The sequence below is a fragment of the Xenopus laevis genome, chromosome 7L (genome assembly GCF_017654675.1).
Source record: "Xenopus laevis strain J_2021 chromosome 7L, Xenopus_laevis_v10.1, whole genome shotgun sequence".
NCBI lineage: Eukaryota > Metazoa > Chordata > Amphibia > Anura > Pipidae > Xenopus > Xenopus laevis.
In genome coordinates, this window is record NC_054383.1 from 2208257 (window position 1) to 2484908 (window position 276652).

The 276652-nt window shown below is 42.3% G+C and overlaps 3 protein-coding genes across 14 annotated transcripts; 1 reads left to right on the plus strand and 2 right to left on the minus strand.

Moving 5' to 3' along the window:
* Positions 1–47168: 47168 nt before the first annotated feature.
* vti1a.L (vesicle transport through interaction with t-SNAREs 1A L homeolog) lies at positions 47169–225434 on the minus strand. Of its 6 annotated transcripts, none has more exons than XM_018224422.2 (9): positions 225239–225430; positions 222810–222868; positions 216185–216295; positions 196038–196115; positions 184721–184741; positions 175475–175559; positions 112933–113003; positions 111334–111395; positions 47169–47918 (listed from the first exon to the last, which is right to left on the minus strand). In XM_018224422.2, exons 1-9 carry the CDS (start codon positions 225330–225332, stop codon positions 47825–47827), a joined length of 675 nt encoding a protein of 224 aa, XP_018079911.1. In that variant the 5' UTR covers positions 225333–225430; the 3' UTR covers positions 47169–47824. The 6 variants fall into 6 exon arrangements, with proteins under 6 accessions (XP_018079911.1, NP_001084318.1, XP_018079913.1 ...); NM_001090849.1 differs by having other exon boundaries at positions 111323–111395; positions 225239–225345; XM_018224423.2 differs by lacking the exon at positions 184721–184741 and having other exon boundaries at positions 47688–47918; positions 225239–225428.
* Positions 225435–233836: 8402 nt separating this feature from the next.
* zdhhc6.L (zinc finger DHHC-type containing 6 L homeolog) lies at positions 233837–248335 on the plus strand. 5 transcript variants are annotated; one of them, XM_018224261.2, is made up of 11 exons: positions 233837–234058; positions 235673–236081; positions 236166–236257; positions 236903–237062; positions 238759–238920; positions 240290–240343; positions 242452–242619; positions 243096–243137; positions 244658–244803; positions 246098–246144; positions 246822–248335. In XM_018224261.2, the coding sequence occupies exons 2-11, from the start codon at positions 235821–235823 to the stop codon at positions 246920–246922; spliced, it is 1233 nt and encodes a 410-aa protein (XP_018079750.1). In that variant the 5' UTR covers positions 233837–234058; positions 235673–235820; the 3' UTR covers positions 246923–248335.
* An 803-nt stretch (positions 248336–249138) lies between these two features.
* acsl5.L (acyl-CoA synthetase long chain family member 5 L homeolog) lies at positions 249139–275177 on the minus strand. 3 transcript variants are annotated; one of them, XM_018224968.2, is made up of 21 exons: positions 274877–275174; positions 267548–267722; positions 266309–266417; positions 264560–264624; positions 263659–263760; positions 262813–262912; positions 262350–262528; positions 261628–261660; positions 260530–260581; positions 260261–260334; positions 259788–259865; positions 259491–259625; positions 258411–258545; positions 257735–257830; positions 257027–257099; positions 256638–256726; positions 256252–256368; positions 252074–252217; positions 250638–250739; positions 249822–249893; positions 249139–249577 (listed from the first exon to the last, which is right to left on the minus strand). In XM_018224968.2, the coding sequence occupies exons 2-21, from the start codon at positions 267701–267703 to the stop codon at positions 249437–249439; spliced, it is 2052 nt and encodes a 683-aa protein (XP_018080457.1). In that variant the 5' UTR covers positions 267704–267722; positions 274877–275174; the 3' UTR covers positions 249139–249436. The 3 variants fall into 3 exon arrangements, with proteins under 3 accessions (XP_018080457.1, XP_041426042.1, XP_041426043.1); XM_041570108.1 differs by having other exon boundaries at positions 267548–267727; positions 274877–275173; XM_041570109.1 differs by lacking the exons at positions 249139–249577; positions 249822–249893 and adding an exon at positions 251399–251555 and having other exon boundaries at positions 250652–250739; positions 267548–267727; positions 274877–275177.
* Positions 275178–276652: the final 1475 nt, after the last annotated feature.

The following is a 276652-nucleotide window of genomic DNA, read 5'->3' on the forward strand; positions in this document are numbered from 1 at the left end:
AAATGCAAACAATGGCAGGGTGTATGGGAGTTGTCAGTGTGAAATACGTCTAATTATATAGGGGTGTAACTGATAAACAGAGTCCCCGCCTGGCACTTATAGGCTTTCATATAGGTCTGACAAAAATTAAACACCATTCCCATCAGTCCCTGCCTCAGTGAGCTTACAATCTAAGGTCCCTATCACATTCCCATCAGTCCCTGTCCCAGTGAGCTTACAATTTAAAGTCCCTATCACATTCCCATCAGTCCCTGCCCCAGTGAGCTTACAATCTAAGGCCCCTATAACATTCCCATCAGTCCCTCTCCCAGTGAGCTTACAATCTAAGGCCCCTATAACATTCCCATCAGTCCCTGTCCCAGTGAGCTTACCATCTAAGTTCCCTGTCTAATTCCCATCAGTCCCTGCCTCAGTGAGTTTACAATCTAAGGTCCCTATCAATTTTCCCATCAGTCCCTGCCCCAGTGAGCTTACAATCTAAGATCCCTATCACATTCCCATCAGTCCCTGCCCCAGTGAGCTTACAATTTAAGGCCCCTATAACATTCCCATCAGTCCCTATCCCAGTGATCTTACAATCTAAGGTCCCTATCACATTCCCATCAGTCCCTATCCCAGTGAGTTTACAATCTAAGGTCCCTATCAATTTTCCCATCAGTCCCTGCCCCAGTGAGCTTACAATCTAAGATCCCTATAACATTCCCATCAGTCCCTGTCCCAGTGAGCTTACAATTTAAGGCCCCTATAACATTCCCATCAGTCCCTATCCCAGTGATCTTACAATCTAAGGTCCCTATCACATTCCCATCAGTCCCTATCCCAGTGATCTTACAATCTAAGGTCCCTATCAAATTCCAATCAGTCCCTGCACCAGTGAGCTTACAATCTAAGGTCCCTATCACTTTTCCTTCAGTCTCTGCCCCAGTGAGCTTACAATCTAAGGTCCCTATCACATTCCCATCAGTCCCTGTCCCAGTGAGCTTACAATCTAAGTTTCATTTCACATTCCCATCAGTTTCTGCCCCAGTGAGCTTACAATCTAAGGTCCCTGTCACATTCCCACCAGTCCCTGCCCCAGCGAGCTTACAATTTAAGAGTTAGTCTTACTAATTGATCTGCCTGTTTATTTTTGGGCTGTAGGAGAAAACAAGAGCACCCTAAAGAAAGTCACACAAACGCCATACAGAGTTCCCCCATCTCTAACATTGTCATTTTGCTTGTAATGTAAAGCAGCTTGGCCAATATCTGGCCCAAAATCATCAGCCATGTAGTCATTGGGCAGGTTTTATATTGCCGGCAGATGATTGGTCCCTGTGACGGGTGCCCATAGGCTGTTATTATGATCAGGTGAAGATCAGTTGCACATGGATCTGCTGGTGTATGGCTTGATTGGATAGGCACAGACTGACCACAGATTTTCAGCAACGGCCAAACTACAAACCTGAACCCCTTAACTAATAAGAGCCGTTTAGTAATTTGTCATCTATGAAATGAGCAGAAGACCAAAATAAAGACATTTATGGGCATCATATATAGTAACATATGGGTATAGTAACCCACGGCAACGGAACAGCCATTATCATTTACTAAAACAGACTCATTATATTTCTGTTAAACAGCTTTCCCTTGACATTATAACGGTTTTTTATATTGTTCTTTAAATTTAAGCTTGTCCTAGAAAAAACATTTCTTTTTACCCCAGTCGTCCATATTCCCAGGCAGTTAGTTTCATTCACTCCCGTAGCAACTGCCCCTTTATGTGCCTCTTGTTTTACCTTTAGCATCTTGTGAGTAAATGTTACTGTTCCTTTAACAAATAGGTGTTTCTTTATTCTCTGCTGTATTTCCACTATACACTGTATATATATATATATATGTGATTATTTCTTAGCAGCATTTAAGGATACATTTAGGGGTGTCATGGGCCCCCATACAGGATCCGATTTCTTCACATTTAGCTTTTGTGTCGGAATCGTATCTTTCTATCGACAATTGCTGAGGTTTTGCGCTTGTTATAACCACTCGTTCCTTAAGGTTGGAATTCCTTTAACAAATCAGTCGTTTCTACATCTTCAGAATTTCATAACAATTCTCTTTACTTGTCTACATCTCATTTAACTCTTTGTCTGCCCTTTTTCTTAATTCAATCAACTGAAACCCCTACTGTGCCGATTCAAAGAGTTTGCCCCAAACATAACACCATTTCCGGATACATTTGGGGGTATAATGGGTCCCCCCTAAAGTTCCTTAAAATTGTATTCAAATATTCATTTAAGATACAGATAAAGAACCAATTCTTTCTGATTCTTATCTTTATAAATCTGTACAGGTATGGGATCCGGTATCCAGAAAGCCATAATCCAGAAAGCTACAAATTACAGAAAGGCCGTCTCCCATAGACTCCATTTTAATCAAATAATCCAAATTTTTAAAAAATAATTTCCTTTTTCTGTGTAATAATAAAACAGTAGTTTGTACTTGATCCCAACTAAGATATAATTAATCCTTATTGGAGGCAAAACCAGCCTATTGGGTTTATTTCATGTTTATATGATTTTCTAGTAGACTTAAGGTATGAAGATCCAAATTAAGGAAAGATCTGTTATCTGGAAAAGGTTCCAAGCATTCTATATGTGTATATATATATATATATATTTTATATATAAAGGTATTAATTAGGGATGCACCCAATCCACTATTTTGGAATCGGCCGAGCCCCCTAATCATTTGTGAAAGATTCGGCCACATACCGAATCTGAATCCTAATTTGCATATGCAAATTAGGGGTGGGAAGGTGAAAATATTTTTTCTTCCTTATTTTGTGACAAAAAGTCACGCAATTTCCCTCCCCGACCCTAATTTGCATATGCAAGAATTTGGTTCAGCCGGGCAGAAGGATTCGGCCGAATCTGAATCCTGCTTAAAAAGGCCGAATCTTGAACTGAATCCTGGATTCGGTTTATCCCTATAATTAATCCTTATTGGAGGCAAAATAATCCTATTGGGTTTTACTATTGCTTAAAAGATTTTTTTTGTAAACTTTAAGTATGGAGATCCAAATTAAGGAAAGATCTCTTATCCGGAAAACTCCAGCTCTTGAGAATTCTGCACAACGGGTCCCCTACCTGTACTTATATATATATATATATACCGATGACTGTATAAGTCAGCTGTCCATGGTGCTGGTATTAAGTAAATATAAACCAAAAACAGTATAATACTCATTTGGGAATTAGTGCAAATAAATGATTTATTGCTCGAAATGTTGGATTTTTTTCAATAAATGACTTATTTGCACTAGTTCCCAAATGAGTATTGTACCTTTTTTGGTCTCTCTATATATATTTTTTCTATATACACCCACAGAATTGGAGCAATAAATGTCATTTTCTGTACATTATTTTTTGCAAAATGCCCTTTTTAGCCAATACAATCAAGTAGAAATGTACCTGATGTTTTACGCTCAGTTCTTTATGTAAATGCTGATAAAGAGGTAAGTGGGGGATTCATTTCCAGCTAAATGTCTTTGTGCAGTGTTGGGGCAGGTGCTTATTAGAAATAAATAAATTGCTAAAAATCAACTTTTTTCCCCAGCAAAAGCCGCCGGTGCTGCTGTCAGTGACTCGTGTCGGGGAGATGTCTCTTTAGGAAGAGGGAGGCCAAGTAAATGAAACATTTATTGCAAAGCCTTCCTCTAACGGGGGCCTTCATTCCTGGCTGTCTGTCTCTCCACAAGATGATTTTAGTCTAATTTGCTCCCAAGAAAGTTCCCTGGCTGGGCCTGTACATGTGTGACGTTTCTTTGCCTCAAGCCAAGTCTACAGAAAGCGTCTCTTTAGCTGCGATGCACCGAGAGCTCGGCAACAGGAGAAGATCTGTGAGAGAGAGAAAGAAAAGAGAAGGGTTTTCAGGAGAAACGGGCTGCTGAGTGACATTGGGGTTGGCCAACAATTCCGCACAATAGGAACCATTGATATGAGATGTATATTAAATGTGTGGGGGGGGATAGAAGCTTCGACAATGGAAGGCGACTTAAATAAAACGTGACCTTCCGAGATGATTTGTGTATCAATGTTGCAATATACTGAGAAGACTCTAACAATGGCAATGCTGTAAAGCCGGAGTGATACAAAGGGAACAGTGGCTACACGTACAGTTAGACTTTCATAGCGTCTTTAACCCTTTGCAATGTAGGGAAAATGATAAACAGGCTCCTGAGATACCCAATGTCGGACTGGGGAGGTTGGAGCCCTCCAGGATACAATCTATGGGGTCCCCATCCCAGTCGTGTCCAGGCACATTACCCAAAACCTCACTTCCCCTTTGTTGCCACAATCCGATGGGTTTGGAAGGAGCAGCAGTTATTGGCAGGGAGCAGGTCTGGGTTGACAGAGCCCACCGGGTTTTTTCCTGGTGTCCGGCTGTTCCAGACACTGCAAGTACCACTGACATGGGTTCAAGGGGGAAAAGGATTAAAAGGACTCACAGGGTTTGAAGGAGTTTCAGGGTGTCCTTGGTGGAACTGGTGGCATCTGTTATCTAGAAGGAGGCTTTTATAACCCATGAGCAACATTCAATTGTCAAAAGAGTTGAGGAGCAACATAAGCATGAAAATTGTTTCTGGGTCTGTGATTGGTTATTTGGAAGCCCTTATATGGGCTGGTAGCCTATAGGAGACTCTGTTTGGCAGTTCAACTGGTTCTTATGCACCAAAACTTGCGTCCAAGCCTGGAATTCAAAAATAAGCTCCTGCTTTGAGGCCACTGGGAGCAACATCCAAGGGGTTGGGGAGCAACATGTTACTCACGAGCTACTGGTTGGGGATCACTGATATAGAGCCAGTAACTGCCTAGAGCTCAAGCATTTCAACTTTCAAGTTTGAAGGAAATTACTTTCTTCTCCCAATAGTGGGAAATCTTCTCAGAATGTTCTGGAGCACGAGGAGGTATTGGGCACAGATGCCGTGCCGAGTCTTCAGATGCTCCTGTCATTTAATAAGCAACCGGGCCCCAAGAAGAAACATCAGTCTGTCTGATACAATAGAATCTGTCGTGCCGACGGGCAAGTGCTTAATACAGAAACTGCAAACTCTGCAAGATTTTCCAGTTATTTTCACTTAAACAAATCAATTATGTAAGGCAAAAGCAGCCGGAGAATGCTGGGCGTTGGGTGGCATCTTGTAGCATAGATAACTTTCGTTTTAGATTGTGAGGACCACAAACAAGTAAAGGGCCCTATTTATGAACATTCAAAGTAAAATTTAATTTTGTTAAAATTATATTTATATATATATATATATATTCAAAATGGCCAAGCACTCCAATGCTGTATTAGACAATTGGCCCAGGTGCTATCTGTTTGCCTTTGTTCCATAAAAAAATCATATATAACATAGATGCACACTGGGACTTTAAAAAATATTACTTTTATTAATTATAAAGTAAAAAACAGTTCGACGTTTCGGTTCCCTTCTAGAACCTTTATCAAGACATATATTTTTTTTTTATACATATATTTCTAAACCATCAAGCAATAGGATATTCATAGGCTGGACCAACCTGTAACCAATAAGAGCGATATAATGTTTATAGGTTGGATTAACCTGTAACCAATCAGAGAGAAAGAATGTTCATACAGTAGCTGACCCTGCAACCAATCAGAGTGATAGAATGCTCATAGGCCGGTCAACCTGTAACCAATCAAAGTTATAGAATGTTTATATAGTAGATCAGGGCTCCCCAACCTTTTTTACCTGGGAACAACATTCAGATGTAAAAGGAGTTGGGGAGCATCACAAGCATGAAAAAGTCCCTTGGGGTGCCAAATAAGGACTGTGATTGGCTATTTGGTAGCCCCTATGGACTGGCAGCCTACAGGAGGCTCTGCTTGGCACCACATTTAGTTTTTATACAATTAAAACTTGCCTCCAAGCCTGGAATTCAAAAATAAGCAACATCCAAGGGATTGGGGAGCAACGTGTTACTCAAAAGCTACTGGTTGGGGATCACTGCAGTAGATCATCCTGTAACCAATCAGAAGAATACAATATGTCTATGGTGGACCAGCCAGTAACCAATCAGAGTTTTACAAAGTTCCCAGGACTAGGCCCATCTGTAGCCAATCAGAAGAGGAGAATGTTTTGCTGTTGAAAAGAAGCCGCAGCCAATAGCAAGAGATCTGGCATGAAAAGGAATATCCCAATACAAATCTGGTTCCTAATCCCAATCTGTTTTACACTGAGCAAGTTTGGGCCATTTGAGGAGTTAAAGGGAGTGAGAATGAGCAGAGAGAGACCTGATGGCAGTCAGACAGCCCTAACCTACAATTCAATGGTCTATAAATACTGCCAGTTGGAGAAATGACACTTTCTTCTCATGGCCTGAGGGAAGAGAGAAAGTTGCAGAGTTGTTGGCAGCAGCACCTCATTGTGTCTTGGCTGCGGATCAAGGCAAAGTTTTCCTCTGCTTTCCCATTGCCGAAGTGACACGGAGCTCAGTCAGGGCAAGTTTATGAGACGTGCACAGAACCCAAGTTTTCATCCTAATTTCCCCTCCGAGCTGATTTCACACACGGGGAGCCCAAAGTGGTATGTCCCATGGCAGACATTGTGTTTTACATGCAAAACAAACCTATCCGAAATTATCCTCTTCAAGGAGATCCGCCCCGGATTGTTCTGCCGTTATGGAAAAATAAGACTTCAGAGCATCGTTTTGTCTTCAACTGGGTCAGGCGAATCCATTTGGAGCAGCAGAAAATAAGCACCAGAGTGTGTGTCTGTTGTCTCTACAGATCTCTTCCTACACTGACTCTGCTCATTCCAGTAGGTGGCTGATGCTTATTATATACAGTTTAGTATCTTTCTTTACAGTGGCTCATTACAGGGAGAGAAGGAGCTTATTATACAGGACCGAATATCTCTTCCTACACTGACTCTGCTCATTACAGGGAGAGAAGGAGCTTATTATACACAACCTAGTATCTCTTCCTACACTGACTCTACTCATTATAGGGAGAGAAGGAGCTTATTATACAAAACCTAGTATCTCTTCCTACACTGACTCTACTCATTACAGGGAGAGAAGGAGCTTATTATACAAAACCTAGTATCTCTTCCTACATTGACTCTACTCATTACAGGGAGAGAAGGAGCTTATTATACAGAACCGAATATCTCTTCCTACACTGACTCTGCTCATTACAGGGGAAGGAGGTGCATATTATACAGAACCAAGTATTTCTTCCTACACTGACTCTACTCATTATAGGGAGAGAAGGAGCTTATTATACAGAACATCAGTATCCAGGCCCAGATTTGTGGAAAGGCTACTAAGGCCGGGCCTAGGGCGGCAGGATTTTAGCTGCCCAACCACACCCATATTGGTTCAGAAACACTGGGGATGCGCAGGAGATACAATAGTTTTTTAAAGTTCCCATGCGCCAAGCCTCATTTCTCCGAAAATTTGCGCGAATAAAGGGGAGGGTACGGGGGCAACAAATGACAGAAGGCCTAGGGGCACCCACTAAATAAATCCGCCCCTGCTAGTATCTCTTCCTACACTGACTCTGCTCATTACAGGGGGAGGAGGAGCTTATTATACAAAACCTAGTATCTCTTCCTACACTGACTCTACTCATTATAGGGAGAGAAGGAGCTTATTATACAGAACCTAGTATCTCTTCCTACACTGACTCTACTCATTACAGGGGGAGGAGGAGCTTATTATACAAAACCTAGTATCTCTTCCTACACTGACTCTGCTCATTACAGGGGTAAAGGGAGCATATTATACAAAACCGAATATCTCTTCTTACACTGACTCTGCTCATTACAGGAGGAGTAGAAGCATATTTTACAAAACCTAGTATCTCTTCCTACACTGACCTTACATGATTTTTTCATTCATCCCAACAAATATCAATGAGGGAGGCTGTTACTTTGGCTCATATGGAGGCCGGCGGCCGATGCTGATTTGGGGATGAGTGGCCTTGTTGGCAGCCAGTGGCACAATCCTTTTATATTTTGCATTTATGTGTTGGTCCCGTTGAGTGATACTGCGTCGCGCGTGTAGAATCATGGGTCATGGGCGCACAAGTAATTTCTATCGTAAAATCCATTTTTATCCCATAAAGGCAAAGCATTGTTTATTGGGCGCAGGGCAGGGAAATTTAGAGGAGGTGGATGGGAGTGGGGGTTGCGGGCGACGTGTAATTGAAACCAGGTGCTAAAAATCAAGCCACTTTATTACTGTCACTTAAATATTTACACTGAGAAAATGTGCACAGAAAATATGCCAGAGACAGAGAGGGAGCTCGGCTTTTGTTTGCCTTTAACCCTCATTCATCATCATCATCATCATCAGCGGACAGATCTTTATTTGCAACTCCCTGCTCCCCCAGTCATTCCATACTCACCATGAGAGGGTCCCGGGAGTCCCAAGTCTTTGTCCCCAAATACACTGAATTGATTTTAAAGTGATCCCCCTGTGATTAGTAGCGATTTTATTCACGGTGCAAATCTACAAACATGGGGGGGTCAGTAACTTACAAACATGGAAGTGAAATAGGAAATTCTAACAGTAAAATGAGAGCGATGGAAACAGTAAGCGATACTTTTAGTGATACATTTCTGTTGGAAGGTTTCCTCACCTTTTATAAATGTTTTATAAATGTCTTTTCTCATTCTCTGTCCTCTTTCTGGTTCCTATAATCCCCCTTATCTCCCTGATACATAATAATACATGAAACCAACAGGGCAGGGACTAGTGAAGAGAGGGGCCTACCCGAAACTAACAAAGAACATCAGATTTAACCACTGGCTCATAGTCTGTACAGAGAGATCCCATAAAACTATGGCAGCATAGGTATTCCCTGTACTAAGCACAATTCAGCAGGAACAGTCCCCTAAGTTTACTCATAGTCTGTACAGAGAGATCCCATAAAACTATGGCAGCATAGGTATTCCCTGTACTAAGCACAATTCAGCAGGAACAGTCCCTAAGTTTGCTCATAGTCTGTACAGAGAGATCCCATACAACTATGGTACATAGGTATTCCCTGTACTAAGCACAATTCAGCAGGAACAGTCCCTAAGTTTGCTCATAGTCTGTACAGAGAGATCCCATAAAACTATCGCAGCATCAATATTCCCAGTACTAAGCACAATTTAGCAGGAACAGTCCCCAACGTTTGCTCATAGTCTGTACAGAGAGATCCCATAAAACTATGGCAGCATAGGTATTCCCTGTACTAAGCACAATTCAGCAGGAACAGTCCCTAAGTTTGCTCATAGTCTGTACAAGAATGAGAAAGGGACAGGTAGATAGTGACAGACAGACACAATAACAGTTACAACTTGTTAAATATAACTTTAAATCCAGTGTGAGAATGAGGAATGAATGGATATTGGGGGTTGGAAGGGGTGGCCTATTTATTAAGCCAGAATGTCAGAGGATGCTGGAATGTGTAGTTGCACAAGATCACTAGTTTAACCCCTTGGATGATCCTCCCCAGCAGAAGTTTATGTCAGTGAAGCTCACAAAGTGCCTAGAGTGGGAGACATGGGCATTGAGTCTAATCACCGGCACAGGCCCCTCATCCTCACAGGCATTTGATAGAAATTATGCTGAATATCCTTTTCCTTTATCCACAGCCACTTGGGCAATTCTTGTTCCAGACTGTTTGGGATGACATTTGATGATGGGGAAGATTCAGACAGGGTGACAGTTAGCAGATCGCTGGGCTGACAAGGCCTGGGGGGTAATGCATAAGCAATAGCGAGACAACGGCAAAAGAAAAGAAACCAGAGGAATTTTTATTTTTTCTAAAGAGCAGCTCATAGCGCTGAATGTGATGACTCTATAAGTTATGGGACTCCGCTGTTTATCATTTGCAAATTAGATGGAAAGCCTCATAGAACACTGGCCATGTAAATAAAGCTCTGGGTATAAAGTGCGGGGGTCCATTACTGATGTCTGACACCCCTCCAGCCTATAGATCTCACACTCCCAGATATAGAAAAGCATCTCTCCACTATATGCTACACTCTATAGACCACTACTTTATCCACTGCTCCAAGTAACAATATTACATATAGAAATATCAGAAATATTCAATACACAGACCCCCAGCTAATAATTGAATATAAATCTCAACTATACTTGTATATTGTACTGTCTGTGTGTATATGATATGGGGGTGTCTATATATTATACAGTTACTGTCTGTGTGTATATGATATGGGGGTGTCTATATATTATACACTTACTGTCTGTGTGTATATGATATGGGGGTGTCTATATATTATACAGTTACTGTCTGTGTGTATATGATATGGGGGTGTCTATATATTATACACTTACTGTCTGTGTGTATATAATATGGGGTGTCTATATATTATACAGTTACTGTCTGTGTGTATATGATATGGGGGTGTCTATATATTATACAGTTACTGTCTGTGTGTATATGATATGGGGGTGTCTATATATTATACAGTTACTGTCTGTATGTATATGATATGGGGGTGTCTATATATTATACAGTTACTGTCTGTGTGTATATGATATGGGGGTGTCTATATATTATACACTTACTGTCTGTGTGTATATGATATGGGGGTGTCTATATATTATACAGTTAGTCTATAGGTATCTTGTAGGAGGAGGAGTCAAGTATAGGATTATTATATATATATATATATATATATATATATATATATATATATATATATATATATATATATATATATTTATTTGAGCCTGGGAATGAGTTAAACACAAGCAGTTGAATGAAATACAGGGGGTTCAGGTGTCTCCCCTGAATTTACAGATGAAATTAACCCTTTGAGCTGTGGATGCCGGTGGGTATTTACATTTAGCATCTTTGCAAAACATGTGGATCAGGGCACCTCGTGGCATCACCGGTGGGAGAGATTTCTGAAACACGGCTCTGGATCAGCTCTGGGTGCAGGAAAACGAGGGCACAGGGAGTTGTATCTAAATGTCAAACATGTCAGGGAAACCAGAGAGGGGACTTCAAAGCGGCTTTGATGCCGGGATAAATCCTGGAAAGGCCAAGGAAGTTATAGGGGTGAGACCTGCTCACACAGAAGGAAGAAATTGTTCAAATGATAGAGGGTCCTCATAGAATATATTCTACTCTAGTGAAAGGGCGAGCTCCAGAACCGGGGCCCATGGGGTCTGGGCTGTAATATTAACCAATGGCTGCCAGCACAACTCACAATTCTGCGTCACTAGCAATATAAAGACATAGCGATAATTAGATCTCAAAGGGCAAATCAGAAGGTACAAAAATAATAATATTTTATTTAGTTGCCCTTTAATGTTTATCATGTGGATTTTAAAGTGGAAGTTCCCCTTAATAAAGGCAATGGCACCTGTTATTAAATCTTCATTCTGAGAAGAAGTTGGCGCTGGGCCCCCACATCATGGAAGCTGCTGGGGTGAAGAACTGGTGAAAGGATGCTGGGAGTTGTAACTTAAATAGGCTGTTCGCCTTTAAATTAACTGTCAGTATGATGTAGAGAGGGATATACTGAGACAATTTGCAATTGGTTTTCATTTTTTATTATTTGTGGTTTTTGAGTTATTAAGCTTTTTATTCAGCAGCTATCCAGTTTGCAGTTTCAGCAATCTGGTTGCTAGGCTCCAAATTCCCCTAGCAACCATGCACTGATTTGAATAAGAGACTGGAATATGAATAGGAGAGGCCTGAATAAAAAGTAGCAATAACAATACATTTGTAGCCTTAAAGAGAATTTGTTTTTTAGATGGGGTCAGTGACCCCCATTTGAGAGCTGGAAAGCGTCAGAAGAAGAAGTCAAACAATTCAAAGAATGAAATAATGAAGACTAATTGAGAAGTTGCTTAGAATTAGCCATTTAACTTAAAGATGAATCACCAGCTGAAGTTGGTCGTTTCTCCTTCATTAGGGTCCCCGGCACCCCCAATAAAGCGATTGCACCTCCGTTGCACCTAACGACTACTTTATGTTCATCCCAACGACCCGTCTCCATTACCATTCACTGCACTCGCCCGGCAGCTGAGATTTCCAGGCCTGCGAGGAATCTGTGATCTTGACCCGGCTTTTCATTATTTGCTCTGTTTTTGCTGTATGTGTGTAATGGTTTATGCTCGACCTTAATAAAGAGGTAAAAAATGCGATTATTCTCGGCCAGACGCAGTTTAGAAGTTCAGCCACGCAGCCTCCAACCTCGGTGCAAATTCACACTAATACCTGATCTGCTCCGGCGGAGACAAAGGTCACATATCAGTATTTTACAGGTTAAACGGCCTCATTTTATGCTTAATGTAGTGTCTCGGAGAGAAAGTAATGAGCTCCAGCATTGTGTGTACTGGAAAGGTCCAGCCTGATGCTGCAGAACTACAGCTCCCATCCTACTCACACACACACAATGCCTATAGGTGTATCTCCTGGGAAATGTATTGTCTATGGGGCTCTGCAATGAGATTGGATAGATTAGGAGAGGGGTCTTCTCAGTGTCGGACTGGCCCACCGGGACACCGGGAAAACTCCCGGTGGGCCCAGGTGTCAGTGGGCCCTTTTGCTTCTAAACATTTGGCCTATTTCATGGTCATTCCCTATTTCTTTATAGGGACAAATGTGTAATAATAAAAGAATATAATATAGTGAATAAAGTACCCCCTCTTGTAAACTATAAGGATATTATAAGTTACCGAGGAGTTTCATGACCATATAAAAGTACGAGGCCGAAGGCGGAGTGTTTTTATACAGGTCATGGAACTCCGAGGTAACTTCTAATATCCTCATATTTTACAACTGGGGGAACTTTATTTATTATAATACACAAGTTTCAGTGAGTCATGTGACAGAAATGACATCACTACTCTCCGTTTATAACTGATGACATCAGAACTCACAGTTTATAAGGATATCATTTACAGGATATTCATGGCTTTTGTGTATTATAAGTAGATATAAAAGAGGTTGAGTGAGGATAGGAGGAACAATAGCTTGGAAAGTGGGCCCACAGTATAAGGTTTTCTGGTGGGACACTGGGTTTTCTTATCATTATGGTCCTTGTGTACTTTTGGCCTTGTTCTTGTACCAACTTTCTAATAGAACTGGCAGCCTAATGAAAACATTATAAGTCATCTAGAATTGGCAGTTTGATCACTGAAAGTCTTCCTGAGTGGATAGTGGAAATGCACTGAACTGCCATAAACCCAAGCAACCGTAGCATCCATAGCTCTTTGACTCCAAGAAGAGGATTATGTTGGAAGCTTATTAATAAACATATTTGATGGGGTGCTCTGTCTGGACCCACACAATTGTAGGAAATATTATATAGTGTGTATAGGAATTACTGTACCAGCCCAGTTGCATTGCAGTTTTAGCTTCTAAAGGGAGTGAACTGCAGGAAGAGGTTTCTCCTGTTTGATCAAACCAGCAATTCTTATGGGGTCTTGCTGATCCTTTAAGGCAGAAGGCGAATGCATGACAAAGCAATAGACAAGAAATTGAAGTCAAGAACATGCAGAAGTCCAAATGCGAGTGTCACAACGCTCAAAATGAATGTGAATGAACCGACGCCAGCATCGATTGCGCACGGGCAGAACGCGTGACGTTGCCAGGAAACACGCGTCTGTCCCCAGAAGCCGGGGAGAGACGCGCCCGAGAGGTAAGAGAACGGAGAAATCTCCCGGCTCGTCTTACAAAACCTTTATGTCTGTCAATTAATCTGCCACCTTCAGCTCACTCTCTAAGGTTTTGCAGGATTCACCATATAATGCACAGAAAAGGCTGAGTGGCGTTCCAACCTGTAGTGAGGGGTCGCTGACCCCAGCAGTCAAAAAATTGTTGCTCAGTGAGGCTACAGTTTTACTGCTATTGTCCTTGTTATTTATTACGTTGCTATTCAGGCTCTCCTATCCATCTCCCAGTCTCTTAGTCACACCACTGGCTGGTTGCTAGGGTAAAGGAGAGGTAGTTGCTGAGCAAAAAGCGAAATAATATAAAGCAGATTTTTACTCAGCGGTGAGATCAGTCAATTCAAACAAAAACAAAATGATAGAAATGAGCCAGGTCCATACGAGTAGCAGATAAATGTACAAATTGTCAGTATTATCATCAGGTTGGTGGGACACGGCAGCTTGTTATGGAACGGGGGCTTGTGCAGGTCAAAGGGGCAGCGGCGAATGTGACCCCAATTACAAGCAAGTAAATGTTCTTTTTTTGGTAATGAAGTTATTTGTGCCCCAGTCCTGCCCCCGATATCTATAGATAAGGATCAGAACAGGAACAGAGGGGGCCACGTGTGGAACAGGAAAATTTAGGAGTAATTGTGTTTTATACCAGCGGCCCAACAGCTCAGGTCATGGGGAATATGTGGCCCCTTTCTAGTGCCCCCCTGTGTTCTCTGTATATAAACAGCGCAGGGTCTCCCAGCGAGACAAATAAATGAGTAATTAGTGCAGATTCCTTCAGCCACGGGCTAATTACTGACCATCATTTGCAGATCTCAGTGGGAAGAACGAGGAAACAATATGGGAACAAGGCTCCATTCTTCAGCTTTATTGTATCTCCCTCAATGTTACAGGCGATACCCTGGAATCAATCAAATAATCCTGTCTGGCCCCAAACACCAGGGCCTTGGCTTTTTCAGCAGTGGGAGACTATAGGGCACCGGACATACAGTTACCACTGGAACTGAGCCCCAAAAGCTCTTCTTCTTTTATGCTACTAATACCTCTTGCCCAAAACTAGCCAAGAGGCACTTCAAAAGTATCCCAAAAACAGCACAATATGGGCAAGGAAAAAAAAGTCTAAAAAATAAATGAATAGATGTGAAAATACACCTTTTTTAAAGTTTTACAGTTTTACACATTTTTCCATGAAGCCAAATGGAAGTATAAGGGTCCCATAAGGCCTAATTCATATACAATTTCAATAAATATTGGTAAAACAACTCAACCTCTAGACATTTTGGTGGCCAGTAGATTTTTGCCCCGAAATTGTTTGAAATTCAGGAAAATGCGAGAATGAGACTGGGGTACAGAGCCCAAAATCTGGTAACTCCCGACTTCTACACAAGTCAGTCCCACTGCATGCTGGGTATTGTAGTCTTACATTCAACTTGGCCGTTGGCAAACTTTTAAACAAAAAACTACATTACCCAACATGCATTGGGAGGCGCAGGCTTGGCACATACTACCTGTAGTAAATACAGAGTAATGAGACCACTGAGATATCTGCCCTACGGTCTGTTGAGGGGGAACATTTTTTGGGCACATTTGAGGCCCTAAATTGTATTTCTGGGGCAGATTGAATAATATAATGCTCCACAGCGCCCCCTATGGCCCTAGCGTTTGCCACCTATTGGCCGTGTAAAATAAAAAAAATGTGGGTACCTCTCTGGTCCACCCAGTTGTGCCACCCATCTAACCCAACCCTCCCCTGTCCACCTGATCTGCCTCTAACTCCACCCCCAATGTGCCATTGCCCCGCCCCTTAGTGACGCTGCATTGAAATTGTCTTTTTTTTTTATACAAAGTGCAGCTTTCATCTTCCTGTGTCTTTTAGTTTCACTTCAGTTTCCCTTTAATAATTCATTATTATTTGACTTAGGAGAGAATATTATTAGGTAAGGAATTGACACTGGGCTTGTGCTTATTGGCCCAGGGTATCAGCAGTCGCTCCAGCAACATTCTGTCCTCTCTGTCGCCCAAAGGGTTAATGTGAGCTAAACTTTCACCCCTGCCCGAGTAAGGGGGTCCGTTGGCATTTAGGGAAAGGTTTTGCCCCCAGTGCAAGTGAAAGCGACAGAAACCCTGACAGTTGTACCTGCCCCATGTATAATTCATGCGCCACACCGTTGGCTGTCAAATAGGCGATTGATCTGCCTTGGATCTCGTTAATTATCCTCCACATACATTACTCGTTAACAGATCTTCCCTATGCTGTAATGTATCAATATTAATAAGATTATAAAACACTATTGATAATTAAGAGGAGGCAGAGCCTTTGATTCCGCCTGTAACGAACGCCCCGGCATCTCCGCATTCAAAGGGAACATTTTCCATCTGATAATTACAGATCAGAACATCCGTCACCTCAACAGCTTCATAAAGGCAAAGCAAAGGCTTTTTTTATCCTCACCTGCGCCAAACTCGCCCCTCCCACATGCTGCAGGAGCCACGCCCTCTCTGTGTTCTACAAAAGGAGAGATGTTGGGGAAATTCACACAAAAATTAAGAAAGAAAGCTGAAAATTCAGCAGGAACAGTCCCTAAGTTTGCTCATAGTCTGTACAGAGAGATCCCATAAAACTATGGCAGCATAGGTATTCCCTGTACTAAGCACAATTCAGCAGGAACAGCCCCCTAAGTTTGCTCATAGTCTGTACAGAGAGATCCCATAAAACTATGGCAGCATAGGTATTCCCTGTACTAAGCACAATTCAGCAGGAACAGTCCCTAAGTTTGCTCATAGTCTGTACAGAGAGATCCCATAAAACTATGGCAGCATAGGTATTCCCTGTACTAAGCACAATTCAGCAGGAACAGTCCCTAAGTTTGCTCATAGTCTGTACAGAGAGATCCCATAAAACTATGTCACATAGGTATTCCCTGTACTAAGCACAATTCAGCAGGAACAGCCCCTAAGTTTGCTCATAGTCTGTACAGAGAGATCCCATAAAACTATGGCAGTATAGATATTCCCTGTACTAAGCACAATTCAGCAGGAACAGCCCCTAAGTTTGCTCATAGTCTGTACAGAGAGATCCCATAAAACTATGGCAGCATAGGTATTCCCTGTACTAAGCACAATTCAGCAGGAACAGTCCCCTAAGTTTGCTCATAGTCTGTACAGAGAGATCCCATAAAACTATGGCACATAGGTATTCCCTGTACTAAGCACAATTCAGCAGGAACAGCCCCTAAGTTTGCTCATAGTCTGTACAGAGAGATCCCATAAAACTATGGCAGCATAGGTATTCCCTGTACTAAGCACAATTCAGCAGGAACAGCCCCTAAGTTTGTTCATAGTCTGTACAGAGAGATCCCATAAAACTATGGCACATAGGTATTCCCTGTACTAAGCACAATTCAGCAGGAACAGCCCCTAAGTTTGCTCATAGTCTGTACAGAGAGATCCCATAAAACTATGGCAGCATAGGTATTCCCTGTACTAAGCACAATTCAGCAGGAACAGTCCCTAAGTTTGCTCATAGTCTGTACAGAGAGATCCCATAAAACTATGGCACATAGGTATCCCCTGTACTAAGCACAATTCAGCAGGAACAGCCCCTAAGTTTGTTCATAGTCTGTACAGAGAGATCCCATAAAACTATGGCACATAGGTATTCCCTGTACTAAGCACAATTCAGCAGGAACAGCCCCTAAGTTTGCTCATAGTCTGTACAGAGAGATCCCATAAAACTATGGCAGCATAGGTATTCCCTGTACTAAGCACAATTCAGCAGGAACAGTCCCTAAGTTTGCTCATAGTCTGTACAGAGAGATCCCATAAAACTATGGCACATAGGTATTCCCTGTACTAAGCACAATTCAGCAGGAACAGCCCCCTAAGTTTGCTCATAGTCTGTACAGAGAGATCCCATAAAACTATGGCAGCATTGGTATTCCCTGTACTAAGCACAATTCAGCAGGAACAGTCCCTAAGTTTGCTCTTAGTCTGTACAGAGAGATCCCATAAAACTATGGCACATAGGTATTCCCTGTACTAAGCACAATTCAGCAGTTACCTGTTTGCTCGTGTGTAATTAGGGGGTCAGAGGGACTTTACCCGGATTCCCTGCACCTTTCATTCATCCTCCCAGACACCCGACTCCCTTGCTTTACCCCACTTAGCAGTGATATTATGTGGGAGGGATGGGCTGCCATAGACAATAGATTCCTTAGAGCTGTTGGAGCAGGTAAAGTGCTGCCCCAGTGGAGTAGAATCCAAGTCTCAAACAGACGAACACTTTACCTGTTGGGTTCCACTGGGAGACGCCTGGGACTCAGGCCACACAATGTGCAGGTTCCAGCAGGATCAGCCCTTCTCTTCATGTACATTGATACATCCCCAGGTTTCAACCCTCTCGGGCCCCTTGTCCCTGATGGGCCGTTTGATCGTCTCACTATTAGAATAAAATATAATTTCCTCTTGAGCAAATAATAAAAAAAATTGCCCATTTTAACCCAATATTATGGCTGAATTTCCCCATTACCCAAATCAAAAACATCAATCTAACCCGGGGGTGTTTTGAATGGAAATAAAACCTCGGCTAATAAATATTCTGCGCCTAAACCCTCGCTGTGTTTATTAAACCGCCGCGCTTTTAATTCCACTTATTCATTTTAATAGGTCAGGACTTGGCTGTGATTTAAATGGAGCAGAGAGGGAAGCGCCGGTGTAACATTGTAACAATAGGAATTCTTACATTTAATTGGCCGGCTATGACTTGTTTGGACGGAGTCTCTGCGGACCCCCATACCACAAAGGTTGTGACCCCGCCAGTGAGAGGAATAGGAAGGAGGAAATGAGTGAGGAGATTAGGAGCAAATAGACGGGGCTGGAAAGGGAAGAGGAAGAGGAGAGAAGATGCTGGGGGGCTGCTACAGGCGCTGCAGGGACAGAGGGGATTTAAATAGAAAAATGTGCAGCACAACAGGCTCGATACACCAGCCCCGACCCCTCAGTTCCTTCCCCAACATGAGGCAGGAGAATGGCAAAGCCTCGCAGATAATGATGTTCACAACAGTGTTAATAATGCAGTTATTTCTCTCACAACCGACACCTTCTCCTTCCAATGCAGAGACATCAAGGACTATAATGCGGCTGCTGTTTCATGTCTTCTGGGGGGGCTGCAGCGAGCGTTGTTACCGTAATGAGGTTAACCTGGAAAATCTGCCGGGAAAAGTAATCAGGAAGGTGAAAAAAAAATAATAAATAAACAGACCTGGAAAATTCTGGAAAATAAAAGTTTGTTGGCAAAACTATTTCATTACCTCCTGTAGCTGCTGATCTGCTGTGTGTTCTAGTATATTATACATGGAATTGGCCCTGTATTTATCTGCTGTGTGTTCTGGGGTATTATACATGGAATTGGCACTGTATTTATCTGCTGTGTGTTCTGGGGTATTATACATGGAATTGGCCCTGTATTTATCTGCTGTGTGTTCTGGGGTATTATACATGGAATTGGCCTGTATTTATCTGCTGTGTGTTCTGGGTATTATACATGGAATTGGCCCTGTATTTATCTGCTGTGTGTTCTGGGTATTATACATGGAATTGGCCTGTATTTATCTGCTGTGTGTTCTGGGGTATTATACATGGAATTGCCTGTATTTATCTGCTGTGTGTTCTGGGGTATTATACATGGAATTGGCCCTGTATTTATCTGCTGTGTGTTCTGGGGTATTATACATGGAATTGGCCTGTATTTATCCTGCTGTGTGTTCTGGGGTATTATACATGGAATTGGCCTGTATTTATCTGCTGTGTGTTCTGGGTATTATACATGGAATTGGCCTGTATTTATCTGCTGTGTGTTCTGGGAATTATAATGGAATTGGCACTGTATTTATCTGCTGGTATGTTCTGGTTATTATACATGGAATTGGTCCTGTATTTATCTGCTGTGTGTTCTGGGGTATTATACATGGAATTGGCACTGTATTTATCTGCTGTGGTTCTGGGTATTATACATGGAATTGCCTGTATTTATCTGCTGTGTGTTCTGGGGTATTATACATGGAATTGGCCCTGTATTTATCCTGCTGTGTGTCTGGGGTATTATACATGGAATTGGTCCTGTATTTATCTGCTGTGTGTTCTGGGTATTATACATGGAATTGGTCCTGTATTTATCTGCTGTGTGTTCTGGGGTATTATACATGAATTGCCTGTATTTATCTGCTGTGTGTTCTGGGTATTATACATGAATTGCACTGTATTTATCTGCTTGGTTGTTCTGGGGTATTATACATAGAATTGGTCCTGTATTTATCTGCTGTGTGTTCTGGGGTATTATACATGGAATTGGCCTGTATTTATCTGCTGTGTTTCTGGGGTATTATACATGGAATTGATGTCCTGTATTTATCTGCTGTGTGTTCTGGGGTATTATACATGAATTGGTCCTGTATTTATCTGCTGTGTGTTCTGGGTATTATACATAGAATTGGCCTGTATTTATCTGCTGTGTGTTCTGGGGTATTATACATGGAATTGGCCTGTATTTATCTGCTGTGGTTCTGGGGAATTATACATGGAATTGGCCTGTATTTATCTGCTGTGTGTTCTGGGGTATTATACATGGAATTGGCCTTATTTATCTGCTGTGTGTTCTGGGGTATTATACATGGAATTGGCCTGTATTTATCTGCTGTGTGTTCTGGGTATTATACATGAATTGGCCTGTATTTATCTGCTGTGGGTTCTGGGGTATTATACATGGAATTGGCCTGTATTTATCTGCTGTGGTTCTGGGGATTATACATGGAATTGGTCCTGTATTTATCTGCTGTGTGTTCTGGGGTATTATACATGAATTGGTCCTGTATTTATCTGCTGTGGGTTCTGGGGTATTATACATGGAATTGGCCCTGTATTTATCTGCTGTGTGTTCTGGGGTATTATACATGGAATTGGTCCTGTATTTATCTGCTGTGTGTTCTGGGGTATTATACTAGAATTGGTCCTGTATTTATCTGCTGTGGTTCTGGGTAATTATACATGGAATTGGTCCTGTATTTATCTGCTGTGTGTTCTGGGGTATTATACATGGAATTGGCCTGTATTTATCTGCTGTGTGTTCTGGGTATTATACATGGAATTGCACTGTATTTATCTGCTGTGTGTTCTGGGTATTATACATGGAATTGGCACTGTATTTATCCTGCTGTGTGTTCTGGGGTTTTATTATACATGGAATTGGCCTGTATTTATCTGCTGTGTGTTCTGGGGTATTATACATGGAATTGGCACTGTATTTATCTGCTGTGTGTTCTGGGTATTATACATGGAATTGCACTGTATTTATCTGCTGTGTGTTCTGGGGTATTATACATGGAATTGGTCCTGTATTTATCTGCTGTGTGTTCTGGGGTATTATACATGGAATTGGCCTGTATTTATCTGCTGTGTGTTCTGGGGTATTATACATAGAATTGGTCCTGTATTTATCTGCTGTGTGTTCTGGGGTATTATACATAGAATTGGTCCTGTATTTATCTGCTGTGTGTTCTGGGTATTATACATAGAATTGGTCCTGTATTTATCTGCTGTGTGTTCTGGGGTATTATACATGGAATTGGCCTGTATTTATCTGCTGTGGTTCTGGGATTATACATGGAATGGCCTGTATTTATCTGCTGTGTTTCTGGGTATTATACATGGAATTGGCCCTGTATTATCTGCGTGTGTTCTGGGTATTATACATGGAATTGGCCTGTATTTATCTGCTGTGTGTTCTGGGGTATATACATAGAATTGGTCCTGTATTTATCTGCTGTGTGTTCTGGGTATTATACATGGAATTGGCCTGTATTATCTGCTGTGGGTTCTGGGGATTATACATGGAATTGGTCCTGTATTTATCTGCTGTGTGTTCTGGGTATTATACATAGAATTGGTCCTGTATTTATCTGCTGTGGTTCTGGGGTATTATACATGGAATTGGCCCTGTATTTATCTGCTGTGGTTCTGGGGTATTATACATGAATTGGTCCTGTATTATCTGCTGTGTGTTCTGGGTATTATACATAGAATTGGTCCTGTATTTACTGCTGTGGTTCTGGGAATTATACATGGAATTGGCCTGTATTTATCTGCTGTGTGTTCTGGGTATTATACATGGAATTGGCCCTGTATTTATCTGCTGTGTGTTCTGGGGATTATAATGGAATTGGCCTGTATTTATCTGCTGTGTGTTCTGGGTTATTATACATGGAATTGTCACTGTATTTATCTGCTGTGTGTTCTGGGGTATTATACATGGAATTGGTCCTGTATTTATCTGCTGTGTGTTCTGGGGTATTATACATGGAATTGGTCCTGTATTTATCTGCTGTGTGTTCTGGGGTATTATACATAGAATTGGTCCTGTATTTATCTGCTGTGTGTTCTGGGGTATTATACATAGAATTGGTCCTGTATTTATCTGCTGTGTGTTCTGGGGTATTATACATAGAATTGGTCCTGTATTTATCTGCTGTGTGTTCTGGGGTATTATACATAGAATTGGTCCTGTATTTATCTGCTGTGGGTTCTGGGGTATTATACATGGAATTGGCCCTGTATTTATCTGCTGTGGGTTCTGGGGAATTATACATGGAATTGGGCCTGTATTTATCTGCTGTGTGTTCTGGGGTATTATACATGGAATTGGCACTGTATTTATCTGCTGTGTGTTCTGGGGTATTATACATGGAATTGGCACTGTATTTATCTGCTGTGTGTTCTGGGATATTATACATGGAATTGGCACTGTATTTATCCTGCTGTGGGTTCTGGGGTATTATACATGGAATTGGCCCTGTATTTATCTGCTGTGGGTTCTGGGGAATTATACATGGAATTGGTCCTGTATTTATCTGCTGTGTGTTCTGGGGTATTATACATAGAATTGGTCCTGTATTTATCTGCTGTGGGTTCTGGGGTATTATACATGGAATTGGCCCTGTATTTATCTGCTGTGTGTTCTGGGGTATTATACATAGAATTGGTCCTGTATTTATCTGCTGTGTGTTCTGGGGTATTATACATAGAATTGGTCCTGTATTTATCTGCTGTGGGTTCTGGGGAATTATACATGGAATTGGTCCTGTATTTATCTGCTGTGGGTTCTGGGGAATTATACATGGAATTGGTCCTGTATTTATCTGCTGTGTGTTCTGGGGTATTATACATAGAATTGGTCCTGTATTTATCTGCTGTGGGTTCTGGGGAATTATACATGGAATTGGTCCTGTATTTATCTGCTGTGTGTTCTGGGGTATTATACATGGAATTGGCCCTGTATTTATCTGCTGTGTGTTCTGGGGAATTATATATGGAATTGGCACTGTATTTATCTGCTATATGTTCTGGGTTATTATACATGGAATTGTCCCTGTATTTATCTGCTGTGTGTTCTGGGTTATTATACATGGAATTGACACTGTATTTATCTGCTGTGTGTTCTGGGGTATTATACATGGAATTGACACTGTATTTATCTGCTGTGTGTTCTGGGGTATTATACATAGAATTGGCCCTGTATTTATCTGCTGTGTGTTCTGGGTTATTATACATGGAATTGTCACTGTATTTATCTGCTGTGTGTTCTGGGGTATTATACATGGAATTGGTCCTGTATTTATCTGCTGTGTGTTCTGGGGTATTATACATGGAATTGGTCCTGTATTTATCTGCTGTGTGTTCTGGGGTATTATACATAGAATTGGTCCTGTATTTATCTGCTGTGTGTTCTGGGGTATTATACATAGAATTGGTCCTGTATCTATCTGCTGTGTGTTCTGGGGTATTATACATAGAATTGGTCCTGTATTTATCTGCTGTGTGTTCTGGGGTATTATACATAGAATTGGTCCTGTATTTATCTGCTGTGGGTTCTGGGGTATTATACATGGAATTGGCCCTGTATTTATCTGCTGTGGGTTCTGGGGAATTATACATGGAATTGGTCCTGTATTTATCTGCTGTGTGTTCTGGGGTATTATACATGGAATTGGCACTGTATTTATCTGCTGTGTGTTCTGGGGTATTATACATGGAATTGGCACTGTATTTATCTGCTGTGTGTTCTGGGATATTATACATGGAATTGGCACTGTATTTATCCTGCTGTGTGTTCTGGGGTATTATACATAGAATTGGTCCTGTATTTATCTGCTGTGGGTTCTGGGGTATTATACATGGAATTGGCCCTGTATTTATCTGCTGTGGGTTCTGGGGAATTATACATGGAATTGGTCCTGTATTTATCTGCTGTGTGTTCTGGGGTATTATACATAGAATTGGTCCTGTATTTATCTGCTGTGGGTTCTGGGGTATTATACATGGAATTGGCCCTGTATTTATCTGCTGTGTGTTCTGGGGTATTATACATAGAATTGGTCCTGTATTTATCTGCTGTGTGTTCTGGGGTATTATACATAGAATTGGTCCTGTATTTATCTGCTGTGGGTTCTGGGGAATTATACATGGAATTGGTCCTGTATTTATCTGCTGTGGGTTCTGGGGAATTATACATGGAATTGGTCCTGTATTTATCTGCTGTGTGTTCTGGGGTATTATACATGGAATTGGCCTGTATTTATCCTGCTGTGTGTTCTGGGGTATTATACATAGAATTGGTCCTGTATTTATCTGCTGTGGGTTCTGGGGTATTATACATGGAATTGGCCCTGTATTTATCTGCTGTGGGTTCTGGGGTATTATACATGGAATTGGTCCTGTATATATCTGCTGTGTGTTCTGGGGTATTATACATAGAATTGGTCCTGTATTTATCTGCTGTGGGTTCTGGGGAATTATACATGGAATTGGTCCTGTATTTATCTGCTGTGGGTTCTGGGGTATTATACATGGAATTGGCCCTGTATTTATCTGCTGTGTGTTCTGGGGTATTATACATGGAATGTATATATCCCACTTGTGCAGCAGCGTTCCTAGAGGGGGACGGACCCTGGTGCGTGACGCGCAGCCGGGCCCCACCCCCCTCCGTACAGCGCGCTGCAGGGGTGATTTCAGTGGCGTGTGGCGCTGCCAGGGGGCCCTGAGGGGGTGCTCCCCCGGTAGTTCCGCCACTGCACTTGTGTATGGCCACCTTAAGGCAGTGGTTTTTAACTTTTTGACCCATTCTCCCTCACTTATTATTGCATATTTGGCCAGGTTTCCTCTTATGCCATAAAAAGACAATAGATATATAAGTGACATCCATCTATCTATCTATCTGACTATCTATCTGTCTGTCTGTCTGTCTGTCTGTCTGTCTGTCTGTCCATTATATCTGATTATTGATTCATTATATCAGTTATCTATTGCAGGTGGCCAGAAGGTTGTGTTGAGGAGAGGTATAGAGAGTGGATACGATGTTACAGGTCAGTGATGATGTAGAAGCTGTTTAGGCCGGTGAGTTTGGGGTCGGGGAAGCGCAGGTAAATGCAGTGAATGAGGGAGACGGGGGCACAACTTGCCCCTCATTATAGAGATTTGTGCCTATAAAGGTGCAGGAACATTCACAGACAGTCATTGCAGTGAGTGAGATCAGGAGGAAGATGGAAATGATTCCATTGTAGAGATTGGGGGCCCCGCGAGCGCCGGAGACATTGGGAATGAGAGAGCCGCCCGGCACTTGACAGAATATCTGCAAAATAAACCCCCCCCCCCACACCTGTCAGACCTCGTACTCCGAGTTTATTTAAAGTGACAGGAACGAGCTTTCCAGTTTGCGAGAGGGCGAAGGAAAACTTTGTAAAATCAATAGTCAGACGCTGTGCAGCAGAGCCGGAACTGGACGAATCGAAATGATGTTTCATTGCCTGCGGTGCTTACACTCCGACCAGTTATCTCTCCAGCGCGGGGATAAAACTCGGATTCATTTCTTTCCCTTTGTTTCTAGTTCTTTTCTGCTCCAAAGAATATCTGCAATTTTACTCTTAAAAGCCCCTCAGCACCTTGTGTGCTGCTTGTTCGACTCATAAAACAAATAAATCCTAAAATGTTTTCCTACGGTGGTCTTATTATTTGTAAATTTCAGCATAAAATATGTCAACTTGTCCTGTTCCTGCTTTACTTACAGATTTCCATAAGCTTCCATTAGTGTTCTAGTCCCACCCAATCCTTGAGTCACAGACTCCCTGCCCCTCCCCATGTCCATCAGAGTATCCTAGTCCCACCCACTGTTTGATTCACAGACTCCCTGCCCCTCCCCATGTCCATCAGAGTATCCTAGTCCCACCCACTGTTTGAGTCACAGACTCCCTGCCCCTCCCCATGTCCATCAGAGTCTCCTAATCCCACCCACTGTTTGAGTCACAGACTCCATGCCCCTCCCCATGTCCATCAGAGTATCCTAGTCCCACCCACTGTTTGAGTCACAGACTCCCTGCCCCTCCCCATATCCATCAGAGTATCCTAGTCCCACCCACTGTTTGAGTCACAGACTCCATGCCCCTCCCCATGTCCATCAGAGTATCCTAATCCCACCCACTGTTTGAGTCACAGACTCCCTGTCCCTCCCCATGTCCATCAGAGTATCCTAGTCCCACCCACTGTTTGAGTCACAGACTTCCTGCTGTTACTCAGTACTTCCAGGGTTTAGTCAATGCCTATACTGAAGGCAGGTTACTATCAGAAGACTAATTCACCCTGTTTGGCTTTCTTTTTCTTTTTTTTAAAGTTTTTATGTAAAACTTTTGTTGTTAAATTTTAAACAGTTGTTGTGAGTAAAGAAGAGAAGTGATAAAAGAGAGGTTTAGAGCGGAGAGAGGAGGAGAAAGGAATGAACAGTAAATATGTCAATTTATCGTTACACATCCCATGGAGTTTGTTTTATTGTCGTGGAAAGACACCCAAGTACCCCAGACTGCATTACATTTCTGTGGGCAACTCTTAGCATAGTAAATAGCATATTATGTCAGCTTCTGTTGGGCTGAGAGTTGTTAACCAGGTTGCGCCAGGTTGGTATCGTTGGGGGGGACTGTTGCTTTCGAATTTACAATTATTACCTTTTTTGCATAAAAAAGAAGTTGAAGCACAGTCTGGTGCGGTTATAGAAGATCATATCTTCCTCTACTCCAAGCAGACAAATCAGAGGGAACATTATTCTTGGTAATTCTAGAACATCAGAGATATAAATCAGAGGGAACATTATTAAGGGTCGAATTTCGAAGTGAAAAAAACTTCGGAATTCGGCCATTGAATAGGGTAGTCCGAAGTCTAAGGATTTTTAAGATTGTAGGATCGTACTTCAAATCGTACGATTTTACAAAAAAATTCTTCAACTTCTCAAAACTTAGCCAAATACTGGCTATTGGTTCTAGGAGGTCCCATTGTCTAACATAGCAATTCGGCAGGTTTAAGGAGGCAAAGTGTCAAAGTTTTTATAAGAGACAGTACTTCGATTTTCGAATGGTTGAATTTGTGAAGTATTTTCAATTCTAAACGAAGTCGAATTTGGCCTATTCGACGGTCGAAGTACCCAAAAATTACTTCAAAATTCAACGTTTTTTAATTTGAAAATTCACATAGACCATTAGTAAATGGGCCCCACAATGTCTCTGCAAAAGCCCCGTATTAGTACAAGTAAGAACCAATGTCCCCTTCACATTTTACACAAGTATCAGATGCCTGGGGGAATATTTTTGAAATCTTGTATGGGGTGAGATATACTCGGTTTGGGAATTTTATTTGAATGTATCTGTCTCTGATAAATATAGTTAAGTCTGGTATCTGTTTTAGGGATTCCTCCCACAACTCCTCTGTTAAGTTTGGATGTGCCTTTTCCATTTCCCTAGGGCTTTAACAAGTGGCTCTTGGGTGGTTTGCCCCAAAATAGTATAAGAGTGAGATAGGGGCTCAGCTAGGCCTTCCCTTCGCAAGTATTTCTCCAAGGCGGTATCCACTACCTCTTTTGGTCTGATAGGGAATTGTGCACGGAAAGTATGTGAGAGCTGAAGATACCTAAAGAACATGAGAACTTGAGGTAATTGGTGGCTCTCTTTGAGGGCTTGAAACTGCCATGTTTGGCTTTCTAACTGTTGCACCCGGGCAGTTGTACCTAATATCCCAGCTCATACAATAAATTATTTGTAAGGATGTACCATTCAATATCCCAACTGCTCAGGGGGGGCAGAAGGTGTCTGTAACAGTCACCCTGCTATAGTTCCAGGGGTACCCAGGACACAAATAATCACTCACCCCAAATCTCCCCCTAACTGACCTTCAGACTGGGCCCCCTTAGCTCATAACAAGGTTACAGATATATAGAAACATTGGGGTGTCACCCTGCTATAGTTCCAGGGGTACCCAGGGTACAAATAAACACTCACCCCAAATCTCCCCCTAACTGACCTTCAGACTGGGCCCCCTTAGCTCATAACAAGGTTACAGATATATAGAAACATTGGGGTGTCACCCTGCTATAGTTCCAGGGGTACCCAGGGTACAAATAAACACTCACCCCAAATCTCCCCCTAACTGGCCTTCAGACTGGGCCCCCTTAGCTCATAACAAGGTTACAGATATATAGAAACATTGGGGTGTCACCCTTCTATAGTTCCAGGGGTACCCAGGGTACAAATAAGCACTCACCCCAAATCTCCGCCTAACTGACTTTCAGACTGGGCCCCCTTAGCTCATAACAAGGTTACAGATATATAGAAACATTGGGGTGTCACCCTGCTATAGTTCCAGGGGTACCCAGGGTACAAATAAGCACTCACCCCAAATCTCCCCATAACTGACCTTCAGACTGGGCCCCCTTAGCTCATAACAAGGTTACAGATATATAGAAACATTGGGGTGTCACCCTGCTATAGTTCCAGGGGTACCCAGGGTACAAATAAGCACTCACCCCAAATCTCCCCCTAACTGGCCTTCAGACTGGGCCCCCTTAGCTCATAACAAGGTTACAGATATATAGAAACATTGGGGTGTCACCCTGCTATAGTTCCAGGGGTACCCAGGGTACAAATAAGCTCTCACCCCAAATCTCCCCCTAACTGACCTTCAGACTGGGCCCCCTTAGCTCATAACAAGGTTACAGATATATAGAAACATTGGGGTGTCACCCTGCTATAGTTCCAGGGGTACCCAGGGTACAAATAAACACTCACCCCAAATCTCCCCCTAACTGGCCTTCAGACTGGGCCCCCTTAGCTCATAACAAGGTTACAGATATATAGAAACATTGGGGTGTCACCCTTCTATAGTTCCAGGGGTACCCAGGGCACAAATAAACACTCACCCCAAATCTCCCCCTAACTGACCTTCAGACTGGGCCCCCTTAGCTCATAACAAGGTTACAGATATATAGAAACATTGGGGTGTCACCCTGCTATAGTACCCAGGGTACAAATAAGCACTCACCCCAAATCTCCCCATAACTGACCTTCAGACTGGGCCCCCTTAGCTCATAACAAGGTTACAGATATATAGAAACATTGGGGTGTCACCCTGCTATAGTTCCAGGGGTACCCAGGGTACAAATAAGCACTCACCCCAAATCTCCCCATAACTGACCTTCAGACTGGGCCCCCTTAGCTCATAACAAGGTTACAGATATATAGAAACATTGGGGTGTCACCCTGCTATAGTTCCAGGGGTACCCAGGGTACAAATAAGCACTCACCCCAAATCTCCCCCTAACTGGCCTTCAGACTGGGCCCCCTTAGCTCATAACAAGGTTACAGATATATAGAAACATTGGGGTGTCACCCTGCTATAGTTCCAGGGGTACCCAGGGTACAAATAATCACTCACCCCAAATCTCCCCCTAACTGGCCTTCAGGCTGGGCCCCCTGGGCCAGACTGGGCTTAGACATAAAACATGGCTGGAAGCTATGGAATAGGTTCTGCCATTTCCCTAAAAATGTGATCTTTTAGCTCCTATGAGAGACGGTTCTTCAAGGCAGCACTATCACAGGGAGGGACCACATTCAATTGACTGAAAAACTCTTCATTACCTAATAATACTATAGCAGCTTGGGTTTTGTCATGTACTAAGCACTGCTGAGCAGGAGCAGCCCACTAGGCTGAGTATGTACTCATGGTCCATATCAACATTCTATAACTAATTGTGCTGACCGTGTTCCAGAATATATGGAGGCCCCATGGAGCCAAGTTGTACTTACATGGAAACGGCTCCTTCTGTAGATGTCCAAAGAGTTTGGACATAGTGAAGAAGACCTCTTTTTAGGGAAAGGGACAACCTTTCAGTTAATGTGGTAGGGACGATCAAAGAAGAAAAGGAATTCCTGATTGTCAGAGAACAATGGAGGACAGACGTGGTTTGGCAATGATTGGCGGCACAAGGGCAAAATAGTTGCTTGTCCATAAAACGGTTTTGGTGATGGGATTTGATGTTGGACAAGAAGCTCTGAGGGAAGATTAAACCTATTACTGGGGAGATAAACCAAATGGTGCATCAGGGTTTGGGAGTCAGACATGACTTAAGGACATTCAACTGGAAGTTCTTGATTGACATCTCTAGAACATCTCCTCTTGCTTCCAGCTCCTCTCTCGCATATTCTCCTGTTTGCTCCAACTTTGCACTTTGCTGCATAATAATATCTTCTCTCTTGTTGTCTTCCCACTGGCTCCTCACCCCTCTTTCACTGCCGCTCCTCTCTCACATCAATCCTTATTATCGCTCCTCTTCTCCAGAACCTTGGAAGCTTCTCTCGCTCAATATTCATCAAACACTTTCTCTTACCTGTGCTAAAGCCCAAATGAAAATTCATCTCAAACAAATATTTTGTAACATGTAAATAATATATTTGTACACAGCTTAGCCGAACATGCGCTCACCAACCTTGTATCCAACCTCATCTCAGATACCTACCTACTCAACCCACTGATCTTGGAATATGTAAGGAGAAGCCATCACAGTGTGGCCCAACTCTAGTTTCATTTTCTGCCTTACTCATAATATATTGCAAGTTCCTCAGCCACTTCTTCCCTAATACTCAGTTTAATTTATTTTTATCTCATCTACAAACCTTCTGTAAAACCTGCCCACGTGACCTGTGTTGTATCTAAATTCATTCTAGTGCTGTAACCAGGGCCCAAATGGGTATAGTAGGAATATTAGCTGACTGTTACTATAGGCACCATCTCTCCCTACTATACCTGCTATCCCACAGTCACACTCCCTTCCCAGAGACTATTATCCACTGTTACTATAGGCACCATCTCTCCCTACTATACCTGCTATCCCACAGTCACACTCCCTTCCCAGAGACTATTATCCACTGTTACTATAGACACCATCTCTCCCTACTATACCTGCTATCCCACAGTCACACTCCCTTCCCAGAGACTATTATCCCACTGTTACTATAGGCACCATCTCTCCCTACTATACCTGCTATCCCATAGTCACACTCCCTTCCCAGAGACTATTATCCCACTGTTACTATAGACACATCTCTCCCTACTATACCTGCTATGCCACACTCATACTCCCTTCCCAGAGACTATTATCCACTGTTACTATAGACACCATCTCTCCCTACTATACCTGCTATCCCACAGTCACACTCCCTTCTCAGAGACTATTATCCCACTGTTACTATAGACACATCTCTCCCTACTATACCTGCTATCCCATAGTCACACTCCCTTCCCAGAGACTATTATCCCACTGTTACTATAGACACATCTCTCCCTACTATACCTGCTATGCCACACTCATACTCCCTTCCCAGAGACTATTATCCACTGTTACTATAGACACCATCTCTCCCTACTATACCTGCTATCCCACAGTCACACTCCCTTCCCAGAGACTATTATCCCACTGTTACTATAGGCACCATCTCTCCCTACTATACCTGCTATCCCATAGTCACACTCCCTTCCCAGAGACTATTATCCCACTGTTACTATAGACACATCTCTCCCTACTATACCTGCTATGCCACACTCATACTCCCTTCCCAGAGACTATTATCCACTGTTACTATAGACACCATCTCTCCCTACTATACCTGCTATCCCACAGTCACACTCCCTTCCCAGAGACTATTATCCCACTGTTACTATAGGCACCATCTCTCCCTACTATACCTGCTATCCCATAGTCACACTCCCTTCCCAGAGACTATTATCCCACTGTTACTATAGACACATCTCTCCCTACTATACCTGCTATGCCACACTCATACTCCCTTCCCAGAGACTATTATCCACTGTTACTATAGACACCATCTCTCCCTACTATACCTGCTATCCCACAGTCACACTCCCTTCCCAGAGACTATTATCCACTGTTACTATAGACACCATCTCTCCCTACTATACCTGCTATCCCACAGTCACACTCCCTTCTCAGAGACTATTATCCCACTGTTACTATAGACACATCTCTCCCTACTATACCTGCTATCCCATAGTCACACTCCCTTCCCAGAGACTATTATCCCACTGTTACTATAGACACATCTCTCCCTACTATACCTGCTATGCCACACTCATACTCCCTTCCCAGAGACTATTATCCACTGTTACTATAGACCAGGGATCCCCAACCTTTACAACCTGTGAGCAACATTCAGAAGTAAAAAGAGTTGGGGAGCAACACTAGCATGAAAAATGTTCCTGGAGTACCAAATAAGGGCTGTGATTGGCCATTTAGTAGCCCCTATGAGGATTGTCAACCTACATTGAGGCTCTGTTTGGCAGTGCACCTGGTTTTAATGCAATAAAACTCACCTCCAAGCCTGAAATTCAAAAATAAGCACCTGCTTTGAGGCCCCTGGGAGCAACATCCAAGGGGTTGGAGAGCAACATGTTGCTCGCGAGCTACTGGTTGGGGATCACTGCTATAGACACCATCTCTCCCTACTATACCTGCTATCCCACAGTCACACTCCCTTCCCAGAGACTATTATCCCACTGTTACTATAGGCACCATCTCTCCCTACTATACCTGCTATCCCATAGTCACACTCCCTTCCCAGAGACTATTATCCCACTGTTACTATAGACACATCTCTCCCTACTATACCTGCTATGCCACACTCATACTCCCTTCCCAGAGACTATTATCCACTGTTACTATAGACACCATCTCTCCCTACTATACCTGCTATCCCACAGTCACACTCCCTTCCCAGAGACTATTATCCACTGTTACTATAGACACCATCTCTCCCTACTATACCTGCTATCCCACAGTCACACACCCTTCCCAGAGACTATTATCCACTGTTACTATAGACACCATCTCTCCCTACTATACCTGCTATCCCACAGTCACACTCCCTTCCCAGAGACTATTATCCACTGTTACTATAGGCACCATCTCTCCCTACTATACCTTGTATCCCACAGACACAGGCCCAGCTTAGTTAATACTGTTGAACCCCACATGTCTGTGGGTTTATTGTCACTACTAGGGATGGGTGAATTTTTGAAATTCGAATTGAAATGAGTCAAATTCTGCCCATTCCTAATTGTCACCCCTTGACTTTCAGCCACATTGGGATTGTACTCCATCCGGTTACAGGACACCCCTATTTATTTAGCACCCCCTTTTCTTGCCACACTTACATTCCTATAGGAACCTGCCAATGATGAAGATGATGTATTCAAGGAAGGCTCCTGTTGTTTCTGGTTTCTCGTTGTGATTTCTCGGGTTGAAACCCCGGCATTTTACCCCATTTTCCAAGAAAAATACAATTTTGTGTTGTGTGTATTGTCTCTTGCCCTGAAATTGCTGAGCAGGGAACGACTTGTGCTGAGCACTTTGCTGAGAGCGCTGGTCCCCCAGCCGGGGGGGTGCCGGGGGGGGCGCAGGAGCAGAAGCGCAGCAGGATCAATTTATTCTGCTTATTCTGACAATGCTTTTACATTCTGAGGAAGCTCCAATTTTGTCCTGAGATCAAAGCTCCCCGCGAGCATCTCCGCAATCATCTGCAATTTGAGAATTATTGAAACCTTTTAGAAAGTTGTATGCGGATTTGATGGGTGTTTTTTTATTTGATGTGCCTTCCCCTGATTTGCGTTTGCAGCGCCTGATCCGTTGCCTAAGCCCCCGCGGCTGAGTCTCTGAATGGAACGACAAGTCTTTTGTCTCCCCAACAAGTGCTCCCCCTCTTCTTGCACTCGCCCACTTCTCTGGCAGCTGAAGGGTTAAGGCACTGAAGGCTGCGAACAAATTATTATATTGTGAGATAAATGAGAGAAACCTCTGAACTGATTGTATAAAATAAATTTAGGGCCCCAGGTTTGGACATTGCCTGGGGCCCCCCTATAGTTACTGGGTGCCTTGAAGGGATCCTGTCATCGGAAAACATGTTTTTTTCAAAACACATCAGTGAATAGAATTCACTGCCAGAATTCTGCACTGAAATCCATTTCTCAAAAGAGCAAACAGATTTTTTTATATTCAATTTTGAAATCTGACATGGGGCTAGACATTTTGTCAATTTCCCAGCTGCCCCCAGTCATGTGACTTGTGCCTGTACTTTAGGATGGAACTGCTTTCTGGCAGGCTGTTGTTTCTCCTACTCAATGTAACTGAATGTGTCTCAGTGGGACCTGGATTTTACTATTGAGTGCTGTTCTTAGATCTACCAGGCAGCTGTTATCTTGTGTTAGGGAGCTGCTATCTGTTTACCTTCCCATTGTTCTTTTGTTTGGCTGCTGGGGGGGAAGGGAGGGGGGTGATATCACTCCAACTTGCAGTACAGCAGTAAAGAGTGACTGAAGTTTATCAGAGTCATATGACTTGAGGCAGCTGGGAAATTGACAATATGTCTAGCCCCATGTCAGATTTCAAAACTAAATATAAAAAAATCAGTTTGCTCTTTTGAGAAATGGATTTCAGTGCAGAATTCTGCTTGAGCAGCACTATTAACTGATTCATTTTGAAAAAATGTTTTTTCCCCATAACAGTATCCCTTTAAAGAGTTGAGCTAAACTGGCTCATGACAATTCATTACAAGTCAATAAAATATCTCAAAGCGAATAACAAAAAAAACCACAATCACAAATAAAAACGAGAAAACTGAGATTTCCAAGAAATTTGCGCTCATTTCTGCAAAATCCCAACATCGAAAATATGTCGGCGGAAAGGTTGCCACCTGGCCGGTAAAAATTATGGTTCATCCCAATGTTATTAATAGGGAAAAATATAAATATAAAGGAAGGCCGTTATTTTTTTCCATAAAAGGTGGCAACCCAAGTCGGCAAGTGGTTAATTAAACTTTTTAAACATTTTAGCAAATACTGTAATAGAAAATGTCAGCGTTACACGTCAAGATTGTTATTGTTTGTAGAACATAACGATTTAACACCCAAAAGCTTTACAAAAACTCAATAGGATTTAAAAAAAAAAAAAAAGGCCTATACTGAGATTTTACAATAATTTGTGGCAAAATGATACCGATACATTTATACATTTGCCCCAGGAGGCTCATTTATCAATTTTTGAATTTAATTTTTTTCCCCAATTCTTATTTAAAAATTTTTAAAAAAATCTTGCTATGTTTTAAGTTTTTAGTAGGTGGATTGAGGAATTGATTTTCCTTTCAAAATTTGATTTAGAAAATTGCAATTAATTGTTTTTTGATCAATTTTTGGAACAGTCATTTTTTTTCCCCTCTATCGCTGGTCGAAAAACAAATCAGAAAAACAGTGTTAGTGTGAAATAAAGAACTTGAACGCAATAGAAATCACATTTCCAGTTTTAATAGAACTGTTTAATTCTAAAAACATAAAATTGGTTGAATATTGAAAGCTTCCTTTTACCCATTTTACCCATAGCTCCAGTTTTTCAGAGATTAAAAATCTTCCTAAGTAAAACTTTATAAAAAATTAAAGTTCAAAACTGATTTGTTTTTTTCAAACTTGATCACAAAAACCTTCTGTTTTTAGATTTGTTTTGTCTTGATTTCTAGCATATTTACAAAAAAAACCTTGATTGTACTCCTTCACAGGATAAACTTGATTGCAACGCATTTTAACTTTAAAAAAATCTTTTAAAACATAAAAAATGTTGAATGTTGAAAATACACGTATAATTGACATTTACACAAGCTTAAGATGTTGGATTTTTTTTTTATTCGAATTTCCAAAAATGTAATAAATTTTGAAAATTTGAGTATTTACCCTACAGGTTTATATTTTAACCCTTAACCTACCCAAAATAATAATTAAAAATTTTTAATAATTTTTACCGAAGCAAATCCTAATTTGCATATGCAAATTTGGGGTGGGAAGGGGAAACATTTTTTACTTCCTTCCTTTGTGACAAAAAGTCATGTGATTTCCCTCCCGTTCCTAATTTGCATATGCAAATTAGGATTCGGATTTGGTTTGGCCGGGCAGAAGGATTCGGCCTAATCCGAATCCTGCTTTAATAGGCCGAATCCTGGATTCTGTACATCCCTATTTTTTTATTCTGCAGCTGCCCCGTTTTCTTGTGTTTGGTGGTTGCTAGGGTCAGTGGCTATTGCAACCAGACAGGGCCTGAAATTCAGCAATATTAATAAAAATGTAGATCAGGATTCATCTGCTTTGTGGTTGTTTAGGTTACTGATTCCAATTAGCATCTCCTGTTCCTGTTAGACGATTGGCAGAATAATAAATAAGTAAATAAAAAATGCTTGTAATGGGGCAACTTGGGATGCGCTCTAGATTCTATTTAGATGTTATTGTCCTATTGAAACTGACTTTGTATCAAACAGAGAGTATTGTAGCATTGTGTCATTGAATTGTTCTGTGGGGGAGGGATCCACTTCCTCCAGGGAGGGACATTTATATAACAGGAAGAGGAAGGGGTGGAGCCATTGCTATAAAGATGTGTCTTAGTGAGGGAAATAAGGGAAGACCAGGAGTTGGTGGCACCAGTTGAAAAAATGTCTGGAGTCTGACTGAGCAACTGATTGTGAGCTTCTCCTGCTCTATATTGGGCCACAGGCCCTTTGGTTTCAGCCTCGTGTCCCCCTTTAAATGACAGAGAAACCCCAATCTCTAAGTCTATGAATATGAGATTCTACTTTATGTCTCATTGATTCCTGGGCCTTTCAGGTGGGTGTTGTCACCCCTTCACCGACCTATAATGCCCCAAGAATTTCAGCTCTTTACTCTTTAGGGGTGTTTTGGCCCATTGCACCCCGTCTTTGCTTGGGGATGTATTTAATGTTTTTACGGGTTACAATATGGAAGTAGGACATATTATAGTATTAGATCATTACTAATATACTCTCAGTACGTAAGTGATGTGTAAACTCCAACCCCTAAACGAATACTGGGCAGCAGTGTGGCCCCTGACTCACACACATTGTCTTAGACTGTGGCCCCTGTAAATCTTTATTAAATTGGGGGTCCTAGAAATGAAAACGGAATGTCCTGTTTCTCTTAAAGGAACATCACGTGGCTGAGTAATAAAAGTTGGTAACGCAGTTGCTGAGGTTGAAAAAAGACTCTCAGTATTTCTCTCCCGTTATTATTTGTGTTTCGGGAAGCTCTGCCTGTGACTCTCATAGGACTGACGATGATGTGAAGCCTCCGCCCCCTTCTCTATATTCCCAATACACAGAGAAAAGGTTTATTATTATTGGCAGTGACGCAGCCTCTCGGGTCTATTTCATTCAGTATAAGGTGAAACCTCTCGTTTATGGCACAATTACAATTTTCCGGGTGAAGGAAGATTCTTGATTTTGGGCAGAATGGCTGTTAAATCTCCTATATAAATAAATAAACGAGCAAACGGTTTATTCCGGAGTCATTGTGATGGGAAATCAATAGACGTCGCTCTTTGCCTGGGCCTTGAAATGTGAAATGTGTTTAGTTTTGTGATCGGTGGAAATGTAAGAGTCGGCGACCCTTTGTTCTACGACACCAGCTACAGCCTGGCTTTTATATTAAACATTACGAGACCCCCATGTGATCTTTACAACAGACCCAGGGCCAATAAAAACGCTCCGTTGTGCAATGAGCTGATTGGTCTCCTTGTCCGGCGGTCGGCGAGAAAATCATTCGTTTTTAATAGAACTTCACTCCCTACAGAACCGGGAGATTGAGGGGCTTATTCAGCTGTTAAATTCCTGTTTCCTCCTTTCTAAACTTGATGGGGATCTGGGGGTGAATAACAAATATTCGAGGTTACACACATCCCCCTTATAAAGGTTCCTCTTACACCGGGTCTATGGTATTTGTCACCGACACTGATACACTGTGCCCCCTGGATGAGATCAGCACCCCAATATTTTATGGATCATCGACGCTTCTACCCCTGCCTTCCTCTAACAGATCAACTCATGTACATTGGGTTTGGATCAGCAGAACTTTCTTACCAGCACCTTTTTAACGGATTAGTAAAACTTTCACCAGGTAATGGATCAGTACAAATTCTCTGAGAATCTTCTGAAATAGATCAACATAATGTGACCCAAGAACCCTCACTATGAATTAGGCATGCGCCGAATCCACTGTTTTGGATTCAGCCGAAACCCGGAATCCTTTGCGAAAGATTTGGCCGAATACCGAACCGAAATTAGGGGTGGGAAGGGGAAAACGTTTTTTTATTTCCTTGTTTTTGTCACATAATTTCTCTCCCCGCCCCTAATTTGCATATGCAAATTAGGATTTGGATTTGGTTTGGTTGGGCAGAAGGATTCCACCGAATCTGAATCCTGCTGAAAAAGGCAGAATCTTGGCTGAATCCCAAATCGAGTCCTGGATACGGTGCATCCCTACTATGGATCAGCTAAGCTTCTACCCTTGCCCCCCTATAAAAGATCAGCACCCCTTCTCCCCTAGAACCTCTGTTTTGGATCAACACAACTACCAGTGCCTTTGTAATGAAATAGCAAAGCTTCTCTCCCACCAGTCCCAGTAATGGATCAGAACAGCTTCCCTCCTAGGACTCCTAGGAGATTCTTCTCTAGCACCTTCCTACCAGCACCTTTGTTATGGATCCTCTCTGCTTCTCTCCCAACATTCATTGCCCAGTTCATCCCAAGAACTCCAGCTACGGCTGGTTTGGCAAAGATTCTTAACTTGCATTTCTGTAAAAGATCGGCACTGCTGCTTGTCCTGTTTTGGATCAGCACAGAGTTCCTACCAGCACGTTGGCTATGGATCAGCAAAGCTTCTCTCCCACCAGCCCCAACTATGGATCATCACAGCTTCTCTCCCAACACTCTCTGTTATAGATCAGAAGAGATCACCCCAAGAACCCATTCTATGGATCAGCACCGTTTCTAGCCCTGATCTCCAGTAAAAGATCTGCTCCAGATGTTTTGGTTCAGCACAGCTTTTCTACCAGCTCATTTGTTATGGATTAGCAGAACTTCTGTCCCACCAGCCCAAGTAATAGATCTTGGCTGGTTCATCCCCCAGAACATTTGCTATTGATTGTTTCTATCCCTGTAATACATCAGCACTTACATCCCTCCAACACCTTCACATTGGATCAGAACCTTCTGTCCTCTCAGCAACTTTGTAATGGATCAGAAACTGCTCTGCATCTTCTCCTTCAATGGATCCATTACAGGATTTCCACGAGGAGATCATTGGATCAGCACCTTGGCTTCTCTTCTTCTGCACCTCAATAATGGATCAGAACCACCTCCTCCCACATCAGGAAACACTAGAAGTGATAATTGTGATGCCGCAGATCAGATATCCTTGATGAATATTTCCAATGCTTTTCACTCCTGCCCGTCCCTAATACAGACCCTGGAGCTCTTCAGGCTGCAACGAGTTAAAGAGAAGAATTATACAGAAGAAACTCTGTGTATATAAATATATTCATATTCAGGCACTTCCCATCAGTCTAAATGTGACACAGATATTATCGCCATTAAATCCTGACATTATGATGTAGTCGGGTGGGGGGGGGGGGGTTTATCGAATGTTCTGCGCAGGAAGCAGATTAATTAAGATTTGGTCCTTTTGTTTAACGTAAATGTTCTCATCGCTGATTCATATCTGCCCACAAGTGTCGCTCCTCGGCTCAAAGGTTCCAGCGCCACAAAAAATCGGAGCCGGGAATGGAAATGTTTCCTCCTGTGATTGTGCCGATATCGCCCGGAGCTCCGGGAGCTGAAACTGCGACTCGGTGGAGGAATATGCGACATGAAATAACTGGCGCCGCATGGGGGTCCAGCAAATGCCAAACAGCCTCATCTTTGGGTTTTTTGTCATTGAACTTTGCAATTTGCCCAAGTTTAGGCAGCGGAACTCACTTTATGTGCGTCTAATACACAAGAGCCATGAATATCTTTATAAACAGTGCTTAGTGATGTCATCAGTTATAATCGATGTTCAGTGATGTCATTTTTGTCACGTGACTCACTGAGACATAATAAATAATGAACCCCCTGTCAGGTTCAGACTGGGCTGGAGGGGTCCAAGACAGGCTCCCCAATGAAACTGTGGGCACTTGCGGGGTCTCCTCTGACCTCCCTCCTTCCAATCACAGCAGCAAAGGACAGAAGTGAAAAAGTCTACATAGCTGGAGATTGGGGCCTCTGAACCAACCCAAAGCTGGAGCCCCTCCAGACCCCAAGTCTGCCCCTCTTGGATATTAAAAGTCACCTTGAAGTTCCATGAAATGTAAAAGGTCATGGACTGTCTCAGTCATTTATAATATCCTTATATTTTACATTAGGGGCCACATTATTTACTGTATAGTCATCTTTAAAGTTTTGAGGGTTAGACTTGTAGAATTATTAGAACATTCACAAGGCTAGACCAGCTACAGCCAATCAGAGCAGGAGAATGTTTGCAAGACCAACCTGTAGCCAATCAGAGAACTAGAATGGCCATTATTCAAACATCAATACAACCGACTAGCTCACCCCTGTGATGAACACTTCTTGACAGCTAATTCCACTAATTAACTTAATCCCCCCAATATGATGTCCCAGTAGAGTTCATGAGTCGGACACAAGAGGATCATTGGACTGGGCCTGGTCTTCAAGCCTTGACTATGTTGGAAGGTTGGACATGGCTGCTTGTTCTCTTGAGTCAATACCACCAGGCTTTGCTCTGTATTCCCCAGTTACCCCAGGAGTGTCCGAGTAGCCCAGCAGGGTACCAGGAATACCCCCAGTGCACCCACCTCCCCACAGAGAGAAGATAAAGGATAGATGGGGGTATTTCAAGTGAATAGAGAAGTTGAGTGGCTGAAAATGGGCAGTGGACCTTGTGGTCTAAGGATGTTCAGGTGACCCAGTCCAGCAGTGGTAATTGGACAACACAGAAGCAAAGCTGCCCATAGGTCACATTTACATGTCCACACCATACATTGAATTTAATTGGCAATAAAATATTCTCCATAAACAGGGAGTCATGTGATTAACAGTGCAGGGAGTCCTCTGAGTCTTCTCTCAGTACAAACGGTGGTGGTTTTCTGGTCATGGGGTAGGATCTCTCCAATATGCGTAGATATAAGTTCTTTAGGGCTGTTCCTGCTGAACTGGATTATTTGGGCAATGGTTGTGTTCAGCTGTCTATATGTTTGATGACAAGAGAGCAGAGCATGCTGGGAGTACAGTAAGGGAGGCTCCTTATTTTGAAGAGAGATTATAACAGGACAGACTATGGCAATGGGGAGGTTGTGGACAGACAGACTGAGAATAATGGTGGAAGATGCATTTGTAGCACCTTCATGTGATGTGAGAGGTTCAGTTCTACAGAAGAGTCACATGGGGTTGTTTATCTTACACCTACGTGTGTGTCCGTCTGTCACCAACACTGACAAAATACCCCAAGGTTGGAATTAGGAGCTGCCAGACCGGTGCTCATTTCACTGATACGTGTTAATAAACTGCCAATTACCTGACCCACGAGACAGATCACTGCAGAACCAGAATGTCCAGGTATGAAGTTTCAGGAAGAGAATCTCAAGGAAAAATATTCTCTTCTCTAAAGAAACAAAAAAGTGATTGTTCCGGGATTCTCTCTACCTGATCTTCCCCCTTTGCTTTTACTCCCTCCTTCTCGAGGGGGCACAGATACTGGATGATTTACATAGGACTCTTACACCCCTAACCCTTCAACTCTTGTTGAAGGGCAACTCCCAACACCCTGACAACTCTCAGTCATATTTCCATATCAAATGAAAGACTTCAAGTCAAGTTGACTCACTCTTGCCCTACTGTCTCCATCTTGTCCTACTGTCTCACTCTTGTCCTATTGACTCCATCCTGCCCTCTTGACTCCATATTGCCCTATTGTCTCCATCTTGCCCTACTGTCTACATCTTGTTCTTCTGTCTCACTCATGTCCAGCTGTCTCCATCTTGCCCTACTGTCTCACTCTTGCCCTACTGTCTCACTCTTGTCCTACTGTCTCCATCTTGCCCTCATGACTCCATCTTGCCCTACTGTCTCACTCTTGTCTTACTCTCTCACTCTTGCCCTACTGTCTCCATCTTGCCCTACCGTCTCCATCTTGCCCTACTCTCTCACTCTTGTCCTACTGTCTCCATCTTTCCCTACTGTCTCCATCTTGCCCTACTGTCTCACTCTTGTCCTACTGTCTCCATCTTGTCCTACTGTCTCACTCTTGTCCTACTGTCTCACTCTTGCCCTACTGTCTCCATCTTTTCCTACTGTCTCACTCTTGTCCTACTGTCTCCATCTTGTCCTAAGAAGAATATTTGTTATGGGAGATACCCCCCAATAATTGTTCCAATGGGTCCAAGCTCAACTTCTTATTCAGCCCTTATTCTGGACCCTGCCTTATGAGCTAAGGGGGCCCAGTAAGGGGGAGATTTGGGGTGGGTGCTGTGCCCTGGGTAGCCCTGGAACTATAGCAGGGTGACTGTTACCCCAATGTTTCTATATATCTGTAACCTTGTTATGAGCTAAGGGGACCCAGTCTAAAGGCCAGTTAGGGGGAGATTTGGGGTGAGCGTTTATTTGTACCCTGGGTACCCCTGGAACTATAGCAGGGTGACACCCCAATGTTTCTATATATCTGTAACCTTGTTATGAGCTAAGGGGGCCCAGTCTGAAGGTCAGTTAGGGGGAGATTTGGGGTGAGTGCTTATTTGTACCCTGGTTACCCCTGGAACTATAGCAGGGTGACTGTTACCCCAATGTTTCTATATATCTGTAACCTTGTTATGAGCTAAGGGGGCCATTTTATCCCCCCAGCCCAATTTCCAAATCCATTAATATTTTCCCAAATACACCTCCCTGACTCATTACACTTGTCTTTACATTTACTTACAGACTATAGGATATATATCTATAATAACTGATCCAATCTCCAGTTTTACCAATTCCCTGGAATGTTGCGTTGGATTCCCGGCTGGTTCCATTGTATCTTATCCGGTGGCTTTTTATTGATTATTTTTGGTGCCAAACATTTATTCTCCCACTGCCCCCCAAGAAAACAAACGGGGTGAATGATGCTGCGGGTTCTCCATCCAGACACATTTTGTATCATTAAAGTGAAGCCAATTAAGGCAAATGATTTCCTCGAATCTCCTATTCAGCCGGAGTCGTTTATACGGGTTAACACCATCCTCAATGAAATATTAAAGTGCCTCTGTACCTCCTGCTATTGTTGCCCCTTAGAATAAGATATAACCTATTTTTTGACAAGTTTTCATCTTTCTCTGCGGAACTCGCTACATGAAACCAAATCAGTAGCACAGAGCCGGGTAATGAATAATCTATTTCATATTCCATCGCTACTCGCAGCTACTCGGAGACAGAGAGAAAGGGGGGGCGCTGGATACCGAGGTACCGCATGACGCAGCTAATGTTTAAATAATAGTCAAATGGGGAGGAAAAAAAGGGGGTGGGGGGGCCGCAATAAACAAATCATTAGTCCTTAAAGGTTGCTTAATGCAATTTGTTAATGAATGTAACGGCCGCGGCGAATAATGAAAGAAAATAAAAACGTCTAAACATTTGCCAAGTTGCAAGTGAAGCTCAATTATTTCCTTGTCAAGTTTTTATCATTTAATGAGCCCCTCTGGGAATGACGCCTGTCAGTCAGTCCTGACTTCTTGACACCATTACAACTTCAAATGCAGCAGCAGGCGGATGTTTTCCTCGCATTGGAAAGACTGAAATGATCTGACAGTTGGAAAGAAAAGAACCGGGAGAGAGAGAGGTGGAAAAAAAGGCAAAAAAGAGACAGACGTACGGCACAGATGCACCCCCCCGACTCCCCCTTTATTTTATAAACCTGCCATTGCATTGCCTCATGCACTTTAGTAATGATGAGATTCCTAATCACGCGTCACCCTTTACTCTTATGACTAAACCCCCCCCTCGTGCCTCTATAATGATAACGACCCCCACGTGGGACACTCAGAGCCGCACTATTTTGTTCACTATTAATTTCAGCCTTTGATGTCCCCCCCACACTTGCACTCGGAAGCAAGTAAATAAAGGAACCCCCCTCCCGCAGCAGAATAAGACAATCCGAGTCTCCTGAAAGAGAATAAGTAATGGGATCCATCCTGGAGATGGGGGGCGCCAGTCCTGCTTTTTGCCTCGATCAATGAGACCTGTTTGAGAAGCCTTTACAATTGAATCAGCACAATTATGGGCCCTTTGATTCCAGATTAGGAAGAAGGTTGGAGATGATCATCTCAAGGAGGCCAAAGACAAACCCAACGTGGACTCCCAAGAGGTCTCAGTTCTTCTGGATGAGCATTTGTTCTACCAACTGAAACACTAATGTCTTTGGATGATTGTTGGGGGAGGCTGACTGGTTCTGAACCCAACCACCTGATTTGATGAAGTTTTACAAGGTCTTCTTCATCCATCAATGTGTGTAGGTTTGGTCAATGCCTTTCCCTGGTCTAAGATTCCTTAATCTTATAGAGACCAGTCAGCATTCCCATCAGCCCTGGCACCAGAGGAGCTTCCCAGGTCTTCTCACTACCGCAGGAACACCACGCCACGCCTGAAGGTTTGCCCACCTATGTTTCTTCTTATCGGGCAGTTGGCCTGAAGCCTCATTGCGCCACAGAAAGACTCAAGCTAAAGAAATATGACAAAAGGACTGACAAGTGCATCTGAAATAACCCCTCCTGTCTGCCAAACAAAGCCTGGACTTATCTCTCTATGAGGTTCTAGTTGTACTTCCCATTGGAGATTTAATATCACATGATGGGCCTGTTTCATGAAGAAATGTTACATTGTGGTTTTATCATTAAACTTCACTGATGTCTAAGTGGAATATGGAATCATATTTGGCTAATTTTCCCTTGAAAAGATCACCCAACCTTGTGGTTATAATGTTAAACTCTCTTTTGCTGGACAGACCTCAAGGTGTTCTGATGCCTTCACTAACTTTTTGGAGGTTGGGGTGCTCCAGATGGAGGATTTGGAAACATGTAGGTTTTTATTTACCATGTGCAACATTGAAAAATTTGGCACAACCATAAAAACGTGATTCTTGTAATTTCTAGGGTGACCAACTACCACCTCCTATGTGTACTGTGGACCTCACCACTGCCAGGGGTACAAAATTAGGTGGCATTCCAGGGGACACACACCTATCCCCAATTAATGTCCAATAATAAAAGCAAGTTCCATTTGATTGATCATTGTAACGTCTCCAAACAACTCATATTAAATAACTATTTCCCTGTTGTACAAATGGGTCTGTATTTTGGGCCAAGGTCAAATTCTGCGCTGGGAACCAAAAGCCCTTCGTTAGTGTATTTTCCCATTAGTTACAGAGAGGAATTCACCACAAAATGTTGAGGCCAGTGGTTTTTGTGACATAAGAAGTTACCCAACTCCATGGTCAGGGTTTCCTTGCTCCAAAAATAGAGGAAGGAATTACTAAAAAAGTTTCAACCTCCAAATACAAAAGAATATCAGTTTTATATAAAGTCCTTTCATTTCAGATACAATCTCACTCTAAATTGCCCCTCCTTTTGCTGCTATAACTGCCCCGGTGCTTCTGGGAAGGTTCCACTAGATGTTGGGACATTGTTGCTGGGAGTTGTTACTGGGAGTTGCTTCCTTTTGGCCACAAACGTTGGTCATTGATGTTGGAGATCAGGCTCATGGTTGGGGTTCCTATTCATCCCACAGGGGTTCCGTTGGGTTTCCTCTCCTTTTGCTGCTATAACTGCCCCGGTGCTTCTGGGAAGGTTCCACTAGATGTTGGGACATTGTTGCTGGGAGTTGTTAGTGGGAGTTGCTTCCTTTTGGCCACAAACGTTGGGCATTGATGTTGGGGATCAGGCTCATGGTTGGGGTTCCTATTCATCCCAAAGGGGTTCCGTTGGGTTTCCTCTCCTTTTGCTGCTATAACTGCCCCGGTGCTTCTGGGAAGGTTCCCACTAGATGTTGGGACATTGTTTCTGGGAGTTGTTGCTGGGAGTTGTTTCCATTCAGACACAAGAGCATTAGTGAGGTTGGGCAGTGATGTTGGGGATCAGACTCACAGTTGGGGTTCCAAGTCATCCCACAGGGGTTCAGTTGGGTTGAAGTCAGGTTCTTCCCATCTCAGTAAAGCCATTCTGTATAGACCTGGCTCTGTGCATGGGGGGGGGGAGGGTTATTGTGCTGAAACAGGAAGGGACCCCCCAAACTGTTCCACAATGGAATTGTCAGGAATATCATTGTACCCTGTAGCATTAAGGTTTTACTGGAACCAGGGGCCCAAACAATAGAAACAGCCCGGCCCATTATTCCTCCTCCATTGACATTATAGAGTCTGACAGTTAGTGTTCCCCTGGCATCTGCCCAACCCAGACTTGTCCATCAAACTGACAGATAGTGAGATGCCATTTATCCCTCCTGAGTAGCCAGTTCCACCTCTCCAGAGAGTCCAGAGTTTGGGACTCATCACACCAGCAGCCGTCACAACTTCTCACCCCACCGAATTGTTGTTTTCCAATGAAATGATAACTGTAAAGTGCCGTTATTTCCTTTAGTTTCACATATTGTTGATCCTTTGCCCATAAACAGTGCGACTCATGAATCTTGATAGAAATCTATTGACCACGGCAGATCAATTCATTTGCAATTCAAAGCAGCAAACGTGGAAGTGAATTTCAGGGAGATAAACGATCAATATGGCGGCTTTTCAGATCTTCCCGCCGACCACGACAAACAATATAACGTCACTTTTATTGAAACCCATTGACTGGGTATTACAATATTATCCTTATGCCCCTCCCATAAAAGTTTCGTGAAAAAACTTCTACAAAAAGAAAATCAATAATGAGCTTTTGTAAGGAATTCAGCCAATGAATGAAGTCTAAAACTGTGATGTCATGGGATGATGCAACCTTAGATTGTATCTCCATCAGGCTCCATATATTATATCGAATCATTGAATAAAAGCTCTTCCCTCAACTGCCAACTCCCTCCATGGACCGCAGCAAGGAATCGGCCAATGAATGTAGCCCGAAACTGTGATGTCATAAGATGACATAAGAAGCTGTTAAATTAAGTATTAAGAAAAACTCTTTACGACTGATTTCAGGCAGAACAAATGTTTTTATTCAAATAACATCAATATCGAGCGCATAACCCAGTGTTTTATCCCTAAACACAACGACGAATCAGAAACCTGTTGCCATGGAAGTGACAGCTGTCAATCAGAAGAAGCACTGGAGTATTGGGCCATTCCAAAGACACATTTCATATGGGGGGAAACACATAAATTAGGTTGTAAAGCAAAGGAGTGTCAGACGCGGGGGATAATGAGGCAGCCCAGAACCACTTCACACAGGGCAGGACCCGGGTCAGAGCGACAGCCAATAGTTCTGCAGAATCTCCAACCCACGCAGCCTCATTGGTCCATTTATTATGTGACATTAATCATGTGACGCCTCAGAGACGGGTCACAAGGGTCCAGCTCCTGGGCAGCCATATTGGTTTCCATTGAAAGGCATTGTGGGTACAGGGGGGGCATTACCTTATAAAAGGGGCAGTGAGACCCCCAGCTAAAAACACTGAGTTTAATTAGAAGAACGAGACAAACGATAATTACAATCAAGTCCTAAAATAACACAGGAGAGGATTTTGGGAAAAGTACGTGGGGGGGTTCAGTCCGTGAGATCAGATGATTCATTTCAACAATTCCTCTTCATTCCCAGAAGTCTCACTGAGGGGCCCGGGGGGGGGGTCACATCAGTGTCTCCGAAAGGAGAAATAAATTGCCATAATAATAGTGACGACAATGAAGATTCCCAGGACCACCAACAAGACCCGATTCTGAATGATCCTGAGGGAAGAGAAGAAATTGCGTCAGACTGAGACCCAAAAACTCACATTTAGCCCCACCCCCAGGCACGGAGAATATTAATAGGGGGGGGGACAGATAATAAATACAGAAATATATAAATATACAAACTGTGTTTAATCAAAGTCTGCCCACTGGGGGCCATGTTTCACTGCACTTATGACATTCCACTACAACTACAGCAACACTATGGCAGCTCCCAGAAATGTTCAGTAGTGACCCATTCATTTCAATATACTGTATGTTTAAAGCACATGTAACATAGGGAGAGTAGGAGAACATAGAGAGAGTAGAGGAACATAAGGGAAGTAGAGGAACATAAGGGAAGTAGAGGAACATAAGGGAAGTAGAGGAACATAAGGGAAGTAGAGGAACATAGGGAGAGTAGAGGAACATAAGGGAAGTAGAGGAACATAGGGAGAGTAGGGGACATAGGGAGAGTAGAGGAACATAAGGGAAGTAGAGGAACATAAGGGAAGTAGAGGAACATAGGGAGAGTAGAGGAACATAAGGGAAGTAGAGGAACATAGGGAGAGTAGGGGGACATAGGGAGAGTAGAGGAACATAAGGGAAGTAGAGGAACATAGGGAGAGTAGAGGAACATAAGGGAAGTAGAGGAACATAGGGAGAGTAGGGGGACATAGGGAGAGTAGAGGAACATAAGGGAAGTAGAGGAACATAAGGGAAGTAGAGGAACATAAGGGAAGTAGAGGAACATAGGGAGAGTAGGGGGATATAGGGAGAGTAGAGGAACATAAGGGAAGTAGAGGAACATAAGGGAAGTAGAGGAACATAGGGAGAGTAGGGGACATAGGGAGAGTAGAGGAACATAAGGGAAGTAGAGGAACATAGGGAGAGTAGGGGGACATAGGGAGAGTAGAGGAACATAAGGGAAGTAGAGGAACATAGGGAGAGTAGGGGGATATAGGGAGAGTAGAGGAACATAAGGGAAGTAGAGGAACATAAGGGAAGTAGAGGCACATAGGGAGAGTAGAGGAACATAAGGGAAGTAGAGGAACATAGGGAGAGTAGGGGGATATAGGGAGAGTAGAGGAACATAAGGGAAGTAGAGGAACATAGGGAGAGTAGGGGGATATAGGGAGAGTAGAGGAACATAAGGGAAGTAGAGGAACATAAGGGAAGTAGAGGCACATAGGGAGAGTAGGGGGATATAGGGAGAGTAGAGGAACATAAGGGAAGTAGAGGAACATAGGGAGAGTAGGGGGATATAGGGAGAGTAGAGGAACATAAGGGAAGTAGAGGAACATAAGGGAAGTAGAGGAACATAGGGAGAGTAGGGGAACATAGGGAGAGTTCTGTAAGATAATGAAAGGTAAATACAGTAAAACTCCACGGCTGTGCGGCAAGTGCACTAAACATTGTGCCACTGGGCTGCCCAAATAAGCAATGGGAGGGGCAAATATACCAGGAGACCAGGATAATCCAGCAGGTCTCTAGGTTGAGATAACGTAACCTCTAGGTCCTGTACAGTGAGTAGTGCTGTAATATAACAGATTCTCTATTTGTTTTACAGAAACTTTGTTATTTCCTCTGTTCCCCCCAAAAGTCCTGACCCCGAGGGGAATGGGCAGAAAATGCTGCATGGGAGGCAGTTAAAGGGCCGGCTCTGGATTCTGCCTGACAGTTTACAAAGTGATCACATTTGCCAACACGTCTTCCGCAAAAACTGCTTCAGTGGAACTGTCCCTTCTCCCGGCAGGAGATGAATGGGGGCGTCTCGTCCTCATCTATCAACCAACACCCAACTGTGATCCCTCTCCCCTCCCCGGACAAACACAAGTCGCCAGCAAAGGGCTCGCTGGGCCGCGCTGACAGCTGACAGATGGGCCGGGAAAGTGCCTGTCCTGCTAATTAACATATATTGGAGCCTCAGCACTGGCAGTTCTCACTAAAACCACTCACCCCTTTCTTTAGGCTCATTTACCAACCAGAGAATCGAAGTTAAAAAGAAAAAGAAATATTTAACCGAGAATCCGTGTGATACAAAGAAGAAGCTTCTAGAAGTTTGGTGCCCAACTGGCAGTCGCTGTACAACAAAGACTTATTTAAAGATCAAATCCCCTTATAAATAGATTTGGTTATTTTTGGGGGGTCGGAGAAACAGGAAGTAGGGTGATAACTTGGGCCTTGGGTAAATAAGTGACCCAATCACCGGCAGGGGAGGCACTTTGGCCCCTTCCAAACTGGGCTGGTCCCGGGGTAACTCCTGCCTGGGTGCAAGTGATTATTGGGGAGCAATTTTGCATCAAATGATCTCTCAGGATTTCCAATGGCTGCAGAGTATGAGCAGCAGATCCAGCGTGAGTGTGAGTGAGGCTCTAATACTCAGTGAGTGCAGCTTTATACACATGATAGTTCCCCTTGCAGAGGATTCTGGGACTTGTAGTCCAGTCCCAGTTGGGGCGCTGGAGATGTGTGTCTGTATTATTACAGCAGTACTAGGGGCCCCAGTATTTGTCACAGGGACGAGGGTCAGAAGGTGGGACGTACAGTTCAGCTGGAGACGATTCCGGAGCAGAAGGAATGAAGCAAATTGAATCCCAGCAGGAAAATGAGAGAAAATCCCAATCTGTGCCGTGAGTAATAGACGGGAATAGGGAGGAGTGTGGCTGACGCACAGCGGGAACGACAAACATTTGGCTGTAGGACGAGGGCCCGAGGCAACTGTAACGTTCGTTTATACGAGAGAGAATGCGATGGAAGTGGCGCAGATTCCGGGGGAAAATAAAGCTTATTTAGCAAAATTTCCCAACTGTGCACAAATAACAACTGAGGGATGAACCAGTCGCCGGCGAAATGTGGCAGACACCCATTAAAGTCTATTTTGTCACGCGGCGAAATTTTTTTGACGCGCGTCTTTTTTTATTTTTGACGCACGCAGCCATACAAGTCTATGGGCGTCATTTTTTCGGCAAAACACGCCGAAAAAATTCGCCCATCCCTAATTGCTGCCCAAAATCCTCCCTGTGCCACCGGCACTAGCACAATTCAGCAGGAACAGTCCCTAAGTTTGCTCATAGTCTGTACAGAGAGATCCCATAAAACTATGGCACATAGGTATTCCCTGTACTAAGCACAATTCAGCAGGAACAGTCCCTAAGTTTGCTCATAGTCTGTACAGAGAGATCCCATAAAACTATGGTACATAGGTATTCCCTGTACTAAGCACAATTCAGCAGGAACAGTCCCTTATATTTGAGGATGGCCTTTCCTAACAACTATGATATCGGGGAGCTTTCTTGCCAGACCCACAATCTCAATAAATAATAAATAATTAGTGTTAAGTAAGTAGAGGAAAAGAACAAGTTTTTCCCATTGATGACTTTACACAGCAAGTGAGTTGGGGAGAGTGCAAGCTTCCTGGGTCAGTAGCAGATGTGATGGGAGGAGGCCGGGACATATCTGTGTAAATGAACCTGGAGTGAGACCCCCTGTGATGTTCAGACTGAGAGAAAGTTTCGGGCAGTGACTGATCCTATTTGTACTGATGCCAACGGCTCCATCACCAGCACACGCTGCCCGGGGGCACTGGAGTAGGAAACATGGGAAAAGACTGGGGGTCGGCCTTGCAGACCCCAAAACATGGCAGTGACTTGTGGGCTCAGAATATGGGGGGGGGGGGGAGTGTGTCGGGCCCAAGAGACTGAGCAAGTTACAGGGTAAATAATTGAAGAGGGAATATATTATATTATTACATGTGAAAGAAGCACCAGGAGGAGCCTGAGGGCAAATACTTGTTCATTTACATGCGGAATCTGAATAACGGCGAATTTGGGGAAAGAGGCGGCAGCAAATACCCCCGGTTCCTAATGTACAGCAGGTTAACCCTTTGTATCTTCTGCGCAGATATTATGTGCCTCATTGTCTCACAATCATTTCATAGAATTCTGAACCCCCTTTTCTTAGTGTTGCAATGGGGGGTCCTCCCTGCACAAAGGCTAAAGAGCGTGTGTAGGTCTCATTATAATCCCACTTGGGCTCCTACTCATTTACTACTTACATCACTATACTGGTTAATCCCCGAGTAGGACAGAGTTTAGGCCTCCAGCAGGATCTCTAGATATTTAGTCCAAAACTTGCAGGTAACTCTCTAGTAAAACTCTCTAGTCATCTGCTCACACTCACTTGGTCTGATCATTAGACTGCGCTGTGACTGCTGGTGGGGGAGTTTATATTGGGGGTCACTGCATTTTAATTATTTCTTGCTAAATCCTGAGACTCCAGCGAGGAGAGATAATAAGTGACTGTAGCCTGACACAAAGGGAGTCTGATCTGCTTCATACAGTGATGAGATACAGTGATGAGATACAGTGAGACGATACAGTGAGACGATACAGTGAGACGATACAGTGAGACGATACAGTGAGACGATACAGTGAGACGATACAATGAGACGATACAGTGAAACGATACAGCGAGACGATGCAGCGAGACGATGCAGCGAGACGATACAGCGAGACGATACAATGAGACGATACAGTGAAACGATACAGCGAGACGATGCAGCGAGACGATGCAGCGAGACGATACAGCGAGACGATACAGCGAGACGATACAGTGAGACGATACAGTGAGACGATACAGTGAGACGATACAGTGAGACGATACAATGAGACGATACAGTGAAACGATACAGCGAGACGATGCAGCGAGACGATGCAGCGAGACGATACAGCGAGACGATACAGTGAGATACAGTAAAATGATACAGTGAGATACAGTGAGACGATACAGTGAAACGATACAGTGAGACGATACAGTGAGACGATACAGTGAGACGTTACAGTGGGACGATACAGTGAGACGATACAGTAAAATGATACAGTGAGATACAGTGAGACGATACAGTGAAACGATACAGTGAGACGTTACAGTGGGACGATACAGTGGGACGATACAGCGGGACGATACAGCGGGACGATACAGCGAGACGATACAGCGGGACGATACAGCGAGACGATACAGCGAGACGATACAGCGAGACGTTACAGTGGGACGATACAGCGGGACGATACAGCGGGACGATACAGCGGGACGATACAGCGGGACGATACAGCGAGACGATACAGCGGGACGATACAGCGGGACGATACAGCGAGACGATACAGCGAGACGATACAGCGAGACGATACAGCGAGACGATACAGCGAGACGATACAGCGAGACGATACAGCGAGACGATACAGCGAGACGATACAGCGAGACGATACAGTGAGACGATACAGTGAGACGATACAGTGGGACGATACAGTGAGACGATACAGTGAGACGATACAGTGAGACGATACAGTGAGACGATACAGTGAGACGATACAGTGAGATACAGTGAGACGATACAGGTGAGACGATACAGTGAGACGATACAGTGAGATGATACAGCGAGACGATACAGTGAGACGATACAGTGAGACGATACAGTGAGATACAGTGAGACGATACAGTGAGATACAGTGAGACGATACAGTGAGACGATACAGTGAGACGATACAGTGAGACGATACAGTGGGACGATACAGTGAGACGATACAGTGAGATACAGTGAGACGATACAGCGAGACGATGCAGCGAGACGATACAGTGAGTTGATACAATGAGATGCCCGAGGGCACAAGTAGATGGTTCCATCATTTATTATTACATGTGGAGTCATTATTGATAGTACACGGGCAAAGTGAGTCTAATGCCCCGGCCCGGCTGATGTTGGTGAAACATGCGCTGCTGCTGCTTTTGGTGCCCAATCTCTGCCTTGGCTCAGGCCATGCCCCCTCTCCGTTCGCCTGTCCTAGAGGTCAGCAGCATCAGCACCAGGGAAGCTTGCAATCTATCACTTGTCTGTGCCAGGAGCCACATGGAGAGACACACATGGTAAGTCCAAGGGGCAAGAGCAGATCCCCACAGCTCCCCTGAATTCACACCTAGGACAGCAATGCAGGAAAGTGCAGAAGAGATATAAGGGCAGATAGTGATTCTTCAGGTATTTGCACCTGAGGGGGCGGAGCCTATAATAACCTTATAGACGGGGCTATTGTTGGGGATATTTTCATTTCTTCCCCCACTTCTTCCTCATAACCGGAATATTATAATGAGAAAACCCTGTAGAACAGAAGCAATTGGCATGTAATGCCCCTTTGTACAAAACAAGGCTCATGGGGGGGGCAGTGATACGGAGCCGACTTTAGGGAAGAGACAGAAAGAGACGACGTTGCCGTGACTCCGGTTCCTACAAATAAGGAAGATCCCATTACAGGTGACAGTTGCGTTTCACTCATTAGAGCCCCAGAGCTTGACATCGACGCGGGATCAGTCTCACATCTGGTCCTGGTGCCCAGCGCAGAATAATGATCTTGTCTCTGTGATGCCAACTGTCTCCTGAATGAGCCCCGGGCACATTAACTCTAACGGGCGTCACTATAACCCCCCCACCCCCGTCTGGAAAATTTGGGTTCTGTCCATGAAACTGCTCTAAGGGGGAACAATCAACACTGAGTTTTGGGGAGATTTTAGCCAGTGGCATCAGTCCATGTCCTCTGGTACCCGCCATGCTCCTTACTATAGATAAAGGGGATGTACCCGCCATAGGGGTGTGAGCTCGGGTTCAGTTATGACCCATTAAAGCGTAAGGTGCAAAATCCGGGTGCAAATTTCCATGTATTTTGCCGCCAGAATTAGCAGGTGCCCCTTATTCCTGTAGCGCCACTTCCACTGCCCAACATTGGCACCAGATTCTAGCGATGCACCAAATCCAGGATTCATCCAGGTTTCAGCAGGATTCGGATTCAGCCGAACCGAATCAGAATTGGTATATGCAAATTAGGGACGGAGGGAAACCGTGTGACTTTTTGTCACAAAACAAGGAAGTAAAAAATGGTTTCCTCGTCCCACCCCTAATTTGCATATGCGGATTCAGTTCGGTATTCAGACAAATCTTTCGCACAGGATTCGGTAGAATCCAAAAAGAGTGATTACGGTGCATCCCTACCAGATTCACTTGGCACCAGTCAGTTGGGACTTAAGTCGCTCTGGAAACCCTGGCACAAGGTGCTGGTAACCCCAGAAGTTACTAAGGAGGGTGCAGTTTCGGTGCATGAGCTGGTGAATAGCGTCACTGACCGTTGGGCATTATCGTTGGCGCAGGACTGAGCTCAGAGTCTTTGCTACAAAGTCGCAGTTTGATGCAGTAACGTTGGGTTTGCCCATTTGCGACATCTGCTCATAAAACTCGCCCGAAATTGGTTCTATTTGACTAAAAATCCACAGCATGGGACGATTAAACCTGGAAATGGTGAAAGAAACTGCCCCCTCCCGGTGCATCTGCTGATGGAAACGACCGTTTTTTTTGCGGGAATAAAGGAAACAATGGTGGCGGCGGCGGTGGTGAAGGCGATTTGTGACCTGCCACTAACACAGAAATAATGAGGCTTTTCTGTCAGGAAGGATTTAGGAAATATCAGCGGCGATATTAAAATTTAATTTTTTCACAGTGTTTTTTCCCCGGGATAATGAGGAGCCAGCGCACCCCCACATCACTCCTTGTTTCATGCAATAAATTCAGCTTTTCCAGTCTGGAGACATTTCAGCAGAGACTTGTGAGTGCTGGGGGCTAATTCTGCCGACTTTCTCTATAGAAGGAAAGAGAGAAGATTGTGGGCATGGGGGGGGGGCTCATACAAATAAAATCAATTGTAGCCCAAACGGGTCGGGAACAGGCCGAGAGGTGAAACAGAAGCTTCACATAATGTTTGTGGGGAAGAGAAGCAGCAAATGAGCTGACAGGTCTCACTGAGCGAGTCTATTGGGGGGCTTCTCATCAGACGCCCCATTATTTGCCGCAGAGAATGAAACAGATCGGGCTCCATCACTGATAAATGAGACGCAGTTTGGCCCAAGGCTCCGGGTCTCTCACTCCTCATTCCCCAGTCTAATCACCGGCTACTTCCACTCAGCAGTCGCAAGCAGCAGTGCCCTGGGTCGTGAGATAACAAAGCAAAAAGGCACCAGACCCCGTCCTCTTCTTCCTTAAAATGACCCTCAGGTGAGACCCCTCCCGCCTGATCTGCAAGTTAACCCTTTACACACGGGTCAGACTGTCACAGATTGTACAACTACAACATTCACCTGAAATGAAACAATAATAGAGAATAAAAGCTGTGACTGTGTATACTGGGCAGGGCAGGGGGTAATTATATAGGGACTAATTAGTGAATTTTTGTCATGATGTCGTTTTTATTTCTAAATGACACTGTTTACACTGCAAATAATTCACTCTACAATATAAAATGTCATTCCTGAAGCAGCAAGTGTATTTAGTTGTAATATTGGTGTGTAGGTGCATCTCAGGTCATTTTGCCTGGTCATGTGATTTCAGAAAGAGCCAGCACTTTAGGATGGAACTGCTTTCTGGCAGCCTGTTGTTTCTCCTACTCAATGGAACTGAATGTGTCTCAGTGGGACCTGGATTTTACTGTTGAGTGTTGTTCTCAGATCTACCAGGCAGCTGTTATCTTGTGTTAGGGAGCTGTTATCTGGTTACCTTCCCATTGTTCTCTTGTTAGGCTGCTGGGGAGGGGTGATATCACTCCAACTTGCAGTACAGCAGTAAAGAGAGACTGAAGTTTATCAGAGCACAAGTCACATGACTGGGGGCAGCTGGGAAACTGACAATATGTCTAGCCCCATGTCAGATTTCAAAATGAAATATAAAAAAATCTGTTTGCTCTTTTGAGAATTGGATTTCAGTGCAGAATTCTGCTGGAGCAGCTCTATTAACTGATGTGTTTTGAAATTTTTTTTTTTTCTCATGACAGTATCCCTTTAATGAGGGGGGGGGATGCAGTTCAACTGCTTCAAGTACAATAGGGGGGGGGGCTACTAGCACAATAAAAGATCTCTGGCACTGCAGGAGTGAAGCAGATTCCAGGGCAATGTATGGCATAATATCTATAAACATAGAGGGCTGTTCCTGCTGAATTGTGCTTAGTACAGAAAGTTAAGGGAAGGTTGTGACCAGCCAGACTGAGAACAATGAAAAGTTATCAGCAAATCAGAGCCAATCACAAATAATTTGGTTATTTTTAGGGATATTTTGTTTCTCATTACAGTTGGGGGTGGAGCTGCTGGTTGATAAATGACAGGATCATTAATGTCAGGGGAAGTGGAGCTCATATCAGTTTTGGGGTATCAAATTAAGGCAGAAAAGGGGCCAAAATGTACGAGTGCCACAAGGGGTTAATGTGTCAGTGGAAGTAAATAACCCTCGCACTGCCAGATCCCAGCACTTGTAATTCCATTCCCTATGTTCTTGGCTGCGAATAGCAAGGAACAAAAACACCTTCTATAGAGATGAGCTGGAACCAGCCGAGGTCTCACGTTCTGGTTCCTGGGCCCCCGGGGCAAATTCCTGCACTTCTGCCTCCTGTTACCTCCCGAGTGGGGCTTTTTTATCAACTTTTATTTCTTTTCTCAACCCCCGGCCCTGGGCCAGTGATGGATTTTGAATCTGAGTAAGAGACACAGGGCCTGACAATTTGTCCTTTTATCATTGAGACGAATTGGGGAAGAATTAACTGTAACTACATAGGCCCATATCCATTCCTTCTCTGTATATTTGTATTTATACATATGGGAGGAGGAGGTGCCATATTGATTCCCTTAGACAGTACAGTATGAGGGTATAGCTTATTGTGTGCCCAGAACATTCCTTCTCTGTATATTTGTATTTATACATATGGGAGGAGGAGGTGCCATATTGATTCCCTTAGACAGTACAGTATGAGGGTATAGCTTATTGTGTGCCCAGAACATTCCTTCTCTGTATATTTGTATTTATACATATGGGAGGAGGAGGTGCCATATTGATTCCCTTAGACAGTACAGTATGAGGGTATAGCTTATTGTGTGCCCAGAACATTCCTTCTCTGTATATTTGTATTTATACATATGGGAGGAGGAGGTGCCATATTGATTCCCTTAGACAGTACAGTATGAGGGTATAGCTTATTGTGTGCCCAGAACATTCCTTCTCTGTATATTTGTATTTATACATATGGGAGGAGGAGGTGCCATATTGATTCCCTTAGACAGTACAGTATGAGGGTATAGCTTATTGTGTGCCCAGAACATTCCTTCTCTGTATATTTGTATTTATACATATGGGAGGAGGAGGTGCCATATTGATTCCCTTAGACAGTACAGTATGAGGGTATAGCTTATTGTGTGCCCAGAACATTCCTTCTCTGTATATTTGTATTTATACATATGGGAGGAGGAGGTGCCATATTGATTCCCTTAGACAGTACAGTATGAGGGTATAGCTTATTGTGTACCCAGAACATTCCTTCTCTGTATATTTGTATTTATACATATGGGAGGAGGAGGTGCCATATTGATTCCCTTAGACAGTACAGTATGAGGGTATAGCTTATTGTGTACCCAGAACATTCCTTCTCTGTATATTTGTATTTATACATATGGGAGGAGGAGGTGCCATATTGATTCCCTTAGACAGTACAGTATGAGGGTATAGCTTATTGTGTGCCCAGAACATTCCTTCTCTGTATATTTGTATTTATACATATGGGAGGAGGAGGTGCCATATTGATTCCCTTAGACAGTACAGTATGAGGGTATAGCTTATTGTGTGCCCAGAACATTCCTTCTCTGTATATTTGTATTTATACATATGGGAGGAGGAGGTGCCATATTGATTCCCTTAGACAGTACAGTATGAGGGTATAGCTTATTGTGTGCCCAGAACATTCCTCCTCTATATATTTGTATTTATACATATGGGAGGAGGAGGTGCCATATTGATTCCCTTAGACAGTACAGTATGAGGGTATAGCTTATTGTGTGCCCAGAACATTCCTTCTCTGTATATTTGTATTTATACATATGGGAGGAGGGAGGTGCCATATTGATTCCCTTAGACAGTACAGTATGAGGGTATAGCTTATTGTGTGCCCAGAACATTCCTTCTCTGTATATTTGTATTTATACATATGGGAGGAGGGAGGTGCCATATTGATTCCCCAGTCAGTATAATATGTAAATATCACCATGTAAAAAGCTGAACAGAATTGGTTCTGGTGACAAGTCCAAATCTCAGACAGGGTTAATGGATTAATTTCATTGGTCGTTAGTGTGTGTTGGGGGGGTTCATGCCTGAGGTGCTTCTGGGGTTAATAAGGAGACAGAGGACATTTCTACTTCAAGGTTAAGTTCCAGAGTTGCGCTTGGTCCCCCCGGTGCCAGAGAGTCACTTTCCCGCATACAAATGTTATTTCCTTTCAAAGCAGAACCCTGGGATTCCGGATTCAAAACGGTTTTGCCCGGTGGCAGTGGCTGTTTGATACGCGACTCTGCCCCCCTCCCCCGGTTCCTCGTTACACTTTAATTAGATACAAAGGTGCCTCTGTGCAAGTGCTGCCCCTGCCGCTGAGGTCGGAAGCATCTCCTCTCCAGTCAGTGTGAGGGGGTAACGTTCCAGATTGGGGAGATCCAATTGGAGTTCAGGTAAATCCGTGGCGATTACTACGTGGTGCCCCGTTACCTGCCTGACAGGGACTTATAGGCAAATAGTATCAGGGTGGGGGACCCCTTTGACCCCCAGTGTCTGTGCCGCCAGACTCACGTGATTTAACTGAGGGAACCCAGTCCCTGTCTGACCAGCACAACCAGACACAGACAATCTCTGCCCCACAGAGCTTACAATCTATGACTTAAACACAGGACGATCTATTTAGCTTCTGGCACAGACAGAACATTCCCAAATAAACCACCTAACTAACATCCCATAATAGTCGCCCAGTGGAGGCTGAGAACATTATCAGAATGATGTGCTGACGGGAAGCAATGCTGCTCCTGGGGCCCCAGCGTTAGGCTTCTATTACTCAGACTGAGTATAATTTGTGCCAGTCCATAAACACAATGCCAGGGATTCCAGTAACAGCCCAGTTCACTATAATTGGCATCCGTTTGTTTTTAAGAGGCTCGAGCAAAAAGTCGCCCAGTTATTGTCACTATGTCAGGCCTGGGGGGCTGGAATGAAAAGATTGGGGGATCAGAGAGGTCATTTAACTGCAGGGGGAGCAATGAAAGTAAATATCAAATTGGTCGCTATGTGTTGATGCAATAGGGCAACAGTCTCACAAAATTTAACTTTTAACTGGACATAAAGAGGGAGAGCCAATCACTTGGCCAGGCTGCCAGCAGATGACATGGGGGACTCCCTGCACCCCCCAATCAGGAGAGAATCAGTGGCTCAAGCTTGTTCTTGTCTGTAGGGATTATTTAGCCCAACTGCCAACTGTCATCTCATCTACCCAACTGCCCACTGTCATCTCATCTACCCAACTGCCCACTGTCATCTCATCTACCCAACTGCCCACTGTCATCTCATCTACCCAACTGCCCACTGTCATCTCATCTACCCAACTGCCCACTGTCATCTCATCTACCCAACTGCCCACTGTCATCTCATCTACCCAACTGCCCACTGTCATCTCATCTACCCAACTGCCCACTGTCAGCTGAACTGCCCACCAATACCAGATCCTACAACACATCACATGATACCAACACCTAAACAAATGCAAGAATAGACATTTCTGGAGCCAGAGAAAGTCATGAAGGTGATTGCCACTCATGGCTACAAGGTCACCTCCTAAACTGATCATCTGAACAGCCACAATGGCCACAACTGAACCGATTGTTATACATGAGCCGACTGCCCCCAAACTGGCCCCATGTCTCCACTTCTGGTTCCATTAAGTCCAAATCACAAGACTAAAGCTGCGGACACTGAATGTGATAAACCAGGAGGCACAGGCCCAATAATTCTGTCTGACTGTGACTCAGTAAAGTCATCCCTGATGTATGAGCTCTTGGGCCGAGCAAACAATAGTGCTACAGTGCCTTATGGGCCTCGGAAGAGTCATGTGATATGATGGACAGCGCAAAAGAATTATTTATAGACTCACATTTGGGTCAAAATCAGAGCGAGTTCCATTATCGACAATACTGGGAAATTGAGTCCAAAACACAGAAACGTTCCTTCTCTTCCAAAACCTGCGGAACCTCATGTCTGAGCCCCAGTGTACCCCGACTTTTATTCATGATGATGATGAGGAGGCGGTTCCTATATATTGGTATTTTAATGCACTTTCCAAAACACTGAATAATATAGTTACCCCAATGTTTCTATATATCTGTAACCTTGTTATGAGCTAAGGGGGCCCAGTCTGAAGGTCAGTTAGGGGGAGATTTGGGGTGAGTGTTTATTTGTACCCTGGGTACCCCTGGAACTATAGCAGGGTGACACCCCAATGTTTCTATATATCTGTAACCTTGTTATGAGCTAAGGGGGCCCAGTCTGAAGGTCAGTTAGGGAGAGATTTGGGGTGAGTGCTTATTTGTACCCTGGGTACCCCTGGAACTATAGCAGGGTGACACCCCAATGTTTCTATATATCTGTAACCTTGTTATGAGCTAAGGGGCCCAGTCTGAAGGTCAGTTAGGGGGAGATTTGGGGTGAGTGTTTATTTGTACCCTGGGTACCCCTGGAACTATAGCAGGGTGACACCCCAATGTTTCTATATATCTGTAACCTTGTTATGAGCTAAGGGGACCCAGTCTGAAGGTCGGTGCTGAAATACTCACAGTCCCACTCAGTGAGATCAGAAAGGTCACACAAACATAATAGGAAGAGTCTCTCACTATGGGAGGGGAAGTCAGATTCGACATGAGCTGGGGGGGGGGTTGTCTCACAAAAGCCTCTCGAGCTGAACAATAATGTGGAAGGATTGCGACTCATGAGTATCCAGTCATTGTTACAGTGGGAGATAAGTATTCACACATAGAAATCCCACGTGCTGCAGGGCACATTAGTACTGAGTAGCAATTAGAGAGAAGATGGTGCCCCCATATGGTGGGGGTGGAATGTTTCAGGCAGGCCTTGCAAGATTAAAGGGCAAATATTATTCTTATTACTCTTATTTCTGATCACTACAGGGCTCGCTCATTGTGTAAGTGCCAATAAAGCAGTCGGCTAAAATTCTTTGAAATTCCACTTTATCCGGCGCCGAGTGAAGTTGAGAAGCAGCAGAAAGTCTCTTGGATAAATAAGCACCGGGCTCAGTCTCTCTCTCATCTGTCAGTTCTCTCCAGCAATGTGTTTGCTCAGTGTCAGATATAACTATGGGCTCGGAGCACTTAATGAGGTTCTAATTTGCTCTAAAACAGCAGAACCTGATGCCACATCCAAAGCTGCACCAACATTTATGGACTGTATGAGGCTCGTGGCACCAATCGTCCTCCAGGTACTGCTTGAGAACATTCACCTACATATCCATTAACTAATAGCTCAATTCCTCCTACTGTCCCACAAGCCAGGCTCTGGGTCCTCTATATAAAACCAGGCTCTGGGTCCTCTATATAAAACCAGGCTCTGGGTCCTCTATATACAACCAGGCTCTGGGTCCTCTATATACAACCAGGCTCTGGGTCCTCTAGCTCTGGGTCCTCTATACAAAACCAGGCTCTGGGTCCTCTATACAAAACCAGGCTCTGGGTCCTCTATACAAAACCAGGCTCTGGGTCCTCTATATAAAACCAGGCTCTGGGTCCTCTATATAAAACCAGGCTCTGGGTCCTCTATATAAAACCAGGCTCTGGGTCCTCTATACAAAACCAGGCTCTGGGTCCTCTATACAAAACCAGGCTCTGGGTCCTCTATATAAAACCAGGCTCTGGGTCCTCTATATAAAACCAGGCTCTGGGTCCTCTATATACAACCAGGCTCTGGGTCCTCTATATACAACCAGGCTCTGGGTCCTCTATACAAAACCAGGCTCTGGGTCCTCTATACAAAACCAGGCTCTGGGTCCTCTATACAAAACCAGGCTCTGGGACCTCTATATAAAACCAGGCTCTGGGTCCTCTATATAAAACCAGGCTCTGTGTCCTCTATACAAAACCAGGCTCTGGGTCCTCTATACAAAACCAGGCTCTGGGTCCTCTATACAAAACCAGGCTCTGGGTCCTCTATATAAAACCAGGCTCTGGGTCCTCTATATAAAACCAGGCTCTGGGTCCTCTATATAAAACCAGGCTCTGGGTCCTCTATACAAAACCAGGCTCTGGGTCCTCTATATAAAACCAGGCTCTGGGTCCTCTATATAAAACCAGGCTCTGGGTCCTCTATATACAACCAGGCTCTGGGTCCTCTATATACAACCAGGCTCTGGGTCCTCTATACAAAACCAGGCTCTGGGTCCTCTATACAAAACCAGGCTCTGGGTCCTCTATACAAAACCAGGCTCTGGGACCTCTATATAAAACCAGGCTCTGGGTCCTCTATATAAAACCAGGCTCTGTGTCCTCTATACAAAACCAGGCTCTGGGTCCTCTATACAAAACCAGGCTCTGGGTCCTCTATACAAAACCAGGCTCTGGGTCCTCTATATAAAACCAGGCTCTGGGTCCTCTATATAAAACCAGGCTCTGGGTCCTCTATATAAAACCAGGCTCTGGGTCCTCTATATACAACCAGGTTCTGGGTCCTCTATACAAAACCAGGTTCTGGGTCCTCTATATAAAACCAGGCTCTGGGTCCTCTATATAAAACCAGGCTCTGGGTCCTCTATATAAAACCAGGCTCTGGGTCCTCTATATAAAACCAGGCTCTGGGTCCTCTATATAAAACCAGGCTCTGGGTCCTCTATATAAAACCAGGCTCTGGGTCCTCTATATAAAACCAGGCTCTGGGTCCTCTATATAAAACCAGGCTCTGGGTCCTCTATACAAAACCCCTGTCTGCAGTACCCCTGTACCCCATTTCCCATGCAGCTCTGCCTCCTTGCCTTACTCTACTCACTGTTACCATCCTTTTCAGTTTAGGAGTGGGGTCCCCTAAAGACAATTTAGCTCAGAATATTCCTCAGTGGGGCCCCAACATGCATTGCACTACATCAGCCTCTAATAAATGCCAGTCTTGCACCAGAGAGGTGCCACGCGGGCATGAGAAAATCTGCGGGTGCCATTCCTGTTGGCAGTGAGGCGACTGACTGGCGGGTAATTAATGCGCTGCCTAAATAAGGGGTCACTGAGCTCAAGAACCCCCAAGCCGTGCACTTTCACTTCCCAAAAAGAGGGAAAAAGAAACGACGAGGGCAGAAAATCTCAGGAAAATCAGAAATCAGAGGTTTTAATGAAAGTTCCCAGCACAGAACTATCAGTTTCCACAACAGAACTTCTGCTTTAACCCAAATGCCTCCAGAATTCACTCTTTAAAGGGGAAGCAAAACAGAGTGGGATATCTAAGTAAAATTGGTATTGGACACAGTAAATCTGTCTGCTCTTAGCTTTTCTCTACACTGCTGGCCAGACCACAGAAACAATGTAGCAGCAGTCAGAACTATAGTTCCAATCAAGCAGACCCGGACTGGCAATCTGTGGGTTCTGGCAAATGCCAGAGGGGCTGCTATAAGGTGCCATAGAAAGTCACTATTTAGTGGGCTGGTGGGGGCTCTTTGGGCCTCTGTGTACCTGTTTTAATTCTCAGTCCGGACCTGCTATCAAGTGTTGTGTTAATTACAGAACATGCAAGGCATTGTGGGACTTGTAGTCCAGGCTGGAGGAGAGCTGACTGCCACTACATTGTGTCCATGGTGCAAACACTGCTTTCAGTAACAATTAGATTTAGAATCAGGAATATTTCTACTAAATGTGTAATGGCCCCCCTATAAATGGGAAGTTGTCTATAATGCCCCCCTATAATTCTGTGTTCCCCAAATCATTTATTTTGCAGATCTATTTCCATTTTCGTGACCTACAACAAAGCACTGCCTGAAATCCATCACTTGGGCCAACAAACTGCACCTGTCCGATGTTTATTGGGGTGCAATGAACTGCCGTCAACCTAACCCTCTGTTTAAATAGGCAACATAACTGCACGGACGCAGGGCAAACGGCTTCCGAAAACAGAACAGGATCCTTCAAGCATCACTTGTCTCTGTCCCAATAAATCACGAAATTTTGGTTACAGAAGCAGCTGCCCGACCTCTTGGGAAACTGAACCATCAATCACTGCTGCATCATGAAGGTGACTTCTTATAGATACATTCTGATTCCTAACCTGTCTGCATCCCGAGCAGCACAAACTGAACTCAGGTGTATTGTTTTATTCCCTGTATAATTCCTTATATAACTCAGCCTGCAGCCTTGTGCCTTCATATGGTCACAGAACAACCCCTCAGTGACTTCTAATATCCTTATCATTTACAGTAGGGGGTACATTATCCCTTATAATACATGAGTGATACTCAGAGTTCCCTGTATAACTCAGCCTGCAGCCTTGTGCCTTTATATGGTCACAGAACAACCCCTCAGTGACTTCTAATATCCTTATCATTTACAGTAGGGGGTACATTATCCCATGATAATACATGAGTGATACTCAGAGTTCCCTGTATAACTCAGCCTGCAGCCTTGTGCCTTTATATGGTCACAGAACAACCCCTCAGTGACTTCTAATATCCTTATCATTTACAGTAGGGGGTACATTATCCCTTATAATACATGAGTGATACTCAGAGTTCCCTGTATAACTCAGCCTGCAGCCTTGTGCCTTTATATGGTCACAGAACAACCCCTCAGTGACTTCTAATATCCTTATCATTTACAGTAGGGGGTACATTATCCCATGATAATACATGAGTGATACTCAGAGTTCCCTGTATAACTCAGCCTGCAGCCTTGTGTCTTTATATGGTCACAGAACAACCACTCAGTGACTTCTAATATCCTTATCATTTACAGTAGGGGGTACATTATCCCTTATAATACATGAGTGATACTCAGAGTTCCCTGTATAACTCAGCCTGCAGCCTTGTGCCTTTATATGGTCACAGAACAACCCCTCAGTGACTTCTAATATCCTTATCATTTACAGTAGGGGGTACATTATCCCTTATAATACATGAGTGATACTCAGAGTTCCCTGTATAACTCAGCCTGCAGCCTTGTGCCTTTATATGGTCACAGAACAACCCCTCAGTGACTTCTAATATCCTTATCATTTACAGTAGGGGGTACATTACCTCTTATAATACATGAGTGATACTCGGTATATGTTGGCACATAACATAATAATAATAATAATAGTATGTATATAGACACAGGCACTGCTGAGTCACGTGTGTGAGTTCTGTGAGTTACTACAGAGTCACTCTGTGAATGAATGAGAAAAGGGAAGGAACGACATTCGTTAGTTAATTATCACATGAGCAGTACAAGGAGAGCAGAGTTGAGACAGAGAGTTGCAGTCACAGTGGCGCTAGTGTCTGTAGGTTCTCACCAACCACATTCAGTTGCTAAAGTGCAGAGCATAACTCACAGCCCCAGACAGCAGCAGCCTCGACCCCAATATGAGAAATGTTCACACCCCACCAAAATCTTCATCCTGTAGAGATGAAATTGCAAGCAAGAGCAGCTGACTATAAAGGGGTTGTATCCCACTAAAATGAGAAAGTAAAGGCACAAGATTGTTTAGGGGTCTACATTAAGTCCTCGTGTAGCATCTGCAATTACTAACAGGTGAAGTTGACATTGATAATGGTGTTTATGTAGAGCAGATCTTGGCTTTTGGTTATGGTGTTAATGTGGAGTGAATCTGAGCCTCGGGTTCAGTGGAGAACATATATATCTTGAGTTTATCTTACAGTTCATAGGTGGAACACCTTGTGGTTTCAGGTTTATCTTATGGTGTTTAGGCGAAGAACATCTTTGTTTTAGGTTTATCCTGTGGAATTCAGGAGAAAAACATCTGTGTCTGAGGTTTATCTTACAGTGTTTGGTGAAGAACATCTAGATCTTGGGTTAATCTTACTGTTTTTAGGTGGGAAGCACAGTGGTTTCAAGTTTATGGTGTTTGGTTGAACATCTTTGCCTTAGGTTTATCCTGTGGAATTCAGGTGAAAACCTCAGGTGTATGTTACAGATTTTGGGTTAATTTTACAGTGTTTAGGTGGGACCATCATCGTCGCATGGTTATCTTGTTGCATTTAGGTAGAACACATCCAGGCATAAATTACCATAACCTTAAGGTCTTTTGATGGCGAACACCTTGGCCTTGGGTTTATCTTATGGCCTTTAGAATGGATCACATCATGGCCTCAGGTTTGTTGTGTTTCTCTAAAGCAAACATATGTCTCAGGTCTATCTTACAGTTTTTAGGTAGAGAAAATGTATGGGTTTAGGTTGATCTTATGGCATTTGGGTGAAGAACATTAGGTTTATTCTGTGGAATTAAGATGAAAAACATCTGGGTCTCAACTGTATCTTATAGTGTTTGGTGAAGAACATCTAGATCTTGGGTTAATCTTACAGTGTTAGATGGGACACATCTTTGTCTCAGGTTTATCTCATGGTGTTTAGGTGGAACACATCTGAGATATAACATAATCGGCCATAACCTTTAGATGGTGCACACCTTGGCCTGGTGTTTATCTCATGGCCTTTAGAATGAATCACATCATGGCCTCAGGTTTGTCATGTTTCTGTAAAGCACACATATTTCTCAGGTCTGTCTTACAGTTTTTAGGTAAAGAAAATTTATGGGCTCGGGTTTATCTTATTGTGTTTATGTATAGAGGAACTCCCTTCAGGCGTCTAGGCTGAGAATATATGGACTTCAGACATGGTGCTGATCTCATGGTATGTAAAGCCCATATAGACTTCAGGTTGACCTTTGTTTAGCCTAACAAGATATGTATTTGGTAAGCAGCATGGTTGGCCCTGAGTAGACATTACAGTGTATAGGTGAAGCACAGCTGGTGTTTAGTTGGCCACTGGGTTGACCTTATGAAGTGAATTGATATTGGGGGATCCGGTTTCTCCCGTGGTTCTCTAGAGGAGCACATCTGGTTCTCAGCTTGGTCTCATTACGGTCAAGTGTTGCTCGTGATCTAATTAATATATAAACGATCAGATTCCAGGCCGGATGTCTTTCACCATCATGACCTGTCACTGGCCCCTTTACCTTTAACTAAACCTGCATGAATTTGTGAATTTTTGGAAGCAGTTTTCACCCCCCCGGTGTCTGTGTTTTGTCCACTGCTGAATTTCATTATCATTTCTCGCTAACAGCGGCCAAACAGCTTTGCAGAAAGGGATTTGAGTGCTACCCAGGGGCCACACGATGCTGCAGGAATCCTTCCAGTCGTTCCAGGCTCAATCCATAGGAATGGGATCATGCTCACAGAGGGGAACATCTGCTCCAATCCAGAGGCTTTCCCACCCAGCGCTCACTTTCCTGCATTCCTCAGCCCAGACAGATGGACAAGAGCGTGCGTCTCACGGGGACGAGCAAAACGATCTCTCAGCACCTGCCGGTGATACTGAAGATTTGTCTGAGCACCAAGGACTTTCCCTGCTCTCTATGGAGCTCGCGGCAGCGCTCACTTCATCTGTTTTTATTAACCATGTGAGAAAGTGCCCGGCGCTGCACCGGAGGGGGGGGGGGTTCTGTTTCACTCCATCCATCAAACATATCCAATTAGTAGTCTGTTTCCCAGTCATTAAAGCCCCCTCATAGGCCTTTGTTTCAATTAGACATGGCCCTGGAAGTAATTGCTCACACCCATCCCACCCTGAATGGATTCTCTAGTTCTGCATTTGTCTGCACGCTCAGTAGCACCCAGGAGAGACAGCTCACTGGCCAAATACATGCAGATTGTTTTCTTATTATTTATACTCCTATCTGCTGTCTAGTACTGTCTCTAGGTAAACAGAGAAGGAATGTTCTGGGCACACAATAAGCTATACCCTCATACTGTACTGTCTAAGGGAATCAATATGGCACCTCCTCCTCCCATATGTATAAATACAAATATACAGAGAAGGAATGTTCTGGGCACACAATAAGCTATACCCTCATACTGTACTGTCTAAGGGAATCAATATGGCACCTCCTCCTCCCATATGTATAAATACAAATATACAGAGAAGGAATGTTCTGGGCACACAATAAGCTATACCCTCATACTGTACTGTCTAAGGGAATCAATATGGCACCTCCTCCTCCCATATGTATAAATACAAATATACAGAGAAGGAATGTTCTGGGCACACAATAAGCTATACCCTCATACTGTACTGTCTAAGGGAATCAATATGGCACCTCCTCCTCCCATATGTATAAATACAAATATACAGAGAAGGAATGTTCTGGGCACACAATAAGTTATACCCTCATACTGTACTGTCTAAGGGAATCAATATGGCACCTCCTCCTCCCATATGTATAAATACAAATATACAGAGAAGGAATGTTCTGGGCACACAATAAGCTATACCCTCATACTGTACTGTCTAAGGGAATCAATATGGCACCTCCTCCTCCCATATGTATAAATACAAATATACAGAGAAGGAATGTTCTGGGCACGCAATAAGCTATACCCTCATACTGTACTGTCTAAGGGAATCAATATGGCACCTCCTCCTCCCATATGTATAAATACAAATATACAGAGGAGGAATATTGCACAGTATACAATATAATATAGCCATTATCCAATCACATTATGTTCAGGTGGTCTTTGCAGAGACTAATAATACTGGGGTCTAATAATTTAACAAGGTAAATTCATCTTATATTTACCATATAACCGATAAAAGCTCAGATTAAAAGCAATTATTGGATGTAAATTGAAAGGCCAAGCCTTGCCCCAAACCCAAGTCGGGCCGGTGAGCAGCTGTAACATTTCAGGTAGAGACGCATGTAAAGTCTCCCCGTTATTAAGATGCAGGTTGGACAGAACATTCTCATTGTATTTTATGTCCAGGAATAGCGAACGCAGGAAACGAACCCCCCAAACGCTCGTCAGAGCAAACGGCAGAGGGAAGTCTGGGCGCTCGCCGGTGATTGAGACGTCGGCTTTAATGAGAGCGTCGGGCAAAAGTGCCAGACACAGGGGCCCCCACATACGTTCAAACACAAGAAGAGAAACTTGATGAGATCAGTTGTTGGCACCGAGGTCCTGAATAAGATATAATGGCCGGCACGGTGCTGTCTTACAGGGAAATACAGATATACCCACATATACCCCATTGTACACCCTATGAATACCCCACATATACCCCATTATACACCCTATGAATACCCCACGTATACCCCATTGTACACCCTGTGAATACCCCACGTATACCCCATTGTACACCCTCTGAATACCCCACATATACCCCATTGTACACCCTACGAATACCCCACATATACCCCATTGTACACCCTATGAATACCCCACATATACCCCATTGTACACCCTATGAATACCCCACATATACCCCATTGTACACCCTATGAATACCCCACATATACCCCATTGTACACCCTATGAATACCCCACATATACCCCATTGTACACCCTATGAATACCCCACATATACCCCATTGTACACCCAATGAATACCCCATGTATACCCCATTGTACACCCTGTGAATACCCCACGTATACCCCATTGTACACCCTATGAATACCCCACATATACCCCATTGTACACCCTATGAATACCCCACATATACCCCATTGTACACCCAATGAATACCCCATGTATACCCCATTGTACACCCTGTGAATACCCCACATATACCCCATTGTACACCCTATGAATACCCCACATATACCCCATTGTACACCCTATGAATACCCCACATATACCCCATTGTACACCCAATGAATACCCCATGTATACCCCATTGTACACCCTGTGAATACCCCACGTATACCCCATTGTACACCCTATAAATACCCCACATATACCCCATTGTACACCCTATGAATACCCCATGGATACCCCATTGTATACCCTATGTATCCACTGCTACAGTGAGAGCAAACACAGGGCTGCACTAATTACATTTATACACATGGAGGTGTAGATCTTGTACCTACTTTGGTGCATGAGGGGTAGGGCACGGGTTCAGGACTTCCTTCTGCCATCTGCTCAACTGACAGGTAAGTACAGTCCCTCAGAGCTGCTTTGTCTATACTGGGCATAACTGAATGGCAGGTAAGTGGAAGTGTGTGGAAGTGGAAGGGCAGGTAAGAGGAAGGCCAGGTAAGAGGAAGGGCAGGTAAGTGGATGGACAGGTAAGGGGATGCCCATATCCCACCTATGTACTGCCTCTCTTCCCTCGCAGGGATAAGACACACCCAGTGCAATTGTTCTAGTAGGTGCAGGATGGGCAGATAAGAGGAAGGGCAGGTAAGAGGAAGGGCAGGTAAGAAGAAGGGCAGGTAAGGGGAAGGGTAGGTAAGTGGAAGGGCAGGTAAGGGGAAGGGCAGGGGGCAGGTAAGAAGAAGGGCAGGTAAGGGGAAGGGCAGGTAAGGGGAAAGGCAGGTAAGAAGAAGGGCAGGTAAGGGGAGGGGCAGGGGGCAGGTAAGTGGAAGGGCAGGTAAGGGGAAGGCTAGGTAAGTGGAAGGGCAGGTAAGAGGAAGGGCAGGTAAGGGGAAGGGCAGGGGGCAGGTAAGTGGAAGGGCAGGTAAGAAGAAGGGCAGGTAAGGGGAAGGGCAGGTAAGGGGAAGGGCAGGTAAGAGGAAGGGCAGGTAAGTAGAAGGGCAGGTAAGTGGAAGGGCAGGTAAGAGGAAGGGCAGGTAAGTGGAAGGGCAGGTAAGTGGAGGGGCCACTAAGTGAAAGGGCAGGTAAGTGGGTGGACAGGTAAGGGGATGCCCGTGTCCCACCTATGTGCCGCCTCTCTTCACTCGCAGGGATAAGACACACCCAGTGCAATTGTTCTAGTGGGTGCCATTATGATGGATTTCTGGGATGGAATGTTGGTAAAAAACTAATTAAAACAATGATTTTTTGTACTTGGTTATTTTAATCCTTCCATCACCAGTAAGGTGCCACCTGGCCCCTATTTCACTGTCATGGGTGTTAAAATTTCTGCTAGACTCCAGTTTTAGGGTTAATGGACCCAAATCAGCAGAGATTGTGCTACTCAGGCGTTTAACCCCTTCTTGGCACAATATACAAGATCTGTGTGTAAAACTGTCGCTTTCCAGCAGGAACCCCCCTTCTTCTCAGCATTGGGCTAATCTGTTGTCTAGTGGCCCAATCCGGCAAACAATGGGCAACTAAGTCAGAAACCGACACTCGATCTGTTTTTGGGGAGATACACGGTGTCACTGTGAGAGTGGGGAGTTTGTAACCATAGAGCTGAGTGGGGGAGAGTGAAAGTGGGGAGTTTGCACCCATGGAGCTGAGTGGGGGGAGAGTGAAAGTGGGGAGTTTGCACCCATGGAGCTGAGTGGGGGGAGAGTGAAAGTGGGGAGTTTGCAAACAAGTAATTTGGGTGGGGGGTGAGTGACAGTCAGGGGGACGGGATTCTGGCATTAAGTGGGAAAAGCAATTCACACCTTCTTTATATTAGTAATTATTATAATTAACGAGACTGGTATTTCCATTATTTGTGCCAATTAGTGAAAGTGAGACGTTTCTCATGCCCAGAGATCAGGGCACCAGCGCCAGGAAGATTTCTAAATTCTCTCATTTGTGCCCCATTCAGTCTCTTGTACAGAAACAATCGAGTCTAATAGTTAATTCCCCGTATGCCTGTGCCCATGTATGGGTATATGTTATACCAGCCTGACTGTGTGCCAGGGAGATACAGGGCAATTAGCTGTGGGAAATATAATCAGGTTGGGCTGATAATGAAGTTACAGAATAGACAATGAATGTGCCATTGCTGAGAGCCGTGTAATGTCAGGTGTGGGGGGGCTGGGTATGGTGAGAGGGGGGGATTCAGACTTGGATCGGGGGCTCGTCTGTCTCTCACAGGGAAAAGATTGATAATTCCCCAATGAACATTTAATGAGTCTAATTACCCTGGTTCCTCTCCCCCTGAACAGCTGGCAGTTTGCTAATCTCATGGGCACAGCAATATGAGAGACTGGCACAGCAATCTAGTAGCCAACTCACATGTGCCCAGTGCTGGAGCATAGAGCAGCCCCCCAGTCACTAGTGGGAACCTCTATAGCCCTGAGCCCTGGGAATGATTTGTCAGGCAGTTTGTAGCAATCAGATTAAATCATTAAAAAGCCATGGAGGCGCCCAAAGGCTGACAGTCAGACCAACCGCCAGGTACCTCAGCCCTACGGATCCAAATAAAGTCTCACCCTAACTGAACTTTAATGGTGACTTCCATAAGTCTCTGAATTCTGATGAAAAGTTTTTCCCAACTGCCCCCCTCCCAATTCATATATTATCTATATTATATTTACGGATTTGCACATAGTACAGCGGAATTATTGTCCAATATCTCTCTGTACAGACTATGAGCAAACTTAGGGGCTGTTCCTGCTGAATTGTGCTTAGTACAGGGAATACCTATGTGCCATAGTTTTATGGGATCTCTCTGTACAGACTATGAGCAAACTTAGGGGACTGTTCCTGCTGAATTGTGCTTAGTACAGAGGAATACCTATGCTGCCATAGTTTTATGGGATCTCTCTGTACAGACTATGAGCAAACTTAGGGGACTGTTCCTGCTGAATTGTGCTTAGTACAGGGAATACCTATGCTGCCATAGTTTTATGGGATCTCTCTGTACAGACTATGAGCAAACTTAGGGGCTGTTCCTGCTGAATTGTGCTTAGTACAGGGAATACCTATGTACCATAGTTTTATGGGATCTCTCTGTACAGACTATGAGCAAACTTAGGGCTGTTCCTGCTGAATTGTGCTTAGTACAGGGAATACCTATGTGCCATAGTTTTATGGATCTCTCTGTACAGACTATGAGCAAACTTAGGGGCTGTTCCTGCTGGAATTGTGCTTAGTACAGGGAATACCTATGTGCCATAGTTTTATGGGATCTCTCTGTACAGACTATGAGCAAACTTAGGGACTGTTCCTGCTGAATTGTGCTTAGTACAGAGGAATACCTATGCTGCCATAGTTTTATGGGATCTCTCTGTACAGACTATGAGCAAACTTAGGGGACTGTTCCTGCTGAATTGTGCTTAGTACAGGGAATACCTATGCTGCCATAGTTTTATGGGATCTCTCTGTACAGACTATGAGCAAACTTAGGGGCTGTTCCTGCTGAATTGTGCTTAGTACAGGGAATACCTATGCTGCCATAGTTTTATGGGATCTCTCTGTACAGACTATGAGCAAACTTAGGGGCTGTTCCTGCTGAATTGTGCTTAGTACAGGGAATACCTATGCTGCCATAGTTTTATGGGATCTCTCTGTACAGACTATGAGCAAACTTAGGGGACTGTTCCTGCTGAATTGTGCTTAGTACAGGGAATACCTATGCTGCCATAGTTTTATGGGATCTCTCTGTACAGACTATGAGCAAACTTAGGGGCTGTTCCTGCTGAATTGTGCTTAGTACAGGGAATATCTATACTGCCATAGTTTTATGGGATCTCTCTGTACAGACTATGAGCAAACTTAGGGGCTGTTCCTGCTGAATTGTGCTTAGTACAGGGAATACCTATGTGACATAGTTTTATGGGATCTCTCTGTACAGACTATGAGCAAACTTAGGGACTGTTCCTGCTGAATTGTGCTTAGTACAGGGAATACCTATGCTGCCATAGTTTTATGGGATCTCTCTGTACAGACTATGAGCAAACTTAGGGGACTGTTCCTGCTGAATTGTGCTTAGTACAGGGAATACCTATGTGCCATAGTTTTATGGGATCTCGCTGTACAGACTATGAGCAAACTTAGGGACTGTTCCTGCTGAATTGTGCTTAGTACAGGGAATACCTATGCTGCCATAGTTTTATGGGATCTCTCTGTACAGACTATGAACAAACTTAGGGGCTGTTCCTGCTGAATTGTGCTTAGTACATGGAATACCTATGCTGCCATAGTTTTATGGGATCTCTCTGTACAGACTATGAACAAACTTAGGGGCTGTTCCTGCTGAATTGTGCTTAGTACAGGGAATACCTATGCTGCCATAGTTTTATGGGATCTCTCTGTACAGACTATGAACAAACTTAGGGGCTGTTCCTGCTGAATTGTGCTTAGTACATGGAATACCTATGCTGCCATAGTTTTATGGGATCTCTCTGTACAGACTATGAACAAACTTAGGGGCTGTTCCTGCTGAATTGTGCTTAGTACAGGGAATACCTATGCTGCCATAGTTTTATGGGATCTCTCTGTACAGACTATGAACAAACTTAGGGGCTGTTCCTGCTGAATTGTGCTTAGTACATGGAATACCTATGCTGCCATAGTTTTATGGGATCTCTCTGTACAGACTATGAACAAACTTAGGGGCTGTTCCTGCTGAATTGTGCTTAGTACTGGGAATACCTATGCTGCCATAGTTTTATGGGATCTCTCTGTACAGACTATGAGCAAACTTAGGGGCTGTTCCTGCTGAATTGTACTTAGTACAGGGAATACCTATGTACCATAGTTTTATGGGATCTCTCTGTACAGACTATGAGCAAACTTAGGGACTGTTCCTGCTGAATTGTGCTTAGTACAGGGAATACCTATGCTGCCATAGTTTTATGGGATCTCTCTGTACAGACTATGAGCAAACTTAGGGGCTGTTCCTGCTGAATTGTGCTTAGTACTGGGAATACCTATGCTGCCATAGTTTTATGGGATCTCTCTGTACAGACTTAGAGGAAACATATGGGGAATATTTAGAATATTGCCCACTAATACTCCCATTACAGTGCAGTTACATCACTGGTGGAGGAGAGGACTGGGTGGGATACATTATGGGTAGGAAAGTAAAGGGTAAGTAATAACAGGGCACAGAATGTGATTGGGCAGAAGGGTATCATGACGGTCATACAAATGCCTCTCATTTCCCATGTTAAAGAGTCGGACGAGGCTGCCTGCCGAAGATCAAGGTAATTCTATGGCTAAACTATCAATATGTACTTGTTAATAGTCAAGAGCAGCAATCACTGTCTATAAAGTTCTATTTATGCAGCACGGGAACACTCACTCTATGCAGCAAATACATTAATAATTTTGCATTAATACAACTGCCCTTGTGTTACTGCTTCTGTCACCCCAAAACCCTCTCCCTATGTATGTTACCCACCCACTGCTCCCATATGTATAGATACAAATATACAGAGAAGGAATGTTCTGGGCACACAATAAGCTATACCCTCATACTGTACTGTCTAAGGGAATCAATATGGCACCTCCTCCTCCCATATGTATAGATACAAATATACAGAGAAGGAATGTTCTGGGCACACAATAAGCTATACCCTCATACTGTACTGTCTAAGGGAATCAATATGGCACCTCCTCCCATATGTATAAATACAAATATACAGAGAAGGAATGTTCTGGGCACACAATAAGCTATACCCTCATACTGTACTGTCTAAGGGAATCAATATGGCACCTCCTCCTCCCATATGTATAAATACAAATATACAGAGAAGGAATGTTCTGGGCACACAATAAGCTATACCCTCATACTGTACTGTCTAAGGGAATCAATATGGCACCTCCTCCTCCTATATGTATAAATACAAATATACAGAGGAATGTTCTGGGCACATGATAAGCTGATTGGTCTGAGCAAACACCCTCTCTGCCCTACCCTAAACAAAAACATGGAGCCCTCCAGCTCCCAGACTGAGGAAGGTGAGAGATATCTTTAAAAGGAGGGCAGTATGGGTGGAAGCAGGAAGGATGAATGAAAAGGCTCTTTGTGAGCATGCTCTGGACTCCAGCCAATCAGATCATCTCGCTGGCTCTGCACACACTGGGGCCGGGCAGACAGGGAGACTGCAGAGTGGCCCAACCTGTATTAACTCAGAAAGAAAATAATTAAGAAAGAGCTGAAGGGGAAATTACCTGTTTGGCTCCAGACTAAATTAACTGCCTTGTTCATATGTAGCAGTTTGTTTATTATTGGCCGTTACTCGCGCCTAATACAGAGACTTCATTAATGGGACCTGCTCTGGGGCCCCGCTCACAACTCTCTAATGCAATAAGTGGGGGCCCAGTCTGCAGGCGCAACAAGATGGATTTTCTAATTAAAGGGCTGGGAAATGGGAGTGTTGGGACGGCTGCACCGGGTCATTGTGTTGTCAGTCGCAATATATAGTGCAGCAAATGCCTGTTAGCACCTGCCAGTTTGTTATATTTATATAAAGAGACAGAACTATCTAAATATAAAGCCTCCACATCTCTACCTATTATCTATCTACATATCTATTAATCCATCTGTCTATCTGTCTTATTATCTATCATCTGACATCTATATATCATCTGTCATCATGTATCTTTTAATCTGTCATCTTTCTGTCATCTATCTATATATCATCTATTTGTCATCTACGAATCTGTCATCGTATCCATATATCTATCTATCTATCTATCTATCTATTATCTATCTATCTATCTATCTATCTATCTATCTATCTATCTATCTATCTATCTATTATCTCTATCTATCTATCTATCTATCTATTGATCATCAATCTATCTATCTGTCTGTCTGTCTGTCTGTCTATCTATCTATCTATCTATCTATCTATCTATCTATCTATCTATCTATCATCTATCTATCTATATCTATCTATCTGTCTATCTATCTATCTATCTGTCTATCATCTATCTATTTATCTATCTATCTATCTATCTATCTATCTATCTATCTATCTATCTATCTATCTATCTATCTATCAATGATCTATCTCGCTGCTGGGATTTCTCCAATTGCCCCTCAATTAAAGGGAACAAGCCGGGCACTTGTTATTCATGGAGCTGATTGACAGGAGGCTGAAGCTGGATGTAGCACAAGGGTGACAATTCATGACGGGGTCACTGGCTGTTTATGTAACATGTGTCTCGTGGATAGAAAGGCCTGTGTAAGAAGGAACAAATCATTTTTATGTGCGGCTTTGGTGGGGTCAGAAGGTAGAGCAGCTGTGAGCTCCACTTATTTGGAAGAACTTGTCTCATCAGTGCAATGTTGTGTTATCCCATCACTAGGGGTTAAGCCTGGAGTTCCTGCTGCCTTCACACTCCTCCTCCTCTTAGTGGTACCAGCTCCTTCCACACAATCCCAAAACCAATTAATAGCCCTGCTTTCTGGTTGCTGGAGTGAAGGACCCTAGCAACCATAAACTGTGTCAAAACTAAGATTAGACAGAGGTAAATCAGAGAAATAAATATTACTAGAGGTTTCCTGATTTGCTGAGCGCCTCACCATCTAAGCTTGCACTTCACACTTCACTAACTGTACAACTGGTCCCCAAAACAAAATACAGATTATTCCAGTCCAAAAGTCTAGGAGTCCTGGGATTTCTTTCCACAATATTTGTACAGATTTGTATAATCACAAGGTTGGGCCCAAACGTTGAAGGGTGACTCAAGCATTTTAAATGAAAATAAAAAGTTCTTCCCCAAACACTCTGAAATAGTTCCTCCCACAAGTGATCAGTAAAATATTTGCATATATGCCAATAGTTTATGGCACATCTTCCTACTTTAAAATCTACAGCTAGAAGATCCAGTTGCAGTTGGTCTTTTAACATTCCCCCATCCAACTGTACTCTGCATGATATAAACAGAAGTTCTCCAATCCCAGCTCTCATTTGGTCTTTGGATGCTTCCTCCATCTAAATCCACTTCAGTCTCTAGAGCTGGAAGGTTTATAATACTCAGCTCTTGGTTGGTCTTCTATGTGTCCTCCATCCACTTTTACATTACACTCTAGAACTGGAGGCTCTTCAAGACCCAGCACTGACCTGGTCTTGTTATGTTTCTCCACCCATCTCTTCTTCAGACTCTAGAGTGGAAGGGTTTCCAAGATCCAACTCTCTTATATGTATTTTTCCTGTATTCAGATCCTAAAAGCAGAACCTAATACCACACAGCTAGAGAGTCTCCAATGCCCAACTCTCACTTGGTCTCGCTAAAAAACACTGGAAGGTCTCCAAAACCCAACTCTCTCCATACCCTTCAAACTTTTTTCCATCCAAAGCAATTATAATCTCTAGAGTTGGAACTTCTCCAAGGCCCACCGTTGTCCTAGTCTTTCACTATTCCTCTATCCAAGTGTAAGCCTACAGCTATAAGGTCACCCAAATGCCACTTGGCCATTCCACCATATCTCTGTCCATCTTGATTTCATAGCTGGGAAGTCCAGACCTGTTTCCCTAATCTCTCTGTCCTTCATTCAACTAATTAGACCTTAGACTCCTCAGCTAAAAGGTCCTAAAAGTCCAACTCTAACCTTCAAGTCTCCTTAATACTCTACAGCTCCACATCCAGCTCTCACCTTGTCTTTCTCTCATTCCTGCCCGTGTCTCCATGTAACCTCCAGGCAACATTCGGGTTTACGTTTGAAACTATAACCTAGTGAAACCCAGTAACACACATGTACAAGTTTGCCTATAAATTGGGTACCATCTGCCCAACAACAATGCACAAAACATGGGCATGCATTAACTTGTCCTTTAATGGAGTTGTAAAACTGTTAGTATGATGTAGAGAGTGATAATCTGAAACAATTTGCAATTGGTTTTCATTTTTTATTATTTGTGGTTTTTCAGTTATTTTGAATTTTATTCAGCAGCTCTCCAGTTTGCAATTTCAGCCATCTGGTTGCTAGGGTCCAAATTACCCTAGTAACCATGCATGGATTTAAAAAGTAACAATACACTTGTAGCCTTGCAGAGCATTTGATTTTAGATGGGGTCAGTGACCCTCATCTGAAAATTGGAAAGGGTCAGAAGAAGAGGGCAAATAATTCAAAAGGTATAAAAAATAAATAATGAAGACCAATTAAAAAGTTGCTCAGAATTGGTCATTCTATAACATACTAAAAGTTAACTTAAAGGGATACTGTCATGGGAAAAAATATTTTTTCAAAATGAATCAGTTAATAGAGCTGCTCCAGCAGAATTCTGCACTGAAATCCATTTCTCAAAAGAGCAAAAAGATTGTTTTATATTCAATTTTAAAATCTGACATGGGGCTAGACATTTTGTCAATTTCCCAGCTGCCCCCAGTCATGTGACTTGTGCCTGCACTTTAGGAGAGAAATGCTTTCTGGCAGGCTGCTGTTTTTCCTGCTCAATGTAACTGAATGTGTCACAGTGGGACCTGGATTTTACTATTGAGTGTTGTTCTTAGATCTACCAGGCAGCTGTTATCTTGTGTTAGGGAGCTGCTATCTGGTTACCTTCCCATTGTTGTGTTGTTTGGCTGCTGGGGGGAAAAAGGGAGGGGGTGATATCAGTCCAACTTGCAGTACAGCAGTAAAGAGTGACTGAAGTTTATCAGAGCACAAGTCACATGACTGGGGGCAGCTGGGAAACTGACAATATGTCTAGCCCCATGTCAGATTTCAAAATTGAATATAAAAAAATCAGTTTGCTCTTTTGAGAAATGGATTTCAGTGCAGAATTCTGCTGGAGCAGCACTATTAACTGATTCATTTTGAAAAAAAGTTTTCTTCCCATTACAGTATCCCTTTAAAGGTAAACCACGCCATGCATGCACAGGTGGGCAGTTTAATGGCCCCGGAGCTGCACCCAGTAACAGTACAAGAGGCCCCTGAAATTTAAGCCACATTGGGAATGAGACTCCAGTTTCCTCCTTTATCACTTTTTACGGCCAATCCCCCTGTAGCAAACGGCCAAACTGATAGGAGGGATACTTTGCTAATTGCTTTCACATTCCTGAACCCCCAGTGCAGACGGGATTAGGCCGTTTATACGGCTGGGGTGTCGCTCCCTCGCCTGCGAGTGTGTAAATGCGCTCAGTGAGATTAGCAGCGATGTGAGCGTCGCATCTGCAGAGCATTCCAGGGAACAGCTGGACGCAGAGCATCACGTGCGCTTCTTGGCTCGCTCAGCCGCATGGATTTCTCATTAGGGTTTAATACTTGGAAAGGGGAAGCGACGCTGAAAATAAAAATCTTCTTTGGTGGTAATTACTTTTCTATGACTTTATAGGAATCCCAGCATTTTACTGCACTCTCCCTGCACCCCACAAAAGTACTGGCCTATAGGTGCAACTCCATGAGCCGGATCTGGATTTCATTTGCAGGAATTATTTCCATCATTTCCTTGGAAATTAAAATCCAGCCTGATCTTTAACCCCACAATTATTTACACGACACTTATTTACACGTTGTACCTCCCCTTTCTGCAGTAAAACCAGACTTATAATGTTAAACCCGCCGGCTCATGCTGTATGCGCTGGACCAACAACATGAGCACCAGGGACAGCAAGTGTCTATTAGAAACTACCCAGAGCATCAATTTGGAATGTTCAACTGCATAAAATTAAAACACCTCAATTTAAGCGCAGATTATGTATTTTATGTTAAACAAACTCCCAGCACCCTCCAAAAGGTCAACAATGGCTCCAAAGCTTACAGGTCTATACAGCTTTATTTATTGTTTCCCTCTCCCCCGCTCAGAGGGGGGTCTCCTGACATCTGGGCAGCTGCAAGACCCTGCAAATACCCAGTTGTCCTTTGCTAATCTCTTCCCATCCTTTCTCAGTACAGACGGCTGAACAGGTAAACTGATCCTCCCCAAGAGGTTCTTCAGCAGCTGCGGGGTGTTAGCATGTTGGGATAGGAGGTGGGGTGCGAGGGGTTAAATCCAGCAGCTATGCTTGTGCTTCTGACAGCTGCGCATTATTCCCTGCGATCCCGTCTCCTGATCAGCGGGTGATTCACCGCATTATAGATTTCCGAACTTGGCTGCGGCAACTCAGATTTTGCTGCGGGCACTTTTGCTTCCAGGGGATCAAGGTTTTTCTAATCACTGCGAGGAGAGTCGTGTTCTGCTGCAAGAACAAACCAGAGGCTCCCAGCAATCCCCTCTCCTTCCTGCACCCCTCTCCACTCTGCACCCCTCTCTACTCCTCTCCACTCTGCACCCCTCTCGGCACCTTCTCCACTCTCTCCTCCCTGCACCCTCTCCACTCTGCACCCCTCTCTACACCCTCTCCACTCTGCACCCCTCTCTACTCTGCACCCCTCTCGGCACCCTCTCCTCTCTGCACCCTCTCCACTCTGCACCCCTCTCTACACCCTCTCCTCCCTGTACCCTCTCCACTCTGGACCCCTCTCCACTCCTCTCGACAACTTCTCCACTCTCTCCTCCCTGCACCCTCTCCACTCTGCACCCCTCTCCTCCCCTCTCTGCACCCCTCTCTACTCTGCACCCCTCTCTACTCCTCTCTGCACCCTCTCCTCTCTGCACCCTCTCCACTCTGCACCCCTCTCCACTCTGCACCCCTCTCCACTCTGCACCCCTCTCCACTCTGCACCCCTCTCTACTCTGCAACCCTCTCTACTCTGCAACCCTCTCTACTCCACTCTGCACCCTCTCCTCGCTGTACCCTCTCCACTCTGCACCCCTCTCTACAACTTCTCCACTCTCTCCTCCCTGCACCCTCTCCACCCCTCTCTGCACCCTCTCCACTCTGCACCCCTCTCTACTCTGCACCCCTTAATACTCTGCACCCCTTAATACTCTGCACCCCTCTCTACTCTGCACCCCTCTCTACTCTGCACCCCTCTCTACTCTGCACCCCTCTCTACTCTGCACTCCTCTCTGCACCCTCTCCACTCTGCACCCTTCTCTACTCTGCACCCCTCTCTACTCTGCACCCCTCTCTACTCTGCACCCCTCTCTACTCTGCACCCCTCTCTACTTCTCTCCTCCCTGCACCAGTCTCACGGGGTTCAGCAGGAACAGCCTGCATCTTGGGGAATCCTTTTGGTGCAATAAGAAGTCACTCGATTTTAAAGGGGTGGTTCACCTTTAACTTTTAATATGTTATAATATGACTAATTATAAGCAACTTTTCCATTGGTCTTCATTTTTTCATTTTGAGTTTTTGAATTATTTGCCTTTTTCTTCTGACTCTTTCCAGCTTTCAAATGGGGGTCACTGACCCCATCTAAAAGCAAATGCTCTGTAAGGCTACAAATGTATTGTTATTGCTACTTTTTATTCCTCATCTTTCTATTCAGGCCTCTCCTATTCATATTCCAGTCTCTTATTCAAATCAGTGCATGGTTGCTAGGGTAATGTGGAACCTAGCAACCACATGACTGAAATTGCAGCTGCTGAATAAAAAGCTAAATAAGTCAAAAACCACAAATAATAAAACGAATTGCAAATTGTCTCAGAATACCCCTCTCTACATCATACTAACAGTTAATTTAAAGCTGAACAACCCCATTAAAAATATTTTCAAGGACCACCTTTACCAGAACAGCATCTGCCACATTTCTGCTAAATAAAATGCTCTTTCCGCTTGGGGAGAGGCCTGGGATTGTGTGTGTTCCACTGCACAACTATCTTAAACCCTTTAGCGGAAGATTCAGTCTTCAGCTGATCAGGGGGTGAGAGATTTAATCAGTGTGAAGAGTTTGGGAGAGAAGGAAAGTTTCAGCTTTCTACTAATTCAATGCAGTGCTCATAATCAATCTTCTGCAGTGATCTTACCGGCATATCTGGGGTGAATTAATGCTACATTTTCAGTAGTGATCTTGTCAGCAAAACAGGAGGTCAATGCAGTTCTCAGTCTCAATCCTTTGCAGTGGCCTTGTTGGCATATCTGGGGTTAATGTAGTCCTCTGAGCCCATTCTCTGTAGTGATGTTATTGGCAATCAGGGATCAATAAAAGGGTGGTCATTTATTAACACAGGGCAAATTTGCCCATGAGCAACCAATCCAATTGTTTCATTCATTCTTATATCTGTAGCTGGCTGAAGAAAGCCTGTCACTGATTGGTTGCTAGGAGTTACTGGTTGCTATGAGTTACTGCCCATGGGCAGATTTGCATAGTGTTGATTAATGAGCCCCAATGTGTTTATGAATCTTCTGCAGTGATCCTACTGGTATATCTGGGGTTAATGCAGTGCTCTAGAGACTGGATATCTTCTGGAAATCATATACTGTATGATGTCAGTACAGCGCTGATGAATATGTCGTCGCCATACCGAGGATAATAGTCATAATAAAAAGTTGGGGTGCCAGAATGCCTTTACACCCCTCTTACAACCAAGAGGAATAAATGGGCCTAGTCAAGACCACTGCTAATCCCCCCTGTGTTCCAGTAACACTCGGGGAGGAGAGACCCAGGGCCACCCGTGTGACAGTTGCAACAGTCGGGGATGATGAATGGCCGGCAGTTTGTTATAATACGCCCCATTGTTATACTGATGTCGAGATCTGCAGAAAGTTTCACGGATGAATGCGCCTCACTTATGCACAACCGTCAATGGGAATGTGTATCCAGATTAGGAGAGATATATATATATATATGTGTTTATATAACAGACAATCAATCACTGAGTAACAAGAACACTGACATGTAATGGAGATAGAGCTGCACCTGGGGGAGATTAAGGCCCCACGTTTGTATATTTTATCTGCGCCCTTATCTCCCCAAACACAAGCACATAACTCCCTGCACCCTCCTCTCTACGTGCGTCATTAGCGTTGCACTAACAAACCCATTAACACTGTGTCATGTGACTTCACTTCCTCTCGCAGAACAGCGGCACAGTTGTGCTTTATGGCAGAGGCTCCACATTAGAAGGAAACAGGGAAATGATGAAAATTATTCCCAGCCAATAAACCTCTTAAACTTTGACTTCGTGGATACGGCTGACTACAACTCCCAACATTATACCAAGGATTAAAGCATGCAGGGAGTTGTAACCCAGTAACAGCTGAGAAGAGAAATGAACCTGCAGTACAACATGGAGTCAGCGACCCCAAGGACTGCACATCCTACATTGTGTTACAGGAGCATTAACATCTGACTCCTGCTTTAAAGGGGTTGTTCACCCCCCTGATGTAGAAAATTTGCAATTGGTTTTCATTTTTTATTATTTGTGTATTTTGACTTATTTAGCTTTTTATTCAGCAGCTCTCCAGTTTGTAATTTCAGCCATCGGGTTGCTAGGGTCCAAGGTCCCCTAGCAACCATGCACTGATTTGAATAAGAGACTGGAGAGGCCTGAATAGAAAGATGAGTAATAATAAGTAGCAATTACAATACATTTGTAGCCCCACAGCCTTAGATGGGGTCAGTGACCCCCTTTTGAAAGACGGAAAGAATCAGAAGGCAAATCATTCGAAAACTATAAAAAATAAAGACCAATGGAAAAGTTGCTTAGAATTAGCCACTCTATAACATATTAAAAGTTAACGTAAAGGTGAAGCATCCCTTTAATGCCAATGGTTTCTATGGAACTATAAGTATCACATGCACAAACTCAGCCTTTTTAGAATGAATTCACATGGCAATGGCTCAGGGTGGTGCATATTTGTTACCCCCAGTCTATAGGTTCTATATGGCCTTGTAAGTGCTCCTCGACTATTCACTATTCATCTTCACAGGTTTGTGTCTGCGCAGCACAGACATAATGACAATGTTCCCTGTGTGAGTCGGGAAGGTGCAGCCTTGACAAACACATGTGAGAAATCAGGAGACAATGACAATATAAACTGCACCTACTGCTGGACCAACACCCTCCCACTGATACACTGGGACCTTTATAATTCCACCAAACTGTACTGTCTAAGGGAATCAATATGGCACCTCCTCCTCCCATATGTATAAATACAAATATACAGAGAAGGAATGTTCTGGGCACACAATAAGCTATACCCTCATACTGTCTAAGGGAATCAATATGGCACCTCCTCCTCCCATATGTATAAATACAAATATACAGAGAAGGAATGTTCTGGGCACACAATAAGCTATACCCTCATACTGTACTGTGTAAGGGAATCAATATGGCACCTCCTCCCATATGTATAAATACAAATATACAGAGAAGGAATGTTCTGGGCACACAATAAGCTATACCCTCATACTGTACTGTCTAAGGGAATCAATATGGCACCTCCTCCCATATGTATAAATACAAATATACAGAGAAGGAATGTTCTGGGCACACAATAAGCTATACCCTCATACTGTACTGTCTAAGGGAATCAATATGGCACCTCCTCCTCCCATATGTATAAATACAAATATACAGAGAAGGAATGTTCTGGGCACACAATAAGTTATACCCTCATACTGAACTGATATGGGGTCCCCTGAGAAGATTCTGAATTCCCCCCGAGTGACACCTGAGATATAAGCAGTGTCTGGGCGCAGACTGAGTGTTGATGAAAGACTCGTCCCATGAGCTTCTCGCCCCTCGTGTGCAACTCATTTGTCACTCAGTGACCGCTATTGACCTGAGTGATTTCTAATCTTGAGCAAAAAGTATACAAAGGATTTCCAAATTCCCCAGTCGCCATCTGTTCAGCTTTATCTCCATTCAAACCCCTGGAATATTTTGAGGATAAACAGCAGGAAAAACTAACAGGGAAGTCAAATAAGCGGGAGGATAATATTGAATTTTCTAATCAATACTGAGGAATTTAAGGGCCCAAGTGCCTGAATAATTCGGCTCCTGGTTTTAGAAATAGGAATGTGGAAAGCTTCAGCCTTGGGCTGTCAGTGGGGTGCTGGGAGTCAGTGGGGTGCTGGGAGTCAAAGGGGGTGCTGGGAGTCAAAGGGGGTGCTGGGAGTCAGTGGGGTGCTGGGAGTCAAAGGGGTGCTGGGAGTCAAAGGGGGTGCTGGGAGTCAGTGGGGTGCTGGGCGTCAAAGGGGGTGCTGGGAGTCAGTGGGGTGCTGGGAGTCAGTGGGGTGCTGGGAGTCAGTGGGGTGCTATGAGGAGACCTGCAAGTCCAATGTAACCAAAAAGGGCTGTTGGAGGTTTACTGGGAGTTGTAGTTTATCCACAGCTAAAATTATTTCTGATAAAGAACATGGAAGGAAAATACACACAATATATTAGCGGCCAAGTTCAACAAATGCAAACATTGTTGACCTGTCTGCAAAACATTTCTGCGTGGCCCTTAAGCTTAAGTTCCTCCCAATCCAACCCCATCTCTCCACCTACAGAAATATGTAGAACTACACATCAACACCCTGGGAGAGTTTGTCCTGTGTATAAAGAGGAGAAAGAACTTGTCTCGGTCGGCTAAATAGATAAAAGGAGCCCAGAAAGTGATGTTGGACTGGGTCCTTGGCCCAGATTAGCCGTGCAGGGCATTACCTGGGGACAGACATCACCTGGGGACAGACATTGCCTGGGGACAGACATTGCCTGGGGACAGACATTGCCTGGGGACAGACATTACCTGGGGACAGACATTACCTGGGACAGACATCACATTGGGACAGACATCACATTGGGACAGACATTACCTGGGGACAGACATCGCCTGGGGACAGACATCACATTGGGACAGACATTACCTGGGGACAGACATTACCTGGGGACAGACATTACCTGGGGACAGACATTACCTGGGGACAGACATTGCCTAAGGGTCAGACATCACCTGGGGACAGACATTACCTGGGGACAGACATCGCCTAAGGGTCAGACATTACCTGGGGACAGACATCACCTGGGGACAGACATCACCTGGGGACAGACATTACCCGGGGACAGACATTACCCGGGGACAGACATTACCCGGGGACAGACATCACCTGGGGACAGACATTACCCGGGGACAGACATTACCTGGGGACAGACATTACCTGGGGACAGACATCACATTGGGACAGACATCACATTGGGACAGATCCAGCTCATCACTTACAATAACATTCCTCATTGTTTTACTAAGTCAGGTGTGTCTCCCACACTGGGAAGGTGTTGGCCTGAATACACAGGTTTGTGGTTGTGTCTGTGTCTCACTTACACTCTCTGCTGTTGGGTTTCACATACACAGAGGGAGGTCATAGTGCAGTCTCCTATAGGGGTAGGGAGACAGCTCCATCAAGCGGGGGACCCACTCTTCCCCAGCAATGTTACAATGTAACTATTTATCAAGAATCAAAAGTTTCATCTGAACCCTGAAGGAAGTGGAAGTTGTTACCCAGATCCCATAATTTCCATGGAATTGTTACAGACCTGGACTAGACATTATAAATGGATCGGAAATGTTGGGCTTTACCCCGGGTTCTGGTCTCAGTGAGAGTTAAAGGGTTACCCTCATGGGGAAATAGTTAATAGTACTGCAGAATTCTGCACTGAAATCCATTTTTTCAAAAAAGCAAACAGATTTTTTTTTACATTTAATTTTGAAATCTGACATGGGACTAGACATATTGTCAGTTTCCCAGCTGCCCCCAGTCATGTGACTTGTGCTCTGATAAACTTCAGTCACTCTTTACTGCTGTACTGCAAGTTGGACTGTTATCACCCCTCCCTTTCCCCCCCAGCAGCCAAACAACAGAACAATGGGAAGGTAACCAGATAGCAGCTCCCTAACACAAGATAACAGCTGCCTGGTAGATCTAAGAACAGCACTCAATAGTAAAATCCAGGTCCCACTGAGACACATTCAGTTACATTGAGTAGGAGAAACAACAGCCTGCCAGAAAGCAGTTCCATCCTAAAGTGCTGGCTCTTTCTGAAATCACATGACCAGGCAAAATGAGCTGAGATGCACCTACACACCAATATTACAACTAAATACACTTGCTGCTTCAGGAATGACATTTTATATTGTACAGTGAATTATTTGTAGTGTAAACAGTGTCATTTAGAAATAAAAACTACATCATAAAACCATGACAGAATCCCTTTAATGTTCTTTCAGAAAGAAGCTGAAGTCAGAGAAACCGGGTGAAAGTTACGTTGTGACAAAGTGAAACAAAATTGGGGAATTTGCGGAGAGTCTGACATTTCAACAATTTCTCTTAACCGCGACGCTGCCCAGAGCCAGTGAGAATGTTGGTGCCGATGTGAAGGGAACTGGGGGTTCTGACTCAGCGGAAGCACAAGGTGCTGAATAGATGGGAAGTCACTTTGCTGCTCTGATTCCCCTTTTTATTTTCCCACGCTCCCCGTGACTAAGCACTTTGTCTTTCGCTTTCCCCATCGACGTCTTGTAACACGGGCAGAACTCATGACACAGGCAGAAATTTGGGCAGGGGGTGTATTACTCCAACACAACTGGGCCCAATGGGAGCCAATAGGAGATCTGGCTGGGGATGCTGGGAGTTGTAGTTTGATTAGAATTGTCTATGGAAGCTTTGGAGAAAAGGACATTTTTTCCCGAAAGTATCCAACATGTAACGAGATGATGCTTTCCATAGGCCCTACCCACTTACCCATCATTCTGTTGGTGTGTGTCACATGGTATAACCGAATCAGGGAAGGAATAGAGGTGGGTAGAGGCTTTGAGAGTAAGGGGCTTATTTCACATTGGGCACATGAATCAAGTGAGAAGCACAAACAAAGCGCCGGTGCCGTCTGGATGAGTTTTTAGGAGCCGGTGCCGTATTTATACCAGGGTTGTGCAATGTTTACAGTACAGAGACTCCAATAAATAAGCCCCTTGTTCCCGGGCTCAGCAATGACGCAGCGCTAATGTGGCCGACGCAGGACGCTCGCAGTCTGAGGCAACAATGCGACGTTTGATGGGAGAACAAACCCCTGGGAAGTGCCAATACCTCCCTGCAGACTTTCTCAATTACATGACCACAAGCAGCAAATAGAACTGACTGGGACACAAAGCTCGACACTGTCTGCGCTGCTCAACCACAACGTTTATTTCTACGGAAATCACAGAAAAAGAAACAAACCAAAAAGGCCTGAAAGACACAAAAGTGCTGGAAAAGACGTGTTTTTCTGCTGCTACATTTTAACAGCGTCTGTGGATAAAGCCCTTTATAAGGGGGGCTTCGTATAAGGGGGTGATGATTTTGATGATACACAGAATAAATATCCAATCCCATCGCCCCCTTTGATTATGGACAGGCCCATTAACTACAAACAAGGAGATCAAGTTTAGGAACCGACCTGGTTGTCCAATTCGGGCAAACCCGCCCTAATTACCCACAACAACCAATCAGAAATGATCAATATTGTGCAGTTAAGCCCCCAGCAGAAAAGGCTTCAAAATTATCGGCAAATGTGCCTGAGAAATGTTTCATTAGACCTTGGGGTGATCATGATGCACATAGGAGGGACCCTAGCTGATTTTAGAGGATATATTATACAGAGAGATTTCAAGGACCCCCCAAAGTAATATAACGGCCAGGGTTCCAATTCCCGACTTGTGTGGCAGGGCTTAGATCAGTAACCTTGGGGACCATACTACTTTAGACGGGGTGTCCCCAAATGGGATATCCAATTATTCACCCACCAACCACTTGGGCACTGCCAACATTAGAATGGAAAAAAGTGCCACAAACACATGATCAAACCCTGATTCCCAGAGATTACACCCCAGTATGTCGAATACCCGCCCTCTATCCACCAAACCCAACTTGGGTTTTCTGCTAAAGGGGCAGGTTTGGCCAAAGACGTTACAAATTACAATCTTGCCTGGAAAATATAATTCGTTTCAATACACACGTGTAGAGCTGAATGGTCAGATATACATATAGAAACAATAGAATTCTGCCTGTACCTGACCTGTATCAGCACTAACAATGGCCGACGTTTGGGTCCCTTCAAAGGCACCTGATCATAATTTCCCTCCTGGACCAATTGATGAGCTGACCCGTATCCAAGTCTTCTGCTGATATTGATTGTCTGGTCTCCCACCATACACACACTGAATATTGTTCAATATTGCATGATATTATCGGTGCATCTATGGCTACTTTAAGTTGGGATTGGGCCATGTGGATGTAATGGGCACCACTATTCCTTACAGTAACTCTTTCTTTCAGTATAACAAGTGCACACAAGGAAGGCATCACATGCACCAATCAAAGTTCTATGCCAACGTGCGTGGATTGCGAGTGAAATTTTGGTATAATTGGGGAGTGGGCTGGCTGTGCACACAAAGGGCCCTATTTTACTTATTGGCAGGTATAGGGCTCTTTTTTTTTGCCCATTGCATGTAAATATATTCATATAAACACACACTTTGGTATTCCAAGGATATATTCTTGTTCAACTCGTTGTTCCATGAATATAAAGGAGCCAAGCTAAAATCACAAGTAGCAGTGAATGGAGCCGGTAGGGATCAAGGTAATGGCAGCTGCTCTTTGTCCCTAATATTTTATTGCTGAAAGGCTCCGAAATGAACCAGTGACCCGGCTCCTCTTTGTGCCCAAACCCAGATACGGATTTTGCATTTGAAGGGAAGCGGATGATGAGGCCGGGAAGCTGAACTTGTAGATAAAGAGTTCATTTAAGTAATATCAACAATTTCCCACCTTAATAGGGGAAATACAATGTCTATCTCCATTGGTGGTTTGTTTTGCTAGAAAGGAATCACCCCCGGGTATTCACATGCAAAGGGAGAACTGGTAATAGTCAGATATCATTGTTATTAAATGTAGGAATATCACACGGCACAGACATGAGCACCATATTCTCGCTCTGGATCAGAACTATTCCCCATTCCTTTGTTTACTCTTTAGGCTGTATGGAGGTGCCACTCACTCTACTTGCAGATTCACCCTTGCGTAATCCTAGCAACCATGCATTGATTTGAATAAGAGACTAGAATAGTGATCCCCAACCAGTAGCTCGTAAGCAACATGTTGCTCCTTACCAACCCCTTGGATGTTGCTCCCAGTGGCCTCAAAGCAGGTGATTATTTTTGAATTCCAGGTTTGGAGGCAAGTTTTGGTTGTATAAAAACCAGGTGCACTGCCAAACAGAGTCTCCTGTAGCTGCCAGTCCACATAGGGGCTACCAAATGGCCAATCACAACCCTTATTTGGAACCACCCAGGAAAATACATCATGTTTGTGTTGCTCCCCAACTCTTTTTACATCTAAATGTTGCTCATGGGTGAAAAAGTTTGGGGACCCTGGACTAGAATATAAATAGGAGAAGCCTGAATAGAAAGATGAGCAATAAAAAGTAGCAATAACAATATATTTGTAGCCTTACAGAGCATTTGTTTTTTAGATGGGGTCAGTGATCCCCGTTTGAAAGCTGGAAAGATTCAGAAGAAGAAGGCAAATAATTAAAAAAAAATAAAGGCAAATTGAAAAGTTTCTTAGAATTAGCCATACTAAAAATTAACTTTTAAGGCCAATGATAAAAGTACATTGGGGTGTCTTTATCTGTTGTGTTACTTCACTGGGGCCTCAGCGCTGCCCCCCTCTGGCAGGAGGTTCTGACCCCACTACTACTCTCAGCAAGATGAATGGATACTACTAACATCCTACTGGAGACAGTAAGTAGCAGGAAGGCTCCCGTATACAAATCTGACTGACACCGGCACAATAATCATGATACATCTGCTCAGCAGCCGCTGCCAAATTCAATCCAAAGGGATTTTAAACATCTGCCCCCAAAAATGTTGTAAACAAACGGCCAAGGCCTCCCCTGCTGGGCTGCTCAGAGGTGCTGAGAGGTTATCAGTACTAATAAAAGCAGAAAGCATTCCCGGGGGCAGAGGTTGCTATTAGCAGCTAATACCCAGGCAGACTTTATTTTAACTAGGAGACTAAAATAAACAACTAGTCCTTATGGTTATGACTAATGCACTTACATGTTACACATGGGGCACACTGACTCCTGTGAATGTACAGGGGGGGGGGGGTGGACGTTGAACATTTTAAGGACAAACCTTTAATAATAATAATAATAATAATAATAATAATAATAATAATAATAATCGTGTCAGGGACAAGAGCTTCTGGGTCATTTCTCCCAACAGGACAGGCAGCACCAAATCTCTACCTACTGCTCTGGGTCTGATCAGCGGGTCATGATACGGCTCCCTTTGTAGGAAGGAAGAGAGGGAGACCAGCAGAACTATATATATCAGTATAGCCCAATGTGTAGCCAACAACTCCCAGCACCTTATCACATGACCATTTTTGCCCTGAACCCTCACTCGTGACAGTGCCGTCAGTCTTTCTATGCACAGATATACGGCAGAAAAAAATAGGAACATTCAAGTTCTTTATATTTAAATATATCTCAATCTTGTTCTGTTAGGGAAATCCAAACAGAAGTTCTCCAGTGTTGTGGTCATGGGATTCCCACCATTAGTAACAGGTTGGTCTTCCTCTCTCTTTCTCTGTACAAACTTACTCTAGAACGACAATGAAATGGCCCATTAAGAACAGCAAACAGAACAGTACAGTAGTGGATATGCTTTAATCACTGCTTAAAGAGCCTTATGGAATTCCAGATTTCTGAATTGATTCCCAGAAATCCAACACTGACTGGTGAAGGCTAAGCATACAAGGGTGTTGAAGTGCTGTGGACTGTGGTTTACATCCAGATACTGTAAAAACTACCGTTCAGTTATGACCCTATACTAAGGATTGGTCTTCATGTCAAGAAGGGATGCAGGAGATGATGGTAATGGTCTTGGTCAGTGATCCCCAACCTGTGTCTCACAAGAACTATGTTGCTCTCCAACCCCTAGGATGTTGCTCCCAGTGGCCTGAAAGCAGGTCCTTATTTTTGAATTTCAGGCTTGGGGCAAGTTTTTGTTGCATTCAAACCAGGGGTACTGCCAAATAGAGCCTCAAGTAGGCTACCAGTCCACATAGAGGCTACCAATAGTCAATCACGGCCTATAATTGACAACCCCAAAATACTTTTTTGCATGTTTGTGGTGCTCTCCAAGTTGTTTTACATTTAAATGTGGCTTACGGGTAAAAAAAAAAAAAAAAGTTGAAGATACCTGGTTATGACCAAGCTTGCTCTATATTTGCACTTGGCTTGGCCTTGAAGAACAATGATTTTAGTGCTTCTTCCAAGGACCACTTTCAATTTCGGTATTCAGTTGGACTTGATACTATTCAGTTTCCATGCCGAGTAGGACTTGAAAGCCAGCCAAACTTGCTCACTTGGACCCCTTCTAGTTTCTGACTGCCTAGGTTCCAGACTTGAGTAAATGTGCAAACAGCCTTACTACCTTTCAACTTTGCTGCAAGACTTGTCTTCATGCCAATAAAGCCTCAAGACCAGTGTTTGATGGTCCTGGTCATGCCCCAGCTTACTGTGCAGCAACAACTGGTCCCAGGACAACAGTGCTTTTTGCAAGGCCAATACAAAGTTCTACACTAGAGTCCAACAACAGTTGATCTTGATTTAGACTCCCCCTTCCAATCCTGTCTAAAGTTGATCTTGATCCTCTTCAGTCAGAGTTGACACCCCTCACATTTTGCTCAAGTTGACCCTGTCTGGTATCAATCCTGAGTTCAACTTCAACAGCAGAGGTTCCAGACTTGACTTTGACTCCCTAGGTTCCAGACTTGACACATTTAAACTAAGTGTTCTTGATCCAACCCAAGTCATTAATCATAAAGAAGGTGCCACACGGCACAAGATATGACTTCATAACTGATCAATCACAATTTTTACTTCACCCCCAGAGTAATTTTGCATCCTGAGATAGGTCCATACGCCCTCTGCCCAATGAAGAAATTTTATGTGGGAACTTGACTTGTTTCCATTATGGGAATCACCTTGCCTATAACTAAGGTGAACAACATTTTCATTAAAAACAGGCTTTTGCGTAATGAAACAAAGTACAATACAAGCACTGATTTGTGTTCTAATTCCAAGAATATGTGTACACTTAATGTCTGGATTTCATTAGCAGACAATGAGGAGCTTGTCTCTCTCTCTCACTCTCTCTCTCTCTCAAAAAAAGATCTCTGGGCTGAACATGGAGCAGCAGACCCAATTTTACATTGAAGGGGTTAACCAATAAAGTATGCCAGATACAGGGGGAACACAGGATTTCTTAGTTCCACAGTGCAATCATGCCAGGCTGTGTAGCTGTATTTTCCTACAAATATAAGGCAAATCCAGAGAATTAATCTAAGAACAACAGCAAGTGGGAGTAGGATGTCATGGGGTGAAAATGCTCTGATCTTTGAGAGTAGACGGTTGTGTGGGCCAGAGATTATCATAAGGGTCTTGGCTTTGTTTTCTCCCTTGGGTCATTCAAGTTATGGGCACTAGACACCTCCTTTAGGTCATGTATGGTCACTAGACTACTCCAATGGGTCATTTAAAGATGAATATTTAGGGTACCAGACTAAGTACCCATTGATGACCCATGGTTGAGAGGGCTGAAGGACAACACACCAAACAGACCAATGTATGAATGAAGGGGTGCCAGTTTGGGGCACTAGATGACTCCCATGGCCATTCCTAGGACATGAACATGTGTGGATCATGTGAACTCCTAGAAAGATGCTTGTGACTCATATAAACTGATAAAAACTAACCTTGAAACCGTTTATGTGATTGGTTGGCAATCAGTTCTACAAAAATACAATACTTACATCTGTAATAACTTTCCCTTTAACTACATAACCTCCAAAGCCCCAGTCCCAGAGTCCACAATGTAGACGCTCAACAGAGACAGAAATGAATAGGAAACACAGTAAACTGGACTGTTACTAAATGTACTCCAGGTGCCATTTCCTTTTCTACAAACTGTCTGTTCCTGTAAGCGACAGTCGTGTTGCTGTGGTGCAGGGAATAAGGGCAAAGAAAAAGCCGACGGATCATCATACCTCTTTGGGAGCAGATGACAGGCACAGAGAAGAAGCTTGTTATAATGTCTGATGAAAAGTGATTTCAATAGCAAGAAGTGTCAGGCAGAAGAGTGATTACTTGTCTATGACTATTAGGGGTGCAGGTGCCGAGTTACAATGAAATAGATGAGCTCCCCAATGGGTTCATGATACATTTCTGCTCGTTGCTCCTTCTAAAGCTTTCTGTGTACATTGACTGTTGGCTGGACTCTATGGATTAAAGACATTTTGTTGGTCTGATAATGATCCAATCTCCTGCTCCTGGGGGTGATGGGCTTTTGTTTATATGAACTGAGTATCAAACCAGTGCTCATCTGTTCCCTTCCAGGGCTAAATCTGCCTCAGCGAGAGAATATTCTGCTCAGGAAGAGTCGACTCCTACGTTTCCTCCATTCCTATTTCATATGGAACATGTAGGAAGCTACAAATTATACACAACAGTCTAAAGTACAGCACAAATACGCCTAAAAATGTACCAAAAAGCAGCATTTCCTACCGCTGGATCTTCTAATTGGCTATATGATCACTTTAAACGTTTCCAATGGTAAAAATACATTCAATTTAAGGGTTGGAGAACACAACAAGCTCTTGCCGGTAATTTTGTTCATATAGAAACCTGTTGGCATTTCCAGACAATTGGTATAATGGGCTGCTCTCTGCCAGTACATAGTTGGAATACCAAGGGCATTAGACAGATAAAACCACTCAATGGATAACTTGTAATCACAATAAACTTCGGTCAATGCTGTTCCGACTACTGAACGAGAGAGTTGAGCTGCAGGAATCAGAGAAGCCCATGAACCACGAGAGGAAACACAATGGACGATCTCTGGATCATCAATCAATGATACTAAGGGAGTTATTTATTAAAGTCCGAATGTTAAAAACTCGACTTTGACTATAAAATCGGAATTTTTTGGGAAAAAAAAGAACTCTAATCTTACAGGATCTATTATAGGCTGAGGACGGAAAGAGTCTGAATCTGTCATCTTGGACCAGCCTACATTGTATATAAATCAATGGGAGAAGTCCAGAAGATATCCTGATCTGCTCTGGGTTTCATGCAATAATCCAAAGATTTCATTGTTTTCAGACAAAAATCTGAAAAAAAATTAGCTTTGGGACGAAAAATCTAAAAAAACGATTTTTTTTCCTGCACAGGAAATTTTCGGCAAAATGTATTGATAAATAAGGGGAAATAACTGCTGTGGATTTGGTCAGAGTAGATTTCAGAAAATAATGAGATATTTTCGGATTTTGATAAAAAAACCCTAAGGGTCCAACAACAAGATGTCCCCCTAAATTCAAGTGCTAGAGAAACGAAGAAACTAGTTGCGGTTATATCATTATATAGAGCCAGGGAATAATCACCCACCAACGGGTTCCCAACTGGGTAGTAACACACCATTATGTCCATAAACCGTAGCTAAGACTCCCCAAAGTGTTAGTAAGAATGACCCCGGGTCTAATCAATGCTTTTTGCGCCCAAAGTTACATTAACCCATAGAATTAGCACTAAAGGACTTCAGAACATCAGTCCAGGGTGCACGTGGGATCTCTTTATAGAAATTATTAGGCAAATTTAGATTTCTAGGTTTACATCCCCTTTAAATATAATGACAGAAGAAGAAACTGCTGAATAATTATTATAATGTGAGTTGTAACACGAGACAAGCAGATCTTTCCAGTGATCAGAGATTCGCCTCGTCATGTCAGGGAACAGAAAGATGTTAAAAAGGCAACAAAAATGGGAAATAAAAGGACGTTTATTTCCCCCTAAAATGCGGAACAGAACTTGTGTGACCATATTACATAGTATCTGAGCTTTGGTGCATCTCATTAAATAAACCCTTAATTCCTCCAAGCTTTAAGCCAGTGCCAAAGAGACAAAAACAAACAAAGTACATAATGTCTCTTGTGGCCTCTGATCTACTGGTGAATAGCACCGCAAAGATTATTGTATGGAGCTTTATATATTTATATATAGTGATCATATCCCCCTTATATATTTATAAATAATCATCATATCCCCCTTATATATTTATATATAGTGATCATATCCCCCTTATATATTTATATATAGTGATCATATCCCCTTATATATTTATATATAGTGATCATATCCCCCTTATATATTTATATATAGTGATCATATCCCCCTTATATATTTATATATAGTGATCATATCCCCTTATATATTTATATATAGTGATCATATCCCCCTTATATATTTATATATAGTGATCATATCCTCCTTATATTTATATAGTGATCATATCCCCTTATATATTTATATATAGTGATCATATCCCCTTATATATTTATATATAGTGATCATATCCCCCTTATATATTTATATATAGTGATCATATCCCCCTTATATATTTATATAGTGATCATGTCCCCCTTATATATTTATATATAGTGATCATATCCCCTTATATATTTATATATAGTGATCATATCCCCCTTATATATTTATATATAGTGATCATATCCCCTTATATATTTATATATAGTGATCATATCCCCTTATATATTTATATATAGTGATCATATCCCCCTTATATATTTATATATAGTGATCATATCCCCTTATATATTTATATATAGTGATCATATCCCCCTTATATATTTATATATAGTGATCATATCCCCCTTATATATTTATATATAGTGATCATATCCCCTTATATATTTATATATAGTGATCATATCTCCTTATATATTTATATATAGTGATCATATCCCCTTATATATTTATATATAGTGATCATATCCCCTTAACTGTCTCTTCTCCAGTGTAACTGATCCCGACTTGTCTTTCCCCATAACTGATCCCTTCCATCACCAGATCAGTCTGAAAGTTGCTGGACTATGGGCACTATATTATTATATTATAGTGTTATATTATTATAATACACAAAAGCCACAAATATCCTGTAAATTATATCCTTATAAACGGTGAGTTCTGATGTCATCAGTTATAAACGGTGAGTAGTGATGTCATTTCTGTCACATGACTCACTGAAACTTGTGTATTATAATAAAGTACCCCCAGTTGCCTCGTGTTTTTATATGGTCATGAAACTCCTCGGTAACTTGTAATATCCTTATATTTTACAAGAGGGGGTACTTTATTCACTATATATTATTGTATGAGAACTGTGCTCACATTGTGATGATTCACCCACAATGTGAAATTGAGGGGGGCAATGCATGGGATACATGTTTGTGTTCATGATATTTGACTTTAATTCAAGTCTCTCATGGGAAGGATACTGCTGGTTCATCTCTACCCCCCCCCCATATTAGAGAAGTGTTTTTATTAAATGAACCGTAGAACTTTCACAACTTCCTAAATGCCCAGATCTCATCTCTGTGACTTGCCAGTGGTTCCCCCTTCTTGGATGGTGAATAAGAGGAAGCAGAGACTTTGGCTTCTCACACTTTCCACCCTCCAGTTACCCCTATAGCGGCCCCAAGGGAAGCCCCACTTCATACATAGGGGTAAAACATGCTGCTATTGTACATACCCCAGAAATACACACAGGAACGTACCAAACTCCTACCTACTCCAGCACATCTTGCAGGCAATGTGTCCTCATACTAAATAGTGAAGCCCCCATTTCCCAGAGCAGAGCTTTCCATGCAATGGAGAGGGAGCCCAGACTAATGGGCAATGAATTCAAATGACACAGAGTGGAATGGGATCCATAAACCCTGTGGGTATTGCTGAACTACAAACCCTAGAATCCCAGAGACTTCCCTGGGGTTGGCTAAACTAGAACATATTGAAGGCAACATAAGGAAGGTCTTTAACTGCTGCTAAAGTAAAAACAGGGCAAGACTTTAATTAGAGTAAGGCTTGTTAGTGCATTAGGTATAATTAGGCATTATATGTACTGTACCCTTTGGAATTTTAAATACATTTTAGTCATTGCTGAATTCTAAGGCTCATGGACCTTATTGTCTTCTGCTGTTCTGCTCCCCAGTCCCAAGATGGTCCCAAGTGACTTATTAACAACACAGTTCCCTATGCCAATGCCAAGACTTGGGTTCAAGGGTGGCGTGAGAAATTGGAACAAGGTAAAGCTGAGCACACTCCCTCCTTTCTCCAGGTGGCCTGGTGCACAATGTAAGAGGGTACGGCAACCCCCAAAGGACAATTGTATAGAAATACACTGGCCCTCAAGGCAATTTAAGTGCAGGGTTACCCCTTGCTATTTATTTCATGCGAACGTGCAACGTTTTGGGGCAAGCCCCTTTATCAAGCATGAGAAATTGCCTGTGCCTCAGGCTCAAATGCCTCCTATATATATTATATGTATTTAAATATAATTATTTCCAAGCAGATATAGTGATATATAAAAAGCCTTGAACAAAACTGACCAAAATAGATTTATAGATGATTAATTGCAATACTGCCCCTCACCAGTTTCAAGCTGGAGCCAAGGCTTCCCATAGGGTGCAAGAGAACAGCGCCACTCAATGTGCTGCAGATAAGACACTGAAGGCTGAGAGGGGTGCTGTACCAGCTGAGAGGGGTGCTGTACCAGCTGAGAGGGGTGCTGTACCAGCTGAGAGGGGTGCTGTACCAGCTGAGAGGGGTGCTGTACCAGCTGAGAGGGGTGCTGTACCAGCTGGGTGGGATCCCCTTGAAGGCAGATGCTTTTCTCACCATTGTCCTTCCTTACTCATCCCCATACATTTCAAAAAGGTCATAAGACATCCCGCCAGACAAGCCCCTAGGGGGCAGCACACTCATTAGCGGCTATGGCAAAGATTAGGGCTACTTTAGGACTTATTGACTACCTTAGGGCTGGCAAAGTCATGCATTAAAAATAACAATTGCCGGAAGGAGCTTTGCAAGTCTAGAGAGTCAGCCTGACCACGGGGATCTTTCAGATGAACGAGCCTCCAGCAATATTGCAGCAGACTTCTTAGAGGCAGCCTGTCACTGAGCCAGTAGCAGACGCATAAAGGATAAACTGCTGATACTTATTAAAGGAAAGGGGGACAGGAACCCAGAGATGTATTTATTTTATTTTTAGAGAAAGACACGAGGCGTTTCAAACATCTCTGGACGATGCCCGGGGAGGAAGGGACCCAGCGCAGGCACAGGACTCCCTCTACAATCAAATGTTCAGAACGGGGATCCATCGTGGGAATGAGAAGATGCAGCCTCGGAATAATATAAAACTGATTAAATGTACATTGAGATACAGGCTGGGGCCCTTAGGTATCAGAGGGAAACAGGAGACCCCTAAATTGAATAAAAATAAAGATGGACATAACAATATCTTAAAGAGATGGCTCAGGCTACATTCATATAATTATCTCTGTTACCCCAAAATTATATATGTCCACATCCAATGACATTTACCAGATTTTAGGCCAACTTCCAACTCGCCAGTTATTTCTACGGATGATAACTCAGACTGTCCTATATAGTTATCCATGGCACTGTATCTTATAGGTGTAGCCAGGTGTATCCCAGAGTTACAACTCAGACTATACCATATAGTTTGATAAATGGGTTTTTTGTGGCTCAAACTGATTTAGAAGGAAGGTAAGAAAATAACTTCTTTATACAGGCACGTGGTTGGGTGGCCAAATGCCCCAAATCTCTTTCCAATGATTTAATAGCAACCAATAAGAATCATGGGCACAGCCGTGTGTAGTTCCTCACGTATCTTTATAATGTTGTAAAAGGGAGTTCCCTGACTCATGCCGTGAGCCCTAGTCAGTTAGTAGAAGCCACTGGATGCCACTTGGTTGGGTTGTAAGATCATAATCTTCAATCACACAATATTCCTGAGTCTCGTAAACAAGCGGTCAAGTTTATGTGGGTTCTACCACCCCATATACTCAACAGTGCCGGTCGTGCAACCATATCAATCTCACAGTCTAGGCTTGCTGCAAACTCAATAATGAAACACAATTTGTGGGGTTATATTGTAAATAATGTACCCCCTATTGTAAAATATAAGGATATTTTAAGTCACCGACGAGTCTCATGACCATTGATTTCCAGCTGCACCAACCCTTTAATTACATCATGGTGCTGGGTCTCCTAGACCTATGGCAACATCACAGGATACAGAAGCAGAAGACAGACTGAAGGATTTTGGCCTGGGAGCTTACCTCATTTATGATGCCAGTGTAACCAACATTTTGTGGGGGAGGGCACTCCCAAAGGGGTCTCTCTGTTCTGCTCCATGACCATCTTTTAACCTACGAGGCTGAAGGCCAAGGGCTTATATAAGGTCATGGATCTCCAAAGCGATTTATAATTTCCTTATTTTACACAACAGGGGGTACGTTATTTAATATAATACATAAGTGTCAGCGAGTCATGTGATGGAAATGACATCACTAAGCATGGTTTATAACGGATGACATAATATATCACTGTTTATAAGGATATAATTGGCAGAATACTCATGGCTCATGTATTATATAGTGACTAAAGTACCCCCTCTTGTGAAACATAAGGATATTATATGTTACAGAGGAGTTCCATGACCAAATATCCTCATATTTTGCAACAGGGGCTACATTATTTATTATGATACACAAGTTTCAGTGAATTATGTGACAAAAATGACATCACTAAGCACCGATAACTGATGACATCACTAAGCACTGATTATAACTGATGACATCACTAAGCACCGATTATAACTGATGACATCACTAAGCACCGATTATAACTGATGACATTATTTCTCACTGTTTATAAGGATACAATTTACTGGATATTCAGGTGTAATGTGACCTTAGTGTCCCAGAAACAAGTTATTTGAATCATCGGCACTACAAGTGGGATATCAATATTTCCCAGGGGTCCCTGCCGGAGTGGTTAGTCCACATGAGGATATTCGCTTAGTTTTCCGAAGTCGCCCGAAGTTTCCTCGTGAGGCAACTTCGGAAAACGAAGCCACGCGTGTGCTTTAGCCCAGGCGACTTTTCATTATAGCGTATGGGAAGACAAGCAAAGGCAGTTCGGGATTGTCGCCCAGAAGAAGAGGCTATTAGTCGCCAGGCAACTGAATCTCCCCGAATCTCCTCGTGTGGACTGACCCTTAGAGACGCTGACAGATTGTTCCCATAAGAGCCCCCTAATCTCCCAAGCCCTCAAGTCACATTCAAATAAATACTCTGTCAAGTAAGGAATGCGCAAGATAGAACACAGGACAGGGCCTTAAATATCTCATATATACAGGGAGCCAGCAGACCCCATAGAAACCCTCCCAGCCCCCCGTTACTAGAGCTGAATATCAGGGGCCACAATGAAGAGCAGCAATGTGGAACATCTCTCTTGGGCAGGCAGCGTCATCAGGGCCATATTAAAGGGGTGATTCACCTTTAAGTTAACTTTTAAGTAGGTTATAGAAAGACTAATTCTAAGCAACTTTTCAATTGGTCTTCATTTTTTCTTTTTTACTACCACTAATAATAAAAAAAATGAAAACCAATTGCAAATCGTCTCAGAATATCCCTCTCTACATCAAACAACAGTTAATTTAAAGGGAAACAACTCATTTAAAGATATTTGTTCCTTCTGCCCCGATTCCTGCCTCTTTCCTAAAATCCACAATTAAATTCTTTTCAGTTTTTTATGACTACGTTTCGTTTTCCCCCCCCCTATTCCCAGATTTACAAGTTGGTATTCGGGAAGCAGAGTTACTCCCAGGGGCCCCCGGCGCCCATAAATCTCAGTCGCTCCAGATGTTTAGCCCATTCTGTGAGTGAGGAGACGGGACACTGATCTGTGCGATGGATGTGGGACACACGGAGCTGAAAGTCATTACATTTGGAGCTGATTTTGGTCTCCGCTTCATTACACTGATTGTACCAGGAAGATCCAGTGACTGATCGAGGCTCAGGCAATTATTCTGCTTGTAACCCCCCACCCCTGTCATTCTGCCCCAACGGCGCGGCATCGATTTCCAGATGGAAAACACCAGACGGCAGAATTAGCAACACTTGTGTCATTAACTGCAGGGCAAGAACATGCACCTAGTGATAAGTAAGGGTTAATTACTATAAGAGTGACGCAACACATGAGGACTTCTTGGGAATTTTTCCCAACATAATTTTAATCAGCCAAAAAATGTGCCAAAATGCCATAAACCCTCAAACTTCACACTGGCCCCACTACCTGTACATAGACAATACCCTTCACTTCTATGGAATCTCCTATAAATATACAGAGAAGGAATGTTCTGGGCACACAATAAGCTATACCCTCATACTGTACTGTCTAAGGGAATCAATATGGCACCTCCTCCTCCCATATGTATAAATACAAATATACAGAGAAGGAATGTTCTGGGCACACAATAAGCTATACCCTCATACTGTACTGTCTAAGGGAATCAATATGGCACCTCCCTCCTCCCATATGTATAAATACAAATATACAGAGAAGGAATGTTCTGGGCACACAATAAGCTATACCCTCATACTGTACTGTCTAAGGGAATCAATATGGCACCTCCTCCTCCCATATGTATAAATACAAATATACAGAGAAGGAATGTTCTGGGCACACAATAAGCTATACCCTCATACTGTACTGTCTAAGGGAATCAATATGGCACCTCCCTCCTCCCATATGTATAAATACAAATATACAGAGAAGGAATGTTCTGGGCACACAATAAGCTATACCCTCATACTGTACTGTCTAAGGGAATCAATATGGCACCTCCTCCTCCCATATGTATAAATACAAATATACAGAGAAGGAATGTTCTGGGCACACAATAAGCTATACCCTCATACTGTACTGTCTAAGGGAATCAATATGGCACCTCCTCCTCCCATATGTATAAATACAAATATACAGAGAAGGAATGTTCTGGGCACACAATAAGCTATACCCTCATACTGTACTGTCTAAGGGAATCAATATGGCACCTCCTCCTCCCATATGTATAAATACAAATATACAGAGAAGGAATGTTCTGGGCACACAATAAGCTATACCCTCATACTGTACTGTCTAATGGAATCAATATGGCACCTCCTCCTTCCATATGTATAAATACAAATATACAGAGAAGGAATGTTCTGGGCACACAATAAGCTATTACCCTCATACTGTACTGTCTAAGGGAATCAATATGGCACCTCCTCCTCCCATATGTATAAATACAAATATACAGAGAAGGAATGTTCTGGGCACACAATAAGCTATACCCTCATACTGTACTGTCTAAGGGTAAGGCCACACTAAGCGATAGCGCGGCGATTTGACTCGCCGCGACTATTCGCCGCGACTTTTAATCCTCAATCGCTGGCGAAACTTTGGCGCTGGCGTCTATGGGAAATCGCGCAAAATCGCCAGCGTAAAAACACACGCGGCGATCTTTTTCTATTGTCGCTCGAAATCGCCTAGCGAGGCGATTTCGAGCGACAATAGAAAAAAGATCGCCGCGTGTGTTTTTACGCAGCGATTCCCCATAGACGCCAGCGCCAAAGTTTCACCAGCGATTGAGGATTAAAAGTCGCGGCGAATAGTCGCGGCGAGTCAAATCGCCGCGCTATCGCTTAGTGTGGCCTTACCCTAAGGGAATCAATATGGCACCTCCTATCCCAGGTATAAATACAAATACAAGCTGATACTGTTCTCTCTAAGGACAGGTGTATATAGATGTGTCAGTACAAGTAGGTGCCACACAATTTAGAGTTACAATGTGTCGTAGCTGAATCACAGCCCTTTAGAAGAACAACAAACTCTTATGAAGCAGTAAATGTCAATTGCAGTGTGTGCCCTGCGTGTGTGCGAGTCGCATTAGCAGCTGCGCTCATTACACGTCTCCAGTCATTAAACACAAGTGCACAAATAAGGGGCACGGAACAGACAGATGGGGGAAGAGATTCCTGCACCGGACACTGGCTAATCAGAGAGGAACCTGTTAGGAACATTAGAGGGAAATGAGCCTCACGCTGAACAATAAAACACAGTAATGAGAATATTCTCAGGTCAAAAGGCAAGTTTTCCCCCAAAATGTTGGGTTCAAGGAGTAAAACTTGTCATTAGGTTTAGCGTATGCTGTAAAGCTGCTTTGTCATTGCAGAGGTGCTGCCCTAGGGTAACAGAGGGGCAGAGAGCAGAATCTGGTCATTAGGACCCAGGACACATCCGTGCAACTGTCGGGAAGCAGAAACTGGCACATTGAGTTCAGCATGGGAATAAGCTCTAGTGCCATCTGTAGACTGAATGTGGTACTGCAGCAATGGTAATTTAATAGTCCTTGGGATGTGCCATATTATTACTCTATTAGACCCCGGCTGAACCAGGTGTTGGGATGTCGACCGTAGGAAATCTTTTAAAAGCAAAATGAATATTTAGGGGTATTGGGGTGAATGTGGAGCAGAGAGCTTGTTTTAATCCCTTTCCCTTGCAATTAGATTTACCCCACTTTCTCTTATACCGTGGCCCCAATGGAATGTGTAGGGTCTGAGTGCCGGAAACGCCCTGTACTTAGTTGCATCATTTAACCTCTAACCTGACAGCTAATTGTCCCTTAATTGAAACCTCAATTTGTACCAGTTCTGACATTCGCCACGTGGCTCAAAACACCAACAGATATCTGAGAGCCAATAGGAACTGGGATGTAAAGGGAAAGTATGACCATACTGGGCTCTAAAACCTTTATACAGACTCAGCACTGAAATACAGTGTTTGCAATTGGCTGAGAAGAGTCCAAATATAGGCTGATTATTTGTCACTGGCCTCTCGGCTATATTGTAGCCTTGCTCAGAGTCACTTAGAACCCACCCGTCACTGCATCAGAGAACCCGCCCGTCACTGTATCAGAGAACCCGCCCGTCACTGTATCAGAGAACCCGCCCGTCACTGTATCAGAAGACCCGCCCGTCACTGTATCAGAAGACCCGCCCGTTACTGTATCAGAAGACCCGCCCGTTACTGTATCAGAAGACCCGCCCGTCACTGTATCAGAAGACCCGCCCGTCACTGTATCAGAAGACCCGCCCGTCACTGTATCAGAAGACCCGCCCGTCACTGTATCAGAGGACCCGCCCGTCACTGTATCAGAGGACCCGCCCGTTACTGTATCAGAGGACCCGCCCGTTACTGTATCAGAAGACCCGCCCGTCACTGTATCAGAGGACCCGCCCGTCACTGTATCAGAGGACCCGCCCGTCACTGTATCAGAGGAACCCGCCCGTCACTGTATCAGAAGACCCGCCCGTCACTGTATCAGAGAACCCGCCCGTCACTGTATCAGAAGACCCGCCCGTCACTGTATCAGAAGACCCGCCCGTTACTGTATCAGAAGACCCGCCCGTTACTGTATCAGAAGACCCGCCCGTTACTGTATCAGAGGACCCGCCCGTCACTGTATCAGAAGACCCGCCCGTCACTGTATCAGAAGACCCGCCCGTCACTGTATCAGAGAACCCGCCCGTCACTGTATCAGAAGACCCGCCCGTCACTGTATCAGAGGACCCGCCCGTCACTGTATCAGAAGACCCGCCCGTTACTGTATCAGAAGACCCGCCCGTTACTGTATCAGAAGACCCGCCCGTCACTGTATCAGAAGACCCGCCCGTCACTGTATCAGAAGACCCGCCCGTCACTGTATCAGAAGACCCGCCCGTCACTGTATCAGAGGACCCGCCCGTCACTGTATCAGAGGACCCGCCCGTTACTGTATCAGAGGACCCGCCCGTTACTGTATCAGAAGACCGCCCGTCACTGTATCAGAGGACCCGCCCGTCACTGTATCAGAGGACCCGCCCGTCACTGTATCAGAGGACCCGCCCGTCACTGTATCAGAAGACCCGCCCGTCACTGTATCAGAGAACCCGCCCGTCACTGTATCAGAAGACCCGTCCGTCACTGTATCAGAAGACCCGCCCGTTACTGTATCAGAAGACCCGCCCGTTACTGTATCAGAAGACCCGCCCGTTACTGTATCAGCGAACCCGCCCGTTACTGTATCAGAAGACCCGCCCGTTACTGTATCAGAAGACCCGCCCGTTACTGTATCAGAAGACCCGCCCGTTACTGTATCAGAAGACCCGCCCCGTTACTGTATCAGAGAACCCGCCCGTTACTGTATCAGAGAACCCGCCCGTTACTGTATCAGAGGACCCGCCCGTTACTGTATCAGAGGACCCGCCCGTTACTGTATCAGAGGACCCGCCCGTTACTGTATCAGAGGACCCGCCCGTTACTGTATCAGAGGACCCGTCCGTTACTGTATCAGCGAACCCGCCCGTTACTGTATCAGAAGACCCGCCCGTTACTGTATCAGAAGACCCGCCCGTTACTGTATCAGAAGACCCGCCCGTTACTGTATCAGAAGACCCGCCCGTTACTGTATCAGAAGACCCGCCCCCGTTACTGTATCAGAGAACCCGCCCGTTACTGTATCAGAGGACCCGCCCGTTACTGTATCAGAGGACCCGCCCGTTACTGTATCAGAGGACCCGCCCGTTACTGTATCAGAGGACCCGCCCGTCACTGTATCAGAAGACCCGCCCGTTACTGTATCAGAGAACCCGCCCGTTACTGTATCAGAGGACCCGCCCGTTACTGTATCAGAGGACCCGTCCGTTACTGTATCAGCGAACCCGCCCGTTACTGTATCAGAAGACCCGCCCGTTACTGTATCAGAAGACCCGCCCGTTACTGTATCAGAAGACCCGCCCGTTACTGTATCAGAAGACCCGCCCCGTTACTGTATCAGAGAACCCGCCCGTTACTGTATCAGAGGACCCGCCCGTTACTGTATCAGAGGACCCGCCCGTTACTGTATCAGAAGACCCGCCCGTTACTGTATCAGAGAACCCGCCCGTTACTGTATCAGAGGACCCGCCCGTTACTGTATCAGAGGACCCGCCCGTTACTGTATCAGAGGACCCGCCCGTTACTGTATCAGAGGACCGCCCGTTACTGTATCAGAGGACCCGCCCGTTACTGTATCAGAAGACCCGCCCGTTACTGTATCAGAAGACCCGCCCGTTACTGTATCAGAAGACCCGCCCGTTACTGTATCAGAAGACCCGCCCCGTTACTGTATCAGAGAACCCGCCCGTTACTGTATCAGAGGACCCGCCCGTTACTGTATCAGAGGACCCGCCCGTTACTGTATCAGAAGACCCGCCCGTTACTGTATCAGAGAACCCGCCCGTTACTGTATCAGAGGACCCGCCCGTTACTGTATCAGAGGACCCGCCCGTTACTGTATCAGAGGACCCGCCCGTCACTGTATCAGAGGACCCGCCCGTTACTGTATCAGAGGACCCGCCCGTTACTGTATCAGAGGACCCGTCCGACAGTGGGGAAACTGTGTATCTAAAGTGGCTGTTGATCCTTTCATGGACTGCAGTCTTTGCAAGTGCGACTTCCAGAAATCGATATTGTTCCTAAGTGATAACGACTTTGTTGGCGTTCCTCAGAGGACTTCCCCGGGCCACATGGAAGTGCCATTTTGCCAAAGGAAAATGAATAAACGAGATTTCTAAAGGGCTGATGCTTAACACCGGTGAGGCTAAAGGTCACACTCATTGTGGACGTATCAAACCACTTCCAAATGACTTGCAAATATATTCCAGTCCATAGTGAACGCTTCCCCTTTCCTGCGAGTCTCTATTAAGTGTAGGAGAAGGTGAGGGACATCAAGCAGAAAGGAAGGGTGAACGGATACAAATTTCCAAAGTCATAAATCCTTATTTAACGCCAGTCGGGCCAGAGGCAAACAAGCCATTTTGTCTAAATGCCACGTCTGATTAAGCCGGCCGCTAAGTGACAAGTGAACTTTAACATTAATATGATATTATTTAAATAACGGGGGGCTTTTTGTGTTTCCGCTAAAAATGATGAATGATTTGCAGACAGCTCAATCGACGTAGAGCGAGGGGCCCCTTTAATGAGATCTGACACGACGAGAGACGTATGCCGGGGGATTGTTACAGCTCGAGTGGCCGCGACCCTTCCTGCTCTGATTGGCCACGCTCACTGGAGCATCCATTTCAATTGCCGAGCGGCTCCCCGCTGCATTTTTACATTTAGATGGTGTCATTTTCATATTACTCTTAATCAGAGCAGTTTGTAAGGCCTCGCCCGGGGGGTGGAGTTGCACGGGACCGAGCTTGGTTAACCCTTTCCAGAGGCCAATCAGTTTAGGACAATCAGGAGAGGAAGGGAATGGTATGAAGCGAGGTCACATGGCTGCCCAATGAAGAGCAATTAATGTAGGTCAGGTCCATGAAAGGTCCATAAAAGGTCCATGAAAGGTCCATGAAAGGTCCATGAAAGGTCCAAAAAACATGTGCAAATGGTACGTCTCCTGCTGTTGCCCAACTACAAGTCTCACAATAGAGGAATTGGTGCACTATGCCAGTAACTGTACCATTATAAATCACAAAACAATTTAATGAAAGGAGAAAAAAACTCACAGTTCACCCCAGTCCATGGGTGCCAAAATCTTATCTTAAAAATTCAAATCATTTATTAGGACATACAGACGACCGCCTAACGCGTTTCGTTCCTTCATTCGGCACTAACTCACTATGAGTAAAGTGCCCCAGTAGGCACGAAATGCGTTAGTTGGTCGTCTGTATGTCCTAATAAATTATTTGAATTTTTAATTATAACTGGTTTTACTTTTGGAGAAAACTCACAACCTTTTGCTGTTCCAACTACAAGTCTCACCATCCCTGGGCAGTTGACTTGATAAGTAGACGATTGTGGCCAGGCCCAAATTTTTGTCTTGGGCTCCCAGAGCCACAGGGTCCTAGCACCTGCCATTTTCGCATGCAACTGCCTCCCCCACCATGCGAGCGCATATTCGCTGGTGATTACCGCTTCTTTGAACGAGGCTGGGCCACAAATCCGGGCGTGATTATGGCGACACTTATATAAGGATAAAAAAATCTCACATTGTATACCATTCTGCCCAAATATGTTTCCCACCTGTCTGGTTTTGTCCCGGACAGCCCAGTTTTCGGGAGGACTGTCCGGATCAATACTGCCGCCTGGTTTTACAAATTTGGATTCCTTTAGATTTACACAGTGTCCGCCCATTCGCTATGTCAAAGCTCCTCCCACCAACCCACGCAACATCATCGGCCCACCCCCATGATGTCATTGGCCCGCCCCCCTGCCCGGAGTTCCCAGACGGGAAAGGCGACATCCCTGTGCCCAAAATCCTTTGTGGGTGACTAGATAGACTTTTTTTGTAGTCATGTTTTATAGGGAATACTGCAAGAGTGACATTCTGCCCAGGAGGGGGGTCGTAGTTTGGGGTCAGACCATGTCAACAACAACTTGTGTATTGTCCCTGTAGAACTACAAGTATCTCACAACTGCAGGAAGGTGAGATGGATCATTGTACAGGTATCGGATCTGTTATCAGGAAACCCATGTATCCACTTAATCAAAATAATCCAAATGATTAAAACTGATTTCCTTTTTCTGTGTAATAATAAAACAGTCGCTTGTACTTGATCCCCACTAAGATATAATTAATCCTTATTGGAAGCAAAACCAGCCTATTGGCTTTATTTCATGTTTATATGATTTTCTAGTAGACTTAAGGCATGAAGATCCAAATTACAGAGAGATCTTTTATTTTGGAGATCCCCAGGTCCTGAGCATTCTGGATAACAGGTCCCATACCTGTACATTGTTATCAATAAAAGTTTTCAGTAATAAACAACTTGCTATAAATGTCATTTATTGTCTCTTTGTTCAAAATGTTCTGCTGAGGCGCATCTACTGAATGAAATAATAAAGTTTTGCCCCTACCTTACTCTTACCTTCGTAACATTCCTGTAAGTACCCTGGAACTCTTCCCCAGATTTGCATCTGTCTCTCTCAGCTGCAACACAGTAAAAGAGCTTGCAATTAGTTACTGTCTGTGTGTATATGATATGGGGGTGTCTATATATTATACACTTACTGTCTGTGTGTATATGATATGGGGGTGTCTATATATTATACAGTTACTGTCTGTGTGTATATGATATGGGGGTGTCTATATATTATACAGTTACTATCTGTGTGTATATGATATGGGGGTGTCTATATATTATACACTTACTGTCTGTGTGTATATGATATGGGGGTGTCTATATATTATACACTTACTGTCTGTGTGTATATGATATGGGGGTGTCTATATATTATACACTTACTGTCTGTGTGTATATGATATGGGGGTGTCTATATATTATACACTTACTGTCTGTGTGTATATGATATGGGGGTGTCTATATATTATACAGTTACTGTCTGTGTGTATATGATATGGGGGTGTCTATATATTATACAGTTACTGTCTGTGTGTATATGATATGGGGGTGTCTATATATTATACACTTACTGTCTGTGTGTATATGATATGGGGGTGTCTATATATTATACAGTTACTGTCTGTGTGTATATGATGTGGGGGTGTCTATATATTATACAGTTACTGTCTGTGTGTATATGATATGGGGGTGTCTATATATTATATAGTTACTGTCTGTGTGTATATGATATGGGGGTGTCTATATATTATACACTTACTGTCTGTGTGTATATGATATGGGGGTGTCTATATATTATACACTTACTGTCTGTGTGTATATGATATGGGGGTGTCTATATATTATACAGTTACTGTCTGTGTGTATATGATATGGGGGTGTCTATATATTATACACTTACTGTCTGTGTGTATATGATATGGGGGTGTCTATATATTATATAGTTACTGTCTGTGTGTATATGATATGGGGGTGACTGTGCCTATATATTATATGGGTCAGTAGAAGTCTGGGAGCTCCTGACAAAGGGGGAGTTTGTGGAGCCCCCAATCACTATTAACTAAGGCTGAACGTTCTTTCACATTGTTTCTTCTGGTTCCAATTAACACTTTTCCATCAATCCTCCCTAATTGTAGTAGTTAATTAGAGTTTGTTTATATGCGAGTGGCTTCGTTTGTCACAGTTTTGCCACAAACTCGCCTTTGATGCAGAAGAATAAAGTTTGGAAAGGGCTGAGAGAGACACAAGGATTGGCCGATAGTGGGAGAGGGTATTAGCAGCCATCTGTCTCAGGAGACAGCCGGATAGTTAGAGAGCTGAGAGATATTTAATTAGGGAGAGATAATGAATGCTTCAGCCAACAGAACATCAGGGTGGATCAAGGAGGCCTTCCAAGTGGTTAGAACTCATCACCCCCAACTTCTGTTCCAGCCCCACAGGCTTGTGTGTGACATCTTCACTGGGAGAGGATGGAGCATGTGACACGTTGGAATGGCTGGTAATTGGCCAAGGCCTTGGGAAAAGTCATCTGATCCCCACGTTTGTGCATAGGAGCTGACACTCGCTGACATAAGTGCAGAATAAGCGGCACAGAGTTGGACTTACCCTTTCTCTTGCTCTCTGGATCTTCTCTCTGTCCTGACTTAGGTTCTCCAGGATGTTCTGGCCGATTTGTTCTGGGAGAAATAAAATCCAAATGGATAAGAGAGAGCAGAGATGGGACGATGCACTCACTCACTAACACATTACATCACACAGAAAATCAAATGCACCAATCAGAAGGCAAAGTGGGGATGTTGGTGGTTAGTTGCAATAGAATGAACTGGTTTTGGTGCTTTCCCAAGTGGTACCTATATGCAGACCAATAGGAACAGTAATGCAACTGACCTACTGTTTCCATCTTGCCCTGACACATCCACTTTGCCCTGATGTCTCCATCTTCCATCTTGTCCTACTGTCTCCATCTTGCCATACTGTCTCAAACTTGCTCTACAGTCTCCATCTTGTCCTGTCACCATCTTGTCTAACTGTATTAATATTGACCTACAGTCTCCATCTTGCTCTACTGTCTCAATCTTGTCCTACTGTCTCATCTTGTCCTACGATTTCCATCTTAGCTTAATGTCTCTAACTTGTACTGTCTCCAACTTGTACTGTCTCCATCTTGTCCTACTGTCTCCATCTTATCCTACTGTCTCCATTTATCCTACCGTCTCCATTTATCCTACTGTCTCCATTTGTCCTACTGTCTCCGTCTTATCCTATTATTCTCCATCTTGCCATATTGTCTCCATCTTGTCCCACTGTATTAATCTTGCCCTACAGTCTCCATCTTGCCCTACAGACTCTATCTTGTTCTTCTATCTCCATCTCATCCTAGTGTCTGCTCTTCCCCAAATGCCTCCATGTCCTACTGTCTCCATCTTGCCTTACTGTCTCAATCTTGTCCTATTGTCGCCATTTAATCTTATATTCTCCATCTGGCCCTACTTTCTCCATCTTGCCCTGCTGTCTCCACCTTGACCTACTCTCTCAATCTTGTCATAATGTCTCCATCTTGCCCTACCGTCTTCATCTTATCCTACTGACTCCATCTTGTCCTACTGTCTCCAACTTATCCTATTGTCTCCACCTTAGCTTAATTTCTCCATCTTGCCCTACTGTCGCAATCTTGTCCTACTTTTTCTCCTGTCCTACTGTCTCAATCTTGACATTTAGTGAGTTATGATTCCTAACTCCATAATTAGGGCCCTCAGTAATGTAGGGATGAGCAGCAGTCTGTGGAGACCCAGTTGTGCCCATAATAAAGCAGTGTAGGGATAAAAGCAACATTTGTGACAAAGATAAAGTGTGGGCGTACAGCAGCCCCAATATTGAACAAAATTCCAGACAGAGGGCTCGGCATGCTCAGTCCCCTCACACAAAGACTTCTTGTCCCATGTATTAATAATGGAGTTCCTGGAGAATTGCACTGGGAATGGGAGGATCCAGCTGTCCCCATCTACATTTCCATAAACAATGTAATTGGGCAATAAATGAAAATGTAAATACATTTACATTCCAATTCAACAAAGAATGTGAATAGTCACAAACTACCTATTGTCCCCAGTAATAGCCCAGCACAACAGATCTGCCAAAATTCACCATTAAAAATATATATATAAATATATATAGATATAGTGTGTGTGTATAACCTAAGGTTGCAGACACTGATAAAAGCTGCAGCTAGGAATTCCCCAATATCCTAAATATTCAAAAACATATATATACAACAACCATTGACTCATTACATATTTATTTCTGTATCAATACAAATAGACAGAGAAGGAATGTTCTGGGCACACAATAAGCTATACCCTCATACTGTACTGTCTATGGGAATCAATATGGCACCTCCTCCCATATGTATAAATACAAATATACAGAGAAGGAATGTTCTGGGCACACAATAAGCTATACCCTCATACTGTACTGTCTAAGGGAATCAATATGGCACCTCCTCCCATATGTATAAATACAAATATACAGAGAAGGAATGTTCTGGGCACACAATAAGCTATACCCTCATACTGTACTGTCTAATGGAATCAATATGTCACCTCCTCCTCCCATATGTATAAATACAAATATACAGAGAAGGAATGTTCTGGGCACACAATAAGCTATACCCTCATACTGTACTGTCTAAGGGAATCAATATGGCACCTCCTCCAACAGATGTTGGGAGAGCTAGGGAAAGCTAGGGACATGTCATTGCAGTCTCCAGCTCCCCCCCTCCCTCCCCCCCTCCCCCCCCCCTCTCTCCTTTCTTCGTCCTCCCCAGTTTCTTTTTTTTTTTTTTCTCTTCTTTTCTTTCTTCTCTCATGCATAATGACTGTAAATTGCAAAAATTGTTAATAAAAAAAAAAAAAAAATATGGCACCTCCTCCTCCCATATGTATAAATACAAATATACAGAGAAGGAATGTTCTGGGCACACAATAAGCTATACCCTCATACTGTACTGTCTAAGGGAATCAATATGGCACCTCCTCCTCCCATATGTATAAATACAAATATACAGAGAAGGAATGTTCTGGGCACACAATAAGCTATACCCTCATACTGTACTGTCTAAGGGAATCAATATGGCACCTCCTCCTCCCATATGTATAAATACAAATATACAGAGAAGGAATGTCCTGGGCACACAATAAGCTATACCCTCATACTGTACTGTCTAAGGGAATCAATATGGCACCTCCTCCTCCCATATGTATAAATACAAATATACAGAGAAGGAATGTTCTGGGCACACAATAAACTATACCCTCATACTGTACTGTCTAAGGGAATCAATATGGCACCTCCCATATGTATAAATACAAATATACAGAGAAGGAATGTTCTGGGCACACAATAAGCTATACCCTCATACTGTACTGTCTAAGGGAATCAATATGGCACCTCCTCCTCCCATATGTATAAATACAAATATACAGAGAAGGAATGTTCTGGGCACACAATAAGCTATACCCTCATACTGTACTGTCTAAGGGAATCAATATGGCACCTCCCATATGTATAAATACAAATATACAGAGAAGGAATGTTCTGGGCACACAATAAGCTATACCCTCATACTGTACTGTCTAAGGGAATCAATATGGCTCCTCCCGTATGTATAAATACAAATATACAGAGAAGGAATGTTCTGGGCACACAATAAGCTATACCCTCATACTGTACTGTCTAAGGGAATCAATATGGCTCCTCCCATATGTATAAATACAAATATACAGAGAAGGAATGTTCTGGGCATACAATAAGCTATACCCTCATACTGTACTGTCTATGGGAATCAATATGGCACCTCCCTCCTCCCATATGTATAAATACAAATATACAGAGAAGGAATGTTCTGGGCACACAATAAGCTATACCCTCATACTGTAAGCACAATAAGCTATACCCTCATACTGTACTGTCTAAGGGAATCAATATGGCACCTCCCTCCTCCCATATGTATAAATACAAATATACAGAGAAGGAATGTTCTGGGCACACAATAAGCTATACCCTCATACTGTACTGTCTAAGGCAGTGATCCCCAACCAGTAGCTCGTGAGCAACATGTTGCTCCCCAACCCCTTGGATGTTGCTCTCAGTGACCTCAGAGCAGGTGCTTATTTTTGAATTCCAGGCTTGGAGGCAAATTTTGGTTGCATAAAAAACAGGTGTTCTACCAAACCGAGCCTCCTGTAGGCGGCCAGTCCACATATGGGCTACCAACAGTCAATCACAACCCTTACTTGGTACTAACTAGGAACATTTTTCATGCTTGTGTTGCTCCCCAACTCTTTTTACATCTGAATGTTGCTCACGGGTGGAAAAAGGTTGGGGACCCCTGGTCTAAGGGAATCAATATGGCACCTCCTCCTCCCATATGTATAAATACAAATATATAGAGAAGGAATGTTCTGGGCTTAATAGTCTCATTGTTTTCTGGTTAAAGTGTTAAATAAATTGACTTGTAGCAAAGCAGTAGAAAGCGCTAGACTCAGGGCTAAGCCAGCAGACATGAAATAGTGAGAAGCAGAAGAGTTGGGTCTTTAGTCGGTGCCCTCGGATCAGGAAAGTTCTGTGCTCTGACCAGAAAGGGCTTTAAAAAACCTGAACTTCTCCAAGTGGTACAAAAGCCACGGAGGGGTGAGGGCTGTGTAGGCTCCGCTCTGCCTGATGCTCCACTGCCTTTGAATACAAATTAGCGAGGGGTAATCACAGCATATTTATGAGGCGCTCCCCCCTCCCGTGTATCCTCTATTATTCATCACATGCGCCCCGACCTCGACTCTCCCCTGTTCTGACAAATCACAGTTGATTAAGACAAATCTTTATTAGTTCGCTAGTCAGCTTCCCCATTTATCATTTACAAACCTCATTCTCCCTTGTTTTTGGGTGTAATAGAAGAGGCGCAGACACGGCCCCATTCTCTGGGCAGAAAGAATTGTTTGTTACCCATAATAAGTGCAAAGACAAGCGCCGCACTCACTAATAGATGATAAAACGCCCCTTTAATAGGAACAAATGACTCGCAGGGGCTCAGCCAGCAGCTCAATTACACCGGCCGGGGGTTACACAAATCCGAATAAACTGATGTGGGGGTCGTCCAGGAAACGCACATTCCAGGTCAGGGGGAAAAAAGAATATAAAAAATGATTTCCAGACGTTTCAGTTATAATTGCGCTAGACACAGACTTCCTTCTATAGACTGTGTGGCCTTTATTTGTGCTCCTGTGTGATTGGTCAGTTCCAGTCAATTCCACCAGTTTCATGTAAAAAGGAAGAAATATAAAACAGAATAAAAGAAGTAGTTTATATGGTACCCGATCCTGTATCGAACCAAGTTCACGAAATTCGGACGCGACTTGGACACACAACCCACATTTTTAACTGCTTCGACCACCTCCCCAACTGCCTTATCCACATCCTGATCCGCGACCTGCTGACCTTAAACAGGAAGTGCTGTTGCCATTGAACTGGAAGTGATGTCATCAGAAGTGGGTGGGGGGTAGAAAAAAGTTTTAAAAATGTGTACCGACCCGCGTGTAACCCATCCACTATTTTGGATTCGGCCAAACCCCTGAATCCTTCGCGAAAGATTCAACCTAATACCGAACTAAATCCTAATTTGAATATGCAAATTAGGGGGAGGAGAAAACATTTTTTACTTCCTTGTTTTGTGACAAAGTCAAGGGATTTCCCTCCCCGCTTGACTTTGTCACAAAACAAGGACTGAACTACAATTCCCAGACAAAGGCAAGCGGTTTCACTCCCCGCCCCTAATTTTCATATGGAAATAGAATTCAGATTTGGTTCGACCGGGCAGAAGCATTCGGCCGAATCCGACGAAAAAAGGCAGAATCCTGGCCGAATCCTGAATCAAATCCTGTATTTGCTGCATCCCTAGTCCATATAACTCAATGGGGATTGGATAGATCAGCCCAAAGGCCAGTGGGTGAGACTCTAGACAGAGGACAAGGGCCCCTGAAGTTCTGGACTGGCCATACACCTATTCCTGTGCCGTGTGCTAGATCAACATAATCTGACGCACTCCATTTGTGTGAGCGGGGGCAGCATCAGGAAGAGAAGAGCAACATGGGGCCAAGAATCGCCCTTGCTGAGCAGACTGCATGAAGAATCTGTTGTGTGGGGCCAACTTAAGTTTTGGGGTTGTGTCAAATGGGAGGTGTGTGTATCACTAGAGTATAAACAATCAGGGTTATTTCCTAAGACAGGCCCTGGGCAGGGAAATACCAGCAGCACATTGTCACATCAGTCCCAAAAAGTCTGTAATATACATTTAAACTCTGACTGTGAGTCTTGGCCAAGCCCATTCCATTGGTTCATATCTGAGGACTCCTGGTGAAGATTCTATACCAATGTAGTGGGTGAGTTGTTTCTTAAATCACTTACAGTACAAATATTTGTATTAATTTTCTCAAATCTCAGAATCCCATTAGCGATGCACCAAATCTACTATTTGGGATTCGGCCGAATCCTTCTTGAAAGATTTAGCCAAATACTGAATTAATTTTGTTTATTTTTTTTTAAAAGTTTTTATTTTTGCATTTTAAGTTTTAAACAACAGTTGTAAAGAAGAGAAGTGAGAAAAGAAAGGTTTGGAGAGAGAGGAGAAAAGAATCAACATTATAAAGCTAAATTGATTCTTAATTTGCATATGCAAATTAGGGACAGGAAGGGAAAAAGTGGAAAAAACTATTTTTACATCCTTGTTTTGTAACAAAAGGTTATGTGTTTTCCCTTATTAGGATTTGTATTCGGTTCTACCAGGCACAAGGATTCTGCCGAATCCAAATCCTGCTGAAAAAGGCCGAATCCTGGCTGAACCCCGAACCGAATCCTGGATTCAGTGTATCCCTAAATTCCATACAGTCTCGAACCAATTCAGTAGACAGGTGAAGTAAAAAAAAAAAACCTTGGATTTTCAAGTTTATGAGAAAATGAAATTTTGAATATCTGATTCCTGTTAATTTCAGTGGTAGATCTGAGCTTGAGAGATGAAACTTCCAACTGATTCAAGTTTGAAACTTCATAAAATGATAAACATTTGGGATTTGAGATCATGAAAAAAGTCAAATCATTCGTAAATCATTACCCAATTCAGTAGACAAGTGACGTAAAAAAAACCTTGAATATTCAAGTTTTTGAGAAAATGAAATCTTGAATATCTGATTCCTGTTAATTTCAGTGGTAGATCTGAGCTTGAGAGATGAAACTTCATAAAATGATAAACATTTGGGATTTGAGATCATGAAAAAAGTCAAATCATTCGTAAATCATTACCCAATTCAGTAGACAAGTGACGTAAAAAACCCCTGGAATATTCAAGTTTTTGAGAAACTGAAATCTTGAATATCTGATTCCTGTAAATTTCAGTTGTAGACCTGAGACCTGAGCTGGAGAGATGAAACTTCCAAATGATTCAAATTTCAAACTTCACAAAATGATAAAACATTCGGGATTTGAGATCATGAAAAAAGTCAAATCATTCATAAATCATGAGAGAACGCAATTATCTCCACTCAACCTTATCAAACCAAAATCTCTGTCCTTAAAATAAATCAACCTCTTAAATTAACAGAATTGTGAAAACTAAGAATTGGATTTGGTTCAGAAATCGACGGAAGCTTTGGGGGAAGATTCGGGGTTTCTCTAATGTATCTCTTTATTTATAGAAGATTCCATTTGATCTGATACAATTCCCACCAGAGTGTTATTTAGATATACAGGTATTGGACCTGTTATCCAGAATGCTCAGGACCAGATAAGGGATCTTTCCATAATTTGGATCTTCATACCTTAAGTCTACTAGAAAATCATATAAACATGGAATCAACCCAATAGGCTGATTTTGCTTCCAATAAGGATTAATTATATCTTAGTTGGGATCAAGTACAAGCTACTGTTTTATTATTAAAGGGATACTGTAATGGGAAAACATGTTTTTTTCAAAATGAATCAGTTAACAGTGCTGCTCCAGCAGAATTCTGCACTGAAATCCATTTCTCAAAAGAGCGAACAGATTTTTTTATATTCAATTTTGAAATCTGACATGGGGCTAGACATTTTGTCAATTTCCCAGATGCCCCAGTCATGTGACTTGTGCTTGCACTTTAGGAGAGAAATGCTTTCTGGCAGGCTGCTGTTTTTCCTTCTCAATGTAACTGAATGTGTCTCAGTGGGACCTGGATTTTACTATTGAGTGTTGTCCTTAGATCTACCAGGCAGCTGTTATCTTGTGTTAGGGAGCTGCTATCTGGTTACCTTCCCATTGTTCTTTTGTTTGGCTGCTGGGGGGAAAGGGAGGGGGTGATATCTCTCCAACTTGCAGTACAGCAGTAAAGAGTGACTGAAGTTTATCAGAGCACAAGTCACATGACTGGGGGCAGCTGGGAAATTGACAAAATGTCTAGCCCCATGTCAGATTTCAAAATTGAATATAGAAAAATCTGTTTGCTCTTTTGAGAAATGGATTTCAGTGCAGAATTCTGCTGGAGCAGCAATATTAACTGATTCATTTTGAAAAAAATGTTTTTTTCCATGACAGTATCCCTTTAAAGAAAAAAAAGAAATTTTTAAAAAAATTTGTATTATTTGGATAAAATGGAGTCTATCGGAGATGCCTTTCTGTAATTTGGAGCTTTCTGGATACTGGGTTTCCGGATAACGGATCCCATACCTGTATATATTTTTCTAGGATTCATTCTTCATTGGTATATAATGATAGGATTTAATCAAATGAAGAACGTGGTTGTTAATTACTCCCGTGGAAGAGATTCTGATCGCTTTAACCCTTCGGTTCCGCAGGAGCGTCTAATTAAAGATCCGCTCGTTACAAAGTATCGCTCCTCTTACGCCCGAGTCATTTAGCGAGGTGTTAATCCAATATGGAAGTCTGGGTAATTTCTCCCCGTTTAGAAGTGTTAAGAAATATAATGACTGGCCTGATCTTGATTAAAGCGTTTATAGTCCTAATCAGAAACTGACAGTCAGATCAAAGATAGCAACTTAAATCTCCGCTCTAATTGCCTTTAGAACGCCACACCTCGGGCTTGTCTTTGCTTTCCTCCTTTTTTTTTTTCTTTTCTCAACAACCAAATTGTGTTTAAGAAAAGATCTAACAGTTCTTAGCAGTTCATTATCCAATAAAAGCAGGGAAAGCTTGAAAGTTATCTTCACAATTAGCCAAGACCTGGGGGAGTCCGACAGGAGTCGGCATTACGGGGCTCTACATTAAAACACCTTAATTATATTTGCCAAACGAATTCCATTCTAACGCCGGTGTCATTTTCAGATTTTGACACAAAAATGATTATTTTGCGTATCGCTTGACAAGTGCAGTGATATAAGCGTCACCTGTGTGAGATCCTCGCGCCTCTCCGTTTCCTCGCTGGTTCCCATATAATTGCACATAATTAGGGGAGATAATTAGTCACGTCTCATTTGAGTGGAGCATAAGGATGTGTTTATATAAAGGTGGGTACCAGTGTGGCCCCGTGTGTTACAGATTATACACAAGAAAAGGGATGTAAAGGTGACACCTGTATTGGCCCAATGAGATGATGATCACACATTCCCGTCCTGCTTTACTAATTACTGAAGCCCCTCTCCATGGCTCTTGCTGGCCCTTCCCGGCTGAGATTTGTGGGCCGCATTCCTTCCCAGTTCTATTACTGAGCTCTCACTGCCAAGTAATGACTCAAGGTACAAGATGACCTGGATCTGGAACCGACAGTCGCTGCTTTAATACAAATAGGACTTGTTCTGAAGGGGCCTCATTACCATGACGCCTCATTACGCACAAAACTCGTGTGGCACCAGATGCTGGACACATACACACACATATATATATATATATATATATATATATATATATACACAACAAACACACATATATATACACACGCACAAAACAAATATACACACACACATATATATACAAACACACACAAACATACACACACATATACACACACAAACACACAGAGACACACACACAAATATACACACACATATTTACATACATACACAGAAATACACACACACACACACAAATATACACACATATACAGACAGACACACACAAACATACACATACATATGCACAAATATACACACACACACACACACACACACACATATACACAGAAACCGTCTGGATTCTCAGGATATCTCATGGTATTGCCTGCAGTCTGATCTGGTGGCCACACACAGACCAATAAAGCTCCCAGATTGGCTCCTACAAATGAGTCCAGTGTCAGACTGGGGGGTCTGAGACCCACTGGAGCCGCAGCCATAGAGACCCACATCCCCCCCAGGCTTTCCGCCGCAACCCCCCTTTCACTTCCCCGGACCCCCCACCCCAGCTGCAAACCCCCCCATTCACCTCCCACCCCAGTCACAACCCCTATCCACAACCTTATTCTTTAGGGGTCGGGAGGGGAGGCCAGGGAGCAGGTCTGGGTTTCCGGGTGTCCCACTGGCCCAGTCCGACCCAAAAGCTCATTGGTCCGTGTATTGGCAGTGTCAGATGGGTCTGGGGGTCTGACCCTCATGGGGCCCCACTAACCCAACAGGCAGGGATGCACCAAAACCACTTTTTGTTGGGATTCAGGTGAATATTGATTCTTTTACTAAGGATTTGGCTGAATCCCTAATTTGCATATGTAAATGAGCGTAAAGGAGGGGGGGATCTGCACACATATAAAAACATTACCAATTTCCTTAATTATGTGACCCAAAGTCATGTGATTTTAAGGGTTCAATTGGGTTGGGACAGGCACTGAATGTGAATCCTGCAGAGAAACACTTGGAATCGTCTGAATCCAGAAGCTTATTCCTTTCTATCCCACCCTCTCCCCACAGGTCTCTCTGGGTCCCCCGGTTGCTGGTAGATCCATTTATTTGGAGACTAGTTTATGCCTAACTCTGCACAATGATGTCCAATTAATCCCACCAACTGGTTCAGAGATCAGCGTGGCCTTTATATTCTGATGAGTCCAGTCCATACAGCGGTGTCCATTCCTGGGTTGGCCAATCACCCCACAGACGGGTCAGAAGAGATCACTAACTGATATGTCGGACCCTTCCTTGGGATCAGCCGGGAGCCATTGAGCAGCTTCATTCCTCCGACGTGTTTGTTTCCTCAGCAAACAGGAACGTTCAACGGGACGGAAGGAATTCCAATTAGCCGCAATGATTTGATTGTAAGGATTTTATGTGAAATAATAAAGTGCTTCACCTGGCCGGGCCGCTAATTAGAAAGAGCAGCTCGTTATTCTTTATGACGGGACCCTCCCTCCATTGATTATTATGAAATAACGGTTTATTGGCACTAAAACGAGATGGGAAATGCACTAGGCGAGTCCTTATTGTGCGGCGGGTTTTCTCTCATCATGTTTTTAATTTTCCTCTCCACTCGATATACGTCAATATACATTGCTATGAGTCACTATATGTCTTTATACGTCACTATGATTCACTATACGCCTCTATACGTCACTATACATCGTTATATGTCTCTATACATCGCAATACATTGCTATACATCACTATACGCCACTATCCGTTGCTATACGTCGCTATACGTCTCTATATGTCACTATACGTTACTATAAGTCACTATACGTCGATATACGTCGCTATACGTCTCTATACGTCGCTATACGTCTCTACACATCACTATACATCGTTATATGTCTCTATACATTGCTATACGTCACTATATGCCACTATCCGCCGCTATACGTCACTATACGTTGCTATACTTCACTATAAGTCACTATGCATCGCTATACGTCACTATACGCCTCTATGCATCGCAATAAGTCTCTACACATCACTATACATCGCTATACGTCACTATACACCACCAGGGGCGATCCTGGCCCCTCTGCCGCCTGAGGCAGCAGCAGTTGCTGCTGCCCCCCCCACCCCAGAAATTCACTCTTAAAGTACCAGGAGCAGCATTTTTGCTGCCCCTGGTACCTAGTGGGGCGCTGCTGCCTGAGGTCACAGCCTCAACTCGCCTCATTGGCGAAGCACCCCTGTACACCACTATCCGTTGCTCTAAGTTGCTATACGTCACTATATGCCACTATACGTCACTATACGATATACGCTATACGAGGCCTCGGGCAGCGGGGATTGTGCGTTGGGAACTCGTCACATTTTATTGCTGTATAATTTTGAGGGTAGACTTTTCCATAGCTTCTAATAATGACTGTAATTCATCCGTGGCCCCCATTGTGTCCCTGGGCCCCGTGAGATGATACAGGGGCCCCTCCAGCACTGAACCTGCTCATGGGCCGCTGGAGATCCGCGTCAGCTTTCGGAATCACCAGACGCTTTAGACTCTATCATTACATTTGCTGAACATGATTTTTTCATTGGCTCATTCCCCAGGGCTCTCAATGTTTAAACAGCTCCCTCCCATGTAAAGCTTTGCACTAATATTGATCCATCCCGACCCCAGAGTCTTCCACCATCAGCCAGAGCCTCCGCTGCACTGACAACCCCTAAATACGACTCTCTAATCTCTTGTTTAACCACTTGTACCCCCCCTGCTCACATAGCGACTTTAATTCCACATTTACACAGTGACTTCTATGGGGGCACATTAAGTTAACAGGCACTTGACCCCGGCAATATCAACAATGTCCTCACACTGACACCAGCAGGAACAGCCTCCCAATAATCAACTTATTTGTCCTTAGTCAACAATCACTTGTAATGGGAAACTAAATCTGTCAGACTAGAGGTATTCCCTGTACTAAGCACAATTCAGCAGGAACAGTCCCTAAGTTTGCTCATAGTCTGTACAGAGAGATCCCATAAAACTATGGCACATAGGTATTCCCTGTACTAAGCACAATTCAGCAGGAACAGTCCCCTAAGTTTGCTCATAGTCTGTACAGAGAGATCCCATAAAACTATGGCAGCATAGGTATTCCCTGTACTAAGCACAATTCAGCAGGAACAGTCCCTAAGTTTGCTCATAGTCTGTACAGAGAGATCCCATAAAACTATGACAGCATAGGTATTCCTCTGTACTAAGCACAATTCAGCAGGAACAGTCCCTAAGTTTGCTCGTAGTCTGTACAGAGAGATCCCATAAAACTATGGCAGCATAGGTATTCCCTGTACTAAGCACAATTCAGCAGGAACAGCCCCTAAGTTTGCTCATAGTCTGTACAGAGAGATCCTATAAAACTATGGCAGAATAGAGAGGGCACTTCTGGGCCTTTTACCTTTGTACATCTCTATATGACATTTATAATACAAATAGCTCCGGCACAATTGAAACCCCTTGGATATAATTTCACAATAATCAAATGTAAATTGCGAGGCGCAGACTTGTGAATCCCGTTCCCAAGTCGAGGGAAGACATCAGAACGAGGAACGTGCGAGAGAGACAGAGAGGGGCTGAGAGGGGAACCAGCGTGAATGATTAAGGAAGATGAAAGGCAAACTAAGCCACTCTATGATACTACATCCCCACTCAATGTCTCCATTTCAGCAGAGACAGCCTATTACAGGTATGATTAACATACTATCAATTATTTAGGATCCCAGGGTTGGGACTGAAGATATTTTTATTTTAATTAGCAGCAGCATCTGTCCTTAATTTTCCAGGTGAAAGTATCAGGCCAAGAGAATCTCCTCTGAGGAAAGACGATTTCCATATTCTCACACTGGATCTGGCTCCTATTTATTCCCCTTTAGATACTGCAGATACGATCCTGCACTGCGGGGGGCGCCCCCTATGAAAGGGGCAATTGCACTGACGGAATAAAGCTCCCCATAGACGCAAACATTTCTCTTGCCGAACAAGCGATTTTAGGGAAGCCCGACCAATCCTTCGAAATTATCGTGCGGTTAGTGGGATTCGAACGATCGTACATCTTACGATTTTTCGGCCGACATCTGTCAGAAAATTTATCGGCCAGGTTAAAAAATCTTTGTGGGTCCCAGTGCAATGTATGTATGTCTGCAGGGCCAAGCAGCTCCCCTTTGTTTTCCTTGGTCTTTTTAGTTGATGAACAATTCGTACGATCATTTCGAGATAATCGTGGTCTCACGATGACGATCGAATCTTTTAAAAATCTTTATATCTATGGCCAACTTAAGTCTTTGTTTTATATGCTCTTTAATGAAAGAGAACAAACGATTGGGTGACTGGGCAGGGGGTTAAATTAGAGCAACAAGTCCAAAATACACCCCTGTGCATTGTGGGTAAAAAAACAAGGGAATTTGCCACTAAATTTTGCACTTTTGGATCAGCAGCTCCTTTTAGAGTAAATTTACATTCATTTGTTGGGTTAAGCTGTCCTATAATGAAGCATTATGAAAACAGCAGTCCTGCCTTGCTTTATGGCAGAGATTCTAGACATACACTCGGAGTCAGGGAATGTATTGGGAGGCAAATCAATTGTTTGATTAAAACTGAGTCTATGGGAGATGGACTTGTAATGTGGAGTTCTCTGGGTAATGGTTTCTGGATAACTTGTATAAGTAGGAGATAAAATGACTAATCATGAACAGAATGCTAGTGCGTAGAGGGTTAAAAGAAGCCTGGAAATGGACCTATGAACCCCTTCCAAGCTGCCCCATTGGGATCTCAGTGTCACTGGTGTAATTTGGCAGAAATATTTAACTTCCCCATTGAATTGATTTCACCCGGGTCTCTAAATCAGCTGCCGTCCTTTCCAGGGAAAAAGTGCCTGAAATCTCCCGCGGGGCCCCTCGTAGACCCCCATCCCTCAACTTGATTGGATCCGAGTGACAGATTATTTTGTCACCATAAGTGGTTGAAGCAAAACTTCTGTTGTTCCCCGTCATTGGTCACTTTGCATGGGGGAGGGGCTACGGCTGTTTTTGGGAGGAAGAACCTTTAATTCCATCAGTCCAAATTTCATCCCAACTGTGTGATTGACTGCTTGCAACTATCCCGTTTCCATGGAAACCCTCTTATTCTGTTTTATAATTCTACAGGTATGGGATCCATTATCCAGAATCCCTGGTAATAGATTGTAAACCTGTAATAATAACAATGTTCAAGTAGCCACATGTGAATGATACCGGGGAGAATCCCCCAGCAAGTTAAATGTTTATTATTGGTGGGGGGGGGAATATGATTGGTCTCCAGGGAGGATCCCACTCAGACTATTGGCTCATTAGCACAAAGTGACAGCACAATCAGCAGTTGTCACTGTGTTCGTACAATTCCCCTGTGTGCATTTAATTGTAGTCGTCTCTGTTGGCTCTTTTGTTAGACAAATCATTGTGGGGTCAGTGGGGACACAGAGATGTGACCCCCTCCATTTCCATATCATTCTGCCTTTATCCCAGCCACCAGGGTTTGTGACATATTAGTGAGGTCACTGACGTATGGATCCACAAACCGAATCTAAGTCTCATCCACAAACCGAGTCTCAGTCACATCTACAAACCTAATCACAGTCGCATCCACAAACCGAATCACATTTGCATTCACAAACAGAATCACAGTCACATCTACAAACTGAATCACAGTCGGATCCACAAACCAAGTTGCAGTCGCATCCACAAACTGAATCACAGTCACATCTACTGTACAACTGCACTGTGATTTTATTTGTGAATGTGACTGTGATTCGGTTTGTAGATGGGACTGTGATTTGGTTTGTGGATGCGACTGTGGTTCAGTTTGTGGTGCGACTGTGGATGTGACTGCTACTCGTTTTGTGGATGAAACTGTGATTCAGTTTGTGGATCCGACTGTGATTCGGTTTGTGGATGTTTGTAGATGCGACTGTGATTCAGTCTGTGGATTTGACTGTGGATGCGACTCGGTTTGTGAATGTGACTGTGATTCGGTTTGTGGATGCGACTGTGTTTCAGATGCGACTGTGTTTCGGATGCGACTGTGATTCAGTTTGTGAATGCGACTGTGATTCGGTTTGTAGATGAGACTGTGAATCGGTTTGTGGATTCTACTGTGTTTTGGTTTGTGGATGCGACTAAGATTCAGTTTGTGTATGCGACTGTGATTTGGTTTGTGGGTGCGACTGTTTCGGTTTCTGGTTTTGACTGTGATTCGGTTTGTGGATGAGACGGTTATTCAGTATGTGGATGCGACTGTGTTTCAGTTTGTGGATGCAACTGTGATCCGGTTTGTGGGTGTGACTGTGACTCTATGGATGCGACAGTGTTTCAGTTTGTGGATGGAACTGTTTTGGTTTGTGGATGCAACGGTGTTTCAGTTTGTGGATGTGACTGTGTTTCAGTTTTTGGATGCAAGTGTGATCCGGTTTGTGGATGTGACTGTGTTTCAGTTTTTGGATGCAAGTGTGATCCGGTTTGTGGGTGTGACTGTGTTTTCGGTTTGTGGATGTGACTGTGTTTCAGTTTGTGGATGCGACGGTGTTTCAGTTTGTGGATGTGACGTTGTTTCAGTTTGTGGATGTGACTGTGTTTCAGTTTGTGGATGCAACGGTGTTTCAGTTTGTGGATGTGACTGTGTTTCAGTTTTTGGATGCAAGTGTGATCCGGTTTGTGGGTGTGACTGTGTTTCGGTTTGAGGACGCAACTGTGATTCAGTTTGTGGATGCGACGGTGATTTCAAATTGTGAATGTGACTGTGTTTCAGTTTGTGGATGTGACGGTGTTTCAGTTTGTGGATGTGACTGTGTTTCAGTTTGTGGATGTGACTGTGTTTCAGTTTGTGGATGTGACTGTGTTTCAGTTTGTGGATGAGACTGTGTTTCAGTTTGTGGATGTGACTGTGTTTCAGTTTGTGGATGTGACTGTGTTTCAGTTTGTGGATGCAACTGTGTTTCAAACAGAAGAAAAAGCATTTCCCAGACTAACGAGCAGCCGGGTAGGAGCGCAGTGATGCAGCTGAGCAGAACTGTCACCAAACTGCCTTTAATGAATCAAACTGAGCTGCAAAAAAAGCGGATTGAGAAAAGAAAAGACGGGGGAGAAGAAAGGGCCCGGGCTACGCTGAGGAGGAGGCACACACAGGCCTGAGACTAATTGAGGCAGACGCATGACAGACCGGAGTGGAGAGCAGCTGCCCAGGTGGGGGGTGAACTGCTGACAGGGGGTAAATGGGGCGAGGGAAAGGTCCCCGCCTGGAGTGGCACAGGATCACTCGCGCCCACTGCCTGTCAGCACCCATCACCAGAACTAATGAAGGGGCAGCCTTTGGATTTTTTTTAGACCTTCTCGTGTCGGGAGCTTTTCCCACCTATCAGCGCTTGGCTAAGGGTGTGTGACACTCGTTTAATAATTAATGTGCTCAAAGACACGCTGAGATGGAAATCAGCACTTTCCTCTGAGTCTGCCCTCAACCCCGGCAAATGGGAGCTGAAGGCGAGGTGGGGCCCGGGCGTAATTAGCCGTACACCATTCCTGCAGCTGAGGGGTTAATAAGGGACACATTCCTCTGCACCCCTTGTACTCATTACTGCAGCAATTAGCCGCATTACCTGCCCTGAATTCAACAAACACTCCCTCCTGACAAACCCACAGAATGGCCACGTACATTACACTACTCAAGAAATACCAATGGCTTTATGGGGGTCTTAGATACCCCCCCCCCCCCCCCAAAGTCAGAGAACAACCTAAGTGCTGTTCAAAGAAAAAAATATGCTAATACAGTCATATGAAAAAGTTTGGGAATCCCTCTTAATTCATTGGCTGAGCTTTCAAAGTAGCAACTTCCTTTTAATATATAACTTGCCTTATGGAAATCATAGTATTTCAGCAGTGACATCAAGTTTATTGGATTAACAGAAAATATACATCATAACAAAATGAGACAGGTGCATAAATTTGGGCACCCCAACAGAGATATTACATCAATACTAAAATGTAATGTAATACTGCAAATGTAACAGCCTCTAGACGCCTCCTATAGCCTTTGATGAGTGTCTGGATTCTGGATGTGGCTATTTCTGACCATTGGTCCAACAAAATCTCTCCAGTTCAGTTAAATGTGATGGCTGCCGAGCATGGACAGTCTGCTTCAGATCATCCCATAGATTTTCCATGATATTCAAGTCGGGGGACTCCAGAATATTGTACTTGTCCCTCTGCATAAATGTCTTTGTAGATTTCCAAGTGTGTTTAGGGTCATTGTCTTGTTGGAATATCCAACCCCTGCAGCGGAACTTCAACTTTGTGACTGATGCTTGAACATTATCCTGAACAATTTGTTGATATTGAGTTGAATTCATCCAACCCTGGACTTTAACAAGGGCCCCAGTAGTCCCTGAACTAGTCACACAGCCCCTGAACTAGTCACACAGCCCCTGAACTAGTCACACAGCCCCTGAACTAGCCACACAGCCCCTGAACTAGCCACACAGTCCCTGAACTAGCCACACAGTCCCTGAACTAGCCACACAGCCCCACAGCATGATGGGACCTCCACCAAATGTGACAGTCGGTAGCAGGTGTTTTTCTTGGAATGCCGTGTTCTTCTTCCGCCATGCAAAGCGCTTTTTGTTATGATCAAATAACTCAATTTTTGTCTCTTCAGTCCAAAGCACTTTGTTCTAAAATGCCTGTGTCTTGTCTAAATGAGCTTTTCCATACAACAAGCGAGTGTGTTTGTGTGAGTGCAGAAAGGGCTTCTTTCTCATCCCCCTGCCATACACATGTTCTTTGTGCAAATTGTGCTGAATTGTAGAACGATGTACAGATACACCTGCATCTGCAGCAAGATCTTCTTGCAGGTCTTTGGAGATGATCTTTGGCTTGTCTGTAACATTCTCACAATCCTCCGCATATGTCGCTCCTGGATTTTTCTTGGCCTGTCAGACCTGGGTTTTACAGCAACTGTGCCTGTGGCCTTCCATTTCCTCATTACATTCCTTACAGTTGGAACTGACAGTTTAATAAACCTCTGAGATGCTTTTTGTAGCCTTCCCCTAAACCCTGATACTGAACAATCTTTGTTTTCAGATCTTTGAGAGTTGCTTTGAGGATCCCATGCTGTCACTCTTCAGAGAAGAGTCAAACAGAAGCACAACTTGCAATTGGTCACCTTAAATACCTCTTCTCATGATTGGACACACCTGCCTATGAAGTTCAAGGCTTAATGAGCTAATCCAACCAATTTGCTGTGGCCAGTAATCAGTATTGAGCAGTTACATGCATTCAAATTAGCAAAATTACAAGGGTTCCCAAATTCATTTTTCACATTTGATTTAATTTCATACAACTGAATACTGCTTTACCAAATATCTTTGTTCAGAAACACCCCACTATGTAAGTGACCCCAAAACCAAAATTCATGGAGACGGGTTCACCTGCAGAAGAGACAGATCCACCTCAGCTCCACCTAATCTGCCCCAGCATAACTCCTGTTCTCTACATGTTTCCCCTCCCAAGGGGCCCATAGAACATATACAAAGAGCTTACACTCTATTTCTCAGTATTGGGCAGGCTCCACAGCACTCCTGCCAAAACCAAACAATGGACTGACACCGAGGAGCAGAACCCAAAGGGTTAATAAAAACCCAACATTCCACTGGAGATGTGTTGCCTGTGTTTGTGCCACACTAATTATTCTAACGATGATTGGTCCTATAATGTCCTAGCCAATGACATGGCAGCTCCCACCCATATGAATAAATAGAAATAAACTATAAAAACTATGTGAGGGGCAGTGTAACCTGGGTACAAATAAATGAGGGGCAGGTGCCTGTGGTATTTGGGGAAGGGGCAGGAGTTGTTTCTATAAGAATCAATGTTGGATCATGTGAGTGGGAGAAAGAAGATGATGATGATGATTTGGGGGAAGTGGTGGAGGCAGAAATAGTTTCCTTCACATAATTTGGTTCCTTTTTTGTGTTTGTTTTCGGCAGCAGAAGTGACTCTGTGGTTTGTGGGGCAGCGGTGCTTAATGGGATAAATATGAGAACAGTCCCTGCAGCCCAATGACTCCCCAGCACCCAAACCAAAGCCACCGACCACATCCTCTGCCTTCAGGGTGGCGCTGCCCTGTGACCCCACTCTCTCTGCTCCGTCTCCCTGGCCAAGGAAAAGTCACAGAAATGTCACAAATAAACAAGATTTTCTACATTGGCCCCTGTAACTTTCTCTTTCTTCTTATAGCTGCCATGTTTCTATCATTATTAGTATTAATAATATTGTTATTATTCTGGGCCATCACAGAATAACAGAGCTTTATTAGATTCTCAATTTCTTCCCTAAAAGTTCATAGCAGAGCATTTTAGGAAATGAGCACATTGATGGCAGCTTAGAGGGGGCAGGGAGTCTGTGACTCAAGCAGTGGGTGGAGCTAGAACAATCTGCTGAAAGGGTACAGGGGAAGGACACTGTAACTCAAGCAGTGGGTGGCGTCAGAACACTTATGGAAGCTTATGGGGGGAGGGGCAGGGAGATCTGTGACTCAAACTGGGTGGAACTAGAAAACACTAATGGAAGTTTACAGGGAGAAGGGAGTCTGTGACTCAAGCTGTGGGTGGCGCTAGAACACTGATGGAAGCTTACAGGGGGAGGGGCATGGAGGTCTGTGACTCAAATAGTGCACTGCTGCCTCTGACTCCTGATACAACTTCCCAATATCCATTCATTCCTCATTCTCACTGGGTTTATAGTTCTGTGTAACTGTCATTGTGTCTGTCCCTTTCTCTTCTCTGCACTGCTGCTTCTGACTCCTGATACAACTTCCCAATATCCATTCATTCCTCATTCTCACTGGGTTTATAGTTCTGTGTAACTGTCATTGTGTCTGTCCCTTTCTCTGCACTGCTGCCTCTGACTCCTGATACAACTTCCCAATATCCATTCATTCCTCATTCTCACTGGGTTTATAGTTCTGTGTAACTGTCATTGTGTCTGTCCCTTTCTCTTCTCTGCACTGCTGCTTCTGACTCCTGATACAACTTCCCAATATCCATTCATTCCTCATTCTCACTGGGTTTATAGTTCTGTGTAACTGTCATTATGTCTGTCCCTTTCTCTTCTCTGCACTGCTGCCTCTGACTCCTGATACAACTTCCCAATATCCATTCATTCCTCATTCTCACTGGGTTTATAGTTCTGTGTAACTGTCATTGTGTCTGTCCCTTTCTCTGCACTGCTGCTTCTGACTCCTGATACAACTTCCCAATATGCATTCATTCCTCATTCTCACTGGGTTTATAGTTCTGTGTAACTGTCATTGTGTCTGTCCCTTTCTCTGCACTGCTGCTTCTGACTCCTGATACAACTTCCCAATATCCATTCATTCCTCATTCTCACTGGGTTTATAGTTCTGTGTAACTGTCATTGTGTCTGTCCCTTTCTCTTCTCTGCACTGCTGCTTCTGACTCCTGATACAACTTCCCAATATCCATTCATTCCTCATTCTCACTGGGTTTATAGTTCTGTGTAACTGTCATTGTGTCTGTCCCTTTCTCTTCTCTGCACTGCTGCTTCTGACTCCTGATACAACTTCCCAATATCCATTCATTCCTCATTCTCACTGGGTTTATAGTTCTGTGTAACTGTCATTGTGTCTGTCCCTTTCTCTTCTCTGCACTGCTGCTTCTGACTCCTGATACAACTTCCCAATATCCATTCATTCCTCATTCTCACTGGGTTTATAGTTCTGTGTAACTGTCATTGTGTCTGTCCCTTTCTCTGCACTGCTGCCTCTGACTCCTGATACAACTTCCCAATATCCATTCATTCCTCATTCTCACTGGGTTTATAGTTCTGTGTAACTGTCATTGTGTCTGTCCCTTTCTCTGCACTGCTGCTTCTGACTCCTGATACAACTTCCCAATATCCATTCATTCCTCATTCTCACTGGGTTTATAGTTCTGTGTAACTGTCATTGTGTCTGTCCCTTTCTCTTCTCTGCACTGCTGCCTCTGACTCCTGATACAACTTCCCAATATCCATTCATTCCTCATTCTCACTGGGTTTATAGTTCTGTGTAACTGTCATTGTGTCTGTCCCTTTCTCTGCACTGCTGCTTCTGACTCCTGATACAACTTCCCAATATCCATTCATTCCTCATTCTCACTGGGTTTATAGTTCTGTGTAACTGTCATTGTGTCTGTCCCTTTCTCTTCTCTGCACTGCTGCTTCTGACTCCTGATACAACTTCCCAATATCCATTCATTCCTCATTCTTACTGGGTTTATAGTTCTGTGTAACTGTCATTGTGTCTGTCCCTTTCTCTGCACTGCTGCTTCTGACTCCTGATACAACTTCCCAATATCCATTCATTCCTCATTCTCACTGGGTTTATAGTTCTGTGTAACTGTCATTGTGTCTGTCCCTTTCTCTTCTCTGCACTGCTGCTTCTGACTCCTGATACAACTTCCCAATATCCATTCATTCCTCATTCTCACTGGGTTTATAGTTCTGTGTAACTGTCATTGTGTCTGTCCCTTTCTCTTCTCTGCACTGCTGCTTCTGACTCCTGATACAACTTCCCAATATCCATTCATTCCTCATTCTCACTGGGTTTATAGTTCTGTGTAACTGTCATTGTGTCTGTCCCTTTCTCTTCTCTGCACTGCTGCTTCTGACTCCTGATACAACTTCCCAATATCCATTCATTCCTCATTCTTACTGGGTTTATAGTTCTGTGTAACTGTCATTGTGTCTGTCCCTTTCTCTGCACTGCTGCTTCTGACTCCTGATACAACTTCCCAATATCCATTCATTCCTCATTCTCACTGGGTTTATAGTTCTGTGTAACTGTCATTGTGTCTGTCCCTTTCTCTTCTCTGCACTGCTGCTTCTGACTCCTGATACAACTTCCCAATATCCATTCATTCCTCATTCTCACTGGGTTTATAGTTCTGTGTAACTGTCATTGTGTCTGTCCCTTTCTCTTCTCTGCACTGCTGCTTCTGACTCCTGATACAACTTCCCAATATCCATTCATTCCTCATTCTCACTGGGTTTATAGTTCTGTGTAACTGTCATTGTGTCTGTCCCTTGGGAAGTTGTTTGGAATGAGAACTCCTTTCATCGTGGCAAGAACAGTTTTTGGGTGGGGTTCCCCTTTAAGTGGAGAAATGTGACATATCTATATCCATAACAAAACACACACAACGTAGGAAAGTTGTGACTTTAGTAGTGTTGTACACAGAAGCTCCCATTCCCTCTTTAACTACCCTTTGTCTCCCCTTTGCACCCATTCAGCCGTCTCCTCCATGGAAATTCTTTCAGTCGGCACCGAAGCCTGGGTGCCAGGGGTATAAAACCGCACAAAGAGCACACACTGCCTGTATTGTACTCGCCCGCTCCACTCGCCAAGCGCACACAATGGCAACAATTACTGCATTTCACTGCCTGTCATTGCCTTTTGTGTCTCACCTTCAACAGGTGCCGTTATGGGCCTCGGCCAATTGTACTAGGGAACCCGCGGCCACGGTAATGTCGGTTTAATTTTACATAATATGTACGTGAATAGGACAGGGCGAGTGAATGTGGGGGTGCATGAAAAAGCACCAGGAGTAATAGGCCCCAGAGAAAGCTGAGGCCCAAATCTGTGCACATCCAATCATTTCACCTTATTCAATGCAAGTGTTTTCTGGCTGATTCACTAGTGGGAACTGACAGTTCACCTCAAGACCACAATGAGAACAATTAACTCAGTTCTCTCTTTCCCAACACCCTGTGGGTTCTGTCTGGGAAGCATCGGGAGAACTGTAGGTGAACAACAACAATTAAGTGGAATTTGCTGCATCTTCTCTACTCCCAATCATTCCCTTTTTACTGGCTTTTACTTGGCAGCATATGGGTTAACTGATCCCAAGTTTCCCATGGCCACAGCAAAGGGACCCCTGTATAAATAGAGCTTACACTCTAAATATGTGTGTAACAATTAAAGGGGTTGTCCCTTTTAAATTAACATTTAGTATGATGTGGAAAGGGATATTCTGAGACAATTTGCAATTGGTCTTCATTTTTTAATATTTGTAGTTTTTTGAGTTATTTAGCTTTTTATTCAGCAGCTCTCCAGTTTGTAATTTCAGCGATCTGGTTGCTAAGATCCAAATTCCCCTAGCAACCATGCACTGATCTGAATAAGAGACTAGAATATGAATAGGAGAGGCCTAAATAAAAAGATAATTAATAAAAAGTAGCAATAACAATAAATGTGTAGCCTTACAGAGCATTTTATTTATTTTGTTTCAGTATTTTGTATTAAAGACATTTTGTATTACAACATTGCATTTGTTTTCCTCCTTATTGCTGTTACATATTTAGTTATATCTTATTTTCAAATTTGACATTAGTTGTACAAACAATGTATTATTTTGTTTCATCATATATGATGATATCACTATAATTGGGGTGATTGACAGAGCATTTGTTTTTTAGATGGGGTCAGTGACCCCCCATTTGAAAGCTGGAAAGAGTCAGAAAACGAAGACAAATAATTCAAAAACTATATAAACTATATATATAAAAAAAAATATTGAAGACCAATGGAAAAGTTGCTTAGAACTGGCCATTCTTAAACATACTAAAATGTAACTTAAAGGTGAACCATACTATAAGTGCCATACTCTGGGCACAGGGCTTCTGCAGTTCTGGCTTCCCTGCCTTCACATGAACACTCACCATTTAGAATAAATTGGAGAAGGACGTCCATTCTCTGGCCCACATATAAATTCAGTTCCATGAGATTGGGGATGGAAGTAGTGATGTGTGGGCCGACCCGATACCAACGGGACCCGCAGGTCGGATGGGTTTGGGTCGACCTGGCACTGCTCGTGGCGGGCAGGTGCTGGTTGAGCTCTTCTCCTGCTCTCCCCGCCCGCCACCTTCAAATGCCGGCTTCTGACTTCTGGGTTTCGGTTTTATAGTCTCGCACCCCGCCCCTTTTGTGACGTCATCGGCGGGGCGGTCGGCGCGGGTCTATAAAAGGACCCCAGAAGTGCGGGTGGGGTCTGAAGCAGGGCGGGTTAGGGTCGGGTGCAGGTCAGGAAAACCCTGACCCGCACATCACTAGATGGAAGATGCCCCAAGTACTGAGACTTATCTAAGGGAATAGCTCACCACAACAGGGATTTCTCATTAAAAGGATACTGTCATAGGAAAAAAAGATTTTTTGTCAAAATGAATCAGTTAATAGTGCTGTTCCAGCAGAATTCTGCACTGAGATCCATTTCTCAAAAGAGCAAACAGATTTTTTTATATTCAATTTTGAAATCTGACATGGGGCTAGACATATTGTCAGTTTCCCAGCTACCCCTAGTCATGTGACTTGTGCCTGCACTTTAGGAGAGGAATGCTTTCTGGCAGGCTGCTGTTTTTCCTTCTCAATGTAACTGAATGTGTCTGAGTGGGACCTGGATTTTACTATTGAGTGTTGTTCTTAGATCTACCAGGCAGCTGTTATCTTGTGTTAGGGAGCTGCTATCTGGTTACCTTCTCATTGTTCTGTTGTTAGGCTGCTGGGGGGAAAGGGAGGGGGGTGGTATCAGTCCAACTTGCAGTACAGCAGTAAAGAGAGACTGAAGTTTATCAGAGCACAAGTCACATGACTGGGTGCAGCTGGGAAATTGACAATATGTCTAGCCCCATGTCAGATTTCAAAATTGAATATAAAAAAATCTGTTTGCTCTTTTGAGAAATGGATTTCAGTGCAGAATTCTGATGGAGCAGCACTATTAACTGATTCATTTTGAAATTTTTTTTTCCCCATGACAGTATCCCTTTAAGGAATAAGGTGGTCATTCTTCCACTCATTCTTCATATAACCAACATGGAGCTTCTCCCAACAGTCAGGTCCAACCGCCTCCCTTTCCAACCCAACATTTCCCTTCAGCCTCCAGCTCCTTAGAACTTGTGTTCTTCAGTTTAATATGGGCAATCCCAATGGCTGATACATTAGATAGGTACAAGGAAGGGTCGGATGCTTTATTCACCAGTAGCTCCTCCCAGCAGACAGGAGGGAGCCAATGAGATTAGAGGAGGGAAAGGGGTGTTACAGGGAGAGCTGGGAAGTGAATCAGGGGTACAGGCTGATACATTAGATAGGTACAAGGAAGGGTCGGATGCTTTATTCACCAGTAGCTCCTCCCAGCAGACAGGAGGGAGCCAATGAGATTAGAGGAGGGAAAGGGGTGTTACAGGGAGAGCTGGGAAGTGAATCAGGGGTACAGGCTGATACATTAGATAGGTATAAGAAGGGGTTGGATGGTGTTTAGCAAGTGAGGGAATACAGGGATATGGGAGAGAGCTCATAGTACAAGTTGATCCAGGGACTGGTCCCATTGCCATTTTGGAGTCAGGAAGGAATTTTTCCCTCTCTGAGTCTTGCAGTGGGTCGGGTACCCTCGGGTTACCCCCAAAAACCTGCAGTACCTTGTGGGTTGCAGGTAGATGTTTTGGGAGCGGATATAGACGCCGTTCGGCGGTTTCAGTGGGTCGGATCGCGGGTCTTCTCAATAGCAAGTTTTACTTATTTTTTCCCTGATCACGCCTACTTCTAATGATGTCATTTCCGGTTTAAAATGACAGCACTTCCTGTTTTACTCCTTTTTTCTCATCATGCCTATTTCTAATGATGTCACTTCCAGTTTACAATGACAGCACTTCCTGTTTTACTCCTTTTTTTCTGATCACGCCTATTTCTAATGATGTCACTTCCAGTTTACAATGACAGCACTTCCTGTTTCTTGATGGTCAGCGGGTCGTGGATCGGGTTGCGGATAAGGTATTTGCAGGTAGTGGGTCCAATCGGGTAAGTGTGCGGGATGCGGGTCGGATTTAACAGATTGGTTCCGCACAGGACTCTACTCTGAGGCAAATTGGAGAGGATTCAATCAAAATGTTTTTTCGCCTTCCTCTGGATCAACTGGCAGTTAGACAGTTCTATATAGACTTAAGGTTGGACTTGATGGACGTGTGTCTTATTTCTTCCTAACTCACTATGTTCCACCTGGTAGTACTAACAAGCCCACTGGCCGAGTACTACAGTAACAGGATGAATTTGGCTGCCGTATACAGAGCGATTGCTCAGCATTCAGGACTCACAGTAACAGCACAACGTTGTCTCACACATTGGCATGTGAACAGCAGGAAGATCACACAGACCCGCCATTTGCCTCTAAACCCAGTCATTTTATCATTACTATAATTGGCCGGTGCCGTGGGGGGGAGGCTATTGTCAGGGGAGGGCTGCGGTGCAACAGCCAAAGGGATTAGCCCTAAATATAGGGGGTCTCAATGTTCCTCCCCAGGGTTCAGTGAAAGTGTCACAGCAGCACAAAGCTGAAATGCTTGAGAATTTGGTCAATGTTAGAAAAACTAAGGTCTCCAACTACAGTAACAGGGGGTGGCTGGAGATTGGGGGTGACAAACTATTTACATTCAGTATTTAAGGGAAAACTTATAATGGGGGCCTGTGTGTCAGTTTAACGTATTATACTGTATTGCACACACGCCTGAGCCCATGGGCACACTAGTAACATCACTGGGAATGCTGTACTCATTAGGCCAGAAATGAAGGGAAATGATACTTCGGAATCTCTTTGCTACACTGGGACCAGCACTACTCCATTCTGTCCCACTTCATTTACTGTATTCAGAACCACTCCCTTAATATACTCTGAATGTGCTCTGAATATACCCTGAATATACCCTGAATGTACCCTGAATATACTCTGAATATACCCTGAATGTACCCTGAATGTACCCTGAATGTACTCTGAATGTACCCTGAATGTACCCTGAATATACTCTGAATGTACCCTGAATATACCATGAATGTACCCTGAATGTACCCTGAATATACCCTGAATGTACCCTGAATATACCCTGAATATACCCTGAATGTACCCTGAATATACCCTGAATGTACCCTGAATGTACCCTGAATGTACCCTGAATGTACCCTGAATATACCCTGAATGTACCCTGAATGTACCCTGAATGTACCCTGAATGTACCCTGAATGTACCCTGAATATACTCTGAATGTACCCTGAATGTACTCTGAATGTACCCTGAATGTACCCTGAATATACCCTGAATGTACCCTGAATATACCCTGAATGTACCCTGAATGTACCCTGAATGTACCCTGAATGTACCCTGAATGTACCCTGAATGTACCCTGAATGTACCCTGAATATACTCTGAATATACCCTGAATGTACTCTGAATGTACCCTGAATGTACCATGAATGTACCCTGAATGTACCCTGAATATACTCTGAATATACCCTGAATGTACTCTGAATATACCCTGAATATACTCTTAATGTGCCCTGAATGTACCCTGAATGTACCCTGAATGTACCCTGAATATACCCTGAATGTACCCTGAATATACTCTGAATGTACCCTGAATGTACCCTGAATATACTCTGAATATACCCTGAATATACTCTGAATGTACCCTGAATATACTCTGAATATACCCTGAATATACTCTGAATGTACCCTGAATATACCCTGAATATCCTCTGAATATACTATGAATATACTCGCTGTGTCAGTAAAACTACATGAACAGTTATGGCAGGAGTTTAAAATGACTATTATCAGTGGCACAGGGTCAATTGTGTGCAAGTTGGGACAAATCCAGTATATTTGTGGTGTTACTATACAAACACAGACACAAGTCTCCCCCCTTTCCTAAACTGGACCTGAACGTGTTACACACGAACATTGTGTCTTTATCAGGGACACACAAAGCTTGACTTCTATTTGTGTTTCAGCCACACTCAATAGACTGTAAGCTCTTTGGTTTATCTGCTGTCTCTCCAGATGCACAAAGAAATAGAAACTGATTATTTAGGGGTCACGGCGACACCCTGTAAATACATTTAACAACCGCTTAGTACAAGTGCAACATGGTTTATGTAACGACTTCAAACAGTTAACGTTAATGAGCCAATAGGCAATTAGCAGTTTCCATGCACAGAGCCTGGGCAGGATCACACGCATGTAACATACACACAATAACATACAACAGCCATGGGAAGCTTATGGTTCTGCCCAAATACTTTCCGCCCCACAAGTCATCGCTGACTCCCAGAGATTCCGCTTCTCACGCCGTTACAATAAGATGCGATTGCAGCAGCGAGTCCAGTGCAGCTCAAGAGCGCAGCCTACGTGTGCAAATGGGAAATGCAGCCGCAAATACATTCAGATCCATCAGAAAATGGAACAACGAAAGGAAACAATTATATCACTGTTTTGCATATTTTAGTAAAGGGAAACGGTTTAGCCAAATAAAGAAATAAAGTTCACTCAGTGCCCCAGATATCTGCACAATTGTATTTATTTGTACCTGCTGGAGCTGCCATACTGCTTCCTTATAACTAGCCATAGACTTCTATAGAATCTTATTGCTACTTATATGGGCCCCTCCAGTACAGACCTAGTGCATAGATGGATCTAACATGGGGGCAGAAACAAATAGATATTTATTTAATGTACATCCCCCAGATATACAGTGGGAACCATACGAGGAAACTAAAGGTACGACACACATGGGGCAATAAAGGAGGAGAGTATGGGGGGTGCTATTTGGGCTGGTAAAGGAATTGCCCCCCATACCGATACAGTTATTCAGTTCCCCCCATCCATTCTGTGCAAATTAGGGGTTCACATTCAGTTTGGGATTTGGCTGAATCCTCCTGAAAGATTCGGGGTTTGGCTGATTCCTGAAAAAAATGGATTTGGTGTATTTTTATGCAGAAGGTTCTATTCTCTAATAATGATCAATTAAATCTCAAAATAACCAACCCTGTGACACCCCAATGTTTCTATATATCTGTAACCTTGTTATGAGCTAAGGGGGCCCAGTCTGAAGGTCAGTTAGGGGGAGATTTGGGGTGAGTGCTTATTTGTACCCTGGGTACCCCTGGAACTATAGCAGGGTGACACCCCAATGTTTCTATATATCTGTAACCTTGTTATGAGCTAAGGGGGCCCAGTCTGAAGGTCAGTTAGGGGGAGATTTGGGGTGAGTGTTTATTTGTGCCCTGGGTACCCCTGGAACTATAGCAGGGTGACTGTTACCCCAATGTTTCTATATATCTGTAACCTTGTTATGAGCTAAGGGGGCCCAGTCTGAAGGTCAGTTAGGGGGAGATTTGGGGTGAGTGCTTATTTGTACCCTGGGTACCCCTGGACTATAGCAGGGTGACACCCCAATGTTTCTATATATCTGTAACCTTGTTATGAGCTAAGGGGGCCCAGTCTGAAGGTCAGTTAGGAGGAGATTTGGGGTGAGTGATTATTTGTACCCTGAGTACCCCTGGAACTATAGCAGGGTGACACCCCAATGTTTCTATATATCTGTAACCTTGTTATGAGCTAAGGGGGCCCAGTCTGAAGGTCAGTTAGGGGGAGATTTGGGGTGAGTGTTTATTTGTACCCTGAGTACCCCTGGAACTATAGCAGGGTGACACCCCAACCCCAAAGGAGTGTAAATAATGATGTAGTTACTGAGGGTCCCACTTATTACCATTCATTATGCACAATATAAACACTAAGGGGGTTATTTCTAAAAGATTGAATTTTAGATTTTTTTTTCATACCTTGAATGAACTCGCAACTTAAATGGTTTCTAATTTAAGAAAAAAAAAAGAATCAATGAGTTCGGGGTTAACAACCCAAAAACACGAATTGACCTAATTCAATGAGTTTTCAGGTGAAACCCTCAGAAATAAAACTGGAACAATATGAAGGCTCTTAACGTCTTCAAATAGTTCAAGGTTCCTCTGTCGTTGACCGACAGGTTTTAGATGGTGTATTTTGGATTCAAGCTATTTCCCGGGTCGAGGTATAAAATCTCGCAAAAAAAACTATTTTTTTTTTTTGTAACCTGAAAAATACATTTTTGACTTTAAAATAACCTTGAAAATTCGATTTTTTTTGTGTTTTTGTCCCAATAAATATCTACTGAATTTTGCTGATGTTTCCAGTGACGGGATACAGACACAGCTGAGGAAATGGAAAGAGGAATTCTTGTGGATATGAACCAATGGAATCATCGGCAAGCACACAACTCCCAGCATCCTCTGTTAGCCAATGCACGACAGACAACTCAGCAGCAACTAGACAGCAAATGACTGCAGAATTCTGATGATGAGATAGATTGTAAGCTCTGATGAGCAGCGACCTCTTGTATGGCCAGTATTTGTATGTACATCGCTGCAGGATAGGTTGGTGATATAATAAGAAGTCAGTTCAGTTGGCAAGATTGGGAGGAATATGCTGTGGGTTATTTAGTAAAATCCAAAATTAACTCATATTTTTTGAAAAATCATGACCAAACACCTATGCTTGATTTTAGCTTATTTATTAATTAAAAAAACTCGATTTAATCGGATCACGGAAAAACTCAATATATTAGAGCGAAAACTCAAATCGCTGGATTTTTTGGGCTTTTTTTCCGAATTGCCCGAATTTATCAGACTTTTTCCCCCGAATTGCTAAATTTTTTACGAGTTTTAGCCAGAAACCCCCCAAAACAGGATTTTCAGGCTCAGGCTAAACCCAGTGCAGACCACAAAAACGTCAAATTGAGATAGGTGCCTCTTCCATTGACTTATACAGGACCTCGACAGGTCTGAGATGGCGAATTTTCAGATTCAGGCTTTTGCAGCATCGGGGTATAATAAATCTCAAAAAATTCACGTTTTTTTTCCCCTCTAAACATTTGAGTTTTCTAGAGAATTTATTTACTAAAATCCAAATTTATCTCATATTTTATTTAAAAAAAACCTCCCATGTCCGATTTTATCTTATTTATCAATAAAAAAACCTTGATTTCATTGGATCGCAAAAAACTTGATAAAACTCAAATTGCTCTAATTTTTCAAGCTTTTTTTCCAAATTGCTCAGCTTTTTCAGACTTTTTTCCCCAGAATCGTTAAATTTTTCTGAGCTTTTGCCCAAAACTCCCCTAAAGTTGAATTTTCTGGGTAAACCTATAGCAGACCATGAAAACTTCAAATTGAGATAGGTGCCTCTCCCATTCACTAATACAGGACCTCGACAGGTCTGGGATTTTCAGATTCCGTCTTTTTGCATCATTGGGGTATAATAAATATTGAAAAATTCATGTTTTTTCCCCCTCTAAAAATTTTAGTTTTCTAGAGGAATTATTTACGAAAATCCAAATTTATCTCATATTTCATTTAAAAAACAAAACTCAACCAAACTCCCATGTTCTATTTTAGGTTATTTATTAATATAAAAAAAACTTGATTTAAATGGATCGCAAAAAAAAACTTTGTGTGCCTCTCCCATTCACTTTTACAGGACCTCGACGGTTTTGAGATGGCGGATTTTCGGATTCATCGATTTTGCAGCATTGGGATATAATACATCTTTTTTTTTTTGTCAAAAAATTTTAGTTTTATAGTGAAATTTTTTTCAAGATTTTAATAAATAACCCCGAGTGTTGCAGCTTGGGAAGCCCCCCGGCTTGATGTGCATTAGGGCAGGAGGGGGGACACAACGTTGAGGCTTATGGGCCTTTGTTTGCCATATTGCACCTTAGTTACAACAGTTCAAGCAGAAAAAGACTCAGTGCTGTGCACTATAGAGCGCCGTCGCTGACCCTCTAAATCCGTGGCCGACCCCAGTGGGCTGCTAGCGTGGCAGATAATGGCACATTAATGCCTCCCCCACTTTCCTACGTTAACTGATTAGAATTAAGCCGGGGAGCACGTGACGTGGAGGAATTAGTCCGGGGCAGTTTCCCAGATGCCTCGTTGTGCGCTGGTGCAGCTGATCCGCACGCGGGTGAAATTCTAATGACTCGCGAGGGTTTGATGTTGGCTACAAAGAGGCGATGGCGGGTGTTTGTGGGGAAGGTAGATAGGGAGCCTGTGAGCAGTTCTCATTAAGGGCACGGTGACTCGACTCTGCCGATATCATCGGTGTCATTTTCCTCTCAAACGATAAGACACCATCCTGCCCGCGTCCGATTATGGGGAAGAAATGATTAGAAAATGCCCTTTTATTGAGATGGGATGGAGCGATAAACACAGTTCAGCCTTGGGGGACACAATTCTCCTTTTTTTATTACTGTATATACAATCATTAAGCATTCTCAATGGCTTCAGCATTTAATATCTAAGTATAATTGTTATCTGCACTGCTGGTTCTGGCTCCCGAAAGCAACATTGCGGAAGCAATGACGGCTTTCTCTTGAAAATGTACAAGGGGAGGCACATTTATCATGGGTTGGTCGAAATTTATTACTAAAATCTGAATTTTTTTTAGTCTGCCGAACGACCCAAACATTCTAATCAAATTAGATAAAACTCAATTGGAGTATTTTCTCCGGAGAAAACTGCTGAGAACATCTCCAAATTGATCCCGGCACCTCTCCCATTGACCTAAACAGAAATTCAGCAGGTTTTAGGTGGCGAATAATCACCTTCAAATTCTTAAAAGGGCGAGTATGATAAATCTCGAAAAAACAAATTTTTTACCATGTTTTTTTTCACCATGAAAAAAAATTTTGATTTCAAATTTTCAACATGACCCTTGATAAATCTACCCCATAGTGTATAAGGGTAAGGTCACACCTGGAGATTCAGGGTGATTTAGTCGCCCTGCGACTAATTGCCTCTTTTTTAAGGGCGCCTAATCTCCCAGAATGGCTTCCCCAAGGTAGAATGAGAAATCGACTGCGGCATGGCACTCGCGGTGCTTCGTTTTCCGAAGTCGCCTCTCGGGGAAACTTCGGAAAACGAAGCGCCGTGAGTGCCATGCCGCAGGCGAGACACGTTCTTTCAGTGGAGCCAAAACAAGAGGAAGAAGACCCTGTCCTGCAAAGCTTACACTTTAAACGAGTGAGTCATTTCCAATGTAGTTGATATTAAAGCCGTCATTTGTATTTCCATTGTAACAATGGTCTGATCATCAGCTGCTCCATTGTTTCAGGGGTCAGAGAGTTTTTGGAATGAATGTTTTTGGGGAAGTTGCTTACAATGGTGAAAGACTTGGATTGGGGGGGATTGTACACGGGGGGCTTATGACATGATTAGTCTTTAGGGACAGTGCGGGTGGGAATGAGATAAGGTGGGATCTCTTTTGTCCTCACTTACATGATCTCTCCCTTCTCTGCACTTATCTTTGCACAAAACTGACAGTTGCATTCGGCAAACAGGCTGCAGGGGAAATGCAGGCGCAGTAAATATCGGTTGTGCTCTCGTTGCTGGAGATGCCGACGGCTCAGAGGGAGAACATGAAACAAACATTGATTTCTCTCTGTTTATTATATAGATGTGGAGACCCCGCAGCCCCTGAGCTGTGAGAGTTCATAAGGGAGACCTTTAACCCGGCCTCTGGGGCAAAAGAAAAGTAAATTCCCCCCAATTGGAGCCGCTCTCCCATTGCAGTTAAACCAGTGAGTTAGTGAGTATATTGGAATATCCATGGAAATAACAATGGGGTCACGGGAAGGGGCTGTAACTGTGGGACAGAGAGAATAATAAGGCACGACGCAGCCTGTAACGCTTACAGCGCATTTATTCATCATGACAACCCCTGGCTGTTGTTGAACTATAAATCTGCTGGTTGCGTAGCCTTTATTTATATTGGGGGAGCCATAGACGCAATGCAATTCAATATACACACATGGAATGTTCAAGGGTGCCCTTAGCTTTCTGGATAATGGGTTTCCAGATTCCCCCGACTGATCATGAACATTAGGTGTAAGTGGGATGTGTGTGTATAGAGTGCTAGCCCCTGGGTCCTTGAGGTCATCGAGCTGATTTTGTTTCTGCGCTCCTCTGTGCTATTTATGAAGATGAAAGCCGACGTTATTGATCTCTATCAGTAATTCCTTCTCATGTAAGGGGGTTGGGGGGTCAAAGCACCCAGTGCCCCCCGGGGGGCATCTTATCTCTTTCATTTGCTTAAAAAAATAAGCATTGGACTCAATTCAGGGGACAGAGAAATCTGTGAAGAAATAAAAATGTTTTACTCGATGCTCTAAGGTTTGGGGTCCAACGAGGGTCTCCCCATCTATGAGCAACGTTGCCTTGCGGAATGGGCTTATCGGTGGCACCCCAGAATCAGGCCCAGCGTTTTAAGGAGAAAAAGTGTAAATGGCTCATTGTTATTTGGAGACGGCACCTTCAATAATCTCATTTCTTCCACCCGAGTATCTTTATTGTGGGTCAGTCAATAGGATAATCTTCCTTAAATCAGAGAGAAGGCGACAGTCGGGCCTTGTTTGCGGCTGGAAGAGGCCATTGGCCATTTGCATTTAAAAGCCACTTGCAGATGGGTGGGAGAGAATTGGGGGGGGGGTAGGTGCTAATAGGGATAAGACATTTAAAGGAGAAACAAACCCTTAATATCGAAACCCTACCCTACATAGATACCCCTCACTTATCGCCCTGGGCAAATGTCCCTAGCTCTTTACCAACCCTCCATTCAGATTCTGTCCAGCAGAGTTCAAGGGCGCCATCTTCTTCTCTTCGGTAATCTTCGGAATGAGACCGCATGCGCCAAAACTGATGAAAATTGGCGAAGCGCCGGAAGAAGACCCAAAGATTACTGAAGCGGCTCAAGATGGCGCCCGTGAACTCCGCTGGACAGAATCTGCACTGAGGGGTAAGAGTTAGGGGCATTTGCCCGGGGGGGGGCAGCTAGGCTGGGGAGGGAGGAGGTCCATGTTGGGTAGGGCGGTAGGGTTTTTTTTAATTTTTATTAAGGGTTTGTTTTTCCTTTAAGGCCCCCATACACGGACCAATAAAAGCTGCCGACAGTATCAGCAGACAGAGTCGGCAGCTCATTGGCCCGTGTGTGGAGCCTTTACGAAAGTCGGGCAAATGTCGATCGGGCAGCGTATATAATCCCGCCAGTTGTTTGTTGATGCGTTCCCGCGATCACCCCATATTGGCTGCATTGTGATCCGATCGTTAGGCCCTAGGGCCCACAATCAGATCAGCCTGATATCGCCCACCTCCATGTGGCATATGGGGAGTAATGTGTATGGTCACCTTAACAGATTGTCTGGGCAGTGAAATGAGACCCTATGGTTTAGTCTATTACAGGTATGGGACCTGTTATCCAGAATGCTTGGGGCCTGGGGTTTTCTGGATAAGGGATCTTGCCGTAATTTGGATCTTCATACCTTAAGTCTACTAGAAAATCATATAAACATGAAATAAACCCAATAGGCTGGTTTTGCTTCCAATAAGGATTAATTATATCTTAGTTGGGATCAAGTACAAGCGACTGTTTTATTATTACACAGAAAAATCTGTGAGAAATATATATTTTGGATTATTTGGATAAAAGGGAGTCTATGGGAGATGGCCATTCCGTAATTCACAGCTTTGGTTTCCAGATAACGGATCCCATACCTGTATTATATAAATAATATATCAGGCAACAGCTCTAATAAGCAGGGTATATAATGTTTTGTATATTACACATACAGACTGGCCTCACTCCCTAGAACTGGAAAACATCTTATTTACCCCGTGAATAAATCATTTAAACCAGTAGCTACAACTCCCATTGGCACCAAACTGGGTGATGTAGATGAGCAGCAGCTAAAGGTTAATTTATAAGGGCCAAACTGGGGGCCAAACTGGGGGCCACACTGCTGGCCGACACCTTATCAGTAAGAAAATAAATGGGCACCTGTTTCCATAAACAACAAACACCCAAGTATTACCCTAACAACTATATTTGCAAAACTATAAGGTGGGAAAGTGCCCCTATGTGTTCATGAGTCGCAATAGTGACTTGGTTGTAATAAAATTTTATCTCTTATTGCGTTTTTTCCTGGTGCATCCAAAAACTTTGGGGTGCAAGAAAGCGAATGGATGAACCTTTTGGAATTGAGACTCAGTAAATCCCTAAACCCAACAGGGCCTTATTTATCAAAATCCAATTTTTTCTGATAATTTTATTTAATAAAGTCTGAGCAAACTAGAATTCACCATTTGAATTTATTTATTAATTATTAAAAAAGCACAATTTAATCGGATTGGGGTAAAAACGTATACAATCGAAGGAAAATCCGAATCATTCTTTTTTTTCTGCTTTTTTTCCCGAACCGCTCGATTCTTTTGTGCTTTCTCCCAAAAAGCCTGCATTTTTCTGATTTTTGCCTGAAAAGTCTGAAATAGTGGGATTTCCGGGCCATTTCCAGCGCTGACCACAGAAACTTCCAATTGGGATAGAGACCTCTCTCTCCCATTGACTTATATAGAACCTTGGCAGGTCTGAGATGGCAGATTTTCGGACTCTGACTTTTCCATCCTTGGAGTATAATAAATCTCAAAAAAAATTGAGTTTTTTTTTCACTAAAAATTTGGATTCTATAGTAAAAAAAAAGCTATGGCATTCGCACTTTAATAATACCCCCCTTAGTGACTCAATAGATCACCTCCTTCATGCCTTGGTCACAAGGAAGCTAAAAAGAGACGAGTCGGCCATGTTTCCAGGAATAATTTGAGGGACGAATAACCAGACGGAAATTTATCAAGGAATCCATGTGCTTTTGGGCTCCCAGAGCGCAGGAGGGTTCAATGGCAACAGACCTGATATAAAGAAGAAGGGGCCGGGGTGGGGGGAGATTTCACGGCTGTGTAACACCCCTGCGGCATTTCTTTTCAGCCTCAGTGAGGTGCAAATCTCGGGGTTCAAGGAGACACAAGGAGATGCCTCTGCTGCGCAATTGATGTGCCAGGAAAGGAGGGCAAGACATGAAAGTGCAGCTGATCCTTTACTCTCCCGAGTACAAACACTTTATTGCACAACACACGGAAGGATATTCTGAATTAGGGACATTTATACAACAAAGTCACTTCCAGCAGGAATTGCCTAATCTCTATTCTTATACTAAACAACAACATTAAACTTTCCCTAAATAAAACATTCCAGCACTTTATAATAACAGTGAAACCTGTCTCTATCTTAGAGTTTTTCCGAATCATTGGCCCATGTTGTCTGGGTGCCTTATAGTTCCATTAAGTTATAATAATAACAGATAGCTAGAATCTCAGCTGCCATAAAGCAGGACAGGACTGCTGCTTACAATGGGGATCAGATAGGATCTGTGCAGCCACTGGGACAGAATGTTCTGTTATACAGATAGCTAGAATCTCAGCTGCCATAAAGCAGGACAGGACTGCTGCTTACAATGGGGATCAGATAGAATCTGTGCCACTGGGACAGAATGTTCTGTTATACAGATAGCTAGAATCTCAGCTGCCATAAAGCAGGACAGGACTGCTGCTTACAATGGGGATCAGATAGGATCTGTGCAGCTACTGGGACAGAATGTTCTGTTATACAGATAGCTAGAATCTCAGCTGCCATAAAGCAGGACAGGACTGCTGCTTACAATGGGGATCAGATAGGATCTGTGCAGCCACTGGGACAGAATGTTCTGTTATACAGATAGCTAGAATCTCAGCTGCCATAAAGCAGGGCAGGACTGCTGCTTACAATGGGGATAAGATAGGATCTGTGTAGAACAAAGGAAGGCGATATATACAGTATATACATATATCACTTGTATTTAGAATGCACAATATAATATAAGTGTTATACACATTTTTGGGTACAAATTCAATGTATTTTTCATGATTGAATGTCTCTCTATCACATAACAAGCTCCTATGAGCAATAGCGCATTTGTGCAGCAGTGAGTATTGCGATCATGCAGGCGCTCTGTGTTGGGAAATAGCGAGCGGGAAACCATTGTCGGGGGCTGTGAGACAGGCGGGTGACAGGAGATCAGTACCAACACTAGTACTGGATCAGAGTGTCAGCGAGGAGAGCAGTAACGTGCCCATTGGCACAGCAAGACTTAAAGCCCCAGTTGGCTTCAAAGTCGGCATTTCTTAATATTTTCCCTTCCCAGAAGTCGGCGCTTTCTAGTAATGCCGCAACCGCCATGTTCTCTCTCTTAATGCCGCCATCAGAAATCAAAACACTTTAAAACAAATTGATGTCGTCTTTAATAGAGTCGTCCCATCATCACAGGACCCGTGCGCCCCGCGTGCCCAAGAGCGAAGGGAGGGAGCCAGAAAAAGCTTGTGCCTTTGTTGCCTCCATCAATGCCTCGGAATAAAGAGCCTGACAATTGAGATATTGGCACCTCTGATTGACAGGCCCTAATCAGCTTATGTGGCCACTAATAAAGCCGCAGCCTGCGGAGCTCGTATGTGACCAGCGCTCACTCACATTCTCTAGCCCAGGGCTGGAGGGCTCACATGAAGGAGCCTAATCCTGCCCCACTCTCTCTATTCTCATAGTGTGCCAAGGGACACCCCCAAATATACTCATTCCTACGACTGGAGGGTTTGTGGGTGTCGGGGCAGCTTTGGGCATATAATGAAATTATTATGTTATTATTTATAGAGAACCTGCCAATTCTTCCACAATGAATGTTTTTATACGGATTAAGAAGAGAGTTGCAGTTTAACAGCAATGATGGGGTTGGTTGGACATCCCTGAGTTACATTCATTTCTTTTGCCCTTTGTCCCCCCCACATTGGAGCTCATTGCCCTGTGACCCTCTACACAAACACTCAGAAATGGGGTTATCTGCAGAAATCCAAAAAATATTCTATATTGAAATCTGGGGTGAGTGTTTATTTGTGCCCTGGGTACCCCTGGAACTATAGCAGGGTGACACCCCAATGTTTCTATATATATCTATATATAATACACAAAAGCCATGAATATCCTGTAAATTATATCCTTATAAACGGTGAGTTCTGATGTCATCAGTTATAAACGGTGAGTTCTGATGTCATTTCTGTCACATGACTCATTGAAATTTGTGTATTATAATAAATAAAGTACCCCCAGTTGTAAAATATGAGGATATTAGAAGTTACCTCGGCCTTTGGCCTCGTGTTTTTATATGGTCATGAAACTCCTCGGTAACTTATAATATCCCTATATTTTACAAAAGGGGGTACTTTATTCACTATATCTGTAACCTTGTTATGAGCTAAGGGGGCCCAGTCTGAAGGTCAGTTAGGGGGAGATTTGGGGTGAGTGTTTATGTGTACCCTGGGTACCCCTGGAACTATAACAGGGTGACTGTTACCCCAATGTTTCTATATATCTGTAACCTTGTTATGAGCTAAGGGGGCCCAGTCTGAAGGCCAGTTAGGGGGAGATTTGGGGTGAGTGTTTATTTGTGCCCTGGGTACCCCAGGAACTATAGCAGGGTGACACCCCAATGTTTCTATATATCTGTAACCTTGTTATGAGCTAAGGGGGCCCAGTCTGAAGGCCAGTTAGGGGGAGATTTGGGGTGAGTGTTTATTTGTGCCCTGGGTACCCCAGGAACTATAGCAGGGTGACACCCCAATGTTTCTATATATCTGTAACCTTGTTATGAGCTAAGGGGGCCCAGTCTGAAGGTCAGTTAGGGGGAGATTTGGGGTGAGTGATTATTTGTACCCTGGGTACCCCTGGAACTATAGCAGGGTGACACCCCAATGTTTCTATATATCTGTAACCTTGTTATGAGCTAAGGGGGCCCAGTCTGAAGGTCAGTTAGGGGGAGATTTGGGGTGAGTGCTTATTTGTACCCTGGTGGAATGACAGAAATAATAATACACATATTATATGTTACCATTTATGTTAAGTTTGACCTCAATTACAAATGAATTTAGCACAAAATGACTCTCACTAATCACAAACATGGGGCTAATGAGCCAATATATGAAAAGCTCTGTTGGCTGATGATACATTACAAGCCCCTCTCACACAGGAACGAAGAAGCCCTTTGACCCCTAATTTATTGCTTGGGTTTGGTTCATGGTAAATGCATAATTAGTTCATTTTTCTTACAATTTACAGACAAATTAGGTTTTACACTGGGGGCACAGGCCAAGTCCAAGGAATGGCGCCGCCCTTGTCCAATAGGATTTTCTGAGTGATCCAAATGAAATAAGATAAACATCGGGGAATTTGGACCCATACTGGTTTAATACTATTTTGCTTAAAGAGGTTGTTCGCCTTTAAATTAACTGTATAATGTAGAGAAGGATATTCTGAGACAATTTGCAATTGGTTTTCATTTTGTATTATTTGTGGTTTTTGACTTATTTGGCTTTTTATTCAGCAGCTCTACAGTTTGTAGTTTCAGTTATCTGGTTGCTAGGGTCCAAATTCCCTTAGCAACCATGCACTGATTTGAATAAGAGACTGGAATATGAATAGGAGAGGCCTGAATAGAAAGATGAGGAATAAAAAGTAACAATTACAATAAATGTGTAGCCTTAAAAAGCATTTGTTTTTTAGATGGGGTCACTGACCCCCATTTCAAAGCTGGAAAAAGGGAAATAATTAAAAAACTATAGGAAATAAATAATGAAGATCAACTGAAAAGTTGTTTGGAATTGGCCATTCTATAACATACTAAATGTTTACTTAATGGTGAACGACCCCTCTTAAGGCCAATGGGGTTGAGGAATCGCCATCGTTATTCAATATTTGGGAAACGTTCTTCAACAGATATTTCATTAGATGTCAGAGATACGTTGTAGCAAGAGCGGGACTGGAGGAACAATAATATATATAATAAGTATTTGGGGCGAGCGGGTTAAATGCTGCTGGTGGAAATGCAATCGGCAAATAGAAGAAAAAAAAGCCATAAAAGAGCAGAAAGCTTTTGCTTTTGGAGCAATTAGTGAATTAGCAATTAGAATCTGTGCTGCTCTCAGTCCAACAGTGGGAGACATGAATGTGAGGAGCTAATACTTGTACAAGTCAATAGCAGATCTCATGGGTCACATAATCCTAATACTGACGGGTCTCGGCTTCTCTCACTCTCATGATTAGTCAGAACTCAATCATCAGCCGCTGCCCGAGGGTCTGCCGTGTGTTTGTACCGACCTTATGTGCAGGACCCAGAAGAGTCCATTAAAACTGTGCCCGCGAGCGACACGGTGTTACTATGATAGAGTCACAGGCAGGAGATTACTGGGTAATAACAGGGATAATGGTGCAGATTATTTATCCTTTATTTATTTTCACTTAGACACATGGAACAGAATTATCATATAGCTTACTGTGTGCCCAGAGCATTCCTTCTTTGTATATTTGTATTTATACATATGGGAGGAGGTGCCATATTGATTCCCTTAGACAGTACAGTATGAGGGTATAGCTTATTGTGTGCCCAGAACATTCCTTCCTCTGTATATTTGTATTTATACATATGGGAGGAGGGAGGTGCCATATTGATTCCCTTAGACAGTACAGTATGAGGGTATAGCTTATTGTGTGCCCAGAACATTCCTTCTCTGTATATTTGTATTTATACATATGGGAGGAGGAGGAGGTGCCATATTGATTCCCTTAGACAGTACAGTATGAGGGTATAGCTTATTGTGTGCCCAGAACATTCCTTCTCTGTATATTTGTATTTATACATATGGGAGGAGGAGGTGCCATATTGATTCCCTTAGACAGTACAGTATGAGGGTATAGCTTATTGTGGGCCCAGAACATTCCTTCTCTGTATATTTGTATTTATACATATGGGAGGAGGAGGTGCCATATTGATTCCCTTAGACAGTACAGTATGAGGGTATAGCTTATTGTGTGCCCAGAACATTCCTTCTCTGTATATTTGTATTTATACATATGGGAGGAGGAGGTGCCATATTGATTCCCTTAGACAGTACAGTATGAGGGTATAGCTTATTGTATGCCCAGAACATTCCTTCTCTGTATATTTGTATTTATACATATGGGAGGAGGAGGTGCCATATTGATTCCCTTAGACAGTACAGTATGAGGGTATAGCTTATTGTGTGCCCAGAACATTCCTTCTCTGTATATTTGTATTTATACATATGGGAGGAGGAGGTGCCATATTGATTCCCTTAGACAGTACAGTATGAGGGTATAGCTTATTGTGTGCCCAGAACATTCCTTCTCTGTATATTTGTATTTATACATATGGGAGGAGGAGGTGCCATATTGATTCCCTTAGACAGTACAGTATGAGGGTATAGCTTATTGTGTGCCCAGAACATTCCTTCTCTGTATATTTGTATTTATACATATGGGAGGAGGAGGTGCCATATTGATTCCCTTAGACAGTACAGTATGAGGGTATAGCTTATTGTGTGCCCAGAACATTCCTTCTCTGTATATTTGTATTTATACATATGGGAGGAGGAGGTGCCATATTGATTCCCTTAGACAGTACAGTATGAGGGTATAGCTTATTGTGTGCCCAGAACATTCCTTCTCTGTATATTTGTATTTATACATATGGGAGGAGGAGGTGTCATATTGATTCCCTTAGACAGTACAGTATGAGGGTATAGCTTATTGTGTGCCCAGAACATTCCTTCTCTGTATATTTGTATTTATACATATGGGAGGAGGAGGTGCCATATTGATTCCCTTAGACAGTACAGTATGAGGGTATAGCTTATTGTGTGCCCAGAACATTCCTTCTCTGTATATTTGTATTTATACATATGGGAGGAGGAGGTGCCATATTGATTCCCTTAGACAGTACAGTATGAGGGTATAGCTTATTGTGTGCCCAGAACATTCCTTCTCTGTATATTTGTATTTATACATATGGGAGGAGGAGGTGCCATATTGATTCCCTTAGACAGTACAGTATGAGGGTATAGCTTATTGTGTGCCCAGAACATTCCTTCTCTGTATATTGTATTTATACATATGGGAGGAGGGAGGTGCCATATTGATTCCCTTAGACAGTACAGTATGAGGGTATAGCTTATTGTGTGCCCAGAACATTCCTTCTCTGTATATTTGTATTTATACATATGGGAGGAGGAGGTGCCATATTGATTCCCTTAGACAGTACAGTATGAGGGTATAGCTTATTGTGTGCCCAGAACATTCCTTCTCTGTATATTTGTATTTATACATATGGGAGGAGGAGGTGCCATATTGATTCCCTTAGATTGTACAGTATCGCTCTTTGTAAATGGGAGACAAGAGCAAGCGCTGGCTGGAACTTCAAACTGAACAAGTACAGACAAGAGCAGGTTCTGTGAATCAGCCCGAGTGGGGCGAGTCTCCCAGTCAATGTGAGCGGGACAAAGAGTCGGGCCCTGCTGAGAGCCCAAAGCCCGAGGCACAAAAGACCGTCGATATCCCGAGCATCAGGCAAAGTCAGAGGCACTCGGCCTGCGGGAGAATCAAAGTACAAAGAGGCGCCGTGTGAAGGAAGTAGAAATTTAAAAAATAAAACCGCAGGCAATTCATTGGGGAGGATTTTATGGAAACGTTTGCAAATTACTAAAAAAAAACTTTAATATTTTTGCCAAAGTTGCCATAATTATCATTTCTCTCGCTGTGGGCAATGTGCAGGCATTCTATTATCCTCTGGCTGTGCCCAAAACTGCCACCTGTAGGGTCTGCGGCAGCCACTGAATTCACCTGAAATAAGACAGGTAAAGCTGGCCATAGACGCACAGATCCTATCGTACGAATCGAGGATTCGTGCGATTTCGGATGGTGTGTGGAGAGTGCCGACATCTTTCATCTGGCGGAGATCGGTTGCTTGGTCGATCGGACAGGTTTGATTTTGACCCGACCGATCCCGCCGGAGCCCATTGCGCATCGTAATCAGAACATTTAGATTACCCCCGATATAGCCATGCTCGTTAATGGCATATCGGGGAAAGATCTGCTCCTTTGGCGATGTCGGATCATTACGTCTATGGCCACCCTAACGCTGCACCCATCAAAAGGAATGCTTGATAAAGGGCCTGGTTGGCTCGAAACGTTGCCTTTGTATGCTGTGGGCTAAATAAATTATGCACTTGAGCACTTTTGCAACTTAACAGTGTGCTGCTATTTTTTGTCTATGGATTGATGTGACCCGAGGACAGGATTGGGCCTTTTAGTTCAGCACCTGGCACTTCAACAGTGTTTGTCTGAGAGGTGAGCGCTCCAATTTTTGTGACATGTCTCAACAAAGGCAGAGAGGAAGTGGTTGTGCAGTGCTGTATAAAGGTGCATTATGTCTATTATTAAATGAGTTGTGTAACACCAGATAGGGCAGCAGTTCCCATCTCAGGGGCTTAGAGAGTCCTACATGGGTCCATTTTCTGAGACCCTTAGACGACCCATACCCATGACCCACAATTTGCCCATTGATCCTCTACCTGTTCCGCAATAGGACCCGGGACAAGCAAAATCAGAAATGCCGTCACCGTGGACCGGACGTGACATCACGTGTAAACCGTGCAAAGGGGAAAATTAGCCACATCAGCGGGGGAGGGGGGTAATTCCACACTTTAAAGGAAAACAATACCCCCAAAATGAATAATTAAACCACAGAGTTTATATCAAATTAAGTAACTTAAAGAATCTTGCCAAACCGGAATATATATTTAAATATTGCCATTTTACATCTCTTGCCCTGAACCACCATTTAGTGATGGTCTGTGTGCTGCCTCAGAGATCACCTGACCAGAAATACTGTAGCTCTAACTGTAACAGGAAGAGATCACCTGACCAGAAATACTGCAGCTCTAACTGTAACAGGAAGAGATCACCTGACCAGAAATACTGCAGCTCTAACTGTAACAGGAAGAGATCACCTGACCAGAAATACTGCACCTCTAACTGTAACAGGAAGAGATCACCTGACCAGAAATACTGCAGCTCTAACTATAACAGGAAGAGATCACCTGACCAAAAATACTGCAGCTCTAACTGTAACAGGAAGAGATCACCTGACCAGAAATACTGCAGCTCTAACTGTAACAGGAAGAGATCACCTGACCAGAAATACTGCAGCTCTAACTGTAACAGGAAGAGATCACCTGACCAGAAATACTGCAGCTCTAACTATAACAGGAAGAGATCACCTGACCAAAAATACTGCAGCTCTAACTGTAACAGGAAGAGATCACCCGACCGGAAATACTGCAGCTCTAACTGTAACAGGAAGAGATCACCTGACCAGAAATACTGCACCTCTAACTGTAACAGGAAGAGATCACCTGACCAGAAATACTGCAGCTCTAACTATAACAGGAAGAGATCACCTGACCAAAAATACTGCAGCTCTAACTGTAACAGGAAGAGATCACCTGACCAGAAATACTGCAGCTCTAACTGTAACAGGAAGAGATCACCTGACCAAAAATACTGCAGCTCTGACTGTAACAGGAAGAGATCACCTGACCAGAAATACTGCAGCTCTAACTATAACAGGAAGAGATCACCTGACCAAAAAAACTGCAGCTCTAACTGTAACAGGAAGAGATCACCTGACCAGAAATACTGCAGCTCTAACTGTAACAGGAAGAGATCACCTGACCAGAAATACTGCAGCTCTAACTGTAACAGGAAGAGATCACCTGACCAGAAATACTGCAGCTCTAACTGTAACAGGAAGAGATCACCCGACCAGAAATACTGCAGCTCTAACAGGAAGAAGTGTAGAAGCAAAAGACACAACTCTGTCTGTTAATTGGCTCATGTGACCCAACATTTATGTTTTGTTTGGTATGTTTGTGTGCACTGTGAATCCTATGATCCCAGGGGGCGGCCCTTATTTTTTAAAATGGCAACGTTCTGTTTATGATTACCCAATGGCACATAGTACTAAAAAAGTATATTAAGAAAATGATTTATTTACATGAAGCAGAGTTTTAAATATGAGCTGTTTTATGTGATATCTTTTTATAGAGACCCACATTGTTTGAGGGGTTTCCTTTTAATCGTGTACCCAACAGGTTTCACATGGACTGCCGCATGGTCAGGGAATAAGGAACTTTTTACAAAAAACCCACTTTGAGGGTATTTCACAGGTACCTGACACAATACAGGTCTCTAGTTTAGAGCTATGGCTCCAGGGCCCCCTTCAGTAATCATTGGGCCCCATACCACTAAGTTAGCAGGACCCCCTTCCTTATGGGGCCCTAATTATCTACCCACTGGCCACTCCTGAGGTGGTGGGACTACTCAACAAGTAGACCAAGCCTCTGATCCAACATGGCCTCTTCTAAATCCTGCCCATGTTCCACCCAAACTCTGCCCAATAGGAAGCCCCTAGCATTACAAAGCCAGCAAATTCTCCTTTTCAATCTCAGAGCCCTCCTCTCTATTGACTGCAGTACCCCAATAGCGGCCGTGTATGTTACCCTAAGGTGCCTATTTGCTCTTCCAGATACACCGGAAAGTCCATCTTGATGGTTAATTAGGGAGAGATATAGGGTGCAAGCAAATCATACTGAATCCTTATGGTAAGAAATGAATTAGCAGGACACATGGGCTTCTGTAGAACTGGGACTTGGATCAGACCCCAGTAGAATCCCAGTGTGAGGGTCAGGGTCTGAACCAAGGGTAGGCAGAAGAGGCAGCTGCCTCTTGGTTGATGATAGTGGGGTATAAAAGAGACAAGATTACCGGCTGCACTAGGACCTCTTCATCTTCTCTTTAGTTCTTTTTCGGTTTCTACTGGTGCAGCTCAGAATTTCAGACTTTTACAATGCAACAGTGGAGTTGCCATTACTGGACTCAATCATGGGCCGACGTATCGAGATCCCAGGTCTCCAACTCACACGCGGATTTCTCAGAGACACAAAACATAAAGAAACGATTTGAAGACATTGAATCAAAAGCTTTCTACTAAAAGTTGGGAATGGCGACACCTTGATGTTCTCCATAAAATACCAAGGCTCCGGCGCACGGGTCTGAAACCCCAGGATTTGGCATTACACGCGGCGGATTCTAATCCGTTTCATGGTACAAAAGCGGCACCCGAGTTGCACTTGGAGAAGACAAGAGACACATCAGAATACGCAGGTTGTTGCGTTGTGATTGGAAAAGCGCATTAAAGGGAGTCGCAGTTACGGCGCCGCTACAAAGAGACTCTTTGCTGTGTGTCACAGATGAAAGGGGAAACAATATAAAAAGCTATCGCTGCTTGTGTCTCATTCATACTAAATAATGTGCAAATAAATATGTAACGTAACCCCATTATAATGGCAGGCAGTAGTCTGTGTGTGGCTCCGGCTCCCAGCACAGGGATATGACATGATAACAGGTTATATATTATATATTTGTTCTGCAAGTCTCCAGTCCAAACCTATTTGTACTTGACCATACTAATGAGTAATAATCATAAGATCTATAAAACTCTCCCCTGAAAATACTACTGTAGCCAGAAATGAGATCCCATAAAACTATGGCAGCATAGGTATTCCCTGTACTAAGCACAATTCAGCAGGAACAGTCCCCTAAGTTTACTCATAGTCTGTACAGAGAGATCCCATAAAACTATGGCAGCATAGGTATCCCCTGTACTAAGCACAATTCAGCAGGAACAGTCCCCTAAGTTTGCTCATAGTCTGTACAGAGAGATCCCATAAAACTATGGTACATAGGTATTCCCTGTGCTAAGCACAATTCAGCAGGAACAGTCCCTAAGTTTGCTCATAGTCTGTACAGAGAGATCCCATAAAACTATGGCAGCATAGGTATTCCCTGTACTAAGCACAATTCAGCAGGAACAGTCCCTAAATTTGCTCATAGTCTGTACAGAGAGATCCCATAAAACTATAGCAGCATAGGTATTCCTCTGTACTAAGCACAATTCAGCAGGAACAGCCCCTAAGTTTGCTCATAGTCTGTACAGAGAGATCCCATAAAACTATGGCAGCATAGGTATTCCCTGTACTAAGCACAATTCAGCAGGAACAGTCCCCTAAGTTTGCTCATAGTCTGTACAGAGAGATCCCATAAAACTATGGCAGCATAGGTATTCCCTGTACTAAGCACAATTCAGCAGGAACAGTCCCCTAAGTTTGCTCATAGTCTGTACAGAGAGATCCCATAAAACTATGGCAGCATAGGTATTCCCTGTACTAAGCACAATTCAGCAGGAACAGTCCCCTAAGTTTGCTCATAGTCTGTACAGAGAGATCCCATAAAACTATGGTACATAGGTATTCCCTGTACTAAGCACAATTCAGCAGGAACAGTCCCCTAAGTTTGGTCATAGTCTGTACAGAGAGATCCCATAAAACTATGGCAGCATAGGTATTCCCTGTACTAAGCACAATTCAGCAGGAACAGCCCCTAAGTTTGCTCATAGTCTGTACAGAGAGATCCCATAAAACTATGGTACATAGGTATTCCCTGTACTAAGCACAATTCAGCAGGAACAGTCCCCTAAGTTTGCTCATAGTCTGTACAGAGAGATCACATAAAACTATGGCAGCATAGGTATTCCCTGTACTAAGCACAATTCAGCAGGAACAGTCCCCTAAGTTTGCTCATAGCCTGTACAGAGAGATCCCATAAAACTATAGCAGCATAGGTATTCCCTGTACTAAGCACAATTCAGCAGGAACAGTCCCTAAGTTTGCTCATAGTCTGTACAGAGAGATCCCATAAAACTATGGCAGTATAGGTATTCCCTGTACTAAGCACAATTCAGCAGGAACAGCCCCTAAGTTTGCTCATAGTCTGTACAGAGAGATCCCATAAAACTATAGCAGCATAGGTATTCCCCTAATTGGAGGCAAAACCAGCCCATTTGGTTTTTAATAATGAATGATTTTTTTTATCAGACAAAGTATGGTGATCAAAAATATGAAAAGATCCCTTATCTGAAAAACAGTTAAACAGACAAACATGGGCCCCAAATAAGGGTAATTCCCAGGAACATGCTGTGTGTTAGGGGTCTGGTGTGTTTGGTTGCTCGGGGCACTGGGTCTGGATGAGGATAAGGGAATAGTAAATAGGCAGGTGGCAGTTAGAGCTCGGGGAGGCAGGAGATGAAGTTTACATGTTCTTTCTTTGATAACTCCGGCAATAATCATGTATTTCTGGTATTTTGTGCCTCTTGTTCCGACCTGTAAAATCAGAACATTGATTTAGGCATCTCAGGTTCATTTTTCTTATAAAAAGCCTAAATCTCGGGAATTCGACTCCTCAGGGAAGTGTTCATCACCCGCTCCCCAGTGATACAAGGTGCGCCCACCGGCTGGTAGAACGGCAGATCAGGGGCCCTTGGCATGTCAGCTTCTCTTTCTCTCACTCAGCCGGCACTGAATCACCAGTTTAAATGAGGGAATTATGTTAATCTGACCTACATTCCCCAAATCCCATTAATACCTCCGGCTGAGTGACACCTGCAACTGTCAGGAGCATCAGATCACGGGGAGACGTGCGAGGGGCACATTTAGTGAATTGGAGGCAGATCAGCCTTTGGCACGGAATTCTCCAATTCTCCCGTGTCCTGAACCCCCAGCGCTTCTTCTGCCTCTTGTCTGGCTCTTAGTTTTACATATCGGGTGCCTTTATATTAGCAGCGCGGCTGTACATCTATCCATCCATCTTATTACAAGCCTGTCTGCATGTCTGTACTGAGAGCAACTTGTCATTGCTCTAATAAAGCTCTTGTGCTGCTCATCATTAACTTCTCTCCTTCCTCACATCATTCTCTCACATTGGTGCAACTTGTAGGAGTCAGTCGGGGATGTCTCCATTGTGGAGCCTTTATCTGAAGCTTCACTTGATTCTCTTTCATGTCCTCCTCTAAATGCTCAAACCATAAGGATCGTTAGAATGGAATCGGTCTTCTTACACGGAGACATTTAGGGGCTCAGATCCTGCTCAGAGTTGGAGGCTCCTTGTAAGCTCCACACAGAGCTTGGAGAAGATAATTGCACCAACCCATGAATCCATGTCCTCACTCTGTATCTGTCTGTCTCTAATGAATGAGGGGCTCCCCCACCAGTTACTCATCAATGAGCTTTTGGGGCCAAAGGATACCAATAGGGACCCTACACATGCCAGAGAACTAGAAATTAAATAAATACACTTTTTCAAATGCAGATAAATACTGAATCTTCCAGAAATGATTAATTTGAACCAAGTGTCGTTTGCATATGCAAATTAGCGAAATTCCTGGTGTGGTGGGAATCAAGTGAGGCTGAAAAACATCAATTTCGGCAGTCACTGTGACTTTAAAGCGGTTGTTGCCCTTCCAACGCTTTTTTCCAGTTCAGTTGGTTTTAGACAGTTCACTAGACTTTTTCTAGTTGTAAAGTTCCATGTTTTCCCTTCTTATGTGTTTGTGAAGCAGCTGTGGAAGGGGGGTCAGCGACCCTGTAACTGATCCATGAGCTGATCCATGTGTTTGTCCCTGCTGAGCAGAATCCCTGAGTTTCATTAAAGGCAGTTGTTAGACTTGATACAATAGTTACACTTATATTCCCCATAGATCCTACTGAGAAATGGATCAACTAAATGATCAGCCAATTGGAACAGAATCTGCACCTGAATCACTCAGCTGCCCCACTCACACACCAGCGGGAGGGACATTCAATTTAATCTTAGATTATGGAAAACAAACGGTAAAAAGATAAAAGTTGAAATACAATTGAAACAATCTAAAAACCAACTAAACTGAAACAAGTGTTTGAAAGGGGAACAAGATTTGGTTCAGCAAGGCACGTGGATTCGGCTGTTCGGAGCGCTGCTGAAAAGACTCTAATTGGGATGAATCACCAACTGATTTTGGGCGCCACTCAAAGACCAGGCAGACAAGGGTTAAGCAAAAGAAAGTCAAGGTCAAGGCAGCAAGAATCATAGTCGCACACAGGCTGAAGTCAAAACCCCAATAGTGGCAGAAACAGGTTGAGCAGGAACTGTGGGATCAGTAATTATATATTGGGCACAGGCACCATGTAGGATGGGCATTTAAATGCCATAGAGACGCAGACTGCCCCAAGTGCAATGATATTTAGTGTGAAATACACAAACTTGTAGCACCATGTCCCCCCCCCCCAATGGTCAACATCCACAGACCACAGAACTGCAACCAATCTAGACGCTACTCCATAATGGGCACAACAGGTATCAAGAGACCGGCACATCTGTCCCCCATTATGTCCGGCATGTTCCCCTTGTTCTTGGTTGGTCCCTGGTTGTGGTGCAACCTTTCTACACAGCACTCCACAACATCTACAAGACGTAGGGTTGCATTGAATCCAGGATTCGGTTCAGGATTCTGCCAGGATTCAGCCTTTTTCAGCAGGATTCGGATTTGGCCGAATCCTTCTGCCTGGCTGAACCGAACCCTAATTTGCAGGGAGGGAAATCATGTGACTTTTTGTCACAAAACAAGGAAGTAAAAAATATTTCAGTCCTTCATTTGCATATGCAAATTAGGATTCAAATTTGGTTCGCTATTCGGCCAAATCTTTCGCGAAGCACTGCGTATCTTGTCGGCGCTATATAAATAAATGATGATGATTCGGGGGTTCGGCCAACTCCAAAATAGTTGATTGGGTGCATCCCTATCAAGAAGTCAAAATGCCTTTATTGCTACATCTTAGCTCAGATCAGTCAGTGGTTGGTGCCAGCACGGATTCTTTGTAAGGGGCCATGTGGGGTGTCTCTTGCACTGCCGTCCCCCAGCACTTACCTTTCCTGCACCCGGAAGGGGTCCATGAGGGGCCACATCACTATTGCAGAGAGCGCAGTTGTTCTCTCTTGCACTAGAAAAGCCAAATATCCAGTTTAAAAACCTGAAATTCTGCTCTTAAAGATACCAGGAGTGGCTATTTTTGCCTGCTTTGTGCTGCTGTCTGAGTCGTCTCATTGGCACAGGTCCCCTGGTTGGTGCCGAGATGTAGCAATAAAGTCATTTTAACTTCTTGAAGATGTTGTAGAGTTCTGTATACATAGGTTGTGCCCAAAACCAGGCGCCAAGAGCTATGGGAACATGTGGTCTCCCAATGCACCTTACAAAGTCTCTCTCTTTCAAATCTTGTGTCTCTGGATTGGGGAGCCTCCAGTTTCACATCTTGTGGATCACAGCCTAAAAGGGTAGAAAAGGGGCTACATTGAGGAATTCCAGAAGGAAAGAGGTGAAAAGCCAAAGATTATAAACAATGACAAGGAATGAGTATCAAGTGGAGTGGTCACTATGAATGTTCTACTGGTTGTCGCATTTCATGCCGATATTGGCCACTAACTCATAACCGGCTCATCTCAAACAGGAATATTTTAGACATTGCTCTGAAATCATCCAATGACGGGGATAATCATTTACAATGACTACGTTTCAGCAACTCTACGTGAGGGGCTGCAGCTGAATGACCCCCTCTTATTATCCCCCAACTGTCGAGTTGCTGTATCTGTGTTCCATCAGCAAATGGAGAGCCCAGTGTTTGACAAGCTGCTATTAACCCGTCTCCTTGAAATTATCCACATTTCAGACAGATTAAATGGATTAAGACATAGGAAAGAAATCCTGGGCCTGATCCTGATTGAATCTGATCTTTAATATACATTTCTTCTTATATTCCCAGTCCTGTTAATATCCCCATCATGACTTCCCGGTGTTTAAGAGAAGAACAAGACCACAGGCAGGAACATACGGGCGACCGACTCCGACTCAGAGAGAGCTACAGAGAGATGCCAAACGGGGGTGCGTTGTTAACCAGTCGTGTGCAGGATTGTTCATTTACAGTGGCTTGAGAATTAGTCCAATGAATGAAACAATGTAGAGATTTATCAATAATCTATACTGATACCGATATTTTTTCCTTTCACTACGGGACAGAGCTGACAGTTAACAGGGAGTTTCTGTACTTACTGACATGTAACTATAGTGACACACATGAGCCCACTTAGTGTTTCTCAATTGAACCTTGTGCTTCTGTTTCCCACTTACATTGTAACTACATGTGATCTCTGCACCGACTATGAGCAAACTTAGGGGACTGTTCCTGCTGAATTGTGCTTAGTACAGGGAATACCTATGTACCATAGTTTTATGGGATCTCTCTGTACAGACTATGAGCAAACTTAGGGGACTGTTCCTGCTGAATTGTGCTTAGTACAGGGAATACCTATGCTGCCATAGTTTTATGGGATTTTTCTGTACAGACTATGAGCAAACTTAGGGACTGTTCCTGCTGAATTGTGCTTAGTACAGGGAATACCTATGTGCCATAGTTTTATGGGATCTCTCTGTACAGACTATGAGCAAACTTAGGGACTGTTCCTGCTGAATTGTGCTTAGTACAGGGGAATACCTATGCTGCCATAGTTTTATGGGATCTCTCTGTACAGACTATGAGCAAACTTAGGGGACTGTTCCTGCTGAATTGTGCTTAGTACAGGGAATACCTATGCTGCCATAGTTTTATGGGATCTCTCTGTACAGACTATAAGCAAACTTAGGGGCTGTTCCTGCTGAATTGTGCTTAGTACAGGGAATACCTATGTGCCATAGTTTTATGGGATCTCTCTGTACAGACTATGAGCAAACTTAGGGACTGTTCCTGCTGAATTGTGCTTAGTACAGGGGATACCTTTACTGCCATAGTTTTATGGGATCTCTCTGTACAAACTATGAGCAAACTTAGGGACTGTTCCTGCTGAATTGTGCTTAGTACAGGCAGGGCCGCCATTAGAAATCACGGGGCCCCGTACAACAAAATTTTTGGGGCCCCCTGGGCCCCGCCCACACTGACGACCAAGCTCCGCCCCATATCCCGCCCACATCGCAGTTAAAAGACCACACAGACATCAGCGCTAAAAAAGTAACCCCCCCCCCACACAAGTTGTAAAAAGCTATTGATGGTCAGGGCCCCCTTATAAAAAAAATTGGGGCCCCAAAAAAAAAAAATTAAAATTTTTTTTTTTTTAAAAACATTGGTGGCAGGGGCCCCCTGTTAAAAAAAACTTGGGGCCCCAACAAAAAAAAATGTATAAAAAACTAAAAAATAAACAAACATTGGTGGCAGGGGCCCCCTTCTAAGTTAAAAACAAATTGGGGCCCCAAAAAAAAATTTGAAAAAAAATTAATTTTTTTTTGAAAAAAAAAAAAAAAAACATTGGCGGCAGGGGCCCCCTTATAAGTTAAAAACAAATTGGGGCCCCAAAAAAAAATTTGAAAAAAAATAAATTTTTTTTTGAAAAAAAAAAAAAAACATTGGCGGCAGGGGCCCCCTTTATAAGTTAAAAACAAATTGGGGCCCCAAAAAAAAAATTTGGAGAAAAAAAAATTTTTTTGAAAAAAAAAAAAATGGTGGCAGGGGCCCCCTTACAAGTTAAAAACAAATTGGGGCCCCAAAAAAAATTTTAAAAAAAAATCATTTTTTTTTGAAAAAAAAAAAAAACTGGTGGCAGGGGCCCCCTTACAAGTTAAAAAAATTTGGGGCCACCAAAAAGAAAATTATTTTTTTTTTTTTAAAAAAAAAAACCCTAAAAAAAACAATGGTGGCAAGGGGCCCCTTACGAGTTAAAAAAAAATTTGGGGCCCCAAAAACAAAAGTTTTAAAAAAAAGATTGGTGGCAGGGGCCTATAGAATATTAAAATAATACATTGGTGGCCAGGGGATTAAAAAAAAAAAAAAACACAAACTGGTGTTCAGTAGAATTGAACTCATGGCTTCAGTACTTCAACTTCGCCTCCTTTCGTGACTTCGGGTCTTTTCACCGCTTCAGGACTTCGGCTTCGGCTGTTTTCGTGACTTCGGGTCTTTGCGCTGCTTCAGGACTTCGGCTTCGGCTGTTTTCGTGACTTCGGGTCTTTTCGGCGCTTCGTGACTTCGGGACTTCGGCTTTTTCCGTGACTTCGGGTCTTTTCGTCGCATCGGCTTCGGCTTTTCGGCACTTCCGCATTCGGCACTGAAGAGGCAAGACGTACGGCTCGGGCGCTCGTAAGGGGGGCCCGGATCTTCAAAAAAATGCAGCGCTGCCGGGCCCCCCTTCATGCCCGGGCCCGGTACGCTTGTCCCCCCTGTCCCCCCCTGATGGCGGCCCTGAGTACAGGGAATACCTATGTACCATAGTTTTATGGGATCTCTCTGTACAGACTATGAGCAAACTTAGGGACTGTTCCTGCTGAATTGTGCTTAGTACAGGGGAATACCTATGCTGCCATAGTTTTAAGGGATCTCTCTGTACAGACTATGAGCAAACTTAGGGGGCTGTTCCTGCTGAATTGTGCTTAGTACAGGGAATACCTATGTACCATAGTTTTATGGGATCTCTCTGTACAGACTATGAGCAAACTTAGGGGGCTGTTCCTGCTGAATTGTGCTTAGTACAGGGAATACCTATGCTGCCATAGTTTTATGGGATCTCTCTGTACAGACTATGAGCAAACTTAGGGGACTGTTCCTGCTGAATTGTGCTTAGTACAGGGAATACCTATGCTGCCATAGTTTTATGGGATCTCTCTGTACAGACTATGAGCAAACTTAGGGGACTGTTCCTGCTGAATTGTGCTTAGTACAGGGGAATACCTATACTGCCATAGTTTTATGGGATCTCTCTGTATAGATTATGAGCAAACTTAGGGGACTGTTCCTGCTGAATTGTGCTCAGTACAGGGGAATTTGGAATAGTTTTTTTTATTATTTGAGTTATTTAGATTTTTATTCAGCTCTGGTTTGCAATTTGACCAAGCTGATTGCTAGGGACCAAACTAGCAACCATTCACTGATTTGAATAAGGGACTGTTATATGAGTAGGAGAGGCCCGAGTACAAAGATGAGGAATAAAAAGTAACAATAACAATACATTTGTAGCCTTACAGAGCATTTGTTTTTTAGATGGGGTCAGTGACCCCCCAATTTAAAAGCTGGAAAGAGTCAGAAGAAGGCAAATAATTCAAAAACTATAAAAAAAAAAAATTAAAGGCTAATAGTTACATATAAGAAATAACTTAAGGGTGAAGCACCCCATTAAGGCAGCAAACAGGTATTTACTCTCTGTAACCACTGGGCTGGGTATGTAGGAATATCTAGTACAGCAACGAGCCATTCTCCCCTTAGTGGCCTTGGGACTTTGCACCCCCAGTTTGTCCCTCAAGTCCTATTAAGGGACCAGCCCCACAGTTAGTGTTGCCACCCGGCCGGTATGTTACTGGCCTAGCCGGTAAAACACCTGCCAAGGCCGGGGCCAGTATTACAAATTTACCGGCAATGTAGCTGCCGATAAATTTGTAATACCCTTAAAAAGACCCCCTCGGCCCGCCCCCAATCCCCTGTAAATAAGCTTGTCCTTCGGTTTTTGTCCTGGCCGTGCCGTGGCCCTGCCCCTTTGTGTCACAACCCCGCCCATTTGACATCACACAACGCCCCTTTTTGTACCCGCCCCCCCCCCCCAAAACCGGAAAAAAAAATTGGCAACCCTACCCACAGTTATAGCAGCGGGTGCGAGTGACTCTCTAGTCAACCACAAAATTCAAATCCCAAAACAAATAAATAAAAATCGGAGAAAGTGAAATATTCATATTTAGACGAGCCGGTAACGTTTACTGTGACGAAGGAAAGTGACACATGTGAACGGATCGTTAAACAGCTGCAGGGATTGGACAGGAGCCCGAGACGCTGATCCGGGAATGTGCGAGTGATTTGGCGTAACGCTCTCGCCTGGAAGAACCGCAGACGAGTTTGTTCTGTTAATTCTAGAAATGGCCGTCTCTCTGCACCGGAGTCTCCGGCTCATGAATCCCCCTCACAAGCACCGCCCGGTCCGACTCAGCGGGGAGATAAATATTTTTCTCATCCTTCTCACTTAGAATTTCCAGCTCAGAATTTCTTTTTCCTCCCATCCCACCAACCTTTGAAATCAGAAGCCGACCATGCTGTTCCCTGTCTGATGTCGTTTTCTAGCGGAATCGGCCCGGAATGTTCTCTCTCTCCTCCTGTTACTTCTGATGTCGGTGTGATGGGAGGAAACCTCGAAGGCCATCTTTGAAAACTGGATTCAAAGTTAGACAAGAAATAAAGGGAGAGTGAATCGGATACTTTTAACTCCAAACTGGGCGGAGGGGAATCACACGGCCGAGCTCTTGTTATGGAAAGTACTGGAGTTGCAGAGACATTTCCCTTCACTTGAGTCCAGTCGGGATTCCCGAGCTCCTTTATTCGAATTATCTCTGATTGTCAGAAAAATTCCCCCGTGTGGGATGGAAAATATATTTGTATAACGACATGTCCAGGTGCCCATTCCTTTTGTGCAAAGATGGAGAAACAATATTTGGGGGGACAGTGGGGAGATGCGTTCATATAATGCAGAAAGTTGCTCAAGAAAGTCCAAAATATAAAATCAGTAAAAACCAAAGATTTATTAAGGGCTGAGTTGTGTTTTCCACTAAAATTTGCGTTTACCGGGTTATTTTTTTTTTTTTGGTCAAAAATCCAATTTTCAGGTTAAAAAAAAAAACTAGGATTTTTCCAAATTTTTTTAAAAAATCAAAATGTTTTTGAGACCTGGAAATAGCTCGAATCAGGTCATGTAGGAGTCAATGGCGGAGGTCCGTAAACCATTTGAAGGGGTTAAAGGGGAGGTTCACCTTTGAGTTACCTCTGGTGAAGTGTCAGAACTAGGCATGAAATGCGTCAGGTGACCACACGTCATAGAAAGGGAAGACCGTTGCAAGAGGTTAAAGGGGAGGTTCACCTTTGAGTTACCTCTGAGGAAGTGCCAGAACAAGGCATGAAATGCATCAGGTGACCACACGTCACAGGAAGGGAAGACCGTTGCAAGAGGTTAAAGGGGAGGTTCACCTTTGAGTTACCTCTGGTGAAGTGTCAGAACGAGGCATGAAATGCGTCAGGTGACCACACGTCATAGAAAGGGAAGACCGTTGCAAGAGGTTAAAGGGGAAGTTCACCTTTGAGTTACCTCTGTTGAAGTGCCAGAATGAGGCATGAAACGCGTCAGGTGACCACACATGTCATAGGAAGGGAAGTACAACTCCTGTTCATTGTTTTTATTGTAGCCTGGAATAAAGCTTTAATTTTTTAAACTACGGCTGGCGGGACATCCTCCCTAATCAATTTTTTTGGAGTGAATGTTTTGACTGACTGGAGACCAGTATGCGGAGGTGCCTGCAGTGGTGGGAGGTGCGCCCCATTTTGAGGGAGAACATGGGATACTGGCATGTAAGCTCTTTTGTACCTCACCTTTGAGTTAACTTTAATTATGTTATTGAACAGCTTTTTCTAAGCAACTTTCCTGTTAGTCTTCATTCGTTTTTAAATAATATGCCTTTTAGGGATGCACTGAATCCAGGATTCGGCCTTTTTCAGAAGGATTCGGATTCGGCAAGTTCTTCTGCCCGGCCAACTGAATCCGAATCCTAACTTGCATATGCAAATTAGAGACAGAGAGGGAAATCACATGACTTTTTGTCACAAAACAAGGAAGTACATTTTTTCCCCTTCCCACCCCTAATTTGCATATGTAAATTAGGATTCGGATTAGTATTCTGCCAAATCTTTCGCAAAGGATTCGGGGGTTCGGCCGAATCCAAAATAGTGGATTCGGTGCATCCCTAATGCCTTCATCTTCTGACTCTTTCCAGCTTTCAAATGGGTCACTGACCCCATCTAAAAACAAATGCTCTGTAAGGCTACAAATGTATTGTTATTGTTACTTTTTATTCCTCATCTTTCTATTCAGGCTTCTCCTATTCATATTCCAGTCTCTTATTCACATGAATGCATGGTTGCTAGGGGAATTTGGGCCCTAGCAACCAGATGTTTGAAATTACAAACTGGAGAGCTCCTGAATAAAAAACTAAGTAAGTTCAAAACCACAAATAATAAAAAATTGAAAACCAATTACAAATTGACTCAGAATATCCCTCTCTACATCATATTAAAAAGTTAATGCAAAGTGATCAACCCCTTTAATAGCCTTCATGATGTCGAAGTTTTTTTCTGAGGGTTTTGTCTAAAAACTTGATCAATTTGAGCAATTTTTCGACGAAAACTTGATGAGTTTGAGTTTTCAGTAGGGTTGCACCAAATCAAGGATTCGGTTCTTGAATTTTTCCATCTACGAAGTCTGTACGATTTGGAAGTTTTCATGCTCGAGAAAAATGAAACGACAAATTATAAACAGCAATTCAAAAAAGATTAGGCGGCACTCCGGGTAAAATTAAAAAAAGAGCATTTATTGCCACCAGTTGGTGGATCCACATCGCGTTTTGGGAAAAACTCCCTTAAGCCTATGATTAAGGGGGTTTGAGAATCAGATGAAGTTGTACAAATCACACACATATCAAGGGGGAACTTGATTGGCTTACAGAAGCCTTATTAAACACCAACCTCCAACCTCAACCTTGCTGGAAGCGACCCTGAGACTTCTATCCTTGTCATGTACAGAATGTCTATTTGCATAAGTGGCCCTGGATTATTTCAGGGAATAAAGTTGCCCACTCTGAGTTGTATTTCTGGCACTGAGAGCGATTGTGCCCTGAGAAAATTGTGGCCATTTGATAATTGCCCCCCTGGAGGCAAGAGGTTAGTGATGCTTCTGCTGCAAATGGCAAGAGAAGTTGTAAGAAGCTTTTTGTAAATGCATTAAAGCTTTTTTTGTTTCAAACAAGATGAAGACTGGATCAATGTAATCAATAAATGATGGATAATATTTTGAAATCAAATAAAGTCATCTCCATACAATAAATGCTGTCACTGTAGAGTCCTTTGTGGGCCCATTATCTTATACCCGTATCAGACCCATATCCGCTACCCAGAATTTCCCCTACTGATCTGTTACCGACCCGCAATAGGCCAAGTTACCTTCTGACCCGGAGACACGCGAAACAGGAAGTGATGTCACTTTGGACCTCAAGTTGACACCATTGTTGGGTACCCAGCCAGGTTCCCCGTGGACTGCTGTATGGCCATGTAATCTGGGACCTTTGACCTGAAACCCAACTTTTTTGGGGGTATTCCAGCAGGTACCCGACCCCGTGCAGTACTCATGGTGCTAAATATTGCAAATCTTTAATAAACCATCTGCAAAGTATTTTTTTTTAGATTAAGATGGTTAATGTTATCATTAGTGTGCTCTCAAACAAACATTTTTTGCCAGCTGCCAAGAACTCACTCATTTTGTGAGTCCCAGACTGACAATTGTTAGACCCAGTGAATTCCCCAAATTAACACAAATACAAAACTGTTCAATGATATGGTGCAGCCAGTTGTGGAAGGAGAAACGTATTGCAGAGACCAATAAACTACTAAACAAAAACTGTCCGAAAAAATTATGAAACTAATTCACTAAACTGCCACTATTTTATAGCAGTGACCACCCCCCTTAAAGATGAAGCCCACATTTTAATTAACGCTATGAAATCAATCGCCAGATCAATAGTAAATCATGATTGGTCCGTTGGCCAACAGCATTATTCTTCTTCTTGGACCAAAAAAAGTGGAACCTCTCTGAGCTCTGAATCATTCAACACCAGATATAAGCCGACACCTTAAGATTTTATTCTAAAGCTGTGCCCACCATTCCATCATTTATGGACAGATTAAAGGGTAGAACTGTACTCTATTGTTGTTCTACTGTACCACTATTATCAAACAAAGTCATATTTTATTTTGGCAAAAATACCAGCGATTAGTTACATATGCAGGAATATTATTAAAGGTTTGGTTCATTTTCCAGTTCACTTTTAGAATGTTAAGAATGGCTAATTCTAAGCAAATTTTCAATTGGTCTAAATATGATGCAAAGAGTGAAAGTCTGAGACAATTTGCAATTGGTTTTCATTTTTTATTATTTGTAGGTTTTGAATTATTTAGCTTTTTATTCAGCAGCTCTCCAGTTTGCAATTTCAGCAGTGAGGTTGCTAGGGTCCAAATTCCCCTAGTACCATGCACTGATTTGAATAAGAGACTGGAATATGAATAGGAGAGGCCTGAATAGAACGGTGAGTCAAAAAAGTAGCAATAACAATACCTTTGTAGCTTTACAGTGCATTTGTTTTTAGATGGGGTCAGTGACCCCTTTTGAAAGCTGGAAAGAGTCAGAAGAAAAAAATTCAAAAACTATCAAAAAATAAATAATGACGGCCAATTGAAAAGTTGCTTTTAGAGCACACTAAAGGTTAACTCAAAGGAGAACTACCAGTTTAATTATATATTAGTTGGGATCAAGTACAAGGTACTGTTTTATTATTACAGAGAAAAAAAGAAAATTATTTTTACAAACTTGGATTATTTGGATAAAATGGAGTCCAGGCGGGACGGCCCTTCCGTAATTCAGAGCTTTCTGGATAGTGGGTTAACGCATAAGGGATTTTATACCTGTACCAAGTACACGTTGCACAATCCAAATAATTCCCTTTGGGACAGAACTGAAGAAGAACCCAATAGTCAAGGAAAACTGTATCAATATAATATTTGCTGATGTTGGATCCTTGAAACATTACAATAGGGTGGGGAGCTTGTACCAATAATAATAATAATAATAATATACAAGTGGTTGTACATGGACCAGACAACACATATTGTACCCTGCGCATAAAATACACTTAATTAACCATAGGCAAGTAGAGAAGATGTGCAGGAATATTAGAAACGTGATATAATGATGTGTGAATGTGCGATACTAACTCAGCATCGAGAATGCTGTACAGGTATGGGACCTGTTATCCAGAATGCTCGGGACCTGGGGTTTTCGGATAACGGATCTTTCCGTAATTTGGATCTTCATACCTTAAGTCTACTAAAAAATCATATAAACATTAAATAAATCCAATATTTTTTTGCTTCCAATAAGGATTCATTATATCTTAGTTGGGATCAAGTACAAGGGACTGTTTTATTATTACACAGAAAAAAGGAAATCGTTTTTAAACATTTGGATTAATTTGATAAAATGGAGTCTATGGGAGGCAGCTATTCTGTAATTTGGATCTTTATGGATAATGGATCCCATTTACCCTTGTATTATTGTCATAAAGAGAGGCAGTAAAAAGCCAGACCTTTCCAACAGCAAAGACTGAGGCTCTGCCGTATGTTTCTGAATATTAAGACAAACGCGGAATTTGAATAAAATCTTGCAGCTCCTTTCAGCCGAATGCTTTTTTTTGTGTGTGTGTGTGTTTTTTTGTTTATTTTTTGGTTGAAACCTTGGGAAGTGTTTGCAGGAGATGTCACGGCTTTTAACTGAAAAAGGGAGAGAAGAAGCCTGTGCACAAATAAGCTCCCAATTGTCTTCCCAATATGTAAAGCACATCTCAGGCTGCTGTCTCTGCGCCACCTTTGAAGTGTGCCTGAAATGTCATGTGTTGTGTAGACTGCTGTGCATAAGCAAGACAATTTGCTGCTCGCTGGCACAAAGCTTACCCGTCTCCACCGCCACTTGGTAGCCGGCTTCTAGCCTCCTCGATGACCTTTCCAGCCTCTCGGTGTTATCCAACAGATGTGCCCTCTGCAAAGAGACCGAAAATAAAACAGCGTTTTAAAGGGATCAAAAGAGGATGTCAGGTGGTGGCCGGCAAATGTACCTTTTTAATTAATCAATTAGGGTGCCCTCGTTTAAAATACGGGAAGACGGTGGGGCCTTTTAAGTGTGCGGCCACTACATGCTCCCCCCGCAGGCGGGAGAGCGTCTGATCAATACATATGGCGGCAGAGGTAGAAATGAAACCCTTTGGCGGGATTTATTTTACATGCAAAGGGGCTTTATAGACATGAAAGCGCTCAGTGGCGGCAGCAGCATAAGCCCCCCAATATTTCATAATTAGGCCTGAAACCAGCAAGGGTACGGCTTTAATTCCCACAGACTCATCAGCCGTGAACGGGGCGAGGAATGAAAGCGGCAGAAGGAATCTATCGGCAACAACAGGGAACGGATGAGCTTTAGGGGGGCACACGAATTCTACTGTATGCAAATGAAAAACTGCATGGAATGTCAATAATACAAACATATATTTACTGTCACTACAATACAAATGTCACCAATATTGTCAGCTGCTCAAGCTTCTTATACAAATGAGATAAAATAGATAGACAGATAAATGTAGTTGTTCACCTTTAAATGAATTGTTAGTATGATGTATATTTAAAGTGGTGCTTCACCTTTACGTCAACTTTTATGTTCTAGAATGGCCAATTCTAAGCAATTTTCAGCTGGTCCTCATTATTATTTTTTTATAATTTTTGCATTATTTGCTCTTCTAACTCCTTCCAGATTTAAAATGGGGGGGGGGGGGTGATTGACCCCATCTAAAAAACAAATGCTCTGTAAGGCTACAAATGTATTTTTATTTCTACTTTCTATTCCTCATCTTTCTATTCAGGCCTCTCCTATTCATATTCCAGTCTCTTATTCAAATCAATGCAGTTGCTAGGGTAATTTGGACCTTAGCAACCAGATGGCTGAAACTGCAAACTGAAGAGCTGCTGAATAAAAAGCTAAATAACCACAAATAATAAAAAAATGAAAACCAATTGCAAATTGTCTCAGAATATCCCTCTCTACGTCATACTAACGGTTAATTTAAAGGTGAACAACCCCTTTAAACTAATATATGTCTTAATAGCATTATTTCAGCCAGATTATGTTATTTCTAAAGAGCATGGAGCTCTGGGAGAAGACAAGGTGCTGTCATATAGTCTATAATAAAATAAACATGCATTTTGCCCCTGATATAAGATGTGCTGCCTTTTATTGCTAATAATAATCAGTCAATAATCATTGGGCAATCTCCATGACGAGGGTTTTCGCTTATTAGTATTTATTCCCCCCTTTTTAGGCGGAAAAAAAAATTAAAGAGCGCAAATATGAAGGTGTTATACGACGGCAGGGCCCGTAAAATTAGCCTCCGTAAGAGGTTCATTTCAATTTGGTATTTGTCGCTGCGTCTCCAATGCCATTTCAATGGGAATGAAAAGGAAGAAAGGCAACTGCTTTCTAATAAATAATAACAATAATTCTAATGACGCTGATGAAAAAGGAGGTGTTGCGCGTTTAATGTGAGTGGCTGCCTGGTGGAAGCAGCTAGCGAGCGCTAATGAGCCCCTGCGGATGGCAGAGAAGCGAGCTGTATTGACACGCGCACTTAAGCTAATACACCTAGACCGCTGCCTTGCAGCTCCACAAACCAAGAAAGGCTGCCAGAATATCTCGCTTCTATCTTCAAAGCGAGGAAGTGATTAGTATGTTATCATTACCATTCAAAACGTGATTTTTCTATTCCCTTCTGGCATAGGTGACACATCTCTGAGATGGAGGCCAGGCCAGGAATGCAGTTAAAGCCACATCAAAGCTTGCCTTGATTTTCTTCTGTGTGTGTCTATGTGTGTGTGTTGGCTGGGGAGACTGGAGAAAATCATTAAAACAATGCATTTAGATCAGCACAGATAAGACCCACGGTGAAGGTCAGGGAAATTGCTAGAACGGGCCACAATAATTACTTCACTCGCCCAATGCACGGGAAGATTGGCTGAGACCGAAACACAACAAAAAAGAGAAAAGGAAGAGAGATCGGAGAGACGTCGGGAAGAGAAAGTCATTCCAAGAGTGAATTATATCACTGTGCCCTCAAATACTCGCTGCTTAACGTATTAATGAACTTCAATTAGTGCAATACTCAATAACCGATGGTCTTCACGAGGACGAGTTTGTCGTTCCATTTTATATTCCATTCCTTCCAATAGCAGATGCAAAGATTTGGTGCAGAGCCGGATTATGCCTCTCTTTGAATGCAGAAACATGGCTTCTTGTAATTTAAGACAGCCCTTGGTGGTTGGTCTCAAAAAAAACTCCTGTTTTAGGGAGCATTTCACACTTTTATTTGTGAAGGCCACAATCAAAGGTCACGGACTGTGAGAAGAAGGATGGACATGTGTGGAAGTCCCATGTGCTTTCATGAAGCCAAGTTCAATAGAAAGTTGGGATGTTTCCAATGACTCCTTCTAGGTCAAATAATTAGGTGATCCCGTTCAATAGTTTGTCTCTACAAAGATAGGGTTCAGAAGAAGTTGCTTATTCCACAGGCGACATGCACGATGGAGAAATGACTGAAACCCCGTAGGACATGGCCATGTTGCCATTTCCAGGTAGAACCCAACCATCAGGGCACAGACACCGTTATCAAGCCAGTTTCACTAACGTTATTGGCCAGCTTTGTCATATATGGGAATACCTCGATTTTCTCCCAGCAACCTGAATAACTATCAAAGCTCCCAACCCATAATAATAATAATAACTAAGAATGCATAAAATTCACTATTTTGGGATTCAGCTAAATCCCAAATCTCTCCTGAAGGATTCGGTCGATTACCAATCCAAATCTGAACCATTTTAAAAATTCGGCGAATAAGAATCCTGCAGAAAAATCCTGATTCACTGCATCCCTTATAATATCATCCATTGTAGCAAATGATCTGTGCCAACCGTTTCAGCACAAAACAGTGCAGCAGAAACACCTGACCAGTGCCCTTACACTTCCATAAACCTCTCATGAACAGTCATGGTGACCAAGTTGCTTAACATAACTATTGGCCCATAGAAGGAGGTGTGGATCAATACATTCAGTGTTTATCTGTAGCACCTAGATCCCCAACCAGTGACTAATGGGCAACATGTTGCTCACCAACCCCTTGGATGTTGCTCTCAGTAGCCTTTAAAATCAGGTGCTTATTTTTTAATTCTTTGGAGGCAAGTTTTAATTGCATAAGTATAGTGCCAAGTAGAGCCTCTTGTAGGCTGCCAGTCCACATAGGGGCTACCAAAAAGCCAATCACAACACTTATTTGGCACTCCAGGGACATTTTTCATGCTTGTGTTGCTCCCCAACTCGCTTTATATTTGAATATGGTTCATGGGTAAAAAAGGTTGACCTAGGGCCATAGGCAGAGAAGCTGAGTGGAGGTGGAAGGTAAATAATTCCATATATAAGTGGAATGTTTTATCTCATTATTCCAAAATGTATTGAGAAGCAGAGATGGCAAGAAGCCCTCTCAGACCCCAGCACAAGTGCCAGTGAAAAAACCTTTCTGCAGCTCATAACAATTTTAACATGCAAAGAAGCAAAAGATTTTCCACTATGGGCCCATTGTTATCCATCAGGAATAATTTTAGCAAGACTTTGTCCTGATAAGTGGACCAAGATAAGGTAAAGAGATAACCGGTTTCCATTCTTCTTCTTTAGAACAAGACAAAAGGGAGATTTTCCAGTAGTTTTGGGCCAGTAAACGGTCAGCAGTGAGCAGCAGGGTACGTGAAAAGCAGTAGTGAAATTGTCGTACGATTGCCATGGAGGGAAGGCAAAGAGCAAAAACAACAGGGGAGTCAGAGGTCGTTACAGAGGTGGACTGCAAAGAAAAACTCTTCAAACTGCCTGCGAGTGCCTTGCCTTGAGTCAGCACATGGCAGACTGCCTTTCATTATAGAGAAACAAAAAGAGGCAATGGCAAGGGAAAAGAAGTGCGGGCTTGAGTGGAAGTTTGGATTGTTTTATCGCCACTCTCTTTTTCCCCAGAGACTTTGTAGCAGCAGACAGGAAGGTGATTTAATCTCCTAGTGAAGCTGAACACTGAGCTACGGTTTCGGGGAGTTCTGAGCTGAAGTTTTGCAGAGTGAAACACCTGAGATTTAGCTCCGGCAGCGAGCTCTTCCCATGAAGGTCCTCTGTCAGGTTTCAGCCTAGATCTCACAAATGAAAGGGTGCAGCTCTCTCTCTATAACTCAGCTACCATAGACTTTCCACAATGTACTCAGCCTCCTAACGATGGCATCTTACTGCGCTCTACAAGAGTCATCTTCGTAGTATTAGCTGATTGGGGGGTAAAGGGGGGATTCCTGCCAATTCACAAAGATAAAGAGTTTCACTTTACACAAGAAATCAGATTCCTTTGCTACATCCCTCACACAGACAAAACCGTGGACTAAACTCTATGATGGGATGTGGTAGTGATCACATACAGAGTTTGATTCGTCAAATTACGGGTGGAAGGGGAATTATCACAATCAAAAAGTTGACAAAATGCTCCGGATCCCATTGGTACAGACAGCAAACTGGATGAGAACTGACTGGTAATAGTAATATACAGTATATTTAATGGTGCTGGCAATAGGTAAGGACAATAAATCTCCTCCCACAACTCATGTTTTAATGAATAACACTATGGTTTTGATTGGTTACAGCACTAGATGGCAATCTTCCCAGACAGTAAATATTCTCGGATTGGTCATCGATAAAGTTGATCTTATTGGTAATATCCTAAAGCTAAATCTGCGGTTATGGAAAAAAGCAGCGAAATGCCTCTGTTTTTAAATTGTTCCTTCTTGTCTTTTTTTTATAATTTCTTCTTCTTTTTTTCTGTTTCTGGGCCTACTCATCAAAAATTAGATGGCTACGGTCAGGCTGGTTGCAAGTTGGTATGAACCATAGATGTTCTAACTTGATTCACCATAAAGCTATGAAGTCTGAAGCATCCAATCAAAGCACAAGACTAGCAGACAGATAGCTCCTCCTATTCCCACTCACATTCCAGTTTTGACCAAAAGACATTTTCTTCCCTTCTGTCTTTGGGCCCACTCTCCATAAACAAGATGACCATTAGAATAAAAGGTCTGGCTGATTGCAAGTGGGTATGAACCTTAGATGTTCTAACTTCTGATCCACCATAAAGCTTTAAAGACTGGTACATCCAATCAAATCACAAGACTGCCAGACTCCTAGTCCCACCCACAGTCCAGTTTTGACCAAAAGAGCAAACACTTTGTTAAATCTGTAAAGTCCATTAAATGTGAAACAATGGAAAAGTAATTTGGCTGAGGTGGTCAAAGTAGGTAATGTATGGCCTAGTAGAGCTGCTGGGCAATAAAGAATAATACTTCTTTCATGACACATCTCAAGCTCTAACTGGTCCTTTTTTTTCTATTCCATTGTACAGGCTAGACCAACTGACCCTGGCAATAAATACATGGCATATGGTTATTTTGAAATCAGCGAGGAATGATTACAGGTGTTGGGATGCCCAACATTGGAGCTATTAACCACTTGGGTGTTCCAATGTCCACAGCCATAAACATATGTATGACATAAGTACTAAAGAACAGTCCATTACAGACTATATATATATATATATATATATATATATATACATATATATATATATACATATACATATACACACACACACACATATTCTTTCCTACCAATATGACCAGTAATGCATAAAAACACAAGGGTGGGGTGAGAGCATTAATAGTATATCAGAAATAACATTTGGGAGCTTGTAACGACTCACACAAGAACGGAAGAACATAAATATTAGGGAATTCTTTTGTTCTTTGCCATTCTCATTAGAAATGATAATACTGGCTCTTGATTACACGGAGCTGTCTCCTGTTATTTCTATATGATGATATATGATGAAAGCTGTATCAATGTTACAAAAGACAACGTAGATATTCCTCTGCTTCCAACCACTTTCATATTGCAAATAATGCCGCACTTTAAAGGATGAATTGTGGTCTCAATTTCCCCAGAATAATATTGAAGAGAAACTTTAATACATTTATCTCTCGAGGCTGGTGCTGTACCAACCAAGGCTTTTTTGTTCCATTTTCTTGCTTTGTATCAGGAAAAAAAATAGTTCTGATCCTTCATGTCAAACATACAAAACACAGACATCTTAACCAAATGCAAATAATGGCCAAATCTGTCATTCTGGATTATATAGCGTGTATATAAATAAAAGTGTGGCTGAATGGCTGCCAAGGGCAGGGCTATAAAGTGTCACCCTGTGTGAAGGGCAGACTGACCCCAAGGGGTGATGGGTAATTCCAATGTTTAGCTTAGTGTAGGGGACGGGATGCACCAAGAGTAGCCAGTCACTGGTGGAAATAACTAGAAATCTAATGTTATCCAATGCCGGAGAGATTTAAGTAAAAAAAAAAAAAATATGGAAAAAAAAAGTAACTTCTGAGAAATTCCTCATGATTTGTCTTTATTGATAGAGATATATCAAGTGACACGTAAATATGTGAAATATGTGGTTTGTAACAGTAGTTACTGTATCCTGGACATTTTACCCTCACTTATTCAGCTAGTTGATGGAATGTATTTCTTTGGGTTAGATGTAAAGGCACTAGGTGCTTATCCCAGGCTCTGTGTTTTTATCCCGGGCACTAGAAAGTTATTCCAGGCTCTATGTGCTTTGCCCAAGCTCTGTGGGCTTATCCTAGTCACTAGGTTGTTTCCTGGGCACTGGGCGGTTCTCCTGAGCTCAATGTGCTTATCCCAGGCACTAGATGGTTATCCCAGGCTCTATGGGGCAAATTCACTAAGCGCCGAAGCGCCGAACGCTAGCGTTAATTCGCTAGCGTTTGGCATTTTCGTTACTGCGCACATTCACTAACGAACGCTGGCGTAGTTTCGCTAGTGTTACTTCGCACCCTTACGCCTGGCGAATTTTCGCTAGCGACGTAACTATGCAAATTCAAATTTTTTGGGGCTCCCCTCCTTCCCCCCTACATTACCTGACTCATGGCAACTTACCTAGACAGTGGGCACATGTGAAGGGCAAAATAAAAAATTTATTTGATGAATTGAAGGTTTTCTAGGCATTTGTAGTGCTGATACGTATTCCTCCATTGAAATTTGAATTTGGTGCCCTATGCAAATTAGCCTTCACTAGCGTAACTTCGCTTTACTTAGCGAATCAACGCTAGCGCAACTTCACAACCTTACGCTACCCCTGTGCGCAACTTCGGATTTTAGTGAATTTGCAATGCACTGGCGAAACTACGCCTGGCGAACTGTGGCGAAGTGCGGCGAAGTTGCGCCTGGCGAAACTACAATTGTTAGTGAATTTGCCCCAATGTGTTTATCCCAAGATCTATGGGCTTATCCCAGGCACTAGGTGGGTATCACAGGTTCTATGTGTTCATCCCGGGCTCCAGAATGTTAATCCAGGCTGTGTGCTTTTCCCAAGCTCTTTGGGCCTATCCTGGGCACTAGGTGGTTCTCCGGAGCACTGGGTGGTTCTCCGGAGCACTGGGTGGTTCTCCGGAGCACTGGGTGGTTCTCCGGAGCACTGGGTGGTTCTCCCGAGCACTGGGTGGTTCTCCCGAGCACTGGGTGGTTCTCCCGAGCACTGGGTAGTTCTCCCAGGCTCTATGTGCTTATCTCGGGCACTAGGTGGTTATCCCAGGCTCTATGTGCTTATCTCGGGCACTAGGTGGTTATCCCAGGCTCTGAGTCTTAATTCCAGGCACTATGTGCTTATATTAAGCTCTGAGGGCTTATCCTGTGTACTAGGTGGTTCTGGTCACTAAGGGGTTGTCCCTCATCGGAGAATGTCTTTCAATCCCTCTCCTGCTCCAACTCTCTTTCCTTATCCATAAAACCCTTCTGATCAGTGAAACAACTCCACAAAAAAGCAACAGAGGGCTTAGAGTAGGGGTGTCTAGATGTTTGCTTTGTGCACAGGGCTTTCCCCAAGACTTGTACAGGTGTTATTTTCGGATAAGGAATGAAAGAGGGGTTGGAATAACCAACTGGTAGCTAAACAGTGTCACATTTTAATGAGAAATAGAGCAACTGTACAGTTATTCCAGGCAGTGCAACCTCCAGGTCACCTATTTTTAGGAACAATGTTCTGCTACAATGGCTGCTCAGCAAATTACAATATCGGCATCTAGGAGGATACCTGACCATTACCCAACGTTAAGGATTAAATATGGCCTTTAATAAAAACATCAGCATACAAATATGTTCTAATTATGTTGTAAATGAACAATAAAACCTATCAGTCTCTTGTCCCACAGTGATGAGTAGCTTCTACTTGTTGTTGGCCATATTGATTGGCTTCTGTCGGACTGTTATGGCCCCATAGCAAACAATGAGCCCCAGCGGAAGGCAGATAAGCGTCAGTCTATTATTGGAAGATTGGTGTTATTAATTAACAATCTAGTATAATTATTATAAGATTGTCTCATCTTTTGGCAAACCAGCCGAACCAATCAAACTTTCCAATGTGATCTGTGCAATCTAGATTGACAAAAAAAAAACACCGTGGCCTAATTAAAATGCATTAATTTTATCCCTTTCTTATCTAATAGATTCTAATCGCAATCATTTCTCATAAAGGGAAGATTTTTTTTTTCATTTTCAGCCTAACCGAAATACAAGGAGACCCTCGTCAGATCCTACTGTAATTCATATCAGTAATATTCTCCGAGTCGGAGTCATTAAGATTCTGTACAATGGGCCGTTAATGTTGCCGGGTGCTAAATGGTTGCCAGGCAACAATCTGAAACACCTCTCTCGACACTTTCCGATACATCTCTCTTTCGGGTTCCTATCCCTTTTTCCATCTGTTCGTACAATAAGTGAAACAAGTTGCTCGGGGTTCTTTGGGGTGGAAGAACGGAGCTCGTCTGGCGAGGAAAAAGGGAGCATTTGAGAGAGAAATATGTATTTTGTGTAATCGCAGCTCAGCTTTTTTTTTTTTTTTCCTCTATTTTCTTTTCAAACCCAGAATGAAACGAGGCCATTTTCTTTTTGGATAGTGAGCTTTAAAGGCAGAGCGAGACAAGGATGGGAGGGGAGACGTAGCTAGAAAAGCACTCACCTCTTCACGTAATTTTATCAACTGCGCCGCGAAAGCATGAAGAAAGGGGGGAAAAAGATAAAAAGGAGAGAAATGGCAGGGAAGAGAGATCAGTTGTGTGACAGGCTACAGAATTAACATTGACAATGTATCTGTTTACATGTTTAGCATTTAAAAATCACAGACAAACACATTAAAAGGAGCTAAACAGAGACTACACGCAGGGCTTGCTTTCTCTTCAGCGACTAAAGATCACTTTCTCCAACTGTCACATTAAACAAAGGGAAGAGTTCAGGATTCGCTTTTCAAAACCACATCTGAGACTCGATCATCAAGCAACAGGGAACGGGTTGGTGGAAGTGTGTGTGCAACAAAAGGAAAGAGAAAGGTTCGAGCCCCGGAATTGTTCCACCAAGTCATCCGACGGAATCACACCCGGCACCCAACTCCTTCTCTGCTGCCATTAAATCTACTGCTTCTAACATTCAGTTTTCAAAACTCGGATTAGAATCATTGGTCCATAACTCTTAAGTGCCCATTATTATTAATATTATAGACGAGAAAGTCCAATATGTGCAGAGAAGTCTCAAAGTAATAAATATAATAAGAGAAAAATATTTTGTACAGATATGGGACCTGTTATCCAGAATGCTTGGGACCTGGGGTTCTCCCTAATTTGAATCTTCATTAGGGATGCACCGAATCCAGGATTCGGTTTGGGATTCTGCGAAGATTCAGGTTTCGGCTGAATCCAAGTGCCTGGCCGAATTAAATCTAAAAAAATCATGTGACTTTTTGTCCCACAAACAAGGAAGTCAAAGTTTTTTTTAACCGGTTCTCTTTCCCCCTCATTTCCCGAATATACATATACAAATTAGGGTTCGGATTTGTTTTGGGATTCGGCCAACTCTTCTACAAAGGATTCGACCGAATCCTAAAATAGTGCATTTGGTGCATTTTTTATACCATAAGAAACCACAAATAAACTAATTTTCTCTAAAACCACGAATGCCATGTCATTTATTAAAATATAAAAAGTATGAACCAAAAAAAAACAAACCGCTGAATGATGCACTTTTGAAACAAAAAATTTGACTTATTAAAGCATTTCATGTATGGGACCTGTTATCCAGAATGTTTGGGACCTGGGGTTTTCTGGATAGTAGATCTTTCCATAATTTTGATACCTACAGTCTACTAGAAAACCCAATAGGCTGTTTTTACTTCCAATAAGATTAATTATATCTTAGTTGGGATCAAGTACAAGCGACTGTTTTATTATTACACAGAAAAAGGAAATAATTTTTGAATATTTCGATTATTTGGATAAAACAGAGTCTATGGGAGACTGCCTTTCTGTAATTTGGAGATTTCCAAATAACGGATCCCATACCTGTATACTTATGAAAGACCAGCAGTCATAATTGAAACTGTACCCTATGCATTTAAAATGAATATTTGCTTATTCTCTTCATCGTTCATCAGTGTAAAAGATAACTCTACTTTCAGTTAGAAGGGTTTTCCATTCCCAGCTATGGATACATATCACCTATTAAACTCAGCTGCTTAAGTGGGGGTTATTTCAGAAACAGATTAAGTTTTGTATTACAGGTATGGGAAACCCATTATCCAGAAAGCTCTGAATTAGGGGAAGGCATTTCCAATAGACTCCATTTTAACAAAAGATGTTGTTTACAATAATAATCGTTTTCCCTCTAGTACTAAAACAGTAGCTCCCAATGGAGATATAATTAACCTCATTGGAGGTAAAACAAACCAATTGGATTTATTTATTGTTTAAATGAGATTTAAGGTATGGTGGCCCAAACTACGGAAATATCCCTTATCTGGCCCCAGGACCCCAAGCATTCTGGACAACAGGTCCCATACATGTATTACTCCCTAAAACAAGGCAGAACATCTTGATCTCGCTGCTGACAGTCAATTCCCATTCACCTGTATTCCTAAAGGTCTATTTCCAAAATATTAAGTGAAGGCTTAAAGGGGCTTCTCTTTCTGCCTAGATTTTCGTTGTTTTTTTCAGGGCACGTGCAGAGGGGGATACCCCCATCCTCCAATCTCTAAGGTAGCATACACTATTAATTGTAAAAGGATTAAACGGTGTAATATTTTTCAAATGTCTTTCATATTGAGAGTTATAGTAACTCTCACTGCCCCTACCCATTCCAACCCTTCCTCAATATCCCATGGTCACCAATATGCCCCAAATGCTGCCCTGAATTTTTACTCACCCAAACTATGCCCTGATCCAGGCACCCCCCCCTCCCCAAATTATAGACCCCTAAACTTTAGTAGTCAAGGTTGAATGTCCTATCTGTTAGGGATGCACAGAATCCAGGATTCGGTTTGGTATTTGGCCTTTTTCTGCAGGATTCGTCCAAATCCTTGCGCCTGGCTAAACTGAATCTAAATCTAAAATCATGGGATTTTTCATCACAAAACAAGGAAGTAAATACATTTTTAACTGCGTGCTGCACGATTGGTTCTCTTTCTCCCTTCCCATCCCTTATTTGCATATGCAAATTGGGATTCGAATTTGGTTCGGTATTTTGACGGAATCTTTCATGGAGGATTCGGGGGTTCAACCAAATCCAAAATAGTGGATTTGATGCATCCCTACTATTTGTGTTCTCAGATATCCCATTTTTTACATATTTTTCTCTGTCCAGTCTTTGCCTGGGTCTCTCTTCTCTAATAATGGACTTTGGGTCTTTGGACATAACACACATTGCAGAACTCAAGCCCCTGCTGCAATGTAGATGGGAAAGCTCCAGGTTGTGAAAGAGTTAAAGACGTCCCAGTGTTACCCCAGATGTATCAGCCTCAGGTCTGTCATTTTCTCCATGAAACATTTCACTTGGCTCGTCCCTTTGTTGGAGGCAACTGGACGTGACCTAAAGGGAAACCTTGTTATGGAATAAGGCAGAACCTGAATAACCCGATTTTTCAACAGTAAAGTGACCTTGTTCTTTGCTACAATTCCACAGTCAGGTGATTCTGAGATTAAAAACCAGGTTTCCGCAGTATTCAAACCTCTTTCAGTGAAAACATTTATCCCCAAAGAATCACATTCTCCTAAAACCGTTAGTCTTAATAAGAGCCAATGGCAATACCATATGGACTTTGTTCTTTTGGATTTACATCCCGAATAAGCAAATTACTGCAGCTTTACTGCACTTTAAAGGGACAGTGGGATTGATGCCGGCAGTTCCCTAGAAAGGATTTAGGGACTGGAGGGGGGAAGCAAAATTCAGCTGCTTATTGTGCTGGGTTAACTGTGCCCTTTTCAGCAAATTATTCCGGAGGAGCTGGAAAAAAATAAATAGTGAAGTTGAAAGATGAACTAAAATTATATTATCCCTTCCACCTGCACATTCTTACTTCTCAGTGATAGGTTCATCTCTATATATAACTCTATTTCACTCATTGAGAAGGATTTCTAAAAACGTATCATTTCATTCAAGATTAAGGGGTTATTTATTATCCGAATTTATCTCATAATTAAAAAAAAAAACTACGATCAAACTCCCATGACTTATTATTAAAAAAGCTCAATTTAATCAGTTTGGGTGAAAAATAAAAATCGATAAAATTGAGCGAAAACCCAAATCGTATAATTTTTTTCATGGTTTTGCCCAAATCACTCGATTTTTTTGGGCTTTTTCCCGAAAGAGCCAGAAAAAGGTTGGACGCAGACCACAGAAACTTCCAAATAGGATAGAGACCTCTACCATTGACTTATACACTAAATCGGCAGGTCTCAGATGGCAGATTTTAGGACTTTTTTGGCTTTTTGCAGCATTGGATTTTAATAATTTTAAACACCCAGATTTTTGCCCCAAAAAGACTGACCAGATAAATTTGAAGTTGAAATAACCCCTAAGTGTAAAGGGTTGATAGACACAAGGCAGAAAGAAGTTTCAGATTAAGTTAGTAAAAAGGTTGAATAATAAAAAAGGAATGGGCCAGAAAAGGAGAAAAAAAGAACAAGAGGGGAAATTTACTTAAGGACGAAAGTTCAAATTTGAAAATTAAAATTTGCCACAAGATTGACAATTTAAGTGGATGAACTTCGCATGGACAGACTTTTTCATGTTTTTAGGCAGGTAAAATTTCTCCAGTGCAGAACTGTAAATATTTGCCAATTTACCAAGAGCACAAGTACAAAATCTGGCCACGAAAAATGTCTTCAAAATTAAAATTATTAAAGCGTGGCATCTACTTTTTAATCTTATTACCTATGTCATCTCCCTCCATTTCAATATCCCAGACACATCATTTCTTAATGGTGGAAATTCTCTAAAAATTTTCCTCTACTACAATTGTCTCATCCTTTACACGTAGAGAAATTCACCACATCCCTCTCACAACATCGCCTTGTGATTTTTAGTCAACCTGAGAAAATACACCTGATGTATTGAGGCGAATTTCGGCCGAGTCAGGAGGACAAAGGAAAATTCACACATTGGTCTCAGATATTAACAATAATGTCGGTATTTGTCATATTGAGCTAAAGTGTGTGGATATAATGTTCTACAAACCAACCCTGGCACTGAGAACATTGAGTTGGGTCAAGATTTATCAAAAAAGGCCAATTTAATGGACTAATTATGGGCAGTTTTAATTTCTTGCAAACAGATGAACAAGCAGGTTTTTGTGCTCTTTTTGTTGCTACTGGATTATTCTCAGCACAATGGGAACGGTATGAGACGATACATTTTCGAATAATTAGCAGGAATGCACAGAATGTGTTGGGTCGTTGCCTTATTTATATTTCGCCAATATGTCCCATTTGTTCTGCAGCTTTTAGCTCCAACCTGGCAACTGAGAGCGAGGAGAGCTGATCCACAGCAATCAATGATCTTCTTAAAACACAACCTTTTCACAAAAACATCCAGACAAAAAAAAATACTTTATCTTGTTTGTGCTGCATGGTTGGCCGTGAGCTTGTGGGGGGATTTGTCACCAGGCGAAGCAGCAGAATAACCCCCTTTTTTTGCTATTTTAATCAAAGAGGGATTCACGAACATTCACAAAAGATATATCTGGGGTCGCGTTGAACGTTTAAGAAGTGGAAATTAAACAACCTCAACGTTTCCACGTTACTTCGAGCCAAAGGACCGGTCAAAAACGGTCATTAAAAATTTGGGCTGCCATTATTGGGATTTTCATTCTCACAGAATATGGAAGTATATTTTAAGAGAAACAAAGAATTTTTTCATAGCGAGAGGTAATCTGCTCCTTTGTATCCTTGGGGGCAAAAAAAAAATCTGGTTTCTGCTGGTTTGAACCAGTAGAATCTCTTGTGGCTAAGCCGTCTGCTGTGACTAAAATCAAAACGCGGCGCCGCATGTGCAGTGGCCTCAGAGGCGCATACACGTGACTCCCAAAACAACCGAAATATTTGAAAAAAAAAAAAAAAAAACCAGCGTGGGGGGGGGGGAGAGATAATGTGCCTGTGGTTTCTGCCTGCATGCTGATAACGAATAAATGCTGAACTCTATTAAACGCCCTTTCCCTATTATCGCAGGTCGAACAGACAATTTTCTGAACTTATGATGGCTGTCTATTTACTTCTCTATAAACCCTCGTCGTGCGTAGAAGAGATTTGAGCTTGCTAATGATCTTCTCTGCCAGGGCTATATAAGATGATACCGGCCTTCTTCAGATCTCGGGGGAATTAAATTGACCAACTTCAACCCCTCCCCCCCCGGCTCTGTAGCTGGAGACTAATGTACTTTGCGCCCAGCAAGGCAAATCTCACACCAAAAGAACTTAGCCGGCAGAAATAAAGTACCTTTCGCTTGCAAAGTTTTGTTTGTTCTTCACAACGTTCTCCTTCAACATTCGCGTCTGTGATTTCGCTTAGAACTTTATATTTTTAGACTCTACATTTATTTATTTTTGAAAGCAAGAGCATTTGATTATTAATCACTTCACCTAGTTGCAGTTACAAGTTCTTCCTTTTTTTTTTTACCTTTCTGGATTGGGAGTACATTCTTGATTCATTCATCACAAATTCTAATTTTATAAATTACTTACTTGAAACACTTGATTTATTATGAAAAACACTTTGATTCACTATGATTTTTTTTTTAGACTAGAATAGCAAAAACATTATCTTGTAACATGAGGAGGATTTTATCTTCCTTACTACATGCGTTGCCCAGAGCTCCAGAATTTGGGGTTCCATTGCACCTAAGCAAAATACTTCCAAGCAAAATATTAAGATATTTTAATAATAACCTGCATTCATATGTTGCTTCCATATTTTCCAATTGCAATATCAACACCTTATTTTGATTAAGGGGCTGATTTACTAAAATTCAGGGGGTTTTTCTCAAAAAATTTGTGTTTTTTTTTTAAAAAAATTCAAGATTTATTAAGTATAAAAACCACAAAAGAACTCTACTACAAAACTTTGGCAATTAAAAGCAGTCCTGGTCCTTTAGACGTCAACAGGAGCTGTGCTGATCCTACTGAACTTTTTATTTAGTTAATTCGACTTTCGTATTTTTTTTTAGCGCATTGTTCAGCATTTTTTTCGTTTGCACTTTTTTTTTATTCAGATCTTTTAATACATTTCATGGCATAAGTGATTTTTAATCATGGATTCAAAAATCTTTAATATGACATTTAATAAATGGACATCTAAATGCATAATTAACTTTTATACAATTTAAAGATTTTTTTTAAGCCTATTTCACTTTAACTGAAATGAATTCAATGCAGATTTATCTTCAAACAAGTTGTCTTTTTGCACATTATTCTACTAAACACTATGAAACCCACCAGAGTGATTGAAAGGGGTATTACATAAAAAATGTACATCTGTTTTCTCAAATGCATAGAACTTCGGGATATTTTTGAATCAGGTTTTTTTTAACCATTAAAAAATGTAGTTGCGAAGACTGACTGATTGCTAATAGAGTAAATCTGAATTTAAAAAAGTGCTGCCTTATCAGAGAAGTTAATAAAGGAGTAAATAATTTTTTAATCGATACACTGTATGAAATACATAATTCCATTTTGTAAATTAACAGTAAATATAGTTTAGAAGATAATTTTAAGTATATACAGTTTAAAAATTGAAGTCAATTACATGTCCTGAGATATACAGTATATGGCCACAATAAAACTTTCCAATACATATTTCATGCTGGAAAACGTATTGATATTTCCAGTACAAGAGCACTATATAAATAAATCAGCCCCATTACCTTGTTTGAAGATAATCCCTTGAAAAAAAAAATAAATCTTAACTACGCATAGAGATTTTGGACTGCACTCTAGTTCCCTTTCCTTTTTGGTTTATCTAAACCAATATACCAGATGGTAGGGGAGATGGAGAAAAAAAAAAAAAAAAAAGCAATTACTGCTCGAGAAAAAGTGATTTACATTTCATATTGGGGGAATCGGCACAAATGAAGTTCTTTGCGAGCATTTCTGGATTTAGTTTAGATCTTGATTTCCTATTTAACAAGCCTCTGAAACACTTAACTGGACCCCTGCAGGTTTCTGATGTGGAGAACCAAAGCAGAAAAAAAACAAAAAATGCTTATTAAATTTTTATAAAATGAAAATATGTATTTTTCTTGAACTTTGATATCACAAAATTTCAAGAACATATAAATAGGTTATTTAAACGCAGGTTATGGCACAGTGCAAAGGCTCACTAGAGTGGGATTTTATACAGTGTGTCCAAGTACCTTTCTATTCCACTAATTTGGGACATTTGGTCACTTTCACAGTGGGAGGGTCCGACATTTTAATTATTTTACTCACCAACAAATTTAATTCATTTATCAATAATTCTTCTTGGAAAAGTGAGTGCTAAAAAAAACCTAGCGACAAATTCATGCATCAATTTGAATCGTACAACTGATGCCCGAAAACTCGACTTGTGGCGACAACTCGAATTTATCGGACGAAAACCAGCGAGGCTGTCATTTGACTTCTGCATGACCTCGACAGGTTTGAGATGGATTATTTTCAGATTTGGATTTTTAGCAGTTTTGGGGTATAATAAATCTATAAAAATTCAAGTTTTCCACTTTAAAAATTCAACCAGAAAAATTTGAGGTTTCATAAATAGGCCCCTTGGGTTGTTTTCAAATATGTTCAAATCATGAGCAAATAAAAAGTTGTAACTTCTACCGGTACAAAGCAGGATTATAAAGGCCACTTGAAAAAAACAAACTTAATTACAAAATTTGGGGTTGAAATTAAAAACCAAAACAAATATTTGCCAGAGGTCATTTAGTGGCATTTCACAAAGATCTAAGCAAAACATCGAAGTGGCATAAAATAGATTTCTTTTATATCCTTTTTTTGGTCGTTAGGACAAGCCAAACACCAAATACTTCCTTCTTGAGGGTCATTTAAAAGACTCCCATAGCATTTCTGTTTTGTAACAAAAGCTTAAACTGTTGATAACTAAGGGGCCAATTTACTAACATTTGAACCAATATTTTTTTCGATTATCGTATTTTATTTCCGTAAAAGTTCTCAAAAACTCTAAAAATGTGAGAGTACTGTAAAAACCACACCAAGTAAAAAAGGCCATTTAGAAGTCAATGGGAGCTGCACTCATCCTGTTGGATCTTTTTTTTTATCCATTTTCAGGCTTTTTTGAGCTAGTACAGTTATGGGATCCATTATACTGAAACCCGTTATTCCAGAAATCTCAGAATTACGGAAAGCCCATCTCCCATAGACTTTATTTTATCCAAATAATCCAAATTCTTAAAAATGATTTCCTTTTTCTGTGTAATAATAAAACAGTCGCTTGTACTTGATCCCAACTAAGATATAATTAATCCTTATTGGAAGCAAAACCAGCCTATTGGGTTTAATTAATGTTTATATGATTTTCTAGTAGACTTAAGGTATGAAGATCCAAATTATGGAAAGATCCATTATCTGGAAAACCCCAGGTCCCAAGCATTCTGGATAAGAGACCCCATACCTGTAACTGTCTGAAAACGTCAAATTTTTAAAGGTTCGTGGTTTATTTTGTTCATAATTTTAATAAATGACATGGCATTTGTGGTTTTATAGAAAATTGATTTATCTGTGGTTTCCAAAACCTATAAACCACTTAAATGAGAAAAGAAAGAAAAGAAAGAAAATTGAACTGGGCAACCCTAAAGGATTCCCAACAAGCACAACAGTTGCTGAATGTTTTTCCTGACTGCGAGGGACATTATTTTGAAAGTGTAAAGTGAAAGTCAAGTGTTTAACAAATCGACGCATTTATCCAAAGCAGCTCCATGTGTCAATCTAGATAAATAACAGCTCTTCAATAAACTTTATTTTCACATGATGTAGGATACTATCTGACTTGTCTGTAGAGGAGCCAATTAAGGGGCACATTTACTAAGGGTCGAAGTGAATACGAAGTGAATATTCATATTCAAAAACTTCAAATTTCAAACAAATTTTTGGGTACTTCGACCATCGAATAGGCCTAAATTCAACCTCGATTCGAAGTAAAATAGTTCGACTTCGAAAATCAAAGTACTGTCGACTTCGATACTTCCACCTTAAACCTGCCGAATTGCTATGTTAGCCTATGGGGACCTCCTAGAACCTATAGCCAACATTTGGTTAAGTTTTGAGAAGTCGAAGTAAAATCGTTCGATTAAATCATTCGATTCGAAGGATTTCATCGTACGATCGAACGATTTGACTTCGACCGAATATGGTCAAATTCGATTAAAAAAAACCTTCGACTTCGAATATCGAAGTAATGCAATTCGATAGTCGAATTTCGAAGTTTTTTGCACTTCGAAATTCGACCCTTGATAAATCTGCCCCTAGGTGTGTTAAGAGTCTCATCAAAAAAACAGCATATACAGAACTTTTTAAATTTCATTTTAAGCGATATAGTGAAACATCAGTCATTTTATTCCCGCCAAGTACTACAGTGTATAAAATATACAAATTTGTTGGTAAACAACAAAATAGACCAATAGGCTTCAGAAATATTTCCTCTCTCTAAAACTGGAGTCATTTAGAGTAAAGATTAAGACAATAATTTTCTTGTGACTGACCAAGTCCTTGGCCAGCACTTCATTCCAAAATTCATAATAATATTGCTATGAACGTACAAAAATATGGGGCAAAAATACATTGAAATAAGAATTGCAAAGATATTAAATGTCCCACTTCTCTTTGGTAGAATAATCACTTGCAACACTTTCAATGGTCTCTGAAATGGAATTTTATTAAACTGCCTCCACCATACCCAGATGACTTTGTCTATAAAGCTTCCCATCAGCCTCATTAACAGGGAGCGAAACTCAAAATAAGGGGCTTTACATATAAATACAACTTATTCACCACCACTTTGAGTCACTTTGGGGGGGGGCAGACGTATTGTTGTGATTTTATTCTGCAAATCTCCAAAAATTTGTGGCTTCCCTATATTTCTAAAACTTGCGATTTAATAAGTGAAAAAACAAAGAAAGTAAAAGTAGCTGTAGAAGTCAATGGGAGGTGCGCTGATCCTATCAGACCATTTTAAACCAATCAGAATTTTAGAAGTTTTCAGATTTTTTTTTTTGTTACAAACTGCCTGACAAACTCAATTTTTTAGAGGGTTTCAAAAACCTCTAATACCGCTAAAATCCGAACTTTAATAAATAAGCCTCCATGTTTATTGATATCGCCATGAATACTGTGGTTTATTTAGGTCAGGAGAAACAAGGCAAAGTACTTAAAGCCTTTTGCCCTCCCGCCGGACTCTTTAGTTCCAGCTGAGATCCAGTAGCCCTGATCCAAGTGACATGGACCCATGACATAATGGGCAGATATAAAACACATCTCACTCTTTGATTAAGGAAGAAAAAACACACACACACACATCCAGTAGAGTAGAGTAAAAGTCGCTTAAAATAGCTCTTTTGACTGTTTGCCTAACCCCTGTTGGTATTACAGCAGCCATTCGTTTGTGGCGCTTGTTTCCGTTGAGTTAATTACGATATCAAAGTGGTCCCCTGCACTATTAGATGTTCCTTTTTTAGATATACGCAGGATGAAGACACGGACTTTCATTCTCACACCGTTGCATGGATTTATAGATATATATAAAGAAAAAGAGGAGCTTTCTGGTAATGAGAGCAGCCAGCAGTGCGGCTGCAAAGGGTTAAATGTAAGGCCTCTATTGAAGTTGATGGAAAACGTGGGCTTTGCATTAAACAGTATCACTTTCACATGAGTTGCTGCTAATGTTGTTGTAGGCATGCAAAGCCCAGTGTGTGTGACCCCCTTCACCCTCCAGCCACCCACTAGGGCTTCTTGATTAGCATCCTACCTGGCTCTCCGAGGAATTCCCATCGTCCCCCAGGAGCTCGTTGCGCACTTCGTCACTGTAGGCGATCCGTGACCTTTTCTGCAAAACAAAAAAACAAAAGAGACAATCGTAAGGATAATAAGTAGAGAAATTAAATCTGAAGATGGCAGGATGATCCCAACCCTGGAGAGCCCCCTAATGGTCCCTATCTGATACGTTCTGCCAGAGGAGGACTGGTAGGATGGGTTTCATTCATGTGTGGCCAAAACCAGCAGGACAAGCAGGTCGAGCAGAAGGCCCTGCCATTCAAGGGCAACCCTGCTAGCATAGCAACTGTTGTCGGAAAAACTCTTCAAAGCCCCAGCAGCACTTAACAGTTTGTCTAGAATACAGTGCAAAATGTTGTGATGGGAAATTAAAACAGCCATTAAGCAGGCCAACTGTTCCCTCTACCAAGAAAGGGCTTAGAACAACCCATGGACCCCACTGCTTCTTAGTAATGAATCCTGTCAACATAACTAAGGAGAGTAAGCAGTGATGCTGGGCCCCTGGTACCCCATGAAGATATCTGCTCCATATCTGCTTATTCACACCTGGGCTATGAATACCAGATAGAAGAGCAGATAGTCATCTCAAGGTGGTTCTTTAATAACCTAGTGAACCGCAGCCTATTATCTACGAGTGCTGGGCAGACGGCATCTTTTTTCTTGATAAAGTTTGGAATGAGAGCACTGCAGTCATCCCAACGAGGCTTAGTCATCTTGGGAATGATTTCCACATGAACAACCGTGTAAAACCCCATCCAGGCTGAGCCACAATGGCAAAATCAGCCTTTTTGTGGTTGGCTCTTAGAAAAGGGAAACAAATTAAAAAGAAAAAGTCTTCCACAAGGCCGATACAAAAACAAACCCACTGGAAACAAAATTAAAAAGCAGCCAAGTCTTAATTTATTAACATTCCCTGTTTTTTTTTTAATTTCAGTTTTGAAATGTCGGGAATTGGATCAGCTGTGACCCGATGAGCGTCGGACAATGAGACTTCATTGCTTAGTGACCCTCGCCAGCACTGAGGGCAGGGGGAATTATAGCGAGACCCTGCCATTCACAGCACTCCGATAATGGTACAATTAATACATTTTACACCAATGTTTTTATTTCCCAAATAGAAAGAAAAGAAAGAAAGAAATGCTTCGGTGGCTTTAGTTTCTTCCTAATCCTGAAGAAGGCTGTTTGTATTTGTCAAAAATAATAACCGGCGGAGTCAGCAAATATTCTTTCCCTTCATTAGAAGAAATGCTCAGAAATTATCCAAACCATAGAATTCATGTGGCTCAGTTTTTTTAGGGAAATCTACACGGCAGGCCTAAAACACATCCGCTTTTTTTAATTGTAGCCTTATTTTTTTTTAAATGTATAAATAAAGAATAAATCTGCATCGCATTTCTTCTAGACTTTTATTCAACCATTGCTATCAGCAAACCATATTTTCTAAAAGAGTTTTAAACCCATTTATCAAAAATACAATGGTCTATCGAGATGATATATTTTTTTTTTTTAAAGATATAGTTCACCCCTAATGCTTTTGGAAATCAATTCTATTATGAGCAGAAACATGACAGGGCTAAATGTGTGACATAGTGAGCAAATGACCTTTAATTAGCTTTTCACTTTTACCGAAATCATTTTCTTTCTTTTTTTTTTTTCCTTTTGTTTTGAAGAAATAAAATCAAAGAGTAAAGAAACGGTGGGAAAACATCGGGGACTGCCCATTCAGAAATGCAGCACTTTCCTCCTCACTGTGCCAAAAAAAAAAAAAAAAATCTTATATTAAAGGAAATGAAACCCTTTAAAAAAAGGCGAGAATATCAGAGCCGCGTCTTTAATTATTCATTTTATCACGGTGGGAGACTAAAACACTCGGCAGTATGCAAGAATATCATATGGAGATTGTTTTTGTTTTGCGTCTTTTCCATGAAAAAGAGAACAAATTGCCAGCGACTGCTCAATTATATCACTCCTTCTTGTTCGGCTATTTCTTAAAACATCAAAGTGAAAAGAGAAATTACAGTGGGATTCCCAGGTCAATAAAATATAATCAGGGGAAGTGTTTTTTTTTTTTTGCTCCGCAATGAAGATAATAGCTGAGCTGCGCTGTTGCACCTTCACGGGAAACGCAAGTCGGCTGCAGTGTGCCTTTAAGTGTTTTATTCCAATTCGGGGCTCTGTGGTTAAAAAAAAACAAAAACCGCTGGTGTTTATTGTTTTGCTGGGAAAAAAAACAAACACAACATGTATTTTATCTAGTATAGGTAAATCTAAAAAAATCAAAAAAATTTTATTTTCACATTTACACATTTTTTTCTGAAAACACACACAAACGTGGGAGAATGATACCTGGAATTATAACCTGATTTATTGTGGTGGTTTAGAAGCAGCAGCTCCAGCAGGAAAAAAAAACACATTTTTGGGAGGGATAATTCCTGCCTCGGCTGATGCCTCACAGATGTAGATTCAGTTGTAGAAAAATGTGTATAACACATGATAAAATTAAAAAAAAAAATGCTAAATATTCAATATGTATATTTATATTATAGAACATAAAATAAATACAAATGCCATATTAAACATATAATTATATTATATATATATATATCTAATATTTTAGTATAGAGTTGCTATATATGTGTGTGTGTAGGTATAACCTCAATTTAACAGCTCCTCATTTTACATTGTTTGTTTTTTGTGGTGCCGCCTATATATCATTCATAATATATTTCCCTGATTTTATATTTTATTACTGGATTTTACACCATTTATTTTTTCTGGTTCCATGAAAAACGGTCTGCTGTAAATATATATTTAAAAGGCCATATGTATATCACCCCTTTTATAAAATAATACAGGTATGGGATCTGTTATCTGGAATTTCGCAGAATTACAGTCCCGTAGACTGCATTATAATCAAAAAACTAACATTTTTAAAAATGATTTCCTTTTTCTGTGTAATAATAAAACAGTCGCTTGTACTTGATCCCAACTAAGATATAATTAATCCTTATTGGAGGCAAAACCAGCCTATTGGCTTTATTTCATGTTTATATGATTTTCTAGTAGACTTAAGGTATGAAGATCCAATTTATGGAAAGATCTGTTATCCCCAAGCATTCTGGATAACAGGTCCCATACCTGTAATTGTCTGAAAACCTACATTTTTACAGGTTTTTACCAGTACTGACCAATTTATTACATGGAGTGAGCTGATTATCTCTCATACAGCATTTTGGGGCCAGATTATATTAAAATGATCACATACAGGTATGGGATCTGTTATCCGGAAACCCGTTATCCAGAAAGCTCTGAATTACAGAAAGGCTGTCTTGCATAAACGCCATTTTATAAAAATAATCCAAATGTTTAAAAATGATTTCCTTTTTCTGTGTAATAATAAAACAGTACCTTGTACTTGATCCCAACTAAGATATAATTAATCCTTATTGGAGGCAGAACCAGCCTATTGGGTTTATTTAAACTGTCAATGATTTTTAAGTAGACCTTTAAAAAAAGGTTGAGAATAAACTCACAACTCAAATGTTTTCTTATTTATTGAAAAACCAAAATGCATAAAACTTGATTGGATCAGGGGGAAAAACTCGAATCCCTCAAATTGATCGAGTTCTAGGCTAAAAAAACCTCAATTTTATTGAGGGCAAACCACCGTAAAAAAACATGAAAATCATGAAGGCAAAAAACATCTTCAAATGGTTCAAGTGACCTCTGCTATTGACATCTACACGAGTTCCACAGGTTTTAGCTGGATTCTTTTTGGATTCAGTCGTAATAAATCTCAAAACATTCGAGTTCTTAGTGAAACTACCAACTCAACCTTTAATAAATAACCTCCCTAACGTATGGCAATCCAAATTATGGAAAGATCCCTTATCCAGAAAACCCCAGATCCTGAGCATTTTAGATAAAATGTCCCATAGACGATGATTTTGGATGGATGCGGAAATGATGAATTGGGTCATGACCATGAGCAGCTGAAGGATGAAAACCATCAAAAGAGGTACAAATAATGTTAAAAAAATATAGGACATAAACAGCCCAACACGTTTCATGCCTCATTGGATCATACAAAATGGTGATGTTTTTTCAAGTTTAAAGGGGAGAAAAGTAAAGAGGATGACGCCTGTTGGGTGGACATCGGGATTTGTGTTCATCACTTGATGGTCAGGGGAGGGTTCCATAAAATAGCGAAATGCAAATATAAAGGCGGCAAATGATCCCCCATTACCTCTCATTTTATCAGACAGAGGAAAAAAAACTTTTTTTCTCCCCAAAGCTTCCGTCAGTCTCCAAGCTGTTCAATTTTGCTAATCAAACCGTCTGACAGGCAAACATCCCAAGTGAAAGGGGTAATTAAGAGAAATTGAAGAGGCAGGGAGGGGTTGGATTGAAAGGGGGTTCTAAGCTTCTCACTTCACAACTAGGAGCTGTATATAAATTTGTACTTAAGCAAGCAGGAAGGTTTCTGCTGGAAATGTCACCATTTCAGCTCAGGCTTGAAGGAGCCCTATTCATAATGCATTTTATAAATAGTTAATGCCTTCCATACATAAGCTAGCCAGGCAAATCAAGAAATTGTCAACATTTTTAGTCTTAGTTGTCAGTTGCCGGTGTCTCCGGGTGCTTTGTGTGTACGTTTCTAAAGAAGACAGAGGCGTTACAGAGCTTGTAATGCAATGCATTTCTCCCTTGCTCAATATGAGTTTAAGAGCTTCTCAAGCAGGATTTTCCTACTGCTCGAAATTTGTCAGATGCAGGAGGAAAAGTTTTCAGCTATCGGCCTCGTTAAGACTTTGTTTTGTGTTGTTTTAAAGCGACACGGCCCCCTTTCTGAGGGTGGGGAAGGAGGATTTGAGAGCGTTTTTACAGCAGGTCAAGTGAGATATGACAAAGCCGGTGTGAAAGCCTAAGACGCAAGGTGACCACTTCCTTTGCTAAGGAGCCGAGACAATCGGCGGCAGCGAGGATCCGACTCGCACAAAATCCGTCAGTTCTCTCTTCAATAAGGTGGCGAACGGAACTTTGACACATTTTAAGAATAAGGAGGAAAAAAAAATAACAGAAATGCAAAATAAGTGTTAAAGAAGGATCCAAATCCTAGTTTAAGAATAATTTCTTTTCTTTTACGGCACAAGATACAGTTTTGGTTGACCTGGAATATCTTTGCCTATTTAAAGTGAAACTGGCAATTCATGAATTTTGATGACGAAAATTGGAGTAGGCTTTTGTTAATGAGGGAACGCCTGTACGTCCATGTTTGGCAGGTTTAGATTTAAAATGAATTGGTTTTAAATCGAAGTAAGGATGGCGGCCATTGCTTTACTGGATGCATTCTGTTAAGGAACAATATGGCGGCTCCCAAATACTGCTATTTAGAAAGATATGGCTCCTTAATGAGGGAACGACTGTACATCCATGTTTGGCGGGTTTGGCTTTAAAATGAATGGGTTTTAAATATAAGCAAGCATGACGGCCATTGCTTCACTGGATGTGTTCTTCTAAGGAACAAAATGGCTGCTCCCTACCATATAAACAAATACTGCTATTCAGAAAGATATGGTTCCTTGGGTAAAATAACCCATGCCAGAGGAATTTGATCTTCGTTTCAAGAACAATAAATAAAAACCCAAATGATAAAATAACTCAAGGTTATATTACTAATAGTGTCTCTTCTACCACTGTAACTGCCCAGGTTTTTGCAGCAGCACCTGACTACTTAGTGGCATAATATTACCTTTAATCGAGGGTCACTGAATAACTATTTCTAGTTACACTATTATCTATAAATAAACAATACACTGGAATCAAAAAATAAAATTTGAATATTCCTTTTGGGATAGGCCTCTTTTCAGTCTTTTTATTACAAGGACTGTAACCTCTTTGGAATGTAAGAAATCCAGATGAAATTATTCAAAATATCTATCTGCCAGAATAATTTTCTTGGAAGTAGAATCAAAAATTATAAATCAATAAATTGATATGCCTGTAAGGGGCCATATTTGTAGGCTAGGTCCATGCTTCATTAGGTGATACCCTGCTCAGAGACAAATTATCAGGGTTAGTACTAAATTAGCAGCCCAATATTGAAGGGATCTATTGTCCTTAGACCTAAAATCCAGGAAGTTCCGAATTACATGAAGGTCGTCTCCCATAGTCTCCATTTTAGTCCAATAATTCAAATTGTTTTCGCTGTAGTAAGAAAGCAATAGCTTGTATTTGCATTAGATAAATAACCCTTATTGGAGGCATAAGAATCCTATTGAGTTTAATTAATGTTTACATGATTTTTAGTGGACCTAAGGTTTGGAGATCTAAATGAACTTATCTGGAAAACCCTAGGTCTCAAGCATTTTGGATAACAGGTCCCATACCTGTACAGTCCCAAATGATTAAAGGCTCTCCCTCCAGTTCTATTGGCTCACCCTAAAAAGGTAGTGTCAGAATATGGCAATCACCGACAGTAGGGGTAATGAGAGTGCAGGCCAAGTCTACTTTTAGCAGACCATAGACCATGTCAAAAGCATAGATTTGACTTTGGAAATTCCATGACATGAGCCAAAACACTAGCTTTTTTAAGATCCTGTCATCAGGCGTAATCTTCAGTTCTTCACCATCAAATAGCACCCCTCTGTTTAAAGGGTAGAGCTAATGCAACTCTTCCATGTTGGGTGGATAATATGGCCATGTTTAAGGGCTTGATTAAATTGATCTGGGTATAACAAGAAGCCATGAAAATCATGACAACATTCCACAATCCAAAAAATGAATTCCTTATAATAGCATAATTAAGATGTACTAACCCCACAGTCTACAGCCTTATGCATTTTGTGCCTAAACTGCACTTAATCATAGGCAGTCATACCAAGAAGCCTACACTGCCATTTGGTTTGTCAAGTGCTTTTACCAACTTAGCCACCAGAATGGTCTTGCCCTGACTTCTCTCTCATGTGGTAAAAGCCAATGTGCCATTTGAAGCTCAAATTCTCCAACAAACCTGGTTTTTATGATCCCAAAAAGGAAGTTTTCATGTGACTAAACGAAAGAAATGAATCGAGACTAAATGCAATTAATGGAATGCCTGTTGATTGCCACCCTGCCCGGAGCATCCATATTAAAGTAGCAGGGACCTGCTAGATGATTGCTGGCATTCCACTGAGCGCCGAGACTAATCTACCCATTACAATGAAGCGCGTTTTGTGCTAAAGCGGAGAAGAAATTCATTTTAGTGGCCTACATATGGCAAAGCGATTGTTTAAATTGCCTCGCCTGGGAATTAAATACAATGTTATCATTTGAGCAAGCCTCACTGTAAATAGATTTCTAATGCTTTCCATGTGCACGCCAATGTAGCCCATGAATTAAGTAATGATCTGGTATTATAATGCAAGGAACCAGCAAGCCCCCAACACCTGGCAAGCAGGATATGCTAAATTACGACCTTAACAAGCACATCGCAAATAAAGCGGCGAGAGCCGGAGAGGCATTACGCCTGACGACAAGTTTGCATATTTACTCTGGAATGAAAAGAACATGTACATAGATGCAGAAGGCCCTTATCAGCCATCTCCCATAAACATGGTGGTATTTGTTATAAAATGCTATCGCCGCTTCCCATTTAATTACACGTCTTTATCATAATTCAGCACCCCTCTGAGACAGCTCCCCTCGCCAGTCGCACGCACAGCAACCCAACGCCAACGGTTAGCTGCTCGTAATGAGGAGCTGAGACTTATCTCATCTGCTTCCAAACAAAAGGACTTCATAGATAAACAAGGCAAAGGCTCGGGGAAAGGCTCCTATCTGGGCACAACTCACAACAGATGACCAAGGCACAGAGAACATGGGGAATAAAGTTCCAGGCAGAGAGAATAAGAGAGGTTTCTGGCAGGTTTAGGCCACATAAAACTTCATCATACTAATTGGGTTTCATGAATTGAATGCCCATGGCCGTCTATAAAAAGAAAGGCAAGCTGCGTGTATGGAAGACATCTCCTAAAGAGAGGTGCAACTGCCTCAGGGCCCCCCAAATGAAGATCAGGTGGAGATGCTTTAGACACAGACCCCCTTTCTAATTGTTAATCTTGAAATTAGGTTTTCTTTTTACATTATAAAAAATGCATTTAACAAAAGGTCTTCTTGTGAAGTATTTTTTATTTTCTGTTGGTTTCTAAGGAATTTGCCTGTGTTGCTTTTCTTTCCACGTTTCACCGATCAGGAACATAAAATGCTACCCGACTCAGTGACTCTATTTCAGAAAGGTGCCGATTGTAACATATATCATATTTCACATATTATCTAAGACTATATCCCAGCCACAATCAACACCTGTCCCCACGGTTTCCATTGAGAGGGTTACCAGATTCAGCTATGACAATGGAGACATCTATAGGCATGGGCAAAAGCCTGAAGAAGGGTAAAACAGGTTGCAAAACTAAAGAGTCTTCCACTAGTTCACAGGGAACCAACAGGCCCCTATTTTATTTTCCCTTGCCCCTTGATCCTTAGCATGCACTCTACACATTCAAAAAAAGGATGAGAGGACAATGGTTCACAATTTTGGCCTGTATCTGACCCTTTCTTGAAGCTATCTAATGTATCTGCCAGTACAGATACTTCAGGGAAAGAATTCCACAACTTTCCCGCTCTCACTGTAGCACCCCTTTTTACTCAATCTCCCGTCCTCTAATCTCAATGGATACCCTCGTAAATGGTGAATCAGGCACCAGCATTCATTCATTATATTTTTATACATCGTGATCGTGATACTTCCATTACTATTCTCCAACATAAACTATTATCCAATTAAAACTTTCCCAGTCTTTCCATACCATTAAGTATCCTAGCCGCCGGTCTTTGTCCTTCTTCAGAACTAGCACTCAAAAGCTATGCTGGGGGGGGGCTATCAGGGGCCATACCAGTATTTTGTAAAGAAGAAATTCCATGTCTCTATAACTCTTGTAGAACAGGACTATACCTAGCTGGCCCTTCATGCTGCTGATTGGCATTAATGCAACAGATGGTTTAATATCCAAAAGTAACCCCAGGTCCTTCACCACCAAGGAATTCCAATAAAGTTATAATGGAAGACTGCCAGTTTGTATAATGCCATATACTGCAACATTTTGTGCCATCAAAAAACACTTATATGTTACTTTCTATGCTCTCCACCGAGTCAGATTAAATATAAACAGACCCAATACAACCATGGCAAATCCTCTTTCCACACAATGCATCAGTCAGTATCCATGTGCAAACTAAATGACTAAGGCTAAGAGACATTGGCTTAAGCAATGTTTTTGTTGGACTCAAAACCATTGGCAAAGTTCAAGTAGATCATCTACTGCACCCCCACTATCCAATTACTGTACCCCACTGTCCAACTACTGAACTACTATCCATCTTTCTACTTAGTCATCATAATGCATGCATATCTATTTTCTGTAATATTCTGGGGTGCCTACTGTACACCCAACATCTGCCTTATAAAACGCTGAGTTGAATAAGTTTAATAATCCTTTACACTTTATTTCTGCTGGGCTTTTCCAAGGAATCTGCTTCAAGAATAAGTGTCTGGGCAGCTAGTGCTGTACTTTACTTACCAAACATATAAAATTGTTGGATCAGGAATGGGGCCCTTCGATTACATTTGACTGCATGGAAACCAAAGTAAAGAGAGCCTGACCTGACTGCTCATCAGCCATGCAGCATGTTGGTTTTACGTTCCTCAAGTTTAGACCTTGTGGACAAAGATGTGGCAGTAGGTGCCCATTTTAACCTTTTGCAGCTTGATATCTAAACCCTCTGCTCTCAACCACTTTCCCTTCTGCCAGCCTTTGTTCTCATTGCCCTCAACCTTTTCAACCATCAAGGTCTTCTGTAGGGAGTCATGCCTTCTCCTTGTCCATCTTAAGTACCCGGGCCCTACTAGCGGCCCTTGAGCAGTCTGGCTTTTTTATCAACAATTGGTTCTTCCTGATGTCCAACAGAGGACTTTCCTTCAGCCCCACAGTTCAAATGCATCAACTCTTCTCCAACCTGCACCGCTACAGCCGACAAACCAACAGAACGGACAATGCCACTTTCCCTCTGCAGTTTAATTGACTTCCCATAACCTTTACCATATACTTTCACATAATCGCATTTTGGATCCCAAGAACAATGCAAATATACAGACGTTATTGGGATTGCTTTCAATCTATAAGAAGGAAGGCACAGACGGGATAACTGGCTTTTGATAAAACCACAGTGTATGTGAATGTTAGATTGTAAACTCAACTGGTGCAAGGACTGATGGATATTACGTAAAATCTCAGTAGTAGAAGTGATGGAAATAATGATATTAGGTGGAACCTGACAGTGAGTGCTTGATATTTTGGCTGACTCCCCAGTAGGAGAGAAATCTGTAGGCAATGATCGCCCGTTTTCCACGTTTCCGTGAGTGAGGTGTGTAAGTGATTAAAGTGTAAGTCTATTTTATGTTTCGTTAGCGTTTAAGTGCGGAGAGGACAAGCATCGAGCGAAGTGGCGAAACCCTTCAGTAGTTGGATCTCGGCGTCGCTCGGAGTCTGGGTACTTGTTCTGAGCCGTCACTTCATTAGCTGAAACAATGACTGAGAACAGATTTTGTTTGATATGAAATCCTGAAGAACAGACATTGCCGGCTCCTTCGGCACAACTGAGCCCGCAGAGAAGCCACAAAACTCACTCGGCTTTAATCCGTACCTGCCGGGGGCCCCAGGTCCGCTCTATTACAGGAATGCGGATGAATGGAACTCGCTATTTGTCGGCTGTTGAGTTGATTTTGGGGAATACGCCGACACAACAAGAACCGCACTCCTGTGCCGACAGCAACAAATTATTGAATTCCGGATGAGAAGCATAAATGGAGTATTGCGTGCAACCGGCCCCTCAATACCTGCCCGATACCGTGCCAGGCCCATAGGCTATACTGCATTGAGTTTTACAATTACTTACTTGTCCTTTAAAGAATATATTTCTGAAATTGAAAGTTGATTTGCAACATTCTGGTTCTTCGGAGCAACTGAGGAAAGATCAGTTTTCCTTTCAACTTCCAATCTGAAAGCCTGGCTACAACTGGGGGAAGGGAGGGGCTTGTTTATACAGAGCTTGTTCTCGCTATAATCAAAACTCAAAGCAATCAAGGTAGAAACACATTGAACATTATTGACAGGTGATTTACAATAGAAAAATTTAAAGAAAACACAGATTTTTATTTAAGGAACAGGCAGAATACAGCTCCAACAAGTCCTATTTATTGTGCTTATGTGGAACAGCAGTGCATATAGGAGTATATTTATGTGTGTATATAAATAAAGGTTTCACAGATCTCCCTATAAAGATAATACATGATTTTATTTTAGCGATTACTGTGCAGGGGATACACAGGGGTCCGATACAGTTTGGCTAGTTAGGGAGTACAAATAGATCCTATATAGGGATGCACTCTGGGCCAGATTGAGGGGTATCACTAGAGATCTACAGTCAGTGAGTGAACAAAGGATCCCACAATTATCCTACAGTTCCCGATCCAGAAAGGTAATAGGAACTCAGCCTCCTTTTGGGGAACCTGAATGTTCTCATTTCCCAACACAGAACTCACTGCTGTAATGACTTAATTCTGAATCTGCCCCTCATTTGGGTAAATGGGTCCAATAAGGCAATTGTGGGATGATCCCTCTCACCACCAAACCAGAGGGACCCCTGCGCCCCATATACTTACATTATTTATATACTCACAGGCACTAAATATAAGCTGTTCCATTGTTATGTCATTGATGGGGGCCCCAAGACCTGGCCTATCAGCGCCCCAGCTCCCAGAGATACAGCGATGCTTTCGGCAACAGACAGCCCAGATACCAAGAACACAACTGTACGGAACCAAATTCAGATTTCTTTAACTGAATCTTATTTTAACCAACTTAAAATGAACCCGAGGGCAGGTAGTAACGAATGCACACTACTGAATGGTACCAATATAAATCATAGGCCAATCACAGCTCATTCTGACCCATTGGGATCTTGGCACAGTCACAACAAGAAGTACTTACAGGACTGAAACACTTTCTTTACTTACCCTATCAGTCTCTGCTCCAGTGGAGCTTACAATCTAATGTGGCTACTATTCACACACACACAGACATATATATTTTGATGTAGATACTCGGCACCTTTCCCTGTGATGGAAATACACAAGTGCTTTGTAGCTTCATGAATTGAATAATTATACTGCAGATCTCTGCTGCCACCTAGCTGCATGTTGGGGTACAGCTGCTCCACTGCTTCGCTCGTTGCAGTTTTCACCACAATTAATATTTGGCCTTTTGAAAGGACTTTGATGATTATCTGGAGAATTACAATACAATTAGTATCTCGTATCAGCAGTAAATGTTACTGTTATCTGATCCCAACTCCCGTCTTACTCTTCTTAAAGGGGAACTGCATATAAAGCTTTTAGGGGTTTTTATTTGCAAAATAAAATGATGTTGTTTGTAAATGTAATGAAAGCAGTATCTGCATGGCTGTTTACATTGTCTGCACTGCTGGTTCCGACTACTACAGCAATGCAACAGAAGCAAAGCAGACCTGGAGGAGAAAAGGTAAGTTGTACTTATCCCAAGGCTCCAAACATGTCATTTCTCCCCAAACTCAATAGGAGCAGCTGGTTTGCACTTTACAATGTGGCCCCGTCACATGACAGGGGCCCCCAGCCTTACAGTATGGTCACATGACAGCTCCCCTGATCAATCATGTCCAGAGCAAGTCACATAGACTGGGAGCCCTATAAGGAATGGGGGGCAGTGCTTTTATCCCCAAAATATTACAGGGTTAATCTATTTTACAGTTTGGCTCTAAAAGATTCAGGACACGGATCAGGGTTTGTGGGTCGGGGCCAGTGGACCTGAAGGTCTCAATATAAGTCAATTTTATTCCTTTAATCCTTTTTTCCTATTTTATTTCACCTCTTTGGCGTCTGATGACATCACTTTCTGATGACCATGACATCACGTCTGGGTTCATGCTGGCCAACGGATAGCGGGACGGGTTGTGGGTCGATGCTGTTGGATAAAACCGAGTGTCTTGGGTCAGGGACTACGAAATTGGACCCACAAAGGACTACAGGAATCCAACAGAACCGACTTCAAATCATGTGACTTCAAAGCTCAGGACAATTCTTTGCGCACACATTATTTTGGAATATGCAAATGAGGTGTCAGATTCGGAATTCACATTTCAGTGGCTTTTAATGTCTCCGGCCCAAATACGGTTCTTTGGATACAGCACAGGTGGGAAAGGTGGCAACGTACCTGCGCGGAGTTAGGATAAGCCCCTCCCCCTTTCCCAGTGTAACACGCATAAATAAAATGCCATTCATCTCCCAGTTGCCCCATTCATGTCACTGTCTGACCTCTTTGCTGTCACCGGGGATCATAACAAATTGTTTAGCAGTTCAAGGTTCCCTCCCCCTGATCAGGAAGGTGCAATTAATATGCAGATATATGCGGGAGAGGAAGGGATAATTGCTTTATACGGGATGAAATTGTGACTCGCTCTTCCCATAATGACGCACCGTCGACACCGCTGAACTCTCAGCACATGATTTATGGGGAGTGGAATGGCAATTTATCCAAATTAAACCTGAACATTTCATAAAAAGCCAGACCAACCGCAACAGAAACATCCCGTTATACAGACTAATATAATGACTGCGCTTAATTAGGTCCAGTTTGTAATGGAACCTGCTGGTGCGCTTGCCTACACAGTAACTGGCACATGATAAGGTGGGGGGAGAGGTCCCCGACCCATAGAGCTTACAGTCTAAGTGGGTGAGTAAAGTATAGGCACATGGTAATAAGAGGTGCTATTCTCAATGACTGGGGCATTGGGGGTACCAAGATCATTAGATACTGTTGTACTGCTCCAAGACTTAAGATCTGAGTTTGGTTCTGAAGAGCCAGAGGGAACATTCCTTTATGGATCAATCCAGCAGGACGGGATCTGAAAGGAACGGACAAGATAACCAAGAACATATGGAGACAAAGAGCTTTAGGGTGAAGGGGAAAAGGTGGAAGACTAGTAGGTTAGTTAGTAATAAGTTACAGTAGTCTGGCTGGGATAGAATAAAGTGTTTTAGCAGTTGTTTGAGTTGCTGAGGGACATATCATTGGGAAAAGAAAGTTACTGTGCCTTTAATGGCATGTCTGGGGTTAATGAAATGGTCAATGTCCATTCTGTGCAGCAATCTTACTGGCATTTGTAGGGGAATGTCTGGGGTTAACTGAATATTCATTGTCCATTTTCTGCAGTGGCCTTTTTGGCATGTATGGGGTTAACTTGGCGCTTATTAACTTGGCGATCTTGATGGCACGTCTGGGGTTAATGTGTTGCTTTAAACCCATGCTTTGCAATGATCTAACTAGCATGTCCTGTGTGGAGCTAAACCAGTGCTCATGACGTTTCACAATGACCTTTAATAGCGTGTCGGGGAATAATACGGTGATCAATATTCATCTCCTGTAGCAATCTTACTGGCATTTGAAGGCTGTATCCATTTTCTACAATGATTTTAATAGAATGCCTGAGTCTGTATTGGCATGTCTGGGGTTAACCCAGAGTTCATTACCTGTGTTCTGCAGTGATCTTAACAGAATGGCTGGGGTCAATGTAATGTTCATTATGCATTACTACAGTGACCTTGATGGCATGGCTGGGGTTAATACAGTGCCCGATATCCATTTCCTGTCACAATCTTACTGGTATTTGTGGGACTAATCTAAATACTGCAACAATCTTTTCCAGGGTTAAGATAAAACTCATGATCTATTTTCTGCAGTCATTGTACTGGCATGTTGGAGGTTAATGCAATGCTCTGAATCCATTTTCTGCAACAATTTCATTGTTTAGGGTTACGTTACATCTCTATCGGTTTTCTGCAGTGATTGTACTGGCATGCCAGAGGTTAATGCAATGATCAATCCATTTTCTGCAACAATGTTATTGTCTGGGGATCAGTTAACGCTCCTGATCTATTTTCTATAGTGATTGTATTGGCATGCTGGAGGTTAATGCAATGCTCTGAATCCATTTCATTGTCTAGGGTTAAGTTACAGCTCATTACCTGTTTTCTGCAGTGATTGTACTGGCATGCCGGAGGTTAATACAATGCTCTGAATCCATTTCATTGTCTAGGGTTAAGTTACAGCTCATTATCTGTTTTCTGCAGTGATTGTACTGGCATGCCGGAGGTTAATACAATGCTCTGAATCCATTTTCTGCAACAATCTTATTGTCTGGGGATCAGTTAATGCTCCTGATCCATTTTCTGCAGTGATTGTACTGGCATGCTGGAGGTTAATGTAATGCTCTGAATCCATTTCATTGTCTAGGGTTAAGTTACAGCTCATTACCCGTTTTCTGCAGTGATTGTACTGGCATGCCGGAGGTTAATACAATGCTCTGAATCCATTTTCTGCAACAATCTTATTGTCTGGGGATCAGTTAACGCTCCTGATCTATTTTCTGCAGTGATTGTACTGGCATGCTGGAGGTTAATGCAATGCTCTGAATCCATTTTTTGCAACAATTTCATAGTCTAGGGTTAATTTACAGCTCATTATCTGTTTTCTGCAGAGATTGTACTGGCATGCCGGAGGTTAATGCAATGCTTATTCCATTTTCTGCAAAAATCTTACTGGGTTATTATAGCTAAAGGGGGTGGGGCCTGGTTAAGTGGGTGTGGTCTAACACATTTTCAATGCTGCACTAGGCACACAATTTAAAATTGAGCTCAGGCCTTGTATTTTGAGGGCCCTGTGCTTTATCCGGTAGGGCCCGTATAGTGAGATCTGTACATCAAACCCCCCCCCAGACTCCTGCCTTCTCTACATTCCCACAGGGGGGAAGCCGTGACCCCGCGTGCTGCTGGAGAAGGGGACGATCCATAGGACAAGAGATGCCAATACGGCACAAAATGAGGGGAAATTGAGGGGAAAGTAGAGGCAGAGAAAGAATCCTATTTAAAGAGCCTCTCTCCATGTTCTGTGCCTACAGCTCCAGGCGACTGGAAACCAGCCAGGTCTTGGCTGCCAGCGAAAATGTTGTCACCTCCTTTGAACATCTGAAGTGTGTTTACCCAATAGATTTCATTAAATGACACTTCCATTAGGAAGCATACAATGTTGATAGTCATCTCGCAGATAAAAGCCATGGCTACGAGGCATGTCAGCTCATTGCTATTTCTGGGCCAATCAAGGAGAGGAGCCAGAACAATATAAAAAAAACACAGCGGGTGTCTCCCCGAGGGACCCCCACACTCACAGCTCCCAGCCCCATTATCAGAATCAGCATCTCATTAATAGTAACGTGCGAAACGCGGCTCAATGTTCCGACGGAACTTCTGCACCGACGCTACAAAAAAACCCCCTTGGATTTGGGTCACTGATCAGAATTGCACCAGATGTGATGGTTCTTCTGGACTGACGGACTTGTACTTCAGTTACTGACCCAACAGCTACTGACACTATAGGGCTCAATTACAACAGCAATCTCCAGAGATATTCATCTCCTTTATTATTTGTGGTTTTTGACTTATTTAGCTTTTTATTCAGCAGTTTCAGCAATCTGGCTGCTAGGGTCCAAATTCCCCTAGCAACCATGCATTGATTTAAATAAGAGACTGGAATATAAATAGGAGAGGCCTGAATAGAAATATGAGGAATAAAAAATAACAATAACAATAAGTGGCAGATTTATCAAGGTTCGGAAAGGCACTTGGGTCGGAACAGGCACTTGGGTCGGAACAGGCACTTGGGTCGGAACAGGCACTTGGGTCGGAACAGGCACCTGGGTCGGAACAGGCACCTGGGTCGGAACAGGCACCTGGGTCGGAACAGGCACCTGGGTCGGAACAGGCACCTGGGTCGGAACAGGCACCTGGGTCGGAACAGGCACCTGGGTCGGAACAGGCACCTGGGTCGGAACAGGCACCTGGGTCGGAACAGGCACCTGGGTCGGAACAGGCACTTGGGTCGCAACAGGCACTTGGGTCGCAACAGGCACTTGGGTCGGAAAAGGGACTACGGTCGGGCAGTGCTTGAGTCGGGTAGACCCGTGACTGACCCAGACCTGCTGGTTTTCAAACAAATCCCTTTAATGAATAAGACCCTACGCAGCCAGCTTAGTTACGCCCATGTAAATTACTTCCAGTTCTTCCCATAAATCTCTAATTTTTGCCTTTTTTTTGGAAAATAAGATGCATTTGCGTATGGCGCCGGTGAGACTGACACTCTGTCCTGTCATTTCGTATGAGCGCGTGCGGGAAGGTGGGTGCCACATTGTCACCTACACGTTCTTTTGGAGCCTGTCACCGGGTGCCATCGGCTTTCATCAGCCCTAAATTCCGCACGTATCATTTCTAAGCCCAGATTAATAGCAGGAGCTGACAATCAGATGTCACGGCACCGACTGATAAACTAAACACGGACAGCGAATGTGTCACGGAAACTTCTCTCTCCTCCAATCAATTTGTCTTTATTGCTTTGTGTCTGTCAGGCCCAGTTTATACACAGCCCTGTACTGATCCGATACACCGAGGAGCCCCGGGTCACATTCACCAGTTCTTTGCCTTTATATTAACCCATTCACGGCCAGGCTGAGGTGATACAAACCCAATACACCCTGCTTGCTAATAACCCTAATTACCTGATTATTATAAGGCTCAAATTATGGGAATTAATAAGCATATCCTGCAGGTGTGGTTTAACTTGTCCTTTGATTAGTGTTTGGCCCCTGGACCCCATGTCCTCTGTGAGCACCATAATGTGTCACATAATATAAAGGAAACCAAGCTCTATACACAGTATAACACCCCAAATATCGCAACAATAATTAACGATTAACATTGATCGCTTAAACGCAGAATTCCAGAACTTTCCGCAGTCGCTAGAATGGAAATCCGTTAACAAGCTCAGTTTTTTAATATCCTGGCTGTGTCTGAGCCCAAAGTGCCGGTAATTTTGGCATCTCGGCAGATTGCAGGGAAAAATACAAGCGACATGAAAGGGAGAGATAATTAAACAGCCAGGAACACAATTTGACAAAATGGATTTATTCTGGGGTCTCTCTCTACACGGGCGCCACTGGATCTGTTTAATAGGCTGACAGTTGCACTGGGATGGTTAATAAAACATTCAGCAAATATAGCGATGCAAATTCTGCCCGAAATATATAATTCATCAGATCAGTCACATTTAGTCAAAGGCAAATCACGCTTTTTCCATATTTTAAAACAAAACAGCAACAGTGCCACCTAGTGTCTAACATTGAGTATTACCTCTCACAGCTTCTGTATTAGAACCCAAACATCACACACACCTGTCATAGGGTCACATCATACCCAGGGCCCAACACTGGCAAATAAGCACTCACCCCAAATCTCCCCCTAATTGACCTTCAGACTGGGCCCCTTAGCTCATAACAAGGTTACAGATATATAGAAACATTGGGGTAACATTCACCCTGCTATAGATCCAGGGGTACCCAGGGCACAAATAAACACTCACCCCAAATCTCCCCCTAACTGACCTTCAGACTGGGCCCCCTTAGCTCATAACAAGGTTACAGATATATAGAAACATTGGGGTGTCACTCTGCTATAGTTCCAGGGGTACCCAGGGTACAAATAAGCACTCACCCCAAATCTCTCCCTAACTGACCTTCAGACTGGGCCCCCTTAGCTCATAACAAGGTTACAGATATATAGAAACATTGGGGTAACAGTCACCCTGCTATAGTTCCAGGGGTACCCAGGGTATAAATAAGCACTCACCCCAAATCTCCCCCTAACTGACCTTCAGACTGGGCTCCCTTAGCTCATAACAAGGTTACAGATATATAGAAACATTGGGGTAACAGTCACCCTGCTATAGTTCCAGGGGTACCCAGGGCACAAATAAGCACTCACCCCAAATCTCCCCCTAACTGACCTTCAGACTGGGCTCCCTTAGCTCATAACAAGGTTACAGATATATAGAAACATTGGGGTGTCACCCTGCTATAGTTCCAGGGGTACCCAGGGTACAAATAAACACTCACCCCAAATCTCCCCCTAACTGACCTTCAGACTGGGCCCCCTTAGCTCATAACAAGGTTACAGATATATAGAAACATTGGGGTGTCACCCTGCTATAGTTCCAGGGGCAGATTTATCAAGGGTCAAATATCAAATTCAAATTTTCGAGGTTTTTTTATGTCCAAAACTGCCAAATTTGAATAAGGAATTGTTCAATTCGATTCAAGTTTTTTTAAAAATTTGAATTTGATTTTCGAGATTTAGAATACGTTGGCCCTTTAAGAACTTGAATACAACTATTCGCCACCTAAAACCTGACGAATTGTTGTTTTGGTCAATGGGAGACGTCCTGGGATCAATTTGGAGTTGCTTGCAGCCTTCCTGACATTCAAGTCTTATTTCGGAGAAAAAAAATCATTTTTATTCATTACATTTTGAGTTCATGGGAGTTTTTAAAAACTCACATGAAATGGAAATTCAACCTTTGATAAATGTGCCTCCCCATGTGACCACTATTAGCCAAAGGCCAGTAAATCTCATAGACCTTGCAGAGAACTGCGCCACAAATGCATCTGTGCTGCAAGAGCTTGGGAGCCCTCGTCTTCCTGAACTGGGGGAGACCTACCTGCACCTTCTCTCATAGAAATACTTCCCCCCACTATTGAACTGCAACTTTAACCCTGAAAATGCCAGTAAGCCTGCATAGGTAGGATATATATACATACTATATCTGAATTACTGCTGGAGCTCAGCGCCTACAGGGTTAAACCAATTGCTGTGCTATTAGGCAGGCTATTATAAGTGGGAGCTGAGCCAACTCACTTTGGGAATATTAAAGGGTAAATACACCCCTATCAGACATGAGCTTATTTGGTTTGTGCATTTACTGAGAGCACAAGCAGTACAGGACTTTCACTTTTTGTGAAACAATCCCTCTCACACTGGCCAGTGTTATTAACATGTTGTTAGCGTGTGTGCAGCAGGTCGGTACTATTTGATTTCCTAAAAAAACTCACAAAGTCGGCGTCCAGTTTGCCCAACTCCTGCTTGTAGCTGCGCATGCGGTTGCTGTACATGGCGCGACTCTGAACTGGAATCTCCCGCACCTCCAGGTCCATCTGCTCCAACTGCCAATGAGAAATACACAGTGGGTTAAATTCATTAGCATGGACTGCCATTTTACCTTAACTCCTCCCACTGCTGAGCCAGGGGTGGAGCTTGTTTTGTCCACTGCTGCCATCTAGTAGGAGTGTACATATGCCCCTGTATTACTTGATACTAATCTTGTTGTACGTGTACTTTGTACTGATTTTTATTATTGCAATGACCCTGTTTGTTCTATTATTTTATTGCTCTGCTGTACAGTGATGTGTTCTCAAGTAGTGATATATAAATAAAAACAGCACAATTGGCTTTATTCAACCATCAGTCATCGTTATCAAACACATTTCCAGAATTTTACTTTTTTGCGCAAACTCATCATCCAGTGTCATGGTTAAAGGCAACATATTATTGTAAAGCTACAATCAAGGCAAAAATAGAAAATGAGGAACAGATTGCGTCACAAGCAAAGACTAATTCCAAAATGCGTTTAAAGTATATTAATAGTAAAAAGATGTGGGGAGAGCGTGTGCTCCTGTAGAAATATAAAGTAGAAGAAATATAAAGTAGAAATAATGTGATCAAGGTTTTGTTTTTTCTAAAAAAAAAAAAAGGGAAAAAAAGGAGTATGTTTTCAGCGCCTACTCTGCAAAGAATATAGTACTTGGATGTTAATGTGAATAAGGCACCCTTTCATTTGGTGAGGTACCTATTGATTAGAGGAGAAGAGAGCAACTAAACTGATAAAGGGAATGGAAGGGATCAGTTATGGGAAAGGCAAGTTGGGATTGGTTACACTGGAGAAGAGACAGTTAAGGGGGATATGATCACTATATATAAATATATAAGGGGGATATGATCACTATATATAAATATATAAGGGGATATGATCACTATATATAAATATATAAGGGGAATATGATCACTATATATAAATATATAAGGGGGATATGATCACTATATATAAATATATAAGGGGGATAAGATCACTATATATAAATATATAAGGGGATATGATCACTATATATAAATATATAAGGGGGATATGATCACTATATATAAATATATAAGGGGGATATGATCACTATATATAATATATAAGGGGGATATGATCACTATATATAAATATATAAGGGGGATATGATCACTATATATAAATATATATGGGGGATATGATCACTAATATATAAATATATAAGGGGGATATGATCACTATATAGAAATATATATGGGGGATATGATCACTAATATATAAATATATAAGGGGGATATGATCACTATATATAAATATATAAGGGGATATGATCACTATATATAAATATATAAGGGGAATATGATCACTATATATAATATATAAGGGGATATGATCACTATATATAAATATATAAGGGGATATGATCACTATATATAAATATATAAGGGGATATGATCACTATATATAAATATATAAGGGATATGATCACTATATATAAATATATAAGCGGAATATGATCACTATATATAAATATATAAGGGGATATGATCACTATATATAAATATATAAGGGGGATATGATCACTATATAGAAATATATATGGGGGATATGATCACTAATATATAAGGGGGATATGATCACTATATATAAATATATATGGGGATATGATCACTAATATATAAATATATAAGGGGGATATGATCACTATATATAAATATATAAGGGGATATGATCACTATATATAAATATATAAGGGGAATATGATCACTATATATAAATATATAAGGGGGATATGATCACTATATATTGTGGTAGAGTGACCAGGAAAAGGTGGAAAAAGGTCACTCTAGCCTGTAATTTCTCCCCAGGTACTGAGAAAGGCTCCAGGAAGGGAGTTATTAAACAGAGAATCAGCGCTCTGTTTCAAGACTTTAGTAGCCAGGGACTCCATTCCACAGATCCAGTCCAGAGATTGGAGTTCACCTTCCACAGGAAAGCTGTCCTGTGGAAAGACTATTTAAAGTTAATTGGAATAGGAGAGTGTGTCTCTCAACAGGGCACAGCAGGTAGGAGACCTGGCTGTGTGAGGAACTCCCAGAGGAGCTGGGAGTGCTGCCTGTTACTGCAAGAAGCAGAGGGAGCCCGTGACTCTCACAGAGATATTGTGAAGAGAGTGAGGAAGCCAGGAGGCTGAATAACCACTACAGGAAGGAGTCCTGTGAGTACAGGGGTGAGCCAAACCATTTCTTGTGCTGTTTGTCCACAAGGGGCCCAGTCTAGTCAGGGACTGCTTCAAAGTGTGAAGGTAGTGCCCAGTGGGCTAGGTTTTATTTTTATGATTTATGTTTTGTATCCTGAAAATGGTCACCCCTGGGTCTGTGCATTATTGACGGTGTATGTTAAAGTTGGAAAATAAACCTTTGTTTTCCTTGAAGAAACTGTGTGTCCCTGTCTTTATGCTCCTTTCTCCTATGCCGCCTGCTCACCATTGACTAATCCCCCCTAAAAGTTACGTGGTCAAGCCGCCAGCTTGTCACAATATATATAAATATATAAGGGGGATATGATCACTATATATAAATATATAAGGGGGATATGATCACTATATATAAATATATAAGGGGGATATGATCACTATATATAAATATATAAGGGGATATGATCACTATATATAAATATATAAGGGGGATATGATCACTATATATAAATATATAAGGGGAATATGATCACTATATATAAATATATAAGGGGGATATGATCACTATATATAAATATATAAGGGGGATATGATCACTATATACAAATATATAAGGGGATATGATCACTATATATAAATATATAAGGGGATATGATCACTATATATAAATATATAAGGGGATGTGATCACTATATATAAATATATAAGGGGAATATGATCACTATATATAAATATATAAGGGGGATATGATCACTATATATAAATATATAAGGGGATATGATCACTATATATAAAGGGATATGATCACTATATATAAATATAAGAATATATGGGGCCATACAATAAACTAATACTAGCTATTATTACACACCTAACAATCTGTACAACTTGCCCTTGCTACTCACATTCAACTCTAAATCTCAGGATGTTTTGGAAAAGCCCAGTTTCTCTTTGGGTCGGGGAATTAGGAATGAATTGCTTGGAGAGTATTTTTATTATAATGAATAACAAGAAGGTGCAGAATGGAGAGGAAAGAGTCTGTGGGATGATGCTGGAGAATAAAAGTGCTAAGATGCAGATGCAGAAATACTGAGACTTGTTAAAAGGAATAAATAACCTTAAACAAGATTTTGCCTATTGTAAATGTAATTGCAAGTAAAAGCAGCATTTGTCCCCTTCTGTTCTCTGGTTCTGCTGCACTGTTTCAGGAGTCAGAATCAGCAGTGCAGAGAATATAAACATCCAGGCAGATGCTGCTTTCAATAGCAATAACAAGTAAACAGATGGGATCCCATTGACATGAGTTGAGTGAAACAAAAGGAAATGTAACAGGAGACATGTGGCACCCGCACGGAGCAGTCGGACCTGTTTGCTGTGCAACGTAACGTGGGATTATGTGACGTTAACTAGAGGGAGTCAGCGAGAGTGGGAGTGTTGGCTTGTCGTTCCAGTAAGTGATCTACTGAGTTATTAAAGGAACAGTAACATCAAAAAATAATAGTGTCTTAGGCTAAGGCCACACTAGGCGATAGCGCCGCGATTTGACTCGCGGCGACTTTTCGCCGCGACTTTTAAGCCGCAATCGCTGGGGAAACTTTTGCGCTGGCGTCTATGGGGAATCGCGAAAAATCGCCAGCGTAAAAACACACGCGGCGATCTTTTTTCTATTGTCGCTCGAAATCGCCTGGCGAGGCAATTTCAAGCGACAGTAGAGAAAAGATCGCCGCGTGTGTTTTTACGCTGGCGATTTTTCGCGATTCCCCATAGACGCTAGCGCAAAAGTTTCCCCAGCGATTGCGGCTTAAAAGTCGCGGCGAAAAGTCGCCGCGAGTCAAATCGCGGCGCTATCGCCTAGTGTGGCCTTAGCCTTAAAGTAATAAAAATATAATGCAGTTTTGCCCAGGATACACAGTAGATAACAGACAAGTACTACTATAGTTTATATAAACAAGCTGCTGTGTAGCCATGGGGGCAGCCATTCAAGCACAGGATACACAGTAGAGAACAGATAAGTACTACTATAGTTTATATAAACAAGCTGCTGTATAACCATGGGGGCAGCCATTCAAGCACAGGATACACAGTAGATAACAGATAAGTACTACTATAGTTTATATAAACAAGTTGCTGTGTAGCCATGGGGCAGCCATTCAAGCACAGGATACACAGTAGATAACAGATAAGTACTACTATAGTTTATATAAACAAGCTGCTGTGTAGCCATGGGGGCAGCCATTCAAGCACAGGATACACAGTAGATAACAGATAAGTACTACTATAGTTTATATAAACAAGCTGCTGTGTAGCCATGGGGGCAGCCATTCAAGCACAGGATACACAGTAGATAACAGATAAGTACTACTATAGTTTATATAAACAAGCTGCTGTGTAGCCATGGGGGCAGCCATTCAAGCACAGGATACACAGTAGATAACAGATAAGTACTACTATAGTTTATATAAACAAGCTGCTGTGTAGCCATGGGGGCAGCCATTCAAGCGCAGGATACACAGTAGATAACAGATAAGTACTACTATAGTTTATATAAACAAGCTGCTGTGTAGCCATGGGGGCAGCCATTCAAGCGCAGGATACACAGTAGATAACAGATAAGTACTACTATAGTTTATATAAACAAGCTGCTGTGTAGCCATGGGGGCAGCCATTCAAGCACAGGATACACAGTAGATAACAGATAAGTACTACTATAGTTTATATAAACAAGCTGCTGTGTAGCCATGGGGGCAGCCATTCAAGCACAGGATACACAGTAGATAACAGATAAGTACTACTATAGTTTATATAAACAAGCTGCTGTGTAGCCATGGGGGCAGCCATTCAAGCACAGATACACAGTAGATAACAGAAAAGTACTACTAAAGTTTTTTTAATTGGGGGCCTATTTTGCTTGTTGGTGGGGCCCAGCACTAAAGGGGCATAGATGACCAACAGGCTAATAATTGAGGCCTCTGCTCCTGTGGAACCTCATTGAATAAAAATGCCTTGTGCATGCCCCCTAATCCATCCCTCCCACACCCCATTATGTAATAAATTGTGCACACTATTTACCCAAAATCTACCTCTGCCCCTTTTGGTTCTTAAATTGCAACTTTGTGCATCTTGGGCCCCCCAATTGCATTACTCCCTGCACCCCTCTGATGGTGGGGTAGATAATAAACAATCAAGACATTAATATGCTGTAGATCGTATTGGCCGTGTGCATAAAAAGGGCATAGATATCCAGAAAGTAGGCAAGCACTCTCAGGTCTCATGAAGAATAAAGGTGAAATTGATTAAGCAAGAAAGTTGCTCATGTTACGGCGAGCACTCTAGCCTTTCTCAAAGTGCAAATCACATTACAAACCAATCATTTAAACCCTCTTTAGCGGGAAATGGAGTTGATGATGTCATGAAGCGTCAGTGGGGGTGGGGAGAAGGGAAGTTAAAGTATGCAAAACACCCAAAAGTGCCAAAGGATCAAAAGTATATAACGTTGATCTACAGTGAAAATACACATAAAAAAACATAGAAATGTTAAAATATATTGCTCATTCAGTATTTACATTTGTAGCCGATTCTCAAAGAAAGCAATTACAGAGTGCACATTCGGCAATAAACTGTCAATAAAGTAAATTCAAGTGGTTACCAATACATCATATTAGATAACTTAAAAGCCCCATCTTCGCTTAAATAACTTGTCATGGTAAAAGCAGCATCTTCAAATGTGCACTGGTACAATAATGTCTTGTGTGGTGTGCTTGATCAAAAAATGTTTTAACCTTTTGATAAAAAAAGAAGTGACTTTTTTTAAAAAAAATCCGGTGTGCGCTGCTTCCAAGTGTGGATTTAGGATATATATATATAAATCCCATACATCATGACATGACATCATCCTCATGCTGTTTGAGGCCTAATTTACTCTTTAAATGTGATTCACTGTTGTGTGTGTATTCACCCTCCTGAAGACGGCCTCAGTTGGAGCGCCGAAACGTTGAGGAAGAATAAACTTTCACTTGGCTTTTGAGACACGAAGTCCTTGGAGTGCGGTTTGTTTGTTATATATATATATATATATATATATATATATATATATATATATATATTATATATATATATATATACCAACGAAACAGATCCGCACTCCTCAAATTAACTCTATGATTATCCGCCCAGGTGCTGCTCCTGGGATTAACAATATAGAAACAAAAAAGTTGGTAGCGCACTCCAGGGACTTGTATATAATAGAAAATCCTTTCATTATTTATGGCATAATGATTTTATATATATATATATATATATATATATATATATATATATATATATATATATATAGTGACTGATGCAACAATAAAGAGCTCCAATGACCTACCAGTTCCCGGGCCTCCTCCAGCTGCTTCTCTACATTTAATATCATTTGCTTCTTTTCATCTGAAAATAAACACAATAACAGTGAGTTACATCCTCGCCCTAAAAATGGACATCTTGGGGAAGGGCATTTATTCCCTCCTGTACTAACTGAACCCTGCCCTGAACTGTGCTTAAAGGAGAACTAAAGCCTAAACATGAATATGACTAGAAATGCTGTATTTTATATACTGTACTTACTGTACCAGCCCAGGGGTTTAACAGTCCTATAACAGGAATGAGCCAGGCCTTTAAAGTTGCCCCCAGCAGCTCGGCATCTTGTTCGGCATCTTTTGTGCGTCAGTGGCACTGCAAGTGCTCAGTGGCTCCAGGCTGCTGGGGAGAAGCTTAGGAGTCGTGGAAATCATCAGAACGTTAGCAGGTGGTAGGGTTGTATTGTGACTGTTTATTTGTAGATACACTGTATATTGTGGGTCCTTAAGTTGAGGTAAGTGACAACAGCCCAGAGCATGTGCAGTGAATGAGAATAAAAGAAGATGGGGGGCTGCTGGGGATATAAAGGGTACAGATCCCCCCAGCTAAAGGAAGTGGTGCAGGGCTGGTACAGAAGCCTAAAACATAAGCGGTAGCATTTAACTATTTCCTCTCCTTCAATACAGTTGTGAATTCCAGAGCTGCTAAAAGGGCTGATAAAAGCTGCAGACAGACCGAGTCGGCAGCTTACTGGCCCGTGTATGGGGCCCCCGGGGGGCTTCCCCGATCGAAATCTGGCCGAAAGTTGGTTAGATCTCGATCGGATGGGACTAAAAATCCTGTCGGATCGCGGCCGCATCTGTTCGATGATGCGGTCCCGCTATCTGACCACCTGTTCCCATTCGTTAGGATCCGATCGTTGGGCCCTAGGGCCCACGATCGGATCAGCCCAATATTGCCCACCTCAAGGTGGGCATATTGGGGAGAGATCCACTCATTTGGCGACATCGCCAAACGAGTGGATCTCTCCGTGTATGGCCAGCTTAAGATTGTGCGGCATCTCTCTGTGCTTGAATGTGAGTAAACATCATAAATCTATTTAGAGGACAAAGAAAGAAAGTTAATGGGGGAGCGGCACTAACACAATCGCTTACAATCCCCCTCAGAACAGCACAGCCAGGTTTTATCATTCTCTCGGGGGAAACTTTGCACCCCATATTCCCTGTAAAGTATTCTTTTCATGGATCCATTGAACTGTTCCAGACACAAGTGCAGAATAGTAAATACTGCGCTGAGAAAGATCTGAGAAATCCCCTGGATTTAGGTGCAGTGGCAGGGATTAGCAAAGAGACCCAGTATTGGGGGGTCACGTGGCACCTGTACAAGGGCAGTGATAAAACAGAGGCCCCCCCAACAAAGACACAGGTAAAAGGAAGAGAAGTGCAGCTTATACTCAGTCTCTTCTGCTACTAGATTGTTAGCTTCTGGCAGCAGGTCCCTCTGTTGCTCCTTTATTAGAAGGGATTTGTCCATAATGTATAATCTAATGCATGTTGCGGTGTATTTGTACTTTTATATGAAATGCTTCTGTGGAGTAATGGTTATTACTTGCTATTAATGGATAATGACATGTCAGGAAGGCCCCAGTGATCCTCTGACTATTTGGGTAGAAAACTCTTCTATGAACATTTGCTCGGGGTTCACTTGCCCTTTGCACGTGACATGGGGGCACCAATAGGTCATTAGAGGGTGAGAAAATGTAAGTAAGAGGCAGCAGGTAACAGAGTAATTGTCTCTCTACTGCATCCCCCGTATCCCACTCCCCTCTCTCTTCTGCCCGACCCCTCTCTGTCCCCTCTTGTCTGTCTCTTACTGCATACCTCCCAACTGTCCCTTTTTCGGAGGGACAGTCCCTCTTTTGACAGCTCAACCTGCAGTCCCTCATTTATACTGGAAAGTCCCTCTTTTCTCTGCACTGAACAGCCAGAAAAAGAAACAAAGTTTCTCACTTAATTGGCTTTTAGCAGAGAGCCCAGAACAGCTAACAGGTGCAAATAAGATACTTTGTAACAATTTTGAAAAACAAAAAAACAGTTTAGATAAGGAGAAATATTTTCAAACTTTCAAAAGCTGCCAAATTTTGTAAAATGAACATGGTAATTAGGGGGTGTGGCCACAGAAAGGGGTGTGGTCAAGAAAATTTGCTGTTCTATGTGTGAAAATTTTTTTTGTCCCTCTTTTTACTTCCAAAATGTTGGCAGGTATGTCTTACTGTGTCTGCCCTCAGCCCATATTCCCTCACTGTCACCCTCTCTTGTGCTTCACCCTCTCACTGTCCCCTGTCCATCCTGCTGTGTCCGACCCCACCAGCTTCCCCCTGTGTCGCAGCCTTTCGCCTCAGTCAGTTCCCAGCAGCCTGTGGCTCTTCCCTCAATTGCCCCACACAGTTGCCCCTCTTACCTCCCAGCAGCCGGGGGATCTTCCCGACCCTGCCAGTAATCTCCGCGGTGAGCACCGCATAATCCTGCTCGTAACCCTCGAACTCGGCAGACATGTTTAGCCAAAACAGTGGACAGACGACAACCGGAAGTCTTTTTTCCAACCACTTCCGCCGGTCCAAATTGACAACACTTCCCCCGCGCCCTTAGCAACCGGCACTTCCTAGGCAACAGCCCCGCCCATAACAGGAGCTGCGTCACTCACTCCACCATTGAATGGGATACGGCCCATAGTGAGACCACTCCTACCGCGGGGAGGGGCTTGTGCCTGTTATACAGACTAAATGTTTAGGACTGACGTCCATCAAGATACATCCCGCCCATGGGAGGAGCTCAGTGAGGGTACCGCCCATCCTGCTTCTAAATTGCTGATGTGCCTCAGTGAGTGGGGCAAATACGTCTGATCTGCCCCTTGTACAAGTGAGGGAGTCTCTCTGCAGCTCATTCCTCTGCCCAGCGCTTTATATCTCTGTTCTACCCGCTCCTCAGTGTGAGACCAGTGATTACTTCTCTTTATTTGTCTCTATACAGAGGAATGTCATCAATAAATCTGCAGCAAATTAACAACTTCATCTGTCAAACAAACGCCACGTGCAATATATCACTAGGTCTGTGCAGGTCTAGTAACCCATAGCAACCAGCTGTCTGTGCAGGTCTAGTAACCCATAGCAACCAGCTGTCTGTGCAGGTCTAGTAACCCATAGCAACCAGCTGTCTGTGCAGCTCTAGTAACCCATAGCAACCAGCTGTCTGTGCAGCTCTAGTAACCCATAGCAACCAGCTGTCTGTGCAGCTCTAGTAACCCATAGCAACCAGCTGTCTGTGCAGCTCTAGTAACCCATAGCAACCAGCTGACACGTGATTCAACTACTTTTCAACTATATTTTTGTGGTTTGTCCCTATAAATAACATTGGCATGAAGCATACCTCCCAACTGTCCCTTTTTCGGAGGGACAGTCCCTCTTTTGACAGCTCAACCCGAAGTCCCTCATTTGTACTGGAAAGTCCCTCTTTTCTCTGCACTGAACAACCAGAAAAAGAAACAAAGTTTCTCACTTATTTGGCTTTTAGCAGAGAGCCCAGAACAGCTAACAGGTGCAAATAAGATACTTTGTAACAATTTTGAGACACAAAAACACAGTTTAGATAAGGAGAAATATTTTCAAACTTTCATAACCTGCCAAATTTTTTAAAACAAACATGGTAATTAGGGGGTGTGGCCACAGAAAGGGTGTGGTCAAAAAATGCTGCACTACGTGCGGAAAAAAATTCTTTGTCCCTCTTTTTACTTCCAAAATGTTGGGAGGTATGGCATGAAGCGTCATTGTTACAGACCAGGCCGGTAAAATACAGAGCAGGTGGCAACACTAACTGTGTCCCTTGATTGATGTTATATGATTGGCACCTGCCCCTCTGTCATACACCTCTCTGATTTATATTCCAGTCTCTTATTCAAATCAGTGCATGGTTGTTAGGGAAATTTGGACCCTAGCAACCAGATGGCTGAAACTGCAAACTGGAGAGCTGCTGAATAAAAAGCTAAATAACTCAAAAACCACAAATAATAAAAAATGAAAACCAATTGCAAATTGTCTCAGAATATCCCTCTCTATTTCTTACTAACAGTTAATTTAAAGCTGAACAACCCCTTTAAATAAAGAGGCCCAAACTCCAAACATCCCTCGCACAGTTTTAATAAACAGTGGGAGTCTATGGAATGTTCCAGCCGGTCTGACAGTAGAATTTGATATGACAGTAGAACTTGATAGCTGGAACGGTCCAAATCCTAAGACGGACGAATGGCTAGTGTCAGAGGGTTGATAGTTGTCACCCCCACCCTCTATGACGCCATAACGCTATATGGCCTAAGGCAGGATGGACTTTAAGGGCTAAAATGGTCTACTCTGGACAATGGTCACTCATATAGCTTATACTAGGCCAGACAAATAAATGATCAACACTCTGTTACTTAAATTCCAGAGTGTCAGCACAATGTCAGTTTGCCTTTTGCATAAGTGTTGCTCAAGCTTACTGGAATAATAACCACAAAGGCTATGTTTAGCCAATAGCTGATTGCGAGACTGTGGACCGTTGGAGCTAAGAACAATATGTTGCAATATTGTCTGAAATACTTGTAAGACTAAGCAAATTATCTAGACATTAATCGTACAAGGAGGAGTCAGACCATGTATGGTATTGACATACTCCCATTTGTTATCACCCCCATCTATGACATCAAGATGGGTATATAAACTTATGTTATGTGGGAGTATCTTTGGAAAGCATTCGGGTACCACCCAGGTGACACACGACCGCTTCCCCAGGCAAAATCTATTGTCTTATCTTTTGGACACAATAAACTACCTCATTGTATTTGAACTTGCACTATTTTGTGGTTTTGCTTTACGTACGAGGTCATAGAGGTACAAATATAACAACATTTGGTGACCCGCCGACTGTGATATCGGACGCTGGACGCCCAAGTTTTTCAGTCGGATCTTCAGGCAAGTTGAGAAGAGAGCTCCTGCTTCTACAGGTGACAGGAGACTACCCGTGGAGATTTCTTTTGCTCCAGGAAGGATTCCCCGTGAAAGCTTTACTTTACGGATGAATGATACCCACGTGGAAGGCTCTGATAAGGTGAGCATAAATGTACTTTTCTAGTCTATATCTACTGCTTATTATTGTGTTAAGTGTTGTACTAACCAGTTCTGATATTCTGCCGTTCATGATAGGAATACGCCTTTTTCTTACTGTTTTTGTAATTTGTACGTACCTAGTTCCTCATCATGAGCAGTTACACTAAGTAGAAAAAATTCTGTCATAGCAATTGCACATGCATGTTGATGTATGAATGACAAAGGATCCCTGACTGTTGTGATTGAATGATTGTGGTTGAAACTGGAACCCACACCCTCCGGAATCAACCGAGTGCGTGAATAATTTTAGCTTAATTGTAAACTGTGTGATAGTGTCCATAAGGGAATCCGTGACTCTATTTCAGAGTCTGCTTGCGGTTTAGGTGTTTTCTCTGCGGTTTCTGTTTATAGGGTGACCAAACAGACCAGAGAACGGAAAACTAGGTTTTCTGAAGGGAATTCTTTAGCGTATGGTGTGTGAATAACTTTAGTGTAACTGTCATATGTGTAATGGTGTGTGAGAGAATGTGTGGCTCTATCTCAGAGTCTGCTTGCTGTTTAGGAATTTTTCTGCGGTTCCTGTTTATCAGGCCAGAAATACGGAAAACGAGGTTTTCTGAAGGAAATTCTGTAGCGTGTGAAGTTTGAATCACTTTCCTGTCCGTTTGAATTGTCAGATGAAAAACGAGAGCCCTACAAACATTTAGGTGTTGTCTGCAACTTCAAACCTGTTTTCTCCCTTTCCACTCAATTGTAAGTCTGTTCTAAATTACAGAGAAAAGTATCACATCATCTTTTCCTGCAGGTGACTCCAGTTTATATGTATGTTTGTTTTCCCTGTTTGTTTTATAAACCAATGTTAATAGCTCGCTGCTAAGCTTTTTTTGCATCCTACAGGTCTGTTAGAGCATATTTTGAATGTAATACTTGTGTGTATGTTAGAAAGAAAAGGACTTGACTTGACTTGACTTGACGGTTATATGACTTTGATGTGTCTGTAATGAATATGTTTACCTTACTGTTTTTGGTTCTCTTTACTGTTTAAATGTTTTAGTAGGTACCTCTGGTAATGTAATATTTGTTCTATGGGTCTATCACTAAAATATTGTCATTTTGTCTTAGACTATCATGTCACTATTCGTATCTTATCCTAACATTGTCTTCTTTGTTATTATTCTCGTAGTAACATTAGTTCTCTTGTGTATTTCTGTTTGTGAATGGGTTACTCGTGAATACGGTTAATTCACTCCACTTGTCTTTCTTGTGTTAACAGAAATATTAGTGTTGTCTCTTTAAATGTTCTCTGTTATAGTTTTTTGTCTCAAACTAACCTTACTTCTCTTTTTTGTCTTTATGGGTCAGATTGATAACTGTTTTCTAAGTGTATTATGTTTGATTTGTGATCTGAAGAGAAAAAAAAAAAAACATGTTCCATCAGTTTGGAATATCTAACAATCCTCCTAGATATGCTAGTTGAGTGCCCAAAACATTTTAAGTTTCAAAGCCTTTGTTAAGTGTCACAGTGGAGGGGACAAGACTGCGTTTTCCTGGCCAGAAGGCGATAGTATTCTTCCCTCATAACTTGAAATTCTACTGTGACAGATAAAGGATAATTGTAAGAGAAAATATTTTATTATACAAATTGCATGCTATTAGATCTAGCAGGCTTTTGCCAACCAATAGAAAGTGATATTTTTCACATATACTTCAGCTGAGCCATTACACCTATTCTCTGCTCCTTGCTCAGCAAACTTAGATCCAGTCCTTTATATGGATACTAAGGAGCAATTAAATGCCATTTGAATGTGCCTATTGGCAATTTTAGAGTGACACTGGGTTACACAATCTCAGAACTTTTGGTTCCACAGACGGTGCAGCCCCCAGTAATAAAGATTCTTGTTGAGCTAATGGTTCAGAATGTTTTAAGCTTATTAACAGTAGTACTTCCCCTGAATATTCTGAAGAAAAGGTCCTGACAACCAAATAAATCACCGTCAGTTGTTTCACACTGAAGTACTTAATGGTGCATTAGACTTACAGCACCCTTTAGAGGAAATCTAGTTCATAGTCCAATTAATAGCAAGAAGGATTCTGTTTGCTGGTACTGTCATAAAAACTACATTTCCCAGAATCCTCCGTTGCACAATATTTCAGATGCTCAACTTCTCTCACTGTTTTGTAACTTCCTCTTTTGTCAGCTCGCTGGCTCAGGAACTTTTAACCACAGCACATATTTTTAACTTTACCATTTCATACTCATCTGTAATTTTTTTTCTGTATCTCCTGCATCTGGATCTTTTTCACCAACATGAAGGTAAACTTGATGCAGTTTGGATCCATACCCGATTCACTCATTGGTACAGGTTAAATTATTTTCATTATTCTCTAGACAGATGTGAATCCATTATTTCATATTATTGTACTGCATTTGCAGTACAACAAGAGGGGAGTATTATATTGTGGGTTATGTTGTTGTTACTATTTTTTCTAATTAAATAAGTTTCAGTTAATAAAAATGCAGCTTATGTGCTTGTGCCGCTGCTAAAAAAAAAATTCTCCCGTAATCTTTGCACTTGTGTATCTTGCATCACAAGTCTGCAAGTGTAAGAAAATGCAGAAGTGACTTAAATTTATTGTTCATTTTATCTGATAACCAGTAATTTCACTACCAAATTTGTAGAAATAAATGATGCTACTAAAATGGGTCTATGTCATTTTCATTTAGGCTAAAAATATAAAAATATATATATAGATACAAGAGAGAACTTGTTAAATGTTTTTCCTGGTTATGATTAATCAATATTATTTTGTTATAAGAAGGAAACAGTACAGGTTGTATTTGATAGTTTACACAATTAAATTTTCGATTCTGTTACAAATTTGCAAATTACACTGATATTAAGTGGAGTTGTGTCTTTGTACCATCCCACTTCCAACAACACAATTACTGGCAGCATTTGGTTGGATTTATTCCCAGCTGTCCTGTCAATTTTCTGCAACAATCCTATCAGGTGTTGTGGACTCTCTCCATTTGAATTAACCACAAGAAAACAAATGTCCTTCACTCATATCATAAATGTACAACCACTTCTCATTACTGACAGTTCATTCAGTTTCATTAGAGTTCTTTAGCTAGTACATTAGATAAGTCAGTATTACCAGAACACCAGATACTGTCACATTGTCTCTTTGTTTCCAGGTTGGTGATCTGAGCAAAATTCCATCAGTAGCTGTTGAGATTATTCCAATCCATTCCAAATAGAACAGCTATCATTGATCACACCACTCATTGAAAGAAACTCTACATACATACAAAGAGCCATTTCCAAGTTTGCCATTCATATCTGTGATGCCTTTACATCTTTTGCATATCCTAATATCGAATCCATGGACTGAGTATGAACTCTTAAAAAAAAGAACTGTACAGAGACTGCTGCATTGACTGAATACAAGTGACTGTTGAATATTTCTTCATATGTCTATCCACAGCCATGATGTCTCTCTGATTGGACTTTCCCCTATAATGAACTGATGGACTGATATTGAAATGGGTTAATTTTAAGGTTTAGATTCATACAGTATTGAATGTGATATAGTTAAATTGTGTGCAATTTATAAGAACAATGGGAATGTGATAATGTAACATTTTCTCTATATGTTTAGTTTTAGATTAGTTATGAAAACAACAAAGGTAAAATTGTATCTGGTTCAAAAGTTTTTAGAAGGGAAGTTTCCTGCAATTACTTATTATTGTATTATTGCCCCAGGTCCTCAGCTCTATATGTAGCCGGTTGTGTGTAAACAGCACTGACGAAGAAAAAAATGATAAACCCCATAATAATAGAACTCTGTCATGTGCTAATATTAGTATTGAGTAGAATCTAGATTCCAAGAATAGTCCCGCCCATAATGTTAAATCTAAAAAAAAAATATAAATCTTATCACCGTCATAAACTAAGCTCTATAGTTAATATAGATATGGGTATATAGAATTTGTGTGAAAGTAGGGAGGGGTGTATGTATGGATGCTGGGTTTTCATTTGGAGGGGTTAAACTTGATGGACTTTGTCTTTTTTAAACTCAATTTAACTATGTAACTATAAACATCGAGGTTGTTCAAATAAATAGAGTAGCTGACCAAAATAGTATGATTTTAGATTAGTATGTGTTTTGATAGGAAAAAGAAGGTTGTACTCATATTGTTTCTGAAATGTTTGTTGAATGTCATATAGTCAAAGTTTTAGAGCTGCAACAATAAGTGTAATCTTTTTATAAGAACAGTTCAGTTATTCCAAATGATTAGGTAAAATTTTATAGCTGGTTAAACAACTCCATTGAAAGTTTCATTGAGTCTATCCATGTCATCCTGGCCTTAATACTTGGTCTATATTTCTCTGTTAGAATTTGTGATATAAGCACCTCCCCCCAACTTCTGCTTTCATTTGATTTACATCTATAAGGTAAAGCTTTTCTCAGCCATATGTGGGGGGGTTTGAAAGAAAGAGAGAATAATTTTTTACTTTTCAATAGTAATGAAATCAGTATTATATTAGTCTCTTATAACATGTTACATATATATTGTATATTCTTTGTCATTTTATAGGGTTTTCTGTTCCCAACTGCACTTAACCAAGTTATTTCATGAAACAGGATGTATCTGTAGCTCCCTAGCTTCCTGTTTTTTCTTTTCACTGATTTCAGCTTTCAGCTGCACTTCTGTACTGGTGCTGCCACGACAGTTGAACTGTAACTCACAACAGCGTACACCACTGTCCCATTTATAATAGACCTCCCTTGTTCCTGGGGGTCCTCTCAGCACTCTTACTGTGCCTGTAATTACTAATGTGAAACATATGTAATGTTTCAAGAGAGGAATGACAGTAGAATTTGATATGACAGTAGAACTTGATAGCTGGAACGGTCCAAATCCTAAGACGGACGAATGGCTAGTGTCAGAGGGTTGATAGTTGTCACCCCCACCCTCTATGACGCCATAACGCTATATGGCCTAAGGCAGGATGGACTTTAAGGGCTAAAATGGTCTACTCTGGACAATGGTCACTCATATAGCTTATACTAGGCCAGACAAATAAATGATCAACACTCTGTTACTTAAATTCCAGAGTGTCAGCACAATGTCAGTTTGCCTTTTGCATAAGTGTTGCTCAAGCTTACTGGAATAATAACCACAAAGGCTATGTTTAGCCAATAGCTGATTGCGAGACTGTGGACCGTTGGAGCTAAGAACAATATGTTGCAATATTGTCTGAAATACTTGTAAGACTAAGCAAATTATCTAGACATTAATCGTACAAGGAGGAGTCAGACCATGTATGGTATTGACATACTCCCATTTGTTATCACCCCCATCTATGACATCAAGATGGGTATATAAACTTATGTTATGTGGGAGTATCTTTGGAAAGCATTCGGGTACCACCCAGGTGACACACGACCGCTTCCCCAGGCAAAATCTATTGTCTTATCTTTTGGACACAATAAACTACCTCATTGTATTTGAACTTGCATTATTTTGTGGTTTTGCTTTACGTACGAGGTCATAGAGGTACAAATATAACAACAGGTCCCACCCTGTGTATCTCTCCTCACCAGGGTTGTCAGGTTTAATCTTCAAAACCAGCCCGAGGCCCTTCAACAGCAGCCCAAAAATAGCCCAATATGTGCAGTGAAAAAAAAGTCTAAAAAATAAATGAATAGATGTGAAAATACACCTTTTTCAAATTGTAACTGTTTTGCTAATTTTTCCATGAAGCAAAATGGGACAGATTTGCCCGTCACCAGGGGGGTAACTACAGAGGGGGGGGGGGGCTAATTCATATACAATTTCTATAAATATTGGTAAAACAGCTCAACCTCTAGACATTTTGGAAACCATAAACATTCCCTCTCCTTATACGTTAGTTACCTCCCCGTATTCCCACCCTCAGCTCCACATCTCTCCATCCCCTGCTGCTGCTGTAAGCTGAATGTCCTCTCCCTGGCTATTTCCCACTTCCCTGGCTTTTTCTCTGGCTTTGGGAGTGGGAACTTTTCTTCACTGCAATTGTTTCCGCCCGGACCGCATTCGATGTTGCTCAACCCGGAAGCGCCGCGCTCACTCCCGCTGAATGAATGGTGAGAAGGTAAAGGGGGTCACAGGGAAGCGGCAGGGCTGGGGGAGTGTAACGGGGGACAGTGTGGCACCGGCTGCCGCTCAGCTGCTCATGTCATACAGACCGATCCCGGCAGTGTCAGGGGAATCCTCGAGCGACCCCAGTGTCATTGAGACGCGAGAGGTCAGGGTTAAAGGGCAACTAACCCCAAGCAGCCAGTAGCGTGTAACTGGGGAAATGACCTCCCCAAACCCCTCACTGACATCCTCATACCCAAACTGCATTTACAGAAGGAGGTGGGGGCTGAGTACAACTCCCTGCAGCTGCCACACCGCCTCACTTTTAGCCACAACCTTTGCGGAGCTGCCATAAGGGAGGGGTTACAGCATGTTGCTCTGCAGAGGCGGAACCAGAAGAGCAGGGGCGGGGCTACAAGAGCAGAGGCTGGACTAGAAGAGCAGGGGCTGCACCAGAAGAGCAGGAATGGGAATAGAAGAATGGGGGTGGGACTAGAAGAGCAGGGGCGGGACTTGAAGAGCAGGGGCGGGACTTGAAGAGCAGGGGCTGCACCAGAAGAGAATAAATATAGTGTTATAGCTTGTACTATTGTAGCTAATCTATTGGTAATAAAATGCCTCCGTAGCTTTCCTTCTCCTTTAAAGTTCCTAAACCTGACTGTTTTGCCAACCTGACTGTCACATCTCAGCCTGACAGTTAGAGTTTCTAATAGTAACAGACTCCTGCTGCTCAAATATGGCAGCCCCCTCATAGGGGGAACATAGGGGATCAGAAAGGTAACGTAAAAATCATCAGTAAATACTTTTTTGGTAAAATTAAAAATAGCATGCAAACACAATGTTGTGATAGATGTAAATAACGGTTTAATTTCAGGTGTCTCTTTAAAGGGATACTGTCATGGGAAAAAAACACATCAGCACATCACTGAAATCCATTTCTCAAAAGAGCAAACAGATTTTTTTTATATTCAATTTTGAAATCTGACATGGGGCTAGACATATTGTCAATTTCCCAGCTGCCCCAAGTCATGTGGCTTGTGCTCTGATAAACTTCAATCACTCTTTACTGCTGTACTGCAAGTTGGACTGATATCACCCCCTCTCTTTCCCTCCCCAGCAGCCAAACAACAGAACAATGGGAAGGTAACCAGATAGCAGCTCCCTAACCCAAGATAACAGCTGCCTGGTAGATCTGAGAACAACACTCAATAGTAAAATCCAGGTCCCACTGAGACACATTCAGTTACATTTAGTAGAAGAAATAACAGCCTGCCAGAAAGCAGTTCCTTCCTAAAGCGCAGGCACAAGTCACATGACATGGGGCAGCTGGGAAACTGACAATATGTCTAGCCCCATGTCATATTTCAAAATTGAATATAAAAAAATCTGTTTGCTCTTTTGAGAAATGGATTTCAGTGCAGAATTCTGCTGGAGTAGCACTATTAACTGATGTGTTTTGAAAAAAACATGTTTTCGGATGACAGGATCCCTTTAAAGGGGAAGTCAATATAAAATAAGCCTGATTCAGGGCATGTTTGTGCTTGTATATAATAGTGAAATATAATGGGGAGGGTCTGCTGAAGGTAACAAATATCATTATAATTATCATTTTAATTCTTTCCCGCAGCAGAGGACAGACAAGGGGTTGGTAAATAATGAGAGCGGCGTCTGGCCCGTCCCAGCCATGTAATTATGAGAGGACACGGAAACTGTCAGTAACCAAGTGACATAACCAGTGCCGCAGTCTCACGCGAGACATCACTAGCCCAGCAATCATGTTGGATTCCTTCATTAGTTTTGAGACCCTCCGGGAGTTAAAGAGACTGTTTCATTGGGGCCCAATCATTGCCCTGGGAGTGATTATAATCTGCTCCATTATGGCCGTCTTGGACTCTATTCTGTGGTATTGGCCCCTGGATACCCCGGGTGGGAGCCTCAACTTCCTCACTCTCATCAACTGGACTGTAATGATTCTGTACAACTACTTCAATGCCATGTTTATTGGGCCGGGCCTCGTCCCTCGGGGCTGGAAACCGGTGAGTCAGAGTGTTTGTATCAAGCGCAGACTAGTTGTGTTTTACTGAAGATGTGGATTTTAACCCCTCTGTGTCTGATTGCAGGAGAGAACTCAGGACTGTGCTTACCTGCAGTACTGCAAAGTGTGTGAGGGGTACAAAGCACCGCGCTCTCATCACTGCCGAAAATGCAACAGGTACCGCCCATCTACTCTAATAACAACCCAATTAGTATATATAACGATCCATAACCTGCCAAGAATAGGGTCGTTATTATAGCAACACTTTTAAATCGTCGCTCACACTATAAAGTATATGTTTGTGTTCTATCTGCAGTATTTATCTAGTATTTGGGTGTCGTAGCCATAAACCTACATAACAGGACTTTGTGACCTCACTTGTGAATGATACCAGGTTATCCTGTGATGTCACTGTATAAGGTTAGAACTACACGGCCGACATTGATGAGATCCGACGCTGGGCACATCGTTTGCATCTGACAGTCGTGACTCGTCAGATCACCGTTGCAACACAATCCGACGTTATATTTACTTACCTTGTTCCTGACGCATCCGACTTGACGCGTGCGTTTAGTCGCCCAGCATCGGATCCCATCAATGTCGGCCGTGTAGTCCTAGCCTTAATTTGCTCTTGTTGGTCACGTTCCTTGTTGGCGTCTCATAGGGTGGGCAGTTGGGGATAGTGCCCCCTATATATTGATTTAGAGCACTTTCATTGGCTGCCCAAGGCAACGTCATGAACTGACAGAAAGGGAACCCTAGCAACTTGTTAGATAGGCTTTGCTGCACTGAAATAATAATATCTCTGAATATCCTGATCAGGTGTGTCATGAAAATGGATCATCACTGTCCTTGGATAAATAACTGCTGTGGACACCGAAATCACTCGTCCTTCACCCTCTTCCTTATCCTTGCCCCCCTAGGCTGTATTCATGCTGCTTATATCTTTACCATGACCATGTACACACAGCTGTATAATAGGGTAAGTGGCACTGATTGCTGGTCCTCCCTATATAGCCTGCCTTCCCTTAATTTGTTTTATGGGATCTCTCTGTACAGACTATGAGCAAACTTAGGGGACTGTTCCTGCTGAATTGTGCTTAGTACTGGGAATACCTATGTACCATAGTTTTATGGGATCTCTCTGTACAGACTATGAGCAAACTTAGGGACTGTTCCTGCTGAATTGTGCTTAGTACAGGGAATACCTATACTGTCATAGTTTTATGGGATCTCTCTGTACAGACGATGAGCAAACTTAGGGGCTGTTCCTGCTGAATTGTGCTTAGTACAGGGAATACCTATGCTGCTATAGTTTTATGGGATCTCTCTGTACAGACTATGAGCAAACTTAGGGACTGTTCCTGCTGAATTGTGCTTAGTACAGAGGAATACCTATGCTGCTATAGTTTTATGGGATCTCTCTGTACAGACTATGAGCAAACTTAGGGGCTGTTCCTGCTGAATTGTGCTTAGTACAGGGAATACCTATGCTGCCATAGTTTTATGGGATCTCTCTGTACAGACTATGAGCAAACTTAGGGGCTGTTCCTGCTGAATTGTGCTTAGTACAGGGAATACCTATGCTGCTATAGTTTTATGGGATCTCTCTGTACAGACTATGAGCAAACTTAGGGACTGTTCCTGCTGAATTGTGCTTAGTACAGAGGAATACCTATGCTGCTATAGTTTTATGGGATCTCTCTGTACAGACTATGAGCAAACTTAGGGGCTGTTCCTGCTGAATTGTGCTTAGTACAGGGAATACCTATGCTGCCATAGTTTTATGGGATCTCTCTGTACAGACTATGAGCAAACTTAGGGACTGTTCCTGCTGAATTGTGCTTAGTACAGGGAATACCTATGCTGCCATAGTTTTATGGGATCTCTCTGTACAGACTATGAGCAAACTTAGGGACTGTTCCTGCTGAATTGTGCTTAGTACAGGGAATACCTATGCTGCTATAGTTTTATGGGATCTCTCTGTACAGACTATGAGCAAACTTAGGGACTGTTCCTGCTGAATTGTGCTTAGTACAGAGGAATACCTATGCTGCTATAGTTTTATGGGATCTCTCTGTACAGACGATGAGCAAACTTAGGGGCTGTTCCTGCTGAATTGTGCTTAGTACAGGGAATACCTATGCTGCTATAGTTTTATGGGATCTCTCTGTACAGACTATGAGCAAACTTAGGGGACTGTTCCTGCTGAATTGTGCTTAGTACAGGGGATACCTATGCTGCCATAGTTTTATGGGATCTCTCTGTACAGACTATGAGCAAACTTAGGGACTGTTCCTGCTGAATTGTGCTTAGTACAGGGAATACCTATGCTGCCATAGTTTTATGGGATCTCTCTGTACAGACTATGAGCAAACTTAGGGACTGTTCCTGCTGAATTGTGCTTAGTACAGGGAATACCTATGCTGCCATAGTTTTATGGGATCTCTCTGTACAGACTATGAACAAACTTAGGGGGCTGTTCATGCTGAATTGTGCTTAGTACAGGGAATACCTATGCTGCCATGGTTTTATGGGATCTCTCTGTACAGACTATGAGCAAACTTAGGGGCTGTTCCTGCTGAATTGTGCTTAGTACAGGGAATACCTATGCTGCCATAGTTTTATGGTATTTCTGTGCAGACTATTAACCTTTGTATTTGTATTGTTTCTGCAAGATCTCATTTGGTTGGAATTCCGTCAAGATTGACATGGGTGTATCTCGGCATGATCCCGCCCCCATCGTTCCATTTGGGATCTCGGCATTCGCTGTGACCCTGTTTGCACTGGGATTGGCTCTGGGCACAACTATTGCTGTGGGGATGCTGTTTTTCATGCAGGTAAGGGGAGAGCTGAATACTGACAGCAGATAGAAGGTACAATGGACAGAATATGGATTATTGCTGCTGATTGGCAGAAAGTGGCATGGATACAGGGAGGGTGACAGTGCTACATACAGTGTTACATACAGTGTTACATACAGTGCTACATACAGTGCTACTATAACATTGTACCCCAGTCTAGCAGTAAACCTACATAGTAACTGAGGTTTAAAAAAGACCATCAAGTTCAAACTCTTTTATGTTTTATCACAAACAAAAATATAGTTCACTTGTAATTAATGTTCACTCTCTTGCATTACCCAATTTCAGGCTGTGTAGCAGAATAGTGATACTAAAAACAAGAAGAAGCAGTAAAACCCCACACTACCTTACTGAAATGAATTGAGCTTAGGGAGCCACTCACAATATACAGTACACATAGAATAGAAATGTCACAATATAAGGCTGATTAGTAATTAATACACATAATTACTACATGGCAGCACAGAAACCAGTGCAATTAGCATCAGAATTGAATAATCAGCAAACCTGTAGCATCAGCTTATATTACAGCCAGGGAAGCTCATTTTCTGCTGGATAATTAGTGACGAGCCCTAAGCTTAGCTTCTCAACAGCCAATCAGAGCCCACTGAGCATGTGAGTGTCACAGACACTTTCCAAGATGGTGACCCCCTGTGACAAGTTTGAAGTCCTGGATCATTGCTGCTATTGACAAGCTCAAACTTTAGCCTCGTGCAATAAGTTCACTATAGAAAATAGGACATTTTTAGCCATATTCATTTATAGGGTTTAGTTCTCCTTTAACCCCCTGTACCCAGATAGCCACTGGGCACTCACTGACTGATACTGTCCCATATTGTGTTTTAAAGAGACGGTGTTTGCCTGTAATGGGCTCAGTGTAGGATTTAATGATCTCCTGGTTCCGTGGGAAGCGACTGCTCAATATAAAGGACAAGTCTGTGTTTAATCAGAGGGCAGAGCAGCTCCAGACATGGCAGTCAATGTGCCAGCGGATGTCATTGTAGTGTCGGTGAATCAGACTCGACTTCACATGCTGTAAATATGGATTTCATATGATGCCGTGCGAGCGCCATTGATGCCTTTATTACAAACCTATTGATTTGCCTCCTGCCACTTAAATGATGGAGTAAAGAATTGCCCCATGCTGGGAACTGCAACATCAGGCTGCACAAAGGGGCAATTTCAGCCTGGGCTCAATGTGCATAACCACAACCTGCGGAGCATTTAATGCGCAGCCAACACCAACATTAATTTCACTGGAAATAGCAAATTATCAGCACGTGGGTAGCGGCACAATAGGAGCACCGTCGCGCTAATCTGTCACTCTTTCTTTTCTGTGTTACAGATGAAAGTCATTCTGAGGAATAAAACCTCCATTGAGTCGTGGATAGAGGAGAAGGTAAGTCGCCTCATTGTGCTGTTGGGTTTAACCCATTGTGTATTAAACTTGCACACTTATTGTGTGCCCAGAACATTCCTTCTCTGTATATTTGTATTTATACATATGGGAGGAGGAGGTGCCATATTGATTCCCTTAGACAGTACAGTATGAGGGTATAGCTTATTGTGTGCCCAGAGCATTCCTTCTCTGTATATTTGTATTTATACATATGGGAGGAGGTGTCATATTGATTCCCTTAGACAGTACAGTATGAGGGTATAGCTTATTGTGTGCCCAGAACATTCCTTCTCTGTATATTTGTATTTATACATATGGGAGGAAGGAGGTGCCATATTGATTCCCTTAGACAGTACAGTATGAGGGTATAGCTTATTGTGTGCCCAGAGCATTCCTTCTCTGTATATTTGTATTTATACATATGGGAGGAGGAGGTGCCATATTGATTCCCTTAGACAGTACAGTATGAGGGTATAGCTTATTGTGTGCCCAGAGCATTCCTTCTCTGTATATTTGTATTTATACATATGGGAGGAGGAGGTGCCATATTGATTCCCTTAGACAGTACAGTATGAGGGTATAGCTTATTGTGTGCCCAGAACATTCCTTCTCTGTATATTTGCATTTATACATATGGGAGGAGGAGGTGCCATATTGATTCCCTTAGACAGTACAGTGTGAGGGTATAGCTTATTGTGTGCCCAGAACATTCCTTCTCTGTATATTTGTATTTATACATATGGGAGGAGGAGGTGCCATATTGATTCCCTTAGACAGTACAGTGTGAGGGTATAGCTTATTGTGTGCCCAGAACATTCCTTCTCTGTATATTTGTATTTATACATATGGGAGGAGGAGGTGCCATATTGATTCCCTTAGACAGTACAGTATGAGGGTATAGCTTATTGTGTGCCCAGGACATTCCTTCTCTGTATATTTGTATTTATACATATGGGAGGAGGAGGTGCCATATTGATTCCCTTAGACAGTACAGTATGAGGGTATCGCTTATTGTGTGCCCAGAACATTCCTTCTCTGTATATTTGTATTTATACATATGGGAGGAGGTGTCATATTGATTCCCTTAGACAGTACAGTATGAGGGTATAGCTTATTGTGTGCCCAGAACATTCCTTCTCTGTATATTTGTATTTATACATATGGGAGGGAGGAGGTGCCATATTGATTCCCTTAGACAGTACAGTATGAGGGTATAGCTTATTGTGTGCCCAGAGCATTCCTTCTCTGTATATTTGTATTTATACATATGGGAGGAGGAGGTGCCATATTGATTCCCTTAGACAGTACAGTATGAGGGTATAGCTTATTGTGTGCCCAGAACATTCCTTCTCTGTATATTTGCATTTATACATATGGGAGGAGGAGGTGCCATATTGATTCCCTTAGACAGTACAGTGTGAGGGTATAGCTTATTGTGTGCCCAGAACATTCCTTCTCTGTATATTTGTATTTATACATATGGGAGGAGGAGGTGCCATATTGATTCCCTTAGACAGTACAGTGTGAGGGTATAGCTTATTGTGTGCCCAGAACATTCCTTCTCTGTATATTTGTATTTATACATATGGGAGGAGGAGGTGCCATATTGATTCCCTTAGACAGTACAGTATGAGGGTATAGCTTATTGTGTGCCCAGGACATTCCTTCTCTGTATATTTGTATTTATACATATGGGAGGAGGAGGTGCCATATTGATTCCCTTAGACAGTACAGTATGAGGGTATCGCTTATTGTGTGCCCAGAACATTCCTTCTCTGTATATTTGTATTTATACATATGGGAGGAGGGAGGTGCCATATTGATTCCCTTAGACAGTACAGTATGAGGGTATAGCTTATTGTGTGCCCAGAACATTCCTTCTCTGTATATTTGTATTTATACATATGGGAGGAGGAGGTGCCATATTGATTCCCTTAGACAGTACAGTATGAGGGTATAGCTTATTGTGTGGCCAGAACATTCCTTCTCTGTATATTTGTATTTATACATATGGGAGGAGGAGGTGCCATATTGATTCCCTTAGACAGTACAGTATGAGGGTATAACTAGAGTTTGGAGTCACTAATACATGTTTGTCTCCCCAACAGGCGAAAGACAGGATCCAGTATTATCAGACAGATGAGACTTTCATTTTCCCATATGATTTGGGGAGCAGATGGAAGAATTTCCGGCAAGTGTTCACCTGGGCTGGATCACCTGAGGGGGACGGCATTGAGTGGAAGTTGCGAGAGGGATGTCACCCCTTTACTCTGACGGTAGTTTTAATATAAAATGTATTTAATGAGAGATAAATTAGTATATAGTGCCCCAGATAGGCCCATATCATATATCATTTGAGTTCTATAGATCCAGGGTCATTCTGGGCCGGCAGGAGAAATCTTTGGGGGTCCCGGCCCTTGTGGCTGCTGCTGCCTGAGATCAGAGGGGGCAGTTTTTGCTGTAGGAGGAGATGCAAGTTGGGGGTTGCAGCTGGGATGGGGGGAGCTCTGTATGGATTTATAGTCCTTACGGGCCAGCAATACAGTGCTATGGCTTGTGTGCACTACTCCTGGGCCACTAAGACAAGGCAATGAAGGACTATTTGCATATAACAGGGCAGTGTTTGATACACACCGACTGACCACCCCAAACAGGGCAACTCCATATCGATTATCGCCCCCATATAGAGTATTTATCAGATGATGTATTAGTATTGTCATGTCAGCGTCTGACTCCTCCTCTTGTTTAACAGATTGAGCAACTGAAGCAGAAGGCAGACAAGAGAGTGCGCAGTGTGAGTACACACTCAGTCATTACAATTTCTGAAGCTGTAGTATCACCCCCGCTGTATAGGGGGCAGACTTGGCAGCTATAGCCCTTATTAAAGGGGTTGTTCACCTTTAAATTAACTGTTAGTATGATGTAGAGAGGGATATTCTGAGACAGTTTGCAATTGGTTTTCATTTTTTATTGTTTACGGTTTTTGAGTTATTTAGCTTTTTATTCAGCAGCTCTCCAGTTTGTAATTTCAGCCATCTGGTTGCTAGGGTGCAAATTTCCCTAGCAACCATGCATTGATTTGAATAAGAGGCTTGAATATAATCGGAGAGGCCTGAATAAAAAGAAGAGTAATAAAAAGTAACAATAACAATACATGTGTAGCCTTACAGAGCATTTGTTTTTTAGAAGGGGTCAGTGACCCCCATTTGAAAGCTGGAGAGTCAGAAGAAAAAGGCAAATAACTATAAAACTATAAAAAAAATAATAATAATGAAAACCAATTGAAAAGTTGCTTAGAATTGGCCATTCTATAACATACTAAAGTTACTGTAAAGGTGAACCACCCCTTTAATGGTCACACTATTAAAGGAAAACTATACCCCCAAAATGAATACTTAAGCAACAGTTTATATCATATTAAGTGGCATATTAAAGAATCTTTATTGCCCTTTTACATCTCTTGCCTTGAAAAACCATTTTGTGATGGTCTGTGTGCTGCCTCAGAGATCACCTGACCAGAAATACTGCAGCTCTAACTGTAACAGGAAGAGATCACCTGACCAGAAATACTGCAGCTCTAACTGTAACAGAAAGAGATCACCTGACCAGAAATACTGCAGCTCTAACTGTAACAGGAAGAGATCACCTGACCAGAAATACTGCAGCTCTAACTGTAACAGGAAGAAGTGTGGAAGCAAAAAACACAACTCTGTCTGTTAATTGGCTCATGTGACCTAACGTATAGTTTGTTTGGTATGTTTGTGTGCACAGTGAATCGTACAATCCCAGAAGGCGGCCCTTGTTTTTTAAAATGGGTATTTTCTATTTATGATTACCCAATGGCACATACTACTAGGAAAATATATTATTATGAAAATGGTTTATTTACATGAAGCAGAGTTTTACACATGAGCTGTTTTATGCAATATCTTTTTATAGAGACCTGCATTGTTTGGGGGGTATAGTTTTCCTTTAACGCAATGCAGATACTCAAGCTCATGTAATAACCTGGCCAATGGGAATGGAGCGGCTCATTGTATATCAGTGGGGCTCATTTATATACACTGGGCAAATTTATTCCTGGGCAGTAACCCAAAGCAACCAATCAGTGATTAGCTTTTTTAACCAGCTGCAAGTTGAACACTGAAAGTAATCATCTGATTGGTCTCCATGGGTTACCGCCCCGAGTGCAAATGTGTGCACTGTTTATAAATGACCCCCAGTGTGTCCTGTTCTCACTGAGCTGCTGGTACCCAGATAAAAGCTTTGGGGGGATCAGCTGACGTGGCCACTTACCTGTTTATCCCATACCAGGTGCGCTACAGAGCAGTAGAAGAATTTAGCGGCGCCTGCTGTCCCCTCACCAAAGGGGTCCGGACTCTCTTCTCTACCCCCTGCACCGAGGAACCCCGAATGAAGCTCCATAAAGGGGATCTGGTTTTAGCCACCAGGGGATTAAAGTAAGTGGGATGATTTCCCCTTTCATCAACTCTCGCGTGTCCCAGCATGCCTAGGGGCCAAGGCTCAGTATCAGTCCCATTTTTTTCCATTAGGGTTCCACCACAGAGCAAGGCCCAGCTACATTATATATTTATATATATATAATACACAAAAGCCATGAATATCTTGTAAATGATATCCTTATAAACGGTGAGTTCTGATGTCATCAGTTATAAACGGTGAGTAGTGATGTCATTTCTGTCACATGACTCACTGAAACTTGTGTATTATAATAAATAAAGTACCCCCAGTTGTAAAATATGAGGATATTAGAAGTTACCTCGGAGTTCCATGACCTGTATAAAAACACTCGGCCTTCGGCCTCGTACTTTTATATGATCATGAAACTCCTCGGTAACTTATAATATCCTTATATTTTACAAGAGGGGCTACTTTATTCACTATATATACACACACACACACAGTGCTGTACAACAATACATTTATAATGCAGATGGGAAACAGTCCAATTTGCTGCTTTGTGATTTATCCAGACCAACTGAAAAGCTGCTGAGAATAGGTCCATTTCTAATGTACCAAAAGTCATAAGTGAACTTCCCCTTTAAAGGGATATTGTCATGGGGAAAAATGATTGTTTCAAAACACATCAGTTAATAGTGCTGCTCCAGCAGAATTCTGCACTGAAATCCATTTCTCAAAAGAGCAAACAGATTTTTTTATATTCAATTTTGAAATCTGACATGGGGCTAGACATATTGTCAGTTTCCCAGCTGCCCCCAGTCATGTGACTTGTGCTCTGATAAACTTCAATCACTCTTTACTGCTGTACTGCAATTTGGAGGGATATCACCTCCTCCCTTCTTCACAAGCAGCCTTACAACAGAACAATGGGAAGGTAACCAGATAGCAGCTCCCTAACACAAGATAACAGCTGCCTGGTAGATCTAAGAACAGCACTCAATAGTAAAATCCAGGTCCCACAGAGACACATTCAGTTACATTGAGTAGGAAAAACAACAGCCTGCCAGAAAGCAGTTCCATCCTAAAGTGCTGGCTCTTTCTGAAATCACATGACCAGGCAAAATGACCTGAGATGCACCTACACACCAATATTACAACTAAATACACTTGCTGCTTCAGGAATGACATTTTATATTGTACAGTCAATTATTTGCAGTGTAAACAGTGTCATTTAGAAATAAAAACGACATCATAAAAATCATGACAGAATCCCTTTAAATAACATCAAAATATATAAATGGATAAAAGTAACTGTGCTCTTTCCTTCCCCAGGCACTGGCTGTACGGAGATAAACTCTTTGAAGGGGAACTGCCAGAAGGTAAGAGACAAATCAATGAGGGGGTACATTAATTTTTAGACTATTCATAAGGGGTCCCCAAACTATGACCCACCAGCTGTCAACTCCCAGCATCTCATTTACAGCTGGAACATATCCCTGATGTACAAAAATAAATCATCATCATCTGTCCCCTCCTATGTTTATCTAAGGATTCTGGGAGTTTATCACCAAATCAGATTGGGGAACGAGGCCCATATAAATGGAAATGTAAGATGAAGTAACTCACCTGTGCACAAGATGGGATCTACCAGCAGGTGGCAGGAGAGAGCTGTACTTGCACCGTATCAGGTGTGGCTTGTTTTCTGAAATGTTTTCATTATACTTCCCCTTTAAATAGGAGTCATTTATAAACACTGGGCACCAATCAGTGATAAGGATAAGTAACGCAAACACCTGATTGGTTGTCATGGGTTACTGCCCTGTGTTTATACAGTAAATGCCCCGACTGATTTCTATTTAAAGGGGAAGTATAATGAAAACATTTCAGAAACAGGTGCACAAGCCACACTTGTTTAGCAAAATTCTCATTGTCATTAACTTGTGGATCAGATGGCATGGAATCCTCCTGCAGGTTGAGAGGTGCAGAAAGTGAGGTTTGGGTCGGGTGTGTGTCGGAACTATGACGCTCCGTGTGGTTATTCCCTTTCTCTCTGCAGATGGAATACGAGTGAGAGGCTGGTTCCCAAGGAGGTGCGTTGTTAAATGTGTCTCAGACTCTGGTTCCGACCAATCGGATGACGAGAAGAAAACCAGATAGCCTTTCCAGAAGCTTGCACTCGGTGCATGGTCCCATATCAGGCTGGGAATGGATTGGATTGATACAGTCAGAGAATTAAATGCGCTATTGGACCCCTGAAGGTTGGGCACTTGTTTCCTGAAAGCTTCCAAGACAAGTGGGGGGAGGCAGCCACCTCTATACGGGGTCTCTCATTTGCTACAAGGGAATCACTCTGTGTCCAACCCTGTCAGCACTTCAGGGTATTTAATAAATTCCTGTGCTGATTTGGGAAACAGAACTGTAACATTGTGCAAGTTTTTCATCTCAGCAGCAGAGAAGAACGTCGCATTACTCTGCCCAAGAGCTGACATTTGTGCCCTGTGGCCTGGTGTCACTCGTAGCAACTGGTACAGCCACAACTGCACCAATAGCAAAGGGACTTTGTATCTGTACTGCCACTTTAACTCAAGCGCTGGGTGGGGCTAGAACATTCCCATTGCAGCTTACAGGAGGAGGGGCAAGGGTCTCTTGCAGGTAAGCAATGGGCGGGGCTTCAACACGCTGATGGAAGCTTACAGGGGAGTGGGTCAGGGGGTCTAGAACTAAAGAAATGGGTGGGTCTGGGACACTGATGATCTTACAGGGGGTTGGCTGAGTAATCTGTAACTCAAGCAAAGGGGCGGGTCTAGAAAACTCTATAGGTAGCTTGCAGGGGGTGGGGCAGGGAGTTGCAGCGGCATTATATAGTTTTATAGTTCATTTGGGATGAAAAGTAAAATAAAAGTTAATTTCCAGGATAAGAAGCCCCTGGAATCCCTTGAGCTGTGCTGGACTTGCTGCAAGAGGAATGTTTGATAGAAAGCTGTAAAGTGCAAACACCCTGCCCAAGAACAGACTTCATTGTCTGAAACAAAATACTTGTTTTACTTGTCCTTTAAGGAAACCAAAAACAATGGATGCAGCTCAGAACTCAGTAATAATGATCAGCCTTCCCGTCACTATTAATAGGCTCCGGTTGTTACTCATGCTGCACTCCCCACGCTAACACTGTTGTTTGTGCTGACATCATACATCATGTGATGTCATAACTCATACTTGTACTTCTGGGCTGTAGAAACCTCCAATTGTTCCATTACAACTGCCAGTATTCCAGTTGGAGTGTGGGAGTTGTAGTATAACAACAGCAGGTTGTTTACCGGGTTACACATCCCTACTTTGTGGGGTCCCCTCTTCAACTAGTGCTGCAAAAAGACATTGAACTGTTATTGAATCTCCCCCAACCTGTGTATGTGTTCGACTGCAAACAACTTCTCTTATTTATGTTTTGTTTCCTAATCATCCATGTCTTGTTATTGCCTTTTCTCCAACTTATTTTTTTGTAGCTGAACTGAATCCAAATCTTTTTACAAATACCCAGACTCTTTGTTGTTAATAAAATGAGAAACAAACCAGTGTCTGTGATTAGAAATCATTTGTGTCATTTGCAGAGAAGGAACCACCCAGTGGGGTAACAGGAAATATCTTAACCTACTCCATAACCTACTCCATAACCTACTCCATAACCATAGGGAAGGAGAAGGGCTAGAGATCAGAGAGACACATAGGGAGGAGAAATATAGAAGGGGAGAGTAAGGCCAAACAGTTGGGGGAGAAAAGGAAAGGAGAGGGGATGAGAGACAGAAGGAGAGAAGGGAAAGGGGGTTAGGGAGTAGAGAGACAAATGGGGGAGAGGAGAAATATAGAAGGGGAGAGAAGAGGGAGGATGGGGGAGAGTAAGGCCAGACAGTTGGGGAGAAAAGGAAAGGAGAGGGGATGAGAGACAGAAGGAGAGAAGGGAAAGGGGGTTAGGGAGTAGAGAGACAAATGGGGGAGAGGAGAAATATAGAAGGGGAGAGAAGAGGGAGGATGGGGGAGAGTAAGGCCAAACAGTTGGGGGAGGAAAGGAGAGGGGATGAGAGACAGAAGGGAAAGGGGGTTAGGGGGTATAGAGACAAATGGGGGAGAGGAGAAATATAGAAGGGGAGAGAACAGGGAGGGTGGGGGAGAGTAAGGCCAAACAGTTGGGGGAGAAAAGGAGAGGGGATGAGAGACAGAAGGAGAGAAGGGAAAGGGGGTTAGGGAGCAGAGAGACAAATGGGGGAGAGGAGAAATATAGGGGGCATCATTTAAAACAAACATAACACAGAGAGGTACCGACACTGTGTTTTCCTCTTGTTATTTCTTTTATTTATTGTGAAAAAAAATGTATAAATTGATTCAGAAAAGGTCACAATATTTATTATTTTCATCCCTTTTCTTGATACGCACCCAGTTTGGAGTTCCCCAGCACATACTGCTTCTTCCTCACTATTTGGAAAGGATTTTCCCCTCGACCTCCTGTTTAGGAGGTGATACCCTTTTTTCATGTCACCATAGTTACACAAATGTCCTTAGAGCTTCTCAGTGTGACTGATCCTGATGCAGAAGAACTTTCTACTGGAACTTCCATCCCGTGGGAAACACTGAGCAATGAACTTCCACAGGAAGTCACAGTCCGGCCAGCAGGGGGCAGCGTCACTCATTGAGGCTCTGGTACAGATTGTCAATGTGACTCTGGAAGTGCTTGGCCACCTCCGCTCTCTTGGCTTTCAGGGTTGGAGTCAAGAAACCATTTTCAACCGTCATCATTTCCGAGTGCACATGGACATCCTTCACCTGCATCAGTTTGATTGTCAGTGTGGGATTTACATATTATTATATGATATTATTATATGATATATATTGGCTTCTGACTGAATAAGCTCATAGGAAGTAATAGGAACATATAGACTGTATAAGCACATTCTCCATGCTGTTCTATTACTACATCAGAACATTCACAGGATTTACTTGTATTTCATCTCAGCCCGTGTTCTGACAGATGGATAAGGGGGACCTGCACCCACATTGTGTCACTTACCTGTTCAAATGACTTCAGTCCTGCTTGTTTCCCCAATTTAATCATGTCCTGTAGAATAGCCGCCTTCACTGCCTGATGGGATAAACACAAACAGATACATTATTTGTTCCTTTAATGCCCTAAAGTAGGGACACATGTACAGATAGATTATAGATCAATAATAGACAGACAGATGATAGATAGATATATAGATGATAGATAGATCAAAATATAAACAACGAATGGATAGATAGATAGATAGATAGACAGACAGACAGACAGACAGACAGACAGACAGACAGATAGATAGAAAGATAGATGATAGAGAGATAGATGATAAATAGTGAATAAAGTGCCCCCTCTTGTAAAATATAAGGATATTATAAGTTACCGAGGAGTTTCATGACCATATAAAAGTACGAGGCCGAAGGCCGAGTGTTTTTATACAGGTCATGGAACTCCGAGGTAACTTCTAATATCCTCGTATTTTGCAACTGGGGGAACTTTATTTATTATAATACACAAGTTTCAGTGAGTCATGTGACAGAAATGACATCAGAACTCACCGTTTATAACTGATGACATCAGAACTCACCGTTTATAAGGATATAATTTACAGGATATTCATGGCTTTTGTGTATTATATAGATGATAAATAAATAGATGATAGAGAGATAGATGATAAATAGATAGATGATAAATAGATAGATGACATATAAATAATAGATAGATAGATAGATAGATAGATAGATAGATAGATAGATAGATAGATAGATAGATAGATAGATAGATAGATTTAGGAGGAGTAGAAAATAGTACAGATTGGGGGTAACTCACCTTATTGTCACATAGATCATTATATGTTCCCTTCAAGCCAAGTTTAGCTGCAAAGTCTGGAAGGACTTCCGGGTCTGGAATGACGATCCCAACAAGACACGACTGGAAGAAAGAGACTTAATGAGATGAAACACAAGCCCTAATATGATAATGTTACTACTGTACAACTTACTGTAACATTCTACTGTCATGATAAGGAGAACCTTACAATTCAAAAACCCCACGGCAGTGGCTGCTGGTCTGGATGTGGGGCCATTCCCTGTTTCAGCACAATAATGTCCCCCAGGTCCCTACAGAATGTCTTTACTAAGATGGGAAGAACCTGCCCTCAACCCAACTGAACCCCTGTGGGATGAACTGGAACCCGACTGTGAGCCTGATCCCCAACATCACTGCCCAACCTCACTAATGCTCTTGTGTCTGAATGGAAGCAACTCCCAGCAACAACTCCCAGCAACATCTAATGGCAACCTTCCCAGAAGCACCGGGGCAGCAAAGGGAAGGGGCAACTTCATATAATTCTCCTTGGGTTGGGAATGAGATGTCGGACATGGAGGTGCCCCCATACTACTGCCATATAGTCTATGTGAGCACTTGCCAATATAATAATGTTTCTGACTAATTGGCCTGACTGATCAAATACATTGTGACTTTTTCTTATCCTTTCTTTGCTGGGAGGCAATGGAGAGAGTGATATTAGGTGGGAAACACTCATTTAATAAATATAAAACTATAATTAGGTTTCTTTGAGGTTCTGTTACCCTCCGTTTATTTTCCTGCACTTATTCTCTGCTGTCATGTTGTTCATACGCTGACAAGCAACGAGTCGTTAGCAAAGATTAATCCCGCCTCCTGGGCTTTATTCCCAAATGTTTTTTTTGTTAATTGCCTTTTTCTCAAACTCCCACTGGGCCCCTGCTGGCAAGAGTCAAAAGAAAAAATCATTCAAAAACTATAAAAGAAATAAGGAAGACCAATTGAAAAGATGCATAAAACAGATACTAAAATGTTGACTTAAAGGTGAATCGACCCTTTAATGAATATGCCCCGAGTGTCATTTTATCTGATAATTTTATTAAATGTTAAACCAAATATTCCACGTTTTGCTAATTCCGATCTTATCTAATGAGACATTTGCAAATAGAATTTCACAAATCATTGCCAATGGGTCGTACCGTTCCACTCATTAGAACTTTTAGAATCACTGCTATTTATTTCTGCCTCTATTTAGAAAAAAATAAAATATTTGGACATATTTTTATATATTTTTTATGAAATGTTTTTAAAATAATACGAATTACCGTTATTTGCAATTTGCACAAATGTTTATTTTAAATGTAAAATATGGAAACCAGACGATTCTTATGTGATGTTAATTTGGTGTCTGCTATTTATTTTCCTTTCACTACTGGGCCCTAAAATAGGAAACGTCTTACCTTGAGGCTGTCGCCATGTACAAACACCTGAGCCACGGGTGAGCTCCTCACATAAACATTCTCTATCTTCTCCGGTGCAATGTATTCCCCCTGAGCCAACTTGAATATGTTCTTCTTCCTGTCAACTATTTTCAGAGTTCCATTCTGCCAAACAACAAAATATTTTTTTAGAGAGATTTACAATTTTTTTTACATAAATCAATATGGCACCTCCCTCCTCCCATATGTATAAATACAAATATACAGAGAAGGAATGTTCTGGGCACACAATAAGCTATAACCTCATACTGTACTGTCTAAGGGAATCAATATGGCACCTCCCTCCTCCCATATGTATAAATACAAATATACAGAGAAGGAATGTTCTGGGCACACAATAAGCTATACCCTCATACTGTACTGTCTAAGGGAATCAATATGGCACCTCCTCCCATATGTATAAATACAAATATACAGAGAAGGAATGTTCTGGGCACACAATAAGCTATACCCTCATACTGTACTGTCTAAGGGAATCAATATGGCACCTCCTCCCATATGTATAAATACAAATATACAGAGAAGGAATGTTCTGGGCACACAATGAGCTATACCCTCATACTGTACTGTCTAAGGGAATCAATATGGCACCTCCTCCTCCCATATGTATAAATACAAATATACAGAGAAGGAATGTTCTGGGCACACAATAAGCTATACCCTCATACTGTACTGTCTAAGGGAATCAATATGGCACCTCCTCCTCCCATATGTATAAATACAAATATACAGAGAAGGAATGTTCTGGGCACACAATAAGCTATACCCTCATACTGTACTGTCTAAGGGAATCAATATGGCACCTCCCTCCTCCCATATGTATAAATACAAATATACAGAGAAGGAATGTTCTGGGCACACAATAAGCTATACCCTCATACTGTACTGTCTAAGGGAATCAATATGGCACCTCCTCCTCCCATATGTATAAATACAAATATACAGAGAAGGAATGTTCTGGGCACACAATAAGCTATACCCTCATACTGTACTGTCTAAGGGAATCAATATGGCACCTCCCTCCTCCCATATGTATAAATACAAATATACAGAGAAGGAATGTTCTGGGCACACAATAAGCTATACCCTCATACTGTACTGTCTAAGGGAATCAATATGGCACCTCCTCCTCCCATATGTATAGATACAAATATACAGAGAAGGAATGTTCTGGGCACACAATAAGCTATACCCTCATACTGTACTGTCTAAGGGAATCAATATGGCACCTCCTCCTCCCATATGTATAAATACAAATATACAGAGAAGGAATGTTCTGGGCACACAATAAGCTATACCCTCATACTGTACTGTCTAAGGGAATCAATATGGCACCTCCCTCCTCCCATATGTATAAATACAAATAACAGAGAAGGAATGTTCTGGGCACACAATAAGCTATACCCTCATACTGTACTGTCTAAGGGAATCAATATGGCACCTCCTCCTCCCATATGTATAAATACAAATATACAGAGAAGGAATGTTCTGGGCACACAATAAGCTATACCCTCATACTGTACTGTCTAAGGGAATCAATATGGCACCTCCTCCTCCCATATGTATAAATACAAATATACAGAGAAGGAATGTTCTGGGCACACAATAAGCTATACCCTCATACTGTACTGTCTAAGGGAATCAATATGGCACCTCCCTCCTCCCATATGTATAAATACAAATATACAGAGAAGGAATGTTCTGGGCACACAATAAGCTATACCCTCATACTGTACTGTCTAAGGGAATCAATATGGCACCTCCTCCTCCCATATGTATAGATACAAATATACAGAGAAGGAATGTTCTGGGCACACAATAAGCTATACCCTCATACTGTACTGTCTAAGGGATCAATATGGCACCTCCTCCTCCCATATGTATAAATACAAATATACAGAGAAGGAATGTTCTGGGCACACAATAAGCTATACCCTCATACTGTACTGTCTAAGGGAATCAATATGGCACCTCCCTCCTCCCATATGTATAAATACAAATATACAGAGAAGGAATGTTCTGGGCACACAATAAGCTATACCCTCATACTGTACTGTCTAAGGGAATCAATATGGCACCTCCTCCTCCCATATGTATAAATACAAATATACAGAGAAGGAATGTTCTGGGCACACAATAAGCTATACCCTCATACTGTACTGTCTATGGGAATCAATATGGCACCTCCTCCCATATGTATAAATACAAATATACAGAGAAGGAATGTTCTGGGCACACAATAAGCTATACCCTCATACTGTACTGTCTAAGGGAATCAATATGGCACCTCCTCCTCCCATATGTATAAATACAAATATACAGAGAAGGAATGTTCTGGGCACACAATAAGCTATACCCTCATACTGTACTGTCTGAAGCAAACAATTTGGCAGCAGTATTAATAAGTACCAATATAGAGAGAAGGAATGCTCAATGTGCATAATTATCTATATTTTTACATTACTTATTCCTAGACACTATCCCTTTAATGCTTTGTTTCACACTGTATTATCTCCCTTGATGAAAGCGCCAGATGCATCACAGTCTGTTGGATACGGATCAATACAAATCACCTGGACTGACCCTTCACTCTTCTCTTTCCACTGAATCCGAACCATCGATCGCTGCCTGTAATTAAGTGACTGAGCTCGTTTGCTCTCCCTGACTCTCAATAATTTGCTTCATTATCTCTGATTCCTAAAGCACAAACGAGTCGAGTGCAGGAGAAGTCAATTAGCTGCCCGGGCAGTGTCAATTCAGGTTTTACTTAGTGCAGCAAATTGGCCATCGGGGGTTTCTAATCTCCTTGTGTTTGTGAATCAGGCGCTCGCCATATTGTGAATTAATTACAGACACGAGCTCTGGGCCTGGAGTTGGGACCTGCTGGCGCATTAATTGCGTCTGTTGCACCCGAGCCACGTTACTTACCCCAGGCTGGAATTGAATACACCCGTCTGAGCCACATAAATACATTAGGGAGCCACACTGTATCAATACATTAAATAAAGGTTAAAGGGGCACTCACCCCAAAACTGTTTGGGGGATCAGCACAATGACATCTAAATATCTAAGTTCTCAACCAATGTAGTTTCCGCTTCCATTGCTGCGACTCTCATTTGTTATCCCCTGTTTCTCAATTTAGAAAACCTTTATACCTCCCAATGGTCTCAATCTGGTGGGCCACCAAATGCGCTTGTTTTGGTTGGATCAGGAGGTGTGCAACAAATTGGCTTTTCATTATTGAAATATTGGGTCGTATGTAGCCCCAGTTTATATTTAAGTTCACTCAGCATCTGACTGGGGGGCTTGGGGCCCCCTGCTGCATTAGCAAAGCCCCCTCTGACGAACCTCTCGTGTATAGGGTTGCCACCTGGCCGGTATGTTATGGTAAAAATGATGCTTGATGCCAATGTTATTAATAGGAAAAAATGGCAAGAATATAGCAAGACCAGTATTTTTTCCAGAAAAGGTGGCAACCCTACTCGTGTACCTTTTTTTTTTTTTTCGGCCACGCCAGGGCCAGGTAGGGAGGTCGGATACAGCTGCAGACAGGGAGCCAGGGCCCACTGGATATTTTCCCGGCCCAGTCCGACCCTGAGTTCATGATATAGTTCAGTGTAACATTGTGTCACTGGATAGGACTGGATTTCATATGGATCCATTATCCAGAAAGTTCCAAATTACGGAAAGGCCGTCTCCCATAGACTCCATTTTATCCAAATAATCCATTTTTTTAAAATTATTTCCTTTTTCTGTGTAATAATAAAACAGTCGCTTGTACTCATCCCAACTAAGATATAATTAATCCTTATTGGAAGCAAAACCAGCCTAATAGATCTATATAATGTTTATATGATTTTCTAGTAGTCTTAAGGTATGAAGATCCAAATTGTAGAAAGACCAGTTATCCAGAAATCTCCAGCATTCTGAATAACATGTCCCATACCTGTAAAAAGTTTATTCATTTTATTGGCTCTGCTACAACTATGCAACTGGTGCTATGATGCCCTTGGAGCCATTAGGGTGTAGTTAAACCACTGCTCTGAGTGTGTATTTAGAATCCTTGCCATAAAGCAACATGGAACTGCTGATAATGTGCAGAAAGGCAGTAAAGTACCGGCCGATCTACTGTAACTTACAGGGAGCCACTTGCCAATGTCCCCAGTGTGGAGCCATCCCTCTGAATCCAGCGCCTCTGCCGTCTTCTCCGGGTCTTTCAAGTATCCTGTAAACACATTGGTTCCTTTGATGCACACCTGAGAACAAGGAAGAACAATACTGTAGGTTTGTAGAATTAAAGACATATCCCACTTGACACTCTATGGCCCTTTACAAGTATATTTGCCCTTGTGATTTCTAGAGTACAACTCAGTACGGGTATATTACATTTAGGAGCTCCAGGAATAGGGGTCGTCAGAGCTACTGCATCCCTGGGTCTACCTGTATATGAGGGTCCAGCATGATGATCCCATCCCATACACCCCAGTAGATGTTCCACCCTGTGATACAGCAATGTCCCTCTTACCTCTCCTTCTCCATTGGAGGAAAAGTAGTTCATATCGGCAACATCCACCAGTTTCACTAAATTGCACGGCAATGGGGCCCCGACATGACCTGCGCAGGAGGGATCAATAGAGAATAGAGGTTTATTGTTTGTCCTGAGCACAGGGATCACGTGTCTTATACTTTTCTAAGATGTTTTGTTCTTATTATTTTTATTAATAAATATTTTAAGAACTTGTGTCAGTGATATTAGTTCTCTGACGCAAACCTGTAGGGTTGTTACAGTTCTGCTGTGAAGTAAGAGTTGTGTTGTGACAGCGGTGCCATAATGGTGGGTCTGGGTGGTCTGTGCACTAAATAGAATAATTCAATAGATGGGGGGAGGCTATGGTTGATTTGGGGCGTTGTTACCTGCTGTGCAATCGCCAGGGGTGGAGAAGGTACATCCAGCTGCACATTCCGTCTGTCCGTAGGCCTCAAAGATCTAAAGGATCAAAAAAGAAATAATCGTCCCCCTCTTTCCATCCTAGAGACCTTAGTCCCCCACCTCTCGCTCATATTTTTATATTATTGCCCAATTGTGCCATCACCCTTCTCCCTGACTGCTCCCACCCTTTTATTTTTTTATGGGAATCAATTTTCCTCTTTGCACGAGATGAACTTTGAATATCTGTGGTGCAGAACTCTATGGCGATATTCCCAGTATATAAGAACGTATGTCTCCTACAGGGACAAGCGGTGTCGGACTGGGATGCCAGGGGCCCACCAGAAAACCTTAGGCTGAGGGCCCACTTTCCAAACTACTGTATTATACTTCTTCTCCTCACTCAACCTATTTATTCTCCTAGTCTCTTTTCTCTACATACTATACTCTATTCTTCCATTAATAAACTTCTTTGTTCCCATAAAGAAATAGGGAATGACCATGAAATAGGCCAAATGTTTAGAAGCAAGAGTCCCACTGACACCTGGGCCCATAAGGAGTTTTCCTAATATCCAGGTGGGCCAGTCCAACACTGGGGACAAGTCACAGTTACAATATCTATTTATGATTATAAACTTCTTCTCTCTCATTCCTTTCAGATGCATGTAAGTGACTAATGGAAGTGGGGAACATACCTGGCACCCTAACGCTGCTCTGAGGAAGGAGAGGACATTTTCAGAAATAGGAGCTGCGGCTGTCACCATCACTCGCACCCGTCCTCCCATGGTGTCCTGAATGCACAAGCACATTGGTCGTTACAGCACCTTCATACAGACATGTCTTTTGTCAGCTCAGCTACTGCCTTCTATATTTCTCCTGGGCTCTGAGCTTCAGTCAATGCCATCAAAATCACAGAAGATCCTGCTATTAAGGCTGGATCCTGCAACTCATTTTTAAATTCTTTTATTATTTTGGGTAATCAAAATACTAAAAAATACACAACCATACTCTACACAACCATCCAATAGACTATAATTAAAATACTGATTGATTTTAAACTTATTTGTAATTGTAATTGCTCTTGAAAGCAGTATCTGTCTATCCCTTTCTATGCACTGCTGGTTCTGACTACCTGTTCAATTGCAACAGTTGACTACACATAGTTAGAACAGCAGTGCAGAGAACTGCTTTTAAATATACATGCACAGATAAATGTAACATTGTTGAAAATGTTTAGAATTACACTTTTTGTCATTAGGCGGGGAGAGTTCCTCTTTATGTAGGAATCCATTAAGATTAGGCCTTAATGTTTGGGTTTCTGTGAATGATCTCTCACACTGTAGGCCTGTAGGACATATTGGTAGGACTTACCTGGACCTTCTTAAAAATGTACTTGTCCCAAATGGAGTCATTCCGTACAATCCCCTGTTTCACCTCTGCAAATTTCCTGGCTACAGCGAATTCCAGCAGGCGCTTCTTAAGCGGCGTCTGAGCTCCACTTTGTATCTGGAGGATTATGAGAAAGTGTCAGCCATGAATAATACAGTAAAATGACTTGCTGAGCTCAAGGGCTGGTTTTGGAGTAGGTTAATGAGAGTATTGTATCTGGGCCCCATGCCTTATGAGAGCCCTTTAGGGGAACAGCAGATGTACCACCTCACAAGGGGGGGGGGTGCTAGGTGCTGGGACAGTATTTCTAGACCACACCTGTAACAAAGAGACCATCCCAGAGTGACACCCATGCCATTCTGTGTATGAAGGAGACACATCATCAGACCCTGTGCTAAAGCTATGTCTTGGTCTTTGCTACCAGTTTGCATCAGGTTATTACAGTTGCATTGCAGATACAAGATGGAGACAGTAGGGCAAGATGGAGACAGTAGGGCAAGATGGAGACAGTAGGGCAAGAGGGAGACAGTAGGACAAGATGGAGACAGTAGGGCAAGATGGAGACAGTAGGACTAGATGGAGACAGTTGAGCAAGATGGAGACGGTAGGACAATATGGACACAGTAGGACAAAATGAAGACAGTAGGACTAGATCAAGACAGTAGAGCAAGATGGAGATGGTAGGAGAATATGGACGCAGTAGGACAAGATGGAGACAGTAGAGCAAGATAGAGACAGTAGGACAAGATGGAGACAGTAGGACAAGATGGAGACAGTAGGACAGGATGGAGACAGTAGGACAAGAGGGAGACAGTAGGGCAAGATGGAGACAGTAGGACAAGAGGGAGACAGTAATGCAAGATTGAGAAAGTAGGGCACAATGGAAACAGTAGGACAAGATAATGGCAAGAGGGCAAGATGAAGCAGTATAGAACTGTGACAGTTGGGCAAGATGCCAGTGCATAGTATGTTGCCACCTGTGCTCACTAGGGTGGCAGAAGGCACAATTATTTGGCACTGCTACATGGTTATAGACAATCATACACTTCAAAGAAGAAGCACCTTATCATAAATCCTGTTGAGCAGCCTTGGCACCGTGGGGAAAAGAGTCGGCCTCAGGACTTGCATATCATCAGTCAGTAATCGGACATCACCCTGGAAGAAGCCAACCTTGCCACCGGAATGGTACATCACTGTCTGGAAACCAAAATAAATCCTTAGGACCAGGGGTAGAATATAACAATGAAATACATGTGCCCTACCCTTGAGTTCCCATTAAGGGGACAGTGTGTAATACTAATCTCCCCTTTACATGGTATTGTAGGTTCTCCCCAGCTTTACCCTTCCCATGAGCCTTACCTGCACCACTCTTTCAAACATGTGTGCCATGGGCAGATAAGATATGGCAATGTCAGAGGTCAGGGGCATGAAGGTGCTCTGTGTGCAAAGAGAACAATTTCAAGTTGTTATACATGGGAACATGAGATTCTTTAATTTTATAAAAAATTAATTATAATTTAAACTTTATTTCCTGTTCCATTGATGTTTATAGAGGAGGACTTTATGAAAATGAAAATATTGTGATTGTCCAGTGTAACTGGCAGCGCCAGTGACCCTTCATTTCCAAGGTCTCTCTGAGGGCTGCTGGGAATTATACGGAGAGCAATGACAACCATAGAGACCGTAGGAAAAGATGGTGACATTAGGAAGATTGCAGCAGTAGGGCTCAGAAACATCCCAAGGCCACGTTGTACAATAGCAGCGCATTTGGTTGGATATTTATATTAATATTAAATAAAAAAATACCCCTGGTCCCTAGGGGGACGCCGTACCTCTGTGTTCTTAATAAAACCGGTTGCGTCAGCAACTATATTTTCGTGGGTCAACATCGCTCCCTTGGGGTCACCTAAAGAAGAGACAAAATATTTAGACTTTTATTTTGCAGGATCTCTCTGACAAGCAGTGCCTCTTCTAGGAAAGCTTTATTATAGGATGTGTTGCTCATCAGACTCATTATTAGACTATATTTCCATATATATCAGTATGGGAAGGGCTGCTCTTTCCATACACAGTGGTAGCGGCCAAGCAAAGTCATCCTTACCTGTAGTGCCGCTGGTGAAACAAACCAAGCTCAGATCACTGGGCTTAGGAGGCTGGTGGGGAAAAGAGAAAGTTACATGTTGGTTCTGCCATTGGTTAAATATAATATAAGCCACACTGATTTATTTATTCTAAAGATTAGCAATATTGAGGTGATCAGGTTGCAGAACAAAACCACATACAATTATGTTTTTGGTTTTTCTTCTTCCTGCCCTCTCTAAGGGGTATATTTATCAAAGAGTGAAGTTAATAGTGAAGTTCCGCCACTAGAGTGAAATTCCGCCACTCTCCATTCATTTCTATGGGATTTTTATAGGCGTATTTATCAAAGGGTGAACTTTCACTTCACCCATTGATAAATACGCCTTTCAAAATCCCATAGAAATGAATTGAGAGCTGCGGAATTTCTAGTGGCGGAACTTCACTCTTTGATAAATTTACCCCTAAACAATCAATATAGCTTAGGGGGAAACTATGTTTTTTTGCACAATGAAACAAAATGCAATTTAAATCATTATTCCAATTTATATTCATTGTACGTGTCTCTGGCCCGACCAGGTCTCCACTTCCCACAATGCCCTGCATGTTGTACTTATAAAAGACCCAAGAAGAGGGAGAATAACAGAAGATTGCAAGACATTGTGGGAGCTGGAGTCTGGAATGGGGAGAGCTGATTTTTTTTCTCATTATAGAAAAAAATAATGATTGGGCCTTAGTTTCCCTTTAAGTGGTTGCATGACACCCATTGGCCACCAATGTACAGTATGGAATATGGCAGTTACAGAAATATATATATACAGAATAGGAATGAATCAAATCCAGGATTCGATTTGGTAATTTGGTAATTGGCCAGGATTCGGCCAAATCCTCACACTTGGCCAAACCAAAAGAAATCCTTAAAATCACACGACTTTAGTCACAAAACAAGCAATTAAAAATGTTTTAACTGCGGCTGTGTGCATAGTTTAGTCTTTCCCTTGGTATTCGGACAAATCTTTCATGAAGGAAAATAGTGCATTCGTTGCATCCCTAATACAGAGCACAATATATATAGATGATGCATCTGTAGTTGGTGCCACCTCTTGCCCATGGAACTTACCACTGGCTTCTTGAAGTTCTCTTTGCCCAGATACTGCAAGAAAATAGAAATAAACTCATATTGTGATATAAATGCTGTAATACCCTAAATCCTCCTACTGAAATTTCTGCCCTATAATATAAATACCAGGTGTTTTTATATCTTCTCCTGTTGCTGTAATCCCCAGTTTTCATAAGAAACTCCCACCTTTTGTGTTATTCCGCATTATTACCAATTATAATTACTCTCCTAATTATTATTCATAAAAAGTCACCAATCAGGACGTTGAGCTTCACTCCTGCTGTTGCATCAACCTAGAAACTATTTTCTGCTGGTCTGCTCAGGAGTTTCAAGCTTTAGAGTCTTCCTATACCCGTGGGGCAGATTGGCAGCATTTTGTACTCATGGTTTCTCCTGTAGCTTAGCTGAAGCTTAAAGGGATACTGTCAAAATGAATCAGTTAATAATGCTGCTCCAGCAGAATTCTGCACTGAAATACATTTCTCAAAAGAGCAAACAGGTTTTTTTATATTCAATTTTGAAATCTGACATGGGGCCAGACATATTGTCAATTTTCCAGCTGCCCCAAGTCATGAATTTCATACTAGAAATTCTCTCCCTAAGTTTTATGGTTCAGCATCATACAAAGAGAACGACGTTATCTTGATAGCCATCTCTACATCAGACCTACAACAACCTATTTACGTATCTGCTTTAATTAAAAAATACTTTATATAAAGTACCTCGACCTCCTCCATTGTGAGAATCTCCACTCGGCACTTTGCTCCCCTTTCCTTCAGCTCAGTGTCAATCTGCTCCATCAGAACAATGCTCTTTAGCACTGGCATCTGCCCTTTCTCACAATTGTTCAGCAAAATCAGGGCCTTGTCTGGTTTGTCGCAGAAAACCAAGGAGAGATCGGCTGCGGAAATAGGGAGAAATCATGAAATAATTTGTGCCACAGAGGAGCAAAGCAGGACTTGACTCCCTGCAGCTTCACCCCAAACTTTGACTCTTCCCTCGACTTTAACGTTGTCCAGTTAAGTAACATGTGTCACTAGTCATATGCCTTTTTGTCAATTAACTGGAAAATGTGGCTTATTGTATACACAGAGCCTTCCTTCTACTTATAGGGTGGGAGCTGCCATATTGATTTCCTTAGAGGGAGGTTCATTCTTCTGTAGAATCTCCTGGCATCCTTCTTACCTCTGTTAACAATAAACACAATGGCTTCCGGTCCAAGTGTATCATAGAGTGGAACCACGACCATAGAATAGGTGAAACAAGCCAGCTCTGCAATAACTGCCTGGGGGGGAAAACAATTAAATTAATTGGCATTCTTATTTAATTCTAATTAATAGTACAAGCTGATTGGCTGCATTGAATTGCTGAGCCTGCACAAACTGCTCATATAACTTTTTGTTTCACATCCCTGAAACTGCTGTTGTTGAAAGTACAAAATGCAGATATTATTAAACTGTGTGAAGGATACTGGGAGATATAGTTAAACCACAGCTGGAAGGCTGCAGATTAGACTCAAGCTTTTCTTTATTTAGCCCCTGCCCCTAAACTCTACAGTAGCACAGCCGTAGCCGTTTAGGGCTGGGACACACTGGGCGATTTGGGGAGATTTAGTCGCCTGGCGACTAATCGCCGCGACTTTCCACGACCAATCTTCCCCGAATGCTTCCCCTCTCTCTGCGCCTGGCTAAAATGAAAAATCGCCTGCGCTAATTACACGCGGCGATTCGTTTTCCGAAGTCGCCCGAAGTTTCCTCGTGAGGCAACTTCGGGCGACTTCGGAAAACGAATCGCTGCGTGTGATTAGCGCAGGCGATTTTTCATTTTAGCCAGGCGCAGAGAGAGGGGAAGCATTCGGTGAGAAAAGTCGCTGCGATTAGTCGCCAGGCGACTAAATCTCCCCAAATCGCCCAGTGTGTCCCTACCCTTAACAACTATAGAACTAAAAGAGCACCAACAGGTTCTAAATAAAAATATCATTATCTGCAAATATATTCATTTTTAGTTTGTTTTCATATTTGCCTTTATTACCTCTGGTCGGTTCTGTGAAAAGATTCCAATGAACTGGTCCGTGGATGGTTGGCACCCTTTGTGAACAAGGCCAGATCCAAGTAACTCTGCTCTGTCAACCACCTGCATCAGAAAAATTAACCATTATTCCTCATTACCCTGCAAAATGTCAACACAACATGGCAGCTCCCAGCCATAAACAGTATAACTAAAAATATACAGAGAGACTGCCGAAGAGAATCAATTTGGCACCTCCTACCCAACTTTGAATACAAATATACAGAGAAGGAATGTTCTGGGCACACAATAAGCTATACCCTCATACTGTACTGTCTAAGGGAATCAATATGGCACCTCCCTCCTCCCATATGTATAAATACAAATATACAGAGAAGGAATGTTCTGGGCACACAATAAGCTATACCCTCATACTGTACTGTCTAAGGGAATCAATATGGCACCTCCTCCTCCCATATGTATAAATACAAATATACAGAGAAGGAATGTTCTGGGCACACAATAAGCTATACCCTCATACTGTACTGTCTAAGGGAATCAATATGGCACCTCCTCCTCCCATATGTATAAATACAAATATACAGAGAAGGAATGTTCTGGGCACACAATAAGCTATACCCTCATACTGTACTGTCTAAGGGAATCAATATGGCACCTCCCTCCTCCCATATGTATAAATACAAATATACAGAGAAGGAATGTTCTGGGCACACAATAAGCTATACCCTCATACTGTACTGTCTAAGGGAATCAATATGGCACCTCCTTGCATTGTATAACTACAATATACAAGACTGCTCTATACATGAATGCTGTGCCCTTCAATATTGCTCTTTCGTTACAATAAAGAACAGTAAAATCTGGCCTATAGAAAAATTGCTATTGCCCAAGCTGGGGGACTTACCTGTTTGTAGGTCAGCCATTGATATGGCCTGTTTGACTTCCTGTAGCCCAAACAATCTCCATTCCCTGTAAACAAAAAGGAACATGAGAATGTAACTTGAGTTAGATATACTTATGAATATATGGCCTGTCTGAGTAGCAGATAGTCCTCTGTTGGGACCAGACCTGGGATATTTTCATTTTCATCAGAAAGCCAAGTCACAAAAACACCATTCAGTATCATTATCAGAGAGGTTTTATTGCACAGTAGCCTGTGGTAGTTGTAGTTGCACTACACCACATCTTGAATCTAGCCTATGGTGTTTAACTCTGGGGCAGAATGTGATAACTTAATGGCTTTCTTCTCTAAGTGTCTTGGGGTTTCAGCTTCAAGAGATGCTGGTTTATAGAGTCATCTTTTAGTATGACGTAGAGATAAATAAACCTAATGTAATTCTGAGCAAATTTGCATTTACATTATTAAATATGTGTTTAAAGGGGGTTTCCACCTTTGAGTAAACTGTTAGTAGGATGTAGAGAGGGATATTCTGAGACACTTTGCAATTGGTTTTCATTTTGAGTTATTTAGCTTTTTATTCATCAGGTTTCTAGGATCCAAATTCCCCTAGCAACCATGCACTGGTTTGGTTAAGAGACTGGAATATGAATAGGAGAGGCCTGAATAGAAAGAGGAGGAATAAAAAGTAACAATAACAATACATTTGTAGCCTTACAGAGCATTTGTATTTTAGATGGGGTCAGTGACTCCCATATTAAAGCTGGAAAGAGGTAAGAAGAAGAAAATAGAAAATCATTCAAAAACTATTAAAAAAAATAATTAAGACCAATTGAAAAGTTTCTTTGAACAGGCCATTCTTTACATACTAAAATTTTACTTATCACACAATGCTTAGTAGACCCAGAAATGCTAAGAGCTTAGCTAATAATTGTTCACCTTTAAACAAATTTTTAGTAGGATGTAGAGAGGGATATTCTGAGACAATTTGCAGTTGGTTTTCATTTTTTATTATTCGGGCTTTTAAATTATTTAGCTTTTTATTCAGCAGCTCTCCAGTTTGTAATTTCAGCCATCTGGTTACTAGGGTCCAAATTCCCATAGCAACCACACACTGATTTGAATAAGAGACTGGAATATGAATAGGAAAGGCCTGAATAGAAAGATGAGGAATAAAAAGTAGTAATAACAATCATTTTGTGGCCTTAGGGTATAGGCACACTGGGCGTTTTGGGGAGATTTGGTCGCCTGGCGACTAATCACCCTTTCCTCACTCTGCGCCGGCTAAAATTCATTTTCCGAAGTCGCCTGAAGTTTCCTAGTGAAGCAACTTCGGGCGACTTCGAAAAACTAACTGCCGCGTGTGATTAGTGCCAGCGTTTTTTTCATTTTTGCCGGCGCAGAGTGAGGGAAGGCGTTTGGGGAAATTCGGTAGATGAGTCGATTAGTCACCAGGTGCCAAATCTCCCCAAAACGTCCAGTGTGGCCTTACCCTTACAGAGCATTTGTTTTTTTAGATGGAAAAATAGATAAATAGATAGAAAATAGATAAAGCTGGAAAGAGTCAGAAGAAGAATGTAAACAGGGCTGCTCCTGCCATGAGAGAAGGAGAAGGCAAATAATTTAAAAACTATAAAAAATAAAAAATGAAGGCCAATTGAAAAGTTGCTTATAATTAGCCATTCTGTAACATACTAAAAGTTAACTTAAAATAAATTGAACCACCCCTTTAACTCTGATAATTCTAGTGGTTACCTGAAACACGGAGCCCCCTCATAAACACTTCATACAAGGTCTTGGCGTCATCGAAATAATACGACATGAGCTTTTCATCCTTCAGCAAAGCACATCTCCGCGCCCCACCCTGTGGGGGAAAGCAACACAACGCAGATTCCACAATTAGTGAGTCGCAACTACAGCAGAATCCCAAATGCAACACAAGGCTTGCACTCCAACAAGCTCCGATGAAGAGGTCACAGGTAGAAAAGCATAAAAGTCTCTAATTACTTTAACAACATGTTAATAAAGCCTTACGTGTTTCATGCCTTCCTGGTACTTAGAAAGAATGGAACTGAAATTGTATTCATATTCATATTATATTATACCTGGATCACATTTACATGTAGATTAAGGGCTCTTACAGACGAGCGTTTTTACCTGCGCTCCCCTGCGTTCCGTTTTTCTGCGTTCAGCCGCAGGGGAGCGCAGGAATAGACGCATTACATTTTTACCAATGGGGCTGTACTCACACAGGCGCGTGTAGGCGCCGAACGCAGGTTGAGATGCAAAATGCTGCATTTTTCCTGCGTTCGGCGCCTACACGCGCCTGTGTGAGTACAGCCCCATTGGTAAAAATGTAATGCGTCTATTCCTGCGCTCCCCTGCGGCTGAACGCAGAAAAACGGAACGCAGGGGAGCGCAGGGAAAAACGCTCGTCTGTAAGAGCCCTAAAGGAATTGTAAACCCAAATTAACATTAAAACAGTGTCTCTTACTATTTCCAGCCCCTTTTTACTTTTAACACAATGTAGCAGAAGCCAGATGTGATGGAGAACTGAGTTCTCTAGAGTCAGAACCAGCAGTGCAGACAGCAACAGACTGACACTGCTTGGGCACCCAGATAAAGAAACTTTTTAGGGAGCCAGCACTCAGGCAGATTCAGGGAGATTAAGTCGATAGCGCCAATGCACTGGCGGCGCTTTGATTTTATAAAGTCGCCCGAAGTTGCCTCACGAGGAAACTTCTGGCGACTTCAGAAATCGAATCGCCAAGAGTGCATTGGCGCTAGCATTTTGTCATTATAGCAGGCGGCACGCACGGCAAAGGCAGTTCGGGGAGATTGTCGCCCCTCAGAAAAGGCGATTAGTCGCCAGGGGACTAAATATCCCCGAATCTGCCCGTGTGCTTGAGACCTTAGCATCTGTACCTTATCTATCTCTCTCCTTCTCCCTATATATCATCACAGGTAATTAAGATACATTCTAGTTGACCTTACCTCTGTACCAATGGATTGTCGGTTGAGATCAATGGGGGGGTAGACTGGTTTGGGCTTTGTTAGCACATAGATGAAAGCAGAGATCCCAACGGTAATTAGGCTGATGATCAATGAAGTGGGGAGGGGGGTAAAAAGGAAGCTCAGACAGCAGAACATTGGGGCAGTGACAAGAGGTCTGATCTGGGCAAAGAAACAAAAAAAAAAAAGGATTTATGTCAGTGTTTGAAATTACTTGCCTGGCAGTTAATGCAACATTGCTGCAATTGTCACAATCTCATTCGCTGCATTTCCCAAATATTTAGCAAACATCTCCTATACATATGCATTCAAATATTCGGGGTGAATTAAATTCTAATATTTTCCTTCTACAAAATTAGAATTATTTTATAACCAAGAACCATGCATAATTATGAAGGATAAATACAACAGAAAGAGGTGTAATACTTAGGTGACATGCTGAACCGCAGATCTTACAATCTATTCACACAACCCCATTGTCTATATTGCCCCATAAATCAGTAAGTTGCAGGGGAAACATCCTATGATGCTATGTGATATTTAAAGGGGAACTATTGCGAGAACGAAAAGTTTATATCAGCTTCATCATATTGAAATAAGAAATTTTCTAAATATAATCAATTAAATAATCAAGTTACTCTTCACTCCCCCTCTCAGCATCTGACTCCCTTTATTCTCTCTTCATACAGCAGTTGGGTGTCAGATATTCACTGACAGTTAGATCCAATATATCTTATAGGGGGGCTCGTTTTGCCTAGAAGATGTATTAGAGCTCACTCTATTAAACTCACCAGACATTATGGGGCTGATTCACTAAGGGTCGAATATCGAGGGTTAATTAACCCTCGATATTCGACTGGGAATTGAAATCCTTCGACTTCGAATATCGAAGTCGAAGGATTTAGCGCAAATAGTGTGATCGTACGATCGAAGGATTATTCCTTCGAATCGAACGTTTCGAAGGATTTAAATCCAACGATCGAAGGAATATCCTTCGATCAAAAAAAGTTAGCCAAGCCTATGGGGACCTTCCCCATAGGCTAACATTGACTTCGGTAGCTTTCAGATGGCGAACTAGGGGGTCGAAGTTTTTTTTAAAGAGACAGTACTTCGACTATCGAATGGTCGAATAGTTGAACGATTTTTAGTTCGAATCCTTCGATTCGAAGTCGTAGTCGAAGGTTGAAGTAGCCCATTCGATGGTCGAAGTAGCCCAACAAAAACTTCTAAATTCAACGTTTTTTTACTTCGAATCCTTCACTCGAAGTTAGTGAATCGGCCCCTATGTCTCTCTACATGCAGGATTTGTGCAAAAGGCAGTTATTTTGTTAGATTTTGTTTGTACTGGAATCAGTTATTTGAGTGAGCTCTAATACATCTGCTAGAAAAGGAGCCCCCCTATAAGATATATTGGATCTAACTGTCAGTGAATATCTGACACCCAACTGCTGCATGAAGAGAGAATGAAGAGAAACAGATGCTGAGAGAAAGATAGTGAAGATAAACTTCAGAGACGGAACATGTTTTTGAATTGATTATATTAAGTAAGTTTTTTATTTTAAAATTTAAATTTATGCAATAGTTCCCCTTTAACATGAGGATTATTTCTAATAAAAATTCAGACCCCAGTCTCATAGTTTTAAGTTGATCGGAAATATATTCCATGCTTCCAGCTTTCCTTTTAATTGAGTATTTTTTTGCATGTGTGGGCTCGCTCTGTTGTGAACATCCAAGATCCAATTAGCAATGTGTAAGGGTTTTACAGAGCAATTAAATTCATTAAGACTTGAAGAAAGTTTGTGTTGCTCCTAATTACAGAGTTACCTTGGGTATTCAGCGACCAACTGAAACATCATAAACATACACGTTTCCTGATTGACCCTCTATGGATTTTTAACACAAAAGGGAAAATATATTGTATTTTTTTAAAAAATTTTTTTTTTAAAAATTACATTTTTTTAAAGGGGAAAGCCACCAGTTTTGTTTTGCATAAATAAATCTAATGTAATTCAAAATTTGCAATTGAAATGATTAAATATGTCTTTAAAGGGGTTTTCCACCTTTAAGTTAACTGTCAGTATGATGTAGAGAGATTTATTCTGAGTTAATTTGCAGTTGGTTTTCATTTCTATTATTCAAAATTATTTATTTAGCTTTTTATTCAGCAGCTCTCCAGTTTGCAATTTTAGCCATCTGGTTGCTAGGGACCACATTCCCCTAGCAACCATGCACAATTGTGAATAAGAGACTGGAATATGAATAGGAGAGGCCTAAATAGAAAGACGAGTAACTGGATATCAAGGGGCAGATTTATTTAGGTTCCAGCTGTTTTTTCCACAAATATTCGAGTTTTCGAGTTGTATTTTTTGGTCAAACCTCACACCTTCGGTTTAAAAAAAAATAGAATAATTCAAGTTTTTTAAAAAAAACTTGCCTTTTTAAGGTTTATCATACCCTGACCCTGAAAATAGCTTGAATCTAAAAATACACCATCTAAAACCTGTTTAGGTCATGTAGCAGTCAACGGCAGAGGTCCCTTGAACCAATTGAGGATGTTAACAGCCCGTTTGATGTTTTTTTCTGAGGGTTTTGCCCAAAAACTCGAATGATTTAAGAGATTGGTTTTTTTTTCATTGAAAACTTGATTATTCTAATTTTCGGTTTGCAGGACTCGCAGAATCAGGTTTTTCCATTCAAGTTTTTTGTCAAATAAGATATTGAGTTTCAAGTGCATTCAAGTTCATTTGAGGTAAAAAAACAAACAAACTGTAACACTTGACCTTTGATAAATCAGCCCCTTAAAGTTTTTCTTGAAAAAGGTTTAACCCCTCATCCCAGTTGCTTCTTCAGTTCAGTTGGAGAAACCACTCAGGTGAGTGGTGAAATGTTTTCAAGAAAAACTCTAAGGGGCACATTTACTAAGCTCGAGTGAAGGATTCGAAGTAAAAAAAACTTTGAATTTCGAAGTATGTTTTTGGGTTCTTCGACCATCGAATAGGCTACTATGACCTTCGACTTCGATTCGAACGCTTCGAAGTAAAAAACATTCGACTATTCGAAAGTCGAAGTACTGTCTCTTTAAAAAAACAGTAAAACTGTTACTTCGACTATCGAATGGTCCCTCGAAGTAAAATCCTTTGAATTAGAAAACGAATTAGAAAAACATACTTCGACAGTTTAAACCTACCGAGGTACAATGTTAGCCTATGGGGACATACCCCATCTTTTTTTGTAAGGTTTTTTTGATCAAAGAAAAATCCTTCGATCGATCGATTAACATCCTTTCATCGTTCGATCAAACGATTTTTACTTCGATCGATGGATCGTAGTATTTGCGCAAAATCCTTCGAATTCGATATTCGAATTCGAAGGATTTTACTTCGAGGGTCGAATTCGAGGGTTTATTAACCCTCGATATTCGACCCTTAGTAAATGTGCCCCTCAATGTCCGGTTGCCTTTGACTTAATTCTACTAGATACCATTTGAGTACATTGGAATTACATTTTCTTTCATTAAAACTTTTTTTGGATGGAGTGCGCCATTAAGCTGAATGGGGATCGGACTCTATGGTTCTTTGAAAGTTGTAAAAAGAATAAATATATTGTATATATATAGAGACAGAAAAATGTCACGTTTGTGCAGATTCAGGAGTTACACACAATTGCGGGCAGAGTTCAGAGTCTGAGATAATTTGTGAAGTTTATTCCCATAATACGTAGCAGTTAAACTCTACCCTGAGCCTGGAGGTCACGATTCCAAGGGTAAATATACACTTTGGTTTGTGTGCCAAAGGGCACTGCACATTCCTGGAGCTGATGAAGGGAGGCACGGGGGGGGGCAATATCTGTGCCACAAGCCAAACGTAAGGAATTAAATGTTGCATCAACTGGCGACGATGATGTTTCATATTTGTGCCAATTAGTGGGAGTGATTGAAGAGCCATTTCTCTTATTTATTTCCATTACTGCAATCTGTCATCCCTTGCGCAACGTCTCAGATTCTCTGATATGGAAATAAGTCATTAAGCCATAAATACTAATAATTTCCAGTCAATAGGGCATTAGTGAAGGTGACTGTGGGGCCGGCTTGCCAAGAGGCTGAAACAGCTTCACATAAGTGGCCTCCTGTTCTAGACACAGATGCTGGGATGTTTGTACAGGTATGGGACTTGTTATCCAGAATGCTCAGGACCTGGGGTTTTCCCCTGATCTTTCTGTAATCTGGATCCCCATACCCTAGGGGGCCGATTCACTAACTTCGAGTGAAGGATTCGAAGTAAAAAAACTTCGAATTTCGAAGTGTTTTTTGGGCTATTTCGACCATCGAATGGGCTACTTCGACCTTCGACTACGACTTCGAATCGAAGGATTCCAACTAAAAATCGTTCGATTATTCGATAGTCGAAGTACTGTCTCTTTAAGAAAAAACTTCGACCCCCTAGTTCGCCATCTTAAACCTACCGAACTCAATGTTAGCCTATGGGGAAGGTCCCCATAGGCTTTCCTAAGTTTTCTTGATCGAAGGATATTCCTTCGATCGTTGGATTAAAATCCTTCGAATCGTTCGATCGAAGGAATAATCCTTCGATCGTTCGATCGAACTATTTGCACTAAAATCCTTCGACTTCGATATTCGAAGTCGAAGGATTTTAATTCCCAGTCGAATATCGAGGGTTAATTAACCCTCGATATTCGACCCTTGGTGAATCGGCCCCTAAGTCTACTAGAAAATCATATAAACATGAAATAAAGCCAATAGGCTGGTTTTGCTTCCAATAAGGATTAATTATATCTTAGTTGGGATCAAGTACAAGCGACTGTTTTATTAAAACACAGAGAAAGGAAATCATTCCCCAGAGGAAGCCTGTACAGCCCTAAATAGATGGAATTTTCTATTTTCTATTTGTTTACCAGTCCAAATTACTACTCAGAGCAACTTACAACAAGAATGGCCAGCCCCTTCACTTCAACTTAAATCGTGTCTTTCCCAACACTGAAATAAGGGCCGACCCCCATGGTCACTTCAAAGTGAATATCCCAAAACTGCATAGTAACGAACTATCTACCAATAATAATTAATAATTAAATCTACCAAAGGAACTGCAAATAAAAAGAAGCCATTGTACAGCTCATGCACTGTAGTGATATATATTTATTTATCCATCTCTCCTTCTGCCTTTGGGTAAAAGCAGCTCCTGGCACCCTTAAATGGTTAAATTTTATTCCCTTATTAAAGTGCTTAAACTCTTCAAATATTACACAAAGCATTAAAAGAATGTGCGGAAGGGCAGTCCTTCAGAAACAACACCTTCGATTTTATAATGAGAAATGGCATTGTGGCTATGGAATAACAAAACAAAAGGTGGTTACAAATCCAATTGGGAGGTACAGGTACCTTTGACTAAAAGTATATTGAATAATGAAATATATACAATCATTAACATCTATGTCCCAAAGAGAACTAGAAACATTTTACACCTAAAACTTTACAGATGCTCTGCCAACCTCATAACCCTAGAGCCAACCCAATATAATACTTTAAAAAAGTAAAATATATACGATTTTAAGTAACAATTAAACCAACCAAAGGAGCCGAGGAGAACACAGCACTGTTGATTTTAGAAGTAAGTTGCTTAGAATCAGAATCCTTGCTTTGCAATCATATTGATACAAGGATTTATTGAGTGGAATCTCCTGTTTCAGCCAAAATTAAAGATTGCCACTAAGGAGAAAGGCAAGATGTTGTCAGGACACTTAGAAAGTACTGGTACTATTCCAACTGATTGCAAAAGGACTTAGGTAGAATGGAGATACTGATGATAAGGGTGAACCAGAAAAAGGACAATTCAGGACAAGTGAGAAACACTTTGGGCATAGGAGGTATCAATAATGACCCACAGTAATGTGAGCGAGACCCCCCTGAAGAATTACAGGCAAATGGTTTTTAGTACAGACTTTGGGTCCTGGCCCTTGGGTGCCGGCATTGCTTTAAATGTTAGAATGTAAGAAGATGAGAATGAGAAATAATAAGATAATAATGAAAAGCTATTTCAAAAAGCAAACAAAAAGGACCAGCTGCAGAGATGCAGAGGAGTTTTAGTATAAGCAGTGTAATAAGGGAGACTTTTTGGGCAACTGTCCAAAACTGACAGACAGGAAAAGTAAATATCAGCTCTCAAGCAGGAGGGTAAAGGTAGCATTTATTGTCCTGACATCTAATAGTCCCTTAGACATTAAACAGATTGGAACTACAGGCGATCAGCCAGTTAAAGGTGGACTAAAAACTAATTCCACAAATAGTATTTTTCTTTTTTTTTTTTCCTTACTGTTTGTCAAACCCATCATTCTTTTTCTGGATGTTACCAACACAATTATGCTTTGAGACCCTAACAGATTTGCCCTATCCCCCAGCTATCTGTCAGAAATAATTATTTATCAGCCACTATAGGCAGGTGATTGTATTAATTACAGTTAGTGCTTTTTGCAGTATAATAAATCTAGGAACATTTGTTTTTTTCACACAAAAAATTAAGTTTTGCCTCAAAAAGCCCAACCAGATAAATTTGAGGTTAAGTAAATAACCCCCTTAAGACTGATCTTTACTAACGGGCACAAAACTGGGTCGGTTCTGTGCCAAGTATTGCATGTTCTTGATTATGGCAAAAATAAAAACTAGAAACTAGTTTTTAAAAACTTAAAACTAGAACATTTTTAGCATTTTGCGTTAGTTTTGGAAGAATCCCTATTGTCCGAGGCCAACACAAAAATGCAAGTTATTCCTTGAGAATCAACCTTAGATTGTAAGTTCCATGGGTCAGGGAATCATCTATCTGTCTGCCTTTCTACCTATCATCTCTATCTGAGGGGGCTATCATATTTAGAAATCTATTCCTCTGTGTGTGTCTCTCTCTCTCTCTCTCTCTCTCTCTCTCTCTCTCTCTCTCTCTCTCTCTCTATGTCTCTGTATCTCCATATTGATTCATATTATACAGTATTTATATATAATAATATGCATGATATAACATTGATGGCTCCGTTCCTCTCAAACCCCAGAATTTAGATAAATATTTGATAAAGTCCCGATAGGGACGCACAGCGAATGACATAAATCAACACTATTTGATGTAAATTGGAGTGCTGATCCTTTCTACAGATATTTGTACCCACCAAAAATACAGGATTAGAGTGTGAGCACATGACGGGAGAATATATATATATATCAAGGGATAATAATAGAGAAATAATGTTCCCAGTCAGTGCAGATGAGCTGAGAATGACCCATAATGCACTGGTAGTGCTGGGAGTGCTTACCTGGAAGTCCTGACTCAGGCTGGTGAATATTACAAAGAGCTGGGGAGCTGCAGGAGACCATGCAGAAGAAGAAGAGGATGATCTCTAGGACAGATCCTGCTCGGGACTGTACCCAAGTTGTCCCAGAGCTGCTCTATTAAACGCTTGTCGCTGCACAAAGTGTGTAATCTTTGTACCTTCACCGCAGCAGGTTCAAAGGTAGAAATCCAATTGTTTGAATAGTGTAAATGAGCAGGAGCTGCAGGACAACTCAGTGCATGAAAAGGTTAAATACAAGATGCATGTGTCATTGTGTAACAAGGGAACCTCATCGGCCTGGGCTTACAACATCTGAAAGTGGAATTTGTGCACTATGTTATGAAAATCACTGGAATATAGTGACACAACCCTCTCACATGCTAAAAGAACACGTGGCAGGTTAAATTCAATCCAATTCCATGTATAAGCAACCCCCCCATCCCATTTGTTTTAGGAAAGACCATGGCGTTGGTTTGGAGGCTTCTCCATTAAAATCTTTTGCCTTTGCAGTTTATATCTGCTCAGGGGTCCTCAGGTAGCAATATGACCTGGTGGAAAATCCCATCAGGGGTCCCTCCTAACCCCATTTGGGTCCTGAACAATCCACCTCTATGGTGACCAAAGCAGGCAAAGATCAGTCATCTGGTGACTTGTGTATAGTCTCAACCATCCCGAGGTCTGTGCTCACAGGTTAATTCTCACCAAATATGACCTTTATAAAAAAAAAAAACTAGATCAATTGGGACCTTATTTATAAGACCAGCCTGAGCTGTCAGTGAGGTGTGGGGAATCACAGATACATAATTGCTGGACCAGAGCCCACAAATGACTGTAAATGTATATTTTTTAATATGCACAAAAATGTGAGCATTTATACCAGCTAAAACGTGTATAACAAGCAGCAGATAAATAAAGAAAACATAGTGCTCCCCCGGTGGACTGATATATGGAGTAATTTCTGCCAATTAGTATTAAGTCCTTCGATGGGGCAGAGACACACAGAGAGAGGACCTTGATGTTTGGGGACTGGCGCAAGAGACCGACTTTAGAGTTTGGAACCATTGACTGATAAACAGGCGAGAGGCAGAGCAATATCTGTTCAGCTTTGCTGATTGTTCGGGAAGAAGGTTTAAAGGGCGTCTGTGTGATTGATCTGCTGCCACATGTGAAAGGTGCAGTGACAGATATGGTGCCTGTCAGTGGGGGCAAATAATGCACCTCTATGTATTTTCTTCTATATACAGGGGCACAGGAAGATGTGCTACATTTTGCCTCCTTTCACGTTGTTGTTCCAGGTGAAATAACATCCTAATACTGGTTCTGTGTCTTTGACTTACAGTTGGATCCTCACAGGTCAAATAACCAAAATCCAGGTTGATTTACTAACATTGTGCTAAACTGGATCAGGCGGTAGATGTTTTCTTTCATTTTCTGCCTCAAATGAACTGCTGGTTGGTTACTATGAGTAACTGAAGCTGCGTCTGTTGGAACTAAATCTTCCCCCTGATATTTAACGTGGGCTGGTGGGACCCAAAGCTTTCAGTGCATGGTCACTAAAATCAACCCCAATATAACCATCTGCCATGGTGTCTGGGCTCCACTATTGGCTAATCTGGATTGGTTTGGTTCTGATCAGTTCCTGGTCCTATTTTCTTCTTGGCCAACTCATCAATTACATTTCTCTCTCTTTCACTTTGATATAAGAGCAATTATTTCTCTGGCTGGTTACAGGACTAGTGGTGCTGCTACCATGAGATT

What these genes read in the sequence shown, in the direction of transcription:
- acsl5.L (XM_018224968.2), bottom strand. Translation starts at nt 267,703, where the DNA reads ATGTTCTGCTGTCTGAGCTTCCTTTTTACCCCCCTCCCCACTTCATTG. An exon ending in GACAATCCATTGGTACAGAG is followed by an intron (nt 266,418 to 267,547) that starts GTAAGGTCAACT and finishes TTTCCCCCACAG; the next exon opens with GGTGGGGCGCGGAGATGTGC. An exon ending in TCAACAGGATTTATGATAAG is followed by an intron (nt 258,546 to 259,490) that starts GTGCTTCTTCTT and finishes ATAATCCTCCAG; the next exon opens with ATACAAAGTGGAGCTCAGAC.
- zdhhc6.L (XM_018224261.2), top strand. Translation starts at nt 235,821, where the DNA reads ATGTTGGATTCCTTCATTAGTTTTGAGACCCTCCGGGAGTTAAAGAGA. An exon ending in ACACACAGCTGTATAATAGG is followed by an intron (nt 237,063 to 238,758) that starts GTAAGTGGCACT and finishes TGTTTCTGCAAG; the next exon opens with ATCTCATTTGGTTGGAATTC. An exon ending in CAGACAAGAGAGTGCGCAGT is followed by an intron (nt 243,138 to 244,657) that starts GTGAGTACACAC and finishes ATCCCATACCAG; the next exon opens with GTGCGCTACAGAGCAGTAGA.
- vti1a.L (XM_018224422.2), bottom strand. Translation starts at nt 225,332, where the DNA reads ATGTCTGCCGAGTTCGAGGGTTACGAGCAGGATTATGCGGTGCTCACC. An exon ending in CCAAGTGGCGGTGGAGACGG is followed by an intron (nt 113,004 to 175,474) that starts GTAAGCTTTGTG and finishes TATTTCTCCCAG; the next exon opens with AACAAATCGGCCAGAACATC. An exon ending in TCCAGAGAGCAAGAGAAAGG is followed by an intron (nt 111,396 to 112,932) that starts GTAAGTCCAACT and finishes ACTGTGTTGCAG; the next exon opens with CTGAGAGAGACAGATGCAAA.